The sequence below is a fragment of the Schistocerca serialis genome, chromosome 3 (assembly GCF_023864345.2).
Source record: "Schistocerca serialis cubense isolate TAMUIC-IGC-003099 chromosome 3, iqSchSeri2.2, whole genome shotgun sequence".
NCBI classification, from domain to species: domain Eukaryota; kingdom Metazoa; phylum Arthropoda; class Insecta; order Orthoptera; family Acrididae; genus Schistocerca; species Schistocerca serialis.
In genome coordinates, this window is record NC_064640.1 from 964,240,720 (window position 1) to 964,529,077 (window position 288,358).

The 288,358-nt window shown below is 42.2% G+C and overlaps 1 non-coding gene across 1 annotated transcript; it reads left to right on the top strand.

Moving 5' to 3' along the window:
* The first annotated feature begins 67,000 nt into the window (after window positions 1-67,000).
* Window positions 67,001-67,075, top strand: Trnat-ugu (transfer RNA threonine (anticodon UGU)). The gene has a single exon. It is a non-coding gene; the product is annotated as a tRNA-Thr (tRNA).
* The last annotated feature ends 221,283 nt before the right edge of the window (window positions 67,076-288,358 follow it).

Sequence of the window (288,358 nt, forward strand, 5' to 3'; positions counted from 1 at the left end):
ACTTACATATATCCATCCACAGAAATCACCTTATCTGCAATTTGCTTATTTACTTAATTTTGCAAGGTTTACTTTGGTGGTGGCACTTAGAACTGTAGAGTACTTTGTTTTTGTTACAATTGCATTTGTTTGTTGTACAGTTTTTCATGTACCTGCATTTCACGAAGCCTTGCCCTGTTGCCCTGATCCAACAGAATGTTTTGTGGCTGCAGTCCTTAAACAGATTTCAATATCCAGGTTAATATCTTCCACATCTAAAAACTTCTGAATGCAAACGTCGAAACCAGTTCTCGGAAAAAAATTAAAACAAATATTTTTTAAATATTTATTACAAAAAATTATGGACAATTTTAATAACATTATACATACAATAATGTTTTTGAAATACGCCATGTTTGGTGCCAACTTTGTAGATGCCCTCATCAGTCTTTTGGAGTATTACTCCAATTATGTTTCAAGGTCACCTCTGCCTTTATCTACATCTGGAATAGTTATGGTTACGGTGTCTACAATGTCAGCTGGTGGATGGGATTTGTAAGAGGAAGCTTTCATTCTTTACCTTGTTTTTTTAAATTTTCTGTCGCAATTTTTCTAGCATTTTGAACGTCGTTTGCGTCGATTTTCACAATGTTATCATCATCACTGTCTTCGTACTGTTCAGTATTGCTGTTATCTTCAATTGCCTTCTCTAGATCATCTTCATCCTGAATATCATTTATGATTTCTTGAGGCAACCAAGAAGTGGGAAGTCCTACTCTAGGTTCGATTCCGAATGATACTTTGTAAGGTGGTAAGCTCGATTTTTCGTGAATTGGACATACCTTAATCCTTCCGACCACCTCGTCGAATTGTTGTCCTTTAACCAAGAAATTATCATACGAGGGCCGTTCAGAAAGTAACCTTCGGTTGATTTTAAAAAATACACCAAGTTAAATAAAAATATTTTAATATATACATCTTTGCACTATTTTTCTACATAGTCTCCATAGCGATTGAGGCACTTATCGTATCTCTTCACAAGCTTCGAAATTCCTTCTGCATAAAAATCACCCGCTTGTGCCTGGAGCCAGCCTGTGACCGCATCTTTGAGCTCTTCGTCGTCATCAAACCGCTGTGACCCGAGCCATTTCTTCAAATGCATGAAGAGGTGATAATCACTTGGCGTCAGGTCTGGGCTGTAAGGTGGATGGTTGATAACGTCCCACTTGAAGGACTCAAGAAGGGCCGTGGTTCTGCGAGCAGAGTGAGGACGGGCGTTATCGTGCAAAAAAACGATACCGAAAGTCAGCATACCACGGCGTTTGTTCTGTATAGCCCGTCGTAACTTTTTTATTGTTTCACACTACACGTCTTGATTAATGGTCGTACCACGTTCCATGAATTCAACCAACAACACCCCTTTGGCATCCCAAAACACCGTTGCCATCAGTTTTCTGGCAGAAAAATCTTGCGAGGCTTTTCTTGGTTTGGTAGGCGAATTTGAATGTGCCCACATCTTTGATTGTTCTTTTGTCTCAGGGTTCACGTACTTAATCCAGGTTTCGTCACCGGTCACGATTCTGTTTAACAATGGTTCTCCTTCGTCCTCATAACGTGACAGAAAGTCTAATGCAGAGGCCATTCTTTGAGTTTTGTGGTGGTCGGTAAGAATTTTGGGCACCCATCGTGCACAGAACTTGCGGTAACCCAATCTTGCTGTCACTATCTCGTACAAGAGAGTCTTAGAAATCTGTGGAAAACCAGTAGACAACTCCGACATTGAGAAACGTCGATTTTCACGAATTTTTGCATCAACTGTCTGAACGAGTTCGTCAGTCACCAATGATGGTCTACCACTCCTCTCTTCATCATGAACGTTTTCTCGTCCACTTTTAAATAAACGTACCCATTCACGGACAACTCCTTCACTCATAACTCTTGGTCCGTACAAGGCACAAAGCTCACGATGAATAGCTGCTGCAGAATATCCTTTGGCTGTAAAAAACCTTATGACAGCACGCACTTCACATTTGGCGGGGTTTTCTATTGCAGCACACATTTCAAACTGCCACAAAAACTAAACTAGCGCAGGTACGACGTTCACTCGACCACGGATTGATGCCGACTGACCTGTTGAGTGCGTGAACGCACAGATGGCGTCGCTACTCCCCCCACAACCCGCACTGTGACCAATCGGAGGTTACTTTCTGAACCGCCCTCGTATTTTCAATGTCTTGGTTGGCACGTTCAACAGAACCCTGACTTTGACTGTGCCTTGGTTTCCCATCCACACAATTTTCAGTTCTGACCAAAGCTTTGTGAGCTCACTTATAACATTATTGACAAATTCTCTGCCATTATCAGACTGAAGAATGTACGGCGCCCTTATAGTTAGGAATATGTCATTCAAATGACAAGCCACTTCTTCAGCCCTTTTTGATGTTAATGCACGAAGGGGAACAAATTTTGTGAGATGGTCTTGGTAAACTAGAATGAAGTTTAAATTCCCGTCTGGTTGTGTTTGGAACTCAATCAATTCGACTTGGCATCTGCTTTTCATTTCCGAATGGAGAATTGGCTTTGAAACTAGCCGTCTTTTCTTTTTGTCTTCTTTTGTTGACAAACATCACACATTGATAAATAATGGCGTGTCATTTCCTTTGTGATATTGGCATTTTTTTTGATGCCTCAGCTGACGTGAGCTGCGTCAATCACATCATAAAGTTCATCAGCTGGAACAAAGTATTTTCTATTCCCCTCATACCGTGCAATGAGTTTTTTCACATCACCAATTTTGAAAACAGCAAATCGTTTGAGTCTTCTTTTTTGTAATGATCTTCTTTCTTCTAACTTTTCCGAGTCTTCTACTTTTTTAACCAAATCCGCGTATTCGTCTACTGATAACACATTATAATGAGAAGACTTCTTGTTTTCTCTCTGCAAAATTTCCTCCAGAAACTTTTCTTTCCACAGCTTTTGATTGGTTTGTCTACTACACGAGGGGTCATCAATGACAAAACGCCTCACAATAATTATACTAGGATTATAATAAAATCTTTTAAACGCAACCAGCAACTTAACACGTGCACACGTCGATGCAAAATACCGTATAAAACAAAGAACAATGCTAGCGAAGAGCGGTTCAGAGGCGCGAGGGGCGAGCTATAGATGATTCATGGATTCCCCGTTCGTACAGGCAGCGACAGGCTTTCCGACTAGGCAAAATTAGTTCAGACTAGGACGTACCAGCTTATCCTAAAGCATGCAAATTCTAACTGGGATAAACCGATTCGACCTAGGCTAAACTGTTTTATCCTATCGGTAACAGTATGAACGAGATTGAGCTAGGCGAAATTAGTTCAACCTAAAATCGGGTTTGGCTGGTAACATATACATACATACATACATACTTTCCCCGCCGTAGCCTTCAGTGGTACACAACCCCACAACAGAGTACAGCAGTCCACTCACCCCACCCCGCCCCACACCCAACCCAGGGTTATTGTGCTGTTCGGCCCCCAGTGGACACCCATGGGAACGTCTCATTCCAGACGAGTGTAACCCCATTGTTTGCGTGGTAGGGTAATAATGGTGAACGCGTACGTGGAGAGAGTGTTTGCGCAGCAATTGTTGACATAGTCTAACTGAGGCGCAATAAGGGGAACCGTCCCGCATTCGCCGACGCAAATGGAAAACCTCCTTAAAAACCATCCACAGGCTGGCCGGCACACCGGACCTGGACACTAATCGTGCCGCTCCGCCTTCCCGCTCAGGAAGCAGTGCGTTAGACCGCACGGCTAGCCGGGCGGGCTAGGCTACGGTGGGTAGTTGAACTGCTTTGTCAACGAGTAACTCACAACAGTTCTACAGTGCTAGTGGTATTGATACAAAGCAGAGCGATAGTAACGATGAACAAAGCAGACATTGCACTATATCTACAACAACAGTTGCCGAAGTTGACATTTCGTCAGAAAGGAATCAAAGGGATGTCGCAGAGTGAGACAGAAGTGGCAGATGAAACATTAGCGTTTCTGCAAGATGAGTCAGTGGAACGTGTGGTGTCGTACACGCTCGATTGTGCAGACAATGTCCACGAGAAGAACAATGATGGCGATACGCCCTTAAAAGAGAAAGTTGCACAGAAACATGTGTCGAGCAATGTCGTTCATCATCCTTGTCGGACAGGGAGCCACAAACCCCTTCTTAAATGAAACGTAGTAAAGGACAATCGTTGTCCAAGGGAAAGGTACTAAACAAAATTACGTACATGGAAGATCATCCGCAGCATAGTCAAAAAACAATTATGAACAGATTTCGAATGAATCCGCAGTGATATGACCGTGTAGCACATAACAAAAACAACGGATATTCAAAGGAGGACAAGGCGCACTTGTTACAGAAACTGGTGTTTGCGCGTTTCAAGGATGCTCGATACAGTTCACAGGATGTGCACGATAGTGACCTACTAAGTCATGCACACAAAAACAGTGCTACAGAAATGTGAGACGTAAGATTACGGAATTTCAAACAAAGCGTCAACTTGACGATGCACAGCAAACTGCGAAATCGGACCCAAAACTTTGTAGATGAGATAAACGAACTTGTCCCGTCGTTCAGTAAGGAATTTGTTTTTAACTTCGACCAATCGGGATTTGGGGACGAAATACATAAGAAAGAAACCCTGGAAATTAGAGGTACTAAGAGAATTGCATCAAGATCAGCGAACGTCAATGCCTTAACGCATTCGTATACAGTTATGCCTTTTGTTAATCTTGATGGTAAATTGGCTGGAAAGTTATTTATTGTGCTGCGAGAAGTTGGTGGTGCTCTGCCCCTTCCGATTCTTTCTCATGTGCGTGATCTTGCAGGGGCAGTAGGGAATATTTACGTCACACAAAGTAAGAGTGAGAGAATGGACGTAAGAGAACTACAACTATGATATGAGCACTGCTTTTGAGCAATAGCTGGTCAAAATAACTTGCTTTTGAAATTTCCTGGTAGATTAAAACCATTTGCCAAACCGAGACTCAAGCTCGGGACCTTTGCCTCTCACGTGCACTCTGCTTGCAGAGTGAAAATTTCATTCTGGAAACATCCCCCAGGCTGTGACTAAGTCATCTCTCCGCAAAATCCTTTCTTTCAGAAGCGCTAGTCTAGCAAGTTTCGCAGAGGAGAGCTCCTGTGAAGTTTGGAAAGTAGGAGACGATGTACTGGTAGCATTACAGCTACAGTTTTAATCTCCTAGGAAGCTTAATATCAGCGCACACTCCGCAGCCGGCCGTGTTGGCCGAGCGGTTCTAGGCGCTTCAGTCCGGAACCGCGCTGTTGCTACGGTCGCAGGTTCGAATACTGCCTCGGGCATGGATGTGTGTGATGTCCTTAGGTTAGTTAGATTTAAGTAGTTCTAAGTTCTAGGGGACTGGTGACCTCAGATGTTAAGTCCCATAGTGCTCAGAGCCATTTGAACCATTTGAACCACACTCCGCAGCTGAGCGACTTGCGCCAAAGGGTGGTTGGGTTTCGGGTTCCGCTGGATAGGTCAGGTGTCCACTACACTCAGGAGACGGCTACACGGTAGCAAGGGCTGTGTAACGTGGACTGGGCAGTTTTTTGGGTCAGAGGGTCTCGGGAAAACACAAGAAGGGCTTCAGTCACGAAGGGTGCAAGCTGAACACAGGAAGAACGTAGACACAGGAACCATTAGTATAACAGTTGTAAATTGTCGTAGCTGTATTGGGAAAGTACAAGAGCTCCAAGCGCTAATAGAATGACTGATACTCAAATCGTTATAGGCACTGAAAGCTCGCTAAAGCCGGATATAAGCTCAGCTGAAATTTTTGCGAAGAACCTAACGGTGTTCCGAAAGGATTAGCTGAACGCGGTTGGAAGTGGCGTGTTTGTTGGTGTTAGAAGTAGGTTAACTTGTCGCGAAATTGAAGTAGAAACTTCCTGTGAGTTAGTATGGGCAGAAGTCATTGTTGCCAACCGGAATAAAATAATAATTGGATGCTTCTACCGACCTCCCAATTCTGATGATACAGTTGCTGAAAAGTTCAAAGAAAACTTGAGTTTGATTTCAAACACCTACCCGACTCATACAATAATAGTTGGTGGTGACTTTAATTTACCATCGATATGTTGGCGAAAATACATGTTCAGTTCCGGAGGTACGCATAAAATATCATCCGAAATTGTGCTAAACGCATTCTCTGAAAATTATTTCGAGCATTTACTTCATGAGTCCACGCAAATAGTAAACTGTTGCGATAACACACTTGACCACTTAGCAACAAATAGTCCTGAGTTAATAACGAGCATTAAAACGAATACAGGGATTAGTGAACACAGGGTTGTCGTAGCGAGACTGAATATTGTAACCCCCAAATCCTCCAAAAATAAACGAAAAATATACCTATTCAAAAAAAGCAGGTAAATATTCACTTGATGCCTTCCTGAGAGAAAATCTCCACTCCTTCCAAATAAATGATATAGGTGTAGACCAGATGTAGCTTCAATTCAAAGAAATAGTATCGGCAGCAGTTGAGAGATTTATACCAAATAAATTAACAAACGACGGAGCTGATCCTCCTTGGTTCACAAAACGGGTCAGAACACTGTTGCAGAAACAACGAAACAAACATGCCAAATTTAAATAGACGCAAAATCCCGAAGATTGACGATCTTTTACAGAAGCTCGAAATTTAGCGCGGACTTTAATGCGAGATGCTTGTAACAGTTTCCACAACGAATCTATATCTCGAAACCTGGCAGAAAATCCAAAGAGATTCTGGTCGTATGTGAAGTATGTTAGCGGCAAGAAACAATCAATGCCTTCTCTGCGCGATAGCAATGGAGATACTATCGAAGACAGTGCTGCCAAAGCAGAGTTACTAAACACAGCCTTCCGAAATGCCTTCACAAAAGAAGACGAAGTAAATATTCCAGAATTCGAATGGAGAACAACAGCCAACATGAGTAACGTAGAAATAAATATCCTCGGGCCGCAACGGTCGCAGGTTCGATTCCTACCTCGGGCATGGATGTGTGTGATTTTCTTAGGATAGTTAGGTTTAAGTAGTTCTAAGTTCTAGGGGACTGGTGACCTCAGATGCTAAGTCCCATAGTGCTCAGAGCCATTTGAACAATTTTTAAATATCCTCGGAGTAGTGAAACAACTTAAATCACTTATTAAGAGCAAGTCTTCTGGTCCAGAATGTATACCAATTAGGTTCCTTTCGGAGTATGCTGATGCATTAGCTCCATACTTAACAATCATATACAACCGCTCGCTCGACGAAAGATCCGTACCCAAAGACTGGAAAGTAGCACAGGTCACACCAATATTCAAGGAAAGTAGTAGGAGTAATCCACTAAATTACAGGTCCATATCGTTAACGTTGATATGCAGCAGGATTTTGGAACATACATTGTGTTCGAACATTATGAATTACCTCGAAGAAAACGGCCTATTGACACACAGTCAACAGGGTTTAGAAAACGTCATCCTGTGAAACACAATTAGCTCTTTATTCACATGAAGTGTTGAGTGCTATTGACAAGGGATTTCAGATCGTACTTCTGGATTTCCGGAAGGGTTTTGACACTGTACCACACAAGCGACTGGTAGTGAAATTGCGTGCTTGCGGAATATCGTCTCAGTTATGTGACTGGATTTGTGATTTCCTGTCAGAGACGTCACAGTTCGTAGTAACTGACGGAAAGTCATCGACTAAAACAGAAGTGATTTCTGGCGTTCCCCAAAGTAGTGTTATAGGTAGGCTCTTTGCTGTTCCTTATCTATATAAACTATTTGGGAGACAATCTGAGCAGCCGTCTTCGGTTGTTTCCAGATGACGCTGTCGTTTATCAACTAATAAAGTCATCAGAAGATCAAAACAAACTGCAAAACGATTTAGAAAAAATGTCTGAATGGTGCGAAAAGTGGCAGTTGACCCTAAATAACGAAAAGTGTGAGGTCATGTACATGAGTGATGAAAGGCACTCGTTAAACTTCGGTTACACGATAAATCAGTCCAATCTAAAAGCCGTAAATTCAACTAAATACCTAGAAATTACAATTACGAACAACTTAAATTGGAAGGAACACACAGAAAATGTTGTGGGGAAGGCTAACCAAAGACTGCGTTTTATTGGCAGGACACTTAGAAAATGTAACAGACCTACTAAGGAGACTGCCTACCCTACGCTTGTCCGTCCTCTTTTAAAAAACTGCTGCGCGGTGTGGGATCCTTACCAGGTAGGACTGACGGAGTACATCGAAAAAGTTCAAAGAAAGGCAGCAGGTTTTGTATTATCGCGAAATATGGGAGAGAGTGTCACAGAAATGATACAGGATTTGGCCTGGACATCATTGAAAGAAAGGCCTTTTTCGTTGCGACGGAATCTTCACACGAAATTTCAGTCACCAACTTCCTCCTCCGAATGCGAAAATATTTTTCTGACATCGACCTACATAGGGAGGAACGATAAGGGAAATCAGAGCTCGTACGGAAAGATATAGGTGTTCATTCTTTCCGCGCCCTATACAAAATTGGAATAATAGAGAATTGTGAAGGTGGTCCGATGACCCTACGGCAGGCACTTAAATGTGATTTGCAGAGTATCCATGTAGATGTAGATGTACATGAAAATTTCACTCTAACTTGCTTTTGCTTGATTCCTGGATAAAAGTCATACTTTTTTAGAGCAAATTACCTCCCCCCCCCCCACCCGTGAACGTGTGTGACATTGCAATTGTTACCCCTTTGAACCTCTGGACAAATTCAGCCTCCGTATGTTTGTTTTTTCTGTGCCTATAAAACATATTACCGCACTTTAAAGGATAGCCAGTTTCATGTTAAGCTCCACTACAGACCGTAACGCTTTCGGTTGCATGCCATCACATTCCATCAGTTCTCGTCACCCCTTTACACCATTATGATCCTATAGGCAGTCCTTAAGATTGGATACCTAGCTGAACGCCCTGCACGGCTTGTAACTCCCATGGAGTCCGCCTTCGATCTTGATGGTGCGAACGTTTGTGGTTACTGGGGTGCACCATTTTTCATTCGGTGTTTATAGTGCAAGTTAATGATTTGTTTTGAGCATTTTTTGAACGTCGACGATGTCCATTTTGAGAAGTGTGATATATACATCCAATAGAAGGCTGATCTCTGCATTTCCCGGACACTCATTTTCTGTCGCCCTCGTTATGCACATGGTGAGTCATTACCAGCTAATATTTTTCCGGTCACAATTGTTAACACAACGCCCTGAGGAAGGCGTCTTGCAATAGTCGAAAAGGCTCGGAATTTTATAGTTGACAATCCGATCCCAAAACCAGAAGAATTTTATTGACTGTTAACACGATACTTTCAAATGATCCTTACTGAAAACAGAACTTGCTACCTCGGATTCAGGGGGTTCCTTGTGAGATTTATTTTAGATAAACTCTTCATTGCGTGGTACTATACTACGGTTGAATACAGTCTTGATAGCAGCTTTTTACTGATTTAGTTTTTTTAGCTTGACGAAACAGAACGATTAAATTTCCTTGTTTATTCGTAGTGAATACTCTTCCCCATAAATACCGTAACTTAGCCTAAATAATAATCAAATTTGTGATCCAAGTACGTAAAAATCATAATAATGCAATCATGTACAAAAGAAATAAAATGAAAAAAATTCATAAGCATATGGATGGATTTCTCCGTAAATAATATTAATACACACCTAATAAACTTAAGAAAAACAGTAATTTGAGCCATTCTCTTCACGTGGTAGTTCTTCAATTTAGGAGAATATATGCGGGGCACTCCAATGGAAACGAGGTAGATGGAAAAATGTAAGTAAACTGTTTATTATTGCAAAAGTAGTCGCCATTACTGTTAATGCATTTATCCAATCGTGAAACAAGACGGTCAGTGCCTTCATGGAGAAATGACTGCGGATGCCTGTGGAACCATGATTGTACCCAGGCGTGGACATCTTCGTCCGAAGGAAATTGACGGCCACGAATATGTTTCTTCAGCTTCCCAAAAATATGGAAATCGCACGGGGAGGGATCGGGACTGTATGGAGACTGTGTATGGGCTTCCCAGCGAAATTTCTGTAGCGTAGTTGAAACAACAGGGACGCCAGCTCCGGGAAAGCGATGATGACCTTTTTCTTTGACCGAAAGAGCCCGCTGCTCGTTGACTTTCTGGCACACCGCGCACAATTAACTCCCAGCGGTACGTGGACATTGTCTAAAAACTGAAGCTCGCCGTGAAGTTAAAACGCCCAGAAATGTTGAGGGACCACATAGTTCTGATGCAGGATAATGCTCGTCGACATGCTGCCAAGGTTGTTTCGACTATGGTGCAGAAGCTTCGCTGGGAAGACCTTACACATCTTCCACACAGTTCCCATCTCTCTCCGTGGGATTTCCACATTTTAGGAGCCCTGAAGAAAGACATTCATGGCCGTCGATTTGCTTCCGACGAAGAGGTGCACGCATGGGTACAGCGATTCGCAGATCAGCAGCGAAATCAAAGTTCCAGAGACCAGAGGTATGTGGCAAGATTTATTAGACAGATGGCTCTGAGCACTATGGGACTTAACTTCTGAGGTCATCAGTCCCCTAGAGCTTAGAACTACTTAAACCTAACTAACCTAAGGACATCACACAGATCCATGCCCGAAGCAGGATTCGAATCTGCGACCGTAACGATCGCGCGGTTCCAGACTGAAGCGCCTAGAACTGCTCGGCCACTCCGGCCAGCCTTTATTAGATAGAAGAAGAACCCGAATATTACGTTTTTTAAAACTTCTTGGAAATCTGTGGAGTACCATATCTAAGACGTGTCATCAGAAGCGCTAAAAGTATAAGTGTTTCTACGGTACCATCAGAAAAGCAGTACGTTAGTAAGATGGCCAAAGCTGTAAGATTACTGTTTTCCAAGGAACATGTTGGTAAAATTAAGGCTTTCTGGGACAAGACTATTCGCAGGCGAGGAAACATTAATATGTCCCATGTGACTGGTAAAATTATACTACCTGAGGAAGCGCCGCACAACTGGCAAGGAGTAGAGAAACAATGTCATTTTCAAGAGCGGAGGAGGAGGAATATTGGTTCGGATGTACAGAAAAAATGTTGTGCATTCGACGTCACAAAAGTTAAAAGAAAATGTGCTTCGAAGAACCCTAAACACATCGTATTGATTCCTGTGTTTGTGCATTATATGTATGTTTACAAATATTTTGAACTAATTTATTTAGGTTTTTCTTTATTTTGGAACACATTTCTTGCATGCATCAGAATTATATATTTAAAATACAATTTGCATTAAGCTGCTGAATATTATGAAACGGAGACATTCAAAATTATTATCATGGTGAGAACACTTCCACTCAGTTATGTAGGTGTTATTGAAACAATATGACTGTTAATACGATTTCTGACTGTAGCCTATATCTTATTTTAATGACTTGGCAATACATGTCTGAAGCTGTTATATCGGTTTCGGTTTGATTTGAAGTTTGTTTCCGCCACCGAGATAGATTACACCGAGAAAGGCTATGAGTTGAAAGGTAGACCAGGAGAGGAGCAGTCGTCTTAAGACATTTGCCAGAGTGGGATTCGAATCGATGCTCGGTTACTCAGATGCTGTTTTCCCCTAGTTTCCCTAAATCATCTAATTCTAAGGTGAATGCTGAGATGGCTCCTTCTAAAAATGGACATGGCTGATTTCCTTCTCTATCTTTGCCTAATATGAATGAAAAGAAAGGAAGATTATGATTTAGCGCCCGTCGAGGAGGCGGGAATTTGAGAGGGAGCAAAAGCTCGCATTGGAATAGGATGTGGATGGAAATCGGTCATCTCCCTTTCGAACAGTGACAGCCTTCACCTTGAACGATTTAGAGAAACCACGGAAAACCTAAATCTACATACATACTCCACTAGCCAACATACGATGCTTGGCCGGGATACCTTGTGCTACTCGCAAATGGAACGAGTGAGAAGCGTTTATCTATATGCTTCCCGTACGAGCCCTGATTTACTTTGTCCTCGTGATGAACTCCGCTCATCCTGAATGTGAAATCACAGCGTTATCACTCCGCTACCTTGTTCGGTTTGTCAGTCGCAGCTTGTGCGCCGTCAGCTATGACCTCAAAGATGACCGGACGTAAAACTGTAATCGAAACTTTTTCTGTTCGAAAGTGTGGTATCCCTGCTTGCTGGCGATGATGGCTTGGCCCTTGGCGGTGCTGCTGCCTAGCGGCGCTTTCTTGCGCTGCCTTATGTTGAGAGGGCGAGCATCGCCCGTATTACACGTCGTCCGGTGTTGCGCTGGGCGCGTCCGTAACAATGGAATGAACAATGGGGTTGACTGGGAAGGTGAAAGGTAGCAAAGTTAATGAACATTCTTCCGGTATCGCACTATCCTTAACTTATTTGTCAAATTAATTTCCGATAGTCAGCAGTGGTAGCATTTTTCGAGCAAACAGCAGTAGACCATAGGCCTACTTTTAGATTTCATTAAAAATTACACTCTCTAACTCCAGTGCAGGCACTACAGGCTCCTTTCCATGTAGTATCATCCACCCCAACCTCCCTCACATTCTCCTTTTTTCACGAAGTCCGATACTGGAACATTTTACCTTCCTCCATAATCGCTGTGGTATTCACTGTCATTTCAGCCTACTGTGTTTTTTCGTGTTCAGATGTCAATAACGTTCCAAAAGCACTTGACTTATTAATTTCAACCTAATTCTGAACGTTTGCTTCTACTACATATTATTATTACTAGTGTCATACTATTAATGTCATATTATTACTGTGTAACTGTTGTCATAATTAGTTTACACAGTTGAATCACAATAATAAACATTAAACGAAAAGGTTGAAAAACTATATTTTTGTCAACGTTTGATATATGTGGTTCCTGGTCCAGTTTGACAGACTATCTGAAGGACATAATCTGGCCGTGTTACAGAAACCAGTAAATAAAAAAAAAAGAAAAATTAAAAGAAACTGGTTCTGTCTCAACCATTCTAAGCCGATTTCATTTGTAGAAGATTATGTAACACCTAGTTTGACTTCTTGGTAACAATATGCAAAAGTATCGTTGTCATCCAATTATTACTAGAGGAGAAATAAAAGTTTTCCTGAACAGTAGTTCTGCGTACTCTTACTCCATAAGCGTACAGGGGGCCAGGGCTACAGTACGCATTTTGTACTTTTACTCCCAACTTAAGAAAACAAAAAGGATTACAAATAAATACAAGGAATAACAGATTAGGGACTATTTATTTATTTGTATTTTCTGCTACCAATCACTTTTATTTGTTTTATGTTTAATTTGACACAAGATTGGCAGAAAATCCTCGAAACGCGTTGCATTGTGTTAAATGATACATAAAACAAATGAAAGTGGCTAGTAGCAGAAAATACAAATAAATAATTATTCGATACACTCACGGTTCCCAAAAACAGCCAGTATGGCCACGTTGTTGAAAAGGGGGAAGGGATATTACCAAAAATTACGAAAAGTTCTGGAGCGATTTAATTCAGATTTTTACACGGTACTCAATTTAATCGTCAGGCAGACATGGGCTACAATTTTTTAAACATATATACCCACATACACTCATTCACACACACACACACACACACACACACACACACATCCTGTGCAAACCTCTTCATCCCCGAGCGATTACTGCAAACTGCATCGTTCTGAATCTGCTTACTGTATTCAACTCTTGGTCTCCCTCTACGATTTTTACCCGCCACACTTCCCTCCATTACTAAATTGGTGATCCCTTGATGTCTCAGAATGTGTCCTATCAACCGATCCTTTCTTTTAGTCGGGTTGTAACACAAATTTCTCTTCTCCCCAATTCTGTTCAGTACCGTCCTCACTAGTTACGTGATCTACCCATCTAATCTTCAGCATTCTTCTGTAGCACTACATTTCAAAAGCTTCTATTCTCTTCTTGTCTAAGCTGTTTATCATCCACGTTTCACTTCCATACATGGCTACACTCCATACAAATACTTTCAGAAAGGACTCCCTGACACTAAATCTATACTCGGTGCTAACAAATTTCTCTTCTTCAGAATCGCTTTTCTTGCCATTGCCAGACTACATTTTATGTCCTCTCTACTTCGACCATCATCAGTTATTTCGCTTCCCAAATAGCAAAACTCCTTTACTGCTTTAAGTATCTCATTTCCTAAACTAATTCCCTCAACATCACCTGATTTAATTCGACTACATTCCATTATCCTCGTTTTACTTTTGTTGATGTTTATCTTACATCCTCTTTTCAAGACGCTGTCCATTCCATTCAACTGCTCTTCCAAGTCCTTTGCTGTCTCTGACGGAATTACAATGTCAGCGGCAAACCTCAATGTTTTTATTTCTTCTACCTGGACTTTAATTCCTACTCCAAATTTTTCTTTTGTTTCTATACTGCTTGCTCGATATACATATTGAATAACGTTGGGCATAGGCTAAAATTCTGTCTTACTCACTTTTCAACTACTGCTTCCCTTTCGTGGCACTCGGGTCTTATAACTGTCATCTGGTTTCTGTTCAAATTGTAAATAGCCTTTCTCCCTCTGTATTTTACCCCTGCCACCCTTAAAATTTGAAAGAAAGTATTCCAATCAACATTTTCAAAAGCTTTCTCTAAATCCACAAACGCTATAGATAGAGGTCTGCGCGGATAAGAAAAGTTCAGTCCGCACCGCATCCGCAAGGTCCTAATCCGCAACCGCATCCGCATCTGCAGCAATTAATCCACATCCGCAAGTTGCTTATCCACATCCGCATATATTTAAGTTTTGAATGAGTAATTAATAGTAACAGACAGTAGTACTTATTATGGTATGTAATGACATTGTTAGGGTGCCATTTCTGCGACAACTTAACTACTTTTCACTTCTTAAATCACAGGAAATGTTATATAGCTACTCTAAAGCAGATCATTCCAAACAGGAAAGCATTGGCGCTCCGGAGCACACACAGTAGCGGTTCGGATCTCGTGAGATTGGAAACGCTATTTAAAAAAAATAAAATTCGATGTAATAGCATTAAATGATGAAAATACGTGTATAGAAACAATTATATTTCGCTGCTCTTGTGCCAAGGCTGCTGCAAATGACGATGGTTTTAAACTGTTACTAGCACATTGCATCACTTACCGACAGTTTTTTTGTACTCACTGTTTGGATGTGTCAAATTTTGAAGCCATTCATGTCAGCTGATGATTATATTATAGCTTACGCGTTCAGTCCTCGTCATTTCCAGGTGAAAATATTTACAGTATTAGGCCTACACTGCAAAACGCTGGCGCACCTGTGAAAAAGTTAAACTGCCAGCAATAATTAACGTTGTCTGGAAGAAATAACTTGTCTTCCGAAGAGCGACGACAAAATCAGTGGTTATAGAAATTAGGAGTCCATTTAGCTTCAGCTAAAAATACGATTGAAATCTCGAACCTCACCCTTTGGCTAATTTATCGAATTAAGACCTAGTGATACATGAAATGTCTGTTTCATTCTCAACTAAACAAAGTTTTTCACACTTTAAAACATCCTCAACATTGGTCTAAATTACTAAGACAAAATTTGCAGTAGACTTCGCAGTTAATACTTTCAATGTTAAAAAGTAATTTTTTTTCAGAGTTTAATGGAACTGCAAACGATTTCAAGATGTCTATGTAAAAACCACTGTCCCATAACTTCAAATGTTAGGCACTGTTCCCTGTTAAGCAATAACCGAGTTACAGTTAAAATGTTCAATTTTGTTACGAATTTCAGCCCTTATCTTTACTAATTGGCTGGTAAATTAAAAGACACATTATTATTTTGGATGATTTGAATATTTTGTAAGTTTTCAATGTGATCAGAGTAATCTTTCACGGGCTATCGCAGTCGCAGCTTGTTGGTGGTCGTGAGCCGTAGTTTGAAGTAATTAATTACAAGGCCCGCCGTGCCAACGCTCCGACCGGGCTGTTTCACTGTTCACAAAGAGCGACAATGCTCGGCGGCTGCAAGTGTTACTGCAGTGCACGCTAAAATTTATGTAGGCACTTATGAGATCATCATGTAATATCGACGTGTTAGCTGTTGAATGTTCATGTTGCGAAGAGTAAAAACTTAAAACTGAGCTCTTTAATATGAAAATTACAACAACAAAAATTGCTTGTTAATTATTTCCTTCTTTTACCTAATGCTAATTAAATGTTCTTGTTGGGAATAGTAAAAATACTAACAACATGTCGAGGAAATTCTTTACTATAAATATTACAATAAAAACACACAGACTTCAGATTAAATATTTTCATCTTCTGCTTGCTTCTGATTCAAATTCCGTAAAAGAAAGACTCAGATGAAAAAAAGTTGTAACTAATTCAGATAAGCCCAAAAAATACAGTGAAGTAAGAGAAGCTGTACAAGTACCTTTTCACTTTGGAAGATTACTATGCAGGAACATGATGTCATCAATCGTCTGTGGCTTCAAAGACGTGCGTCGGTCTTGCATTATTTTTCCCGCAGTAGAGAAGCTTCTCTCAGATGGCGCGCTGGACGGTGGAATGCACGAAGTATGCGAGTTTGGAAAGACGCGGATAGACGTTTTCACGTGCATGCCACCAAGCTACCAGGTCGATGCCTTCCGAAAATTGGACTTTATCATTCGTATATCTGAGAATTTCATCTGACGCAATGTCAAGATCTTTCGTCGATTCATCTTCTGAGGAATCTTCAAATTCATTAAAAAGTACGTCAGACCTCTGTTTTTTTTTTTTTTTTGCCGGAATTCCAGATGTTGTTTCCTCCTTATCTTTTAACTGTGGACAATTTCTCGCAACATAATTTTTCACTTCCTTTACAACTTCATCTTTCTCGGCACTGCTAAGAAATTTTAGGTTTTTATATTTTGGATTAAAAAACGTTGCAAGTTTATGGGTTACTGTTACGTCCCATTTGCTGATTAAAATATATTTGGCTGTACTCCTCAAATCTATCAGAAATGGGCTGTCGCCATCATTTTTTTCAAGGAAGGAGAGAAGTTTTAACTTTCACAACACACATAAAGTGTAGGGGTTTTGGAGGCTTCGAGATCACAAGAAGCTATTTTAAATGGTGTCAGAAAGGTTATTATATCTTCCAACATCATCTTGTCTATAGAATCAATCAAATTATCTTGATTTTTCTCTGTCAAAATTGACAGAACTTCAAACCATTGTGAATTAATAGACTCAAACATATCCAATCGCCTTCAGAAGTCATTGGAAGAAGATATAGACACACGATGGAACAGTAATGTTCCATCGTGTGTCTATATCTTCTTCCAATGACTTCTGTAGGTGATTCTGAAGACCAGATCTTTTAAAGAAAGTTGTGATAGCCCGATAGGAATTTAATAGTCGCTGTACGTCACTCTTCTCATCATTCGCGTCTCCTCGAGTCGTGTGCTCTAGCACAGTATTAAGAATATGTGCTGAGCACGAGAGCCTCTTGTATTGGCAAGTGCTGCCACAATATTTGGACCTCTATTCGTAACGAACACGATGTTATTCACAGCACTGAATAAATCGAACGACCGTAGTATCTTAATTAATTCAAGATTAATGTTTTCTCCTGTTTTTTTAATCTAACTCTCAAAATTTCTGGTGCACAACACTCAATCCTCAAGTTTCACTTCTTCATAATTAATATAATGTGCAGTCACTCCCATATAGTTTATTTTCCGGTTCGAATCAATCCATAAATCGACAGTTAGTGCTCCACCTATATCTCTGAATATATTCTTCACTTCTGCGGAGACAGTTTCACGCAGACGATCGGCCGTTTCCTTCAAATTTAGTTTCACGCAGACGATCGGCCGTTTCCTTCAAATTTCTGGATATGGTGGATGGATGAGGTAGCAGTTCCTTAGCACTCACTGCACGGTACTTGGCCCCCAAATCAATAAGAAACTGTGCTGTCTCGAGAAACCCTGATCCACACGCAACTTTGAATGTGTTTACTGACAAGATTGATAAGCTTTTCTGTCGCGGCTGTCTTCAAATTTGGCGGAACTCTTGGTATTTAAGTAATTATGCTACTTTTTCCAGCCTCACACGAATGTTTTAGTAAATTTGAAGTTCCACTTTTGTGTCCAGTGTAGGAATATACTATTTTAAATGCAAAACAAGCCACTATATCTTTTATCTTTTCGTTGCCATCAAATACGTATGCGAATTTTTTCCAAATTGGCGATTTCAATTTGTTTTCCTTCACCAATGTAAAATCATCTTTTTTCACCTTACACGAAATTGTATCCATCGATATGGTGTTCATTTGAAGAAAGAACTCTCACTGATATTTGCTACGATGCACGTTGTCACTCGGTCACTGCAAAGCGCTAACTGAAAGCAGCGGAAAACTGCAACGGGCACCTGTCCGGTTGACAGTGGGCGGGTTTGCCGCCCAGAGAGCACTTCACAGGCCACACAAAAGACACGGTCGCGGAAACGGATTAGGCGCTGGCCTCTTGCGTACTTCGGTTGTAGCCACAGAGCATAGAATCTATGCTCTATGCAGGGGCTGAGGACAACAGACATCCTCTCTACCCGGGCCCTGCAAGATTCCAAGAATGTCAACAGGCTTGAAGTTTTCAACCAACATTGCAACATACGTACTGGGCAGATGCCTTGCTCATTATCCGCAGATGACCCGCGGGTATCCGCGCCGGTCGCCATTTTATCCGCCAAGTAACAAATACCGCGGATAACCGCGGATATATCCGCGGATATCCGCATCCGCGCAGACCTCTAGCTATAGACGTAGGTTTGTCTTGTCTTAACCTATCTTCTATGAGAAGTCGCAGGGTCAGTATTGCCTCGCGTATTCCTACATATCTCCGGAATCCAAACTGATCTTCCCCAAGATTGGTTGCTACCAGTTTTTCCATTCTTCTGGAAAGGATTCGTGTTAGTATTTTGCAGCCGTGACTTATTCAACAGATAGTTCGGTAATTTTCACACCTGTCATTACCTGCTTTCTTTGGGATTGGAATTATTAGATTCTTCTTGAAGTCTAAGGGTATTTCGCCTCTCATACATCTTGCTCACCAGATGGAAGAGTTTTGTCATGGCTGGTTCTCCCAAGTCTATCAGTAGATCTAAGGGAACGTTGTCTACTCCCGCAGCCTTGTTTCGACTTAAGCCTGTCAGTGCTTTGTCAAATTCTTCACGCAGTATCATATCTCCCTTCTCATCTTCATCTACATCGTCTTCCATTTGCATAATATTGCCCTCAAGTACACCTCCCTTGTATCAACCCTCTATATACTCCTACCACCTTTCTGCTTTTCCCTTATTTGCTTAGGACTGGTTTTCCATCTGAGCTCTTGATATTCATACAGGCGGTTCTCTTTTCTCCAAAGGTCTCTTTAATTTTCCTGTAGCAGCATCTGTCTTACCCCCTAGTGATATATGCCTCTACATCCTTACATTTGTCCTGTAGCCATCCCTGTTTACCCATTTTGCACTTCCTGTCGATATCATTTTTGAGACGTTTGCATTCCTTTTTGTCTGCTTCATTTACTGAATTTTAATATATTCTCCTTTCATCAATTAAATTCAATATCTCTTGTGTTACCCAAAGATTTCTACAAGCCCTCATCTTTTTACCCTCTTGATCCTCTGTTGCCTTCACTATATCATCTCTCAAAGCTACCCATTCTTCTTCTACTGCATTCCGTTCACCTGTTCTTGTCAGTCGTTCCCGGAGGCTCCCTATCAAACTCTCTAGAATCTCTGGATCTTTCAGTTTTTCCGGATCTCATCTCCTTAAATTCCTACCTTTTTGCAGTTTCTTCAGTTTTCATCTGGAATTCATAACCAATAAATTGTTATCAGAGTCCACATCTACCCCTGGAAATGAATTACAATTTAAAACCTGGTTCCGAAATCTCTGTCTTACCATTATATAATCAATCTGAAACCTTCCAGTGTCTCCAGGTCTCCTCCACGTATACACCCTTCTCTCATGATTCTTAAACCAAGTGATTGTGATGATCAAATTATGCTCTATGCAAAATTCTACAAGGTGGCTTCCTCTTTCATTCCTTTCCCCCAGTCCATATTTAACTACTACCTTTCCTTCTCTTACTTTTCCTACAGTTGAATTCCAGTACCCCATGACTATTAAATTTTCGTCTCCCTTCTGTGAGAGTAATTTCTTATATCTCATCATACATTTTCTCAATCTCCTCCTCATATGCGCTGCTAAGTCGGATATAAACTTGTACTACTGTGGTGGTTGTGTGGTGCGTGTCTATCGTGGCTACAATAATGCGTTTACAATGCTTCTCATAGTCGTTTATCCACGTTCCTGTTTTTTATTCACTATTAAACCTACTCCTGCATTACCCCTATTTGATTTTGTATTTATAACGCTGTATTCACCTGCCCAGAAGTCCTGTTCCTCTTGCCACCGAACTTCACTAATTCCCACTATATCTAACTTTAACCTATCCATTCCCTTTTTAAATTTTGTAACCTACCTGCCCGATTAAGGGATCTGACATTCCACGCTTCGATCTGCAGAACACCTGTTTTGTTTCTTCTGATAACGACGTCTACCTGAGTAGCCACGCCTGGAGATCTGAATGGGGGACTATTTTACCTCTGCAATATTTTACCCGAAACGATGCCATCATCACTTAACCATACAGTAGAGTTGCATGTCCTCGGGAAAAATTACGGCTGTAGTTTCCTCTTGTTTTCAACTGTTCGTAGTACCAGCACAACAAGGCAGCTTTGGTTGATGTTACAAGGTCAGGTTAGTCGATCAGTCAGACTGTTGCCCCTGCAACTACTGAAAAGGCTGCTGTCGCTCTTCAGGAACCACACGTTTGTCTGGCCTGTCAACACATACCCGTCTGTTGTGGTTGCACCTACGGTATGTCTGTCTGTATCACTAAAGCACGCAAGCCGCGTCACCAATGGCAATGACCATGGTTCACGGCGGGGGATATACAGACTCTAGGGATTGATCGATGAGAGGATATGGAACAAAAAAGGTCTTCTGTCTGGAAATGCATGGTTTCTATACTAGAGGCCTTTTATTCAGTCTTACAGAGACTGCAGTCTAATACGCACTGTACCATGCAGCCATAAAATGGCTCTGAGCACTATGGGACTTAACATCTGTGGTCATCAGTCCCCTAGAACTTAGAACTACTTAAACCTAACTAACCTAAGGACATCACACACATCCATGCCCGAGGCAGGATTCGAACCTGCGACCGTAGCGGTCACGCGATTCCGGACTGAGCGTCTAGAACCGCGAGACCACCGCGGCCGGCCATGCAGCCATAGTTACAGTATTTGTTGAAAATGGTTTCTATGTGCCTCAACACATGCGTGTACGCGTCATAGCATGTTCTGTCTCACACGTTCACATCAGCCAGGCTGCATCCGAACAGTCTCAAAGGCAGCATGAATACACTGCTCTAGTGTCTTCACATGTGGCATGGGCCCTGCATACAAAATACTTTTGAGATGGCCCCGTAACCAGAAGCAGCACTGGTTGAGATCCGGTGAACAAGCAGGCCATGCAACTGGACGCCCTCGTCCAATCCATCAACGAAAGAAGACACGACTGAGATGCATCTGGACGTTAACGGCGAAGTGGGCTGGAGCACCATCATGTAGCAGCCACATAACCCTTCGAATCGTCAATGGTACTACTTCCAGCAGGGGAGAAAAAGTCTCTCGTAAGAAACGCAAATAGTTCCGGCCTGTCAGGCGACGTGGTAGGAAGACTGGTCCCAAAATACATCTACATCCATACTCCGCAAGCCACCTGACGGTGTGTGGCGGAGGGTACCTTGAGTACCTCTATCGATTCTACCTTCTATTCCAGTCTCGTATTGTTCGTGGAAAGAAGGATTGTCGGTATGCTTCTGTGTGGGCTCTAATCTCTCTGATTTTATCCTCATGGTCACTTCGCGAGATATACGTAGGAGGGAGCAATATACTGCTTGACTCTTCGGTGATGGTATGTTCTCGAAACTTCAACAAAAGCCCGTACTGAGTGTTTCTCCTGCAGAGTCTTCCACTGGAGTTTATCTATCATCTCTGTAACGCTTTGGCGATTACTAAATGATCCTGTAACGAAGCGCGCTGCTCTCCGTTGGATCTTCTCTATCTCTTCTATCAACCCTATCTGGGACGGATCCCACACTGCTGAGCAGTATTCAAGCAGTGGGCGAACAAGCGTACTGTAACCTACATCCTTTGTTTTCGGATTGCGATTCCTTAGGATTCTTCCAATGAATCTCAGTCTGGCGTCTGCTTTACCAACGATCAACTTTATAGGATCATTCCATTTTAAATCACTCCTAATGCATACTCCCAGATAATTTATGGATTTAACTGCTTCCAGTTGCTGACCAGCTATTTTGTATCTAAATGATAAGGGATCTATCTTTCTATGTATTCGCAGCACATTACACTTGTCTACATTGAGATTCAATTGCCATTCCCTGCACCATGCGTCAATTCGCTGCAGATACGGTCGCCAATTATCGCGGCCCACACATTCCGGCTGCACCGATGCTGATGATTCGCTGTCACCGTACCCTGGGGGTTCTGCAGTTGACTGTTATTTAAGTTGAAGCTACCACTCCACATAAAGGTGGCCTCATCTGTGAATAGGATGGATGACACAAATCCCGGAGTCGCGGTTGCCTGGTGATGTAACCTGTGACAAAACTACTCCCGATATGGAAAGTCTGTTGCTAGTAAGCATTGCACACTGTAAGTGATAAGGGTAGCAGAAACTGTCATGGAGAATGTTCCACATGGTCGTCTGGTTTACCATGGTACTGACACGGCGGTCGCGTTCCAGTGTTAACTACATTTTCCTCCAAGTCTGGTGTCGTAACATTTCGGGTAGGTCCTTCATGGTTTTGTGTTTCATGAAACGACTCTGTCTCAGACAAATAGCGGAACACTGTTGGAAATTTGTGGTGGTAAGTTCTGATGGGACCAAGCTACTGAGGTCATCGGTCCCTAAGTTTACACACACTACTTAATCTAACTTAAACTAACTGACGCTAAGGACAACACGCACACCCATGCCCGAGGGAGGACTCGAACCTCCGACGCGGGGAGCCGCGCGGACCGTGACAAGGCGCCTTAGACAGCACGGCTATCCCGCGCGGCCACTGTTTCAGGCATTGAATGTTGTGGTTGTCGGCGGGGATAAGTCTCCTGATTCAACATTGCTGCCTGCCGCCCATTGCCATTTGCCTTTCTATAAGTAAACACCATGTCGGCAAGCTCTCGACTCGAATACGGAACCATTGCGTACAACGCTGTATCACATCCGCTACAAGGTGAGTCAGCAAGAGAAGTGAATCGGACACAACTTTACCAATGACTATGGCAGGCGATGACACTAGGACAGGACGTATGAGGAACAGTACCACTCTCTAGGAGGATACTATGCATACTGTAACTGTGGCTGCAGTGTACACTGCCTATTAGACTGCAGTCTCTGTAACAAACGATCATTGAGTAAATGGTCTCCAGAACGGAAACCATGCATTTAGGGACATGAGTTCATTAGGTCTTTTTTGTTCCGTATCCTCACATTGATCAGTCCCTAGGTTTTACACACGGTGGAAAAAATCACCCTGTATATAGGGTGTTAAAAAAAAGTGTCGAATATTTTGAGAAGTGGTAGAACTCATAGAAACAAGAAAAATAAGTCCAATAACCATGGACCAGAAATGCATACTTTCTGTGTTAAACACGTGTTTGTAGGAGATGTTCAATGTGGTGTCTATTCATGACACTGCACCCTCCGGCATAAGGAATAACTCACCCTTTGAAGCATACCCAGTTGTTGTACCTGCTGGTAAACATCATAGACGCGGCCCTGCAGTGTTTGCATTGTTGTTGATTGGCGTGGCGTAGACCAATTCCTTCAAGCGTCCCCAAAACCAAAAGCAAAATTCTAGGGGATTGAGTTCAAGGTGTGCCCCCCAGCCCCCTTCGACCAATACAGCGATCTTGAAATGTCTGCATCACATGTTCACACACATTGTGATGAAAGTTCGTTGGTCCACCTTTACGCATGAACCACATTTGTATTCGTTGCTGCAACGGCACAGCCTCCAGCAAGGTAGAAAATTCATTAATCAGAAAGTCCAGATAATGCGCCCCAGTTGACCTTAGTGGTAACACATGGCACTGTTAATCTATCGCCAAGTACCCCTGCTCATACGTTGATTGAGAATCAGTGTTGATTCCATTTCTCCTGAACTGGTCGAGGATTTACATCTGCCCATACATTCTGGTTACGGAAATTTACAACACCATCTCTTGTGAACCCTGTCTCATCAATAAATAAAATCTTGGATGTGAACAGTGGCTCTGTGGCACACTTCTACAACAGCCATTGACAGAACTGCCGTCTGCCATGATGATCCTGTGGCTTTAGGGACTGAAAATGCTGTAGGTGACATGGGTACAGCAGTTGTTCATGAAGTAACCCACAGATAAAAGAGTGAGACATCCTTTCTGCGAATTATCACTTACTGGGCCCAGGGGTTTCTTCCACTGAACAGAGCACATGCTCCTCTATGTCAGGCATACGTACTGTATGTCAGTCTTCCAAGGTGCAAGGGTACCTGTATCCCCTGACGCTGGAAAAGTCTGTCGAGTAGTTTATCAGAGCGCACTCTGAGCTGCAGATATTTTTCAGCATACAGGGCACGGGCTCTCAGACTACGTCCATCTGCTAAACCGTAGCAGAATATCATACCGACCATTTCAGCTGTCGAGTAGTAGGCTTCCATCGCTAACAAGTGGTTGAAGAGAGAAAATGTAAATGTATTACACCATTTGCACGTACAAACAGCGCAGTAATAAGGAATATATAAGTGAATCCGCATTTTGAAGAAGGTAAAACACCATGATACATACCCAGGGTCGACAGTACTGTAGAATAAGGCACACAAACACGACGAAAACTTACGTAGCCTACGAAACGAACTGAACCACACAACTCACTGCAGACCACCTGCTGGCAGGTAGAGTACTGAGAGGCTGACATACCCTGCCGACACATTATACGGAGCATCAATACAACGACGGCGCTAATATTGGCAACCAAGCGTCACACAACTCTTCCTATAAACAGGTGTTTATCTCAAAATGCATACGTTCCCGGACCCATGTTTATTGGACTTATTTTTCTTGCTTCATTGAGGACTACCACCTCTCAAAGTAGTCGACACTTTTTTGAACACCCTATATATATATATATATGTGGTGTCATCGCCAGACACCACACTTGCTAGGTGGTAGCTTAAATCGGCCGCGGTCCATTTAGTACATGTCAGACCCACGTGTCGCCACTGTGTGATTGCAGACCGAGCGCCACCACAAGGCAGGTCTCGAGATACGGTATAGCACTCGCCCCAGTTGTACGACGACTTTGCTAGCGACTACACTGACGAAGCATTTCTCTCATTTGCCGAGAGACAGTTAGAATAGCCTTCAGCTAAGTCAATGGCTACGACCTAGCAAGGCGCCATTAGCCTTACATAGTTTGATAGTTATCGTATGAAATGTCTCATCAAGAACGTTGTAAACAAATGAAGGATTAAAAGTTAAGTATAATAGCAGCTACGTACTTTTCTTGCTACCATTCATTACGTATCCTGTTTCAGACCTCTATCTAGCCTAAGTGAGATTACGCGTGCCTTTCGGCTACTTCAGAGTGGCGTAGCTGTCTTGTTACGCCACAACAATATATATATATATATATATCGGTGAAGCGCTTTTCGAAATTTTTCCTAACCAAATTTTGCGAAAAATTTGTTAGCAAAAATTTCTAAATGTGCTTCACCGATTTACTTCAGATTTTTGTGCGATGCACTAATGTACATTCAGACGGACGTGTGATATATATTTTTAAATATATATGGTATATACATATATACATAAAATATAAAAGAGGAATGTTGTTGGCAGAAATCTCGAGATTTTCTTGATCGATTTATTTCAAATTTTTACACAGTGCTCTAACAAACATTTAGAAACACATAGGCTATATTTTTTCTATATATATATATATATATATATATATATATATATATATATATATATACACTCCTGGAAATTGAAATAAGAACACCGTGAATTCATTGTCCCAGGAAGGGGAAACTTTATTGACACATTCCTGGGGTCAGATACATCACATGATCACACTGGCAGAACCACAGGCACATAGACACAGGCAACAGAGCATGCACAATGTCGGCACTAGTACAGTGTATATCCACCTTTCGCAGCAATGCAGGCTGCTATTCTCCCATGGAGACGATCGTAGAGGTGCTGGATGTAGTCCTGTGGAACGGCTTGCCATGCCATTTCCACCTGGCGCCTCAGTTGGACCAGCATTCGTGCTGGACGTGCAGACCACGTGAGACGACGCTTCATCCAGTCCCAAACATGCTCAATGGGGGACAGATCCAGAGATCTTGTTGGCCAAGGTAGTTGACTTACACCTTCTAGAGCACGTTGGGTGGCACGGGATACATGCGGACGTGCATTGTCCTGTTGGAACAGCAAGTTCCCTTGCCGGTCTAGGAATGGTAGAACGATGGGTTCGATGACGGTTTGGATGTACTGTGCAGTATTCAGTGTCCCCTCGACGATCACCAGTGGTGTACGGCCAGTGTAGGAGATCGCTCCCCACACCATGATGCCGGGTGTTGGCCCTGTGTGCCTCGGTCGTATGCAGTCCTGATTGTGGCGCTCACCTGCACGGCGCCAAACACGCATACGACCATCATTGGCACCAAGGCAGAAGCGACTCTCATCGCTGAAGACGACACGTCTCCATTCGTCCCTCCATTCACGCCTGTCGCGACACCACTGGAGGCGGGCTGCACGACGTTGGGGCGTGAGCGGAAGACGGCCTAACGGTGTGCGGGACCATAGCCCAGCTTCATGGAGACGGTTGCGAATGGTCCTCGCCGATACCCCAGGAGCCACAGTGTCCCTAATTTGCTGGGAAGTGGCGGTGCGTTCCCCTATGGCACTGCGTAGGATCCTACGGTCTTGGCGTGCATCCGTGTGTCGCTGCGGTCCGGTCCCAGGTCGACGGGCACGTGCACCTTCCGCCGACCACTGGCGACAACATCGATGTACTGTGGAGACCTCACGCCCCACATGTTGAGCAATTCGGCGGTACGTCCACCCGGCCTCCCGCATGCCCACTATACGCCCTCGCTCAAAGTCCGTCAACTGCACATACGGTTCACGTCCACGCTGTCGCGGCATGCTACCAGTGTTAAAGACTGCGATGGAGCTCCGTATGCCACGGCAAACTGGCTGACACTGACGGCGGCGGTGCACAAATGCTGCGCAGCTAGCGCCATTCGACGGCCAACACCGCGGTTCCTGGTGTGTCCGCTGTGCCGTGCGTGTGATCATTGCTTGTACAGCCCTCTCGCAGTGTCCGGAGCAAGTATGGTGGGTCTGACACACCGGTGTCAATGTGGTCTTTTTTCCATTTCCAGGAGTGTATATATATATATATATACAGGGTGAGTCACTAACTATTATCACCAAGAATAACTCCGAAGGTATAGTAGGAGCTGAAAAGTTTGTGGGGCAAAAGTTGCATGGGTTTACGGGAACCATAATATGACATTGGTTTATTGTTGCTAGGTGGGGTCGCTTCAGAGATATGAAGGTCAACTTTTTTTTTTAATGGGATGCTATAGTTTGGTACTTATTTTCTGATAGCGGCTATCGAGACGAATCCAATGATGTGTAACAGTAAGGTCTTTGAAGTTAAACGAAGGTCACAAAGATGGCCGGCCGAAGTGGCCGTGCGGTTAAAGGCGATGCAGTCTGGAACCGCAAGACCGCTACAGTCGCCGGTTCGAATCCTGCCTCGGGCATGAATGTTTGTGATGTCCTTAGGTTAGTTAGGTTTAACTAGTTCTAAGTTCTAGGGGACTAATGACCTCAGCAGTTGAGTCCCATAGTGCTCAGCGCCATTTGAAGGTCACAAAGGTGGCACGAACGTCCATTTACAGAAGGTATTCAAAGTGATGACCATTGGTATCAATGCAGTGCTGCAACCTTCTTATCATGGGTTGAGTGATATTCCTTATCACATCGGCACTTATCGAAGCACATGCTTTGACAATTCTCTCTCGCATATCTTCAGGCATAGTTGGTATGTCTTTGCAAACAATGTCTTTTACGAATCCCCAGAAGAAAAAAGTCCAGAGACGTCAAGTCTGGCGATCGAGCCGATTGTCTCTGCAACTCATTTCTAGCCATCAGCGAAAAATGTGCTGGACATCATCGTGTTGATACCACATTCTGTTCCTTGTTCCTAAAGGTACTTCTTCTAATAACAGACCTAATGTTTCTAGCAGGAAATATTTCCTTCGATGATATATCCTATAATTCTGTCCTCCAGAATCCTACATCATACATTCACCGACCATAGTTTTTGCTGTGCTACTTGCCGCAGCCAACATGGATTTTCAGTGGCCCAAAAATGCATGTTATGCAAATTAACATTTCCGTGGTTTGTGAATATATAAAATCAAATTAATAAATGTGTCATTCCTCTGAATCTGAAGTTGAACCCGTCGGCAGAATTCAATACGACGCATACAATCTGTACCAGTTAATTCTTGGTGGAGACTGACATGGGTTGGGGTTCTTTGGGGAAGGAGACCAGACATTGAGGTCATCGGTCTCATCGGATTAGGAAAGGACGGGGAAGGAAGTCGGCCGTGCCCTTTCAAAGGAACCATCCCGGCATTTGCCTGGAGCGATTTAGGGAAATCACGGAAAACCCAAGTCATGATGGCCGGACGCGGGATTGAACCGTCGTCCTCCCGAATGCGAGTCCAGTGTCTAACCACTGCGCCACCACGCTCGGTAGACTGACATGGTAAGGATGATATTTATGACGATGCAGAACACGAACAACACTACTCTGGCTCATTCTAGATTCCCTTGCGATTTGACGTGAACTAACACAAGGATCTTGAACCACTGTGGCAAGAGTACCAATTTCCGTTTCCTTGTTAGTAACTTTCCTTTGCTGGATATGTTTCCGATGCATGAAAGGTTGAGTTGTTCTCAATTTATCAAACACATATTTGAATGTACGACGTGTAGTGTGAGTACGTCGAGGACATATTTCAGGGTATAAGTCTTTAGCTCTCACTGAATTTCGTTGGCAGTCTCCGAAATGAGGAGTATATCGACTTGTTCTTCGAAGGAATACATCATTTACGTTCTCTTGATTCGACGATACTAGTCTTACCACTCCTATTAGTGTTGTATTGCGAAACCGTCGAATGATGTTTACATGTCAATGCTTCAAATGGCTTTTAGCACTATGTGACTTAACTTCTGAGGTCATCAGTCCCCTAGAACTTAGAACTACTTAGACCTAACTAACCTAAGGACATCATACACACCCACGCCCGAGGCGGGATTCGAACCTGCGACCGTAGCGGTCGCGTGGTTCCAGACTGTATCGCCTAGAACCGCTCGGCCACTCCGGCAGGCTACATGTCAATGGCACGTTATATGGATACGCCGTAGTCGGCGAATATTTACTATTTGCGCGATACAGAGAGAGAATTGTCAGAGCATGTGCTTCGATAAGTGCCGAAGTGATAAGGAATACCACTCAATCCATGATAAGAAAACTGCAGCACTGTATTGATACCAATGCTGCTGTAAATGGACGTTCATGCCACCTTTGTGACCTTCGTTGACCTTCAAAGATCTTACTGTTACACATCATTGGATTCGTCTCGATAGCCGCTATCAGAAAATAAGTACCAAACTATAGCATCCCATTTTTAAAAAGAAAGTTAAGCTTCATCCCACCTAGCAACAAAAAACCAACGTCGTATTATGGCCCCAGTTTTCCCATGCATCATAAATAATAATAACTCCCTGTGGTTCAGTGGCCTGGTGCAAGCCTGTCTATTGGGCGGCACTTCGGCGACTTGCATGCCCATAACCTACCCTAGTTATCCAACTGGGAAAAAGAGACCTACAATTTAACAGGGAATCTGAACCATGTGTTGCTTCTGGCAGCTTCTCACATCGTTGAGAGGTAAAGGTTAGGTTAAAACGATGACTGAAAAATCTGTGGTCCTGCCGAGATTCGAGATCGCGGCCTCACGGTTTCCATGCGTGTGCCTTACCTCTCACCCATCAGGCCCGACATGTCTATAGACAGTTTATATATACGTTTTGAAGAGTGAGTTTGTGAGAACTGAAACATGCGACGTATATGGTCGAATCTTTTGATAGCATTGACTCAGAAGCTTATAATATTTACTCTGCCAAAGGACTATGGACCTTAGTATTTGACATAAATTTCAACTTGATACCTCTAGCCCATTGTGTTTCAACTAGTGGTCCGCAAGAACTAAAATGTCGTCCGCAAAAGACAGATAATTTCAAGCTTTTATTCGTTTTAAACTTTTAATCCGCTGTTACCTGGGCATGGCAGCACTGTGAGCCCGGTGAGTAGTGATGATGATGATGTCTGGTTTGTGGGGCGCTCTACTGCGCGATCATCAGCGCCCGTACAAAGTCCCAGTTTTTACACAGTCCATTTTCGTTTCACAATCCAATCTAGTTACTCTCACAAATGAAGATGATGAAGATAATGAAATGATGAGGACAGCACACAAAGCTGGTCCCCGGGCAGAGAAAATCTCCAATCCGGCCGGGAATCAAACCCGGAATCCCGTGATCCAGAGTCACCAACGTTAGCCCCTAGAGCACGAAATGCGGACGAGTAGCGCTGAGCGCGAATGGCCGAACGGAGGGCAAGTGACTGACGTCACGAACCGGTCAGCCAATCGTACGCTTTCTTTTGTCTTGCTCAGTGGTGTCAGTATTTATTTATTTATTTAATTGTATGGTGATTTTATGCAATATACAGTTGATATAATGCAAATGATTTTATACAACATACATATGATATTAGACAAGTTTAAACCTTAAAGTCCGTGTTTTTCAACCAGTTAATTAAGCTGGGTGTGAGAGTGAACAAGTCATCGGGAATTCTAGGGTATGAATGAAGTGGACAGCGTTGGACTAAATGTTCAATTGTCTGCTCTTCTTGATTACATTCAGACATTGGTGAACTGATCCAGCCCCATTTATACCTGAAGTACCTTTAACAACCATGTCCAGTCCTTAACCTGTTGAGGCGGCACCAAAGGTTCCTCGGTAAGTCAAAACCTTTTGGCTTCTTTGTGGGATCAAGGTGATGGGCTCTTGTTCCCAATGTTTTTGTTGACCATTTATGCTTCCAGCTTTCATTTAGATCAAAACCATACAATATGCCCAGTGGTGTCAGTGATTCTGTCTGGCTGTTTATTGGTTCGATTGCATCAGTATTTTAACTGGTCGTTAGTTCTCAACATTATTATCAATTTATGACTAATGTGAACGAGGTAAGTACAAATTTCCTCCATGTTAAACTCTTTTAATCTAAACTAGGTATTACGAAAGGTAATATATGTGAGTGTATGTATGTGTATAGTACAAAAAGCTCACAACAGTTAGGTACTTTTCGTTAACTACCTGATTAGAATATGACATTACACAGTGATGTGCAATTAAAAATAAAGATAGTGAGATATGTATGTTTACTATTATAATATTTATTTATTTTAGTATGAAGAATACATCATTTTTGCGCTTTTGCTTATAATGTTTATATTCGATTGCATTTCTTTTTTGTTTTCATAAAATGGTGCCTAAGAGAAAACACGATAGTAGCTACATAAAATTCGAATATACTTCGATAGAAAGTAATGCAGAAATGAAACCATAGTATGTTATATTCGCAACCTTTCACACGAACGATGTTTTGAATCCGTTGAAATTAAGATGCCACTCAGAAACAGTCCATCGTAATTTCTCTGTCCAACCACCAGAATTCATTGGAGAAAAATTAGGGAACCCTCCCCCCCCCCCCCCCCAAAAAAATGAAATTGGAGCCTGGTGGTACTAGATTTGCGTCATCGGAAAAACGTTAGTAGCGTTGTTCGAGATATCTAAATTCATAGCACAATCAAGAAAGCTTCACACAATAGGAGAACTACTCATGAAACTTTGTCTGATCAAAGACGTCAAAGAAGTTTTAGTGTTAGAAGAAAAAGAAATCTTGTACTGAAAAACACAATAAACGCTGAAGAGTTAAAAAATTGCCATGCTTCGTTTTGAAGTCTAATGAATCGACTGACATTTCTAATTGTTGTCATTTAATCATGTTTGTCCACATTTTAGTCATCAAGTACACTTACTGATATCACGGGAACTGGAAACGACATCAAAAGGTATGGACGCCCTGAAAATAATAACAGATTATTTTCGTAAACGTAGCATTATGTGGGAAAATTCGTCCGTTTCTGCATGGATGGTGTTTCAGCTATGTTAGGATCACATTTCAGTGTAGCGACATTAACAAAACGGAAGAATCCTTCGGCATTAACAACATATTGTATCGTACGTCTACAGGCGTTAGCTTCTAAGACGCTTCGTGAATGCGTTAGTAGTACAATGCAATTGGCCGCAAATGTGTTAAATATGATCAAAAGCAGGGCCTTATATAAATACTTTTTTTAAAAGCTGTACACTGAAATAGAATCCGACCTTGAGACCTTTTAATGGCACACAGATGTTCGTTGGCTGTCGAAATGTGACATTCAGTGAAGATTATTACGAACTCAGAGGAGAGGTTGAGTTGTTGCTTTGAAGATAAGCTTCTTTCCTTTATTTGCAAACTTCGGTTATAAATAGCTACAGTTGGTGAAAACAATTATTTTGCGTTGGGAACTTTGGCAGCACTTGCTGATGATAAAAAGTATGACACGGCTAGGGATAACATACAAGAAAATATCAAGAGTTATGTGCAAATGTTGGCTGATGTCTTCAATCATTAGTTCCCGGAAAATAACAAAACTTAAGCTGAAGTTGATCGAAAACAGATTCGAAACTATTTTGACACTAATGCTGGAGAAACTGCAGAACTAATCCAGGAAGATGTCATTTAGTTCCAGAATGATAGAAGCTGTAAGGATTCATTTGAGTCTGATTCTCTTGATCAACTTTGGTGTAAAGAAGCAATTTTATACACTAAAATTCGAGAAATCGCTTGTGATGTCTTACACTTTTCTCCACAACTTATTTATGTAAATAAGGGTTTTCTGCTTTGTTAGTAACTAAAAACATGTCAAGGAATTGATTGAAAATAAGTGATGATATATGTGTAGCTTTGTGTAATAATGTTAGCCCCATGATTACCGAACTTGTACAAAATATGTAAGCTCAAAAATCACATTGATGCAAACCGAATTTAATTTTGTTCTAAATTGTGGTGTTTTCTATTACAATAGTTACTTTTGATTTCAACGAATATGCTAAAAGTTTTGATTAAAGTTTATTTTTAGATTGACACAGTTTAATTTTCTTGAGCTTTGTCCTCCCTACTAACAACAAGGAACTCAAAGTCACCCCCTGTTAAAAAGAGAGAGAGAGAGAGAGAGAGAGAGAGAGAGAGAGAGAGGTTGGGAACCAAGTCGTTCCTGAGAAAAACGAGTCTTTACAGATAGCTGTATCCTTTGACTGAACTGACATAGAAGCTTAGAAGCAGACTTGAACTCTGGGGGTCATTGTGAAATAGTATACATGTGGTGCAATACTTACACATTTATACAATACATTGTTCGGTTCCTGTGAGAGGTGACTAATTTAGGAGACAATCATGTAGAAATTATGCATATGAGTGGTGCCTGAGGGAAGTTCTATGATGATTTAAATTCAGTACATACGTGTAAAGTTCCAGTTTTCACTGTCTCATTTTGCTTTGAATAGTCTATCACCACTAAGAGCATTAATTCTTTAAATGTCTATGGACTGAGCATACATCCTCATAGTAACAAGAGCGAAACCTCGCATACATATCATGCAATAGACTGACATTGTCATTTCTTCAGTCAAGCTGTAATTTATTGTATGGGAACAACTCAGAACACTCCAACACTGGTTACTTTACAGTTGTCAAATACGCTCGAATCCTGTTTCAGATTCCTGTTCCTGTCGGTTTGCAGCGCCAGAGTAGTAAATGGACGCGTTTTCAGTTGAAATGATGTCTTAATTGTCCATTATTGTTTGGATGTCTCTGGGAGGGTTGGATATTCGTAAAGTTCCCATCAATGGAAAAATATCAGATGCTCTCCATCTCAGTATTTTCCACACAAGTTTATCCAATACAATTTTATTTTCGTTTTCCTACACACCTTCAATTATTATTACTGAGTTATTATCTGTAGCACTGTGAACCAGAAACAGTTCCTCTTTAGCATTCATATAATGCACAAAGAACCCCATTAACATTTTGAGTGAGATACACACATTAAAGTGGTCAATTATCGCTCTGTCTATGAACCTTCTTGCGTTTTGTAGAGCATTCAGAACCAAATTTGATGTGGAGAGTCGATGTGATTCCAACATTTCTTGTGTGGTCGGCCTCGATACAGTTAATTTCATTTTTTATTTCTTGAAACAGGAAGGCGAATGCATTAAGTGTAAGTTGCCATGTCATTGCTGGAGAGCTTCTTTCCTTCTTCTCCACAAAAAATGGTTCAAATGGCTCTGAGCACTATGGGACTTAACATCTGTGGTCATCAGTCCCCTAGAAATTAGAACTACTTAAACCTAACTAACCTAAGGACGTCACACACATCCATGCCCGAGGCACGATTCGAACCTGCGACCCTAGCAGTCTCGCGGTTCCGGAGTGAAGTGCCTAGAACCGCTCGGCCACCACGGCCGGCCTTCTTCACACATATTCCTTACAAATAGAGGAAACACTTGCTTGGAAGTGTTAAATGAACTTGATGTTGAATGAGAATTGTTATCTCATTGTTATTATTATACTTTATAGCCATGCTGCTTCAGGTGAAAATGTCCTATGATCTCCTCATCACGAAAATCGACGACATCACCATTCTGGCCTATGATATTCAACTAGGGACTATCTAAAGTCTGAACAGTCACTGGGAGTTATATGGGATTGCTAGGCACCTCAACAGTTTTGTAAGCTGTGCCCACTGTAGGAAAGAACCTGTAAATTGTACGAATTAACTGTCATTAAGGTACAAATTCATTGCAATATTACATTCCAGATGTATCATGCTAACAGGAAGAATACCCACTAATTGATTTGACTTGTAAATTTTATCAGTATTATTCTCCAACATTTGCTCATTGAAAAAGCTGGTAGTAATCCTATTGAACCTTCATGGCTAAAATAAACTCTCTTCCATTGTTTTTATACATTAACGTTTGTATGTAACTCTAAGCATTGTACAAATAGTTTTATTTACGCATTCAAATCATAAATATCGTATTAGCCAGGGGGTATTTCCATACGTTTGCCACTTTCTAGATGCAGTTTATTGGTTACCTCGATGACATTACATATCCTGTTGTATCCTTCCAGATCGATCAGTGCAATACTTCTCTGCCCCCTTGCTTAGATCTATTGGGGGAAAGTCGTTCACACTAAATACTTTTATTTTAAAGTAAGAATGTATGGCAGTATATCTAAACCTCAACTGATGCAGTTTTGTGCATGCTGCCTGTTTTTATGCAACTGCCAGGAGAAAAATTTGGCAGAAATGTCCATCGAGATATTAATCGAAGTCTTGATAGCGTCAAAAATTCTATAAAACCTGGTTCTTGATGGTAAAGCAACAGTGCAATTCTTCCGGTTGTCTTAAATTGCTGTACGAGTCGAAGTAGTAGATGTGTTTTTTTTTGTTGACATACACAACTCAGTGAGTCTCATCTCCTCCTTCTACAAGTAAATTGACAATCCCACATTCTCTGAATTTCCACATCGTCTTTAGCAATGTATTCTGCATAAACACTCCATTAAATCTTGGGATATTGAGTTTTCTGATGGATTTAAGCAGATCTGTAAATAGCCTGCCCAGTTGTACCGCTATGAACTTTTTTTTTATGAACAACCCACGCCCTTTCCCCTGCGATTTTAAATAGGCTATAATCCTTTAGCAATAGCTATGGCCTCCACTATGCTTTTACGACTTTCAGCCTCCTGTTGCATTTCCTCTGCGTTTCGTACATTTTTTACTGCTCAGGCTATGGCAGCTACCCCTCCTGCTAATGATCCTATTGTGGATAGGACAGCAATAGCAGTAACTAGAAACGGAATGATTCCACCAAATGGATTAAGTATTTTAACATGTCTTCTAATTCCTTTCTGCTTCAAGGCACTTTTAGCCACTTCCATCGCTGACTGGATACAATTTTTTAAACATCCTAAAGGTATTTTCTTCTACTTATTTAGCGTACAACAAGCTGCATTCACAGTTTGCTGGAAATTTGTCCCAGCAGCCAGTTTAAGCTTGGTACACATTGCTTTATAAACTGTGGATGCTGCAATACGTTTCCCTATGCTTATGTCCTTCCTTCAAGGTATTTACGTGGCTTTATCGGCTAAAATTCGATCACGAATGTGACAGTCTTTATTTACAGTGTGCGGGATATCATTTCCAGGCGTCATCTAGTATATTAATTCCCTTATCAACATGAACCAGACGCTTTTTCAGATTCGTTTTAGGATCAAAGTAGTTTTACCCAGGAATATGCAGTTCAACTGGTATATTATTGAAAATAACACCACCACCTTATCTGATGCAGTTTCTAGCATTCACTGTTTGAGGCTTTCTTGTCTTGTTATATGCCAAATCGTCAACGTTTACCCAACTGTTGAACTTTGATGAGATGCCGAGCCATTTAAATAACGCCTTGTTCCCTTAACGTCGTATGAAGCATTCTATGAGAAACACATCCAGTTCAGAGCTTTTCTGTAATCCCTCTGTGTAAAAACACCATGAAATTTCCTCACTTTCAATGTCTTCTAAGATGTAAATCATAGGGTTTATATATTGCACTTTGGAAACTGTAAATGTCTTCACTGACCAATTCGGCAGGTAAGGCCTCTCAAACACAGTTTTGTATTTCGAAATCTGCACCAAATCACCTACATTGAATTTCTTCTTGTACATATCCACCCTCTTAATTAGATTGTATACTGTATTCAGAAGATCATTATCAAAAATGTCAATTTGTCTCCTTTTAGTGTGCTGTGTACAGTTTGTTTATACTGCTCAGTAATTTGTAGGAAAAGGTCTAGCCATTTGTATGAACCTCAAAGATTAAATCTCATGCACATGGGAATGTTTGGTGTGCAGGTTCGTGGAACTCATGAGCAACTGTGTCCATAATTACTTAATCATGTGTCTTTTTCGAAGGTCTTAAATAACTGATATGATTTTGCTTGTGTATGCTTGAGTTTCTGCGTCAGCTGGTGCTGTGAGTAGTTTAGTGATTCTACGATTTCGTTTTGACCATCGTAGTATATGTACACCAGAGCTAGAGTGGTCAGTCTTTTATGCTGAACGTCAGTTCCCTGTGCTATTTTCACTGGATAAAGCAGGCCGAATAATATTCTTGTAATTTTTTTTTACTTTCTGGGCATTTTGTTTGTCTATTTGGAGTGTTGTTTTGGCTTTGTATATTAGTCATATTTAGTACTTCAGCCTATATTTGTATCTCTTTTGGTGAATAGTTGACTGGTTCTAAGTTTAAGAATATTAGATTAAATAATTCGAATGTTTAATCAAATTCTTTATTCCCCACCTTAACTGCATGCTTGGGTAAACGTATAGGGTGGTTACCTAAGGTATATGGTTTACCTCTGCTGATCCCATAAGTTCCGTCTACCTCACTTTCACTGTTATGGCTAATGAAATCGATAGTAGCATTCGTTCTTCTCCTCCTTCTTCTTCTTCTTCACCTCTTGTGTTTCTATCCATGGTGTGCCAGAGCTTTTTCAGACTTTCAGTTACTAGTTTAAACATTTCACAGAGAGAATAATCTCGTAGCAGCTGTCCTAATTCGACCAGTCATAATTTCTACCAAATATTCTTATGTGCCTCGATAGCTTTACATTTTGTTGACATGCTGTCGTCTACTGAACCAGTTTTGAGATAGCATACATCTTATATATGCTCTGAGACTACTGGTGGTGATGGGGTGCAACATCCTTGGCAAAGCTGAACACATCTGCTAGCCCTGAAACTGATTTCTTCAGTTTCCCCATTGACATTTAGTTCATGTTGCTGGACTCTGCCATTCAACAACTCGCCTTTTATAGATACTGCATTGATAAGGATTTCCAGTTCCGTTAAGTTTGTATTGATTGCCTCTATTTTATTGTCAGCATATGGACTTACGTTTGGCCTGTGCTTTGCACCCTTGGAATGAGTACATGACATACATTTGAACTGGTACGCTACCTTTTAAAAAGAAACTCTTAAAAATCTTGTCTGTATCGATCGTCATTCAGTTTCCTCGTTTTATTTATAACTAGAAAGCCATACTACATGTGATTCCAGCAATCCCCTCAAATGTTAAAAAAATTCATTGAAAGTCATATTACCTCCTACATGGTCTTGGTAAACACGTTTTAAATCCATATTGTCCTGTATGAAAGTTATGATGAGGTTTACATTTTCCCTTACCAACTGCTTTAGAATCATAGAATACGTCTGGCTCAAATAAAAGACATCGGTTTTCAGAGGATGAGAAAAAAAAATTCCCACTATAACGTTGCCGAATACGAATACCCTGTTTAGGTTTACTTTTTCAGGTGGTGGAATATGTGACTGCTTTCACTGTATGTTTGGTAGGTTACCTTATTGACACTGTACAAAATATCTTGCAATAGCTGGCATCTCGGCTGAAATAGAATTTTTGAAATTATATATACACTATATGATGAAAAGTATCTAGACAACCCCAGAAACATACGTTTTTCATATTAAGTGCATTGTGCTGCCACCTACTACTAGGTACTCCATATCAGCGACCTCAGTAGTCATTAAACATCGTGAGATAGCAGAATAGGGAACTCTGCAGAACTCACGGACTTCGAATGTGATAATGAAGTGCAAACTGAAGGGACACGTACAGCACAAAGGCACATACAGCCCGACCTTGTTTGTTGACTGACAGAGACTGCCGACAGTTGGAGAGGGTCGTAATGTGTGATAGGCAGACATCCATCCAGACCATCACACAGGAGTTCCAAACTGCATCAGGATCCACCACAATTAATATGAAAGTTAGGTGGGAGGTAAGAAAACTTGAATTTCATGGTCGAGCAGCTGCTCATAAGACACATGGTGGTAAATAACAAACGACACCTCGCATGGTGTAAGGAGCCCAAACATTGGACGATTGATCAGTGGGAGTTGTATGGAGTGGCAAATCAGAGTAAACAATGTGGTAATCCGATGGCAGGGTATGGTTATGGCAAATGCCCAGTGAACGTGTCTGTACATCAGTGTACTGCACTATTTCGGTAATTTACGAGTTCCTTACGTGTCTGTACATCAGTGTACTGCATTGTTTCGATAATTTACGAGTAGTTTGCAGGTCTGTAGGCTGTATATTGTGACCCCAAGTACGTCAGGGCGAGTGTTTTGTATCACTGTAATAAATAAACTACGTGAAATCCATCCCTAAGTAAATTATTCCAAAATAAATAAAGTACACTCCTTCCTCTCTCCAGCAGCCCAGCCATTTCCCCCAGACCACCATGGGATGAGAGTGCCATCTGGTGACAGTACTGTGTACCAGGTCAGTTGGACTCCAGACCTCATGGTGAACCCACTGGATCGAGCTACTGCCTATGAAAACTCAAATTGTTTGAAGAAGCACTGAAAATAAATAAAGTACACTCCTTCCTCTCCCCAGCAACTCGACACAGGCTGAGTCCTTTTACCACCAATTCCAAGGAAGAGGTGGCGATCGGATGATTTAGGTTAGTGGAGATTGTGGTGTCACTGCCAGACACCACACTTGCTAGGTGGTAGCTTAAATCGGCCGCGGTCCATTTAGTACATGTCGGACCCGCGTGTCGCCACTGTGTAATCGCAGACCTAGCGCCACCACCAAGGCAGGTCTCGTGATACGAGAGAGCTCTCGCCCCAGTTGTACGAGAACCTAGCTACCGACCAGATGTACGAAGCCTTTCTCTCTCATTAGCCGAGAGACAGAATAGCCATCAGCTACGTTAATGGCTACGAACTAGCAAGGCGCCATTAGCCATACAGTGATTGTACTTAAAGTCTCCTGTGTATCGTCAAGATCGATGTACCACAATGATTGAGTAAAGTTAAGTATTAAACCTGCTCCGTACTTTTCTTCCTAACATTAATTACGTATCCTGTTCCAGTACTTCACGCCCGTCTGCGTTAGTCTAGCTTGCCTTTTCAGCCATCTCAACTTCACGGTGTCGGCCCAGATACCGACACAACATTGGCGACGAGGGAAAAGAGTTCTTTCTGATTGCTTACATTTAATTGTGTCATGGCTTCGCCACATTCTCCAGATGTACTGTCCGAATTTTATCGCTTGCAGAATCAGCAGACGCAGGCGTTATTGGATGCCCTTGGACAGCTCGTCCAGGGTCAATGTGCGCTGCACACCGATGCGGCCGCCGCCGCTTCACCGCTACCGCAGCCACAACCTGCCGTTGCACCGCCTTTTAGGCACTACGACCCGAACCAAGAAACCTGGCACGAGTGGTCCCGCCAGTTTGCGTTCCACATCGCTGCCTACAGAATTCAAGGTAATGAGCGGCAGCCGTTTTTGCTTTCGTGTGTCGGTGTGTCCACATACCGTGTGATAGTGAAATTGTTTCCCCGACGCGACGTAGCAACTCTGTCCTACGAGGAAGTTTTGTCTGCATTAGATGCCTATTTCAAAGAAACAGTTAATGTGGTTGCAAAATGGTATACGTTCTTTCGTACAAAACGTACGGCCGGTCAAACTAATAGGGAGTGGGTAGCAACATTGCAAGGACTTACTAGGGACTGTGCCTTTGAATGTGACTGTGGTCTTTCTTATTCAGATACAATGGTGCGTGATGCAATTGCACAGAACGTTTCTGACGTTCGCATACGGGAGCAAATTTTGAAACTAGTTAATCCCTCCCTTCAACAAGTGATAGACATATTGGATAGACAGGACACACTTGACTGTGCTCAGGAATCTTTTGAAACTTCGCCAGCCGGGTGTAACATTAACCGGCCCGCTGGACGCGCTGCGCGGCCCGGTAACCGGGCCTCGCGCACGTCGACACAGCTGCCGCCGCGCGCTAAGCCACGTGTGCCGCGCCAGCCCACAAATGTAGTGAAATCATGCCCGCGGTGTGCTACTAGACATTCGCGTGAACATTGCCCGTCACGCCAAGCTATTTGCTTTTTCTGCAATAAGAAAGGACATGTTCAAAGTGTTTGCCAGAAAAAGCTCAGATCAGACAATCACAATCATTCCAGGCCCTTTGCTTCGCGCCGGAATCGAACCAAGGACACTCAGGCTCGTGGACCTTCGCCTATGGACATTCATGTCGTTAATTCCACTTCGTCCAGTGACACTTTCTCTAACAGTAACTGTGTTCGTCCCACAAAAACTGTGCGTCGACGTCGCCGGAAATCACGTCAATTAGCAAGTGATTCTGTACCAGTGTCTGTTCCAATTGCACAAAACAGTCGCTCTTGTCGTCAGCAGAACAATAAACTTTTTGTGGACTTAGACTTTGAAGGCAAAGTGATACCATTCCAGCTCGATACCGGAGCTGCAGTTTCATTGCTCAATCATGACACGTACAAACAACTGGGCAAACCTCCGTTGCGTTCCGCAAATGTTAAGCTAACTACATATTCGGACAGAAAATTCCTGTGTTAGGACAGTGCAGCCTTCTTGCAACATACAAGGGACAAACAAAACTTGTGTCATTTTACGTTCTTCGTTCTTCTTCTGCAGTGAACTTGTTTGGTCTAGATTTATTTCAGTTGTTTAACATGTCTATTGTAAATCAGGTGCTATCAGTGAATCAAACTGTGCCTTCAGACAGTGTTTCTAGTGTATGTGAAGAATTTGCAGACATTTTTGCACCGGGCTTAGGTTGCGCTAAAAACTATGAAGCACATTTGGAACTGGAAGGAAACGCGCAACCGAAATTTTTCAGAGCGCGCAATGTTCCCCACGCATTGCGTCAGGAGGTCGCAAGAACATTGAACAATGTAGAATCACAAGGTGTGAGTGAATGTGCGCAATGCCTCTTTCATTTCAGCTCCGCTTCATCGCTTACGCCGTACAGGTGTTCCGTTTCTCTGGACGACGGAATGCGAACGCGCCTTTCGCCAGTTGAAATCGGCGTTGCTTTCTAATACTTGCCTTACGCCATTCGATCCCCAGAAACCCCTTTTGTTGATGGTAGATGCATCGGATTTTGGGATCGGTGCTGTGCTTGCGCACAAAGTTGGCTCCCATGATCGCCCTATTGCCTTTGCGTCCAAATTGCTCTCGTCTGCGCAAAGAAATTATTCACAGATAGAGAAAGCAGTTTTGGCTCTCGTGTTTGGTGTTACTAAGTTCCATGATTTCTTGTATGGTCGTCACTTTACCATCATCACAGACCACAAACCTTTGACATCGCTTTTTCATCCGACCAAGCCTGTACCTCCACGTACAGCGTAGAAATTCATTCGCTGGTCTATTTTCCTCTCGCAGTACCGCTACGATATCTTGTATCGGTCCACTGCTAAGCACGGAAACGCCGATGCGTTGTCCCGTTTGCCTGTTGCTGAGGATAAAGCATTCGATTCTTCCGAACTTGCTTGCATGTTCATTGATTCGGAAACCGATGAAGTGGTCGAATCGTTTCCGATTGATTTTCGTCGTGTCGCTACAGCCACAGCTGCTGACCCTGTCCTTGCTACTGTTTTACGTTTTGTTGCTACGCAATGGCCTTTGTCTAAGTCTCGGATCGAGGATCCGTTGGTTCGCCGATTTTTTGCTCACAAGGAGAGACTTTTTGTTCGACGTGGTGTTTTGTTGTTGCGTTCTGATAATGATCAGTCCAGAGTCGTGGTCCCACGTTCGTTACAGTCCTCTGTTTTACGGCTTCTTCACCAAGGACATTGGGGTATAGTGCGAACGAAACAACTTGCTCGTCAGCACTGTACTTGGTTCGGAATCGATGCTGCGATTACGAATATGTGTTCTTTGTGCCCGGCGTGTGCCGAACAACAGTCCGCACTGCCGCGGAAAGTCTTTGCGTGGCCAAAAGCCACTTCCCCTTGGCATCGCTTGCACATTGATTTTGCTGGTCCATTCTGGAATGCTCGATGGTTGGTTCTGGTCGACGCCTTCAGTAATTTTCCTTTTGTTGTCCAGATGTCTTCCACGACGTCCTCCGCCACCATCCAAGCGTTGTCTGCTATCTTTTGCATTGAAGGTCTTCCGCAGACTATTGTTTCCGACAATGGCCCACAATTCATGTCCGCAGAATTTCAGTCATTCTGCCAGGCCAATGGTATTCAACATCTGACATCCGCGCCGTTTTCGCCTCAGTCCAACGGTGCCGCTGAACGATTGGTCCGGACTCTCAAGTCACAGATGTTGAAATTGAAAGAGTCGCATTCTCGGGAGGACGCATTGTTGCTCTTTTTGTCTTCGTATCGCTCTCAGCCCCGAGATGGTCGCTCGCCGGCTGAGTTGCTCCACGGTCGTCCTCATCGCACCTTGATGTCTTTGCTGCATCCGCCGCATCAGGTTCCTGTGCAGCGGCAGACTCCTGCTTTTGCTCCAGGCGACGTTGTATTTTATCGCAACTATCGAGGTTCACGGCGTTGGCTCGCAGGGCGCATTCTTCGCTGCCTCGGCCGCGCGATGTATTTGGTTTTGGGGGCCTCTGGTGAGGTGCGTCGGCATCTCAATTAGCTGCGCCTCTGTCGTCGCTCGGGTTCTGCCGCTCCCCGTCTGCTTTCAGCGACGGTGCCGTCCGGTCAGCGCCCTGGGGACCCATCTACTGGCTCGCCTCATCCCCAGGTGTTACCGACGATGCCTTCCATTTTGCCCCATGGCGACGCGCCGCCGCCGCCGCAGCAGCAGCAGCCGCCGCCGCCGCCGCTTGTTCTCCCGCCGGCGCCGCCCGCATTCGACGCTTCGTTGCAGCCGCCAAGCGCCTCCCAGGGTCACGCGCCGCCGATCGCTTCCCGTGACCAGCTGTCCTCCACCATGGAACTCCCGCCCGCTCCGGACCACATGACGTCGGCTACCCCGACGCAATGGAGGTTGATCCTTCGGTCCCTCCTGTCTCTTTACGGGCGCATACACCGCATGTTGACGTGCACCCTGGACTAGTTTTTCAGGCGTTCCCTAGCTCCCCTCGGACTGAATGGCCGGGTGCGGGTGGCACAGCCTCGCCTGTTGTTAGGCTCCCCACCTCATCGCATACGTCAACATGTGGTCCTCCCCACGGCGGGCGGAAGCCTTATCACACGACCGTTCGCCGATTTGCGGGGGAGGAATGTGGTGTCACCGCCAGACACCACACTTGCTAGGTGGTAGCTTAAATCGGCCGCGGTCCATTTAGTACATGTCGGACCCGCGTGTCGCCACTGTGTAATCGCAGACCTAGCGCCACCACCAAGGCAGGTCTCGTGATACGAGAGAGCTCTCGCCCCAGTTGTACGAGAACCTAGCTACCGACCAGATGTACGAAGCCTTTCTCTCTCATTAGCCGAGAGACAGAATAGCCATCAGCTACGTTAATGGCTACGAACTAGCAAGGCGCCGTTAGCCATACAGTGATTGTACTTAAAGTCTCCTGTGTATCGTCAAGATCGATGTACCACAATGATTGAGTAAAGTTAAGTATTAAACCTGCTCCGTACTTTTCTTCCTAACATTAATTACGTATCCTGTTCCAGTACTTCACGCCCGTCTGCGTTAGTCTAGCTTGCCTTTTCAGCCATCTCAACTTCACGGTGTCGGCCCAGATACCGACACAACAGAGATAACACAAGTGATCCATTTTCCATCATTTTCTTATGTTAGTAGAGGTAGTCCAAGTGACTCTTTTTCCAGCAAAATTTGAACTTCCCACCATTTTCTGGGAAAGAGGAGGGGTGAGGGGAGGAGGTTAGATTAGCAGAGGTAGCCCATTTGCCTTATTTTCCCACCAAAATTTGAACTTTCTGCCGTATCTATTATCGCCACGCCATCTTGGATCCGCCATATTGAATGAATTTGGCAACAATGGAGAGTGGGGCAATACGAAGGTTGTCCTACTACTCTAATGATTGTGCTGAAGGCTCAATATTACAGTCAGTTACCTTTAATGCACGATGTATACGTGTGTAATGTCATTGTTCTTGAAAGAAAAACTTTATAAAAATGCACAATTATACTCAGTTTGATGACGGGACGACGTGTTAATAAGTGTCAAAGAATAGTACATTAAATTTCGGGCATGCAGCTGCGCAAGTTGAATTTCCCCCACTGATATTTCGGCCACGTATCGTCCGGCCATCTTGAGAGTGAGTCACAAGACTAACGACTTTAACGACCTTAACGGCCTTATATGCTCCACTGCGGCAGTACTGCGCATGCGGGTCACAGATGCTAGTCGGCGGCAAAGATATACACTTATACATGCGCCGCCTGTGGCGAAGATGTACAGACATTCGAGTCGCTTATCGATGTATGTTCGTCGGCGATCATACCACGACGATTTCTTTGCAGTTTAATTACACGAAGAGCCGGATTCCATGCTTTGCCCAAATTAAAACCATTATCTCCTAATCTAATTTCTATAGTTTCCTTGAAGACAGATTCCCAAAAGGAAGAGGTGGATGTTAAAATCTTCACATCACTGTAATTCATGGAATGCCGTGTATCACTACAATGTTCGGCCACAGCTGACTTGCCTGGCTGTGATAAGCGTGTGTATCTTCGATGCTCCACACATCTCTCATGAATGGTGCACGTTGTTTGACCTGTGTATGACTTCTCACAATTTCCGCAAGGAATCCGATACACACCCGCTTTATGAAGCAGCAAATCGTCCTTTACAGAGCAGAGTAAAGCTGCAATCTTCGTGGGGGGCCGGAAGATCAACTTAACACAGTGTTTCTCAAGAATACGGCCTATCTTCAAGGAAAGAACACCCACACAGGGCGAAAAAGATCTTGATCTGAAAGAATTGCTATCTTCTTCCACATCGCATACCTGCATTCTAGGTTTTGCATTGAATGCTCTACGAATTTGTTGCGGAGAAAATCCATTCACTTTAAAAATGCTCTAGAGGTATGTGAGCTCTTCTTGCAAATGCAGGTTATCGAAATAAATGATTTACTAGCGATCTTGGCTTTTTGAAGATTTTCTTCTGAGTCTATTGTAGAACAGAAAGGAGGAAGTTTAGTTCATCTTCAAAATCGCAAGTCATGTTGTCCGCACAGCCGCCTTTAATTATCATTGGCTGAGTTAGCACTCGCCCCAAAGACCTTCGTTAAGACGAACCAGTGCAGCAGAAAAACGAGTGACTACAGGACAATCGACTAGTGGGCACAGATATCAAAGCAAAGATTGCTAATGAGAAACAGATGTGTAAACATGATGCTCGGAATCTGGCACTTATAAGAGATAACTTTTAACCTGCTGTGACTGAAGGAGACCAGAAGGACTATGGAGAACATAAAAGATAATTGGGCAGTAAGGTATTATACACTACTGGAAATGGAAAAAAGAACACATTGACACCGGTGTGTCAGACCCACCATACTTGCTCCGGACACTGCGAGAGGGCTGTACAAGCAATGATCACACGCACGGCACAGCGGACACACCAGGAACCACGGTGTTGGCCGTCGAATGGCGCTAGCTGCGCAGCATTTGTGCACTGCCGCCGTCAGTGTCAGCCAGTTTGCCGTGGCATACGGAGCTCCATCGCAGTCTTTAACACTGGTAGCATGCCGCGACAGTGTGGACGTGAACCGTATGTGCAATTGACGGACTTTGAGCGAGGGCGTATAGTGGGCATACGGGAGGCCGGGTGGACGTACCGCCGAATTGCTCAACACGTGGGGCGTGAGGTCTCCACAGTACATCGATGTTGTCGCCAGTGGTCGGCGGAAGGTGCACGAGCCCGTTGACCTGGGACCGGACCGCAGTGACGCACGGATGCACGCCAAGACCGTAGGATCCTACGCAGTGCCGTAGGGGACCGCACCGCCACTTCCCAGCAAATTAGGGACACTGTTGCTCCTGGGGTATCGGCGAGGACCATTCGCAACCGTCTCCATGAAGCTGGGCTACGGTCCCGCACACCGTTAGGCCGTCTTCCGCTCACGCCCCAACATCGTGCAGCCCGCCTCCAGTGGTGTCGCGACAGACGTGAATGGAGGGACGAATGGAGATGTGTCGTCTTCAGCGATAAGAGTCGCTTCTGCCTTGGTGCCAATGATGGTCGTATGCGTGTTTGGCGCCGTGCAGGTGAGCACCACAATCAGGACTGCATACGACCGAGGCACACAGGGCCAACACCCGGCATCATGGTGTGGGGAGCGATCTCCTACACTGGCCGTACACCACTGGTGATCGTCGAGGGGACACTGAATAGTGCACGGTACATCCAAACCGTCATCGAACCCATCGTTCTACCATTCCTAGACCGGCAAGGGAACTTGCTGTTCCAACAGGACAATGCACGTCCGCATGTATCCCGTGCCACCCAACGTGCTCTAGAAGGTGTAAGTCAACTACCCTGGCCAGCAAGATCTCCGGATCTGTCCCCCATTGAGCATGTTTGGGACTGGATGAAGCGTCGTCTCACGCGGTCTGCACGTGCAGCACGAACGCTGGTCCAACTGAGGCGCCAGATGGAAATGGCATGGCAAGCCGTTCCGCAGGACTACATCCAGCATCTCTACGATCGTCTCCATGGGAGAATAGCAGCCTGCATTGCTGCGAAAGGTGGATATACACTGTACTAGTGCCGACATTGTGCATGCTCTGTTGCCTGTGTCTATGTGCCTGTGGTTCTGTCAGTGTGATCATGTGATGTATCTGACGCCAGGAATGTGTCAATAAAGTTTCTCCTTCCTGGGACAATGAATTCATGGTGTTCTTATTTCAATTTCCAGGAGTGTATTAAGGCGAGATCTAACGAGTTCTGCTCGTGCTGATGGAGAGCATACACCTGTTTGGCTAACGTCAAATCATGCTAAGAACATTTGTCTCAGTAACTTGTTATTTGAGGGAAACCAGTCGCTACGCACCTCTGATGACCAATGCCGGAATACCGAAATGTCCCAGATTGTACAGTGGAGGAGGCAGCTCTGCAGTCTCACCATATGCAAGTACCTGGAGATATACTGGACTCCATCAGTTGTCACAGTCGTCTTTGTGGATAGCAGTATATGAATAATTAATGCATCCCATCTACGCAAAACCTGTGCAGAAACTGCATCCATATCTTTATTTTCATCTCTGTAGAACATTCTGAAGTTTTCTTCTTAACCAACACGGCACAGACTGGTAACGGAGACGAAGCAATATTAACCAGAAATAGCGTTTTCAACTGCCACAATGGGCTGACATAGATGCACATGCCATACCGGAGGCCCGTTTTCAGTATCAGCTTTCCATCAAACGTTGGGAGTGAAACTGATAATGAATTACTTGAGCCATTGGAAATATTTCGGCGCAGTTTCTTAAGTCCGTTCTACCTGAAGGACTGGGGGATATTCTGCTGGCAACGCGATGAAACATATGTCTGCTTCATGGTGGAGCCCCAGCATATTGTGTGTATGCTGTGGTTCGCTGTATGAATAAACAGTATCCCTGGAGGAGAATTCACTACTTATTCCAAGTGTGCATGTGTGCAATGTAACATAGGCTGTTTGGAAATACGATTTGGAGTATGCCACAGATTTTTCAAAGTTTATTACTGTCATACTATCGAGGGATTTAGCTGTGTTCGATTGCAATGGTGGATACATCTTCTGTAAACGTTAATTGTTTCTTTAATAACGCAAATAAAATTTTTTACCCACTACATGATGTGTCTCCTCCTGATTTCAGAAAAGATGATGGCCCACGGAAAGCTATGGTGAGAGTTTTAGCTTCTTTTTCAGAGTATATTTCATTGCAGTCATTTGTAGTCAACGATTACGTATCATAGTAGTCAACGATTACATATTAGACTTTATAGTGTTGTCCACACACCACTTTCACTTTCGTTTTATGCAGCCCATAATTTTCGGCACAGCTTAAGAGCATCGATCGCCCGTCCTGGATGGATGCAGCACGCAGTAAACATCGGTTCCTCTTCCTTCACACACGAATGAGATAAGAGAGTTTAGGCAATTTAAAAAAGCTAGAGCCTTTGGTGCCACTGTTCTGTTTATACTGGAAACTGAATAAATTCATTAATTTAAAATTAAGGGACAACATTCATAACTTATAAGTTACTGCATTGTCATATTTTGATTTTTTCTCGTTTCTGATACCGAAGGAATGCAAATTTTAAACTCACGGAAGGGACTCCTCGAACATTACTGGCGGTTCTGCAGAAGACACTGAACTCCTTCCTGCTTCGTTGAATGAACGTAATGTTCGTTTCGTCCATCCGACTTCGCTGGATTCTCAGGGATGTAATTTACCTTAATTATTATAGTAAGAAGTGGCTCTGTTTCTTAAAGAACTAATGCTTTCTTCTGTATGGCCCTTTTCATTTTATTTTTAAGCAGCACGCAGTAAACATCGGTTCCTCTTCCTTCACACACGAATGAGATAAGAGAGTTTAGGCAATTTAAAAAAGCCAGCGCCTTTGGTTTATACTGGAATCTGAATGAATTCATTAATTTAAAATTAAGGGACAACATTCATAACTTATAAGTTACTGCATTGTCATATTTTGATTTTTTCTCGTTTCTGATACCGAAGGAATGCAAAATTTAAACTCACGGAAGGGACTCCTCGAACATTACTGGCGGTTCTGCAGAAGACACTGAACTCCTTCCTGCTTCGTTGAATGATCGTAATGTTCGTTTCGTCCACCCGACTTCACTGGATTCTCAGGGATGTAATTTACCTTAATTATTATAGTAAGAAGTGGCTCTGTTTCTTAAAGAACTAATGCTTTCTTCTGTATGGGGCGTAAGTTTATGATCCGAGTGAGAAAACTACGCCGTTTGCCTTCCCGTCCACCGCACATATTTACATATGGTAATAAAGTTAGTATTGGAAGAGCAAGCGTTATTTCGCTGATTAGTTAGTGAAAGTCACAGTTCTGAAATAACTTACTTTCTACTTAAAGTCTAGTCTGCAAACGTTCCTACATTTCACACTATATAACTTGAATGGGCACGTTTAGTAATTATTTAGAATGTTACGTCAGCAATCAGAAATATTATTCATTTGCAGTCGCTGCGAGTCAATTCTCAAGAACGCTTGATATGTCTCTGACGTTTTCTTGCGAATGATTACTCAGAAAAAATTTCTGGTTTGAAACTGTCTTTATCGTTTGCATTAGTTGTTTTAGCTTGCAATTTTATTGAATTAACTCTTTTTTGTAATTAAGCACTTGCTTTGGCAAAAACGCTGTCTTCAAAGATTAAGTTTTCCAGTTATTCAGAACATGAAATATTGTTCTGCAATATATTTTCACACAGTTCACTTCAGAAGACACACATGGCTCACACGAGTATGTAGGGGAAGGTGGGGGAATTACACGCATGTGGGTAATCCCACGCAGGCTGATTTATGCAGTTTGAATATCACAAGCTGTTCCCAGTTGGTGCTACACCCTGCCGGCAGGAGTAACAACTACTATGCAGCTTACGCCAGCCATTTTCCAGTGCCATTGTTGGAGCAGTGAAGTATTGTTTATTTTCGGCGTGTCTGATGTAATTTTGGTCAGCTGTATTTTGCAAGGTAAGTGCTACTATAAGTTGCTTTAATGTAATTCTTGCGTATCAACTACTAACCCTACATGAAACCTTTAATTTTATCTTAGATTTGTCCCGCTATTTGAATTAGGTGCCGTGTTATGCTTAGGTTAGTCATCGAACTGACGGCGGGGTAATGCCACGCAGCTGTTGAAGTGCGTGGTATTCCCCCTTCCAGGTTATATTTTCAATACTAACGAGTTTTTTTTTTAATTTCAGATGGGTAGATATTATAAAAGAAAAACCCAGAAAGCAAAATGGACGCAAGAGGAACTTTGTAAGGCTCTTGACGCCATCAAATCTGGAAGAAAAATAAGAGAAGTATCAAGAGCTTTCGGGATTCATGAAGCTACACTGCGAACGAGAATGAAGGTTAAAAATACCGAGGGTCCAAAACTTGGAAGAAACCCAACGTTTTCGACAGAACAGGAAATTGAGATTAGGGATCATATTATTACAATGGCCAAGCTGTTCTATGGCATTACATGCATCCAGCTGAGAAAGATTGCATTTGAGTATGCAGAGGCTAAAAACATTGCAAACATTTTTGATAAATCATCTAGGTTAGCTGGAAAGGATTGGCTAGCTCTATTTTTAAAAAGAAACCCAAGTATTACCATGAGAAAACCTGAAGCAACTAGCATTAACAGAATACAGGCATTTAATGAAGAAGAGGTTAATGCATATTTTAAAAATTTAGAACGTGTCTTTGAAAAATGTAAATTTAAAGAGGGGCGAGTGTTCAACGTCGATGAAACGGGCATAAATACTGTACAAAAGCCTGACAGAATTTTGGCTCCTAAAGGTGTTAAACAAATAGGTGGGGCCACGTCTTGGGAAAGGGGGAAAAACGTGACTGTGATATGTTGTTTCAGTGCTGCTGGTACCTACATCCCCCTATGTTTATCTTCCCCAGGAAGAGAATGTCAAATCTCCTAAGTAAAGGTGGACCAGTTTGAGCAATATATGGTTGTTCCGTCAATGGTTGGTCCAATGAGTCATTATTTTTCGAATGGATCCAACATTTTCAGAACAATGTAAAATCAATTATTGATGACCCTATGCTGCTGATTTTAGATAATCACAGCAGCCACATTTCACTTGATATTTTTGAATTTTGTAAAAAACATTCTATTGTCATGGTAACCATACCTCCACACACTTCTCACAAGCTTCAACCACTAGATGTAACATTCTTTTCCTCTTTGAAATCAGCCTTCAATCGTGAATGTGACATGTATATGAAGTCACAGGTGTATCAAAAAATTCCACCATATGAGTTAGCAGAACTTTTTAATAAGGCATATATTAAGGTCGCTACCATGGACAAAGGGCAGTCAGGGTTTAAGGCATGTGGGATTTGCCCTTTCAATCCAAACAAATTTCAGCATGACGACTTACAACAATGTGAGATCTTCAGAGATGTTGTCCTTGAAGATGAAGATGTTCCGAATGCAACAAATGGAAATGAAGTGATTGCATCTACAAACGAGCCGCATATCCCCAAAAGGAGTCAAGAACAGATTCCTGGATCTTCAGCAGAAGATGTTCCACTTCTAGTAGGGCTAGAAGAGGTCACAACAACATCAACCAAAAGTGCATGTGTCAAGCACGTTAGTGTATTTGACATATCTCCTGTTCTTCCTAAGACGAAACAAGCTAAGGGAAAGCCGAAGGGAAAGTCAGTTATCCTTACAGCAACTCCAGAGAAGAATAAACTGCTAACGGAGTTATCAATAAAGAAACGAAAAGAAGCCATGAAAAAGAAAGCTGAAGGAAACAAAAAAAGAAATCTTAAGGATAAAGCAGATAAGTGCAGAAATCTGCAACTTAAAAAAGTCTCAAAGAAGAAACAGACATTTTATAAGAAGAAACACCACCAAGAAAGTGAAAGTAGCAGCGAGGATGACCTAGATCTGGACTTGCAGAACATTTGTGATGACGATGAAATGGATGATATTGATCCATTGGCGGTTTCAGAAGATGTCTGTTTAGTTTGTGGAGAGTTTGGGAAAGATGGAGAACTATGGTACCGATGTATTTATTGTAGCCGATGGAGTCATGAAGAATGTAGTGGCTGGAACACTCCAAAAGGTTACAAGTGCGATCTTTGCTGTATGAGAAAATGAACTCTTTTCACATCAATAAAAATGTAAAAGACGAAAATTATAAGAGATGTTTGTAGAATTAATTTATTTCGTTCTTAAATATACTGTTTACTATTTGTAGTAAATAAAAATAGCAATTATTGTACATTTTTATGGTCTGTTTGTTTTACGTGTTATTACCAGTACTTTGCGTGTCATTACCCTCAGGTGTGGGGAATACCACGCATTTGCACTTTTTTAATTTTAATGTTCAAAATTAAGGTACTGTATATAACAATTTACAGGCGATTGGAATATGTGGAGAAATGTCCAGTGTATGGTATGTACTTATTTTCGTAGGTTTTAATGACGTAACGAATGGTTCACATCGATTTTTCCTTAGGTGCGTGTATTTCCCCCACTCTCCCCTACATTTAACAAGGTGCAGTACTCGTAATAATAGCAGTAGTCGAAACAGTACCGGTAATAACGGTAGTAACTTAAAAATATGCTAACATAGCTTATATAGTTCTCCAAAGGGTCTTATATTCAATATTCTGTTGCTTCGTTTTTGGTAATTGTTTATTCTTATTGCTAAAATATTATTAAAGCCGTTAAAAAAATTGCAAAGAAACTATTCGTAAAAACTACACAGTAACCTCAGATCATATGAAGAGTCGTTACAATGACCTTCCAGACTGTGATTAGTGTGAGCAGACACCTATCACACTAATAACTCAAGTAACTCAAGGATCTCATTATTACTATTTAAATATTTCCACACCAAACATGATCATAATACCTGTAGAGCGAACGTAAGTATTTCAACACTTTAAGTCTACATAAATCAACAAACAATATATAGCTTAAGTTTTCCGACAATCAAATTTAAAAAAATCTTAAATACGTTCACCTTAAGTATTTCACAACTTATCCGCTAACGGACCTAATATTGTGCCTATACTTAAATAATTTCAAGATTTAAATTAAAAGGAGCCTGACAGGTTACTCTATTTAAATAAGCTTAACAAGGCTGTTCAACTTATGTAAGTCCATCACATATACAGAAGCGCCAAAGAAACCGGTATAGGCATGCGTATTCAAATACAGATATGTAAACAGGCAGAAGACGGCGCTGCGGTCGGCAATGTCCATATAAGACAAGTGTCTGGCGCAGTTGTCAGATCGTTTACTGCTGCTACAGTGGCAGGTTATCAAGATTGACGTGAGTCTGAACGTGGTGTTACAGTCGGTGCACGAGCGATGGGACACAGCATCTCCGAAGCACCGATGAAATGAGGATTTTCCCTTACGACTATTTCACGAGTGTACCGTGAATATCAGGAATCCGGTAAAATATCAAATCTCCAACATCGTTGCGGCCGGAAAAAAATCCTGCAAGAACGGGACCAACGACGACTGAAGAGAATCGTTCAACGTGACAGCAATGCAAAACTTCCGTAAAATTGCTGCAGATTTCAGTGCTGGGCCATCAACAAGTGTCAATGTGCGAAACATTCAACGAAACATCATTGATATGGGCTTTCGGAGCCACAGGCCCACTTGTGTACCCCTGCTGACTGCACAACACAAAGCAATACACCTCGCCTGGACCCGTCAACACTGACATTGGACTGTTGAAGACTGAAACATGTTGCCTGGTCGGACAAGTCTCGTTTCAAATTGTATCGAGCGGATGGACGTGTACAGGTATGGAGACAACCTCACGAATCCATGGACCCTGCATGTGAGTAAGGGACTGTTCAAGCTGGTGGAGGCTCTGCAATGGTGTGGGGCGTGTGCAGTTGGAGTGATATGGGACCCTTGATACGTCTAGATACGACTGTGACAGGTGTCACGTACGTAAGCATCCTGTCTGTTGTGGGTTGGCAGGAGAGCCAACACCGTTTATTAGAGGAAGCCGAAAGGCACGCGTTTTAGCTCACGCAGGCTGGCGTGAGGTCTGGAACAGGACAAGGAAGTTAGACTTTAGAAAAACGGACGTAGCTGGTGGAATACTTAACTTTAATCCATTAATGATGAGCGTCGCTCTTGACTGTACATAATTACAGTATCAATAGTAACTGTTACTGGCGCCTTGCTAGGTCATAGCAAATGACGTAGCTGAAGGCTATGCTAACTATCAAAATGGTTCAAATGGCTCTGAGCACTATGGGACTTAACATCTGTGGTCATCAGTCCCCTAGAACTTAGAACTACTTAAACCTAACTAACCTAAGGACATCACACACAACCATGCCCGAGGCAGGATTCGAACCTGCGACCGTAGCAGTCGCGCGGTTCCGGACTGCGCGCCTAGAACCGCTAGACCACCGCGGCCGGCTGCTAACTATCGTCTCGGCAAATGAGAGCGTATTTTGTCAGTGAACCATCGCTAGCAAAGTCGGTTGTACAACTGGGGCGAGTGCTAGGAAGTCTCTCTAGACCTGCCGTATGGCGGCGCTCGGTCTGCAATCACTGATAGTGGCGACACGCGGGTCCGACGTATACTAACGGACCGCGGCCGATTTAAAGGCTACCACCTAGCAAGTGTGGTGTCTGGCGGTGACACCACACTGTCTCATCACCTGCATCCATTCATGTCCATTGTGCATTCCGTCGGACTTGGGCAACTACAGCAGGACAATGCGACACTCCACACGTCTATAATGTCTACAGAGTGGCTCCAGGAACACTCTTCTTTGTTTAATCCCTTCCGCTGGCCACCAAACTCCCCAGACATGAACGTTATTGAGCGTATCTGGGATACCTTGCAACTTGCTGTTCAGAAGAGATCTTCACCCCTCTCACTTTTACGGATTTATGGCCAGCCCTGCAGGATTCATGGTGTCAGTTCTCTCCAGCACTACTTCAGACATTAGTTGAGTCAATGCCACATCGTGTTGCGGCACTTCTGCGTGCTCGCGGGAGCCCTACACTATATTAGGTAGGTGTAACAGTTTCTTTGGCTGTTCATTGTATATTTCAATACATTTTACATGGATCAGTTTCGAATTGAACGTTTACAATTAGTAGTGACGTATGCTTCGGATTCTGCTCGTCGTGATCTGTGGTGTCACTGGAGACGTGATGGCCCACTACACCTGTGATTGACAGCCGACGTTGTGGTCTAATGGGACCGTTTCTCGTAGACAGGAGATCACAGATGTGATGACTCGCTAAAATTGTGCTTGACAGCCGAAGCTGAGGAAACGGAACCGTTTCTCGTAGACGTGCAACCTCGAACTCATGTCCCCCACCGCCCTCCCCCCCCCCCCCCCCCAGACCACCGGCTGCTTGCTGGTAGGCTGCAGTCAGGCGCGTATGAACCTGTTGCAGTGAATATGAAACAGCTTGCATCATTACATATGAGTTATTAGACTGTGTCTCGTGCTCTGAAAAGTGATAATTATACTATTAATCTGCATCCTGCGTTCTGAAAAGTCACATGCAAGAAATGTTTACTAGTTCTGTAGTCATGTGCACTTCATAATATGCGGTTGTGAAAGCCTAACATCTTTTCTGAACACACAGCTAACTGAATTGAAAGTCCGTCTGTTCGCATCTTTCTGACCAACACAGGAGAAGTACGTTAAAAATTTTGTCAATAACTTTGAATTGTTGTGCATCTTCCTAGCACCGACTGTGTCATCGCATTACTGAGCGCACAGTTCCCGTAAAATAAAGTTTCCACTTGACCCGTCATTGAATAATCACGAAAGCATTGATGTGATCGTTGCTAAGGTAGTTCACTTCACTCAAATGCTCACAATGATACAACACTTCTCATTTACATTACAACGTTCGCTGCTTTTTCAGTCCTTATTTCATCTATAATGTTGAGATCGTTATATAAATAGTCTGTCACAACTAGAAAGCATAAGATACGCTTGACAGTATGTTAACAGTACACGTTATCCATCTCTCTTCCGCCCATCAGTGATCGCTGGTATAGCAGTCTTCATTTACACTTAATGTTAGAAAGATTTATGGTATATTTATTATTTACTCTATGATTCTGAAAACAGTTAGTAGCATACCAAATTTACGGATCATAATATTCAAAGGTTGTTTTCTGCCTTTCTTATAGACTGCACTACACAGGTCCTTTTAGTAATTGCTCACAAATTGATTCACATACCTGAGTTCTAAAGAACAGAATGACATTAGTTGAGAGCTACCTGACACTGGAATTTGCGTTCGCCTTTTATGGTTATGATAAGCTCTCAAATCACTTTTTGTAGTTATTGACAAGCGTCGCTAACCAATTTGGCACTAGAAAATAGGCAATAAGGAAGCTTTTCTGCGTATCGTCTTCTCCGTACAGATTCACTGCGTTGCAAGGATTGGACAAAAAGTTTTGTCACTTCCATGTAAACTATCCAGTCCCCATTTATCTCATGAATTTATAATGAAACTGTCCACCCCTGGTAGTTCAGTGATCAGCGTGACGGAATGTCATACCTAACGGGCCCAGGTTCGATTCCCGGTTGGGTCGGAGATTTCCTCCGCTCAGGGACTGGGTGTTGTGTAGTCCTTATCATCATCATTTCATCCGCAGCGACACACAAGTCGCCGAAGTGGCGTCAACTCAAAAGACTTGCACCAGGCGACCGGTCTACCCGACGGGAGGCCCTAGCCACACGGCATTTTCATTTCCATAACGAAACTAATCCCTAAATTTTCTACGAAATAGACTCCCTGCACTAAGCTTAGCAACCAATTTCCTAGCTAAGTAGCTACCTCTTAGCGAAACAACCACAAAAAACTTACCTTACTAGAAGAACACCTTTTACACAACAATTAACAAAAAAGGTCAGATAACTTATTCAACAACTCAACACTAATAAAATGATTTAAAACTCTATGTTACTAGACTATTTCCTATTCGATCTTAAAAACTGTGAATGCAGGAAACTAGCTACAGTATACATATTACTCAAAGAACTTCTTGAGATCTTTGTAGTGCTTAAGCCTTTTATTCGTCTTGTCTCTGGACAAACTACCAGATAACAGCCCTCATGGCGTATACTGATAATTGTGTATGGACCCGAGTACATCGGTTGCCACTTTTTACTTTTCTTCTTCAACACTGAGGAATTAGAGTGAACTGGGAGTAACACATTTTTTTCCTTTGGTTCACGTCAATGGTTAAAAATTTTTTTGTAATCAGACCACCGTTACAGTGGAGGAGATTACTGTTTAACGTCCCGTCGACAACGAGGTCATTAGAGACGGAGCACAAGCTCGGATTACGGAAGGATGGGGAAGGAAATCGGCCGTGCCCTTTCTAAGGAACCATCCCGGCATTTGCCTGAAGCGATTTAGGGAAATCACGGAAAACCTAAATTAGGATGGCCGGACGCGGGATTGAACCGTCGTCCTCCCGAATACGAGTCCAGTGTGCTAACCACTGCGCCACCTCGCTCGGTTCCGTTACAGTGGGTTCAGTACATTAGGACATGGTTTTATAAAACAGATCTGAAGATGGTCATTACAGACCGAAACCGGTAGTGTGATGACAAAAAACTTGTGCCCATTGGCGTGAGGTAAAGGATTTTTATTCTTTATTCGGGTCTCTGTTCAATTCGCGGCCATGTCGCAGCTCGTGAATCGAAGCAATACCTTTCACCTACATGGTATCTAGTGACTGTACCTAAGTTACAGTCATATTTTATTTTACACTGTTGCTCGCTCTGTTTTAGCTTTACTAATGCTTATTTTAGTTTTTCTTCTTGATTAATGCTCTGATCAATAATCGTCGGAAGAGAGTCTATCCATTTAATCGACTCTTTCTCTTGTAGCAGCACCTCTGCCTCGGTCGAAGAATGGAGCAAGTGATAAAAAATATTCTCGAAAATTGCCAAATACTATATCCATTTAGTGTGCTGTTTTAAGGCGTATGACCTCATGAACCGATTTAGTTCACGAAATATCCTTTCTATGGGACTTGCTTCTGGGTGGAAGCTGGCTATTAAAATTTGTTTAATTCCTTGCATTCTCACAAATTATTTCCGCTTCTGTCCAGTATAGTATGAAGCATTATCCGAAAGAATCGTATTTGGTTTTCCTTACTTTGGAATATAGGCCTGCTCGAATTTCCGAATAAGAGTCACTGCTCTTATAGATCGTGTAGGATATAATTTAAGATATTTACTGCACAAATCATATACAGCAAATATGTATTTAATTCCACCTCTGGCAGTAGGGAGGGGTCGAATACCATTACAAGAGACTAACTGGAGTGGTTTTGTTGGTAACATCGGATGTAAGTCAGTTTTACTGCACCTGTTAATCGATCTAACCTTATGTCATGATATACAGGTTTTCAATGATTTTTGTACTGTTATGTTCATATTAGCGAAGTAACAACGCTGCTATATCTTTTTCGTGCATTTGTCAATGCAGAAATGGCCTCGGATGTAATAGGTAAACCATATAAAGTTCGTGACACATTGAGAGGGGATACAAATCCTCCACTTCTTATTTGACCTATCATTACTGTAACAAAGCATGTCATCATATAATCGATACTTTGCCAACTCTCTTCCCTCATTACCTTGCCTTTATCATTACTTTATATGATGCCATTGCGAATCATCATCCTGCAGTTTGGCCATATTGTGACACATATGTGTGTCATTCTGCTTGAATGGTGTCTCATTTATTAAAAATACTTTAAATTGTGAATTTTCCGCATTCGTTTACTGAAAATCTGAAAGCTCTTGAGGAAGCCTAGACAAAGCATCTGCAATGATGATGTCGTAACCTTTGACATGGATAAGCTCAATGTCATAAGACTACAATGTCAAAGCCCACTTGGCTAACCTAGCATGCAACAGCGTACATGATAAAATAAAACTCATTGATTGACTATCACAATAAACTTTAATGTGTTTACCATGCATAAAATAGTTAACTTTTTGTAACGCCCTAACAGTTAATACTTCCAACTCAATCGTGTAAGACCGTTCACATCCTGACAAAATCCTACTGGCGAACCCAACGATTTTATCTCTTGTTCGTTACATGTTTGTTAGATTTGGAAGAGACAAGCATCTAGCCCTCTTGAGAAAGCATCAGTGGCAATGCAAAAATCCTCATTCATATTCGGATGATGCAGTATCTCAGCATTAACTAATGTGGACTTAATAGCTTCTAAATTTTGCGTGCAGTCATCTGTCCAGTGCCAGGGATGGTTCTTTCTGAGTAATCTTAACACATGATCATTATTTGGTAACTGATTTGGTACGAATTTATGAAAAAATGATGCAAGTTTCACAGAAGATTTCAGTTGCGTTTTCGATGTGGGATGAGGAAAATTTCTGATAGCATCTAATTTATTTAGACCTAGTCAATTTCCTATGGGAGGTATAATGTGTCTTAATAATTTAATCCGACTATTTCCAGATTTGACTTTGTTAAGTTTGCAGTAACACCATAATCCATAAATTCCTGAATAACTTTTTCCATTTGCTCGAGGTGTTTCTCTCAAGTCTCGGTGGCTACTAACAGATCATCAACGTATAAAGTGACTCTGTTTAGCATCTTTGGTCATAAGACAATGTCCAGAGCCACTGACATTTAATCCAAATGATATCACTTTAAACTGATAACTTCGACCAACAAAAATAAAGCACATGTATTTTCTCGATTCCTCTGCTGAGGGGACCTACCAATATTACTATTCCAAATCTATGGAAATCAGGAATTTGATACACCGTAACTTTTGTAATAACACTTCTGTGTTCTCAGACGGAGTACGCACTGGGACAATAATTTTATTTATGTCATGTGCTTCCAAAACCAACATGATACACCTACGTTGTTTGGTCATGGCTAACAGAGGGCTATTAAAAGGTGAAATGGATGGTTCGATTATTTTCCACTCAAGCATCTTGTCAGTTTCTTTGGCTACTGCTTCCTTTTTGTCCAGGGGATTGAGTAGGAGGCACGACAGAATGTTTCGGAGGGATATGCATCCATTTTATGCAAGTTCCCTTTGATAATTCTGGGTTTGTGTTCCTGAGCTGATTTATTTTACAATCCTGATATCTTCTGCTGAATGGTGTCAAATATATTCGGCATTGTCTGTCCTAAGGCTTGTAATGGGCGTTTTTCTGAATTAATGTTCAGTCTGGCTGCACGGTCTTTGCAACAACGTGATGACAGTATTTTCCAAGTAACTGAGAGGCCTGTAATAGGTTCAGCGTTACAGATCTCCCAGAATCCTGTAGGAGGAAACATCCCGCCGAAAAGTCTGTCACCGCTTTCCTCTCGCGAAATAAAATCCCAGTCCCATATGCATGGTACAGCTAATCAAGGTACGCACAGAAAGCGGCATTTTAATCTTTGCCCCTGTACATCCACAAGTAATTGTACCTGTCATTCTATAGTCTGAGATTGAGCCCCCAATACTCCAGTCACCCTACCATTCTGAACAGGTAAGACCGGTATTTTATTATTACTGTGTGTTATTTGCCTATAAAAGCCATGGCTAACCTTTCCAACGTCCTCCGACCAGTCTTAGAAAGCTGAGATTAATCGGCTTTAGTTTGTCGAAGTGGACTGTCCACTTCGAGATACATCAGTTCAAATGGTTCAAATGGCTCTGAGCACTATGGGACTTAACATCTGAGGTCATCAGTCCCCTAGAACTTAGAACTACTTAAACCTAACGAACCTATGGACATCACACACGTCCATGCCCGAGGCAGGATTCAAACCTGCGACCGTAGCGGTCGAGCGGTTCCGGAGATACATCAGTTATGTCAATTAGTTTTATACTACGGTGAAATGATGGCCATGAATTATTTGGGTTTTGTGGTTGTTGTGATATATTGTGACTGCTGCTCCTAGGATCGGATGTATATGAAACTGCTATTGGTATGGGTGGCTGCATGCATGATTGAACCGGAGATTGTGACCAGTTAGGGTCCATCCATGGAGATCCTACAGGCCGGGCATTATGTGATTGGTTAGTATCATTATTAAAATTACTATTATACTTCCTTTTTATATTACACTGATTTGAATTTCTATCATTATTATGCCCTGTACCGTTGTTACAAGGATAACACGATCTTCCTTGCGCCTGTGAGCCGGGAGGAATCCCCAGTTTTCTTGCGCGTAATGGTAGTTAAATGATTAGGGTTTGTTCCCCAGTTGCCATTATTCGGTTGATAATGCGTTCCATTACTCTGTCCTTCCCAATTACCATTTCTTTTATTGTAGTTCGGAGGCCTACTGTTTCCGTTTTGTCCAATGCCATTCGCACTAATCTGATTTAGGTCAACAGCGTTCCCGTTTAAGTGCTTTAGTTCTTCTTGGATCGCCGGCCGAAGTGGCCGTGCGGTTAAAGGCGCTGCAGTCTGGAACCGCAAGACCGCTACGGTCGCAAGTTCGAATCCTGCCTCGGGCATGGATGTTTGTGATGTCCTTAGGTTAGTTAGGTTTAACTAGTTCTAAGTTCTAGGGGACTAATGACCTCAGCAGTTGAGTCCCATAGTGCTCCGAGCCATTTGAACCATCTTCTTGGATCAAATCAATAGAGTCTGTCATAGACAGGAAGTATTCTAGATTAGTATCGGAAGTTTCTCTCGAATGGGTATTGGCAGTTTGGCTCTTAGAATACGCAATACATCTCGGTGTGAGATCCTTTCATTACATTATCGTGCTTTATTAATGTGCCGTTCGAAATATTTTCCCGATCTTTTCTTAGGACTGTAATATTCTGGGTTGTAAACCTGCTTGCACAAACACTCTTGTTTGTTCGGAGACCAATACTTCACGATGAATTTTTCCTCAAATTCTTCGCAAGTATTACAAGATTCTGCTGCTTCGTTAGCCGACAACGCAGCATCATCTCTGACTATGCGCGACACAATAAACTGCATTTTGTGTCTGTCCACAATTGTGGAAATATGTTCCGGAAGCTTTTAATAAAGACAATCGGATGTGGACAGTCTTTCTCTGTTGAGTATGAGTGAAATGTCCTATTCTTTATAATACTCTGCTCAATTTTAATCGTTGAAAGAGATGTCAATAGATGTGTCTTCCTATAGCACCGTAAGGGCGAGTGTCAAAATAAGTATCCTCGTTTCCGTTATTGGGAGCATTCACAGGCGAATAGTTAGACGGAATTTCTAAGCCTGCCGTTCGAGCAGAACCACTTGCTTTTAATTTGTATTAATTCGGTACATCGTTTTCTACCGTTCTTAACCGATTACTAATTTCTTTTTGCCACTTGTTGTTTCGCAGATCACTTTATCTTTAATTTGCTGGAATTCTTCCTTGAATCTTTCCGTATCCTTACTAGTCAATCAACCGGAATCTTTGCTAACGCGTTGTATCGCTGTGTTAATTTCTGATTCCACTCGCGTTGTTAATGCCAGCGGATTATACTTCTATCCACTCTGACATTTTCTTCCCAATTAGTAGCCTTCTTTCGTAAATATTCTTCGATATGTTTCAAGATCTTCTACTGTTTTTTGTTAAATCCTCTATCGCTTTTTCTACCTGGGACTCAACACCCATACCGTCTCTGGACATTAACTAAACATTGCCTGATTTGATTAAGGTCTTCAAAAATTTTCTCTTTCAACCAGTCTAGCACTTAACTCTTCTAGGAGTTGTTTATTACTTTTCTCTTGTCTCCTATCGCGCTCTGCTAGCTCTTTATCGAAATAAATATAGCGTTCGGTTTGTTTTTTTAGCCAACTCAGCATCGCATTTGTCATGTTGTTAGTCAAATCAGCATCGCGTTCAGCTTGTTTCTTTTCGAAGCTTGATCAAAATCCAAAATGGGTGAGTGGCCAAGCACGTATTTGGTGCATTTTCAACCGTTCCTGGTGTCTCATCGACCTGGTCAGTCTGTTTCACTACTTTGGACTTCATCTCGACCAAACTAGAGGCCACCTGAACACTACTTTTATCAGCGTCAGTTAACTGAGAATTTAGAATACTACGACAAATCATCGCCTGATCGTTTCCTAATTCGACGTCTTCTCCATCGTGCAAATTCTCCCTTGATACGAACTACCAATTGTTCCGTTTCTAACCTTCCGCGCCTAGTGCGTTCAGCCATTTTAAATTTACTAAAGTTTTAACAGTCCTATTTCAATTTTAAAAAGAAAAAATCCAACTTTAAAGTTCATTTGCTTCGTTCGTATCACTTCCACAGCACTATTACCAAAAACAATGGAATGTGTCCTCCAAAAGACGAAAGAAAATTTTATAAAATCTGAAATTATTGAGATCTTACCTTGAATGATTAAACACAAAGCAATATAGCTCTACTAGAGCGCAATGTATCGAGATAGAGAAAGAAAATTAGTAAAACAGGGCACGATCTCGCAAATTCCAGTGTCTTATCTTAAAGTCGATACTGACGAATCTGCGTTGTCCAACTATCTTTATCCCATATTCATCCTTTTTTAGTAATGATTTTAAATTCGAGGTTTGTGGTTTCAATCGTTAAATGTACACAGAACATGAAAAAGACTAACAAATGAATTAGTTCCAGTTAAGTAGACCATATGTAAGCGTTCCTACAAGTCCCAAAGTTCTAAATAATATCACGAGATGTCGAACTATTTCGAGATATCGATATATTTCGAGGTATCGAAATACTTCGACATATCGATATATTTCGAGTCGTCGATTTATTTCGTGATATATATTTATTTTGAGATTTCTATTTGTCAGTATATCGATATTTTTCGATATGCCGATATATTTCCAGATATCGATATATTTCGAAATATCGACGTAACTTGAGACATCGTTACGTTTCGAAGTATCGATAATACTTCTAAATATCGGAACCTTTCGACATACGATTTATTTCGATACATCGATCGATTCCGATATATAAATCCATTTTTATACATCGATTTATTTCAAGATAACGATTTATATCGAGACGTCGATTTAGTCGAGAGCTGATTTATTTCGAGATATCGATTTATTCTGTGTTACCGACTTATTTCGATATGCCGATTTATTAGGGATATGGATTTATTTCGCCACATCAATATAATTCGAGATGTCCATGTGTATCGAGATATCGACATATTTCGATACATCTTCATACTCTGAGGTATCGATATATTACGGTATATCGATTTATTTCGACACATCGATTTATTTCGAGACTTCAGTTAAATTCGAGACGTCGATTTAATTCGCGACATAGATTTATTTCACGGCATCTATTCACACCGCGACATCGATTAATCTAGATATATCGAAATATGTTGAGATATCGACATATTTCGTGATATCGATATAATATGGTAAATAGATATATTTCGAGATATCGCTGTATTTCGAGATATCGATATACTACGAGACATGATTTATTTAGACAAATGTCGATATGTCGATACTTTTCCATATGTCTATATATTAAGAGATATCGATATATTTCGAGACATCGAATGTTTCGAGATTCTATGTACGTCGAGATGCCGATATTATTTCGAGATATCGGCATATTACTAGATATTGATAAATACCGCGATGTTGGTATTATTTCGAGATGTTGATATCATTTCAAGATGTTGATATTTCGAGATATCGATATTATGTCCCGATGTCGAATATTTCGTTATATCTATTTACCTCGCGACACCAATTTACTTAGAGATATCGATACGTTTCGTGTATCGATATACTTCTAGATATGTATACATTAAGAGACATCGAGTTGATATATGTCGAGATATCGAAAGTTTCGTAATATCCATATATTTCGAGGCATCGATGTATTTCGAGACAACGATATATTTCGAAATGTCGGTGTATTCCGTGGTATCGATATATTTCGAGATTTCGAGTTCATTTCGAGACGCCGACATATTTTGTAATATCGATATATTTCGACATATCGATGCAATTTCGGGGTATCGAAATTATTTCGGAGTATCGATATTATTTCAAGATGTCGGTTCTTTTCGCTATATCGAACTACTTCGAGATAATGATATATTTTGGGATACCGATAAATTTCAAGATTACGATAATTTTCGTGATATCGATTTATTTAGATCTATCGATTTATTTCGCGATATCGATTAATTTCGATATTTCATTTTGTTTGCAAATATCGGCATATTTTTACATATCGATACATTTTGAGACATCGATTTATGTCGAGACATCGACTTATTTCGAGATATCGATATATTTCGGATTATCTGCGCATTTCTCGATAGCGACATGTTTCGCGATATCGACATATTTCGAGGTATTGATATATTTCGAGATTTCGGATAATTTCGAGATATCGGTTTATTTCCATATATCGAATTGATATCCTCAGCTGCCGACTGTTGTTGTTGATATACCTCGTGGCACACATTTTCAGCTGTCCCCATCGAGGTATATCAACAACACCTGTCGGCAGCCGAGGGTTTCAATTAATTAATCATTTATTGGTTCAAATGGCTCTATGCACTATGGGACGTAACATCTGAGGTCATCAGTCCCCTAGAACTTAAAACGACTTAAACCTAACTAACCTAAGGACATCATACACATCCATGCCCGAGATAGGGTTTGAACCTGAGACCGTACCGGTCCCGCGGTTCCCGACTGAAGCGCCTAGAACCGCTCGGCCACATCGGCCGGTCTATCATGTATTCTAGAGAAGCTGCTCGGTCATGAGTGGCGCCTGTTCTTTCGAGAACAGTTACTATCTTCATATATATGGTTAAACGCTACCCAGCCATTGACCTTCGTCTGTTCGAATGCGCACAGGTTTCCCATATTCTTACAGGAATCGTCACCTTAGTGTGCGCCAGTAATGTCACCTTAGTGTGCGCCAGTAATGAGTGGATGGGCAAATACCTATTACGTACATTACGTACGTGGATTGTGGACAGTTGGGAATGTGAGTCTCACGGAAAGCGTGCAAGGGATAAATCCCTGCAGTCGTGCTATCTATTCATTTGTGCCCTCGATGGCTCAGATGGATTGAGTGTCTGCCATGTAAGCAGGAGATCCCGGGTTCGAGTCCCGGTCGGGGCACACATTTTCAGCTGTCCCCATCGAAGTGTATCAACAACACCTGTCGACAGCTGAGGGTTTCAATTAATTTTCAATTGTGAAGTTAATTCGATGATCCCTTTGCCAGGCAATTAAATGTGATTTGCAGGGTATCCATATACACTCCTGGAAATGGAAAAAAGAACACATTGACACCGGTGTGTCAGACCCACCATACTTGCTCCGGACACTGCGAGAGGGCTGTACAAGCAATGATCACACGCACGGCACAGCGGACACACCAGGAACCGCGGTGTTGGCCGTCGAATGGCGCTAGCTGCGCAGCATTTGTGCACCGCCGCCGTCAGTGTCAGCCAGTTTGCCGTGGCATACGGAACTCCATCGCAGTCTTTAACACTGGTAGCATGCCGCGACAGCGTGGACGTGAACCGTATGTGCAGTTAACGGACTTTGAGCGAGGGCGTATAGTGAGCATGCGGGAGGCCGGGTGGACGTACCGCCGAATTGCTCAACACGTGGGGCGTGAGGTCTCCACAGTACATCGATGTTGTCTCCAGTGGTCGGCGGAAGGTGCACGTGCCCGTCGACCTGGGACCGGACCGCAGCGACGCAAGGATGCACGCCAAGACCGTAGGATCCTACGCAGTGCCGTAGGGGATCGCACCGCCACTTCCCAGCAAATTAGGGACACTGTTGCTCCTGGGGTATCGGCGAGGACCATTCGCAACCGTCTCCATGAAGCTGGGCTACGGTCCCGCACACCGTTAGGCCGTCTTCCGCTCACGCCCCAACATCGTGCAGCCCGCCTCCAGTGGTGTCGCGACAGGCGTGAATGGAGGGACGAATGGAGACGTGTCGTCTTCAGCGATGAGAGTCGCTTCTGCCTTGGTGCTAATGAAGGTCGTATGCGTGTTTGGCGCCGTGCAGGTGAGCGCCACAATCAGGACTGCATACGACCGAGGCACACAGGGCCAACACCTGGCATCATGGTGTGGGGAGCGATCTCCTACACTGGCCGTACACCACTGGTGATCGTCGAGGGGACACTGAATACTGCACGGTACATCCAAACCGTCATCGAACCCATCGTTCTACCATTCCTAGACCGGCAAGGGAAATTGCTGTTCCAACAGGACAATGCACGTCCGCATGTATCCCGTGCCACCCAACGTGCTCTAGAAGGTGTAAGTCAACTACCCTGGCCCGCAAAATCTCCGGATCTGTCCCCCATTGAGCATATTTGGGACTGGATGAAGCGTCGTCTCACGCGGTCTGCACGTGCAGCACGAACGCTGGTCCAACTGAGGCGCCAGGTGGAAATGGCATGGCAAGCCGTTCCACAGGACTACATCCAGCATCTCTACGATCGTCTCCATGGGAGAATAGCAGCCTGCATTGCTGCGAAAGGTGGATATACACTGTACTAGTGCCGACATTGTGCATGCTCTGTTGCCTGTGTCTATGTGCCTGTGGTTCTGTCAGTGTGATCATGTGATGTATCTGACCACAGGGTTCTTTTTTTTTACTGAAAATCTAAAATAAAGCTCATAGTATGATCACTCGTAATTCCCAAACAGATCCTTCGAATGTATTTTCACTGTCTCAAAAAAAAATTCCTAATGTACCATTTTTTGCTCAATTGAATGAGAACCTGGCCGTAACGCCGGAATATAGTCACGAGATTTTTTTCGGAGACGCTGTACGTTCGCGAGAAGAATTGCCCTGTAGCGTAGCCTAGTGTTTCCGTCCGCGCCATATTTAACACACTTTCTCTAGCTGTGTACAAAAGTTGCACAACAGCCACGAAAACTACGTTTCTGGTGGAGGAGGGGGGGGGGGGGGGGGGAGAGTCCGCTGTGTAACTTTCACTACAAATTTTAGTACCGCCGAAACTAGCCGAAATAGAAGCGTAATTTTAACTATATTTCCGTTTGTGGAAAAATAATGGTTCTCCTCTTTCGGCAGAAACTGTAATATGAAGGCGACTTCTTAGTTGTTTTTTTTTTAACTCTGAATCATGATCGCAATAGACGCAGTGCTTTTTTTTACGTTACTTGATTCGTTGTCTATAGTAAACAATGCAAAGAATTTGTAAATTCTTTGAAGTGTGACGTGTGTTACATAGACGGCGTCTGCAATGTTCGTAAGGCCCAGTTTGTAATATTCGGTGTCTGTTTTTTTGGGCGTATACTGTATAATTAAGGCGAGGGTGATAATGTACAAGGAGCACTACATTCGCGGTCTGTGGAGGAATTGGGAATTTGGTTCTTCGGACGGCATGCTTGGGCATTTCGTGCAATTATGTTGACCACTGCGTAATTCGGACACAGTGATCATTGCCTCTCCCTAGTAACCAGGGGACTCGGGCGCTAATCCTGGTCTGGCACAAATTTTCAACAGTGCCCATTGACTAAAGTCAGTGTCCATTGTCAGCTAATGTAATTGTTTCGGAGTCAAATTGTATTTTGTTAACGATACGCCGTTTCGCTTTTTCATGGATAACAGTTTTGGAAAGCGTACAGGCTGTACAGGTTATTTTGATATTTGCTCGTCGTTAGTCCAAGGCAACTATAGCGATTTTCAAACACAGTTGTAGTGCGTATTAAGGCTACATACGTATTTGTGCCCTGTGTTTCTTTACCAAAAACTTATTCGTAGGTAATTTCCCTTTAGTGATTTTTTGTTTATTTATAGACTGCAGGCTTCGATGAAATATGAAACACATATCCGAAGTTTCTTCTGATGCTGCAGATAGCTCTACTGTTTTATCCGTACTAGGGGCACAAACTCATTTAATACTGAAGGACACAATTTGTCTCCACATTTAGCAATTTTTCATAATATAGCTTCGATATATTTTTCTGTAATTCTCGTTTATATATAATCTTAAAACACAACAACTCTTCCAGCAATTAATCGATTTGTGGTTTCATCCCTTTCGTAGCCTAGACTTCGTAAACGGTCGATAATATTAATAATTCCCTTTCTCACTTTTCATTTCTGTAGAATCTACTGTTTATGGTTTTTGCTAACCTGTTTCACGTTCTCAATATTATTATTTTTATTTTTCTAGTTTTGTGATCGGTAGCCAAATTTTCTTTGAATTTGGTTTTTAATTCTGAAATGGTAACAGTTAAAAGGTCAAGTTAATATTGCGATCTATTTGAGGAGAATAGTTCGGAGATTTTTTGTATTACACGTAGACAGGTCATGGAGATCCTTATCCACATAAAATTACTTCGTTCGAGTGTGATGTAACGCATTGTCTCGGTTAGGTTGGAGATTTTGGTTGAGAGTCGCCGAACTCAACGAAAGTGATTACGAGGTAAAGACTGTGCTAACAGAACGATTTGTAGCGTAGTCCAAAACGTTCTTTGGGTCCTTTTAAAATCTCTTTTAATTAAAAAAAGTTAAAGCTGCAAGATACAATCACAAAACTATTACGTAATAGAGAAATACCAGACTTGTGGTGTATGTTGTGTACGTATACTAATTTATTGTCAGTGAATATATATTTTTTACTCATTTGCCGGATTTCAGTTTTCCGCGTTTGCGGCGAAAAACCTCTTCCTGTGAAGGGCCCATCAGCTTGTCGGATGTATTCGTGACTTTCTCGACGGTCAGTAATTTCATGTTAGTCTGCCCACCGGCGTCATTGTTGACATCGAATATAGTTTTAAGTATTAGGAAGGCTAATATTAAGGTAATTCACGAGTAGATCTAATGATGAATAAAAAAATAGGGATGCGGGTAAGCTACTACAAACAGCATAGTAAACGCATTATTGCGGCCAAGAAAGACACGAAGCCCAAGCCTACCACAGTAGTGCAAGTTTATATGCCAACTAGCTCCGCAGAAGACAAAGATATTGATGAAATGTGTGATGAGATAAAAGAAATTATTCAGATAGTGAAGGGCGACAATTTAATAGTCATGGATGACTGGAATTCGATAGTAGGAAAAGGAAGAGAAGGAAATGTAGTAGGTGAATATGGAATGGGGTTAAGAAATGAAAGAGGAAGCCGCCTGGTAGAATTTTGTACAGAGCATAAATTCATCATAGCTAACACTTGGTTCAAGAGTCATGAAAGAATGTTGTATACGTGGAAGAGACCTGGAGATACTGCAATATTTAAGATAGATTATATAATGGTAGGACAGACATTTAGGAACCAGGTTTTAAATTTTAAGACATTTCCAGGGGCAGATGTGGACTCCGAGCACAACCTATAGGTTATGAACTGTAGATTAAAACTGAAGAAATGCAGAAAGGTGGGAATTTAAGGAGATGGGACATGGATAAACTGACAGAACTAGAGGTTTTAGAGAGTTTCAGGGAGAGCATTAGGAAACGATTGACAGGAATGGGGGAAAGAAATACAGTGGTAGAAGAATGGGTAGCTTTGAAGGAAAAATAGTGAAGGCAGCAGAGCATCAAGTAGGTAAAAAGACGTGGGCTAGTAGAAATCCTTGGGTAACAGAAGAGATACTGAATTTAATTGATGAAAGGAGAAAATATAAAAATGCATTAAATGAAGCAAGCAAAAAGAAATACAAACGTCTCAAAAATGAGATCGACAGGAAGTGCAAAATGGCTAAGCAGAGATGGCTAAGAGGACAAATGTAAGGATGTAGAGGCGCATATCACTAGGGGTAAGAGAGATACTGCCCACAGGAAAATTAAAGAGACCTTTGGAGAAATGAGATCCACTTGTATGCATATCAAGAGCTCAGATGGAAAGCCAGTTCTAAGGAAAGAAGGGAAAGCAGAAAGGTGGAAGGAGTGTATAGGGGGTCTATACAAGGGCGATGTAATTGAGGACAATATTATGGAAATGGAAGAGAATGTAGATGAAGATGAAATGGGAGATATGATACTGCGTGAAGAGTTTGACAGAGCACTGAAAGACTTGAGTCGAAACAAGGCCCTGGGAGTAGACAACATTCCCTTAGAACTACTGACGGCCTTGGGAGAGCTGGTCCTGACAAAACTCTACCATCTGGTGGTGAGCAAGATGTATGAGACAGGTGAAATACCCTCAGACTTCAAGAAGAATATAATAATTCCAATCCCAAAGAAAGCAGGTGTTGACAGATGTTAAAATTACCAGTTTAATAAGCTATGGCTGCAGAATACTAACACGAATTTTGTACAGACGAATGGAAAGACTGGTAGAAGCCGACTTCGGGGAAGACCAGTTTGGATTCCATAGAACTACTGGAATGCGTGAGGCAATGCTGACCCTACGACTTATCTTAGAAGATAGATTAGGGAAGTTCAAACCTACATTTCTAGCATTTGTAAACTTAGAGAAAGCTTTTGACAATGTTGAGTGGAATACTCTTTCAAATCCTGAAGGTGGCAGGGATAAAATACAGGGAGCGAAAGGCTATTTACAATTTGTACAGAAACCAGATGGCAGTTATAAGAGTCGAGGGACATGAAAGGGAAGCAGTGGTTGGGAAGGGAGTGAGACAGGGTTGTAGTCTATCCTTGTTGTTATTCAATCTGTTTTTGAGCAAGCAGTAAAGGAAACAAATGAAAAATTCGGAGTAGGAATTAAAATCCATGGAGAAGAAATTAAAACCTCGAGGTTCAGTGATGACGTAATTCTGTCAGAGACAACGAAGGACCTGGAAGAGCAGCTGAACGGAATGAAGTGTCCTGAAAGGATGATATAAGATGAGCATCAATAAAAGCAAAACGAATATAATGGAATGTAGTCGAATTAAGTTCGGTGATGCTGAGGGAATTAGATTAGAAAATGAGACACTTAAAGTAGTAAAGGAGTTCTGCCATTTGGATAGCAAAGCAACTGATGAAGGTCGAAGTAGAGAGGATATAAAATGTAGACTGGCAATGGCAAGGAAAGTGTTTCTGAACAAGAAAAATTTGTTAACATCGAGTATAGCTTTAGGTATCAGGAAGTCTTTTCTCAGAGTATTTGTATGGAGTGTAGCCGTGTATGGAAGTGAATCAAGGACGATAGAGAGTTTGTACAAGAAGGGAATAGAAGCTTTAGAAATGTGGTGCTACAGAAGAATGCTGAAGATCTGATGGGTAGATCACATAACTAATGACGAGGTATTGAATAGAACCCCCCCCATGAACCATGGACCTTGCCGTTGGTGGGGAGGCTTGCGTGCCTCAGCGATACAGATAGCCGTACCGTAGGTGCAACCACAACGGAGGGGTATCTGTTGAGAGGCCAGACAAACGTGTGGTTCCTGAAGAGGGGCAGCAGCCTTTTCAGTAGTTGCAAGGGCAACAGTCTGGATGATTGACTGATCTGGCCTTGTAACAATAACCAAAACGGCCTTGCTGTGCTGGTACTGCGAACGGCTGAAAGCAAGGGGAAACTACAGCCGTAATTTTTCCCGAGGGCATGCAGCTTTACTGTATGGTTAAATGATGATGGCGTCCTCTTGGGTAAAATATTCCGGAGGTAAAATAGTCCCCCATTCGGATCTCCGGGCGGGGACTACTCAAGAGGATGTCGTTATCAGGAGAAAGAAAACTGGTGTTCTACGGATCGGAGCGTGGAATGTCAGATCCCTTAATCGGGCAGGTAGGTTAGAAAATTTAAAAAGGGAAATGGATAGGTTGAAGTTAGATATAGTGGGAATTAGTGAAGTTCGGTGGCAGGAGGAACAAGACTTCTGGTCAGGTGACTACAGGGTTATAAACACAAAATCAAATAGGGGAAATGCAGGAGTAGGTTTAATAATGAATAGGAAAATAGGAATGCGGGTAAGCTACTACAAACAGCATAGTGAACGCATTATTGTGGCCAAGATAGATACGAAGCCCACACCTACTACAGTAGTACAAGTTTATATGCCAACTAGCTCTGCAGATGACGAAGAAATTGAAGAAATGTATGATGAAATAAAAGAAATTATTCAGATTGTGAAGGGAGACGAAAATTTAATAGTCATGGGTGACTGGAATTCGAGTGTAGGAAAAGGGAGAGAAGGAAACATAGTAGGTGAATATGGATTGGGGGACAGAAATGAAAGAGGAAGCCGCCTGGTAGAATTTTGCACAGAGCACAACATAATCATAACTAACACTTGGTTTAAGAATCATGAAAGAAGGTTGTATACATGGAAGAACCCTGGAGATACTAAAAGGTATCAGATAGATTATATAATGGTAAGACAGAGATTTAGGAACCAGGTTTTAAACTGTAAGACATTTCCAGGGGCAGATGTGGACTCTGACCACAATCTATTGGTTATGACCTGTAGATTAAAACTGAAGAAACTGCAAAAAGCTGGGAATTTAAGGAGATGGGACCTGGATAAACTAAAAGAACCAGAGGTTGTACAGAGATTAAGGGAGAGCATAAGGGAGCAATTGACAGGAATGGGGGAAATAAATACAGTAGAAGAAGAATGGGTAGCTTTGAGGGATGAAGTAGTGAAGGCAGCAGAGGATCAAGTAGGTAAAAAGACGAGGGCTAGTAGAAATCCTTGGGTAACAGAAGAAATATTGAATTTAATTGATGAAAGGAGAAAATATAAAAATGCAGTAAGTGAAACAGGCAAAAAGGAATACAAACGTCTCAAAAATGAGATCGACAGGAAGTGCAAAATGGCTAAGCAGGGATGGCTAGAGGACAAATGTAAGGATGTAGAGGCCTATCTCACTAGGGGTAAGATAGATACCGCCTACAGGAAAATTAAAGAGACCTTTGGAGATAAGAGAACGACTTGTATGAATATCAAGAGCTCAGATGGAAACCCAGTGCTAAGCAAAGAAGGGAAAGCAGAAAGGTGGAAGGAGTATATAGAGGGTCTATACAAGGGCGATGTACTTGAGGACAATATTATGGAAATGGAAGAGGATGTAGATGAAGATGAAATGGGAGATACGATACTGCGTGAAGAGTTTGACAGAGCACTGAAAGACCTGAGTCGAAACAAGGCCCCCGGAGTAGACAATATTCCATTGGAACTACTGACGGCCGTGGGAGAGCCAGTCCTGACAAAACTCTACCATCTGGTGAGCAAGATGTATGAAACAGGCGAAATACCCTCAGACTTCAAGAAGAATATAATAATTCCAATCCCAAAGAAAGCAGGTGTTGACAGATGTGAAAATTACCGAACTATCAGCTTAATAAGTCACAGCTGCAAAATACTAACACGAATTCTTTACAGACGAATGGAAAAACTAGTAGAAGCCAACCTCGGGGAAGATCAGTTTGGATTCCGTAGAAACACTGGAACACGTGAGGCAATACTGACCTTACGACTTATCTTAGAAGAAAGATTAAGGAAAGGCAAACCTACGTTTCTAGCATTTGTAGACTTAGAGAAAGCTTTTGACAATGTTGACTGGAATACTCTCTTTCAAATTCTAAAGGTGGCAGGGGTAAAATACAGGGAGCGAACGGCTATTTACAATTTGTACAGAAACCAGATGGCAGTTATAAGAGTCGAGGGACATGAAAGGGAAGCAGTGGTTGGGAAGGGAGTAAGACAGGGTTGTAGCCTCTCCCCGATGTTGTTCAATCTGTATATTGAGCAAGCAGTAAAGGAAACAAAAGAAAAATTCGGAGTAGGTATTAAAGTCCATGGAGAAGAAATAAAAACTTTGAGGTTCGCCGATGACATTGTAATTCTGTCAGAGACAGCAAAGGACTTGGAAGAGCAGTTGAATGGAATGGACAGTGTCTTGAAAGGAGGATATAAGATGAACATCAACAAAAGCAAAACAAGGATAATGGAATGTAGTCTAATTAAGTCGGGTGATGCTGAGGGAATTAGATTAGGAAATGAGGCACTTAAAGTAGTAAAGGAGTTTTGCTATTTGGGGAGCAAAATAACTGATGATGGTCGAAGTAGAGAGGATATAAAATGTAGACTGGCAATGGCAAGGAAAGCGTTTCTGAAGAAGAGAAATTTGTTAACATCCAGTATTGATTTAAGTGTCAGGAAGTCATTTCTGAAAGTATTCGTATGGAGTGTAGCCATGTATGGAAGTGAAACATGGACGATAAACAGTTTAGACAAGAAGAGAATAGAAGCTTTCGAAATGTGGTGCTACAGAAGGATGCTGAAGATTAGATGGGTAGATCATGTAACTAATGAGGAAGTATTGAATAGGATTGGGGAGAAGAGAAGTTTGTGGCACAACTTGACCAGAAGAAGGGATCGGTTGGTAGGGCATGTTCTGAGGCATCAAGGGATCACCAATTTAGTATTGGAGGGCAGCGTGGAGGGTAAAAATCGTAGATGGAGACCACGAGATGAATACACTAAGCAGATTCAGAAGGATGTAGGTTGCAGTAGGTACTGGGAGATGAAAAAGCTTGCACAGGATAGAGTAGCATGGAGAGCTGCATCAAACCAGTCTCAGGACTGAAGACCACAACAACAACAACAACATTGAATAGAATTGGGGAGAAGAGAAATTTGTGGCACAACTTGACTAGAAGAAGGGATCGGTTGGTAGGACATATTCTGAGGCATCAAGGGATGACCAATGTAGTATTTGAGGGCAACATGTAGGTTAAAAATCGAAGAGGGAGACCAAGAGATGAATACGGTAAGTAGATTCAGAAGGATGTACGTTGCAGTGGGTATTGGGAGATGCACATGATTTAGTAGCATGGAGAGCTGCATCAAATCAGTCTCTATACTGAAGACCACAAAAACAACAATATGAAGGTATTTGTCTGATATATAACCTTCAACAGAAGTGGGACAGACAAGAGGGTTAGGTTGGATTATATGTACTTTCTGATATAATTGATCCATAATGAGGAGATACTCAATGGGAAACTAATATGCTAATTTATCTTCCACTGATTGCAAGTGGAGTGATCATGGACATGGCATGTGGAATGAAAATTTAGACGAATTTTTGATTGTACTTGCATTATTTGACCCCCCCTCTCACTCTCCCTCTCTCTCAATCGCGCGCACACTACTTCTTCTAAAAAATTCACTTCATTAATGGGGTCGGAGGAGATGGTTAGCAATAAATCCTTTAGGCTCCTCATAAACTGAAATTTATCAGTAGTAAAGCTTTTTATGGCTGCTGGCAAGTTATTGAAAAATTCGTTTTCCTGAATGATGGAGACTTTCTTGCACCAAAGTAATTAACTTCCAAAGTTTTGTGGAGATTATTCACGTTTCTAGTAATGACTTCATGAAATGAGCTGTTGATTTGAAAATATTCATTTGTTTTTAAAGACAAATTTCGCGGGGAGTACGTATCTACTATCTTCACCATGTTAAATTGATCTATTTCCATGTCCCTTATCTCAAGCTGTGTTATATTAACGGTAAAACACAGAACATTTCTTATATGCATCTCCACTATTTTCCAACAAGCTGACTATATTAATAGTGTAATTTTGGAAAAATTTAGAAAGACACGTTTTGAGGGAAAATTTCAAAAATAAAAAGCCCACAGTGTTCTTTATAATACAGCTATGAATCATTAAAAAATATTACTTCATGCCCTCGAGTTAGACAACTGACCGCTAGAATTCCATGGTTCTGGGATAAATGGTTTGAGAGGAAAGGTACATTTAGTTAGAAAAGTTACAGAAAATTTAAAGTTGTATTGCACTTAACGACATACATGCACCCATTTAAATTCATAGTTTCTTTCACTGCATGTGTAATAGATTTCTCTGCCGTTTATTTGCAAGCAGTGCACAGTAGAGTTTTTTTTTTAATGTTTTAGATGGCTCGTAAAGCTTTTCGTTCCTTTCCAATAGTACGCATGCTGTACTAAAACATAACATTTGTTTCATGATATTTACTATTTTATTTCTTGCAAGTCTTCTACAACTTCTCTCGAAAACTTTGTGGGTAGATCTTGGCATTTGTTTTGTTCAGAACTGAAAAACACCCCTGACACGTTATTACTGTAGCAAACAACTGACTACGAGACAAGAAAAAATGTATTCAATAGGTGAAAGCTCAAAGCAACGGGCAAAAATGTCCCTAGGCTTATCATCTCAAAGAAGAGCTGTCACAGAGAAACAAGTGGGCATGCCTTACATAGCAAGCTACCATTTAAACTGACATTTAGGACCTTCAAATAAGGATTTGAACAAAAATGCTTTTATATTCGCACTAAGTGTAAATCAAACTGGTATAATCACCAATAAAAATTATTTTCATTGTTTTTGAGGTACCTTCTGCCCTTCGGAATATATATATTGCTAATCAGTAGTTAATATGCCCGGTTCCCCAAACAGGAGACGACTAGAAACTATCGAAATGTGGTGGTGTAGAAGAATGCGAAAAAAGTTTAGATCGAATAGCTGATGGGGAGATACGAAATCAGATTAGGGAGCAGAGAAATTAATGGCACAACTTGACAGAAAGAAGCGACCGTGGGCAAAGGGCGTATTTCGATTCCACCCGTCCGCTTTGACCCATGACGTTCAGCATGACGGTCATTAGTTTGCGTTTAGAAGGATATCAGTGGCCTTATTAAATGTCACCTGCGATTGACTTCGTTTCTAGAGCAATTTATAATGTTCGTTAACTATGATTTTTTCGGAATATATCGTGATGAACGATGGGAGGAACCCGAGAGCACAGCTTAAATTGTTGTTAAAGAAACGAGTAGCGATTGTATTTTTGTCTTTCTTATCCGACACATTGGGGAACCCAGGGTAGAATGGGGTACAAAGTTGAAATCTTTGAGTACATGTACAAAATTGATAAATAAGAGAATTACCAATTCTTATATGAACACATTATGATGTATTAATCACAAAAATACAAGAACATTGCCATAAAATAAAACAACAATATTTTTCACTCAGAAACAGAAATGTATGTCATTTGCCCCATTCTGCCCTGTGCACGCGGCAGAATGGGGTGGTAAGTACAAGTGATTACAAAACCGTATAAAATTATCAGAAATGCAGAAAATATTGGGTTACTCGGTCTTTATTTAGTTTAAAGTGAATATTAATGTCAAACTACAGTTTTCATGTATTGCCTCCTTTTCTTAAGGCTGTTTACAAAATTCACACACGAGGAGAGACTCATCATCGTCGCTATCTATTCCTGCACAAGAATCGTGTGTCCATTTTTTGCACGTGGAACATGCGACCCAACCTTCAACTGATTTTGAATATAACCCACCACAATATAAACATTCGCAGTCAGAACTTTCCTCATAATCACTCTCGTTAGTATTGTATTCTCTCTCCTGTTTTCCATTTGTCTTCAGGCCCTTTCTTTCTTTTTTGAATTCTTAATTTTATTCTCTTTCGGAAATAGTTTTTTCTTTGCTCTTTCTTCTTTAGCAAAGTTCTTTTTCTATTTTTCCTAATAACGGCTTTTAACTCTTTTTGTACGGCGAATCAATTAAAACAACGGTCTTCCCCATCTTCAGTTTCGCTCTTTTCTTGCTTTCGTTAACTTTTCACAAGGCCATCAGAATTTCAGGTGAAATATGAAATGAGGAGGTCGTGTTGTCAGTTGTCATCCAAGAGCACCCAAGATTAGAACAATTAGCCCCAATAACTTTGTCATTCTTAGGCGGCAGTTCATTGTTACAATTCGCTGAAACATCGCCCGCTTGATTATCGAGCCCGTTGCCGTCGTCTTTTTTAGCTGGTGTGCTAGGTGGAGGCAATTACGATTGTTCAGATATAATAACCTCTTTATCTGACGGCCTATCACGTCCGATGTCAGTTGTGTCTGCCGGGAGGAAATCTGGATCGGTGAATATGGATGGGTCCGTGGGCCATATTCTAGTAGCTTCGAAACCTTTAATAGCGGTTTTCATTGTTGCACTTTAGACGAAAGCTGAACCAAAAAGCGTTGAAATTTGAAAGATAGTTACGAATTTCCCTGCGTGGCTTCGTAGCCATTTTCGAAGCTGATCACTATAAAGGCTTTATAAAACAGACATCAAGCGGCTGAAGTCTGCGAGAGCAATGTGGTGGTAAAGATAGCAAAGAAACGCCACTCTCCCTCGCGTAGTCCTTAACGTCAATGTTCGTGGTGTGTGCTGAATGGCCATCTGATATAAGGAGAACTGGGAAGTGCTTTGATGCCTTAGAAAATTCGACAAATTTTCGAAACCATACAAGAATTACTCTGGCCATCCATGTGGTCCTGTGGACCTCAGCGCAACCTCCTGCTGCCAGTCCTAACTCAAATTATTTCTGCTTCTTCTTTCGTGGAAAAATAAGCGTAGGAGGCATGTAAGCTCCGCTTGCTGACGTACTAATGAGGCAGGTTGCAGTTTCGCCCCTTTCTGCAGATGTTAACGTTCCTATTTGACGTTTTTTTTAGGATTAACCGAAACGCCTGTTTCATCACAATTAGATATTTGAGAAGTCATTACTTTGTGTTTGTCAGTTACATTTGTTAGCAACGAAATAAACCTATCGACAGCGTGTGGGGCGGTGGTTAGAAAAAATGAATCGTTTAACTGTTGCAGTACAAATGTTTGAATGTTGAATCAGTTTCTGGCTTATAGAATGTTGTTAATGCTGTCTTTCGCCGTTCTCAACACTGGCTCTCTAATTACTTTTAGCACCCAGAAAGTGGGGCGGCGAATAAGTTGTAAAAATAAATTGCTGTATAAATGCTTGCATGTTGAATCAGTTTCAGGCTTTTAGAATGTTGTTAATGCAGTCTTTCGCCGTTCTCAACACTGGCTCTCTATTTACTTTTTAGCACCCAGAAAGTGATTTAACAAAACGTGAAGCCTGTAATTAGAGTTCCTAGTGCCCACTTCATCTGAGAATACAATTATAGCTGCAGCTTATAGCTCTGAGGAATTAGGAGATTGTCCAGGATTTATAATCAAAAACGATATTTCAAAACAGTTGAGTATATTCTGAAGTTCACTGATAAAAAACACAAGTATCCATACAACCTAATTAACAGAGCAGTTCAGAGTCTAATGCGCTGATGCAACTATAAATGTCCGAATTAAATGTTGAAATGAATGCTCGCCATAATTTGATGAGAGTATTTCATCAAACGCCACGCTAAGTAATTGGTAGAATGTCTGTCCCGCGACGGCACGTGAAAATACGACAATACGCGAACTGAAGCTAGATAATGAAAATCATCCCAGAATTAACCCTTCACTTGAAATGATTTCATGGTTCCGCGTATCTCTAGTAACTTAATACGGCACCCGAGGCTGTTTGTAGCAGTGATACCGATGCGATGCGACTCCTGACACAGATGGCGTGTCATTCAGCGTCTGGAGAGAACTGGGGCCTTGCTTCCTCGCGCAGCGTTCTTATATATAAAGCTGCGGTGCGGACGGCTGAGGGAACGCCTGATCAAATCGGCTCTCCCGACTAGCCGCTGCGCTAGTAACGCACCACTTCAAGTTACATAATAATTTATAGCTTCTTTTGCTGATGGCCGATGAAGCTCTTAATTTAAACGTGCATTCAGCACGCAGGTAAGTATTGATAATAAAATTTTGACGTGGCTAAGTTAAATATTTTGGGCGAGAGAATTAATTAAATTACACTGCAGGCAGTAGATGAGCTCTGAACTGGCCCTTTTGAGATCCGCTATCGCTATAATTTTATAGGTATTCAAAATAAACTTTTCACATCTTCATAGTCATAGCGGACCTCCAACCTATTTAAATCTAAACTTCCTAGCCTTATTTATTAGCCTACTTAATCTATCTTGCTTCCTTCAGTTTTGAGATGAAAACCAGAAAATCATGAATTTCCACTAAAATCTTAATTTGTGAAATCCAACGTACTGTTTTTATTAAATCATTATGAAAGATGAATCTAAATATAAATTTTGAAGTCTCTAGCTCTTTTCTGTTGCGCCAATGATTTTTTCAGAAAAACGTCCAAATTTCGAAAATGGCTGAAGTTATCGAACTGATATTTAACACACATTAATTTAGTATTATTCCTGACACGCTAGAAACATTTTTGGTTATTTATTTGATTTTTAAAGTATTGCGCAACATTTATGGCGTCAGAGCTAGTTACAGCGGACTGGCTGGCACAGAATGGAAAGACTGATGTGAATTTACTATGGCGTGAGTAGGCTGCTTCCCTACATCACCCTCTACTTAAATTTTTTGTTTTTGAATGTTAATGAATGCTAAAAAAATTTAATTAGAAAAAGGGAAGCAAGAACACAGCTTAACTTCCTATGAAAAATTAAAATTGAAATGTAAACGTATAGAAACATTAAAAGGAAACTGATGACCTACTTCAACTGTTTAAAATGTTGGCATGTTCACTGCCTCTTTAGCAGCATTATCCCTCAAAATTTAAGCAAAATCAATGAAACACTTTGGCATACATATTGCCTTAGACAAACAAACACATAAAATTATGTAAAATTATGAAAATCTTAAATCCATTAAATACATTTTTACATACACAAATTAAAAGAAAATAAGTTATTCATGCTACGTAAACAGATGATTATATCTTAGCAGTCTTTTCTAAACCTGAAAGAGAATTTTACAAATCATTTTTGTATTTCACACGTGGTTGTAGCCGCTTTGGCTGGCGTCCTACACTTCCATTCACAAGGGTAGAGGAGGGGAAGTTGCTATGGTGTGCGTCCTTCACGTTCACTCTAAATTACATGGGGAAAGGGGAGGGGTCACTATGAGCTGTGTCCTAGTCACTCCACGCTTTCACGCAGCTACCAGGCTGCCATTATCTGGTTTGTCCTGTAGAACAAACAAAAAGAGTGCCTCAGACTCTGTTCACTTAATATCTAGTGGTGGGTCACAATGAAATGGGGATATATACATTTTGTCCTTCAATATGTTGCTGGAAGAAAGTTAACAGAACTTTTCCAATTTTACTCTCACGGTTACTTAACTGCCATAAAATCGGTAAACAAATGGCTCAAAACGCCGTTAGTGGCGTACTAGAGAAAATTTATGCTCAAGGCATACATTCATGAATCCTATGTAATTTCAATATATTATTGCTGGGCCGGAACACTGAACCAATGCTCGGTACATTCCTGATACATTTGTATTTTATTTATTTAGCTAACTCATCTTCGATTACCTTATTCTTAGAGATAGTATGAGTATATTTGATTAGTAGTTTTCTCAGCTTCTTTGTACATGTGAGTAACTTTTGGTAATAGTACTGTTCTGAGTGTTCAAAATACACTACGTTTAGTTGACTACAAAATCCACTTATTGGTCCTCTGCTGTTGTGTCAGTTCCACATCTGCAATTATGTATTTACATCGAAGTGTATTTATACTGAGCTATAAATAATGTTTCACGTCTGCCATTATGTATTCAAGTATGTTTTTAGTGTATGTACTTATTTAATACTCACTCCATTAAAATTTAAAGCACAGGATAGCACATTTATTTCATATCTCTAGTGTATTGCAGCTGATCAGTTTGCTCACGTGGCAATCCATTTCCACTTGATCGGACGCTGAAACCACAGGTAGTCTCTCTCGACCTACCACTAAAATGCATTAAGTAATTATGGCCGAGCGTAATGCTAAATTCCTTAAACCTATAGGACACCATGAGCTGCTCTGTCTCATCTAACATAAGGGTACCTATGGTCGCATTCACGCCTCCAACTCATAACCTCAATACGTGTAGGTGTGTCCTGTCACACACTACACCAAATAACGGGCAGCTCCAACCTTATAAATACTTCAGGGACGTGTCCTTCACGTCTCAACTACAAACACTGTTCAATTCTATTACACTGGCATTCCTTGCTACACAAGGTGAGTTTATTCTTACAAGTTATCTGCGTATTTTTTCATAACACTAAGCAATCTCTTTTACTATTAATTAGTTAGCTCTGCAGCATACAACAGGTTTCATTATCACTTCAGATCCTGCTTGTACACGAATTAGTATATCTCTTTAAAATATTATTGTGGGACCATTTCCAATAAAACAACAACTTTGTACTTACTATATTACCAGGGTACTATACATAATTGTTACTCGAATACATTTTATCTTAATTACATCATACTTCTCTGTTGTTTACGTCACTGTTAGGTTTGTCACACTCGGTATTTTTCTTCACTACTCGGTGGATAGAAGGGTTACAGAATTCATGGCTTGATAGCCATGACGGAAAATTTTCATATTGGAAAGAAGGGGTCAAAATTTTGGTGGATAGGAAAGATCAAGAGTGAGTGAGATCTGAAATGGGAAAGAAGATCTCACACAGCTGGGACTGCACAGCTGCCACACTGTGTAGAGGTTACAGAACAACCTCCTCCCTACAGCATTCATTGGTTTAATGCTGTATTGATAACCATACCGGAAAATTTAATGTGTGAAAGAAGAGGTCGAAATTTTTGAGGACAGGAAAGAGGAAGAATGAGTGAGACCTGAAAGGGAAAGAAGATCTCACACAGCTGGGACTGCACAGCTGCCACACTGTGTAGAGATTACAGAACAACCTCCTCCCTACAGAATTCATTCACTACCTATGAATTTCTTTAGGTCGATCACGTTCCTGAGACCTAATAGCTTCTTACTTTTAGGGTACTCTAGCCCATATGCATTGGCATGTGGTTTTCCTATGATCCTGAAAGGTCCTTGGTATACGAACATGAATTTCTTTGTTTCTGCATTTACTTTCTTTGATTTTTCTTTGGTTTTGACAAGGACTAATTGACCTATTTCAAAACTAGTAGGTACAGCTTTTGCGTCATGACGCTTCTTCCTTTCCAACGCTCTTTTTCTCATATTTGCCCTAGCCTTTAGTTTCTTCTCGTCTGTGGATATTCTACCATATCTGCAATCACATTGTGCGGTTCTTGGCCAAACATCAATTCGCAAGGTGCAAAACCAGTTGCATCATGTCTTAAGTTGTTAATTACATTCTCAAAATACTTAATGTGCTCTGCCCAATTTCAGTGTTTCCGAGCACAATAAGTTCTGCAAAGCCTAGTCAATTCCCTCATAATACGTTCACTCATATTTCCCTGGGGGAAATACGCAGATATTTTCAGATGTTTCACGCCGGCCTTATCTAGACATTCCTTAAATCTATCAGAAGTAAATTGAGGCCCATTGTCTGACAGCAAATTCTTCGGAACGCCAACGTTCACGAAGAAATCTTTTTCCAACTTTTCAACCAATGTTTTTGCATTTGCTCTTTTAATTGGGTATAGCTTAACATATTTACTGAATCCATCCACAACAACAAAAACATGGGTACAACCACCTCTCGAAACAGGAAGAGGGCCAAACAAATCACAAGCCAGTAATTCTAGGGTTTCAGTTGGCTCTACTGAATGCATATCCCCTTGTATTCTGGTGTTGGCAGCACGGACTTTCTGGCACACTACACACGATGCTAGACGCTTGGCCACACGGCGGTACATGTTGTCAAACACAACCTTCTCTTGTAATTTTGCAATGCACTTCTTTGCACCGTAGTGCCCCTACCTCAGGTGTACATAGTCGATTAGTAAGTCTACATGTTGTGAGGGAAAGCACAGCTTCCACTCAGAAACACCTACCTTTTTCCTCCTAAACAGAATACCTTTATGCAAACAATAGTATTGCGAAACCTTAGGATAGTTTGCGTTTCCTAAATAGCTCTTCACTAATTTCAGTTGGTCATCTGCATTCTGTTCACGTCTCAAGTTCTTAATCACTCTCTTTAATGCACTTTCTTCCTTTACTTCGGGCAATGCAAACATTCGAACTTCATTTAGGTCTGTTGCTGTAATTCCCGCGTCATTACAGAGCTCTGCACTTCTAGATAACCCATCAGCTACCAGATTGTCTTTCCCTTGAATATATTTAACCTCAAGGTCAAACTGCTGGAGATACAATGACCAAACGAGCATTCCTCAATTTACAGGTCTTTAAAAAGGTCAATGCCTTATGGTCACTGTAAACTATTATCTTGTGACCTAATAGATACTGCTCAAACTTCTGTACCCCAAATACAATGGCCAAGCTTCTAGTTCTGAGATGCCATAATTTCTCTCTGCTGCCTGTAAAGATCGACTTGCGAAAGCTATAGTCTTGTGCACTTCTTGTTCGTTCTCTATTTCTACTTGGAATATCTTCACAGCTATGCCATAGCCACTAGCATCAACAGACATACAGAATGGTTTTTCAAAGTCAGGATGATGCAAAATTGGACTATTAATTAAAGATTGTTTAAGCACCTCAAACGCCTGTTGACATTCTGCTGTCCAAACCCAAGGGGTATTCTTTTTCAGCAGGAGGTGAAGACAGGAAGCATTAAAAGCCTGATCACTAACAAAACGCCTATAGAAGCCAAACAGACCGAACATCGATCTCAACTGCTTCTTGTTTCTGGGAGCCTCAAATTTTTCAATGACTGCTAGCTTCCCTGGGTCAGGCAGAATACCTTTTCCACTTATCCTATATCCCAAGAAACCTATTTCCTCTTTAACGCACTCTGTCTTTTCTATCTTTAGTTTCATGCCACCTCTCTCAATAGCCTCTAACACTTCCTCTAATAAAGCTATGTGTACTTCCCAGGTAGGAGTTGCTATTAACAGATCATCTACGTAGATTGTTATTTTATTACTTAAAGCTGGTCCTAAAACATGGCACATCACACGTACGAAGGCACAAACAGAGATATTAAGACCGAAAGGTACCACACGGTATTGGTAACAAACTCCTTCGTACAAGAAAGCTGTGTACTTCCTTGAACTTTCCGCCAGTGGCAAATTCCAATATCCACACGTGATGTCCATAGAAGTTAAGAATTTTACTCCCCGGAATTTTTGCAATAACTCGTCCATATTCTGCGGTCTGTCACTTTCCCTAACCACTATTTGATTCAACCAACGAGCGTCCAAGACCAATCTGACACTCCCGTCTCTTTTTGGTACAACTACAAGAGGATTATTGTACTCACTGACCGCTTTTTCAATCACACCCCACTCTAGCATTCTCTGTATTTCCTTTCTAACTGCCTCCTTCCTAGCTACATGTATTTGGTATGGCTTCCTGAAAAACACTTGGCCGGGTTTCACCTTTAATTGACATTCATAACCTTTGACTATGCCAGGTCGATCTGAAAATACCTTATGATGCCTTTTTAGAACCTGTCTCAGTTCTTCCTTCTGATTGCCGGAAATTTTATCGATTTCCTGCAATTTAGCTTCTATTTTGTCTAAAATAATTGCTTCTTCTTCTTCTGTGTTCAGCTTATTTTTACTAAGATTAACACCTTCGTCCCAATACCTCCTATTTTTCAGAACTCGTATAGGCAGTTCCCAAGTTTCATGATCAGTTACTACATGTTTATCACTAAAAGGTACTATAATTACTCCGGTTATTGGCAAGACCATTTTTAACTGGCTTCTTTCAAAGTCAACAACAGTCTGATATTTTGACAAGAAATCTATGCCAATTAAAACCTCAATACTGAGATTGTTTACAATTAAACATGGATGATCAATTAAATTACCATTAATGTTAAAGGGTAGTAAAGCTTCTTGCTTTATCGTTTTTGACACCTTGCCAGTAGCACCAATTATTCTTAGTCCTGATACCCTCATTACTGTAAGCTTGTCTTTACCAGTAATGCATCAAAGAAGGACTGAGATATTGCACTCACCTCACTTCCACTGTCTAAGAGACAACGTACATTGATACTCAACATATTCACTATTATTATAGGGTGGCTTATTCTAGGTTGTACAGGTGGTTCCTCAAATTCATCTAATAGTTCCTTTTGGATTTGTCTCCAACTAAAGGGATCAACATCTGTCTTCATTACATTTAGGTCACAGTGTGTAGGGGTTTCCTGAATTACATTTTCAGCTGCCTTTTCCAGTCGGTCTATTAATTTTAAATCGAAACACCGCACGACTTCATTACATTTAGTTTGCTGAACATGACCCAAATTACTGTAGTCTGGGCGATTCTGCGCCTCCAGACCGGGCATAACATTAGTTACAGCTAAACCACTTTCACCATTATCGTCGGTTTCCTTCTCAAGTGACAACTGGTCACAGCTACTGGGTTCATCGACCCCCAACAGCCTACCCTCTACATTCTCACTTATCTCCTGTCCTAAATCTATTAGTACATTATCAAAATCCTGCACAGGCACTTTAGATAAGAGCACATCATCCTCATCGTAAATATAAGCATGAATTTCTTCTGCTTCTTCACCTGACAATTCAATATTTTGTAGCTCTTCCCTATCATTACACTGCTGCGCTTTCTCATTCTCTTCCCACTTAGAAAGCGTCTCTAACACGGTATCTATCAAATACTGTGAGTGATCTAATATTTCTGTTGTATCCTTAGATGCTACCGACTCTTCATCCACATGTTCAGTTTGAGTATTCTGATCTGTCTCACCAATTCCCGTAACTACTGGCTTAGGAAAAGTAACCGCCTGGTGAGCGCCAGTGTCCTCATAGACGGGAACTAGTTTTCCTGCCTCGGCCTACTACTGTTTCCTTTATTTTCATTATAGTTAACTGGCATAACATTGCTTTCCGTACTGTTGTTTACATGCATATTTCTGTTTGGAACAAAATTATTATCCCTTGGACGCCATTGTTGGTTCTGATAATTATTTCCCCAATTCCTACCTCTCTTAGGATGGCGAACACCTACTGTTCTGATGTTTACATTGCCATTTTGCTCGTTCCTAAAATTACTACTATTATTATTAGAATTTCTGTTATTACGTGATTGCTCCTCATTGGCCGCAACACGTTCTACACGTTCCAGATACTCAATGAAACGATCCAGATTGTCTCTAGGGGCAGATATAATTCTAGTTTGCCAGTACCATGGCAGTTTGGCTTCAAGACCCAGTATTATCATTTCAGGTTTTAGCTTTTCGTCCAAATGTGATAAACGTGAAATCCATGACCTAGCAAACTCTTTAATAGATTCCTTGCCTGCATTGAAGCGTTTTCCACTCCAAAATTCTCTCAACACTTCATTTTGCTTATTACTAGACCAATACTCATTAATGAAAGCTGTTTTAAACTCCGCTAATGTTTTACACTTCAACATAACATCAGCTGACCATCGCATGGCGTCACCTGCTAAATGGCTTCTAATAAATGAGATTTTCTCTCGTTCAGACCAAGTTGGTGGAATCACATCTTCAAAATCGTTCCAGAAATCTAGCAGGTGGATATTTTTATCTGGATCGAACCGCAAGAACTGCCGACACCCGATAAAAGCGGCGTTTGCAGCTACAACTTGTTGTATATTACCATTACCAGAAGTTACTGAAGCTACTTTACTCCCCGATAAAAGCGGCGTTTGCAGCTACAACTTGTTGTATATTACCATTACCAGAAGTTACTGAAGCTACTTTACTCTCAATGTTAGCAATGTTAGTACTGATATTTTCTACTCTCAATTCAACATTATCTACTCTTTGTACAATATGAGTAGTATCAGTTTTGATTGCATCTACGTCTGTTTGACATATGTTTACTTTAATATTAACATCTTTAAATCTATCTGAGCACAGTTCAGATTTCGCCTCGATCTTTTCTGTTAACTTGTGCTCCAGCTTCGCATCTTCCATTTGGAAGTCTTTGCGAACCTCAGCAACTTCGGATTTAACTGTTTTATACATTTCAGAAAACTGTTGAGCAACCTTTTTCTTAATATCCTCATGATTGTAATCAATTTTACAATTCAAACTGTCTAGATCCACTTTCAACTTATTGCAACCACCCTTGAAGGTATTGTCCATTGCCTCAAACCGTTTATTAAAATTTGTTTGACTGGCAGCTATTGCTTGTAATATAACATTTAAATCAACAGCCCCAGCATCTTTGGGTTGCTCACTAGCTGGCTTTTTATCACACTCAGGTGACGAAAAACTAGCTCCAATACCAGAATCATCAAAACTAAATGAAACTTCAGATTGATCAGTTATATCTAACTTCTCCTTCTTAAACTCTACCACCTCCGTTGACTGATTCGTTTTTAACTCATCAGATGAACTGTCATCCAATAAATTAACAATTTCTGCTTTCTGCTTAACTACAGGTGTCTCTGTTATTGAATCATTGCCCCTTTTTAAACTACTGTCAGGAGACAATATTTCATATTTCACCTTAACATTACTACTTTCATGCATATTTACTCTTGAACCGTTGTCTGGATTTACAGTTCCCTCAACAGACATAGGTTCTGATTTAAGTTTAACTTCAGTTACTTTTGGCGGTTCCATCGCCGACAGTCTTTTAGTGCAGGTTAGTAAAATTTTTAACAGCTTTTCACTCAACTTAGTTCCTTCTGCACGCCGTATGGCGTTGCCGGCGCGGCGTACCAGGATTACTGATGCGACGTGGCACGTAGAACTGCAGACGGCACTCCGACGGCTGTTGTGTGTTTGCGTGGCCCGCAATTGCAGGCGCGGTTCCGGCTGCTCCAGCACGCGACTGCGGTGAGGTGAAACTGGCTTCTCGCGATGCCGGCAGCGCCGCTAGACTCAGTGCCAGCTCCGTCAATCCAGAGGCGTTGTTAATCCAATTGCGTCGTCCACATACACACGTAACACATTCACTGTTCTATTCTCAGTTGCGTGTCGCATTTCACTTGCGAATCCGGATAGTTAAAAATCACTTTCACTTAGTTGATTTCCCGGCCGATGCACCATATTTGGGGCGGCGGTTAGAAAAAAAGGAATCGTTTAACTGTTGCAGTACAAATGTTTGAATGTTGAATCAGTTTCTGGCTTTTAGAATGTTGTTAATGCTGTCTTTCGCCGTTCTCAACACTGGCTCTCTAATTACTTTTAGCACCCAGAAAGTGGGGCGGCGAATAAGTTGTAAAAATAAATTGCTGTATAAATGCTTGCATGTTGAATCAGTTTCAGGCTTTTAGAATGTTGTTAATGCAGTCTTTCGCCGTTCTCAACACTGGCTCTCTATTTAATTTTTAGCACCCAGAAAGTGATTTAACAAAACGTGAAGCCTGTAATTAGAGTTCCTAGTGCCCACTTCATCTGAGAATACAATTATAGCTGCAGCTTATAGCTCTGAGGAATTAGGAGATTGTCCAGGATTTATAATCAAAAACGATATTTCAAAACAGTTGAGTATATTCTGAAGTTCACTGATAAAAAACACAAGTATCCATACAACCTAATTAACAGAGCAGTTCAGAGTCTAATGCGCTGATGCAACTATAAATGTCCGAATTAAATGTTGAAATGAATGCTCGCCATAATTTGATGAGAGTATTTCATCAAACGCCACGCTAAATAATTGGTAGAATGTCTGTCCCGCGACGGCACGTGAAAATACGACAATACGCAAACTGAAGCTAGATAATGAAAATCATCCCAGAATTAACCCTTCACTTGAAATGATTTCATGGTTCCGCGTATCTCTAGTAACTTAATACGGCACCCGAGGCTGTTTGTAGCAGTGATACCGATGCGACGCGACTCCCGACACAGATGGCGTGTCAATCAGCGTCTGGAGAGAACTGGGGCCTTGCTTCCTCGCGCAGCGTTCTTATACACTCCTGGAAATGGAAAAAAGAACACATTGACACCGGTGTGTCAGACCCACCATACTTGCTCCGGACACTGCGAGAGGGCTGTACAAGCAATGATCACACGCACGGCACAGCGGACACACCAGGAACCGCGGTGTTGGCCGTCGAAGGGCGCTAGCTGCGCAGCATTTGTGCACCGCCGCCTTCAGTGTAAGCCAGTTTGCCGTGGCATACGGAGCTCCATCGCAGTCTTTAACACTGGTAGCATGCCGCGACAGCGTGGACGTGAACCGTATGTGCAGTTGACGGACTTTGAGCGAGGGCGTATAGTGGGCATGTGGGAGGCCGGGTGGACGTACCGCCGAATTGCTCAACACGTGGGGCGTGAGGTCTCCACAGTACATCGATGTTGTCTCCAGTGGTCGGCGGAAGGTGCACGTGCCCGTCGACCTGGGACCGGACCGCAGCGACGCACGGATGCACGCCAAGACCGTAGGATCCTACGCAGTACTGTAGGGGACTGCACCGCCACTTCCCAGCAAATTAGGGACACTGTTGCTCCTGGGGTATCGGCGAGGACCATTCGCAACCGTCTCCATGAAGCTGGGCTACGGTCCCGCACACCGTTAGGTCGTCTTCCGCTCACGCCCCAACATCGTGCAGCCCGCCTCCAGTGGTGTCGCGACAGGCGTGAATGGAGGGACGAATGGAGACGTGTCGTCTTCAGCGATGAGAGTCGCTTCTGCCTTGGTGCCAATGATGGTCGTATGCGTGTTTGGCGCCGTGCAGGTGAGCGCCACAATCAGGACTGCATACGACCGAGGCACACAGGGCCAACACCCGGCATCATGGTGTGGGGAGCGATCTCCTACACTGGCCGTACACCACTGGTGATCGTCGAGGGGACACTGAATAGTGCATGGTACATCCAAACCGTCATCGAACCCATCGTTCTACCATTCCTAGACCGGCAAGGGAACTTGCTGTTCCAACAGGACAATGCACGTCCGCATGTATCCCGTGCCACCCAACGTGCTCTAGAAGGTGTAAGTCAGCTACCCTGGCCAGCAAGATCTCCGGATCTGTCCCCCATTGAGCATGTTTGGGACTGGATGAAGCGTCGTCTCACGCAGTCTGCACGACCAGCACGAACGCTGGTCCAACTGAGGCTCCATGTGGAAATGGCATGGCAAGCCGTTCCACAGGACTACATCCAGCATCTCTACGATCGTCTCCATGGGAGAATAGCAGCCTGCATTGCTGCGAAAGGCGGATATACACTGTACTAGTGCCGACATTGTGCATGCTCTGTTGCCTGTGTCTATGTGCCTGTGGTTCTGTCAGTGTGATCATGTGATGTATCTGACCCCAGGAATGTGTCAATAAAGTTTCCCCTTCCTGGGCCAATGAATTCACGGTGTTCTTATTTCAATTTCCAGGAGCGTATATAAAGCTGCGGTGCGGACGGCTGAGGGAACGCCTGATCAAATCGGCTCTCCCGACTAGCCGCTGCGCTAGTAACGCACCACTTCAAGTTACATAATAATTTATAGCTTCTTTTGCTGATGGCCGATGAAGCTCTTAATTTAAACGTGCATTCAGCACGCAGGTAAGTATTGACAATAAAATTTTGACGTGGCTAAGTTAAATATTTTGGGCGAGAGAATTAATTAAATTACACTGCACGCAGTAGATGAGCTCTGAACTGGCCCTTTTGAGATCCGCTATCGCTATAATTTTATAGGTATTCAAAATAAACTTTTCACATCTTCATAGTCATAGTGGACCTCCAACCTATTTAAATCTAAACATCCTAGCCTTATTTATTAGCCTACTTAATCAATCTTGCTTCCTTCAGTTTTGAGATGAAAACCAGAAAATCATGAATTTCCACTAAAATCTTAATTTGTGAAATCCAACGTACTGTTTTTATTAAATCATTATGAAAGATGAATCTAAATATAAATTTTGAAGTCTCTAGCTCTTTTCTGTTGCGCCAATGATTTTTTCAGAGAAACGTCCAAATTTCGAAAATAGCTGAAGTTATCGAACTGATATTTAACACACATTAATTTAGTATTATTCCTGACATGCTAGAAACATTTTTGGTTATTTATTTGATTTTTAAAGTATTGCGCAACATTTATGGCGTCAGAGCTAGTTACAGTGGACTGGCTGGCACACAATGGAAAGACATGTGAATTTACTATGGCGTGAGTAGGCTGCTTCCCTACAAGCAACTTTATTAAAACCCATGACTCTTGCACCAGATGTTGCTTCGGGTTTGTGAACAAACCCGCATTTGCTTTTTCATTGTTTCTTGATGTAATAAACATTTCGACTTGTTTTGCTCGATATTTTCGAAAAAGTATCTGGGAAACGTGCAAAAATTGAAAGGCAAAACTGTGCACCTGCTGAAATATGAGTGCGTATACTCATTTGAAACAATTTTCTAAACCGCTTCCGATACGCTAGAGGTTACCGCACAGTTAACAGCAATTGTTGTTGACCTTTTGCCTGTATCGTATAAAGTACAACACAGTAAAATATTTTTGTAGGGAGGACACAGCATCTCATCTTGAATAGAGAGTTTATCTATACGTGTAAAAGTAACCTCTTGGGCCACAGGGAAGTGTGTTGGGAGTCTTACTGTTCATGTTGTATATTAACATTACAGATAATATAAGTAAGCTCACATATTTCAAAAATAGTGCAGATATCGACATTGAGGTAACAAAGTTCGTGGGAAGCGATATGCACATACAGGGGATAGGAAAAATAATGTGAACACCTATACTTACATCTGCATGGATACTCTGCAAATCACATTTAAGTGCCTGGCAGATGGTTATGGAAACCACCTTCACAAGTCTCTATTGTTCCAATCTCGTATATCACCCGCAAAGAATGATCACTTGTATCTTTCCGTACGAGCTCTGACTTCCCTTATTTTATCTTGGTGATCGTTCCTCCCAACGGAGGTCGGTGTCAACCAAATATTTTCGCATTCGGAGGAAAAAGTTGGTGATTGGAATTTCGTGAGAAGATTCCGTCGCAACGAAAAACTCTTTTCTTTTAATGACGTCCAGCCCAAATCCTGTATCATTTCTGTGACACTCTCTCCCATATTTCGCGATAGTAGAAAACGTGTTGCCTTTCTTTGAACTTTTTCGATGTACTCCATCAGTCCTATCTGGTAAGGATCCCACATCTCTCAGCAGTACTCTAAAAGAGGACGGACAAGCGTAGTGTAGACAGTCTCCTTTGTAGGTCTGTTACGTTTTCTAAGTGTCCTGTCAATAAAACGCAGTCTTTGGTTAGCCTTCCCCACAACATTTTCAATGTGTTCCTTCCAATTTAAGTTGTTCGTTATTGTAATACCTAGTTATTTAGTTGAATTTACGTCCTTTAGATTAGACTGCAACTTCTCTGATACTGATTCGTTTATTTTGCTTCACCAGGGATCTTGCGGTGTCAGTAACGACCCGATTTGAGGTCGTACCTTAACTGGCTTCTGTCTTCACTGATTAGCGGCTACCTTTGAAACGGTTGTACCACTCCTTTAGCCGTGTAGTACCCATTACTTCGTCCACAAACACACGATGGTTTCAACTTGAGAATCGCCAAGCTTGAACCCTAATGTGATGCAACGACGTCATTTTGCTCACATTACTAAATCCAACGTGTACCACTTACAAGTGTTCCGAAGTAGTGAAGAAAATCAGGTATGTGTGCTATGTATGCCTGAAAACATGAGCACACGCACGCCCTGATACCATTGTTGATTTCAACAATTAAAAAATTCGGATCGTTTTTGAACAGCTCTCGTATATAGGCCGTCGGCAGTGATGTCGAAAGAGCAAGATACCCATAGCTACTTCAGTTGTATAGGTAGTTCGAATGGAGCGGTCTATTGTCCGACGAATCTCCATAACAGCTCCGAAACGAATACCCCAAAGTTCGTTCTTCACGTTAGGAATCAAGCTGAGCTCACGAGGGCATAAGTCCGGGGAGTATGGTGAGTGGTGCGGCGCTTTCCAGCCCCACACGTCGAACAAATCAGTCACGACTTGAACCAAGCCTGCCCGAACATTGTCCTGCAAAATGATGGGCGCGTCCTGCAGAAAGTGACGCCGCTTCTTTCTCTCAGTTGTTTTTCTTCTTTGTAACACAGTCTGTTTCGTTTTCGAGACTAAACCGCTTAACAGATACTGTTCAAATTTGGCATGGAGACAGTTTGAACCATGAGAAAGAACATAGCCCACTTGAGAAAGCGAGAAACGTCTTTTTTTTTTTTACATTAGTGAACGTAAACTACATTAAAATTTACTTATTTTGGTGTATAACTTAAGAATTGTATAAGTACTTCAGTAGTCGCCGCGCGGGATAGTCTCTCAAACGAAATTACTCCCACGTCCGAGGCCTTTCAATATCACGTCTCCCATTCCGCTTGTAGTTCAGAATATTTTGGGGAAGTCTGGGACTTTGCATTCTCACCAGTCTTCACGATATTTTTGAATTTTTTAGTTTCTGTTAAAAATACTTAATTTTTCTCTAGTATCTTCATTCCTAATCATTTCTTGTTCTGCAGCCCTTCGAATTTCTTAGGATCCTCATCTCTGCCGTCTGAATTTTTGTTTTGTTTCAACCATGTTTTCGCTTTCATAGCATAACACAGGAACTGCGACCACTTTACGGAATTTCGGGAAAATCTCTTTTTGTACTTTATTGCCCAATCTTCGGATAATGGTGCCACAGACAGCTTAGAATTTGTGTAATTTATTTTCAGTATCAGAGTAAAAATCAGATGTTACAGCGTACCCTAAATGAAGGTTTAAGAGACCTGTTCTAAAGCAGGATTATCCAAAACTAGTTTTACTCTGACTGAATATTTTCCTCGAAGTGCACTTATTTACGTTTTATTACTAGAAGTTTTAAAGTTGTATTCGTTGCATATTTCGTTCAGGTGGTATATAGATCTTTGGAGGTCATTTCATTTACTTGAATCATGTCATCTACAAACAGAAGCACAATCAGGTATTTCTCATTCGTTATCCCAATTCCTTTGTCTGCTCGTAGTTCATGCTTTCATTTATGAAGAATGAAGTCAATGTAAATACTAAAAATGCTGACATAATCTACCCATTTAAATGTATACCGAGCGAGCTGGCGCAGTGGTTAGTACATGGTACGATGATGATGATGATGATGTTTGGTTTGTGGAGCGCTCAACTGCACGGTTATCAGCGCCTGTACAAAGCCGCAACCTTTCACAGTCCAGTTTCGCCACCTTCACGAATGATGATGAAATGATAAGGACAACACAGACACCTAGTTCCCGGGCGGAGAACGCAACCCAGCCGTGAATCGAACCCGGAATCCCATGATCCAGAGCAGCAACGCTAGCTTCTAGACGACGAGCTGTCAACTAGTACACTAGACTCGCATTCGGGAGGACGACGGTTTAAATCCGCGTCCGGCCATCCTGATATGTTTTCCGTATTTTTCCTAAATCACTCCAAGTAAGTGCCGGGATGGTTCCTTTGAAAGGGCACGGCTGACTTCCTCTACCCTTCCTTGACGCAATGCCAGCTCCTGCTCCGTCTCTAATGACCTCGACATCGATGGCACATTAAATACAATCCTCCTTCCGTCCTTCATTTAAAGACATAGGTTTAACGCAATAAGTCGGGCGTTAAAAGTTAAAAACCGCGTACTCGTCTAAGGCAGCATAATTTCATGGCGCGAAAATTATCCAGATTATATTCACCGTGCATTTGTGAATGGCAGCACTTGGCGACTTCCAACAAACTTCACACATAATGTCGAAACTTTCCGAAACATTTTTTTCCGCTGACATCCCTGACAGAATGATGAAATGAAAAAGACTTTTATCGCTACTATATTTTAGCTGTTCATGCAGTAAGGCGTCAGCATCAGGCATGAATTTTGAATTTATTACTTCTTTACTACTCACTGTATTCGCAACACATTTGTCTGACAGTATCCACACATATCGCTGAATGTACCTGAAAAATTATAGCATTGTACAACACCTAGTTCATTACATAAACATTGAGATGTTTTCGAAAAACTAGCTTCTCTTAAAACAGAGCCCCTTCAACTGCAAAGGGCTATGCTTCTTCAGGTCAAGTATTCAACGCGTTAACTGATACGGAATGTAAACGAACTTCTGAAGGTGGTTTACATATGGGACTTCCAGTCTTCAGATAGCAGTTTGGAGGGGAGAAGGGATGGTGGTTACGCGGTCTATTTGAAACTTAACACTTTCCGCAAATGATGCAGTTGTCTGTAATGAAGTACTGTCTGAAAGAAGCCACGCTCTGATAAGATTCCAGTGTAGTGCAAAGACTGGCAACTTGGTTTAAATGTTCCCGAAATGTAAAATTGTTCGGTTCACAAAAAGAAATAACCTTATCCTACGACTATAATATCAGCGAGTCAAATTCGCAATCGCTCAACCCACATGAATACCTGGGTGTAAAAATTACTGGAGATTTGAAATGGAACCGTCACATAGACGCAGTCTTAGGGAAAGACGGTGGCAGGCTGCCATTCGTTGGTAGAATTCTAGGAAAATACAATCTGTGTACAAAAGAAATTGCTTAGAAATCACTCGTGCGACGCATCCCCCAATACTGCTCGAGGTTCTTGGATCCTAATCAGATACGACTGCCAGGCGATACTGAATGTATACAGAGAAGGGCAGCACGAATGGTCACAGGTTTGCTCGGGAGAGTGTCACAGAGTTTCTGATGAAATTGAACTGGCAGGCGCTTGGAAACAAACGTAAAATATCCAGAGAAATTCTACTTGGGATATTTCCGGAGGAATCCTTAAATGTTTAATATAGGCGAATGGTGGTCAATAGAGGGAATGACTGCGAATACACGTTCGATCTGCGTTCGCTTCCCTTAGCTGCGGTTCAAACTGAGCCTAATAATATGCGAGATGTAGTTGGCAGCTCTGTAAATGCTGACCGGTGAGTCGCTTAAAGCCCAGGCAAAATTAATCACGGCGGGACACATCACGCTCTCAACAATTCAAATAGTATCACAACCGATTAAGCATATCCACTGAGGATCTAGAGCCGGTGACTAGTGTATTGAATATAAATACGGAAAACTGCAACAACTCACTCTTTGAAATATTTTTAATTCCATTAACTAGTTTTGTAGCATTTACAGACTCACCTTCAAATGCGGCACACAGAAATTGCGTCTTTATTTCGTTAGAGTGATGCCGGGTACTGGCTCTCTGACAGGGAGACAGAGAACTCTTTAATGTATCGCCATGAGCGACAGTTACATGGCGACATGTGTCGGAAAACCAATTCTTCCACTTACCGTGGCAATGTGGGTGGTATTGCAGTTAATATCCACCTGGCAACTGCCGTTGTCATTGTGTATTGGCCACAGATTAATCGCCTTTCAATGTAAATATAAATACGAAATTTCATCATCACCATAAGGTTTAGTACTGATGTACGTTATAAAGATGTTCAATCAAAAGGATAGCATACTTTGCTCGGAAACAGTTTCTTGGTTTTGTGCATATAACACAAGGGCGTGCTGAGAAGTAATTACTTGAAATGTTTTTTTTTAAAACTCTTGAGCTTTCCGGTTAAACAACGTTAGTAACATTCTACATCTTTATTATACATATCTGCAGCCCTCTGCTGCTAGAGGGATCCGATTTGTACCGTGTAACATAACGGTGTGTGATGTAACTGTGTCCGTGCGTGAGAAACAGCTCAGAAAACTGAAAGCACGAATGGGAAGAGTTGGTCCGCACGTGGAACACCCTCCTCTTCAGCATTACAACGCCAAACTACAGCCGAGCGCTGCGACGTCTGCAGCACTCCGATGCCGTTCGTTCACTGCCATCGATTGACCTCCACACAGCCCCGACTTGGCCCCATCCGATTTTCATCTGTCTCCAAAACTTACGGAACACATTCGAGGACGTTTATAGTTCGAAGCCGTGCAAGCAGAGGTGAGGTTGAGGCTCTGTTAGCATAGTCAAATATTCTACTTTGACGGTATCAACAAAATCAACATTTCACAAAGTGAGACTACGTAGTCCGATGACTACAGCTTCAGTGCGCTGCAGCTGGAATTTGTTAACTCATGTAAATACTTGAGTGTATAAATTTGTAGGGGTATGAAATGGAACGATCACATAAGCACATTTGTAGGTAAAGCGCGTGCGGTTCATTGGTACAATACTGGGGAATTGCAATCAGTACCAGATAGGACGAACAGGGCATATTGAACTTAAACAGAAAAGGGCAGTAAAGAATGCTCACAGGTTTGTTTGACACATAGGAGAATGTCACGAAGGTGTTCAAACAACTGAAGTAACGGACAGTTGATGATAGACACAGACTATCCCGTGGAAGAGCAAAGTATCGCGAGGAGACCTACTTAGAAAGTTTCTAGAACCGACGTTACATGATGAATGTAGGAATATACTGAAACCGCCTACGTATCGTAAGTGTAGGAAGCGTGAAGACCAGATTAGACTAAGCACAGCACGCACAAAGGCTTTTCAGCAGTCACATTTCGCACGCTCCATAAGTGTCAGTGGAGTGGGAATAAGTCCTGAAAACTGGTATAATGGCAAATTCCATCTGCCATGCACTTTACGGTCGTTTGTAGGGTACAGATTATAAGCTGCCCATTTTTTGCTTTAAATCTGGATTACAAGAAAATTGGCGTCTTGCAAAATTTCCTAAATAAGTCTCCTTTTCGTCGTCGTAGTCGTCGTCGTCATCGCCACCACCACCACCACCACCATCATCATCATCATCATCATCATCATCATCATCATAATGAGTGTTATGCCCTAGGGCAGGTCTTCACATGTACCTCTCCATGTAGTCCCACAATTTGTTACCCTCTTGTTTTCTCACAACTATTACACTGTCCACCACCTAGTATGTTCTGCGTCTTCTTCTTTTCTTCTTCTTCTTCTTCTTCTTCTTCCTCTTCCATTCACTATTTCCTCCATACCATCAATAAACAATTTCTTCTCATTCAGTGTCCATGCCAATTGTGTTTCCTCATCCTGCTACCTTTAAAATTTCTCTCTGTTCTCCGACTCAACACCACCTAATTTCTCACTGTGCCTGCCTATTTTATCCTCTATCAACGCACCCACATAAAAGTCTCCTGTTATGAAACGTCTCGTTGGCAATTGCTATACGTGTTTTCACCTCCTTATTACTTCCAATATCGTCCATAATAGCGCGTCGCAGTTATCTAAAAACACTAAATTGTTCTGAATCTTCCTTCCTAACATTATAGTTGTTCTTACTTTTCTTGCACTTAACACCGGACATTTTGCCTTTTTCTTATTATTTCTCATTCCAATTTACTCACGTCTCTTGTTTAATTCTTTTAACATTTCAGTCATACTTTTCTCGCTCTCTGCCAATAACACCATATGATCCGCGAGTCTAATACATTCTGTTCTCCTAACAACAACCAGCTCCCCTCTATTTCGTTTCAAACGTTTTTGAATGACCTGCTCCAAATATATTTACACACTAAGGAAAATAAACGTATCCCGGAGGAATTACCCCAGTGCGATGGAAATCGATACACGTCATGTACGTGTAGGGGCAAATGAATGATTACAGTTGCAGAATAACTGGATGATTAATTCAAGAGAAAGAGCTTCACAAATTGATAAATCGATAACGTGTTGGTCCAACTCTGGCCTTTACGCTGGCAGTTATTCGGCTTGACATTGATAAAGTTAGTGGATGACCTCCTGACGGATATCGTACCAAATTCAGTTCAGTTGGTTCGTTACATCATCAAAATCGCGACCTGCTTTAAAGAACCTCCCCATAGTGTTCCAAACGTTCAAAATTGGTGAGAGACAAGGCAATCTTGCTGAGCAATGTATTGTCTGGCATGTTCAAAAACAAAGACGTAGAAACTATCTCCGTGTGTGGTGCGTAAATTGTCGGCAGGCAACTCACTTAGTGTCCCGCGCAAAGTTCAAGCCGCCATAGAGACAAAGGGTGGACACACTGCATATTAATGTCCACTAATCGGTGTCTGTACACTTACTGATAGGATAGTGTATTTCGAAATGTTAGCAGAGGCCAGAAGTTGTAGCATTTGGCTTTCCGCTTAAAGCTTACGTGGGGCGAGTCGTATTATCTCTAAAAAGAGACACCTCTAGCAACATTAGTTGAAAGTGGCCTTCAAACTAACCGTGCTGCGCTCTCTATCTCCGGTTATTCTCGTGGCCGTCAGAGCTGCCGTAGCCAAGACGACCCTGGGTAAACGCTGCGGACGTCTGCAGTCGCGCCTGACGATCTGTCACGAATCATGAAATGTATTCGCAGATATCAGATATAATACGACAACGGCCACACAATTTACTGGAAACGTACAGGATGTTCCGTAATTCCCATCACTAACTGCTAGAACTTGTAGAGGGGATGAGTACATAATACTCGTATTTTAAATTGTAACCCGTCTCCGGAAACGTACCGTGTGCTACAACCATTTGAAAACATGTTGGTAACGCTGTCACTTTGACAAGTAATTTGTTACACTGAAGAGCCAAAGAAAAACCATGTAGGCCCCCCGCGAGCACGCAGAAGTGCCTCAACACGCCGTGGCATGATATCGACTAATGGCTGAAGTCGCGCAGGAGGTAACTGACACGATGAATCCTGCAGAGCTGCCCAAAAATCCGTAAGAGTACGAGGGAGTAGAGATCTCCTCTGATCAACACGTTGTAAGGCATCCCAGATATGCTCGATAATGCTATACAATTTACTGAAAACGTACAGGATGTTTGGGGAGTTTGGTGGCCAGCGGAAGTGTTTAACCTCGGAAGAGTGTTCCTGCAGCCGCTCTGTAGCAAATGTGGTTGTCTGGGGTGTCACATTGTCCTGCTGGAATTACCCACATCCGTCGGAATGCACAATGGACATGAATGGATGCAGGTGATCAGACAGGATGCTTACGCACGTGTCACCAGCCAGAGTTGTATCTAGACGTATTAGGGGTCCCACATCACTCCAAATGCACACGCCACACAACGTCACAGACCCTCCACCAGCTTCAACAGTCCCCAGCTGACATGCGGGGTCTATGGAGTCATGATGTTGTCTTCATAGCCGTACACGTCCATACTCTATATACATTTTGAAATGAGACTCGTCCAACCAGGCAATATGTTTCCAGTCATCAACAGTCGAATGTTCGTACCGATGGGCCCAAATGAGGCGTAAAGCTTTGTGCTGTGCAGTCAGCAAGGGTACACGAGTGGGCCTTCGGCTCTCAAAGCCCATATAGATGATGTTTCGTTGAATGATTCGCATGCTGACACTTACTGATGGTCAAGCATTGAAATTTTCTGTAATTTGCGGAAGGGTTGCACTTTCGCCACGCTCAACGATTCTCTTCAGTTTCCATTCTTGCAGGATCTTTTCCGGTCGCAGCGATGTCGGAGATTTGTTGTTTTACTGGATTGCTGATATTCACGGTGCCCTCGTGAAATGGTCGTACAGGAAAATCCCCACTTCATCGCTACCTCGGAGATGCTGTGTCCTATCGCTCTTGCGCCGAGTATAATACTGTGGTGTCACCGCCAGACACCACACTTGCTAGGTGGTAGCTTAAATCGGCCGCGGTCCATGTAGTACATGTCGGACCCGCGTGTCGCCACTGTGATCGCAGACCTAGCGCCACCACCAAGGCAGGTCTCGTGATACGAGAGAGCACTCGCCCCAGTTGTACGAGAACCTAGCTACCGCCCAGTTGTACGAGAACCTAGCTACCGCCCAGTTGTACGAGAACCTAGCTACCGACCAGATGTACGAAGCCTTTCGCTCTCATTAGCCGAGAGACAGAATAGCCATCAGCTAAGTTAATGGCTACTAACTAGCAAGGCGCCATTTGTATCAGTGCCTATAGCTTACGAGTATTCAAGAGAGATGTATTCCAAGGACTAAATAAAAGATAAGTAATAAGCATCTACATACTTTTCTTCTTATTCATTTATAAGTTCTCATGTTCCAGACTTCACGCCCGTCTGCTTAGCCGTGCGTGCCCTATCGGCTACCGCGTTAGTGTAGCTTGCATTTTCCACCATCTAAACTTCACGGGGTCGGCCCAGCTACCGACACAACATTTATTGGCGACGAGCAAAAGAGTTTGTATTAATTCGTTTGCAACATTGGCGACGATTTAAAGTGTTCTGATTGCTTACATTTAATTGTGTCATGGCTTCGCCACATTCTCCAGATGTACTGTCCGAATTTTATCGCTTGCAGAATCAGCAGACGCAGGCGTTACTGGATGCCCTTGGACAGCTCGTCCGGGGTCAACGTACCATTCAAACCGATGCGGCCGCCGCCGCTTCTTCGCTACCGCTGCCACTAAACGCTGTTGCACCTCCCTTTCGACCATATGTGGCAGCCGATGAGACCTGGCACGAGTGGTCGCGCCAGTTCAACTTTCACCTCGCTGCCTACAGAATTCAAGGTAATGAGCGGCGGCCGTTTTTGCTTTCTTGTGTCGGTGTGTCCACATACCGTGTGATAGTGAAATTGTTTCCCCGACGAGACGTAGCAACTCTGTCCTACGAGGAACTTTTGTCTGCATTAGATGCCTATTTCAAAGAAACAGTTAATGTGGTTGCAAAACGGTATACGTTCTTTCGTACAAAACGTACGGCCGGTCAAACTAATAGGGAGTGGGTAGCAACATTGCAAGGACTTACTAGGGACTGTGCCTTTGAATGTGACTGTGGTCTTTCTTATTCAGATACAATGGTGCGTGATGCAATTGCACAGAACGTTTCTGATGTTCGCATACGGGAGCAAATTTTGAAACTAGTTAATCCCTCCCTTCAACAAGTGATAGACATATTGGATAGACAGGACACACTTGACTGTGCTCAGGAATCTTTTGAAACTTCGCCAGCCGTGTGTAACATTAACCGGCCCGCTGGACGCGCTGCGCGGCCCGGTAACCGGGCCATGCGCACGTCGACACAGCGACCGCCGCGTGCTAAGCCAGGTGTGCCGCGCCAGCCCACGAATGTAGTGAAATCGTGCCCGCGGTGTGCTACTAGACATTCGCGTGAACATTGCCCGTCACGCCAAGCTATTTGCTTTTTCTGCAATAAGAAAGGACATGTTCAAAGTGTTTGCCAGAAAAAGCTCAGATCAGACAATCACAATCATTCCAGGCCCTTTGCTTCGCGCCGGAATCGAACCAAGGACACTCAGGCTCGTGGACCTTCGCCTATGGACATTCATGTCGTTAATTCCGCTTCGTCCAGTGACACTTTCTCTAACAGTGACTGTGTTCGTCCCACAAAAACTGTGCGTCGACGTCGCCGGAAATCACGTCAATTAGCAAGTGATTCTGTACCAGTGTCTGTTCCAATTGCACAAAACAGTCGCTCTTGTCGTCAGCAGAACAATAAACTTTTTGTGGACTTAGACTTTGAAGGCAAAGTGATACCATTCCAGCTCGATACCGGAGCTGCAGTTTCATTGCTCAATCACGACACGTACAAACAACTGGGCAAACCTCCGTTGCGTTCCGCAAATGTTCAGCTAACTACATATTCCGGACAGACAATTCCTGTGTTAGGACAGTGCAGCCTTCTTGCAACATACAAGGGACAAACAAAACTTGTGTCATTTTACGTTCTTCGTTCTTCTTCTGCAGTGAACTTGTTTGGGCTAGACTTGTTTCAGTTGTTTAACATGTCTATTGTAAATCAGGTCCTATCGGTGAATCAGACTGTGCCTACAGACAGTGTTTCTCGGCTGTGTGACGAATTTGCAGACATTTTTGCACCGGGCTTAGGTTGCGCTAAAAACTATGAAGCACATTTAGAACTGACGGTAAACGCGCAACCGAAATTTTTCAGGGCGCGCAATGTTCCCCACGCATTGCGTGATGAGGTCGCAAGAACGTTACACGATCTCGAATCACAGGGTGTAATTGAACGTGTGCAAGCTTCTCTCTGGGCCTCACCCTTAGTACTTTTGCCAAAACCTTCCGGAAAATTGAGACTTTGCGTGGACTTCAAGGCCACAGTGAATCCACAGCTAGTGACTGCTACTTTTCCTTTGCCCCGCCCGGAAGATCTTTTTGCTAAACTGTGCCCGGGAAAATATTTTTCAAAGTTGGACCTAGCCGATGCGTACTTGCAAATACCGGTGGACGACGAATCCCAGCGCGTATTGGTGGTTAACACGCATCTTGGATTGTACCGCTTCAAAAGACTGCCTTTCGGGTGTGCATCCGCCCCGGCCTTGTTTCAGCAATATTTACAAACTATTTGTGCGTCGGTCCCTACTGCAGCAAACTATCTGGACGATATAGTGATCTCCGGACAGACAGAAGAAGATCATCTTGCGAACTTACGAACATTATTTCAGGTCTTGCGGCAAAATGGTCTTCGCTTGAGGAAGGACAAATGTGTGTTTTTTGCTCGTGACTTACCATACCTGGGACATGTCATTAATGCCCAAGGCATACATCCGAGTCCAGAGCACCTCCGTGCCATACAAGAATTTCCTTCCCCTCAAAATGTGAAACAGCTACAGAGTGTGTTGGGTAAAATTAATTATTATCATCGCTTTCTGCGCAATGCCTCTTCTATATTAGCTCCGCTTCATCGCTTACGCCGTAAAGGTGTTCCGTTCGTCTGGACGACGGACTGTGAACGCGCCTTACGCCAGTTGAAATCGGCGTTGCTTTCTAATACTTGCCTTACGCCATTCGATCCCCAGAAACCCCTTTTGTTGATGGTAGATGCATCGGATTTCGGGATCGGTGCTGTGCTTGCGCACAAAGTTGGCTCGCATGATCGCCCTATTGCCTTTGCGTCCAAATTGCTCTCGTCGGCGCAAAGAAATTATTCACAGATAGAGAAAGAAGCTTTGGCTCTCGTGTTTGGTGTTACTAAGTTCCATGATTTCTTGTATGGTCGTCACTTTACCATCATCACAGACCACAAACCTTTGACATCGCTTTTTCATCCGACCAAGCCTGTACCTCCACGTACAGCGCAGAAATTCATTCGCTGGTCTATTTTCCTCTCGCAGTACCGCTACGATATCTTGTATCGGTCCACTGCTAAGCACGGAAACGCCGATGCGTTGTCCCGTTTGCCTGTTGCTGAGGATAAAGCATTCGATTCTTCCGAACTTGCTTGCATGTTCATTGATTCGGAAACCGATGAAGTGGTCGAATCGTTTCCGATTGATTTTCGTCGTGTCGCTACAGCCACAGCTGCTGACCCTGTCCTTGCTACTGTTTTTCGTTTTGTTGCTACGCAATGGCCTTTGTCAAAGTCTAGGATCGAGGATCCGTTGGTTCGCCGATTTTTTGCTCACAAGGAGAGACTTTTTGTTCGACGTGGTGTTTTGTTGTTGCGTACTGATAATGATCAGTCCAGAGTCGTGGTCCCACGTTCGTTACAGTCCTCTGTTTTACGGCTTCTTCACCAAGGACATTGGGGTATAGTGCGAACGAAACAACTTGCTCGTCAGCACTGTACTTGGTTCGGAATCGATGCTGCGATTACGAATATGTGTTCTTCGTGCCCGGCGTGTGCCGAACAACAGTCCGCACCGCCGCGGAAAGTCTTTGCGTGGCCAAAAGCCACTTCCCCTTGGCAACGCTTGCACATTGATTTTGCTGGTCCATTCTGGAATGCTCGATGGTTGGTTCTGGTCGATGCCTTCAGTAATTTTCCTTTTGTTGTCCGGATGTCTTCCACGACGTCCTCTGCCACCATCCAAGCGTTGTCTGCTATCTTTTGCATTGAAGGTCTTCCGCAGACTATTGTTTCCGACAATGGCCCACAATTCATGTCCGCAGAATTTCAGTCATTCTGCCAGGCCAATGGTATTCAACATCTGACATCCGCGCCGTTTTCGCCTCAGTCCAACGGTGCCGCTGAACGATTGGTCCGGACTTTCAAGTCACAGATGTTGAAATTGAAAGAGTCGCATTATCGGGAGGACGCATTGTTGCTCTTTTTGTCTTCGTATCGCTCTCAGCCCCGAGATGGTCGCTCGCCGGCTGAGTTGCTCCACGGTCGTCCTCATCGCACCTTGATGTCTTTGCTGCATCCGCCGCATCAGGTTCCTGTGCAGCGGCAGACTCCTGCTTTTGCTCCAGGCGACGTTGTATTTTATCGCAACTATCGAGGTTCACGGCGTTGGCTCGCAGGGCGCATTCTTCGCTGCCTCGGCCGCGCGATGTATTTGGTTTTGGGGGCCTCTGGTGAGGTGCGTCGGCATCTCAATCAGCTGCGCCTCTATCGTCGCTCGGGTTCTGCCGCTCCCCGTCTGCTTTCAGCGACGGTGCCGTCCGGTCAGCGCCCTGGGGACCCATCTACTGGCTCGCCTCATCCCCAGGTGTTACCGACGATGCCTTCCATTTTGCCCCATGGCGACGCGCCGCCGCCACCGCAGCAGCAGCAGCCGCCGCCGCCGCCGCTTGTTCTCCCGCCGGCGCCGCCCGCATTAGACGCTTCGCTGCAGCCGCCAAGCGCCTCCCAGGGTCACGCGCCGCCGATCGCTTCCCGTGACCAGCTGTCCTCCGCCATGGTACTCCCGCCCGCTCCGGACCACATGACGTCATCGCGCGTCGGCTACCCCGACGCAATGGAAATCGATCCTTCGGTCCCTCCTGTCTCTTTACGGGCGCATACACCGCATGTTGACGTGCACCCTGGACTAGTTTTTCAGGCGTTTCCTAGCTCCCCTCGGACCGCATGGCCGGGTGCGGGTGGCACAGCCTCGCCTGTTGTTAGGCTCCCCACCTCATCGCATACGTCAACATGTGGTCCTCCCCACGGCGGGCGGAAGCCTTATCTCACGACCGTTCGCCGATTTGCGGGGGAGGAATGTGGTGTCACCGCCAGACACCACACTTGCTAGGTGGTAGCTTAAATCGGCCGCGGTCCATGTAGTACATGTCGGACCCGCGTGTCGCCACTGTGATCGCAGACCTAGCGCCACCACCAAGGCAGGTCTCGTGATACGAGAGAGCACTCGCCCCAGTTGTACGAGAACCTAGCTACCGCCCAGTTGTACGAGAACCTAGCTACCGCCCAGTTGTACGAGAACCTAGCTACCGACCAGATGTACGAAGCCTTTCGCTCTCATTAGCCGAGAGACAGAATAGCCATCAGCTAAGTTAATGGCTACTAACTAGCAAGGCGCCATTTGTATCAGTGCCTATAGCTTACGAGTATTCAAGAGAGATGTATTCCAAGGACTAAATAAAAGATAAGTAATAAGCATCTACATACTTTTCTTCTTATTCATTTATAAGTTCTCATGTTCCAGACTTCACGCCCGTCTGCTTAGCCGTGCGTGCCCTATCGGCTACCGCGTTAGTGTAGCTTGCATTTTCCACCATCTAAACTTCACGGGGTCGGCCCAGCTACCGACACAACAAATACCACGTTCAAAGTCATTTAAATCGTGATAACCTGCCATTGTAGCAGCAGTAACCGGTCTAACAACTACGCCAGACACATGTCTTACACAGGCGTTGCCGGCGGCAGAACCATATTTTGCCTGTTTACATATCTCTGTGTTTCAATACGCATTATTATACCAGTTTCTCTGGCATTTCAGTGTAGATGTGACCCAGTACATCTATTGTTCTACAGTTTCACTCGTTAATAACCAAAGAAACAAAAAAATCGATTTTCAGAGACACTGTTTTTACAGGAGGGCCTTTTCCAGAGCGAAATTAATACCTTCAGCTGCTGATGGGCGTTGATATATATCAACGAAGACGGGTGAAAATGCGTGCCCCGACCGGAACTTGAACCAGGGACCTCCTGCTTACATGGCAGTCGCTCTATCCATCTGAGCCACCGAGGGCACAGAGAGGATTGTGAGACTACAGGTACTATCTCGCGCACGCCTCCCGCGAGACCCACATTCTCACCTTGTATGTCCACACACTACATTCGTAGCGTCCTTTCGGACATGTCCGAAAGAACAGACACCATATCCATATAAATATATTTTCCAATTCGCGCGCGCTGCGTCTCCATGACCTGCTGACGGCGAAGGCAACCTTTCTCGAAGACGTTGCGCAATGGTAACGAAAAGCGTGTGGGGAGGAGTCAGACGTTGGGGACAACGATCTTCATAAAAGCGACCAGCAGCTCTTCCAACACTGTGAGCTTGGCCACAGACAATACTCGTGTCGGTGTATTCGGCAAAAGTGTACTCAGCAATGTTGCTCTAACACTCACAGACACATGAACGAGACTCGAACCAGTTCAGAGAGGTAGGACAGCCGTCAAATGACATCATACGATCCGACGTAAGTAACCCCCCTCCAGTGATGATTACCCTGTTGCATACCACATTAGCGAAGATGTATTTATACGGCTGTAGAAAGGATAATCGTTTCCATACATGGGTTCCAGTTCAAAATATCGTCACTCAGTTCCCTAGAAGTTTTTAACGGGAATTTTGGAACATCTTGTATCTCTCTAGTAACTATACAGCTCTTTCCAGAATTAGTTCACTCTGCAGCGGAGTGTGCGCCGATATCAAACTTCCTGGCAGATTAAAACTGTGTGCGGCACCGAGACTCGTACTCGGGATCTTTGCCTTTCATGGGCAAGTGCTCTACCATTTGAGCTACCCAAACACGACTCACGCCCCGTCCACACAGCTTTACTTCTGCAGTACCTCGCCTCCTACCTACAGCTATTGTACCACATTCGAAATATACGGATGTATTTCAGGATTTCGACGTTATGCAACTTCGCAGAAACATGGCTGAATTTTCCTGTATATTGTTATCATCAAAACCAAGCACCGTTTCTGTCTCCATGTAAAAAAGTATTTCGTACTATTTTCATCATTTCAAGCACTATTAAAGTTGCTAGGTGTAGGAAAAAATATTAGTATCATACTGAAAATATCGGAGAGAAGCGATAGAATTCCAACAAACAACTTGAAGAAAATCGTTTTGGGTACTAGGCGATATCATTATAAAACAGCGAAACAACTAAAATAACGACATTTCGACCACCGTTTGAACGATCCTCTTCAGCGCTAATAAATGCCACATAATTTCAGATCAGTAGCAGCAAAATGAAAGTTCGATTTGGAAATAACTTCTGTTTCTTCTTTCTTATCTTCGATTAATTTCCCGAATTTCTCGGGCGTTTCGTATGTTGCTTTCTTTATACAAGGTGTTTCACATTTCTAGAGCTTGCAATTTTACATAGTAACTCATGCCTGCAAACGTCATCTAACGAGGCTAAGGAGCATCAAAATACAGGCGCCAGCTCCGGCAAATGTAAATAGTGTGTGATGCCTTGTTTATGTATCAATTTGAGGTAATGGCCTCAGTAACGGAAACGAATGAGTCGAAAGTTACAAGGGAAAATCGTTATCATAAACCTGACTGTGGAATACAACTACTGGTACTGTTGTTGCTAACTTTCAAAGGTGGTAGTATGGATCAAAGTAAGAAAAAATGTCCGGTAGACATGGGCTACAAAATGCGTACCTGAGGAGCTATGAGCACTTATTCAATAGTGGAGATATGTTATATGCTAGGGAAGACGAACAAGTCCTCAAAGCTCTTAAGGTATGCATTTTACAGCCCATGTGCACTGGACATTGTTTTCTTCTTTCGGTCCATACTACCACCTCTGAAAGTTTCCTGTCCTACATCTCAGCTACAACACTACCGGTACATACTGTCACACGTAACAGGAATGTCTTCTCTTCTAATTTTCCGTTATAGGGACATAACCTCAAATTGGTACATTTATCCATCGCCATCATCATAGAAAATTGGTAACGTCTTCATTGGATCTCCTTGTATACACATATTTTACAGACTGCAGCGCCTGCTACTTTTATACTCTGTAGCGTCGCTGGATGACGTTTCCAGACATCGATTCCTATGTAAAACTTCATCAGCTAGGTCCCCTCTACAGACTCGATAAATGTGTAGCATGACGTGTGAAACATTCTGTATGCAAAGTGAATAACATGGAAGAAGGGGCTAGACCCCCCCCCCCCCTCTCTCTCTCTCTCTCTCTCTCTCTCTCTCTCTCTCTCTCACTCGCACTCTCACTCACTCTCACTTCTCAGATATCAACTACCAGCTTCCTTTTAAGTCTTACAACTGCTGTCTGATTTCTGGCCGAGTTCTAGATAACATGCCGCTCACTGTATTTTATCCCTGGTTGCATCTTAAATTCAGACTGCATATTCTGGTCAAAACTGTCAAAAGTTATTTTCTACATCTATAGATGTTATAAATACGGGTTGAATTTCTTCAACCGATCTCTAGCGGCTAATGTGTTCTCTCAAAATCGATTTTCCTCTAGCTCGTCTTCTCTAGTGTGTTCCATTCCTCTGTAAATATTATGGATCAGGATTTTCAGCCAGGACGTATGAAAGTGATGGTTCAGTAGTATTCGCACTTATCACTATTTGCCTTATTTGGTATTGGTGTTATTTTTTTCGTTTAGTCTGAAGATATAGCAGTCACGTCAGCTGGCATAGATGTTGAGGAGTGAAGCAGCAAACGCCGACAGAGTAAGTCCTGGCTGATGCTGATAGAGCCCTCTGGTAGCGAAGCCTGAACTGTAGACAACTGAGTGTATGAGGGACTAGTAGCGACACTTAGCAGCGAAGTGATAACTGAGTGTGTGAGGGACTAGTAGTGACACCTAGCAGTGAAGTGATAACTGAGTGTGTGAGTGACTAGTAGTGACACCTAGCAGCGAAGTGATAACTGAGTGTGTGAGGGACTAGTAGTGACACCTAGCAGTGAAGTGATAACTGAGTGTGTGACTAGTAGTGACACCTAGCAGCGAGGTGATAACTGAGTGTGTGAGTGACTAGTAGTGACACCTAGCAGCGAAGTGATAACTGAGTGTGTGAGGGACTAGTAGTGACACCTAGCAGTGAAGTGATAACTGAGTGTGTGAGTGACTAGTAATGACACCTAGCAGCGAAGTGATAACTGAGTGTGTGAGGGGCTAGTAGTGACACCTAGCAGCGAAGTGATTACTGAGTGTGTGAGGGACTAGTAGTGACACCTAGCAGTGAAGTGATAACTGAGTGTGTGAGGGACTAGTAGCGATACCTAGCAGCAAAGTAATGAACCGCAAAATGGCCGCGAAAATTGAGTGACTGAAATGTCTAGTTGCTGTTTATTTCTTCCTTTACACTATTATTACAAAACAGACTATGGCATCATTGCTCGGTTTCTCTGTTACCGTATCACTGTGTATATCACGCGTTACAAAATAATTCTGTTCTCTTAACATATAATGCAAACTACATCTCCAGTAACATTAATGTACGCAGCATGTTACATTCTTCATTCCCTCTTTGTAATTTAGTATTACTAAAAGTTTTGTCCACACTTTTAAGCAATAAAAAATGGATACGTGGCTCGGAATTTAATAGCAAAAGAAACAGCCATACTAGCAGACCGTCTCTCTCTCATTAACAAAAATACGAAATGTAGGCTCAATTTCCTCTGTGCAGTGAGGTGTCGGGGCTACTGTTACATTAAATGGTACCAAAATAATTGCACGGTATTGTGGGTTAAAGAATTTTGAACAGCAAGGGAAACTGTAAGTAAGTTTCTTGCAATGCAACGTTAGTGATATAATAGTACAGCAATAATAGACGTTTGTCATCCGTTTTTCTTATTTTACAGTTTCACTCATTACTGATGGCAAACGCCTTGCAGAGAAGGTAACATTCTGCATGTTTGGCTACGGCCTTTACAATCTCTTTCATTCAACTAGACTTAACCTGTAGAGGTAGTAATATAATTTCTTTCCTGATCCACAAGATATTTTTACAAAAAGTAGAGGCAGAGAGGTTGTCATATAACTATTAATCGAAATATTATATGAAATATATGGACGTGTTAGTAAAATCGCCAAGAAATTCCTCTTATTAATGTTAAGTGTTATCTGTTTGATTCAGCATTCACCTCTAATTAAACCACGAGAAATATCGTTTTTCATGCAAAAAAATTGAGTTTATCTCATTAGTGACCTGTGTCATATCAAACATCTCATTTTGACACTAGAATAATTTGACAAAAAAAGGCCTGTGTTCGTTATTGAAAATGCAATTAGTGAAAACAATGTATATTTAAAAGGTATTGTCAGCTGTTACGAAACGATTTCTTATACAGAATTTATTTATCGCATAGTCAATCATGATACTAAAAAGAACACATTGTTGGCTTGTGATTTGCTATTGATATAATATTTTGCATTTTCTTATGACTTTGAAATACTTACTGCTTTTTCAGCACTGAGAATGTGTGAAATACAGTATGTAATATATGAATCAGCGTGATAACTTTTTTTTCGAATATTGACTGTTAACTACAAGAAAATGGCAGATGTTTGGGTATTTACCTTAGCAGTATTCAGCATACGAAGGAAAGCAAAATCTTTTATTTATTTTTTTTGCAAGGTTTTTATTTCATAGTTGTAATCCTACAAATATTAATGATACCATGCAGTTTCTTTTGATAGTGAGATATATTAAGTACCTTAAAATACATGTAGATGAAGTCTGGTGAAGAAAGTGTGTGAATTAAAATGTTTGCAGCAGCATAATCAGATTTAGTTTGTAGTGTGGGAGTGAGCTCCACGTGGGACCCGAAGCACGGACCCCACGGGGGTACCCGGCATGCGCCACATGCCAGGGCAGAGGTGGAGGCTAGTGTTCGGAAATCTGAAAATTTCAGCGCCGGCCGGGGATAGAACCCCGTCCCGGCTGGGGCGAATAGCCCCAGCCGAGGCGCTGGAACGTTCCAGACCCCTTACCACTAGACCACCGAGGACCCCTGCTGTTTCCTCCTCTGGAGTCCAGCTAGTGGACGTAGAGCCCTTCCTGCTGTCCTCTGTGTTTACACCGAGGCAGCAGTAGCATGGTATAACAGGAAGTGTTTACCTGCGTCCGCTGGATGTCCACTTAGTGTACAACTTATTTACGCGGCTGACGTTCGTGTCGCTATAATGTCCTTAGTTGCGTTACAATTATTTGCAGGGACCGAAAATCTGCCTATGCAGTTACATGCAGTCGAGTCTCACTATTTGAACCTCTGTAATTCGATCGTGTTTTCAAGACCCATGTAAGAACTTCTATTTATCGAAGAAACCTCCTGTGTTCGGTACATTCCATAAACGGAAGCGACTGTCATAACAGACAACCCCGTAAACGTATTGTTATGAAGTGTCAGCCGGTACGTAATACTCGATACCTGGAATTGTTTTATAGGTTATTAAGATGATCGTTTCACCCCTATACACTTCGAAAAATTCCCGTGTTTTCTCAATGAAGCATAAGCACGGTACATAAATCCGTCGCGAAAATGACATCGAAGAAGTACAAGTGTTCGAGTATCACAGAAAAGTAGTGGGTCCTTGAAGGTGTGGAACAGAGAGCAGAACAAAAATAAGATGTAACGTTTCGGGATTCCCTCATACTCGAAGTAGACACTCCAGAAGCAGGAAGATCAGTTTGATGACGTCTCATGAGGAGCGAGGAATAAATTCACTCTCAAATAACTGCTGTACGAGATGCCTCGCCGCCTCTTGAAGCGTGCCATGGGCTTCTGCGGCCGTGGACTTGGCGACCCGTGTTTCTAACCACATACATTGTAGCTGCGGGTTCTCCGGCCTGCAAAGGAATCCGCGACCATGGGGAGGCTCTACCTGTCGTTTTGTAATAAGAACGCCCCTCCACATTTTATCTAGGCATAAGACTGTCCATGCACATAGTGCATAGCCGTGTTTTAAAAAAATATTTATTTTTTTTTACCTGTACCATTCTACAACATTACTTCCTGTCTTATTTTACGAATTTTTCGTAGGAATGTTGTAAATTTTAAACGTCTTAAATCCACCGAGTCATTATGTATTCTTGAAAGATCTTTTAACTCTTTCTCAAGACATATGTATCTTTTACCTCTGTCATTGCAGAGGCTGGCGAACGGATTATTATTATTATTTTTTTTGAATTTCAAGTTTTGATTTTACTGCATCCTCCTTTAGCTTATTGATCAGAAATTGTAGGTTCAGATACTTTTGCCTTATTGAAGAGTAAGGTTTGGTATGCCAAACTTCGGCAGCATTCGTGGTCCTGTGCATCGAATTGATGACGGTATATAGCCGACCGAAATCACTTCGACATAAATTCCCGACACACAGATAACTAAGCTACTGCAGTGTTAGGTATCGATGTATTACCTAACACTGCCGAAGGCAAGTTATTTGAGAGTGAATTTGTTTCGAAATAATGTCGGTCGACTGTCTGTTTTCACCAATTCTGCATTTCAGTTGGTGCACTAGGATTTTTCATCTATTGACTGACCATATAGTCTACGAATTTCATGATCTTTCCTCCACTGGGTATTTCCTATGCTATTACCATCCATGATTCATGAAGTCCGGTGGAAGATGGTCTCTGCAGCATACATATCGACATATCTCGAGATATCGATATATTTCGTTACACAGCTATTTCTCGAGATATCGGTACGTTTCGAGATACCGACATATTTCGGGATATCTGCATATTTCGAGGTTTCGATTTGCTTGGTGATATCGATAAATACTGATACACCGATATTCTCCGAGATATCGACATGTTCGAGATACCGAAATGTTCAGGATATCGACATACAATGAGATGTCGATATTTCGTTACATAGGTTTATTTCGCGATATCTATTTACATCGAGACATCTATTTATTTCGAGATATATAATACCTGGCGATATCGATTTATTTCGAGATATCGATTTAAATCGAGTTATTGATCTATAAATACACTAATATCTCGAAATATATCTATATCTCGAAATACATCGTAAACAGGAAAAATATCGAAACATCTAAATATATCGACATATCGAAATAAGTGAATATATCGAAATAAATAGATATCTCTAAACAAATAGATATCTCTAAACAAATAGATATCTCTAAATTAAATGACAAATCGAAATATGTCGATATATGAATAGCTCGAAATATGTCGATATCTCGAAATATGCGGATATCTCGAAATATGTCGATATCTCGAAATATATCTACATATCGAAACAAACCAATACCTCGAAACAATTCGATATCTCGAAATAAACCGAAATCTAAAAATAAACCGATATCTCGAACTAAATCGAAATCGAAATAACTCGACATGCCGAAGTATATCGATATCCTGTAGTATAAGGATATCCCGAAGTGTAACGATATCACGAAGTATATCGATGTCCCGAAGTATATCGATATCTGAAAGTATGTCGATATCCCGAAGAATGTCGATATCTCGAAGCATGTAGATAACTGAAGTAAGTCGTTATCCCGAAGTATATCGATACACTGAAGCGTATTGATAATAGAAGTAAATCGATATCTCGAAATAAATCGATGTTGTTGTTGATGTGGTCTTCAGTCCTGAGACTGGTTTGATGCAGCTCTCCATGCTACTCTATCCTGTGCAAGCTTCTTCATCTCCCAGTACCTACTGCAACCTACATCCTTCTGAATCTGCTTAGTGTATTCATCTCTTGGTCTCCCCCTACGATTTTTATCCTCCACGCTGCCCTCCAATACTACACTGGTGGTCCCTTGATGCCTCAGAACAAGTCCTACCAACCGATCCCTTCTTCTAGTCAAGTTGTGCCACAAACTCCTCTTCTCCCCAATCCTATTCAGTACCTCCTCATTAGTTTATTTGATCTACCCACCTTATCTTCAGCATTCTTCTGTAGCACCACATTTCAAAAGCTTCTATTCTCTTCTTGTCCAAACTATTTACCGTCCATGTTTCACTTCCATACAAATACTTTCAGAAATGACTTCCTGACACTTAAATCTATACTCGATGTTAACAAATTTCTCTTCTTCAGAAACGCTTTCCTTGCCATTGCCAGTCTACATTTTATATCCTCTCTACTTCGCCCATCATCAGTTATTTTGCTCCCCAAATAGCAAAACTCCTTTACTACTATAAGTGTCTCATTTCCTAATCTAATACCCTCAACATCAACCGACTTAATTCGACTACATTCCATTATCCTTGTTTTGCTTTTGCTGATGTTCATCTTATATCCTCCCTTTAAGACACCATCCATTCCGTTCAACTGCTCTTCCAAGTCCTTTGCTGTCTCTGACAGAATTACAATGTCATCGGCGAACCTCAAAGTTTTTATTTCTTCTCCATGGATTTTAATACCTACTCCTAATTTTTCTTTTGTTTCCTTTACTGCTTGCTCAATATACAGAATGAATAACATCGGGGAGAGGCTACAACCCTTCTCACTCCTTTCCGAACCACTGCTTCCCTTTCATGCCCCTCGACTCTTATAACTGCCATCTGGTTTCTGCACAAATTGTAAATAGCCTTTCGCTCCCTGTATTTTACCCCTGCCACCTTTAGAATTTGAAACAGAGTATTCCAGTCAACATTGTAAAAAGCTTTCTCTAAGTCTACAAATGCTAGAAACGTAGGTTTGCCTTTTCTTAATCTTTCATCTAAGATAAGTCGTAAGGTCAGTATTGCCTCACGTGTTCCAGTATTTCTACGGTATCTAATCTGATCTTTCCTGAGGTCGGCTTCTACCAGTTTTTCCATTCGTCTGTAAAGAATTCGTATTAGTATTTTGCAGCTGTGACTTATTAAACTGATTGTTCGGTAATTCTCACATCTGTCAACACCTACTTTCTTTGGGATTGGAATTATTATATTCTTCTTGAAGTCTGAGGGTATTTCGACTGTTTCATACATCTTGCTCACCAGATGGTAGAGTTTTGTCAGGACTGGCTCTCCCAAGGCCGTCAGTAGTTCCGATGGAATGTTGTCTACTCCGGGGGCCTTGTTTCGACTCAGGTCTTTCAGTGCTCTGTCAAACTCTTCGCGCAGTATCTTATCTCCCATTTCATCTTCATCTACATCCTGTTCCATTTCCATAATATTGTCCTCAAGTACATCGCCCTTGTATAGACCCTCAATATACTACTTCAACCTTTCTGCTTTCCCTTCTTTGCTTAGAACTTGGTTTCCATCTGAGCTCTTGATATTCATACAAGTGGTTCTCTTTAATTTTCCTGTAGGCAGTATCTATCTTACCCCTAGTGAGATAAGCCTCTACATCCTTACATTTGTCCTCTAGCCATCCCTGCTTACCCATTTTGCACTTCGTGTCGATCTCATTTTTGAGACGTGTGTATTCCTTTTTGCATGCTTCATTTACTGCATTTTTATATTTTCTCCATTCATCAATTAAATGCAATATTTCTTCTGTTACCGAAGGATTTCTACTAGCCCTCATCGTTTTACCTACTTGATCCTCTGCTGCCTTCACTACTTCATCCCTCAAAGCTACCCATTCTTCTTCTACTGTTTTTCTTTCCCCCATTCCTGTCACTTGGTCCCTTATGCTCTTCCTGAAACTCCCTACAACCTCTGGTTCTTTCAGTTTATCCAGGTTCCATCTCCTTAAATTCCCACCTTTTTGCAGTTTCTTCAGTTTTAATCTACAGGTCATAACCAATAGATTGTGGTCAGAGTCCACATCTGCCCCTGGAAATGTCTTACAATTTAAAACCTGGTTCCTAGATCTCTGTCTTACCATTATATAATCTATCTGATACCTTTTAGTATCTCCAGGGTTCTTCTGTGTATAAAATCTTCTTTGACGATTCTTGAATCAAGTGTTAGCTATGATTAAGTTGTGCTCTGTGCAAAATTCTACCAGGCGGCTTCCTCTTTCGTTTCTTAGCCCCAATCCATCTTCACCTACTACGTTTCCTTCTCTCCCTTTTCCTACATTCGAATTCGAGTCACCCATGATATCTCGAAGTATATCGATATCATGAAATAAATCGATATCTCGATATATATCGACCTCTCTATGTATATTGGCATACCTATATGTATCGACACCTCTATATATATATATATATCGACATCTCGATATATTTGGCCTCTCGATATATATCGACATCTCCATATTTATCGAGATCTCGTTATATATCGACATCATGATATATATCGACATCTCGATATATATTGACTATTCGACTTATATTGTCGTTGTGATACATATATCCACATATCGATATATATCGACGTCTCGATATATATCGACTTCACGAAATATTTCGACATCTTGGAATATACCGATATCTCGAAATATACCGACATCACGATGTTAATCGATATCTGGAAGTACATTGATATCTCGGAGTATATCGATACCGCGAAGTGTATCGATATCTCGAAATAAATAGATGTCCCGCAGTAAATCGATAACCCGAAAAATATCGGTACCCCTAAATACGACTATATCTCGAAAAATATCGATTACTCGAAATACTTTGATATCTCGAAGTATGGCCTTGTCTCGAAATATGTCGATGACTCGATATAAATAGACATCCCGAAATAAATCGATATCTCGAGACATATATATATTTCGAAATAAATCGATATATAGAAATAAATCTATATCTCGAATAAAATCTATATCTCGAAATAAATCTATATCTCGAGATAAATCTATATCTTGAGATAAATCTATATCTCGATATAAATCGATATTTCGAAATAAATCGATATCTCGAAAAGCTCTAGGTTGGAGGACATAGATAGAGAAAGGAGAAGTGCTAAAACTCAGATCGAATGATAAAACCCACCCTTACAGATGAAACTTAAAACCAAATCAGTCGATGAGGCGTTGTCTGCTAAAATCAATGATTACGAGTCCGGCAACCGAAGATGAAGTCGCAGGGCAACCAAAGAAGGACATAGCAGAAGAATATGGTCCACTGTCAACCGGACGCTGTAGTGACAATGAGGTGGGTCTTCACAGCGCAGGAGGTAGTTGTGGGTCGCCCATGCACGGCCAATGCAGAGCCTGCTGAGAACGACAGAGTCCTTGCCAGATGCCTTCATCGAGGACTTTCACAGATTCGTAGTCCCATTAATGGCTCGCAGTTTGTTGTGAATACTGAGATTTTGGCATTACGTCTCCCAAAGCTAAAAACCTTGCGGCATAATAACAAACATAGGTCAGTTACGTGGATGCCAATCTCCAGAAATGGTTTCCATGTAGCCTGTTGGCCAGCCTGTCAGTAAGTTCATTTCCTGGGATTCCAATGTGACCTTTGGTCCAGACGAACACCAGTGAATGACTGGACCATTCCAGGGCATAGATGGACTCCTGAATGGACGCCAACAAAGAATGACGAGGGTTGCACTGGTTGATAGTTTTCAAGCTGCTCAAGGTGTCTGTACATAAAAGAAAAGACTCCCCAGGACATGAACGGAGATACCGAAGTGCATGAGAAATGGCCATCAGCTCTGCAGCAAATACACTGCACCCATCGGGTAAGGAATGCTGTTTGATATGGCTGCCGTGCACATAGGCAAAGCCAATGCGACCATCAGCCATTGAGATGTCAGTGTAAACCACGTCAGAGCCCCAGAACACGTCAAGAATCGAGAGGAAGTTACAGTGGAGAGCCGCAGGGTGAATGGAGTCCTTAGGGCCACGTGAAAGGTCTAGACGAAGCTGCGGCCAAGGTGTACACTATGGAGGCATATGTGAACAGACCACAAGTAGAGGTGGTAAAGGGAAGGACTCCAGTTCGGAGAGAAGGGACCGCACACGAACCGCGATCGTTAGCCTGGACCTGGGCCGCTGATGCGGGAGATGGACTGCTGCAGGCGGGAAAAGGAGATGATAATTAGGATGCTAAGGGGATCTATGAATGTGTGCTGCATAACTGGCAATGGCAGGACACCAGCCTCCATCAGTACGCTGGTCACCAGACTCATCCTAAAAGCTCCTGCCGCTAGTCGAACCACACAGTGGTGCACAGGGTCGAGTAAATGCAACCCTGAAGGCAATGCCACACCATAAACCACACTCCCATAGTCAATTCGCGATTGGACAATGACTCTGTAGAGCTGCAGCAGCGTAGAGCGTTCTGCATCCCAATTGGTGTTGGTCAGGCAATAGAGGACATTGAGGTGCTGCCAGCACTTCTGCTTAAGCTGACGAATATGGGGGAGCCAAGTCAATAAAGCGTCAAAAATCAGTCCTAGGAATCGATATGTCTCCATTACAGTGAGTGGATCGTCATTAAGGTAAAGTGCTGGTTCCGGATGAACAGTACAACACTGACAGAAGTGTATGACACATGACTTTGCGGTTGAAAATTAGAAGCCGTGGGCTAGAGCCCATGACTCCGCCTAGTGGATGGCTCCCCGTAGGCACCGCTCAGCAACACCAGTACTGGAGCAGCAGTACAAAATGCAGAAGTCGTCTGCATACAGAGAAGATGGGACGGAGGGCCCGACAGCTGCTGCTAGACCATTAATGGCCACTAAAAATAGAGAGACACTTAATACAGAGCCCTGAGGGACTCCATTCTCCTGGATATGGATGGAACTATGGGAGGCACCAACTTGGACACAGAAAGTGCGGAGTGACATGAAGTTCTGAAACAACTGTTGTAGTTACCTGTTCAACAATCACTTTGATGTTACCGTGTGGGGGACATTCAACGGTGACAGCACAGGTGAAAGCTTCCCAGTCTGCCCTGTTTAAAGCCCATCTGGGCATGTGTCCGTGGGCATGATGGGGCAGTGACAGGAAGATAGGGAAGTGGTCACTACCATACAGGTTGTCATGAGCTTTCCAGTGGATAGATGGGAGATGTCCTGGGCTGCAAATTGATAAATCAAAGGCCGAGTAACTACCATGAGCCACACTGAAATGTGCGGTGGCTTGTAACCTCCCCACAAAAAATGAAAAATATTATTCAAATGTAAATGCACATAGTGCTAAGTGTAACCTCCCTGTAATTATTTTTAAACGAAAAGAATAGAATAAGAATTGCAAATAGTGCCAAACGTTAGCTTCCCACAGTAATAAAACTCATTGATAATAACAATGTGCAAAAATATTAAGTCTCCACAAAATTAACGTTAAGATCAATCTGATAAATTGATTCTGGGAGGAAAAGCAAAGGAAATAATGTTTCAATTGCAATGATTATTTTCTTAAAAGATTGCTTTCAGAACAAAAATTATTATTGGGGCAATTCTTGAACAAATTAATTACAGTTCATATACATTACATTATCAGATGTGCGCAATGCTGCTTCATTACCTTATTTAAAAAATATACCTCGTCCTGAATCTTGACCAGAGGCCCATGCCGACGCCCGCCGACTCCACACACACAACTCCGACTGTCTCTCGCGCGCTACTAGCACAGACGAACTACATGCTCTCGCGACTCGCTACGTACAACAACTTTCTCGCAACCGCCTCGCAACTGCAAATGAACTCTCGCGCGGTCAAGCGCAGACTAGCAACGATAAATAACTCTCTGGTCAGAGATTCTGTCATGCCTCGCCATCGCTGTACTGAATACATACGCGTTTCATATCCCTCCACTGGGGGGGCAGCGATGGTGAGTCATTTGGACTTGCCATGAGCAACAATTTTTTTTTTGACTAATTAACTTTACAACCACAGAATATACAGATGTAGAACATGAAGTAAATGCGGTGCACATGCACCGAGTACAAAACATATTAGGCAATAACAAAATGTATATACAATGAGTACAAAACACATTAACACATGACATAAGTGCACATGCGCTGAAAAATTCTTCAACGTTTTCACAACAAATAAATGTAATGGCAAAAAATCATCAGATCACAAAATGTATATACAATATAAATGACAAGAGTGCACATATACTGTACTTCAGAATATATCAACAAATCAAAAAAAGATGTACATAGAATGGGTAGAAATCATGTTACAAAAACGACAAAAATGCACACGCACTGAAAAACTCTTTAGCATTTTCATAACAAATAAACGGAATGGTAAAAAATCATGTTGACAAGTGACATAAGTGCACATGCAATGCAGTTGAGAATATATCAGCAAATCACAAAATGTATATAAATAGAAATCATGTTAGCAAAAGAAATGATTTTCACTATGTTACAAGAATTAGGATAGGAAAGGGAATGATTGCATCATGGTTGTAGCACTTTAGTTTGCACGCAGCTGCTCTGAAAGTCCATATCTTTCCACAGAAGTACAACACCAAGTGAGACAATCGGAAGTTCTTTTCCCAGAAGTATTTATCAGCGTAGCCAAGACACTGAAATGTCGTAGTAATATTCCCTGTTATCATTTTGGCAGTACATCAGGTACACCAAACAGTGGGACCATAATAACGTCTCCATCGCTCACGGTGGTGGACAGCATGTCGTGTCACCACCACGCTCTTACAAGGCACACCAACGTAGAATTAGTGCAAAAACCAAATATAGTGCTCCATGATCATGAGGATGGACAGGACAAATGGATATTGCAGTAATTCAGGGTAGTGAGGTCAGAAGGTGAAACATTAAGTCACATACTAGTCTTCATTGAGAATTACATTAGTCTAACAGCTGATTTAAGTAATTGGTGGCACTCATCGCCCAGTTACTGAACATTTCTGTACCATGTATGAAGTATTACAGAATAATGTTCATAAATCATCTGATTATAGTGAACATTGACACTTATTGGCCAGTTATAAACCATCAGAAGTCATCATTGAAAATGAGAGTCAATTATTGGCATAGCATTAACATAATTCATTTAGTTATACTAGTTATTGGCACTCATTGGCCAGCAAGTATTGAATCAGTCATTGGCCAGTTACAAAACATCAGAAGTCATCATTGAAAACAGGAGCTAATGAATGGCATAGTATTAACATAATTCATTTAGTTATACTAATTATTGGGACTCATTGGCTAGTTACAAAACATCAAAAGTCATCATTGAAAACAGGAGCTAATGAATGGCATAGTACTAACATAATGCATTTAGTTATACTAATTATTGGCACTCATTCACCAGTTACAAAACATCAAAAGTCATCATTGAAAACAGGATCTAATGAATGGCATAGTACTGACATAATTCATTTAGTTATACTAATTATTGGCACTCATTGGCCAGTTACAAAACATCAAAAGTCATCATTGAAAACAGGAGCTAATGAATGGCATAGTATTAACATAATTCATTTAGTTATACTAATTATTGGCACTCATTGGCCAGCAAGTATTGAATAGTACAAAACATTGTTCATCATTCAGTATTATTCAGAACTCTCTTAAATGGGTAGCATTATTTGGAACTGGTGATACATTTTTTTTGTGAGCAATGCATTGCTTTGGGTAATTATAAGGGAAAGCAAGAAGAGAAAAAGAAAAAATTTGCTTCTGAGTTGTTCCTGTAAATGAAAATGTGTAACGTCATTCGTCATGAGTCAGCGGTAACAAGGTTATGAAACAAGTAGAGTATATGTAATGACATAGACTTAATGAACAACTGCTTATAGCACATTAATTTCATAAATAATGTCTCCTGCAAAAATATATAAAAAATGGATTATTAAGCTGAAAGAAGAAATGCATTTTGTGCTGAAAAGTAGTGAACTTCGAATTAACAGGTAGTGAAATGTGTATAAAAAATGTGTTCCATAGCTGTCCTTTCCAAAACCTTCAGTCATTATACTATGCAATATAACACCTGCTGTCAAAGCGAACTGCAATAAATACTTAAATAACTACATAGTATAATTACATAACTTCAATATTATCCTCATCTGCAAAGAAAACTTCATTATCCATATCATCATAACTCCATTATCATCATCACCTGTAAAGAAAAACTTCATTATCCATAGTAGCATATTCTTCATCATTATTCATCAGCATTCATTATCATCTGCAAAAAATCACTTCATTACTCATTATACAACTATTCCTTATCTCTAGCATATTCCATCACTAAAACTAAGATGTGTAGTTCTGTCTGACAGCCTGCATCAATCACCTTGTATTCTGAAAGAAAAAAATAGTTAAGACTGCTATTCTACGATGTGTATAGTATATTCTTGTTAATGCTTGTTAATCCTGATCCATTTACTCTTCGTCACTAGGTTTGCATCTTCTTTCGATCATTCCGAAGGTGAAATTCCCATTTCTGTTTAATTTATTTCTTTCACGCATCATTTCTTTCTGAAATTGATGAACAGAGATTAATGTCTTGCATTTAAATCACATACTCATTAAATAATGACTGGTTTATGGTAACATAATTAAGTATACACCATAACATGACAGAAAACGTAATATGTGAAAAAACTTAGATAGTGTTCAGAGGCAAAAAATGTATTCAGTGTATCACAATGTAACAGTAAAGTAGTCACGATGTTGAGAAATCATAATGCAAAAATGTCAAAGTCAACTGGTGTTTGCTGTGTCTTAACCATTTCATAGTGCATACAAACAAAACATGAAACAATCGTATATACATAAGAAAGACAAAAAATGTGACGTTCGTTGTGTTCAGCTTGTATGTAGTGTAGTTAATAGAGGCGAGAATTAAAGACTTTAATGGAGAGAAAATGTAACAAAATTGACATGTCACTAGATAACATTGCATAATTATTCAAAAGATACGTAAGTGTCTCTCGAAAAACAAATGTGCAAAGTCTGATATGTAACGACAAGAAGAGCGACCTGCTAGCCTTACCTTGCCGGGCACTTGCCAAGAAAAGATACGATTATCATCAATAATTAGTCACATAATTATAATTGCATAAGTGGTCATATAATGTGTAAATTCATCTGGAAAATATGCTCGGTCTGATGTGTAACGACAAGAAGAGCGACCTGCTAACCTTACCTTGCCGGGCACTTGCCAAGAAAAAATACGATAATCATCAATAATTAGTCACATAATTATAATTGCATAAGTGGTCCTAAAAATTAGTAAATGGCATCATAGCATGTTACATCATAAAGTGACTGCAAACGATGATCAAGCGGAAAGATAATGTTGCTGATAAGCATCAAAAGGCGGGAGCAAGCAGACCGGGCGAGGCGAGTCCCCGCCTCTTTCTGAAAGCTTATGGAATTGGTTTACCCAATGCAGGGTACAAAAGGTATTTGTCGGAGGTTATAGCTTAACGGAACGCTAAATCATTAACGGTTAGTCTGAGAACCGAAGTCTCAGACACGCCAACTCCAAAGACATAAGTTTGTTTATAAGAAATTTAGTTCACAAAATGCATCCATTCGTGACAGTTTGTTCACCATTGAAAAATGAATGAAGCTGAATTATTGTATTTTCGAACATTTGTGTGTGCCTTCCGTCTCAGATACTAAAGCATATAACATGTCAGAAAACTGGGAAAAGAATAGTAAAAAAAAAAAAGAATCAAAATTTTATTTCGATTTTTCCTGATTTCATTTAGAATAAAGTCGAGTTAAATAGAATTAACTATACGAACTTTTTGTCTTAATTATTCGAACTTTTTCTTAGATCCTTTGACCTTCGAATTGTGCAGACTCGATTGTAACGGTCCCTTGAGCTTCGAATTTTCTAGAGTTTGCATTAATGTCTAAAAACTAAAAACAAATCTTCTCGTGCTACTATCCACGTTGCAGTGGATGCTGATTTGGTTGTCCTTTTTAGTATATCAGCATGATTATAGAGTCCTAATCAACGTACGCAACGCTGTTACGGTATAAATGTACCTTTATTTTCACCAAAGTTGCGTAAGAATCCGCTTCTGTCATGCATCCCCACTCCCTAAACCCGCCATCGGGCAAAAGAAAGTGAATATTCTTTCCTTTGTTTTTCACCCCTCAAATGGCTCTGAGCACTATGGGACTTAATTTCTGAGGTCATCAGTCCCCTAGAACTTAGAACTACTTAAACCTAAATAACCTAAGGACATCACACACATCCATACCCGAGGCAGGATTTGAACCTGCGACCGTAGCGGTCGCGCGGTTCCAGACTGTAGCGCCTAGAACCGCTCGGCCACCGCGACCGATAATGACTTTGCAGCAGAGACCCGTTGAGTGAGCGCTTAAACGAAAGTCATGGACGAATAAAAATACAAAACAGATATATACGTAACGTCACGTAACCATGAAGAAAACCAGACTTCGTTTATTTTACCATATCAGTACGCATTTCGATTAATTCTTTTAACAAACCGTCACTGGTATTCATAATTTTGGTCGCTGTCTACATCTAGGAACATTCTTTGCAATAGATGAGTTTCTGATATTTACTCACAGCATTCTTGTGTCTTTTCCCCTTGCATTTGGAATTCTCTTCTCTGACTGCAGATTTTTGAGCAGCACTGATGTCATTAGCCTAAATTTATGTTGATCTGCAGCGCTGAGGTTGATACCTCACCTGTGGTCGAGCGAGAGATGACTCCAAAGTCTGGCAGGCAGCGAAAGACTTTGCGACGGGCCGATTGTAGGGCCTCCAGAGGAAGCTTCATGGAACGCTAATTCTGGGCGTTCACAGAAGGTGAGTTTGCTGGTAGTTAGCATCAATAGGCGCGTAACAGGGGCCCCTTAGTAACATGGCTGCCAAGGAGGGGAAGTACGGCAGTGTGCACTCCGTGTGCATAAGGTGGGGGAGTTATTCCTGATTTGTAAAGAGTACGGGGTGCAGCCAACTGCAGGTGGTGGCCCAAGTCGGTGCCAGTGACGTGTGTCGCTTTGGATTGGAGGAGATTCTCTCTGGTTTTGGTTAGCGGATGTGGTAAAGACTGCCAGTCTTGCTTGCGAGATTAAGGCGGAGCTCACCATCTGCACCATCATCGACAGAACCGACTGTGGTCCTTCGGTGCAGAGCCGAGTGGAAGGTATGAATCATAGGCTCAGGCGGTTATGTGACCGTGTAGGCCTCAGACTCCTTGACTTGAGCCATAGGGTGCTGGGTTTCTGGATTCCGCTTAATAGGTCAGGAGTCCACTACACACAGGAAGCGGCTACATGGGTAGTGGGGGCGGAGTTGTTCTCAGGAAACCATAGAAATAGCGTCCGTCTAAAAGGGGGCAGGTAACACACAGTAAGGTGGTTGTAGAAAGGATCGGTGTTGTAAATTGTCTTAGCTGTGTTGGGAAAGAACCAGAGCTCCAGGCCCTAATAGAAAGGACTGAAGCTCAAACAGTTATAGGTACGGAAAGCTGGTTAAAGCCGGAAATAAGTTAAGCCGAAATTTTTTCAAACGACCTAACTACGTTCAGAAGGGATAGATTAAGTACAGTTGGTGCTGGAGTATTTATTGCTGTCAGAAGTAGTTTACCTTGTAGTGAAACTGAAGTAGATAGTTCCTGCGAAATAGTATGGGTAGAGGCTATGCTTTTCAATCGGACTAAACTATTAATTGGATAGTTTTACGACCCCCGACTGAGAGGATATAGTTGCTGAACAGTTGAAAGAAAACGTGAGTGTCATTTCAAATAGGTACCCCACTCACACTATTATAGTTGGCGGTGATTTCAATCTACCGTCGATATGCTGGAAAATTTATACGTTTAAAGCCGGCGGCAGGCTTAAAACGTCATCCTAAATTGTACTGAATGCTTTCTCAAAAAATTATTTTGAACAATTAGTTCGCGGGCCCACTCGAAGCATAAATGGTTGCGAAAGCGTACTTGACCTCTTAGCAGCAAATATTCCTGGATGAATAGGTAGTATCATGACGAATACAGGGATTAGCGACCACAAGGCAGTTGCTGCTAGACTGAATACTGTAACACCTACAACCATCAAAAAGAAACTCAAAGTACATCTATTTTTAAAAAGCTGACAATGCCATGCGGCTTTTCCCGGATGATGCTGTAGTGTACAGAGAAGTTGCAGCATTAGAAAATTGTAGCGAAATGCAGGAAGATCTGCAGCTGATAGGCATTTGGTGCAGTGAGTGGCAACTGATCCTTAACATAGACAAATGTAACGTATTGCGAATTCATAGAAGAAGCATCCTTAATCTTATGATTATATGATAGCGGAACAAACACTGGTAGCAGTTACTTCTGTAAAATATCTGGGAGTATGCGTGCGGAACGATTTGAAGTGGAATGATCATATAAAATTAATTGTTGGTAAGGCGGGTACCAGGTTGAGATTCATTGGGAGAGTCCTTAGAAAATGTAGTCCATCAACAAAGGAGGTGGCTTACAAAACACTAGTTCGACCCATACTTGAGTATTGCTCATCAGTGTGGGATCCGTACCAGATCGGGTTGACGGAGGAGATAGAGAAGATCCAAAGAAGAGCGACGCGTTTCGTCACAGGGTTATTTAGTAACCGTGATAGCGTTACGGAGATGTTTAGCAAACTCAAGTGGCAGACTTTTCAAGAGCGGCGCTCTGCATCGCGGTGTAGCTTGCTCGCCAGGTTTCAAGAGGGTGCGTTTCTGGATGAGCTATCGAATATATTGCTTCCCCCTACTTATACCTCCCGAGGAGATCACGAATGTAAAATTAGAGAGATTCGAGGGCGCACGGAGGCTTTCACACAGTCGTTCTTCCCGCGAACCATACGCGATTGGAACAGAAGAGAGAGGTAATGACAGTGGCACGTAAAGTGCCCTCCGCCACACACCATTGGGTGACTTGCGGAGTATAAATGTAGATGTAGAACGCTTTTTAAAGAGACAGCCTCCACTCCTTCCTATCTGATCATGTAAGCGTAGAAGACATGTGGAACGATTTCAAAGAGATAGTATCGATTGCAATTGAGAGATATATATACACCACATAAATTAATAAGTGATGGTACTGATCCCCCATGGACAAAACGGGTGAAATCGCTGTTGCAGAAGCAACGAAAAAGCGTGCCAAATCTGAAAGACTCCAGGATCCCCAAGACTGGTGAACTTTTGCAGAAGGTCTAAATATAGCGGCTACTTCAGTGCGAGATGCTCTTAATAATTTCCGCAACAATTCTCTGTTTCGAAATCTGGCGAAAAACCCAAAGAGATTCTGGCACACCAGTGTCAAGACGCAATCAGTACCTTCATCGCGAAAATAACGGTGAAGTCACTGATGACAGTGCCACTAAAGTAGAGTTATTAAACATGGTTTTCCGAAACTCCTTCAGCAAAGAATACGAAGTAAGTATTCCCGAAGTCCAGTCAACAGAAAGTGCCAAGATGAGAAGCGTAGAAGTAAATATCCTCGGTGTAGGTTGGTTCTGAGCACTATGCGACTTAACGTCTGAGGTCATCAGTTGCCTAGAACTTATAACTAATTAAACCTAACTAACCTAAGGACATCACACACATCCATGCCCGAGGCAGGATTCGAACCTGCGACCGTAGCGGTTACTCGGTTCCAGGCTGTAGCGCCTAGAACCGCACGGCCACTCCGGCCGGCTCCTCGGTGTAGCAAAGCAGCTTAAATCACTTAATAAAGGCAAGGCTTCCGGTCCAGATTGTATACCAGTAAGGTGATACAATAGCTCCATATTTAGCAATTATATACAACCGCTCACAGAAAGATCCGTACCTAAAGACTGGAAAATTGCTCACGTCACACCAATACCCAAGAAGGTAAGTAGGACTAATCCGCTGAATTACAGGCCCATATCACTAAGGTCGATTTGCGGTAGCGTTTTGGAACATATACTGTATTCGAACATTACGAATTACCTCGAAGAAAACGATTTATTGGCACACAGTCAGCACGGATTCAGAAAACATTGTTCTTGCGAAACACTTGTTATGCTCAAGAAGTAATGAGTTTTATCGGCAGGGGATGTCAAATTGATTCTTTATTTTCAAATTTCCAGAAGGCTTTCAGCAGCGTTCCTCACAAGCGTCTTGTAACCAAACTGCATGCCCATGGAATATCGCCTCAGTTGTGCGACAGGATTCGTGATTTCCTGTCAGAGAGGTCACAATTCGACGGAAAGTCATCGAGTGAAACAGAAGTAATATCCGGCGTTCCCCAAGGAAGCGTTATAGGCCCTCTATAGTTCCTGATCTATATTAACGACATAGGAGATAATCTGAGTTGCCGTCTTAGATTGTTTGCAGATGATGCTGTCATTTACCGTCTAGTAAAGTCATCAGACGATCAAAACGACTTGCAAAATGATTTAGATAAGGTATCTGTATTGTGTGAAAAGTAGCAATTGTCCCTTAATAAAGAAAAGTGTGAAGTTATTCACATGAGTACTGAAAGAAATCCGCCAAATTTCTTTTACGCCGTATGTCACACAAATCTTAAGGCTGTAAATTCAACTAAATACTTAGAGATCACAATTACAAATAACCTAAATTGGAACGATCACAAAGCTTGTGTTCTGGTAGTGGAAACCAAAGACTTGCGATTCATTGGCAGAACACTTAGAAGATGCAACAGATCTACTAGAGAGACTGCTTCACAATGCTTGTCCGCCCTATTCTGGAGCATTGCTGTGCGTTGTGTGATCCGTGTCAGATGCGACTCACGGCTCGTTTTGTATTATCGCGAAAGAGGGGCTGGAGCACCACAGACATGATACGTGAATTGGAGTGGCAATCGTTAAAACAAAGTCGTTTTTCCTTGCGACGGGATCTGCTCATGTAATTTCAATCACCAGTTTTCTCCTCCGATTGCGAAACCATTCTGCTGGCATCGACGTACATAGGAGAAATGATCATCACGTTAAAATAAGAGAAATCAGGGCTCGCACAGAAAAATTTAAGTGCTCGTTTTTCCCGCGCGCCGTTCGAGATTGAAACGATAGAGAGACAGCTCGAAGGTAGTTCATTGAACCCTCTGCCAGGCACTTTATTGTGAACAGCGGAGTAATCACGTGGATGTAGATGTTGTATGCGTGTACGAATCTAAACTGAATTGTATGCTGATTCTCTCAGGGCGTGTAACATAGTCATTTGAAAGTGTATCTTCGTGATATACATTGGTTGCACTGGTGACAGTATACAATGAAAATGGAAGCTACCAGGTGGATATAAATTGTACGACACAACAGGAGTAAGAAAAGGAATTCCTTTTCCGACAGAGCCTGCAGTATAATTGCCACTCATTGCGATACATTAACGTTACTTTATCTATCTTCTCGTCGCAGAGGCAGTATCTCTCATCACACTACGGAGATAAAGATGTAGCTTCTCTGCGCCCCCCTTCTGAAGAAGAGCCTTGAAAGTCTCGAAAGCTAGTTTACAGGAATAAAAAAAATTCGAAATACGCTATCGGCAAACAATCGCAGCAACAGAAAATAATGAACGTAGTGCGATGAAATTTTGAGAATACGATGCTCTGCGGCATATATGTAAGTGATGAACATTGCCAGACCACAGGTTAATGTAAGCGCGGGATAAGCCATGGCAAATGCGAAATGCTGTGAAACCGCCAGAATGTTGAATGCAAGCATGCAAACGTGCATGCGTTGTTTGTGAGTTACTGGATGTCAGTTTGTGGTACTTGCTGCAGTTGGTTGGTCAATACAGTGACGGTTAAAGCTGGAGTTGTCGTCCTATGACGTCCCATATGGGCTCGGTTGGAGACAGATCTGGTGATCGAGCAGGCCAGTGCAATATGTCGACACACTGTAGAATGTGTTGGTTTACAGCACCAGTCTGTGAGCGAGAGTTATCTTGTTGGGAAACACCCTCTGGAATGCTATACATGAATGGGAGCACAACAGGTCAAATCATCAGATTGACATAGAAATTTAGAGTCAGGGTGCGTGGGATAACTAAGCAAGAGCTTAAATTGCACTCGAGTCATTAACTCACGGTGTAGGTCCAGTGTATCTAGCACACAGACTGGATGGTTGGTTGGTTGGTTGCTGGCACTCAAGTGGTCTCCTCCTAACCAACACATGGTCATCAATGGCACCGGGGCAGAACCACATTTGATCAGAAAAAAACCACCCTGCCCTCTAGTGAGCTCTCATTCGACATCACTGCAGCCGGCCGCTGTGGTCCAGCGGTTCTAGGTGCTTCAGTCGGGAACCACGCGCTTGCTACGTTCGCAGGTTCGAATCCTGCCTCAGGCATGGATGTGTGTGGTGTTCTTAGGTTAGTTAGGTTTAAGTAATTTTAAGACTATGGGACTGATGACCCATAGTGCTTAGAGCCATTTGAACCATTTTGACATCACTTAAGTCGCAAGGTGTAGTGTTGACAGATTGCCAACACTACGCACATTATTTAAGGGAGGCGGCCATTAAGCAAGCAGGCGGACTTGATGGTCTGAAACAGGATACTTCATAAATGCTATAAAGAAAAGTACGTAGCTATGGGAATACTTAACTTTAATCCACCATTTGTATACAGCGTTCTTGATGAGACATTTCATACGATAACTATCAAACTATCAATTGCTATGGCGCCTTGCTAGGTCGTAGACTTTGACTTAGCTGAAGGCTATTCTAACTATCTGCTCGGCTAATGAGCGATGCTTCGTCCGTGTAGTCGCTAGCAAAGTCGTCCGAACAACTGGGGCGAGTGCTAATCCGTATCTCGAGACCTGCCTTGTGGTGGCGCTCGGTCTGCGATCACACAGTGGCGACACGCGGGTCCGACATGTACTAGTGGACCGCGGCCGATTTAAAGCTACCACCTAGCAAGTGTGGTGTCTGGCGGTGACACCACACAAGGATCAGTGGAATGCACGCTACAGGTTGTCTGGCCCGGGTCATACCTTGAAGTAATCCATTTTTAACAGTTAGTTCTGTCACTGTTGTACAAACTGCTGCAGTATGATGTGACAGAGCCTTACAGTGAACACGATGATCTTCCCTTTCAGTAGTGCCACGTGACTTTACGGAGCCCGGTCTTCTTGCAACTGTACATTCTCCTGAACAACGCTGTCAGCAATCATTTACAGTGACAACATTCCTGTCAGGTCTTTCTGCAGTATCGCAGAAGGAACATCCGGCCTCTCGTAGCCCTGTTAGAAGACCTCGTTCAAACTCAGGCGTTGTTGATGACCTCATTGTCGCTTTAAGGCATTCTTTACTAACATCAACTCACCACATCCACCTCCAAAGTTGGTAACGCTCGCAACCTTTGCAGCGTGTATTTAAGGCAAACCTGATATTTATGCTCATAGCGGCACTTCTAGTGCCATTCTTACGCGGCTGGCGCGAAATCTGAACAGACGTGATCTTTCAGTGTACCAACTTTGATTTATGTCGCCTAACTCCTTCCTGGTGTCGCCATATTTTTTCCGCCAGTGTATCACCGTTGCAGTCTTTCATATAATTTGTGCTAAAGTCAAGAGCCCTAGGACATCAGAGTGGCTAACCTTAATCGGTTGAGAGATAGTTCGAACGTGAACTGTAGCGAATTGTTGCGGCAGATGATTAGCATAGCGAGCTGTCGCCTGGAAATGAGTTTGATCATTTGAGGGGGAAGCAGCTTGTGGTGGGGGCAGGGGTTAATGATAGCTCCCGCTGAGATTAATTTTGTCCTGGCTGTAAGCGACGCAGAGCTCAGCACTTAATAGTGTTTCCACCTCGACCTCGCTCCGGGAATATTATTTGATATCCACAAGGTGTAACCATTTAACGTCGCTGAATCACCAGTCAGTACAGTTTCCAAGTAACGCCATTATTTAATAAACTGCTCCAGCAAAAGTTTAACGCCTACTTTACATCAGAGGAGTAAACTTACACAGTAGAGTGACAGCAATTGAGGCGTCGATGTCATATTGTAACAGGGTGACCGGAGCAGGTGACGTGGACGAGGTTGTAGGGCATGGCTGGGTAGGAGGAAGTGGCTGTTTTTGGCAATCTCCCTCTTGATTGTTCGTTCTCATAAGACATTTTCCCGTAGCTCAGCCCCACCGCTCGTGTCGTGGTGGAGACGTGCTGATGCACGCAGTCCAGGGAACGTGACGATGGCCTCGGTCAGCGGCTGCACAGGCAGTAGCAGGACAGCGGCACGAGGCCGGGCCAGCCCAGCCCGCCTCCTGCAGACGCTGCGGCTCGTGTCGACGCCGGGAGTCGCCGGTGCAGCAGTGGGCAACGCCCCCCACCGGCCGGTCCTCGGGGACAGCGTCACAGGTCACGACGACGTGACAGCGACCTAACGCCCAATCGGTCGAACCGAATGCCGACGCCCACCTCTGATGCCCTTAAATAGTGCAGGCCACTGCTGAATCCGCCAGTTACGCGGCGACGTGTTTATTAGAAGGTTCTCGATGAGTTGGCTAATGCAACCGCGCCACAAGTGGCCCGCGCCTTCTTAATTCTGCTAATACTGTGTTCTGATGGCTGCTGCGCACGTACACACATATCGACGCTCGTTGCAAAACTGTCACCTGCATAATGCGCTGGCCGGCCTTCGTCCGCCATGAGGCTGGCGCATCGCGCAATGAAACACACTAAATCACAATTTCGCATCGTATTTCCTAAAAATAACCCCTTGTCCTCTACAATTCCTCCCTCCTACGAAAAGAATTCGTCTCCGAATTCAACCAAAAAGTCAAAACAACTGAAGTTCACTTCACAAACAACACAAAATGCGTTTGATTCACTATTTACACTGTGTTCATTCAGTTCTATCTTCACTCTAATCTTTGTTTCTGAACATTACTCAGTGGCTGGCCGAAGTGGCCGTGCAGTTAAAGGCGCTGCAGTCTGGAACCGCAAGACCGCTACGGTCGCAGGTTCGAATCCTGCCTCGGGCATGGATGTTTGTGATGTCCTTAGGTTAGTTAGGTTTAACTAGTTCTAAGTTCTAGGGGACTAATGACCTCAGCAGTTGAGTCCCATAGTACTCAGACCCATTTTTGAACATTACTCAGTGTTCTGCTGCAGTGCCCACAACTGTCCAGTGATATTGTCTGGACCCTTAGGTTAAAGGTTGGAAGGGGGCGGGATTTGGGCTACCTTCCTCTTGAGCTGATAGTACACTAATCCTATGACAAAGATAAAAATACAGGTGGCAGTGGTTGATGATCCAATACCTAGTAAGCGTTGCTTATGCTCATTATACTACTCGTGCACTCGTTGAAAAAGATGTTCCATAGTTATACATCCAATTTGAGCTGCTAGCATCTGGTCCAAAGAGGCGAGCAAAGTCGGGTCTGATATGCTATTCAGAATAGTGATATTTTTTTTCGTGACGAATTGCACCAGTTGGTCAGGTACATAGATCAATGTGCGTGTTATGTTCGTGATTGTAGCTCCAGTAATCACGGCTGGTAAATGGAAAGTTGGCCCTGAAATGTCACACTGTGTGCCGTTAATTAACAGTCCCTGCCCCTGCAATTCTATTCTTTGCGTACTGCCTTGCTTACCCTGCTCGTAACAAACGCAAATAAAGACAGTGTTTCCCATGACTGAAAATACCCAATGTGGTCCCACTTGCGGAAAGAACTGCACCGTGCCTGCTATAATTTGCTTAGGGCACTCCGTGAGTGGTTTTTGAGAGCGGAATAGAGAATACTCGCATTATTTGGGAACAGTGTGTAACAATTTTGTGGGGAGATGGTAACTGGACCTGTTTGGCAACACAGGAAGTCTTGTGCAGTGAGGAACGCATGAGCTTGTCTGTTACGTGCCACTAACAGTATTTCCCACACGGTTAATTGTACGAATTTCTGCAAAATTTCCCACTTCACTGGATACATATGCAAGGCGTAACATTCAAATTTATAATCCTTACATGTCAATGGTATTATGATATGAATTCTCAGCAGGGTACCCGTCCATGTACTGGTAACAATGGCCATTTTGTAGTACAGAGATAAGTGTTCGTCTGTTAATGTCAGTAGTAGCTCCAGGGATGCGGGCAGTTCAGATTGAAACTTCCTGGCAGATTAAAACTGTGTGCCGGGCCAAGACTCGAACTCGGTACCTTTTCCTCTCACGGGCAAGTGCTCTACCAACTGAGCTACCCAAGCGCGACTCACGTCCCGTCCTCACAGCTTTACTTCTGCCAGTATCTCGTCTCCTACTTTCCAAACTTTACAGAAGCTCTCCTGCGAACCTTGAAGAACTAGCACTCCTGAAAGAAAGGATATTGCGGAGACATGGCTTAGCCACAGACTGGGCAATGTTCCCAGAATAAGATTTTCACTCTGCAGCGGAGTGTGCGCTGATATGAAACTTCCTGGCAGATTTAATCTGCCAGGAAGTTTCATATCAGCGCACACTCCGCTGCAGAGTAAAAATCTCATTCTGGAAGGTGAGGCAGAATTTTTTTGAATGAAGTAATTCCACTTTAGTATGTCAAACCATTACTTATTGTGACTGCAGTCTTGACAATTGGTCACTTTTAAGCACCCTGAAAGCCGTCAGTCACCAAATGAAATAGACGTAATCACAAAACAGACAAACTTTGGAAAATGAAAATTTCAAGGCTACTTACGTGGGACGTTGTATCCCACTTAATAAAATAAAGCTACGACATGCTGGAACATAGTTGTCACCAGTGTAAAAGCAAACTAACACATGTTCCATTCACCGTGCAAGCCTACGTTAGAACGCTGGGGAAATAATACCTGATATGATAAAGACTTAAGTCAAATATCTCGTGTAGCAGGCATGGTAGACGTCTGACAATATCAGCAAAGATGCAAACATACAAAGCTCATTAGCCATACAGCGCAAAGACGCTAGGGTCTAATATACAGAGCCGATACGTTTGTAAAACGTGTGCGCAGAAATGAAGGAAGTGACAGAAATATGTGCCAAATGATACCGAGTGTGTAAATTAAAAGTAGCTAAAAATATGAAGTGGCTATCAGGTCAAAGCAATACCCATCAAATAAAAGTATAGAATAGGGTGTAAAATATCAAGTATAGATGAAAGCAGCGGATCACACACGCAAAACAGACGCAAGCAGTCAGAGTGTGATGAAATGCAAGTAACACACAATTGTAGGAAAAAAAGGATGTTAAGTAGTAATAAGCGTAGCATGGTCAAGAGTATTTGGCAGAATTAACACGCTTAAAGCCAGTCATAGGAAAAAAAAAACCGCTATATTGTAGAATGTTCTTGAAGCAGTCTAGTGACCTCCTACTTTTAAGATAGGTTTCATTCTAAATGTGTTCTGGTTGGTCTATAAAAGCCGTATAAATTTCAGTCTCTTCTAAATAATCAAGCTGTCTTACTTTTCCAATTTTGTGAAGAATTTCTAAAGAGCTTTCCATGTTATCTAACCGTAAAAGTGCCTCCCGGATGACAGGGTTCCGTACACACGCACCGTTACCACACTACATGGTTGAGTTAGCCGACACGGCTGATTCCCGCGCCATCCTGCAGATAAAGAGCTTTCTGCGGATGGACGTACGTGTAGACCTTTACGAACCACCCAACGTCCCCGAACAATGTAACAACTGCTAGCGGTTCGGCCACTCGGCCCTCCGCTGGCGGCCTGACAACTCGCTGCCGCGGATGCGCTGGCAATCACAGATCCAACACTTGCACACAAACACAACCAAACCAGCGACGCTGTGCCAACTGCGGTGGGCCCCATGCGGCAAACTTCAGACAGTGCAACTCATACAAACAGGCGCTGAAGCGAAAACAAGACAAAAGCAGGGTACTATACGACATACCACGCCCAAGGCCAGCGCCGAACCCAGTAAGGAACGGCGTAAGTTTGCCACGGTTGCACGCCCTGGCGGAACGGCACAGCGCCCTACACACACACACGTGAAACAACCGCTGCAACAGCCACAGGCAACACCTGAAACCCAACAAGCATCGGTACCAAAACCTATACCCCCAAACAACACGACCCCACTCCCGGAAATCACGTGCTGCGAAGAAACGCACTATTTACAGGAAAACACATCCACACAAGAACCCCCCGAACCCCAAGCCCAGAGGAGGAATAGACGTACACGCAAACACAGGGTGGGGAACACGAAATCACCACAACAGGCCACGCAGCAACAACAGAACAGCAACACACAGGAAAACAGTCAACAAGACACCGGGACTGTAACTCACACTACCATCCCCCTCACCACAGAAGTAACACAGGCGCCACAACCTCTGTCACAAAGCACAAATACCGCTCCTAACAACACGCCAATACCCGCACAAGCGGCCGCTAACTCCACAACAGCACCTCGGGCTGCCACACCCAATACCAACACACCACCTGGGGGAATACTGGAAACACTATTCCCCCGACACACGACCGTTCAAATCCTTACCAAGGAGCTGACGGCCGTCACTACACTCATCACCCAGCTCATGAGCGCCGAACCCGGGCAATACTGGGCTGTCATACACACTGCCATCACAACACTCTTTCACACTCTTACATGAATAATATGCCACACCCGGCCCATAACGCAGACCCGCACACACTATCACAGATCCTGTTCTGGAATGCAGACTCGATCCACAACAAAAGGTCAGAATTTGCTGCGTTCATGGAGCGCAAGGGAATCCTTGTCGCGCTACTGAGCGAGACTAAAGTTAAACCGCACAAACAAACTTTCCTGGCTAATGTGTCTATCATACCGACCGACCGGGCGACGCAGTGGCAGGTGGAACTCTAATCGTCATACACAAAGACATTGAGCACACAAACATAGAGCTCCCTGAACTGGAAAAAATCGAGGCTACGATCGTCAGAGTCAAGTTCAACGGAGCCTACACCACACTGATATCGGTATACAACAGCCCTGTAGGCATCTCAACACGCGATATCAGCACATTACTCAACATTTCACCGCGAGTAATAGTCGCTGGAGATCTGAACGCAAAACACCCAGAATGGAATTCACGCATACGAAATCCCAACGACAAAAAACTGTACGAACATTCACTAGGCAGAAACTACATTATACTAGCGCCGACTGAACCGACGCACATTCCCTATCAGAGGGGACACAGGCCAGACGTGATAGACATGGCCCTCATCAAGGGCATTACAGCGACACTCAACGTCGCCGTTGAAAACGATCTGCCCTCAAACCACCAACCTGTAATACTATACATTGAGGAAACACTGCAGCACAAGGAACAACGCAAGATGTTGGACTACGGGCGTGCGAATTGGACATTGTTCAAGCAAACGCTTGATAGCCACATCCCACCTATACACGAAATTAACGAAACAGCACAAATTGACGAGGCAGTAGAAACCCTCACCAACGCCGTCCAGGACGCAATGGCAGGCACCATACCTGATCGCACCTCACAACAACGCAGTGCGGCCCTGCCCCAGGAAATCCTGGGCCTAATCTCAATGAGGAATCGCCTCAGGAGACAATGGCAGCACACCAGGCGCCCGTACTTCAAACGGCACATTAACAGACTACAGGGCATCATACACCATAAAATACAAACACACAGAACACAACAGTGGAACCAAAAACTCGAAGGGCTGGACACCACACGACCTGGCGTGTGGCAACTAACCCGACACTTCACCAGGGAGAAAATATACACCCCAACGCTTCAAGGGCCTGACGGACTGCATACTCAGCGGAAGGGAAAGCAGAACTAATGGCCCGAACACTCGCAGCATCATTCACACCGAACCTGGTACCATCAGATCCAGCGTCCACACTTGCTACTGACCAAGAGGTTACACGCATTCTAGCCCAACCATCGAGCGACGACATTCGACATGCTAGCACAGCCGAAGTCTCCTGGGCTATAATGCATTCCGCTGCTAGGAAAGCCCCTGGTCATGATGGCATTCAAAACCGTGTCCTCCAGGAGTTCACGGATAAAGCAACTGAGTACCTAACACACATAACGAATGCCATACTAAAACACCAACACTTCCCCGCCTTTTGGAAGACGGCCAAGGTCCTGATGTTCAGGAAGCCAGGGAAGGACCACAGCCTCCCACAAAATTACCGACCCATCAGCCTTCTGAGCTCGCTCAGTAAGGTTGTTGAGAAGGTGATTCTCAAACGCATCACTAGGCACTGCATAACAAATGACATCCTGAGACCGGAGCAATTCGGCTTCAGGAATCACCACTCCACTACACAACAACTCCTACGGGTTGTTGAACATATAACACATGGCTTCAATATAAACAAAGCTACAGGGGCAGTGTTCCTGGACATCGAAAAGGCTTTCGACCGTCTATGGCACAACGGCCTCATCCGCAAACTCAGCGACGCGGGATTCCCCGACGGGCTGCTGCGTCTAATACACTCATACCTCACAGACAGGAGTTTCAACACTGACGTGCAGGGCAAACAATCAACACGACACGGTATACACGCGGGAGTACCCCAGGGAAGCATCCTAGGGCCCTTACTGTTTAACCTCTACATAAACGATCTCCCAACCACACACAACACAATGATGGCAATCTACGCGGATGACACAGCCATCCTTGCGCAAGATTGGAAACCATCAAACATTACGTCACGCTTACAGACTGCACTCAGAGTGGCCGAGCCTTGGTTGGAGAAATGGCGTGTTAGAGTAAACGTCGACAAGTGCGAAGCCGTTCTGTTCACTAAAAGACCGAAGCAACTGCGCAAACACCGCTACTGCAGACCAATAACTCTACATGCACGTCCAATACGTTTTCGCGAGAAAGTCAAATACCTCGGTGTCTGGCTGGACCGGAAATTACTCTGGGGGGACCACATACAACACATGACCAACCGAGCTAGCGCGAGGCTCAAACAGCTCTATCCTATGCTCAACAGGCGTAGCACACTGAACAGAAGGGTGTCGAGGTCCATGTACATGACATCCGACCCCTGATGACGTACGCAGCTCCCGTCTGGGGATACGCTGCGCCTACACGCCTGCGCCGTCTGCAGCTCATACAAAACAAAGTACTTAAAATCATAAGCAATGCTCCACGATACACACGCATCGCAGACCTTCACCGGGAATACCGACTTGAGACTCTCACGGAGGTAATCCACAAACTCACCACAAGACTATACAGAAACTCCAGACATTCGCAGAACCCGTTTATTCTGAATCTGGGGAACTACGACCACAACCATAGATGGAAACATAAAAGACCAAAAGACATACTTGCAAGGACATAACATCTATGGCCAAGCATACGCAAACATAACGGCAAAGGCGAGCCCCTGTTAATCAGACGCATTTACTGGATATCCAGCTGAAATACACTGCCGAATAACTGGCACCACACAGGGAAGCCGTACAGTACACTGCATGCAAACAAGCTCCACACATCCCCCACAAAGTGGGATGATCTATGGCCGATCTCCCACTACTGTATAACGATCTTGATTGTTCCAGGAATGTAGCAGCTGCAGCAACTGGGACACATCGCCATCGCTTGTCACGGTAATGATGCATGATACCTATACTAACAAATCCAACCTTGCATGAGCTATCGCAGCTAGTAAGCCACTACTGCTTTTACTACCCATCCCACTGTCGCAGAGGTTTTTTTCCCACGGCACGAGCCATGGCACTTCTTTCTCTCTGCTCTTCAAATCGCTACCCTCACTCGCGTTTCGTCCACTATCTATCACCTGATGGACCGTGTTAATGCGTAGTCTTACCCAGAAGCACGGATAACATCACAGCCCAGCATCCCGTGATCCACTTACTAGATAACTAACATGTTTACGGAGGTGACAGTAGAACTTTTGGTTTGGTCACCACGTTGGTGCGGGCGTGGAGGGGCCTCATCTCTATTAGTCGTCCGAATATGGTTCGCAGACAGCGATCTAAAACTGTCACTGGTGTACTGTTCTCTAGAACGAATGTTCTGTCCTGTATTAAACTTAGTTCATTCCTACAGTTAATTTTATAAAGCCGAGACTATGATTTTATTAGGAACGTCCAGACTCGCTGCTTTATGACATTAATTTTTATTTCTTTCTCTTTCACTACAGATCTGTTTCGGCTAAATCGTCATTATTAAATAACGTATGTACTGTCTAGATAAACTGACGTACATTGTTGATTTAAAATAGTAATTAATTTGTTACGACATTAACAGCTTTGGAGCCACAATCTCATACGTTTACCTCGTAGCTCCAAAACTGTGAAATTACTGTCATAACTTTTTAATTACTGCCTTAATTCAACAAATAGAGAACGACAGTCAAAATACTGTTACCAAAGATGTTATTTGTATGTTAGTCCATCTAGACTTTACATAATCGATAATGGCAGTTTAGCCGAAATAAATCTATAATGAAAGTGAAAGAAATGAAAATTAATATCACATAGCTGTAAATGTGCGCACTCCTTATAAATACACTCCTGGAAATGGAAAAAAGAACACATCGACACCGGTGTGTCAGACCCACCATACTTGCTCCGGACACTGCGAGAGGGCTGTACAAGCAATGATCACACGCACGGCACAGCGGACACACCAGGAACCGCGGTGTTGGCCGTCGAATGGCGCTAGCTGCGCAGCATTTGTGCACCGCCGCCGTCAGTGTCAGCCAGTTTGCCGTGGCATACAGAGCTCCATCGCAGTCTTTAACACTGGTAGCATGCCGCGACAGCGTGGACGTGAACCGTATGTGCAGTTGACGGACTTTGAGCGAAGGCGTATAGTGGGCATACGGGAGGCCGGGTGGACGTACCGCCGAATTGCTCAACACATGGGGCGTGAGGTCTCCACAGTACATCGATGTTGTCGCCAGTGGTCGGCGGAAGGTGCACGTGCCCGTCGACCTGGGACCGGACCGCAGCGACGCACGGATGCACGCCAAGACCGTAGGATCCTACGCAGTGCCGTAGGGGACCGCACCGCCACTTCCCTGCAAATTAGGGGTATCGGCGAGGGTATCGGCGAGGACCATTCGCAACCGTCTCCAGGAAGCTGGGCTACGGTCCCGCACACCGTTAGGCCGTCTTCCGCTCACGCCCCAACATCGTGCAGCCCGCCTCCAGTGGTGTCGCGACAGGCGTGAATGGAGGGACGAATGGAGACGTGTCGTCTTCAGCGATGAGAGTCGCTTCTGCCTTGGTGCCAATGATGGTCGTATGCGTGTTTGGCGCCGTGCAGGTGAGCGCCACAATCAGGACTGCATACGACCGAGGCACACAGGACCAACACCCGGCATCATGGTGTGGGGAGCGATCTCCTACACTGGCCGTACACCACTGGTGATCGTCGAGGGGACACTGAATACTGCACGGTACATCCAAACCGTCATCGAACCCATCGTTCTACCATTCCTAGACCGGCAAGGGAACTTGCTGTTCCAACAGGACAATGCACGTCCGCATGTATCCCGTGCCACCCAACGTGCTCTAGAAGGTGTAAGTCAGCTACCCTGGCCAGCAAGATCTCCGGATCTGTCCCCCATTGAGCATGTTTGGGACTGGATGAAGCGTCGTCTCACGCAGTCTGCACGACCAGCACGAACGCTGGTCCAACTGAGGCGCCAGGTGGAAATGGCATGGCAAGCCATTCCACAGGACTACATCCAGCATCTCTACGATCGTCTCCATGGGAGAATAGCAGCCTGCATTGCTGCGAAAGGCGGATATACACTGTACTAGTGCCGACATTGTGCATGCTCTGTTGCCTGTGTCTATGTGCCTGTGGTTCTGTCAGTGTGATCATGTGATGTATCTGACCCCAGGAATGTGTCAATAAAGTTTCCCCTTCCTGGGACAATGAATTCACGGTGTTCTTATTTCAATTTCCAGGAGTGTATGTAACATGCTGACTTTACTACGCTACAGGCCCTATGGAACCCAGAGTGTGTGGAAGGTTTATTGTGATGTAGGCTGTGACGTACGGTCAGGTCTAACGTGTCGTCGGTATGGAAGCCTGTTCTTACTTCGCTGTTACGAAACTGTTCAGCTATTCAGCCAGAAACAGGTCCACGTTATGGTAGGGACAAATAGTTTTAGCTTCTTCCTCTTTCTGCAGTGTAATCTCACCAGTAGTATTGCGGCTGAGTAATTTTGCAGCGAACGTTTTACCAGTTATTTGTGCAATGAAAACGTCGTTCAGTGCTACATGTCTAAGGATTCCTAGTTCATTGCAATTTCGTTGTGCTCTAGGGGAAGGCTGACTAATGTGTGAATCATAGAAAGGAAAAATGCGTTCTCTGGGTTCGTGGGAGGCCGAAATTATTGTAGATATCATTATCTGTGCAATAGTGAAAATTAATGCTAGTGTATATACTATTCAGTTATGTTATTGTAGTGACAGTGTCACTGAGTGATCTTCTAAATGACACAAAGATTTCGTCCATGTACATACTATAATATTAAATTTTATTAGCTCTGACGGGGAATTTCTTAAAGTACTGCCTTTTGTCATGTTTAACAAAACTGTTAGCAAGCGTACTTGCTATACAAATGCGCGTGGCAAAGGCTTCCGGTGGTAAAAAAAATTTCAGCGTTAAACTTGAAATAGTTATAGGAGAGTATCAGAAGTAATAACCTAATGACATCTTTAATTTCTTGTACATTAGGTTTTTGTGTTGGAGAAGCTTTTCTTCAGTAATTTTAATAGTCTCATAAATGTGAATGTTAGTAAGTCAATTAACTACGTTAAAGGATACGAAATCACCATCATCAGGAATGGAAATTTTTTTAATTTTATCTGTTAGTTAAAGGGAATTTTTGACAGTGTAGTTTTCTTCAAATACGTAATATTATTTTGCCGATTTCATAGAAGCGCCAACTGTATAGTTAACACTGTCCACTGGAAGCGAAGGCGGCATGCAGTCGGGGGCGATGCTAGGTTCGTAGCGGTGGGCACCAGTTGTTGGCTACGACGGAACTGCCCGGGAGGCACATTTACATTCGAGTGGCCGCACGTGTCACGGTGGATGCAGCAGAAGGTCCGTAGCAGGAGTGACCCCCGGGGTTGTGTGCACCACCTGTTCTAGTGTCCGGTGTACACGAAGGACCTCTGCGGACGAGCTGGAAATTTCTCACCTCGCTGGACTGTGCACAGGGGCTGTGCTTGATGCAACCTGCAGCGTGGCGTCAGCGCCTGACGGCTTCCGCGACTGGACAAATGAACTGGCGGTTGTTGTTGTTGTTGTTGTTGTTATCGTCGTCTTCAGTCCTGAGACTGGTTTGATGCAGCTCTCCATGCTACTCTATCCTGTGCAAGCTTCTTCATCTCCCAGTACCTACTGCAACCTACAGCCTTCTGAATCTGCTTAGTGTATTCATCTCTTGGTCTCCCTCTACGATTTTTACCCTCCACGCTGACCTCCAATGCTAAATTTGTGATCCCTTGATGCCTCAAAACATGTCCTACCAACCGATCCCTTCTTCTAGTCAAGTTGTGCCACAAACTTCTCTTCTCCCCAATCCTATTCAATACCTCCTCATTAGTTACGTGTTCTACCCACCTTATCTTCAGCATTCTTCTGTAGCACCACATTTCGAAAGCTTCTATTCTCTTCTTTTCCAAACTAGTTATCGTCCATGTTTCACTTCCATACATGGCTACACTCCATACAAATACTTTCAGAAATGACTTCCTGACACTTAAATCTATACTCGATGTTAACAAATTTCTCTTCTTCAGAAACGATTTCCTTGCCATTGCCAGTCTACATTTTATATCCTCTCTACTTCGACCATCATCAGTTATTTTACTCCCTAAATAGCAAAACTCCTTTACTACTTTAAGTGTCTCATTTCCTAATCTAATTCCCTCAGCATCACCCGATTTAATTTGACTACATTCCATTATCGTTTTGCTTTTGTTGATGTTCATCTTATATCCTCCTTTCAAGACACTGTCCATTCCTTTCAACTGCTCTTCCAAGTCCTTTGCTGTCTCTGACAGAATTACAATATCATCGGCAAACCTCAAAGTTTTTACTTCTTCTCCATGAATTTTAATACCTACTCCAAATATTTTTTTGTTTCCTTTACTGCTTGCTCAATATACAGATTGAATAACATCGGGGAGAGGCTACAACCCTGTCTCACTCCTTTCCCAACCACTGCTTCCCTTTCATGCCCCTCGACTCTTATAACTGCCATCTGGTTTCTGTACAAATTGTAAATAGCCTTTCGCTCCCTGTATTTTACCCCTGCCACCTTTAGAATATGAAACAGAGTATTCCAGTCAACATTGTAAAAAGCTTTCTCTAAGTCTACAAATGTTAGAAATGTAGATTTGCCTTTTCTTAATCTTTCTTCTAGGATAAGTCGTAAGGTTAGTATTGCCTTACGTGTTCCAACATTTCTACGGAATCCAAACTGATCTTCCCTGAGGTCCGCTTCTACCAGTTTTTCCATTCGTCTGTAAAGAATTCGCGTTAGTATTTTGCAGCTGTGACTTATTAAACTGATAGTTCAGTAATTTTCACATCTGTCAACACCTGCTTTCTTTGGGATTGGAATTATTATACTCTTCTTGAAGTCTGAGGGTATTTCGCCTGTCTCATACATCTTGCTCACCAGATGGTAGAGTTTTGTAATGACTGGTTCTCCCAAGGCCATCAGTAGTTCTAATGGAATGTTGTCTACTCCCGGGGCCTTGTTTCGACTCAGGTCTTTCAGTGATCTGTCAAACTCTTCACGCAGTATCTTACCTCCCATTTCGTCTTCATCTACATCCTCTTCCATTTCCATAATATTGTCCTCAAGTACATCGCCCTTGTATAAACCCTCTAAATACTCCTTCCACCTTTCTGCCTTCCCTTCTTTGCTTATAACTGGGTTGCCATCTGAGCTCTTGATATTCATACTGAAAGGGTACAGTACCGCCCGACATTGAAAATAGGTACCACATACTTCATTATTTTTGTCAGAAGAACACATTTTTTTTGTAAAATAACTCAATTTCAATTAATACAGCGAAGCCGGATACCAGTGTGGGAAAGAATGACAATTTATTTATTTTATAGATCACATGTGCACTCCCACAAAGTAAATCCCTACATCCAGTTTGTTGAGATCTGTGAAATGAATGAATGTATGGTCGTCTGCTAACCGCAGATAGTGAATGTGAATATATGATCATCTTTGAGTCGATCCTTTGGCCACCTTTGGTGGGACCAAAGAGATGAAATTCACCAGAGCTTTGAGCGCCTGAAATGTGGCTGACCAATACGATAGCAAGGTGCTTCCCCCACCTCGACAGAGATGGGAGAGGACCTTGAGAACGGCCATGTTTCAGCACTCTGCCGCTGGACCCTGTGCTGTTAAGACCTGTTTTAGTTGTGCTCCGTAATGACGAAAGAGTGGAGACATGGTATGCATGTGGAATATTTGAGAGTAGTTTGAAATATTAATTTCTCTATTTCAGGAACTTTTGTGGGGAGAATTAAATGTCAGGCAGGTAATATTAAAGGGATTGTAGTAATCTTCGGAAGTGACCAACGGTCACAATGAAACCACGTGTAGCAATAAGTTGAAATACTTCCGTGTGCTTAAGTTAAGCTGAATTACTAGCGTGTGTACAATAAGTTGAAATATTTAAGAAATAGCGTGTGTAACATAAGTTGAAATATTTAAGAAATGGCGTGTGCAGGACTTGAAATTAGAGACGAGTACTTCCACGTGGTGAGTACTGTGTGAGTCTCAATCTGTGTATGAGACAAAGGATAAAGAGAAGTACTCGTCCATGGTATCAGTTGAGGACTCGCGTGTGTGATGTTCTTAATGTTAAATTGTGTGATATGATTCCGTGTGACGCTAGATTTAAACTCTGAGAGAGAATCAAGGTGAGTCGGCCGTCTATCCAGCAACGCCACTTGGCTTGCATTGCACAGGAAGACGTGCATATATCTCCAGAGTTCATAGTAGGAAAGTAGAATTACAAAGTGGGGCAGTGTCGTGTGAAACTGGGATAAATATTAATTGAAGTGGGAAAGCTGAAAGTGAAAATGTTGTAACCATTCTTTGTGTAGTATTTCATATTGTAGTGTGGCGTATGTCATGTCATTTGGGTATGTGTGGTTTGCATGGGAGAGTAGCGAGGTAGTTTCAAAAGATTAGTGGGTTATGCTTGTTCCTTCGGTACCGCTCGGTCTGGAGGAAAGTTTCGTGATGATGATTGTGAGAGTCGAAGTGTGAGGTATAATAAAAGATCCACTATCCTATCCAGAAAGTGCACTGTAGCGTTAAAAGTAATTATGAGACCATAATATAGAGATTCACCATTGTAAAGCCATGCCCACTGGGCGGAATTTCTTATGTGTCATTGTTGTAGGTTGTAGAATTTGTGTGTTTAGGTTAGAGAATTTATCGGAATAAATAAGATAGTGAAAAGAAAAAGATTGGTGGACTTTTACTTCGAATTGAATGTTGTCATAATGTCCCGAATTTCTAATGTGAGCGGTGGCCACGTGTTGACAAAAGCCGTTAAATAAAAGACAAAAAGAAAATGTGGTATTGCCAGTGCGTAGTGTACAGTCAGAGTTCTGTAAATTATTGATAGTCAGATGCGTGTTTCCGTTGCGTATTAATCATATAGGAGGATAACTTGTAACTTAGATTGTGAGTACGAGAGTTCATGTTACTCGATAAATTAAGAATGAATCCACTCGCTTGGCAGACCACTCATCTTGCAGGCCTGACTGCTTGATGCCACAGTATGAGCAAGGCATGTGGGTGCCTCTCAATATAAGTGGTTCTCTTCTCTACAAAGGTCTCTTTAATTTTCCTGTAGGCAGTATCTATCTTACCCCTAGTGAGACAAGCCTCTAGACCCTTAAATTTGTCCTCTAGCCAACCCTGCTTAGCCATTTTGCACTTCCTGTCGATCTCATTTTTGAGACGTTTGTATTCCTTTTTGCCTGCTTCATTTACTGTATTTTTATATTTTCTCCTTTCATCAATTAAATTCAATATTTCTTCTGTTACCCAAGGATTTCTATTAACCCTCGTCTTTTTACCTACTTGATCGTCTGCTGCCTCCACTACTTCATTCCTCAGAGCTACCCATTCTTCTTCTACTGTATTTCTTTCCCCCTTTCCTGTCAATTGTTCCCTTATGCTCTCCCTGAAACTCTGTACAACCTCTGGTTCTTTCAGTTTATCCAGGTCCCATCTCCTTAAATTCCCACCTTTTTGCAGTTTCTTCAGTTTCAATCTTCAGTTCATAACCAATAGATTGTGGTCAGAATCCACATCTGCCCCTGGAAATGTCTTACAATTTAAAACCTGGTTCCTAAATGTCTGTCTTACCATTAGTCTATCTGATACCTTTTAGTATCTCCAGGATTCTTCCAGGTATACAACTTTCTTTTATGATTCTTGAACCAAGTGTTAGCAATGATTAAGTTATGCTCTGTGCAAAATTCTACAAGGCGGCTTCCTCTTTCATTTCTTCCCCCCAATCCATATTCACCTACTATGTTTCCTTCTCTCCCTTTTCCTACTGACGAATTCCAGTCACCCATGACTATTAAATTTTCGTCTCCATTCACTACCTGAGTAATTTCTTTTATCTCGTCTTACATTTCATCTATTTCTTCATCATCTGCAGAGCTAGTTGGCATATAAACTTGTACTACTGTAGTAGGCATGGGCTTTGTGTCTATCTTGGCCACAATAATGCGTTCACTATGCTGTTTGTAGTAGCTAACCCGCACTCCTATTTTTTTTATTCATTATTAAACCTACTCCTGCATTACCCCTATTTGATTTTGTATTTATAACCCTGTAATCACCTGACCAAAAGTCTTGTTCCTCCTGCCACCGAACTTCACTAATTCCCACTATATCTAACTTTAACCTATCCAGTTCCCTTTTTAAATTTTCTAACCTACCTGCCCGATTAAGGGATCTGACATTCCACGCTCCGATCCGTAGAACGCCAGTTTTCTTTCTCCAGAACTGGCGATAAAAAAAAAAATCACAGCAACAAAAAAAGAAAAAATCATGTACAGTAATGAAATTTCGGGAATACGTCTGTCTATATAGCATATTTAAGTGATTAACTTTGCAGCATCACAGGCAATGGAAGCGCGAAATAAGCCGTTGCAAAAGTGACATGCTGGTAAATTAATAACAGATGTAACGATCAGCATGTTGAATGCAAGCATTGAAACGGGCACGCATTGTGTTGTAAAGGTGTGCGATATCAGTTTGTGTCGCAAATGGCGGTGTTTTGGGGGTCAGTGAAATGCATGCTACTGGGCTCCTGGCTCGGGGCTGTCCTTAAGTAATCGATTTTTTACATTTCGTTATATCGCCAACTGCTGTTCAAGTTGCTGCTGCAGAAGAAATGTGATGCGCCAGAGCCATACGCCAGACACGACTGCCTTCCCTCTCGGTAGCGCCACGTGACCGGTCGGAGCCCGGGCTTTTTGCAACCGTACATTCTCGCGGTCACCGCTGCCAGTAATCGTGTACAGGAATACATTTCTGCCGAGTCTTCCTGCGATATCGCTGGAGGAATATCCACCTTCCCGTGGCCCTATTACACGACCTCGTTCAAACTCAGTAAGATGATCATAATGGCGTCTCTGTCTCCTCAAAGGCATTCTTGACTAAGATCAAATCACCACCTCCAACCTAGAAGCTAACTAACGCTCACAACCGTCACGCCGTGTATCTACAGCAAACCTGATTTGCGGCCTCAAGTGCCGCTACTAACACCACTCTTATGCGCCAGGAGCGAAATTTAAATAGACATTATTTTTCAAATGTAAAAACACGCCTACCAACTTTCGTTTATCTCGCACAACTGCTTGTAGTGTTGCGATTTTCTCCGTCGGTGTATGTTCAAGAATTCTGCAGTAAACGGATGTTAACGATATTGGTCTGTAATTTTGCAGGTCCGTCCTATTACTGTTCTTATACACTACTGGCCATTAAAATTGCTACACCAAGAAGAAATGCAGATGATAAATGGGTATTCATTAGAGAAATATGTTATACTAGAACTGACATGTGATTACATTTTCACGCAATTTGGGTGCATAGATCCAGAGAAATCAGTACCCAGAACAACCACCTCTGGCCGTAATAACGGCCTTGATACTCCTGGGCATTGAGTCAAAAAGAGCTCGGATGGCGTGTACAGGTGCAACTGCCCATGCAGCTTCAACACGATACCACAGTTCATCAAGAGTAGTGACTGACGTATTGTGACGAGCCAGTTGCTCGGCCACCATTGACCAGGCCTTTTCAGTTGGTGAGAGATCTGGAGAATGTGCTGGCCAGGGCAGCCGTCGAAAATTTTCTGTATCCAGAAAGGCCCGTACAGGACCTGCAACATGCGGTCTTGCCTTATCCTGCTGAAATGTAGGATAGAGCCACGGGTCGTAACACATCTGAAATGTAACGTCCACTGTTCAAAGTGCCGTCAGTGCGAACAAGAGGTGACCGAGACGTGTAACCAATGGCACCCCATACCATCACGCCGGGTGATACGCCAGTATGGCGATGACGAATACACGCTTTCAGTGTGCATTCACCGCGATGTCGCCAAACACGGATGCGACCATCATGATGCTGTAAACAGAACCTGCATTCATCCGAAAAAATGACGTTTTCCCATTCGTGCACCCAGGTTCGTCGTCGAGTACACCATAGCACGCGCTCTTGACTGTGATGCAGCGTCAAGGGTAACCGAGCTGATAGTCCATGCTGCTGCAAACGTCGTCGAACTGTTCGTGCAGATTGTTGTTGTCTTGCAAACGTCCCCACCTGTTGACTCAGTGATCGAGACGTGGCTGCACGATCTGTTTCAGCCATGCGGATAAGATGCCTGTCATCTAGACTGCTAGTGATACGAGGTCGTTGGGATCCAGCACGGCGTACCGTATTACCCTCCTGAACCCACCGATTCCATATTCTGCTGACAGTCATTGGATCTCGACCAATGCGAGCAGCAATGTCGCGATACGATAAACCGCAATCGCGATAGGCTACAATCCGACCTTTATCAAAGTCGGAAACGTGATGGTACGCATTTCTCCTCCTTACACGAGGCATCACAACAACGTTTCACCAGGCAACGCCGCTCAACTAGTGTTTGTGTATGAGAAATCGGTTTGGAAACTTCCCTCATGTCAGTACGTTGTAGGTGTCGCCACCGGCGCCAACCTTTGAAAAGCTAATCATTTGCATATCACAGCATCTTCTTCCTGTCGGTTAAATTTCGCGTTTGTAGCACGTCATCTTCGTAGTGTAGCAATCTTAATAGCCAATAGTGTAGTGTATATAGGAGTCACGTGGGACTTTGCGTTAGGCGAGAGATTCACGATAAATGAAATCTAAGTAAGGGGCCAATGTCGTAGAGTACTGTTTGTGAAACCGAATCGGTATTCCGTCAGGACCTGGCGACTTATTTGTTACCAAATCTCCCAGCTGCTTCTCTAGGCCAGGGATGTCTATTACCATGGTGTCGACATGAGAGTTGAACGACTGTATGTTTCTACGATCCTCCTGCGTGAAATATTTCTTAAACATGAAATTTAAAACTTCAGCATTCCTTTTGTTATTTTCTACTAGCACACCAGGCTGGTCAACGACTGGGCAGAAGCTTCGCCCTACTTAGCGGTTTTACGTAGGACCAGAATAGTCTCGCGATCTCTTCAAGATAATTTGTTAAGGTATGACGGTGACAGCTTTATGCTCGAGCATCGATCTTTCCACAGACGCACGAATCTCTACTAACCTTTACTTGTCGTTAGCCCGCTCTCTGTTGAACTGAGAGTGCAACGGTCTTTGCTTCCTCATCATTTTTCGCAATGGATCTTTTCCATCCTTCATTCACTTACTAGTCACATACTTTTCCACAGTACGATTTACAATCTGTTCAAACTTCCCCTATAATTACTCTACATCCATCATACTGGAACTAAATAATGTCCATTCACTGTCTAAGATTCTAATAACCGCTTTTCTGCTCTTTCTAGCAAAACTAATCTCCTAGCTTTCTTGATTGATTTAATAACTTAAGTAACCATCGTCGCTACGATGACGTCATTATCACTAACGCCTGTTTCTGTAGTGTCACCGTCGGTGAGTCCTGGCATCTTTGTAGCTACATGCTCTAAAATACTCACATCAAAAAAAGTTTTGCATCATCTCGGTTCCTAGAGTTCCGGAACCTGCACAGAAAATTGGAATGTAGATCAACATAAACATCGTTTCCACCCTTTTTATTGCTCATAAAAACCACACAGTGCTTGTTGTATCACCATACAGCGAGACCTTCAGAGGTGGTTGCCCAGATTGGTGTACACACATGAACCTCTAATACCCACTACCACGTCCTCTTGAATTAATACACGCCTGTATTCGTCGTGGAATACTATCCACAAGTTCATCAAGGTAGATCGCCCCACTCCTAACGGCGATTCAGCGTAGATCACTCAGTGTGGTTGGAGGGTCACGTCGACCATGAACAGCCTTCTTCAGTCTATCCCAGGTATGTTCGATAGGGTACATGTCTGGAGAAAAATGGTTCAAATGGCTCTGAGCACAATGCGACTTGACTTCTGAGGTTGTGAGTCGCCTAGAACTTAGAACTAATTAAACCTTACTAACCTAAGGACATCACACACATCCATGCCCGAGGCAGGATTCGAACCTGCGACCGTAGCGGTTGCCCGATCCAGACTGTAGCGCCTAGAACCGCACGGCCACTCCGGCCGGCACATGTCTGGAGAACATTCTGGCCACACTAGTCGAGCGATGTCGTTATCCTGAAGGAAGTCAGCCACAAGACGATAGGGCCGCGAATTGTCGTCCATGAAGACGAATGCGTCGCTAGTAATTAAAATAATTGGTCGGAGGATGGCATTCACGTCTCGTACAGCCGCTACGGCGCCTTCCATGACCATCAGAGAATACATTGGCCCCACATAATGCCACCCCAAAACAGCAGGGAACCTCCATCTTGCTGCACTCGCTGGACAGTGTGTTTAAAGGGTTGAGCTTGACCGGGTTGCCTCCAAGCACGTCTCCGACGATTGTGTGGTTGAAGGTATATATGAGACTCATCGGTGAAGAGAACGTGATGCCAATGCTGAGAGGTCCATCCGGCATGTTGTTGGGCCCATCTGTACCGCGCTGCACGGTGTCGTGGTTGCGAAGATGGACCTCGCCACGGACGTCGGGAGTGAAGACGTGCATCGTGCAGCCTATTGCGCAGAGTTTGAGTCGTAACACGACGTCCTGTGGCTGCACGAAAAGCATTATTCAACATGTTGGCGTTGCTGTCGGGGTTCCTCCGAGCCATAATCCGTAGGCAGCGGTCATCCATTGTCGTAGCAGCCCCCGGGCAGCTTGAGCGAGACATGTCATCGACAGTTCCCGTGTTTCTATGTCTACTCTATGTCCGAACAACATCGCTTTCGTTTACTCCGAGTCGCCTCGACACTTCCCTTGTTGAGAGCCCTTCCTGGCACAAACTAACAATGCGGACCGCTGTATTGACGGTCTAGGCACCGTTTAACTGCAGACAACACGAGCCGTGTACCTCCTTCGTGGTGGAATGACTGGAACGGATCGGCTGTCGGACCCCGTCTGTGTAATAGGCGCTGCTCATACACGGTTGCTCACATCTTTGGTTGGGTTTAGTGACATCTTTAAACAGTCAAAGGGACTGTGTGTGTGATACGATATCCACAGTCAACGTTTATCTTCACGAGTTCTGGGAACCGGGGTCATGCAGATTTTTTTTTTTTTCTTATGTGTGTATTTGCATTGTATGTGCGCTCTCGAACTAGCTGCTCAAGACAGTTTTCGAAAAAACGTGTTCAACGGTACTTCGCAAGGCTACTTCTGTGGAAACCTTGTAACGAATCCATAGGTGTCCTAGTCTACGCTCGGAACTAATACTGCACGATTTGGGTGCTTCCGCACTACTGAGCGTAGACTTTCTTTGAATAACTCTGTCTCGACGGAATCGGGAGGCCGGTAATAACATCCAACATTACCTTCTTTTCACCTAGACCTGTCATACATTACCAGATAACTTCACAGCCACACTCAAATCCGACTGGAGTAGAAACAACGTTTTTGTCGCAATCGGTAAACGCTTCCCCCACAGTGGCGTTGAATATGTCTTTTCGATACACGTTTCACGAATCGGTAAACATTTCAGAGCTTTATACTTGGAGTCTCAGACAGCTCTCGGTCCCGAGAATAATTTGAGTGTGACTAATTTCCGAGAGGGTAGTAAAGGCGAAATATTAGGGATACGCGATGTCTGTTCTTTCTGACATGTTTGAATAAACAGACAACACGCTTTCATATAGCTGATTCGCCTCTACGAGCAATGAATCTACCACACTGAGTGCGGACGCACAGTTGCGTTCGATCTGCCGCAGGAATCTCAGAGTAGGGGGAGTGGAGGGCACAGCCGGGGACTGCTGGTAGGGGATGTGGGCGGGCTCGGGGGGTGCCGAGGCAGCACTCGGCGCCGCGTCCGACTGCCACAGTGGTTCACGCGACGGCTAGTGAGCAGGAAACCCCGGGTTCGAGCCCCAGTGTGGCATACATTTTCCCGCATCGCCGCTGATTCCGCGTAAGGTCCCAGGGCAGCTTACCTTAATAGTTCCTTCCGTTACCTTTCTCCTCACTTCACCTTCAGTCTACATAAAAAGGCGAAATAGCGTGCGGTGGTTTGGCGTAGCGAAGATGAGCCGCAAGACACAGACGACCTCCTTATACAGGTTGCACGAGAAATATTAGGCACTGACATAGGTAAGGTAGACATTGGTAGGAGTTATTGGATGGTGCGTAGATTATAAGGTGCTTCGAAATCTCTTCTAATAATTGTCAAGTTTGTCTCACACCGAAAAAGGACGCAGATCTTCAGCCACAAGAAAAAAAAAATTAGCAAGGACAGGGCTTGCAATAAGACAAGATCTTACAAAGTACCGTCTAAGGATTTAAAACAGCGCCACACCCCATTTCGGCCTTCAGAATGTACGGACTCTGGACGGCAGCGTAATTAAGACAGCCCCTGAAAAGAATGCATTTACAAACGTGTCAGGACTGAACAGCATTAAGAGAAACTACACGAGCCAAAGCGAAAACTTAACACCTCTCACCTTAATTTAATACTAATCTTTTGCAACATCTCTCCTTCTCTGAATACTCTCTTGAAATTGTATCAACTCTGCAACTATCTCTGTTTCTGTGCCTTTACCTATTGTTCTTGTAACTGTAACTCCGCAATTGTCTTCCTACTAGTGTCTTCGACTGTTACCATCAACTGTAGTATTACTTAATCTGACACTATCTGCCTGAAATTCTTTACATTGTATGATATGGCACAACTGCAGTTATTATTTTCCTGGTTACCTTACTCGCTCACCTACTCGGTTTAAACTGCCGACAGAAATATCGCAATCACTATTATTGTAGTAATTTCCAACTTGTTAACATTCTTCGTTAATTTTATAGCGAACTGCTTTTCATCCCCTGTCACAGAGGACACGTCGTATCTATAGTCGTCGTTATTCTCAACGGTACCCCTTCACGACGAATACTCTCTGCTCCCCGCTACTCCGTATTGTAACTAGGTTTTCTCTGTTGCTGCTGGTCAACTGTCAGGATGAGAATTACTGCAAAGGGCATTTGATTCTAAAGCATTATGTCAGGGTGAAAAACACTAAATAAATTACTTTTCCTCTCTTAACATTTGTGCAGGGTGGGTTCTTCCTTGGCTCAGGTATGAGGTAGAATCAAAAGGCATTTTTACATAAGATAACTTTTATCGAAAGTTTTGTACAATGGTTTCCTTACTGGATTGTTTTGGCTGTGAGAGCGGCAGCTGTGTCGTTTGAAAAGCCTTCTGCTTGCGTGAGCGGCGGAGTCTGATTACGCACGGTGGTGTGTATCTCGTGTCGCCGTTTCGCCCAATTGACTGGAGACGCGCATCGCAAGGTGACCCGTTTAATTATTGAGGACGAAGTTGTGAATCGGACGGTGATACCTCGGATGTGGCGTCCCAGTGTTTCTCTTCTCTAAGCGGCCGCGTGTGTCGTGTGTCGGCCAGCGGAGCGGCGCGGCGGGAGAAGGCCAGTGTCCCGGACTCGAACAACGAACTCCCGCTTGCCAGTCTTCGGCTGTCAGAACTTCGTCCCAGGTCACACGTGACTGCTGATGTGAGGCCGTCTCCTTCCCGTCCTAACGAGTCACTCGGGTACATAAAAATCAGGCCTGAAATACCTTCTAACTTCTGTCTTCTGGCGCCGAGGCTGCTGCTCGCTATTCCATTACATCGGCGGACTCGGTGCTTCTGTGTACGATGTAGTCTCTTCCTGCATGACGGTCTTCAGCACCGACTGTACTGGAACTGAACTGAAAGCTACTACTGTCGGGCCCGCTGCGTCTCGCGTATTCATTCACTTCAGTTCACTGGAGGTGAACGACTTCACGGTCATTGCCTCTTCTGTCACGTCGAAAAGCTTCGCGAAGAATCTTCTTAACGTCGGTCATTGGCTCTCGGAATGTAGGCGAGGGCCTTTGATCACATGTGACAACTGAGAAACATGTGAGCCGGACGGGCGATGCCCTGACGGCTGAATTGACAGCTTCTGCTTATGTGGGGAGGGCGATGGCTTCTCCTGAAGGTGCTGACTTCACGGTCATTGCCTCTGCTGCTCTGCCCGCTGTTTGCCAGTGTGTAACTCTTCTAAGCTAAACTAAGTTTTTCATTTTTTTTCTAATTTCTACTTCACATTGATTTCACTAATTTATTTACCTATCAGAAGTACCACTCAACAGTATTTTCGCTGATCTCCGCGCACTGTTCTAGGGAAGCATAATGCCGTCACTACACGGACGGTGTTGTGAACGCCAGTGTTGAGCGTGCCAAGTTCAAAGTGGTGCTGAACGCCCTGAAACGATGTGACTCGTGCATACAGCACGTGCGTCTCAATGTGGTACATGCGATCGCAGCGCTCGCCAGCGGCAGCCGTCGGTGGGTCACACATCACCCGGTTGTCCGCCCCCGGTAGCTGAGTGGTCAGCGTGACAGACTGTCAATCCGAAAGGCCCGGGTTCGATTCCCGGCTGGGTCGGAGATTTTCTCCGCTCAGGGACTGGGTGTCGTGTTGTCCTAATCGTCATCATTTCGTCCCCATCGATGCGCAAGTCGCCGAAGTGGCGTCAAATCGAAAGACTTGCACCAGGCGAGCGGTCGAGAGGCCCTCGTCACACGTTTCTCTCTATCACCCACTTTACAAAATGGATGGGTGTAAAATTCTTAAGCTAGCGCTATTAAAACGCGCCTTTGCTCTCTTGTCCATGTGAGAGTCACGTTGTTCTGCTTGTAGTATCCGTGGACATGTTACAAGGCAGAAAGAGAAGTGTCAAGTCCAGTCAGAAAGGACATCAGCTTCTAAAAGTTCCGTAACAAAAAGGGCGATTCAAAGTCTTACTTTATAACTGTTCCTATTCAGCAGCAGAATCTTCACAACATGTGAAATAAGAAAACTTATAACAAGAAAGTGTGAAATATCTTACTGCAAGTAGTGCAATCTGTCTTGTAGATTAAACCATTCGAACAAACTCCTTCCTCAGATGGAACGTACTTATACTTACATAACATCGAATATTAGAGAATATACTTTTATTGCACTGAAAAGAAAGTATCAGATCCTAACAGAAAAAGCGAAGACTAGTAATAAAAATATTTGGATCTGCTGGGGCGCAAACAAGAATCACATTACCATCTACCTCGGCGCGCGCTTTAAATCAGTGGCGACCCCGTGTTAGACAAATGTTTTAATACTGTAAAGAATACAAAAGACGATAGCTTCTTCAGAAACACAACGCTATAGAGTAAATAATATTAACATATGAACGTAAGTCAGGATTCTTCTACGAACATGGGAACCGAATGCCTGTTCATGTGAATGTATGTTCCTCTACTGCTACCCCATAAAGCGCAATGAATCTGTAGAATTTAAGAATTATTCTCACTTCGTGTTTCTACTAAAGGATAGAAGTTTTCTTTAAGGACTGCGTTGAAACTTAACGAGTCTTGCAACACGATGAATGTTTAAAAAGTAACAAGAAATTTACAATTTCGTGTGTCGTACTAGTCCGATTAGCACTACATTTTTTGTCACAGCCTTCGTAAACGTGTCTGAAAAGTATGTGTACAATGTTATACACATTGGCTATTTGCTCTATTGTCAGCTGTCAAAAAGGATACATGTGTTTTGGTAGCATCAAAGATTATTTGTTTTGTGTAAAAACAGATTAGAAAATCTTTAATAAAGTTTGTTTTAAGAATAAAGTGTATGGAATTTTAAAAAATGGTTCAAATGGTTCTGAGCCCTATGGGACTCAACTGCTGTGGTCATAAGTCCCCTAGAACGTAGAACTACTTAAACCTAACTAACCTAAGGACATCACACACATCCATGCCCGAGGTAGGATTCGAACCTGCGATCGTAGCGGTCGTGCGGTTCCAGACTGTAGCGCCTTTAACCGCTCGGCCACTCCGGCCGGCGGAATTTTAGAAAAGTTAAATACTCCTTTTGGTGAATCTGTTATGAGTAAAACTGGTATAAACATGGAAAAGGGATTTTTTGTTTCACGGCAATAAGTAGTTTCCGTAATGTCGGCACTATTTTTTGGTTTATGTAAAAGTCCTCCATCGTTTGTGGAAGGATCGATTTTATGAAATTGTCTACGACGACGGGTTTCCTCCCAAAATTACTAGTTTTCCTTCGTGGCGATCCCTGTAAACCACGCGGTTTATTTCCGCGTTCCGTCCTTAAGCGTCCTATTGTGGCGAGGCTGACGTTTCCATAAATTGGAGCCCTTTGCTTGGAACGGTTAACAGTAGCCAACAGTTCTTTTCGTGTCACCTCCTTAATACACGCTGTAACATAACATTACAGACGATCGAACGCTCGTTACATCTACATCCATACTCCGCAAGTCACCTGACGATGTGTGGCGGAGGGTACCTTGAGTACCTCTACCAGTTCTCCCTTCTATTCCAGTCTCGTATTGTTCGTGGAAAGAAGGATTGTCGGTATGCCTCTGCGTGGGCTATAATCTCTCTGATTTTATCCTCACGGTCTCTTCGCGAGATATACGTGGGAGGGAGCAATATACTGCTTGACTCGTCGGTGAATGTATGTTCTCAAAACCTCAACAAAAGCCCGTACCGAGCTACTGAGCGTCTCTCCTGCAGAGTCTTCCACTGGAGTTTATGTATCATCTCCGTAACGCTTTCGCGCTTACTAAACCATCCTGTAACGAAGCGCGCTGCTCTCCGTTGGATCTTCTCTCTCTCTCTCTCTCTCTCCCTCTCTCTCTCTCTCTCTCTCTCTCTCTTCTACCAACCCTATCTGGTACGGATCCCACACTGCTGAGCAGTATTCAAGCAGTGGGCGAACAAGCGTTCTGTAACCTACTTCCTTTGTTTTCGGATTGCATTTCCTTAGGATTCTTCCAATGAATCTCAGTCTAGCATCTGCTTTACCGACGATTAACTTTATATGATCATTCCATTTTAAATCACTCCTAATGCGTACTCCCAGATAATTTGTGGAATTAACTGCTTCCAGTTGCTGACCTCCTATTTTGTAGCTAAATGATAAGGGATCCATCTTTCTATGCAGCACATTACACTTGTCTACATTGAGATTCAATTGCCATTCCCTGCACAATGCTTCAATTCGCTGCAGATCCTCCTGCATTTCAGTACAATTTTCCATTGTTACAACCTCTCGATATACCACAGCATCATCCGCAAAAAGCCTCAGTGAACTTCCGATGTCATCCACAAGATCTTTTATGTATATTGTGAATAGCAACGGTTCTACGACACTCCCCTGCGGCACAACTGAAATCACTCTTACTTCTGAAGACTTCTCTCCATTGAGAATGACATGCTGCGTTATGTTATCTAGGAACTCTTCAATCCAATCACACAATTGGTCTGATAGTCCATATGCTCTTACTTTGTTCATTAAACGACTGTGGGGAACTGTATCGAACGCCTTGCCGAAGTCAAGAAACACGGCATCTACCTGGGATCCCGTGTCTATGGCCCTCTAAGTGTCGTGGACGAATAGCGCGAGCTGGGTTTCACACGATCGTCTTTTTCGAAACCCACGCTAATTCCTACAGAGTAGATTTCTAGTCTCCAGAAAAGTCATTATACTGGAACTTAATACGTGTTCCAAAATTCTACAACTGATCGACGTTAAAGATATAGGTCTATAGTTCTGCACATCTGTTCGACGTCCCTTCTTGAAAACGTGGATGACCTGTGCCCTTTCCCAATCGTTTGGAACCCTACGCTCTTCTAGAGACCTACGGTACACCGCTGCAAGAAGGGGGGCAAGTTCCTTCGCGTACTCTGTGTAAAATCGAACTGGTATCCCACCAGGTCCAGCGACCTTTCCTCTTTTGAGCGATATTAATTGTTTCTCTATCCCTCTGCCGTCTATTTCGATATTTAACATTTTGTCATCTGTGCGACAGTCTAGAGAAGGAACTACAATGCAGTCTTCCTCTGTGAAACAGCTCTGGAAAAAGACATTTAGTATTTCGGCCTTTAGTCTGTCATCCTCTGTTTCAGTACCGTTTTGGTCACAGAGTGTCTGGACATTTTGTTTTGATCCACCTACCGCTTTGATATAAGACCAAAATTAGGATTTTCTGCCAAGTCAGTACATAGAACTTTAGTTTCGAATTCATTGAACACCTCTTGCATAGCCCTCCCTTGTCACACTACATTTCGCTTCGCGTAATTTTTGTTTGTCTGCAAGGCTTTGGCTATGTTTATGTTTGCTTCCGCAGCAGTTGTGGTACCACGGTGGCTCTTTTCCATCTCTTACGATCTTGCTTGGCACATACTCATCTAACGCATATTGTATGATGGTTTTGAACTTTTTCCACTGATCGTCAACACTATCTGTACTTGAGACAAAACTTTTGTGTTGAGCTGTCAGATACTCTGAAATCTGCTTTTTGTCACTTTTGCTAAACAGAAAAATCTTCCTACCTTTTTTAATATTTCTATTTACGGCAGAAATCATCGCTTTATGAACGCTGATTCCCTATTCTGCGTTAACTGTTTCAAATAGTTCGGGTCTGTTTGTCACCAGAAGGTCTAATATGTTATCGCCACGAGTCGGTTCTCTGTTTAACTGCTCAAGGTAGTTTTCAGATAAAGCACTTACAAAAAATTTCACTGGATTCTTTGACCCTGCCACCCGTTATGAATGTTTCAGTCTACCGGGTGATAAAAAAGTCAGTATAAATTTGAAAACGTAATAAACCACGGAATAATGTAGATAGAGAGGTAAAAATTGACACACATGCTTGGAATGACATGGTGTTTCATTAGAACAAAAAAAAAAAAAAAACGAAGCTCACAAAATGTCCGACAGATCTCTTGCGCGCGTCGTTTGGTGATGATCGTGTGCTCAGCCGCCACTTTCGTCATGCTTGGCCTCCCAGGTCCCCAGATCTCAGTCCGTGCAACTATTGGCTTTGGGGTTACCCGAAGTCGCGAGTGTATCGTGATCGGCCGACATCTCTAGGGATGCTGAAAGACAACATCCGACGCCAGTGCCTCACCATAAACTCCGGACATGATTTACAGTGCTGTCCACAACATTATTCCTCGATTACAGCTATTGTTGAGTAATGATGGTGGACATATTGAGCATTTCCTGTAAAGAACATCATCTTTGCTTTGTCTTACTTTGTTATGCTAATTATTGCTATTCTGATCAGATGAAGCGCCATCTGTCGGACATGTTTTGAACTTTGATTTTTTTTCTTTTTTTTGTTTTTCTAATGAAATCCCATGTCATTCCAAGCATGTGTGTCAATTTGTGCCTCCCTATCTACATTATTCCGTGATTTATTCAGTTTTCAAATTTATACTGACTTCTTGATCAAATGGTTCAAATGTCTCTGAGCACTATGGGACTTAACAGCTGAGGTCATCAGTCCCCTAGAACTTAGAACTACTTAAACCTAACTAACCTAAGGACACCACACACATCCATGCCCAAGGCAGGATTCGAGCCTGTGACCGTAGCGGTCGCGCGATTCCAGACTGTAGCGCCTAGAACCGCTCGGCCACCTCGGCCGGCTGACTTCTTGATCACCCGGTATATCTGGCAAATTAAAATCTCCACCCAGAACTATAACATGGTGGGGAAATGTACTCCGCAAATAGCTCCTCTTCGTTTTCTGCAATTTTCTTGCAATGCAAGGCGGTTATCCAGCACTTCCGGATACCGAAGTATATCAGTGAGTAGGGCCTACACAAAGTTAACTGACTGACACTGGCAACTAAGACCTCACGAACAGAAACGACGCATTGCACATCACTGCACGCCGATCTACGCCGCTAGACAGGTAACGGGCAACTGATTTTGGGTGCCCCTGTAGGCCAGTGGCAGGGTTCTTCCGGAAAAGACCACTAGCCCCACGAAAAGCGCTGTTCCCTCTTGAGTTTACAGACAGACTATACCTTGAAACTAACATCAACTGAAAGCCAGTATGGCGTATGGCGAGTCTGTACTGAAGAAAGATGGCGTGCATGTGACGTACGCGGCGTTCTTCCATCTCGTTGGTCTACATTCAAACACACTTTCAGAATATCTGTCTTGCTAGATATTGCTCCGCACGTTTGCAAAGACTCCCCAGCGTGCGTTTTCCATGCTATGACGGTAGAAACTCGGCATTCTGAATGCTCTACGTTCGAATGAACAGTCCGTGTGCCGACGGCGTAACCGACACGTGCCCTTAGCGCCAGGATTTCACCCGGATTAAGTGTGGCCCAAAGGACCTCCCCTAAACAGCCGCCAGTTCTGCAAACTGAAAGCTGTATCAAAGTTGTTACCATATCGTCACAGTCCAACACATGTTAGACTGTGTTGAAATTGGTTCAAATGTTTCAAATGGCTGTGAGCACTATGGGACTCAACTGCTGTGGTCATAAGTCCCCTAGAACTTAGAACTACTTACACCTAACTAACCTAAGGACATCACACACATCCATGCCCGAGGCAGGATTCGAACCTGCGACCGTAGCGGTCGTGCGGTTCCAGACTGTAGCGCCTTTAACCGGTCGGCCACTCCGGCCGGCTTGTGTTGAAATTCAGTAATGATAAGAAATTCAAGTTTTTCTGGATATTAATATAATATGAATGTGCCTGAAGGTCTCTCGGGCATGCAGATATGATTAAGTTATGCTCTGTGCAAAATTCTACCAGGCGGCTTCCTCTTTCATTTCTTAACCCCAATCCATATTCACCTACTACGTTTCCTTCTCTTCCTTTTCCTACTATCGTGTTCCAGTCACGGCGAAGCATGCCATTATCATCAGGTTACTCCTGTTGACTGACGTCCTAGGCCAGCGGGTGGTGTGGTATATATACCAGTCGCCTCTCCCCTCCACTGACTCCGTGTATGGACCGAGGGATGTGCAGGCCGCGGTGGTCTTTCAAATTTCAAAGGTTTTTGGTTCAGCTTTCATCAAAAGTGCAACAATGAAAACCGCTTCAAAGGTTTCGAAGCTACTGGAGTATGGCCCACGGACCTGTCCGTATTCACCGATGCAGACTTCCTCCCGGCAGACAAGACTGACATCGGACATGATAGGCCGTCAGATAAGGAGGTTTATTATATCTGGAGCTGAACGATTGGAATTGCCTTCACCTAGCGCACCGGCTAAAAAAGACGACGCCAACAGGTTGGATGATCAAGCTGGCAGGTTTCAGCAAATTGTAACAATGAACTGCCGCCTAAGAATGACCAAGTTATTGAGGCTAATTTTTCTAGTCCTGCAACCGCTAGATCGTACATTTATGGGTGCACTTAAGACTCACTACAGCGAGAATATTTGGCAGTGGATGCTCCATGAAAGCAAACCTGTTGGATCCTATGATATAGTGTGTCTCTTTGGCAAGGGAAGGAAATACAGTAGAAGAAGAATGGGTAGCTTTGACGGATGAAGTAGTGAAGGCAGCAGAGGATCAAACAGGTAAAAAGACTAGGGCTATTAGAAATCCTTGGGTAACAGAAGAGATATTGAATTTAATTGATGAAAGGAGAAAATATAAAAATGCAGTAAATGAAGCAGGCAACAAGGAACACAGACGTCTCAAACATGAGATCGACATGAAGTGCAAAATGGCTAAGCAGGCATGGCTAGAGGACAAATGTAAGGATGTAGAGGCTTATCTCACTGGGGGGTCTTTGGCAAAGTTCTTTTCCTCTTTTTTCTTAATAATGGCTTCTAACTCTTTTTTGTACAGCAAATCAGTTGAAACAATGGTCTCCCCCCTCTTCCATTCTCGGGAATATGAACATCAGGGCAACATACGGACCAAGGACCTCCTGCACTCAGCAAACAGATGACCATTACTAGAGACCCACACTCTGCAGCAGTCAGAGAACAAATTTGGCGTTTACCTCTGCTTGCAATTACTTGTGGTATCTTAGTCTGAACTACACTAAGGCCTGTTTTATCAACATTCCATACACGATCTTCTGGATATTTATGTTTCCAGTATTCAGCTTATAGCAAGTCGTAGAGTGAGTTAACTCTCTCATGGGAAAAGCCTTTTGCTCGAGCACATGATGTTCCAGTTGGCTTTCTAATTGAAAGCTTATCTTGATGACGTCGAAGAAAATGCTCAAGACAAGCCCTTCCAGCAATTTCATTTCTGAAGTTTGTTGCAATTCCATTCCTAACTGCAAGTTGGTAGGCCATTTTTCTAACATCCATACTAGTAAAAGCATAGAATTTTCGCCTCCATATACTGTAAGTAAGCCACTAGTTCACTTTCTAGGGCTGCTGGTAGAGCTGGTTTTCTTCCAAGCTTTTAAGTTTCAACATCTGCCATCTGTGAGGTATTTGCCTCATACACATACTGGCGCAGAGTTGTTTTTGGGACAGCAAAATGTTTTGATGTTTGCTTTTTTAGCTCCCATCGTTTTTCCTACAACAGCAGACACTGCCTCTCGCATTTTGTTTTCATCCCACACCTGCCTTTTGGGAGTTCATTTAGGTGCCAGATTAGTCCTAGGCATCTGAAAACAGATACAAAAATATTTTACGGTCTGCTTATAATATGGACCCTGGGGTCCACATTAGAAGCACCAATGGGGGCCATATTACAGTCACTTACACCTTGTAAACCAGTGTAAACAGCTTAAAAATGCAATAATACCACACCTTTTATTCTATTTGAAACTGATGCCAATACTTACTAGGTTGTATGCATGGTGCTTGCATCTAAGTATTAACCAATAATGGTACATTAATAAAGTGAAATTCACATACCGCTCAAAATTTTGAACAGGAGCTTGAAAAATATAACCTCACAGTCACTCAACCACTGTACTGACCTGCTTCCAGTGCTCCTACAGGCCAGTGAGCATACTAGTACACTAGTTCCAGCTATCACCACTAGAGTTCAGCTAAATTTTATTAAGATATTAAGGGGGGGGGGGCATATTTGTTGCAGGGGCCATTTTACCACCACTTCCTCTACATGGTAATGCAAAGCTGGTGAAACATTTGGCTAAAGGTATATTTGCATTCACCTTGCTTGTAACAGCAAATCTGTTTGACAGGCTCATTGTCATTGTGAAGGAAAAACTAACACGTAAAATGAAAAACATTCACCATAAGCACAAATTCAGTATTTTGATGAATAAGGACTCAACTAGAAAGGTAGGCAGAGGTTGGGAAGTACCAGCCACAAAATCACTTGAAGTTTGCCTTTTGGATGAAAATATTATCCACTGTAATCCAAATTAGTGTGCACTGACTGTGAAGTAAGCATTCATAGCTATCACTCTGGATGTATTGATTATAGCATTAAGTTAGATATGTCCAAGCATATACATAATGTTTGCCAAGTAGAGAGTACAGAAGAAAATCCGTTTGAAATTTCTGAATTACCAGATGTACTAGTTACAAATGTTGGAGGCATTTCTTTCATTAATGAGAGAGAAGAAAATTCTGAAGCCAGTCAGTTCCTGTGACACAGAGGTACTGGCAGAAATTGTTTCTGGTATGTCAGTTACTCAAGTTCAGCTGGCCAACAAAATGGTAACTTCATTGAAGGCTAGTGTAGGTGCTGTTCATGCCAGTAGTAGTATCTCTTTCATTAGCCCACAAAGGAGTCACAAGAGAAAACTTGCACCACAGAGGAGACTGTTTTCAGCAAAGAAAACAAATTCCTCAAGCTGCCTACCCATGGCAGTTCCTGATACAGAAGAAACAAAGTTACTGAGAACACTTCTGGATGAAGGTTTACACCACATTAGATAGTGTGTTGATCTCATATTCAGGAACATGATGGCTTTATTCCATGTCCTGCCATGCAGTTTTAGGTTTTCCATTATTTCCCTAAATCAATCAAGGCAAATGCTGGGATGGTTCCTTTGAAAGGCCAAGGCCGATTTTCTTTCCCATCCTTGAAACCATCAGAGCTTATGCTCTGTCTCTGACGACCTCACTGTTGACAGAATTTCAAATGTCGATATTCCTTCCTTCTCCACCAGCCTCTGGTGCGGCAGTTCTGCTGACACGTGGGACCACCAGAAACTGATGCGGCTTGTGCCACCAGCCTAGAATGCTAACATCGCTGAGTCAATCCCCTCCCAAGCCATGATGACTGTGATTGAGGCTCAGTGCACTGCTGGTGATGGCCGCACATTTGACAACCATCCCAAAATTACAACAGAGTGAGTTGCAATCATCAACTTGTTATATGTATTTATTTTTGATCTAGTAACACTAGTACAACTGTTAAACAGATTAAATATTTTCATATTCTAGCAAGGAATATACTAACACCCGATTGTTCACAATCAATTTTCCTGATAATGTAACTCATTTACCAAAAACTAAATTTTGCGAATAAATAATAATTTCAGTATCAGTATAAACACATGCAGTTGGAATTGGGAATGAGTAATTCTGAATGTAGCAATATAACTCAACTGAAAGCCTATTTGGTTCCAATTTGCAGCATAATTTTACTTTTTTTTTTAAATCCCACTATTTCAAAAGTTATCTGTAACCAAATAACTCATATTCCAGAATGTTCTGTTTTTAACTGGTCATTATTTCCTAAATTTAGGCATATAGTTTTGTAGTTCTAATTTATCAGGGAACAAAACTGCCTATTTGTATTTGGAAACAAGTAATAATTTCAAACTTGTCATTAATGCTAGTAACACCCTGACACAGACGCTAACAGATCAGATACCTAGTCTGCTTGCCTGTCGGCTGCAGATGCTGATTGATTGTCTGATTGAGGAGAGGGACCAAACAGTGACATCATTAGTCTCAAGATCCAAAGTGGCAGAAACTGTGGGAGCAGCAAACCAACAGCACAATCTAGTCGATGGCAAAGCAAAACAGGCAAATGAAGATGCAGACGGAACACTTAGGTGGCAGGAAGAGTAAAGAACTGGAGGGCGGAAGGGGAAGATCATAAGACACCCCAATGGCGCTATGTGTGACATGGTGCTGGAATCGCTGCTAACCCACCCCAGTTCCCACTTCATACCATGACTGCAACACAATGGGGACAACACCAGGGGCAGATGACACAAGAAGAGTGGGTAGGGATGAAACAACACAAAATACAAAACAAAATGGAGAGGAAAACCTGACCGGCATGAAAGCAGTGATGATGGCCTTCCAAACTGAGGACCTCCAATTGTGGAAGAGAATTCAGGTACTTAAATCTAGGGGACAAACCACTTTTATGATGAAAACCAAAGACAGGTGTAAGTATGTAAGGTTGTCTGCTACCATCTGTGACAATGGAGAATGGAAGAGCGTATTTAGTGCAAAAGGCGAAATGATAGTGGAGTCTTGTAAAATATGGTTGACAGTGAGGGGTGGGGGAACAGATCATTATGGAGTAAGAGGCTATGATTGAACCTTGTATGACCAATACGAAGATTGCAGAGGATGGTAGATCCCCAGTGGGCCGTGCGGCAAGAGTCCCCTTATCGCAATAAGTTTATTGGGCAGGGGGTTGGCCTCCAAGAGTCAGCTCAAGGCTGAGCAAAAAGGAATCTGACACAAAGCTGCAAACCCAGCACCAGAGAGTTCACAGAAAAGGGCTACACCCCCAAGCCACAGGATCAGCAGCTCATTACCTGGGATACCCACATGAGTGGGAACCCAAAGAAAGTCAATTGAACAACCAGCATGGTCAAGATGTCATAGACCAAGAAGAAGGAGGGAAAACCACTGTCTGATAGCCTCAAGGGTACTTGTCGAGTCTGCACATAACGTGGGTGAGAGAGGACTGTTTAACATACTGAAGAGTCTGGTAAATGGTCATTAACTATGCAGTACACATGCAACATGTGGCAGGTAAGAGATGGTGTTACTTGCCAGCAGAAGGCATGAAGGCACATCCCTTGCGATTAGCAGATTTAGAGCCTAGAGCCATTACATTAAAACACAACAGCAGCCTCAAACTCCCATAAAAGCTGGCAGAACAACAATGAAACAAAGACCCCCAGGAGAGATCCCTCTGAATCTGGGATCAAGGAACTAACCAAGGGGAAGGAGGTGTTTGGAGAGAATGGGGAACAGGACAAAGAGGGAAGATAAAAATCATGGCAAAGAGCAGCAAGGTGGAGCCCAATTGCTGAACTCACATGAAGGGTGGGCAATGTCCTGGAGTTGCTAAAATATAAAATAGAAGGGGTGTGAGGGGAAAGAGAAGATGGTGATGGCATAGGAAACAAGAAGCTTCGACTGTTGAACAAAAAGGGCAGCGAGTGGGGGACAACCCCAGCTTCAACCAGGAAACAACAGGAAACAATAGGGCTAGTGCAAAAGGTACTGATGATCAGACAGATACCACAATGGTGGACCTGATCCAAGAGGATCAGTATGGAGTATGGAAGGAGCAACTGAGCCATAAATTTGGCAACCATGGACCAGAAGGGACAGAAACAAAGATAGTGAGGAGTCAAACAATCTGCACCCCCCCCCCCCCCAGAGGTGTGGGAAAGGAAGTGGAGGACATTGAGTTTATGGAGACAGCCAATCTCCGGAAGGCGGATATGGGGTGACCAAGTAAATTTCTTGTCAAAAAGAAGACCCAAGAAATGGAACTGGGGGATCACAATCAGAAATTGGGTCTCGAGATAGAGCTCCAGAAGGTATCGAACACAATATGGTGACACAAATGCACCACCCACAATTTAAGAGGAGAAAACTGAAAACTGTGTGAGAAGGTACATGCAGAAGCATACCACATGGCACCCTGGAACTGTCACTTCAAAAAGGCCACCAAGTGTTAAATAACTCAGACACATAAGTCATCCACATGCAGAGCAGGGGTGACCAACAGTTTGACGGAGGTCACAAGTCCTTTAATAGTGATGAGGAAAAGGATATTTAACACTGAATGCTGTGGAATGCCATCCTCCTGGGCAATGAGAGTTTCCTCATCCCAGGACTTATGTTCCTTCTTCTCTTTCATAAGTAGAGGAGGACAGAAGCCAGAGGCCAGAGAGGCAAGGGGATGGGGAGAGAGAGAAAAAGAGAGAGAGGCTTCTGCTAGTTCTATAAAGAGAGACCAGGCAACCTTGGAGATGCTAGAGCTGACGGCTCCACGGCCGATGTGTACCAGCAGACACCAGAGAAGAGGCACTTCTCTGCTGGATGAAAGGAGCAAAGGGAGTTGTGTTCAGGGGAAAGGGAGAGAAGAGTGAGGCATCACTGGGGTAAGGAGGAGGAGGGGGAAAGGATGTAACAGATTCAATGGTAGATGTCGTAGACACAAGGCAAAGCTGATCATATTTCTGAAGCGCACATGGCATAGGGGCTGTTGCTGGGAGTTCCAATGCTCCAGAATGACAAGCCACTACTCCTAGGCATACACAGGGAGGTAGCAGCTCGTGTATCAGAACTGTCATCCCTGTGTTTTCAGAGGACTCCATCAAAAGAGTACATAACACCCCAAGCACACGAAATGGCTACTGTGCAAGCTGTATAGCACAAAAAGGACAATGGCTTCAGGTAAAAAATGGAAGAGGTGGTAAGGCCACATGCGAAAGACTTCATGTATGGTGTTGTTCCCCAGCTGGCTCACACCATGGAGACAAAATTTAGAGGAGTTGAATCCCCAAAGAGGGACCAAAAACTCCAAAAAGGAAAGTGTAAAGCAAGAAGAATAATACTGTAAGGGACAGAAAAAAAATATAGCCAGGCCAATGTAAGCAAGGAAACAGAGATGTAAAGAAGGGGAAGAGGGGAAGGTTTGAGGACAGGGATGGACGAGCACGGGAAAGTTAATGCAGATAGGATCCAATTACAAGAAGCCTCATGTGCTCCATGCACAAACTCACAAAATAATTGTGACCCCCTTCCACTGGGGAGTGGGGAGGGGGTATGGAGGGATGGAGCAGATATAGAAACATGATTCTGTGATGTCAAAGATAAACAAATCTTCATATCTGAGTATTAATGGATTTGCTCCAAATACCCACTGGGCAACATGCAAACCTGCGGTACTGAGGTCAGACTGGCCATCGTGACAACTCTATTTCTCATGCACCACCATCCAGTGAAGTAGACAACACTACCCAGTGCTGTTGACACCGTTACAGTCGCATGCTGTATTGCCATGCTAGGGGTCACGACAATGGACCATAGTGCACACAACTACACACTGCTTATTCTAGAGCCCTGCAAATTAATATTAAATTGACTGAGCATATACTAATTCAGAGATGACTCACAATGCATTTCAATAATGTGCATAACAGAGAATCAGTTTCATACCTAGCGTGAAATGAAATGACAGTATGGCATTTCTGGCCATGAGATCGTATGCAGGAGCAATCGGCCGCCTACTGCAAGTCTACATCAGTTGATACTGTTTTTTTTTTGCATCTAAACAAAAGGTAAAATGGTGATAAGTGCAACACAACACCCAACCTCTGAGAGGATAAATTCTCCAAATCCGCCAGGAATTGCACAAAGAACTTATTTGAGAGGAAATAGTGTCAAATTTAAATTTCCTTTGTTTCGTATATTTCCTGTAGTGTCCATTCTTGTCACACAACTGAATATTTGCGTCCCCATAGAGCTTATTCTTGGGGGGGGGGGGGGGGGGGGGGGGGGAACTTAGTGCAATCTGAAGTCCCGATAATTGCAACATAATGTGAAATTTTGCATGCCAGAACACAAAAAATTCTATTCAAGTTTTCTTGATAGTGCAAAATTCGTTTAAGAAAGGCAGCTACTAGTTTCATCAGTGTCTATTGTCACAATAAAAGAATAATTAAAAGTTTTTAAATTGTATTTAACTAACACATTTCATATTGTTAACTAGTTAGAGGTGATCAAGGCATACATTTTTGGAGTAATAAACATTTAAAGCCTGACCAAACATTAAAGTAAATTCTCTAACAGCAATGTAATTACTAATACATTCTTCTGTCATTGTATCTCTAAATCAGTACAAAAACAACAACAATGGCACGTAAGACCTTCGTGTTGTTTTTGTTTACATACAGCCAATCTCGTGTCTTTGACAAATTTAAAACTTTATTATTCTTTCGAAACTGATCATGAGTGAGAAATGTCGAAGCTGTTATAGCGTTGTGAGTAGAGGGATTTGTTGCTAATCTTGTAGGAAATATTTTCACTGGGGGAGGGAGAGGTGGGGGGAGATGTAGTGGGGAGAATGTTGGGAAAACAGAAGAGGCTCTCTCCTGGAACTGCAGAGTATGCAAGGAACATTTTGATTGGGGTACAGGAAAGGAAAATCTGTGCCCTTGAGGCACAGTTGAAAGAAGGAACTGATAAGGATCAAGAGAGATAGGGAGGAGGAGGGTGGTTGTGAACTGGCAGCTTGTAGGAGGATAGGAAGAAAGAGAACATGATCTGATAGTTTTATCATCAACTCCAAAAACATGTGTCTACCACTGCCAGAGCGTCTGGTAGAAAGAGGAGCAAGAAATGTGCAGCACACTTCAACTGAGGCCAAGAAGCTTAGAAATATACAAAATGTTAGGAAGAAGAAAGTGCTGCTGCTAGGTAGTAGCCATGGGTGAGTTGTAGGCCCCGAGTTACAGGAAAGTTTAGGGGCAGCATACCAGGCCACCAGTATCTTCCAGCCAAATGCAGGGCTAAGTTATGTGATAGAGGACTTAGGGTCTTTACGTAAGGACTTTACAAAAGAAGACCATGTAGTGATAGCGGGTGGGGCGGGGAACAGTTTGGACAGGGATGGGGCATATGACATAGGTGGTGACCTGGGCAAGATAGCTTCCCTGACTCGTGGCACCAACGTACACTTTGTTGAGCTGTTCCAGTGTCACGATTGGCCACACCTTGATGGAGATGTGAGGCAAATCAATGTGGGGTTAGGGATTGCTCTGAGGGTAGTCAACTTTGCTCACGTTTCTCTGGTGCCCGTCGGGACTATCGACAGACGGGGTTTCACTAGGCCTGGCCTATACCTAAACAGAACTGGCAAGAGAAGATTGGTACAGCTGATTTGTGAAAGTATAGGGGGTGGATCTCGGGCCACACATGGTCAAATACCTGTTGTCATCAGTATGAGAAGTAGGTCTTTTTAGGATAAACCTAGACAACAGGTTCCCCTGCCTAAAGAGTATCTCCAGCATTTTGAATTAACAGGGCTTGATATCACCAAGATATTAATAATTTTGTGTGTGTATAGATCTCCCAGTGATAGTGTGGACACTGTTTTTCAATAAATTAAAAGACTTTCTAAATAAAGTCTCAAGTACAAAGCTCAGCACAATACTGTGTGGGGACATTAAAATCAACACGAACATCATAAATGAATCCAGCAGCACCCTCATAAATATACTTCAAAGTTTTGGCCTGTCCCTATTGGTCAATAGTGCAACAAGGGTTACTACAATGACTTCATCGGTAATTGACCATGTGGCCACAAATATGGACAGGGAAAAATGTGATGTAGCTGTAAAAGATCTCGGATTATCAGACCATCTCTGTCAAATAACAACAGTAAAATGAGACATCAAATCATTCCCTAAACTACAAGCCTACAAACGACATCCATCAGAAATGAAAATAAAAGATTTTTCAAAGGAACTAGCAAAACAATGCTGGGATGAAGTGTATAAGGAAACCAATGTGAATAAGAATCCACATTATTTAAATTGAACTTTGAAAAGGCATTTCCAAAAGTATGCATGTCTGTATCAATGTCACACAAAAGTAGATGGATAATAGCAGGTACTAAGAAGTCCTCCCAAACACTTAAATACCTTACTTCCATGAAAAAGAGTCACAATGATCCAGAATTCTTAAATTTCTGTCATAGATACAAAAAGATCTATAGGAAGGTGCGGATAGCTGCAAAAAAGTCGTTTAATGACACAGTAATATATAACGCAGGGAATAAAAGCAAGGCAGTCTGGGATGTTATAAAAATGGGAATGGGGAGAGGCAAAGAAACAAAGAATAACATACTGCTAAGGGAGGGGTATAAGGTAATAAATAAGCCACAACACTTATCAAACTATGTAAATGAGCATTTTTCAAGTATGGCAGGGAAGTTACAACAAAAATTCCCCAAAACAAATATAGCCCCTGTAAATAATGTTGCACTAAATACAATGATGTTACTTCAGATCAGAAATAATGAAGCCAGTAAAACTGTTCAAAAATTAAAAAATAAAAAGTCAGTAGGCTTAGATGAAGTACCAATGTGTGTACTAAAACAATGCATAGAAGTTATACAAGGTCCCTTAACACACATAATAAATGAATCCTTTACATCAGGGACATTTCCAGAGCAGTTAAAATAGGCAAGAGTTGTGCCTTTGGTTAAGAAAAGTAATTCAGAAAATTACCAGCCGGTTTTCCTGCTGTCACCATTCTCAAAAATAATAGAAGCAATTATGAAAAATAGATTAATGAATTACCTGAATAAATACAACCTTTTAAGTGAATCAAAGTTTCGTTTCTAATGTGGCAAACATATGGAGTCTGCTGTGGTAGAATGCACAAAAGTTGTACTTGATGCTCTTGATAAAGAAGAGTCTGTCAGAAGGTTCCTTCACGATCTTTCTAAGTCCTTTGATACAGTTGACCACAAGATTCCATTAAATAAATTAGAAGCATTAGGAATAAGAGTGGTAGCTAAGGACTGGTTTTGATCATACCTAGCAGATAGGGTACAAAGAACAGTGATAACACATACTTCAAATAGATCTAAACATTTAGTAAAACACTTATCAGAACAAGCCTAAGGACATCACACACATCCATGCCCAAGGCAGGATTCGAACCTGCGACCGTAGCAGTCGTGTGGTTCCGGACTGAAGTACCTAGAACTGCTCGGCCACCACAGCTGGCCAAAAATACTTTAATATGTGACTTCCGCAAGGTATCAAATTATGACCAATACTATTCCTGATATACATCAATGACTTTCCCAGTAGTGTTTCTCATGGCGAAAAACTTCTCTTCACTGATGACAGCAATATTATAGTCACTGAGAAAACAAGAGAACTACTCTCAGAAAAAGCAAATGAAACTCTCACGGAAGTTTACAATCGACTGATTTTTATTGTCATAGAGACCTCAAAGGGCATTACAAAAGTCAATATTACATAGTATAAATGTTACACAAATAATTACAAAAACCAGAAAATATTACACAAATAATTATGGTACCTTCACACAAAAACAAAACAGAGAAACTTCCTGTACAAATTGATATTGCATAGTAAATTTAGCCAATTACAGACTTACTCATATATAGAAGCATATAAAAACTGATCACTAAGTGTAGTCATACCATATTCTTTGCCTCCCTTAAAAATTCATCAGTTTCATAAATGCTGAGCTCAAGGAGAAATTCTTTTTTTTGGTTGACACAAAGGGAATTAGCTTTACACCAATTTTCAACTTTGACAGTGCTCTGGTCTGCTTCATATTTCACCTTCTGTGCTGTTTCTGCAGTTATACAGACTGCAAGATCATCTGCAAATAAGTACGTCCTAGTTGACGGCCCAACTATGTTACATGCTAAGTCATTTATATAAATAATAAATAGAATTGGGCCAAGTACAGAACATACCCACAGGTAAGTAATCTGATTCTGCACCATTAAAAACCACCTTCTGCACTCTATTACTTAGATAAGATTTTATCAATTCCAGAGCACTTCCTGTAAAGCCATAGAATTGCAGTATGTTCAATAAGATTTCGTGAGACACAGTGTCGAAAGCTTTTGATAAATCAAAGAGTTTATTCTGAACCACTAGCTTGCTTTCTAGTTGCTTCACACACTGTGTTAAAAGTGATAAGGCAGATTTAACAGTTCCTAACCCTGATCTGAAGCCAAATTGACTGTCAGTGAAGATTTTGTTTTCTTCAAAGTATTTTACTATTTGATTATTTAATATATCTTCTATCACTTTAGACAAGATTGGCACAATTGAAACAGGCCTAAAATTATCACAACTTGAGAGGCTGCCTTTTTTGTGTATTGGAGTGACTTTAACACACTTTAGTGCCTTTGAGAACTGAGCCTCCAAAATACATGTATTTACTACATGTGTTATCAATTCTGGCAGTTGAACTGAATCACACTTTAACATGGCTGAACTTAAACCATAAACGTCATTACTAAAACTGTTCCTCATTTTCCTCAGTATATTAGTAACATCCTGTACCTTTACCAGTTTAAAGCTAAATATACTTTCAGGCTTTGTGGTGTTTCTCAGGTAGTATTTATGGGCAGTGGCTATATTGGAAGTGCCAATCACCTTTATTATTTCCTGCACCTTCTCAGTGAAGAATGTATTTAACTGTGCAACATTCAGATTACTGCCTTCAGCCTCTGAAGTCATTCTCCTGTTGCACTGACTGTTAATGATATTCCTCATTCCACATTGCACATGTCTTATTTTCAGATGTTAGTATTATATCTTCATTTTTTTTTTTTTTTTACACCTAGCTTCGCTTAAAGCCTGTCTTAATCTTTTCTTTTTCACTGTGAGCATGTCTTTAAATACTTGAGAACCTATACTTCTATACCAGTCATAATATTCATCACACTCCCTCTTGATCTTCAACACCTTTTTATTCTTGACCTTATTTACTCTTAGTGCCTTTTTATTATTTAGTAACTTAATGGGAAAGGACATCTTAGCATATACAGAAAGAATAGATATGAGTTCTTCCACCTTTCTATCTATTGCATGTTCTCAATAAACCTGCAACCAATTACTTTTATCAGTTTGAGACTTAAACATATTTAGATTATCATAATGGACCACACATACTTTCTTTCCTGCCATGTGCACTGAGTCAGTGTTACAATTTCTTGTTATATCTGTTCTAAGAAGTAGTGGCCAGTGGTCAGATACTCAGGTCTTAATTATCCCTGACTCGAGATGTATTAACTCATTTGAGACAAATATATTGTCAATACAGGTACTAGTACCTTTATAATGTGGCCTTGTTATTTCAGTGGTTGGAATATAAAGACCAAAAGAATTTAATAAATTATTTACATATGAGTTATAGATAGTGGACAACTGAAAATTCAAATTGAAATCTCCACAGACTACTTTCCTACACTTATACTTACAGACTGTCTCACATAAAGACACTAACTTGTTAACAAAATCATCTGTTGAATTGCCTCCAGTCTTAGTTGAGTACAAAACTACAACTATTAAATTTAAATCTGTTAACCTAACAGCTGCAATTTCACATAACATTTCTAGAGATAATGCTTTAACTTTTGCTGTTGGTTCATATTTAATCCCTTTTTTAGAAATATAACACACCCACCATGATTTTTATTAGTTCTACAATATTTGTCAGCTAGGGTGTAGCCCTCAGGCCAGTATAGATCTAGTTCATCAAGCTTTAACCAGTGTTCTACGAGACAGACTACATCTAAGTGATAAGTCTCTATGACATCTTCCACTACTTCCAACTTATTAGATAAATACTGTACTTTCCAGTGAAGGACGTTAAAATTGTCTAATCTGTGCCTTGGTCAATAAGTGTCAAAGATACATTTAACATAACGAAAATTAATGCCATGAATTTCAGTTTGAAGAGGGAAAATGACAATGTTAAATTAAATGTAGATTTCACCTATATAGACTGTCTAACAAATGCAAAATTTCTAGGAATGAGTATCGATTCTCAGTTGAAGTGATGAGAACACATAAAGATACTTACAAACAAAATGTCATCAGCATGTTGTGCCCTTAGAATCCCATCATCAGTGTATAACATGCCAAGTCTTCTAGTTACATTCTATTCATAAGTACAGTCAGTTATTAGCTATGGCATTCTGTTTTGAGGAAAAAATGCACAAAATATGAACACAAGTTTTGAACTTCAGAAAAGAGCCATAAGAATGATAACCAAAAATAGTAGTTGAGCTCATTGCAAAGATCTGTTCTAAACACTGTGGATTCTAACTGCACCATGTGAACACCTTTACCAGTCAGTTGTACATATAAAAAATAACATTGGTAATTACTGCACAAACCTTCCTGTCCATGATGATGGAACAAGAGCAAGACTCAAGTTGCATTTACCAAGAAAATATAAACATGAAACAAAAAATAGCATTCAATTAAACTTAAATCAAAATGCAGTCATTGTGAATTGGAACAGAAAAGTGACACTGAGGATATTTGAATTCGTAGACGTATCACAAGGCATTTCAGTTTTGTGCATAACACAGAATTAATCTCATACCTAGTGGGCTCTGTGGAAGCTCTTGCTGTCATGGTATGCCAAAAGCTTCCCCCCACACTCGGTACTGTTGGACATGAATGAATATAGGGATAACTCACGAGGCATTTCAGTAATTTGTGTAACTCAGCATAAACCATGTAGCTGGTGTGCTGTGAGAAAACATTACCTGCTATGGAATACCAAAAGATTTCACCTTACACTCAGTCACCGGCATTGTAAGTAAACAATTAATCATTAAAGCAGAATGCAGGCATTGTGCATTGGAACAGAAAAGTAATATTGAGCATATTTGAATTTATAGAGGTCTCACAAGGGATTTCAGTATTGTGCATAACACAAAATTAGTGACATACCTGGTCTGCTGAGTGGAAGCTCTTGCTGCCATGATATGTCAAAAGCTTGCCCCTCTTAGTCAGTGACAGTCACTGTGAGTAAGAAATTAAACATTAAATCAAAATACAGGCATTGGGCATTGGCACAGAAAAGTAACATTGAGTGTATTTAAATTCATTGATGTCTCACAAGGAATTTCACTACTGTGCATAAGGCAGAAATAATCGCATACCTGGTGTGCTGTGTGGAAGCTGTTGCTGCCATTGATTTGAGTTGTTTTGCAACACCTAAAATATCTACTTTTATGTCACTCATACTAACAGCTGCTCTGTTTTCAAATTCTGGAATATTTACTTTGTCTTCGTTCGTGGAGGAATGACAGAAAACTGTATTTAGTAACTCCGCTTTAGTGGTACCATCATTGGTAACATTTCCATCCCTATCAAGCAGTGACGGTATTGTCTGTTTTTTGCCACTGGTGTAAATTACATATGACCAGAATCTCTTTGGGTTTGCTACCATATTTTGAGACAATGTTTCATTGTGGAAACTATCAAAAGCATCTCACAATGACGTCCACACTGAAATTCGAGCTTCTGTGAAACTTAGCCAGTCTTGGGGATTTTGCATTCTTCTGAATTTGGCATGATTTATTCACTGCTTCTGTAACAGTGTTCTGACATGTTTTGTCTACCACAGTGGATCAGTCCCGTCTCTTATTAACTTATGTGGTATGAATCTATCTATTGCTGTAGATACTGTATCTTTGAATTTGAGCCATATCTGGTCTATCCTTACATAATTAGCTTGGAAGGAATGGGTAGCCTTTCTTAGGAAGGCATCAAGTAATTTTATTAAATCAGAATGTGACCATTGTCCATATGAACACAAAAGTAACAATGAGTATATTTGGATTTATAGATGTCTCACAAGGTATTACACAATTCTGCATATCACAGAATTAATCTCATTCCTGGTGTGGAGTGTGGATGCTCTTACTGGCATTGTATGCCAAAAGCTTGCCCCCTTACACTCAGTGACAGGCCCTTTAAGTAAACAATTAAACATTAAATCAGAATGCAGGCATTGTGCATTCAATCAGAAAAGTAACGTTGAGCATATTTCAATTTATAGAGATCTCACAAGACATTTCAGTATTGTGTGTAACACAGAATTAATCTCATACCTGGTCTACTGCTATGGTAAGTCACAAACTCTTTCTTCAGATTCACTGACAGATGCTGTAAGTAAAGATTAAAACAGCATGCAGGCATACTGCATCAGAACAGAAAAGTAACTTTGAGCATATGTGAATTTAGGGATGGCTCGCAAGACATTTTAGTGTTGTACCTAAGACAGATTTAATCTCATACCTGGTGTGATGTGTTGGAGCTGTTGCTGCCTTGGTTGACTCAAAGTTTGTTGCACACATGTACTGACACTTATAGGCTTTTAAATCATGTTCCATACATAGAACAGAAACATGGCACTGAGTATGTGTGAAATAAAAGATAAATTACATGCAGTGTGGACCACTTCACAGAATTGCATTCACGTAAACGTTAAATATCTCACTGCCATGTATGCCACTGAGTTTTCACCCAGTAATTCTATCAGTTCTGCTGGAACCTGCAAATACTTAATCTGCCATACTTAGAAAGCACTGGATTCTCCAAGCATTCAATCAATATGCTGAGTTGTGATAGGTACAACAAAAAGGATTCACACAATTATAGCTTTCGGCCAATGAGGCCTTTGTCAGCAGTGGATACACATACATACGCACACACACTCATGCAAATGCAACTTGCACACACGCCTGCAGTCTCAGAAAACTGAAACCACACTGCGAGCAGCAGCACCAGTGGCAACTGGGTGGTGGTAAGGAGGAGGCTGGGGCGGGGAGGTGGAGGGATATTATGGTGGGAGTGGCAGACAGTAAAGTGTTGCAGTTTAGACAGAGGACAGGAGAGAAGGTGAAGAGGGGGCAGCGGGTAAGTACCGGAAAGGAGAGGAATTAAAAGAGACTGTCAAAGAGCTGTGCTGTTACAAGCAACATGTATGCAGGTATACCTTTATCCAAATGTTTTACCTGCTTTGCATTACCATGTATGTATTTCAGTGTCTTATGCATACTAACCAGGTGCATGTCTGTGTTGAGCCGGTTCGCATCCTATGACAATATGCCCAACACTTCACATCTTTTTCGTAATACATCTGGAAATAGTGACCATATTGTGATGTCTCTGAATCGCTGTTGAGCTTCTGAAGTGCTTTTATCAACGATTCCTGAAACACGGCAATGTCTCTTACCTGCATTAACGTCTTAAGGAGTTTGTACACCTCATTTCTCTTGTCAAAATTTTGAATTTTGCTCTTAATATTGGTTCTCCAAGCTCTGTCGACATGCCAGGTACAGAAAAGTCTCATTTCAGGAGGTCCCACTGATTTGTTCCAAGCAATACTATACGATTCTGCCAGAACTGTCATGAATACTTTTGGGGAAATATGTTCAACCTGAAACTTGACACAATTGAAAAATATACTCAAAACATCAGAGTCATTCCTGTTAGATATGGGAGGAAAGCACACAGAAATCCTTGCCTCATATCACCCAGTACAAGTAATGTTGTAACTTCAAAATCGTAGCCATTTAGGTTATGAGTTCCATCAACACAAATACAATCACTTCCATATTTTGCTTATATGTCATTCATTATAATTAACACAAAGTCTTCACTTCTCAGTGCAGGGTGTAGATCATTAATTGTTTCCTGAGGCTTATAGAACAATACACATGGATTATCACTTTGCTGCACTTCTTGCACCCAAGCTTCAACGCTGATCACATCATTTGTGTGTCTGACTGACTTTGAAGACAGTTTATATGCAGCTGCAAATTATGCAAATCCTGCATCATTGTAAGATGCACTTTCTCCAAATTTGAATTGTGCACTATTTCTTCAATTGTTTGGAGGATAGTAGGAAATGAGATTCATGCAGTAATATCTTCAGCTATCTTCATCCATTCTTTTTCTGTCAGATTCAGATGACCTAGGTCCAGATCGTGACCAACATGAGTTGACACAAAAGTAACATGGCATTTTCTTTCCTTGTATTAGATTTTAATGTGTGCAGGGCACTTTTCACTGATTTTGTTGCTCCCTGTCAATTTTAGATGTCTGCTCCCATCACCTTTGGAGATAATGACCTAAGCGATGGCAAACATGACAACATTTGGTGCCATCATTGTAAAATTTAGTGCCACAGCTTTTAATGAATTTGGAATGTGCTACACATTCCATTTCTTATTTCCATTTTAAAAATTCTTCTTCACTGGAGAATTCTATGGCTTCTGGTTTCACATATAAGGCATGTGCAACCTAGAAATGATCCATCCAGTACTTTTTAGAATTGGTTTCATAATGTACACATCATGCTGTACAGTGGTTCCACTCATATCTTACATGCCATCAGTAATGTGTAATGATTGAAACAGAGAAGTCACAGAGAAAGAGCTTAGTGTCAAGGGACCCACAAGGATCTGTATTGAGCCCATTACTTCCCTTGTTATATATTGATGATGTGTCGAGTATTGTCTCCCACTGTGAATATGATTTATATGCTGATGACCTGCAGTTATACGTAAGTGCAAGCCGAACAAATCTTCACTCAGCCATCCAGAAAGTAAATTCTGACCTACTTGCCTTATCACAATGGATGCAGAACACTTCATTCACTACAGAAATATAAAAAGATATTTCCTCTGGAACTTAAAAAGAAACTTGTAGAATCACTAATACTCCCCTCGTTGTTTACGGTGATCCTATTCTCTGAGGATTTTCGTGTGAGAGCTCATGTCACTTGGAACTGACGAAAAATGCTTCTGTGATACATTTGTGACTTACACTATTTCTACCATATCACTCCTATGAACAATTGCCATGCCTATGTGCTGATAGATATACACTGTGTTTGCTGCATCGTTCAGATGTTCAAATGTGTGGGAATTTCTAAGGGACCAAACCTGTGAGTCATCAGTCTTTAGACTTACACACTACTTAAACTAACAATACACACACCCATGCCCAAGGGAGGACTCGAACCTCCGGTGGGAGGGGCCGTGCAAACCGTGCCATGGCGCCTCAAACTGTGTGGCCACTCCTAGCGGTTCGCTGCATCATCTTCTCAATCATTGCACTCCTGCCTATTTATCTTCAAGTCTTACACTGCTGTCTGAATAGCACAGCAGATATACTCATTCTCAATAAAGTAAACTCCTCTCTGCGTCACAACACAGCACTGCCATTTTCTGTAAATCATTTTCTGTATGAGGATCCTGACTTTGGAACAATCTTTCTCAAAAGATTAGAGAAATAAAATCATTTCAAACTTCAGAAGAGAGCTAATGACTCACTTTCTATCACAACAGTGAAGTATCTCTTCTTGCAACTCACTGTCGTCAACCCTCCCTCCCCCTCTACTTTTCCCTCCTCTTGTTTACAGAGTTCTCTTTTGTGTAACAACTAAAACAGCTTATGAAACTAAATGTAACAATTGTGTTACTAAATGTGACACTTCTGTCACTCAATGTAACTGTGTTTTCTCTTTTGATGCTGTCAATTGTCAGGATGAGCATTCTAAAGCATTCCGTCAGGGTGAAAATATCAAATAAATTAACTTTTCTCTCTTAACAACATGTGGGCAGGGTGGGTTCTTCCTTGGCTCGGGTATGAGGTCGAATGAAACATCATTTTTACATAAGATAACTTTTATTGAAGATTTGTACAACTGTATCTTACGGGATGTTCTGGTTCGGAGAGCGGCAGCTGTGTCGTTTGTGAAGTCTTCTGCTGCGGCAGCGGCAGTGGCGGCGGCGTCTGATTACGTGTAGTGGTGTGTATCTCATGTCGCCGTCTCGCCCAGCTGACCGGAGACGCGCAGCGCGAGGTGGCCGGTTTAACTATTGCGAGCAAAGTCGTGCATCGGATGATACCTTGGGTGTGGCGTCCCAGTGTTTCTCTTCTCTAAGCGGCCGCGTGTGTTGTGCGTCAACCAGTGGAGCGGCCCGGCGGGGCAAGGCCAGTGTCCCAAACTCGAACCATGGACTCCCGCTTGCCAGTCTTCGGCTGTCAGTTCTTCATCCCAGCTCACAGGTGACTGCTGAGGTGAGGCCGTCTCCTTCCCGTCCTCACGAGTCACCCGGGTACGTAAAAATCAGACTTCCAATACCTTTTAACTTCTGTCTTCTGACGCCGCGGCTGCTGCTTGCTATTCCATTAGAGCGGCGGACTTGATGCGACTGTGCATGATGTAGTCTCTTCTTGCATGACGTCTTCAGCACCGAAACTGACTGAAAACTACTGCTACTCTTCTTTTCTTCCTTCGTCTCTCGTCTTCGTCTCCGTCCCCGTCTCCGTCTTCGTCTTTGTCCCCGTCTTCATCTGTCTTCCTCTGTCTTCATCTGTCGGGCCCACCGCGTCTCGCGTATTTATTCACTTCAGTTCACTGGAGGTGAACGACTTCACGGCCATTGCCTCTTCTGTCACGTTGAAAAGCTTCTCGAAGAATCTTCTTGACCTCGGTCATTGGCTCTTGGAATGTAGGCGGGGGCCTCTGATCGCATGTGACGACTGAGAAACACGTGAGCCGGTCATTGCCTCTTCCGTCACATTGAAAAGCTTCTCGAAGAATCTTCTTAACGTCGGTCATTGGCTCTTGGAATGTAGGCGAGGGCCTTTGCTCACATGCGACAACTGAGAAACATGTGAGCCGGTCGGGCGATGCCCTGACGGCTGAATCGACAGCGCCCGCTTATGTGGAACTGCTGACTTCACGGTCATTGTCTCTTCTGTTCTGCTGTTCTGCACGCTGAATGCCAGTATGTAACTCTCTAAACTAAACCAAGTTTTCCATTTATATTCTAATTTCTAGTTCACTTTGATTTCACTAATTTATTTACTTAAGTAACACTCAACATTCCTCCACCCTTCGGAGAAATTCGCCCTCGAATTTACCACTCAACATTCCTCCACTCTTCACACGGCAAAAGCACAAATACTGAAAACTCTCGACTTAGAAGATTACACACGCTTCACATTAAGTATGTGGAAAATACTTTATCACTTTACAAAAGCACTGTACGGTCATGAATCACATAGTTCTTACATAAATGTTTGTAATAAGTGTAACAAATCTTGATGACAATGAATAAACAAAAAATAGATTTTGCACTTAGAAAATTACATAACAACAGCTGTTTAATCTACGCTATACTAATGCAAGAATATCTATTCTACAGTATTGTTTATGTTAACAAGAGGCTGTTTAATAAAGAATGAAGTACAATAAACAAAATTAATACACTAATGCTCAAAAGTAACTGCTGAAGTACACCAGTTAAGAGTGTGGTATCCAGTTAACAGGGATTTGATGAAGTGGTATATTATTATTTGGCTTATTTTTTCGTCTTAAATAAAAGAAAACTGTACAAAGCAGAAACACCAACACAAAGGTTGCAGATATACCCGTTTCTAGCATTATAATTTTAGTTTTGTTCACCTTTTAATTGTAAGACATGTTGCATCATAACATTGGCATCAATTTTGCCTTGCTGCGAGTTTATGAACATATCTAATGACTTCAGAAGGGAACTGTCAAGGGAGTCATTGAGGTAGGATAGGTTTTATGTAGGAAATGCTTGCATGGCGTTTTCTGAAAAAGCAAACAACATGGTTATGAACCTACAAACCTAGTAAAAACAAAAATAAAGAAAAGAGGAAATACATTGTTAACTACAAGATCTACATGTTTCTACGTTCAACTTTTTTTTTTCTTAAAAAATAAACCATTATCATTTATTAATTATTTACATTTGTATACTACAGTCTACTAAGATTCAACTAGGACATTCGCACTCTTGGTCGAAGATTGTATGGTGCCGTGTCAGTATGTTGTGCTGGCGTGGCCACTCTTTTTCCTTTTCGGGAACTTCCTCCACCCTTCGGAAAAGCAGACACTATTGTTGAAGGAATTACATCTGGAGCGCCCTTAAAAGGTTTTAAACGACTTGCATGGACAATGGTAGTTCGGGTGGGCAGTTGCAATTTAACTTTGACTGGTGACGTGATCTCAATAATTTGATAAGGACCTCTGTAGTTTGTTACAAATTTCTTCGTTTTCCCGTTCGCTATGTAAGGAGTTGAGAGCATAACCCACTGACCGATTTTGTAATTTGGATATTTAGCTTGGGTATTACCGAATCTTTCCTGTCGTTCCAAAGCCTTTGTATTAGATTTTTGAACCTTTTTCCGTACATCCTTCATCATTCGACTGAAATCTCTTACTGTTTCTCCGACTTTCCCGTTTTTCTGCCTGATTACATCAAAAGGGGACGGCATTTTTTTCCCATAGACCACTTCATAAGGTGACATGCCAGTTGCTTCATGCGTTTTGGCGTTGTATACCGACACGATTATTGGTAAATACGTATCCCAATTAGAATGTTGTTCGTTAATATAATAACTAAGCATCTTGCCAATTGTCCGATGAACTCTTTCTGTGCGCCCGTTGCACTGAGGGTGTAACGGAGTTGTGCGTAATTTGCGTGTTTTTAATAAGTGGCATAGCTGTTTCATTAATTCAGACATAAAATTAGATCCCTGATCTGTGATAATAGCTTCAGGTACTCCAAATTTAAGTATCCAGTTGTTAACTAAAGCTTGGGCAACTGTATTTGCTTGCTGATCTGGGAGACTCACCATAGCTAGATAGTGTGAAAAGTGATCTATAATTGTAAGAACATACTTATTACCAGCAGGTGTTTTATGAAATGGCCCGTAGAGATCCAGTCCACAGATCTGAAATGGACATGAAGCCTCGGGGAGCCTCTGTAAGGGTATTTTTGAACGAGAAAGTTCAGCTTGTTGTGCGCACGCAATGCAATTACGAACGTACTGCGCAACATCCTGCTTTCTGGTTTGCCACCAAAATCGCTCTGCTACTCGTCTTTCGGTTGTCCGCTGTCCACCGTGTCCTGCAAGGATATGGTCGTGGGCCTCTGCCATTATTTCTTGTCTAAGGTGTTGGGGAACAACAACTCGCGGTCCAAGTTTTGTTTTACGGCATAATACACCATCTTCAAAGCAAAATTGTTTTTGAGTTGCGTATTTTTTACATTCTGTATCCTCATCTTGTGCCTTTCTCCAGTCCTCAGTATCTCGGCCTGTTGCTTCCAAATGTGCTATTTTCCGACTTAGGCACTCTGCATTCGTGTGTTTTTTGCCTGGTTTATGGATAACTTCGAAATCCATTTCAGAAAGACATAGGGCCCAATGGGTAAGACGACTAGATGGATCCTTTAATCCAAGCAACCATTTTAAAGCTGCATGGTCTGTAATGACCTTGAATTTCCTACCATACAAGTAGCATTTAAAGTATTTGATACCATAAATAACACTTAACAATTCTTTCTCCATTGTGGAATAATTTCTTTCTGCCGTTGTTAGTTGTCTCGAAGCGTAGGCTATAGGGTGTTCCGCGCCATTAATATTCTGACTCAAAACAACTCCTACTGAATGACCACTTGCGTCACAGGATAAAATAAATTCTTTGTTATAATCTGGGTAGGCTAATACTGGACTGTGTGTTAACTTATCTTTAAGGGTTTGAAATGCTGATTCACAATCTTCAGACCAATGAAATTTTGCACCCTTTTTCAATAATTGGGTTAAGGGTCGGGCAATTTCAGCAAAATTTTGAACATATTTTCGGTAATACGATGCGATACCAATGAAACTTTGTACCTCCTTAACGCGTTGTGGTGTTGGGAAGTCCTTAACTGCCGAAATTAATCGAGGATCTGTTTTAATTCCTTTTTCACTAATGACATGCCCTAGGTATGTAACCTCTGTCAATGCAAAACTACATTTTTCCATATTTAATGTTAATTTAGCTTTTCTAAGTCTCTGAAAAACATTACGCAGACGCACAGCATGTTCATTAATGTCTCTGGAGAATACAATAATATCGTCTAGATATACACAACATTGCTGAGTTTTGAGTCCTCGCAATACTCCATTGAGTAGTCTTTGAAAAGTTGCTGGTGCATTTTTCAAACCCAAAGGCATTCTTTTAAATTGCCAGTGGCCTCCAGGGGTAGAAAATGCTGTTTTATGCCTATCTTCAGGAGCAACTTCCAATTGATGATATCCGCTACGTAAATCGATTGTTGAAAAGTATTTACTGTTACCTAAACTGTCAATGATATCTGTAATGTTGGGAAGAGGATAAACATCTGAGATAGTTTGTTTGTTAAGGTGTCTGTAGTCACAACAAAATCTATATCGTTTCATACCGTCGGGAGACTTCTTTGGAATAATTACAATATTTGAATTATAAGGCGAATCAGAATATTCTATAATTCCATCTTTTAGATGCTGTTCTATGAACTCATCCAGTACTGGCTGTAAGTGATGCGCAACCCTATAAGGCTTCCTATAAACTGGGGGGCTATTTCCTGTTGGGATCCTATGCTGTGTGATGTCTGTTGCTGGCAATGGACCTTCTGCATTAAATAAATCTTGGAACTCAACTAAAACTGCTTCTATCGTGTCTCTATCCTTTCCTTTCAAATGCTCAATCTTCTGGCGCAATGCGGTTTTATAAGCGTCTGGTTTCTGACCATCATTAATATCTGACCAAATGAAATCTTCCTCTTCAAAAGTACTGACTGTAGCTACTAATATTCCCTTGTGCAACTCTTTGTCCTCCACTCCGAAATTGTCAATATGTAACGGTACTTTTCTTTCTCCCTCAACGTCTTGAACCCGTACAACACTTCAACGTACAAAACAATGTGATACATCTAATTCCTCATTTTCCTCTAAAGGCTCTATTAGACACACTGTATCTTTAGGTACTTCGTGGTCAACGGTCATCCAGAGAAGTTTTCCTGAGCCAGATGGTATCTGATCCCGCGAATCAACCTTCAAGGACGTTGCACGCAGTATAGTTGATTTCGCCTTCCAGTTAGGGAAATCTTGCGGCAGAGGGCCCTTTGCAGCGGTGTCACCTAGCCGAAATACTATTCCGCTAAGTTCTACAGTTTGCTGTCTGAGGTCGATTTTAGCGTGATGTTTATTCAGGAAATCCAATCCTAGGATCGCGTCGTACCCGTCAGTTACCTTTGTTAACACTTCTACATCTTCTTGAAATTGTACACCGTGAATATAGAAAATCAATGATGTACATCCTAATGACTTAACTGTACCTCCTCCTACTCCATTCAATCTATACCTTGGAGGGTCATATTTCTTTTCTCCAATACATTCATTACTTACTATTGATACGTTTGCGCCTGTATCCACCAGTATCCTTGCCTCTTTATCCTGTATGGTAGCAGATAACCAGCATTCCGCCTTCACATTCGCCTTAATGGCATGAAATTTTATTGGGAATGCCTGGCGGCGGCTCCGACATTCCCGTTTGAGTTTAACTGATTTCTATTTCCAAAAACTTTCTTAGACCTGCATTCCTTGAATGTGTGACCTATTCTTTGACAATTAGTGCATTGAGGTTGTCTGCAGTTTTTTGCTATATGTCCGTGTCAATCGCACCTAAAACATCGTACTCCCGCTGAAAATATATTTCGCTTCTCCTTGTATCTAGTGGCAATGTCAATTTTTTCAAAAGCTGTCGCCACAGATACAGCTTCTGCTAAATTTTTAGGAAACTCTGCCCTGACACGACGGGACGTTTCAGGAGGTAACCCACGTAAAAATGTATCCAGAGCTGTATCTTCTGCCTCTTGTAAAATAACCTTATTTGCTTCATCACTACTTGTCAACTGATAGGTGTTAATATTAACTTTTCTAATCCTATCTACAAAGCTTTCTAATGACTCGTTTTGCCTCTGAGTGATAGCGTTTAACTGTTCCCTATAAAATCTACAGCTGTTCTGTTTTTTAAAACGTTTAAGCAATCCTTTCTTCAATTCCTCAAATGTTGGAGCATTCCGTAATTCTTCATGGTATAAGACGTGTGCTTTAGCCTCTCCTGTCAATCTTAACTTTGTCATTTGTAAGAGCTGTTCATCTGACCATGATCCTAACTTTGCAGCTGCTACTAAATCATCAAAAAAGGCTGTTATGTCCTCGCCAGGTTTACCTGAAAAAGGAGTTACTAAGGCTGCTGCTGAGGAATCTAGGGTGGGAGGGATTGAACTGGTTTGCCTAACCTCACACAACTGCTTAAATAATGCATTATTATCACTTTTAAGCTGTTCTATCTGATTAACTAAGATCTGAATAGCTTCATCAGTAGAAACCGCTTGTGGTGCTGACTCTGACTTTGTACGATTTCGTGTCATCATTTTACAAACTGTTAGTTGTACAATCTTCCTATACTGAATTTAAAAGATGTTTAAATATTTTCGACAAACTCTTAAAATCATGAGAGAAAATACACTTCTAAATAAAGAAAATATTACGACTGCTATGCAAACCTCTATCCCTTCACACATTAAAAAATACTAACTGTGGACCTTTAGTGACTGTCATTCACACCTCATATTCAGCCAAGGGTTTTTTCTCTGACACAAAATGTAACAACTAAAACGGCTTATGACACTAAATGTAACAATTGTGTTACTAAATGTGACACTTCTGTCACTCAATGTAACTGTGTTTTCTCTTTTGATGCTGTCAATTGTCAGGATGAGCATTCTAAAGCATTCTGTCAGGGTGAAAATATTAAATAAATTAACTTTTCTCTCTTAACAACATGTGGGCAGGGTGGGTTCTTCCTTGGCTCGGGTATGAGGTCGAATGAAACATCATTTTTACATAAGATAACTTTTATTGAAGATTTGTACAACTGTATCTTACGGGATGTTCTGGTTTGGAGAGCTGCAGCTGTGTCGTTTGTGAAGTCTTCTGCTGCGGCAGCGGCAGTGGCGGCGGCGGCGGCGGCGGCGGCGTCTGATTACGCGTAGCGGTGTGTATCTCGTGTCGCCGTCTCGCCCAGCTGACCGGAGACGCGCAGCGCGAGGTGGCCGGTTTAACTATTGCGAGCAAAGTCGTGTATCGGATGATACCTTCGGTGTGGCGTCCCAGTGTTTCTCTTCTCTAAGCGGCCGCGTGTGTTGTTCGTCGACCAGCGGAGCGGCGCGGCGGGGCAAGGCCAGTGTCCCAAACTCGAACCATGGACTCCCGCTTGCCAGTCTTCGGCTGTCAGTTCTTCATCCCAGCTCACAGGTGACTGCTGAGGTGAGGCCGTCTCCTTCCCGTCCTCACGAGTCACCCGGGTACGTAAAAATCAGACTTCCAAAACCTTTTAACTTCTGTCTTCTGGCGCCGCGGCTGCTGCTTGCTATTCCATTAGAGCGGCGGACTTGATGCGACTGTGCATGATGTAGTCTCTTCTTGCATGACGTCTTCAGCACCGAAACTGACTGAAAACTACTGCTACTCTTCTTTTCTTCCTTCGTCTCTCGTCTTCGTCTCCGTCCCCGTCTCCGTCTTCGTCTTTGTCCCCGTCTTCATCTGTCTTCCTCTGTCTTCATCTGTCGGGCCCACCGCGACTCTCGTATTTATTCACTTCAGTTCACTGGAGGTGAACGACTTCACGGCCATTGCCTCTTCTGTCACGTTGAAAAGCTTCTCGAAGAATCTTCTTGACCTCGGTCATTGGCTCTTGGAATGTAGGCGGGGGCCTCTGATCGCATGTGACGACTGAGAAACACGTGAGCCGGTCATTGCCTCTTCCGTCACGTTGAAAAGCTTCTCGAAGAATCTTCTTAACGTCGGTCATTGGCTCTTGGAATGTAGGCGAGGGCCTTTGCTCACATGCGACAACTGAGAAACATGTGAGCCGGTCAGGCGATGCCCTGACGGCTGAATCGACAGCGCCCGCTTATGTGGAACTGCTGACTTCACGGTCATTGTCTCTTCTGTTCTGCTGTTCTGCACGCTGAATGCCAGTATGTAACTCTCTAAACTAAACCAAGTTTTCCATTTGTATTCTAATTTCTAGTTCACTTTGATTTCACTAATTTATTTACTTAAGTAACACTCAACAGTTGATATTACCTTCTTTCCTACAAGCCATTGTCACTTTAATTTAAACCCTTTCCTCCTCCATTATTTCTTCCACTTCTTCTAATACCAAGGAAGGCTTCAAACTAATCACTATCATTCATAATGCCTCTGTTATTTTATTGTTCTTATTACTATAACTTTATTATTACTTTTTTCCTTTCTCAGATGTTACGTCTGGTTAAAAATGGAAAGTGACACAGACTTTGATCAACTGTGACTTCCTTTTAACTGTACGGTATATGTTACATTGCATTTAGGAACTTTTGGGTAATTGAACATGTATCAGTAATTACAGATTTCTGTAGTTGTATATACAGGGTGTTACAAAAAGGTACGGCCAAACTTTCAGGAAACATTCCTCACACACAAAGAAGGAAAATATGTTATGTGGACATGTGTCCGGATATGCTTACTTTCGATGTTAGAGCTCATTTTATTATTTCTCTTCAAATCACATTAATCATGGAATGGAATCACACAGCAACAGAACGTACCAGTGTGACTTCAAACAGTTTGTTACAGGAAATGTTCAAAATGTCCTCCGTTAGCGAGGATACACGCATCCACCCTCCGTCGCATGGAATCCCTGATGCGCTGATGCAGCCCTGGAGAATGGCGTATTGTATCACAGCCGTCCACAATACGAGCACGAAGAGCCTCTACATTTGGTACCGGGGTTGCGTAGACAAGAGCTTTCAAATGCCCCAATAAATGAAAGTCAAGAGGGTTGAGGTCAGGAGAGCGTGGAGGCCATGGAATTGGTCCGCCTCTACCAATCCATCGGTCACCGAATCTGTTGTCGAGAAGCGTACGAACACTTCGACTGAAATGTGCAGGAGCTCCATCGTGCATGAACCACATGTTGTGTCGTACTTGTAAAGGCACATGTTCTAGCAGCACAGGTAGAGTATCCCGTATGAAATCATGATAACTTGCTCCATTGAGCGTAGGTGTAAGAACAAATTAAAATGAGCTCTAACATGGAAATTAAGCATTTCCGGACACATGTCCACATAACATCTTTTCTTTATTTGTGTGTGAGGAATGTTTCCTGAAAGTTTGGCCGTACCTTTTTGTAACACCCTGTATACGTTTGGATGTAGCTGTATTGGGTTGATGTACTGGTGGATATTGTGTGGTATGACTCCTGCAGTTGACAGTATAATGTCAACTTTATCCTGATGCCACATGTCCTTGACTTCCTCAGCCAGTTGGATGTATTTTTCAATTTTTTTTCCTGTTATCTTCTGTGTATTTGTTGTATTGGGTATGGATATTTCGATTAGTTGTGTTAATTTCTTCTTTTTATTGGTGAGTATGATGTCAGGTTTATTATGTGGTGTTGTTTTATCTTTTATAATGGTTCTGTTCCAGTAAAGTGTATGTTGTATGGCAAGTTGTTGATGTATTATTTTTGCTACATTGTCATGTCTTCTGCTGTATTCTGTATTTGCTAGTACTGTACATCTGCTTGTGATGTGATCTACTGTTTCTATTTGTTGTTTACAAAGTCTGCATTTATCTGTTGTGGTATTGGGATCTTTAATAAAATGCTTGCTGTAATATATGGTGTTTATTGTTTGATACTGTATTGCAATCATGAATCCTTCCATCTCACTATATATATTGCCTATTCTTAGCCATGTGTTGGATGAATCTTGATCGATGTGTGGCTGTGTCAGATGATACGGGTGCTTGCCATGTAGTGTTTCCAATTTACTTTCCTTGTATCTGTTGATGTTACGTGATCTAAAGGGTTGTAGAAGTGGTTATGAAACTGCAATGGTGTAGCCGATGTATATATATGAGTGATTGCTTTGTGTATTTTGCTAGTTTCTGCTTGTTCTATAAAGAATTTCCTTAAATTGTCTACCTGTCCATAATGTAGGTTCTTTTATGTCAATAAATCCCCTTCCTCCTTCCTTTCTGCTTAATGTGAATCTTTCTGTTGCTGAATGTATGTGATATATTCTATATTTGTGGTGTTGTGATTGTGTAAGTGTATTGAGTGCTTCTAAGTCTGTGTTACTCCATTTCACTACTCCAAATGAGTAGGTCAATATTGGTATAGCATAAGTATTTATAGCTTTTGTCTTGTTTCTTGCTGTCAAATTTTTTTCAGTATTTTTGTTAGTCTTTGTCTATAATTTTCTTTGAGTTCTTCTTTAATATTTGTATTATCGATTCCTATTTTTTGTCTGTATCCTAGATATTTATTGGCATTTGTTTTTTCCATCGCTTCTATGCAGTCGCTGTGGTTATCCAACACGTAATCTTCTTGTTTAGTGTGTTTTCCCTTGACTATGCTATTTTTCTTACATTTGTCTGTTCCAAAAGCCATATTTATATCATTGCTGAACACTTCTGTTATCTTTAGTAATTGCTTGAGTTGATGATTTGTTGCTGCGAGTAGTTTTACATCATCCATGTATAGCAAATGTGTTATTTTGTGTGGGTATGTTCCAGTAATATTATATCCATAATTTGTATTATTTAGCATGTTGGATAGTGGGTTCAGAGCAAGGCAGAATGAGAAAGGGCTTAATGAGTCTCCTTGGTATACTCCACGCTTAATCTGTATTGGTTGTGATGTGATATTATTTGAATTAGTTTGGATATTAAGTGTGGTTTTCCAGTTTTTCATTACTATGTTTAGGAACTGTATCAATTTAGGATCTACTTTGTATATTTCCAATACTTGTAGTAACCATGTGTGGGGTACACTATCAAAAGCTTTTTGGTAATCAATGCATGTGTAGTGTAGCGACCTTTGTTTAGTTTTAGCTTGATATGTCACCTCTGCATCTATTATCAGTTGCTCTTTACAACCTCGTGCTCCTTTGCAGCAGCCTTTTTGTTCTTCATTTATAATTTTGTTCTGTGTTGTATGTGTGATCAATTTCTGTGTAATGACTGAAGTTAATATTTTGCATATTGGTAGGCATGTTATGGGGCAATAATTCGCTGGGTTTGTTTGATCTTTAGGTTTTAGATAAGTTATTCCTTGTGTAAGTGTATCAGGGACAGTGTATGGGTCTGCAATGTAATTGTTAAATAACTTAGTTAGATGTGAATGTGTCGAGGTGTACTTCTTCAGCCAGAAATCTGCTATTTTATCTTTTCCAAGGGCTTTCCAGTTGTGCATAGAATTAATTGCTCGGGTGACTTCATGTTGCAAAATTATCACTTCAGGCATCACCTTGTATGTGTCTGTTTCTGCTTGTATCCACCGTGCATGTGTGTTATGTTGTAGCGGGTTTGACCATATTTTGCTCCAGAAGTGTTCCGTGTCTGTTATGTTTGGTGGATTGTCTATTTTAATTTGTGTGTTATCTATTGTCTGGTAAAATTTTTTTTGGTTTGTGTTGAATGTTTGGTTTTGTTTCATTCTATTTTCACTCTTTTTGTATCTTCTAAGTCCTCTGACCAATGCTTGTAATTTCTGCTTCCTTTGATCTAATTGCTCTATCGCTTCTTGTTGTGAGATTCTACCTAAACTTTTTCGTTTTTTGTCTGATATTTTATTTCTTATAAATTGTGTTAGCTGTCCGATGTCTTTCCTCAGTTTTTCTATTCTGATCTGTAGTCTGTGTTGCCATGCTGCTTTTGTGGGTTTCTTGGTTCTGATGTCTGCCAAGTGTGTATATTTAGTGTAGTGAGTGCTCCTATATAAACCAGTAGTTGTAACTCTTCTGTAGTTGTATTTTCATCTATTTTGTTGTGTATGATTGTGTTGATAGTGGTTATTGTTGGTTTGACTTTTGGGTTATTTGGTGGTCTATGCAAGAATGGTCTAATGTCTGTATTTGTATTCTATATATGTCAGCTGAAATTTTTCTTCTGTCTAACATGTGTGTTACTTTGTGTTCTATTTGTGCTTGTTCTGGTGGCTGTCTTAAGGTTATGTTTCCCTCTGATTGTTTAATTGATGCATGTTGTTCTTTGTTTGTTTGCTCTGGGATGTTTGAGTCCATTTCTGTATTTTCTTCTTCTTCTGATTGAGCATTATTTTTTCCAATATCTGTTGCACTTGTTGTTTGGTGTTTTCTAATTCTGACTGGGGTAGCCTCGTATTTTTGATTATTACAAGGATCTGATCAGCTAGTCATTGTTATGTTAACAATTTTAATTCTGGGTATCTGGTAATAAATGTTGTGTATACTTGTGATCTGTATCCAGTTGTGTTGGTTCCTAGGTTTGTTGCTTGGTAATAACAGAACATGAGGTGTCGATTAACTTCATCTGACCATCTCATCCTCTGTCTTTGTTTTCCTTCTAGGGTGGTTGCAGGAAGCATATCCAGCAAAACACCTCTATTTGGATTTAAATCATTTTCCAGTTGGCTAGCAGTGTCGTTACCATTGTGGGCGGGCATAGGGTTCAAGCGTCGTCCCCGACCATGACGGCGCTTGTCCGAGGCTTCATTAGTTCTGTCCTGAACCAACTAATCACACTAAAAGGGGGGTTAGCCCTATTAGTGGTTTGTTCTTTTCGTCGCCTTTTATGACTGGCAGAACATACCGGAGGCCTATTCTTTTCCCGGGCCTCCACGGGATTATTATTATTATTATTATTATTATTATTACTTTTTATTGTTGTTGTTGTTGTGGTCTTCAGTCCTGAGACTGGTTTGATGCAGCTCTCCATGCTACTCTATCCTGTGCAAGCTTCTTCATCTCCCAGTACCTACTGCAACTTACATCCTTCTGAATCTGCTTAGTGTATTCATCTCTTGGTCTCCCTCTACGATTTTTACCCTCCACAGTGCCCTCCAATACTAAATTGGTCATCCCTCGATGTCTCAGAACATGTCCTACCAACCGATCCCTTCTTCTAGTCAAGTTGTGCCACAAACTTCTCTTCTCCCCAATCCTATTCAATACCTCCTCATTATTTATGTGATCTACCCATCTAATCTTCAGCATTCTTCTGTAGCACCACATTTCGAAAGCTTCTATTCTCTTCTTGTCCAAACTAGTTATCATCCATGTTTCACTTCCCTACATGGCTACACTCCATACAAATACTTTCAGAAACGACTTCCTGACACTTAAATCTATACTCGATGTTAACAAATTTCTCTTCTATAGAAACGCTTTCCTTCCCATTGCCAGTCTACATTTTATTTCCTCTCTACTTCGACCATCATCAGTTATTTTGCTCCCCAAATAGCAAAACTCCTTTACTGCTTTGAGTGGCTCATTTCCTAATCTAATTCACTCAGCATCACCCGACTTAATTCAACTACATTCCATTAACCTCATTTTGCTTTTGTTGATGTTCATCTTATATCCTCTCTTCAAGACACTATCCATTCCATTCAACTGCTCTTCCAAGTTCTTTGCTGTCTCTGACAGAATTAAAATGTCATCGGTGAACCTCAAAGTTTTTATTTCTTCTCCATGGATTTTAATTCCTACTCCGAACTTTTCTTTTGTTTCCTTTACTGCTTGCTCAATATACAGACTGAATAACATCGAAGAGAGGCTACAACCCTGTCTCACTCCTTTCCCAACCACTGCTTCCCTTTCATGTCCCTCAACTCTTATAACTGCCATTTGGTTTCTGTACAAATTGTAAATAGCCTTTCGCTCCCTGTATTTTACCCCTGCCACCTTCAGAATTTGAAACAGAGTATTCCAGTTAACATTGTCAAAAGCTTTCTCTAAGTCTACAAATGCTAGAAATGTAGATTTGCCATTTCTTAATCTTTCTTCTAAGATAAGTCGTAAGGTTAGTATTGCCTCACGTGTTCCAACATTTCTACGGAATCCAAACTGATCTTCCCCGAGGTCCGCTTCTACCAGTTTTTCCATTCGTCTGTAAAGAATTTGCGTTAGTATTTTGCAGCTGTGACTTATTAAACTGATAGTTCGGTAATTTTCACATCTGTCAACACCTGCTTTCTTTGGGATTGGAATTATTATATTCTTCTTGAAGTCTGAGGGTATTTTGCCTGTCTCGTACATCTTGCTCACCAGATGGTAGAGTTTTGTCAGGACTGGCTCTCCCAAGGCTGTCAGTAGTTCTAATGGAATGTTGTCTACTCCGGGGGCCTCGTTTCGACTCAGGTCTTTCACTGCTCTGTCAAACTCTTCACGCAGTTTCATATCTCCAATTTCATCTTCATCTACATCCTCTTCCATTTCTATAATATTGTCCTCAAGTAGACCCTCCATATACTCCTTCTACCTTTCTGCTTTCCCTTCTTTGCTTAGAACTGGGTTTCCATCTGAGCTCTTGATATTCATACAAGTGGTTCTCTTTTCTCCAAAGGTCTCTTTAATTTTCCTGTAGGCAGTATCTATCTTACCCATGGTGATATGCGCCTCTACATCCTTACATTTGTCCTCTAGCCATCCCTGCTTAGCCATTTTGCACTTCCTGTCGATCTCATTTTTGAGACGTTTGTATTCCTGTTTACCTGCTTCATTTACTGCATTTTTGTATTTTCTCATTTCATCAATTAAGTTAAATATTTCTTCTGTTACCCAAGGAGTTCTAGCAGCCCTCGTCTTTTTACCTACTTGATCTTGTGCTGCCTTCACTACTTCATCCCTCAAAGCTACCCATTCTTCTTCTACTGTATTTCTTTTCCCCCGTTTGTGACAATTGTTCCCTTATGCTCTCCCAAAACTCTAAACCAGAGGTTGTACAATCAGTTTATCCAGGTCCCATCTCCTTAAATTCCCAACTTTTTTCAGTTTCTTCAGTTTTAATCTACAGTTCATAACTAATACATTGTGGTCAAAGTCCACATCTGCCCCTGGAAATGTCTTACAATTTAAAACCTGGTTCCTATATCTCTGTCTTACCATTATATAATCTATCTAAAACCTATCAGTATTTCCAGGCTTCTTCCATGTATACAACCTTCTTTTATGATTCTTGAACCAAGTGTTAGCTCCAATTAAGTTGCACTCGGTGCAAAATTCTACCAGGTGGCTCCCTCTTTCATTCCTTAACCCCCATCCATTGTCACCTACTACGTTTCCTTCTCTCCCTTTTCCTACTACCGAATTTCAGTCACCCATGACTATTACATTTTCGTCTCCCTTCACTACCTGAATAATTTCTTTTACTTCATTATACATTTCTTCAATTTCTTCATCATCGGCAGAGCTAGTTGGCATATAAACTTGTACTACTGTAGTAGGTGTGGGCTTCGTGTCTATCTTGGCCACAATAATGTGATCACTATGCTGTTTGTAGTAGCTTACCCGCACTCCTATTTTTTATTCATTACTAAACCTACTCCTGCATTACCCCTGTTTGATTTTGTATTTATAAGCCTGTATTCACCTGACCGAAAGTCTTGTTCCTCTTGCCACTGAACTTCACTAATTCTCACTGTATCTAACTTTAACCTATCCATTTCTCTTTTTAAATTTTCTAACATACCTGCCCAGTTAAGGCATCTGACATTCCACACTCCGATCCGTAGAATGCCAGTTTTCTTTCTCCTTATAACAATGTCCTCTTGAGTAGTCCCCACCCGGAGATCCGAATGGGGGATGCTGTAGCCACCATTACTTCCAGGTAAAAAACGAGGCTTTGGCCATTGTCTATGCTGTTACCAAGTTTCACCCTTTCTTGTGTGGCACGAAGTTTCAGTTAATCACTGACCATAAGCCGTTAATCTCGTTGTTTGGCCCTGCCTCTCAGATTCCGGATAGGGCGGCCCACAGACTACAGCGCTGGGCCTTGTTCCTCTCTAAGTACCATTATGACATTCATTTTCGCCCTACAGGACAGCATGCCAATGCCGATGCTCTTTCCCGTCTTCCGGTGGGCCCGGATCCTACGTTCGATCGAGAGGAGATTATGTGTTGTCATTTGGATGTGGCGTTCCGCCAAGTGGTTGATGGCTTCCTGATCACTAGTTCTCAAGGGAAATGGCAGCTGACCCGGTTCTCCGGCAAGTAGTTCGCCTCATTCAGAAGGCGTGGTCTTCCCGCCCTCCGGGCTGGGCCTCGGACCCTCTTCGTTATTATTTTCTTCTACGCGACTGCCTCTCGGTCTTGGAAGGAGTTCTCCTTCTGGCTACCAATGATACAGCTCCTCGCGTGGTTGTTCCTGCAGGTTTACGAAGGGAGGTCCTCACGTTATTACATGCGGGGCACTGGAGTGTTTCCCGTACTAAAACCTTGGCTGGCAGACATGTGTACTGGCCCGGTATTGACAGAGAAATTGAGCACTTGGTGGCTGCCTGTTCCCAGTGTGCGATCCAACAAGCATCTCCCAGTGCAGTGTTCTCTTCATGGCCGCCGGCAACCCAAGCATGGGAACGTGTTCACATCGATTTTGCGTGCCCGTTTCTCAATGGCTTTTGGCTCATTGTCATTGATGCTTATTCCCAGTTCCCATATGTGGTTCGCTGCTCCTCAACCACTTCAGAAGTTGCAATCCAGGCACTAGCAAAAATCTTTTCTGTGAAAGGTCTGCCAATCACCCTGGTCTCGGACAGTGGACCGCAGTTTATTTTGCAGATCTTCCATGATTTTTGTAGGCGCTTCGGTATTTGGCATGTTTGCTCTCCTCCCTTCCATCCACAATCGAATGGGGAAGCCGAGCGCATGGTGCACACATTTAAGACGCAGATGAAAAAGTATGTGCACGAATTTCCTGTGGAGGAAGCATTGACGTTTTTCTTAACGGCATACCGGACCACACCAATGGGAGAACGCAGCCCCACAGAGCTCCTCCATGGGCGTCAACCTAGGACTCTGCTGCACCTCCTCCGGCCTGGTCCTCGCCAGTCTTCACAAAACGGAGTTCCTGGCTTTCCACTGGGTATGTCAGTCTGGGCCGTGGGTTTGGTCGCAATCCACATTGGATACCGGCGGTGGTCCTGCGCCGACATGGCTGCCGGCGCTATACCTTGCAGGCAGGGGACCGGGTGGTGCGTCGTCATCAAAATCAGCTACGTCCACGTTCGGGCACCCACCCTCCGAACTCTCGGACCCCGGCTTCCCCATTGCCGGCACCTGTGTTGGTTTCCCAGGGGACGTTACCTCCTCTCCCCACTGTGACTCTGCCGCACTGCGATGGTTCTCAGCCTTGGCAGCCTCCAGTAGCTCCAGCACTGGCATCACCATCGTTCGGCTAGTCTAACGCGCTCCCCCTGTGGGTCTGGGGTAAGAATAGGCCCAAGGTATTCCTGCCTGTCGTAAGAGGCAACTAAAAGGAGTCCCTCCCCCTCAATGGGGTAGTTTGCATCTGCGTCCAGAGGTGGACGGTTCAACGACTTACATTTGTGGTTATTTGCTTATTCTGGTTTCTTCCTTCCTTTGTTTGTTTCCTTTCTTTGTTCTCCCTGTCTCACTGTCTTCCTTACTTTTTACCTTGCCTTCTTCTCCTTGCCTTCTTGTCCACCCTATGGTCTCCGCCTCAGTGTTTGAGACAGTCTGTCCTTTATCTCCCTCTCTCCCCCTTTTTTTCCTATTCTTCTTTCCTCCCCGTGTGTGCCTAGAGGCCAACCCACACGTTCACACGCATAGCCAATGATGGGGTAATGCATAATTCCCCGCCCTGGGTAGACAAATAAGGCACGCGCGTACCCCCTGATAAAGGCCAGGCCCAGGGAGAGGCGATTGCCTGAGCTGACACCTTCCGACCATGCCGATTGGTCCCTCTGTCCATTACTCAGGAGGTGTGACCTGAGGTGTAAACATTCACCTAAGGTGGGAGCGCCCTCTGAGAGGGTCCCCACAAGGAAGGAGCCCGCCATCTGAGACTCTGGCAATCATGGGGGATTCATCCATCCGCAATGGATTTCTCTTCTTCTTCTCTCGCGACTTCTGCCCAAAAGCGGAAACTTGTCCAGCCCCAGTGACAAAAATGCTACTGCCTGCCCGAAAGTTCCTCGTAGTTTCTAGATCTGAGGACTGAAAAGATTTTTCATTTGTCAACCCTTTCATTGTTCAGAAGGGCATAGATGTCATAGCTGGACCTGTCAAGTCTTGTACAGTTAGAAACTGAGAGCGCCTTTCAGGTATAAAAACTCCTTCGGGCCACACTCCCTGTCCAGATGGTGACTCACCACACTTTGAATTCTTTGCGTGGTGTGGTATATACTAGATCACTCGATGGATTGACTGATGAGGAGATTCAGTATTTCCTTGCTGAGCAGGGCGTGACGGCTGTCCATAGGGTCATGAAAAGGGTCGACAATGACTTGTACTGGCCCGGACCCTTTTCTTGATCTTTGATAGTGTTCAGCTGCCGTCGCGCATCAAAGCGGGCTATGAGGTTATTTCTGTTTGCCCCTATGTCCCGACACCTACGCGCTGCTACCAGTGTCAGCATTTTAATCACACCCGCCAGTCGTGTTCTGATGCAGCTAAATGCGTCACTTGTGGCAGGGACACCCATGTCCACCTCCATCTCCTCATTGTGTGAACTGTCAGGGTGACCATGCAGCATCCTCCTGCGACTGTCCCATCTACAAGGATGAACGCTGTATACAGGAAATTCGGGTCAAAGAGAAAGTGTCCACCTCAGCTGCTTACAAGCTATTTGCTAGTAGGAAGCCATTGCTGCTGCCAGTGGGGAAATACAGTACTGTCCTCACGTCTCCTCAACCTTCCAGGGAGTTGTCGACACAGACATGCGATCTGACCTTTAGTGCTATGGTCGTTCGTTCGGCCAGTGCTAAGATCACCCTGTCAACATCTCCTCTTCCTCCTGTCACCCCTAAGACACAAGCACCTTCATCAGCTTCTGCCAAAACTAAGACTTAGAAGTCAGGTGCACGGGCCTTCAAGAAGGAACTGTGCCGTGAGGACTTCCTACGTACCCCAAACTCCCAGCCATCGACCAGTACTTCAACTAAACAACCTTCCAAGAAGGCTCATAGGAAGCAAAGTTCTCCTTCTCCACCACGGCGCGTTTCTTCTCCTGCACCACCAGTGGTTGCTGCCCCAGGCCGTCATCCGTTTCGCCTGGCCGCACCACTGGTAGCCGAACATCTGGCTGTTCACTGGCGGAGGAAGCTCCCCCTCCTGGCCATCTTAACACGGTGGCCAACGAACCTATTGAAGAAATGGAGGATGACTCTCCACCTATTGATGGCGGCAGCAGTGCTCGCTCGAAGCCAGGCCATCAGTGGCCTTCGAGGTGACCCCTTCTTGCTTCTCCTTTTTCTTTTTCTTCTCATGATGGGACTTTTTCATTGGAATATTCACAGCATTCACTCCAACCGCAACGACTTAAAGTTGCTGCTATGCTTGCACTGTCTACTCGTAGTAGCTCTCCAGGAAGCAAAGCTACGCCCATGTGATTGAATTGACTTGGCACACTATGCCTCTGTGCATTTTAAGCTACCCCCTGTGGCAGGTATTACAGCTTTCGCAACCAACGGCCGCCCCGGGGAGAGGGAAGGAGAGGGAAAGACGAAAGGATGTGGGCCCTAAGGGAGAGGGCATGGAGTCACTCCAACTTCAATCCCGGGAGCGGAAAGCGCGCGGGCGCAAATTGAAATTAGAAATTAGCAGAGATTGAGGCCTGGCGGATAACGAGAAGAGAGGATATGCTGAAGGGCAAGTTCCCATCTCTGGAGTTCTGACAGGTTGGTGTTGGTGGGAAGTAACCAGATAACCCAGATGGTGTAACACTGTGCCAAGATGTGCTGGCCGTGCACCAAGGCATGTTTAGCCACAGGGTGATCCTCATTACCAACAAACACTGTCTGCCTGTGTCCATTCATGCGAATGGACAGTTTGTTGCTGGTCATTCCCACATAGAAAGCTTCACAGTGTAGGCAGGTCAGTTGGTAAATCACGTGGGTGCTTTCACACGTGGCTCTGCCTTGGATCGTGTACACCTTCTGGGTTACAGGACTGGAGTAGGTGGTGGTGGTGGGAGGGTGCATGGGACAGGTTTTACACCGGGGGCGGTTACAAGGGTAGGAGCTAGAGGGTAGGGAAGGTGGTTTGGGGATTTCATAGGGATGAACTAAGAGGTTAGGAAGGTTAGGTGGATGGCGGAAAGACACTCTTGGTGGAGTGGGGAGGATTTCATGAAGGATGGATCTCATTTCAGGGCAGGATTTGAGGAAGTCATATCCCTGTTGGAGACCCACATTCAGAGTCTGATCCTGTCACAAGTGGGGCACTTTTGGGGTTCTTCTGTGGGAGGTTCTGGGTTTGAGGAGATGAGGAAGTGGCTCTGGTTATTTGCTTCTGTACCAGGTCGGGAGGGTAGTTGCGTGATGCGAAAGCTGTTTTCAGGTTGTTGGAGTAATGGTTCAGGGATTCCGGACTGGAGCAGATTCATTTGCCACGAAGACCCAGGCTGTAGGGAAGGGACCGTTTGATGTGGAATGGGTGGCAGCTGTCATAATGGAGGTACTGTTGCTTGTTGGTGGGTTTGATGTGGACAGATGTGTGAAGCTGGCCATTGGACAGGTGGAGGTCAATGTCAAGGAAAGTGGCATGGGATTTGGAGTAGGACCAGGTGAATCTGATGGAACCAAAGGAGTTGAGGTTGAAGAGGAAATTCTGGAGTTCTTCTTCACTGCGAGTCCAGATCATGAAAATATCATCAATAAGTCTGTACCAAACTTTGGGTTGGCAGGCCTGGGTAACCAAGAAGGCTTCCTCTATGCGACCCATGAATAAGTTGGCATACGAGGGGGCCATCCTGGTACCCATGGGTGTTCCCTTTAATTGTTGGTATGTCTGGCCTTCGAAAGTGAAGAAAGGAAAGAGGTTTTAGGTAGGATGGCAGGCGATCGGCGTGAAAGGAAGTGCTCCATCGCAGCGAGGCCCTCGATGTGCGGAATATTTGTGTATAAGGAAGTGGCATCAATGTTTACAAAGATTGTTTCCGGGGGAAACAGATTGGGTAAGGATTCCAGGCATTCGAGAAAGTGGTTGGTGTCTTTGATGAAGGATGGGAGACTGCATGTAATGGATTGAAGGTGTTGATCTACATAGGCAGAGATACGTTCAGTGGGGGCTTGGTAACCAGCTACAATGGGATGGCCGGGATGATTGGGTTTGTGAATTTTAGGAAGAAGTTAGAAGGTAGGGGTGCGGGGTGTTGGTGGGGTCAGGAGGTTGATGGAGTCAGGTGAAAGGTTTTGTATGGGGCCACAAGTTCTGAGGATTCCTTGAAGCTCCGCCTGGACATCAGGAATGGGATTACCTTGGCAAACTTTGTAAGTAGTATTGTCTGAAAGCTGACGCAGTCCCTCAGCCACATACTCCCGACGATCAAGTACCACGGTCGTGGAACCCTTGTCTGCCGGAAGAATGACGATGGATCAGTCAGTCTTCAGATCACGGATAGCCTGGGCTTCAGCAGTGGTGATGTTGGGAGTAGGATTAAGGTTTCTTAAGAGGGATTGAGAGGCAAGGCTGGAATTCAGAAATTCCTGGAGAGTTTGGAGAGGGTGATTTTGAGGAAGAGGAGGTGGGTCCCGCTGTGACGGAGGACGAAACTGTTCCAGGCAGGGTTCAATTTGGATAGTGTCTTGGGGAGTTGGATCATAAGGAGTAGGATTAGGATCATTTTTCTTCGTGGCAAAGTGATATTTCCAGCAGAGAGTACAGGTGTAGGACAGTAAATCTTTGACAAGGGCTGTTTGGTTGAATCTGGGAGTGGGGCTAAAGGTGAGGCCTTTGGATAGGACAGAGATTTCGGATTGGGAGAGAGGTTAACTACTGAATTAGGGTGTTGTGGTTCCAGATTGTGTTGATTGGAATTTTGAGGTTTTGGGGGGAGTGGAGCAGGAAGTGTGAGATTGAGTAGATGGGAGAGACTGGGTCTGTGTGCAATGAGAGGAGGTTGAGGCTTGCTGGAAAGGTTGTGAAGTGTGAGAGAGTTGCCTTTCCGGAGGTGGGAAACCAGGAGATTGGATAGTTTTTTGAGGTGGAGGGTGGCATGCTGTTCTAATTTGCAGTTGACCTGTAGGAGGATGCTCTGAACAGCCGGTGTGGATGTGGGAGAGGAAAGACTGAGGACTTTTATTAAGGACAGGAGTTGATGGGTGTGTTCATTGGCTCAGTTGATGTGTAGGTGAAGGATTAGGTGGGTAAGGGCAATGGATTGTTCAGTTTGGAACTAGTATAGGGCCTGATGGAAAGAAGGGTTACAGCCAGAGATGGGAACTTTAAGTGTGAGGCCTTTGGGGGTAATGCCAAATGTCAGACAAGCTTGAGAAAATAAAATATGGGAGTGTAATCTGGCTAGGGCAAAGGCATGTTTGCGGAGGGAATGTAAATAAAACTTAATGGGGTCGTTGTGGGGATGGTGTGAGGGTGACATGGTATTAGAAGGTGGAAAGTGTAACATGAGGTTGAACTGAAAATAAAAATATAAATATATGGGGAGAGATAAAGGTGAACTGGAAAGCAACTGGAGATCTGGTGTGAAAAAAGGCGAAAAAGTGTTGGTTATAGCTGGGCTTGTTGATCCTGTAGTGAACAGGGGGAGGGATGGGGGTATGTGGGTTTTTTGGGAGAGAGGGTGGGGGAGTCGTTCCAGTTCCGGGAGTGGGGGGACTTGCCTTGGGGGGAGGGAGGGGCGGGTGTGTGCTCGCACACACACCCGTGTCCGGCCGCACGTGCACAAACACAAGCAGACGTTGCCATGGATGCACAAGAAGCAACTATTATGAGCTTATTACAGTATAGTAATGCCTTTGACACTGTCAGCTTTGACATTTTACTTGCCAGACTTAGCATTCTCAATTTCTCGGCAAGTGCAGTGCAAAGGTTTCACTGATATCTGACATCCCACCAGCAATACATCATGCCACAATGGAGGCAGGTAGTATTAGGCAACCCCCAGGGTTTGTGTCTGTGTATGTGCAGTTGGATATGGGTGTGTGTGCAAGTGTATACCTGTCCTTTTTTCCGCCTAAGGTAAGTCTTTCCGCTCCCGGGATTGGAATGACTCCTTACCCTCTCCCTTAAAACCCACATCCTTTCGTCTTTCCCTCTCCTTCCCTCTTTCCTGATGAAGCAACCGTTGGTTGCGAAAGCTTGAATTTTGTGTGTATGTTTGTGTGTCTATCGACCTGCCAGCACTTTCGTTTGGTAAGTCACATCATCTTTGTTTTTAGATATATTTTTCCCACGTGGAATGTTCACTGATGTTGCAGTTTTCTATAACAAAGTAGCAGTGCCATAAGACAGTAATGATTTGCAGAATGAGCTTCAGAGAATTGATGAATAGTTGGCAGTTGACCCAGAATGTAAATAAATGTAACATATTGTTCTTATATAGAAAAAGAAATCCACTATTCTGTAGCCACCCTATTGATGAAAAACCACTGGAAATTGTATCTGCCACAAAATATCTAGGAGTAACTATTCAGAGCAATCTTAAGGGGAATGACCACATAAAACAAGTAGTTGGAAAAGCAGAAGCCAAACTTAGATTCATATGAATAATCTTAAGGAAATGTAACTCATGCATGAAGGAAGTGGCTTACAAGGTGCTTGTTTGACTGATTGATGAGTATAGTTTATCTGTCTGGGATCTGTACCAGATAGGACTGATAGCATAGATAGAGAAGATCCAATGAAGAGTGGCATGTTTCATTACATCATCACCTAGTTGCATGAGAGTGTTATGGAGATGCTCAACAAACTCCATTGGCAGATGTTATGAGAGACAGTAGTGTGAAGGGTTCTTAGATCTGGGGGAAGGCTTGTTCAGGTTTGAGAGGGGGATGTTGAGATGTGACGCCATTGAGTTAGTAGACTGTTCTGTCTGGCACCAGTGGCTCAAGAACTGTATCGACTATCACTCTTGAGGCCCCATTGCCAATATCTGTGAGGAAGAGTGGATATCTGTGGTTTGTGTCCTTAGAAGGTCCTTGAGAGGGGTCTGCTGGCCTGAGAAGGGAGGCACAAAGTTTGCCGATTGCAGTAGCATCACAACAAGAGGTGGCTACAAGGTCCGAGTGACCGAAACCACAAGCTGCGCAAGGAGGGCCTCTGCAGAGTTACGATACCAGAGTACTTCACTGGGGTCAGCATTGACTACAAGCAGCAGGCTGACATCCCGTCAGTTGGTTGGCAACATTTGTGTTGGACGACTGCTCGTGGCCTGGCTGCCCTCTTCTACCTGGCTTTCATTGGCACCACTCAGTAACCACTGTAACGCACCATGGACCCATGGAACTGCTTGCTGATGAAGCAAAGTAACATTCTGTAATCCTCGTGTTGATTTTTGTCATTGCCTACCTGCCCTGCTTATGATTTTCCAGTTTGTACCCGACCCTCAGAGTTTTACTCAGTCAGCTCTTTGGTCATTAATAGAGGCCATAATATTGTACTGAGACACTAGTTGTCATTTGAAAATTTGTCCCACTATTATATTTCCTTTCCTTTCTGGTTTGTACCCAGTCATTAATGTTCTAATGACCAGCTCCTGGCCATAAATACAGCCAGAACAATTATACTAAGGCACATGTTGCCATTAAACAAAAGAGGGACCTTCTACTTAGATTTAGGTGTTAACCAGTTCAGTTCTTTGATTGCATTTACATTTTTAAGTCTTTAGTTATAATCTGAACAACCTGTTGTACTAAGGTGTGTTTGAAAGACTGGATCATTATTGGTGTATTTTAGCTGGATCTTGTGGTTCTGGCAAGTGAGTTCTCTTGTACTAAGTATTCACAAGTGATGTTTTAAGACATTCCTTCGGAATGGTCTTAATAACTGAAATCAGTTTAACTTTGAAAATATTAACAGCCAACTGTCACCAGGGCATTAGTCAAAATAAGATTGTCAAAAGGGACAGGTTGGGATCCAATCGCACCTTGGCTGTTGATTGAAATTAAAAAGTTGGTTGCTTTTAAGTAAGCTTTATCATTGTCATATTGTTTCCTAATCTGTTTAATCTTTAAGCACATATTAACCCAGAACCTTTAGACATACAGCCTTCTAATTAAAAATTATGTCATCTGTTTTGAGTAACTTAAACACTCTTGTCATCAATGGTGCTTATATAATTTTCATATGTTGCAGAAAGGCATGTAATAGCAGAGGCTTTGTCCAGTGCAATAGTAAACACTGCCATTTGACCCAATAACATGTAGGCTGCAGGTATGGTTGTATATTGTTAAATATACAGGTTGCGTGAAAAGTAAGTTACATGTTTGGGTCCTTCCTTCCACATTTTCTTTCATTCTGGTAGGTACCATGTTTCATCCAGTATGATGGATGTAGAGGAAGTATAGAAAATTTTAAATGGACTGTATATCATGCTCTGGAGAAGTATGTACTGATTAAGTGGATGAAGGACAGAAAATATCCTTTGTGGTTTACCACTGAAATTTGGAACATACTGAGAAAGTAAAGGCTGTTGTACTCTCAGTTCAAAAGAGAATGAACAAATGATTATGGGAAAAGTTAGTAGAGATTGAAGCATCTGTAAAAAGATAAATGTGCAATCCATACAACTGTCATACCTAAGCAAAAGATATTGTTGAGAACACAAGAAAATTCTGGTCATCAATAAGACTACTAATCAAGTCGTAGGCTTTTATCCAGTCAGTCATTGACCAACCTGCATGCAGGTAGAAGACAGCAAAAAGAAAGCTGAAGTTTTAAATTTTGTGTTTAAGAAATCATCCACACAGGACAATCATACAAACATTGATCTGTTGCAAAGACTTCCATATGGTGGACACAGTAATGGTCACTCCTGGCATAACAAAGTAACTGAAATAGTTAGAAACAAATAAGTCACAGGTCCAGATGGAACCCTAATTAGCTTTTACAAAGAAAAGTTTATGGCATTGCGCTTTTACTTAGCTTGAATTAATGAATCTCTCATCCACTGAAAAGTTCCAGGTGCCTGGAAAAAGGCACAGTTGACTCTTGTGTATAAGAAGGAAAAATGAAGGATCCAAAAAATTACAGACCAGTATCATTAACATTCGGTTTCCTGCAAAATTGTAGAACACAATCTGAATTCGAATGCAATAAATTTCCTAGATACTGTGAAACTTATGTCCACAAATCAGCATGGTTTTAGCAAGTATTACTCATGTGAAGCTCAGTTTGCCTTTTTCTCACATGATATACTGCAAACTATGGAAAAAGGGCAACAGGGTGACTTCATATTCTCAGATTTCCAAAAAGCATTGGATATCATGCCCCACTGCAGACTGTTACTGAAGGCATGAGCATAAAGGTTAGGTCTCCAGAAATGAAAGTGGCTCAAAGACTTCTCACGTAGCAGGACCCTGTGTGCTGTCCTTGAGGGCTGGTGTCAGTCAGTGACAACGATATTGTAAGGAGTGCCCCAGGGAGATGTGAAACGACTGCTATTTCTTTCTGTATGCTCGAATGATGTGGCAGACAGGGTGAGCAGCAATCTGCAGCCGTTTGTCGATGATGCTGTCACGCACAGGGAGCTGTCATCATTGACTGACTCTAGGAGAATACAAGATATCTTAGACAAAAATTTCTATTTGGTGTGATAAATCTCAGCTAGCTCTAAATGTCTAAAAATGTAAATTAATTTGGATGAGTAGGAAAAACAAACCAGAAATGCTTGAATAAGTGTTACTAGTGTAATGCTCGAAACATTCGTGTTGATTAAATGTCTAGGCATAATGGTACAAAGTGATGTGAAATGAAACAAGCATGTGAGGACTGTAGTAGGGAAGGTGAATGATTGACTTTCAGTAATGTATCGTTCAGATGACATACTAGTGAAAGCCATGGTACTATTTGAGTTTTTGGGTCAGATTAAAGGAAGACATAAAACAACTCAGAGGTGGGCCATTATATTTGTTACTGGTAGGTTCAGTCAACATGCAAGTATTGTGGAGATGCTTAGGGAACTCAAATGGGAAACCCTGGAGGTAAGGAAACATTCTTCTCTAGGAACACTATTGAGAAAATTTAGAGAACTAGCATCTGAGGCTTATTGCAGTACAATTCTACTGTCACCAACTTACATTTCATGCAAGGATAATGAAGATTAGACATGATAAATAAGGATTCTCATGGAAGAATGTAGACAGTCATTTTTCCCTCGTTCTGTTTGCAAATGGAACAGGAAAGGAAATAAGAAGTAATTGTCCAGGGCATCCTACACCATGCACCATACAGTAGCTTGTGTAGTATTGATGTAGATGTATTATATTTAAAAGATTTTATGAGTTTAATATGTCAGTGAGCTTCAAATTTACTACATTCTTTGGATTTGCATCTATATTAAAATCACCAAATATTTCAACACTGCAAAATCCAGGATGACATGTAACAGTACTATGAAAAGGGAAGTTGCTACTAACCATATAGCAGAGATGCTGAGTCGCAGATGGCCACAACAAAGAGACTCACAAAAGACCTCTGTCAAAAATAGATGACTGACACATATGTGGGGGGGGGAGAGAGAGAGAGAGAGAGAGAGAGAGAGAGAGAGAGAGAGAGAGAGAGAGAGAGAGAGAGAGAGACTATTGTCTAGAACTCTCTTACTTTTGTATTTTGTAAACTGTTTGGTAGCCTGTTGTGTAATAAACACCCAGCTTTAGCAGGACCTTTATCAGCCAGTTGTAGTCAAGTACCATTGATGTGATAACAGACTATGTGGTAACAAACTTTAACTTTTGTGCTACAAATGTGTACTTCTCTGTTTAGCATTAGTGCTCAGTTTGCTTTGACATACATGATGGTTTCACATACATACATAGATGGAACTGTCAAAATTGTAAATTGTCTGAATTTGATTTTACAAGGTTCTCTTGGTGATAGCCTTATATACCAGGTACAGGGATTTCTTCTCATTTCATTCACATATGGAGTGCAGGAAGAACGATTGTTTGGATACCTTCATGTGTGCTGTAATTATTATTAAGAGCCTGCCACTTCCATTTCTTCAGCATCTCTGTGGCACTCTCCCTTGGATTAATGGATTATACAAACCTGTGACCATTTGTGCTGCCCTTGCCTGTATATGTTCAATATCCCCTGTTAGTCCTATCTGGTACGGTTCCTACACATTTGAGCAGTATTCTAGGATGGGTCACACAAGTGATTTGTAAGCAATCTCCTTTGTAGAGTGAGGGCATTTCCGCAGCATTCTCCAATAAATCTAAGTATGGCACCTGCTCTACCCATGACTCAGCGCACGTTATCATCCCCCTTTAATATCCTCACAAAGTGTAACACCCTGGTATTTCTATAAGTTTGCTGATTCCAACAGTGACTCATTGATATTATAGTTACAGGTTATTATGCTTTTTTCATTTTGTGAAATGCACAATTTTACACTAGTGAACATTTACATCAAGTTGAAGAACACCACTTTCAAATCTTATCAAGATCTAACTGAAAATTTATGAAGATTCATTCAGGCAGTACTTCATTATACACTCCTGGAAATTGAAATAAGAACACCGTGAATTCATTGTCCCAGGAAGGGGAAACTTTATTGACACATTCCTGGGGTCAGATACATCACATGATCACACTGACAGAACCACAGGCACATAGACACAGGCAACAGAGCATGCACAATGTCGGCACTAGTACAGTGTATATCCACCTTTCGCAGCAATGCAGGCTGCTATTCTCCCATGGAGACGATCGTAGAGATGCTGGATGTAGTCCTGTGGAACGGCTTGCCATGCCATTTCCACCTGGCGCCTCAGTTGGACCAGCATTCGTGCTGGACGTGCAGACCGTGTGAGACGACGCTTCATCCAGTCCCAAACATGCTCAATGGGGGACAGATCCGAAGATCTTGCTGGCCAGGGTAGTTGACTTACACCTTCTAGAGCACGTTGGGTGACACGGGATACATGCGGACGTGCATTGTCCTGTTGGAACAGCAAGTTCCCTTGCCGGTCTAGGAATGGTAGAACGATGGGTTCGATGACGGTTTGGATGTACCGTGCACTATTCAGTGTCCCCTCGACGATCACCAGTGGTGTACGGCCAGTGCAGGAGATCGCTCCCCACACCATGGTGCCGGGTGTTGGCCCTGTGTGCCTCGGTCGTATGCAGTCCTGATTGTGGCGCTCACCTGCATGGCGCCAAACACGCATACGACCATCATTGGCACCAAGGCAGAAGCGTCTCTCATCGCTGAAGACGACACGTCTCCATTCGCCCCTCCATTCACGCCTGTCGCGAGACCACTGGAGGCGGGCTGCACGATGTTGGGGCGTGAGCGGAAGATGGCCTAACGGTGTGCGGGACCGTAGCCCAGCTTCATGGAGACGGTTGCGAATGGTCTTCGCCGATACCCCAGGAGCAACAGTGTCCCTAATTTGCTGGGAAGTGGCGGTGCGGTCCCCTACGGCACTGCGTAGGATCCTACGGTCTTGGCGTGCATCCGTGCGTCGCTGCGGTCCGGTCCCAGGTCGACGGGCACGTGCACCTTCCGCCGACCACTGGCGACAACATCGATGTACTGTGGAGACTTCACGCCCCACGTGTTGAGCAATTCGACGGTACGTCCACCCGGCGTCCCACATGCCCACTATACGCCCTCGCTCAAAGTCCGTCAACTGCACATACGGTTCACGTCCACGCTGTCGCGGCATGCTACCGGTGTTAAAGACTGCGATGGAGCTCCGTATGCCATGGCAAACTGGCTGACACTGACGGCGGCGGTGCACAAATGCTGCGCAGCTAGCGCCATTCGACGGCCAACACCGCGGTTCCTGGTGTGTCCGCTGTGCCGTGCGTGTGATCATTGCTTGTACAGCCCTCTCGCAGTCTCCGGAGCAAGTATGGTGGGTCTGACACACCGGTGTCAATGTGTTCTTTTTTCCATTTCCAGGAGTGTAGATAACTGCATCAACTGGAAAAAGCCTGAGTTTACTTTTAATATTGTCCGCAAGGTCATTAATACACATAATTTACTTGTGCATACACTGATCAGCCAGAACAGCACGATCACCTACCTTATCACCGGTATGGCCACCTCCGACAGGGATGACAGTGGCAATGCATTGTGGTATGGAAGCAATGAGGTCTTGGTAGGTAGCTGGCACCACATAAGTTACCTAATTCCCATAAATTCCAGGGAGGGATGCTGATCTCTGACGCCACATTCAGTCACATCGTGACCAATTTCAGATATGGTGAGTTGGGGGACCAGAGCATCAACTGGACTTGCCACTGTGTTCCTCGAACCACTCCGTCACTCTCTCTTTGCCTTGTGACACGGTGCATTATCTTGCTGAAAAATACCACTGCCTTTGGAAAACATAATTGTTAAGAAGGGGTGTACAATACTCCTTGCACGAGCTCCACCGGACCTATGGATGCCCACTTGAATGTCCTAAGAGCATAATAGAGCCACCGCCATCTGTTCCTTTGGAAGACAGAGGCATTGCGCCCTCCCATCAGCGTGATTAAAAAAGTAACACAATTCACCAGACCGAGCAATGCTCTGTCACTGTACTAATTTCTAGTGCCAATGGTCACATGCCCATTTCAGTTGTAGTTGCCGATGTTGTGGTTTAACAGTGGCATGTGCACGGGTCATTGACTGCAGAGGCCCATCTTTAGAAGGGTTTGGTGCACTGTGTATTCAGACATACTTGGATGATTGCTCCATGTCTGGTATCTATATGTATTATGCTATCTGTCTGATACACATATAAGGTGTTCTGCATATTACTTTTGTCACAATGTCTGCTCAAATCAGCAAACTGCTCAGCTATAAATTTCAGGTGACGTAGGATGTTTGAACGGAAAATTTGTAATGATGAAGAAAGTAGGTTAGGTGCTGTTCAATGTTGCAGCAAGTCAATGCTTTTCACTAATGTGTACTTCATGAAAACCAGTCCAATATTATGTTATTGTATTATTTGTATTCTGACAGTCATAAACAATTGGAATGTAATGTGTAGCACAAGGCAAATCTATGATAAAATAATGTTTCAAAGATTAGGTATTTGTCTGCAGCCCATGAGGATTTGTATTCATGGTATAGCTATTGTTTCTTCAGACATCTACTTTCAACTGAAGTCTTGTTAGTTAATTATTTTATGACTGATGAGAAAATATATCAAACCTTTAGGATGGCCGAATTATCCATTTTGTTCCAATTTTTTTTTTTTTTTTTATTCTCATTCATATGTAACTAGTGGTACTTCACCCTTTAAATTAATCTATGTCGGAATTTACCTTTATCTGTGCCCAGTTTTATTTACTGTCTGATGTGATGTTGCTACATCATGTCTAGTGTGGTGATGATCAATGAGACGACCGTCAACTGGTTATTGAGCAGTATACATTCTCGAAGTACCCTGTGGTTACTTAACTTACCAGTATAAACCTGATTCTACAGTGGCATCTGGCCATGGTGGCTCTCAGCCTCTACAAAGTAAAGAAATAAATAATTGGGATGATGACTTTCTAGCTACGAGAACAAGGTGCCTTTGACAATTATTGCGGGCAAATTCCTCTGTCCATCCTTGTGGTTTCCTGACCTTAAATGTGAACTGCTTTCTTGTGGTGTACAGCATACCCCAGCAGTTATTAACAACAATATCTTGACTTAATTAATTCCATCACTCTGCTAACAACTGTTTATTTATACGTACTGGAGCTTGAAAAAATATACATCTTTTACCTTTGCCTTATATGTAATTTTGTAACATTATAAACACATGAAATATGTCCTTGAACTTGAAATAGCACTTCATACATGTTTTGTCTATTGGAAGGAGAACATGACACTCAGCCAAGATTTTAGGAACCTAAAATTTTGTATCTCAGATTTGCCTTCTGTTTAATTTTGAAAATGTGACATACTTTTTTTTTTATACTTGACTTTATGGTGTTTAGCAAACATATTGATGCATGACAAAGTACTTCTTATAATATGAACATTTTACATTTGTATGATCTGCCCAACGAGGCAGTTAGTTGACTTTGTTTATTAATTGATATGGGATATGTTGTAATTTGATGCATTTGGCTACCTTATTTCTATATTTTCATGTTTATGTACTAATTTATGTTTGAGCGGCAACAGATATCAGGGGAACAGAGTAATTCTGTACCTCTCTTTATTATTTTCATGTTTATGTCTCAGATATGTCAGAGGTTCCAATATTTCATGTTTATGTAAGATCAAACCCAGATATTAGAGGGGCTGCTTGTAAGTCAGTTGGTAGTATCTAGCACTTGTTACTTGAATTAACCAATACGGCGTTATATATGTAATTTACTCTGTCCTGCAGAATGCAAATTGTTCACCCTTTGTTGATTAGTCAGTAGGGAGTGTTGGGGTTAATATTCGAGGACTGGGGAGGCGAAGCAGTGTCAAGTCCATTCTGCAGGGAATGCTGAACACTCTTCTCTCTCCAGTGCCACAGTGAAGTTCTGGAACAGTGGGGGTCCTGGGTAGGGGGGTGTCTTGTCTTTGGGGTCTGTCATCTTTTCTTCTTCAACTCCAACACTCTGAATCTTCTATTTAATTTCTTACTTTTCATCAGAGTACCAAGCTCTCCTTCCCTCTGTCCACATGCATATGCCTCTATTGCTGAGATCCTTGTAGCTTACCATGTCAACACTTGCCTTTGTTGACAAAAGCCTGTTTCACAGTAGGACCTGGGAAACAAGCTAGTATTTCTGCACTCTTGAAGATACATGGTCAGGCATGTCATCTTATAAAGCAGTCTGTGCACTGCACACTTCAAGATTCTCTACGAAGCAGTCTGCATACTGCAAATATCAAGACTATTTACATTTATGTAAAGTACAGACATTACTGCATTTACGCTTTGGAATTTTTACTAGCTTTGAAACTCTAAGTTACATATTAGCTCATATAGTTAAGAAAGAACTTGTTCTTTCCTTCTGCTATTGAGTAATAATTTTGTATTATGCTTCATATTAATTTACATACTTAATCAAATAGTGGATTTATTTCATACCATAAGTAAAATTCTTGTCCCTCCATGTGTCAGAAAAGGTTTTGTTCAACTTTCAGTTTCACAAATCCTTTTGGGTGTGTTGAAACATAACAGAGCCACTTAAAACATGCATTCTCCAGATGAATTCAGAATTACACATGCATACAAAAAAATATGTAACTCATCTAGAAAAAATTACAGCTGCAAAAATAACTGCTTGATTTCATTTACTTCAAAGTGTAGAAGCTCTATACATGAAGGGAGACTCAAGTACTTAATGAGATATGTAAATGCATTCTTGCAATTATGTATTGGAGAAATTATACTCAAATAGTATCACAAATATGACCCAACATAGAATTGTACTTGCCGTTCTGGAGTAAACATACGTTTATATATGTATTTTCAGTTTTTATATGTTAATTTTAATTGTTAGTTAATCAAAAAATGATCCTAAACAATGCCGCAGATTGTTCGGAATTTATACATAGGGGTAGACATATTGGCATAGGGGGGTCAGTACTTTGTGTGTATTTGGACAGAAAGTATGTTGCTTGTTGAGGATGTTTCATTTCATTATTGTAAGTATGTTACAACTTATTTTAGATTTGTCAAGATGGTTTTATTTACTTTGAGATGATGATAAATATTCAGCTGAAATATTATATTAGATTAAAAATTCATTTAACTTGATGGTTAAATCCTACAGTCGCTGTTTTCTGCTGCGACAGATGACCAGCAATGGTGAGTACTTTAACTTAAATCAAAATTAATTCATAGTAATGTTTTAGAGATGTGATAGGAATGGAACGTGTGTCAGTGAAGAATGTGCAGGACAATTGTCTGACTCTTACCACTTCCTCTTGCGATTCTGTAGGAACTAATGTGCAGATCAACTGCAAACAGTAGCAAGAATATTAATTGCCCCATCTTCTGTCCTAATTTGTTTATTTCCATTACAATGTTTAGGTGTTATGCTACCACTTTTAGTAACTCATTGAAGATTATAAATAATTGCCAAGATGGTCAATATCTATTGGGATATCTTGCCTCGTACACTGTACAAGAATTAACTACAGTCTTATGAAACTCTTTGTACATCATGAGTGTGTCTGCTTTTTAGGCATTAGTAAATCCCGTAAACCACTCATGACCTACTGCTTGGACTGTCACATATTAACTGATTAGCAAGTCTTTATGCACTCAAGAAACATACAAGCACATTGTAAGCAAACATAAGAACATTGTACGTAGCAACTATGCAGGTTCAGTGGCACAGATAAGTGTCAGTGTGGAAACTGTGTACAATATTATAATGCATAAATGACTCGTACTAGATTCCTGCAACAAACGCCACTGACATTCTGAGGTATATCACTTTTAGTTTCTTAATGTCAATAGGCATTGTTCCATTTAAAAAATTGTATGTTTGCACAAACAATACACTTTCTAAGTATTATTTATGATCTGTTTCTTGGTTAACAATATGAGCTCCTGACTACCAATTCATTTTGTGAAAACCACACCTGTTCCCATTTCCACAAGATTTGCCGTGAGCGTTTTAGATGATTCACCCTGCTTTTACTTGCAGAATCTCTTCTACTTCTTTACAGTAATTTCGTTTTTATATCCAGTTTAGCATCCTGATATTAGGCTCATTATTTCCACCTATATCCATTCTGCAGCATGGGAAGTGCAGCTGGCACATCATCAGGTTCCAACTTGTGTTTCAGAGGAAGATTCAATAGTTTGCTTGTCAAATGCTATTCATAAACCATGCAAAAGCATTAGCAAGTTAAAGTGAATCATTATGTTTATAAGCTTTTTAATAATTTTTGTTTGGGGTAATTGTTCTTAGGATATATAAGATACTTAACTCCTAATATTTATGATGTCTGCAGTGGTTAGTACAAATTGTGATCAGACCATTGTTTTTCACGGAAAACATTTAAAACCACACTCTCAGAATCTCTCAAAATACTGCTAATTGTAGCATGACTCTGCACTAAAATATCATTTGCCAGTAAGCACTCAAACTCGTGTAAAGAATCTTCGAGGTACCCAAAAACCCAACATCAACACAGTGGGTTATGGCTGTGGAATTCAGTGGAATGCTCAGCTGCTACATCAGCATTGCATCTTGCCGTCATCGAGGTGCTGTAATAGGTGTTGCTAGTTCATCTTACTATTCATGCATGCTACCCATTTTTATTATTGATGCTGCTTGTCTTCCATTTATTACAGTCTGAGTATTTGCTTCATGCAGATACCAGTACTCTTTTAACCCTCCATTGCTTGTATGGGTGACACTTGTCCCACATGATTTTCCCATCTACGTTTTGTCTCAGGTGGATGGAGTTCATGCCATTAACACACTATCTGTAAGCTTCAGCCATCATTGGCTTTCAGTTACATTGGGTTGAACTGTTTGTGAAACATTATTATAGATTGGAGGACACTTGTCATCTGCACAAGTACAAGTGCTACAATCTGAAACAAAGTGTACATTACTTCACTGGTTTCCTACATTCGCTTGAACTTTTATGTACATTACTTTAGGTATATCAAAACTAATTACAGTTAATTTGCTTTTTACATAGAATACTTACCTATGAGAAATAATGCTCTCTGCACCTCTAGTTTGTGGAATAAACATCTTAGATAAAAGAAAACTAGGACAGAGTTTAGCAGCAATCTTAATGTCTGACTGGAATAGTTCCATGAGCTGAGTGATGAAGTTCCTGACAATGAAGAGAACGAGAATTTTATACATTAAATCATTAATATCACAGGCAAAAGTAAATCAAGAGGGCATATTTCTTTTACGAAAAATTGGAATGGCTAACTGGAAGAAAACTAAATATTCTACAAATATTATAAAAAGATCTTAGAATTATATTACACATTTATCAGGATCCAGAAATGAAGCCCATATACGAGGGTGGTCCCATAAGTACCTGGACTGACTGAGAGATGGCAGTTGTTGTTGAAAAATACCTCTGAATTAGAAAGTATATGATCTATGAAGCATATGTTTCAAGTCTGAAGACGCCACATTGTTTAGTATTTGTTTGGCAGCCACCAGTAGTGAATGTTGTGTGAACTTGTTAAAATGGAGAAAATTGGTCATTGTTACCTGATGCAATATATTATTTGAAATGCTTCAGTGCAACCAATATTAAAGCTTCTACTTTGAGAGAGTCTGCTCCTTTGTTGACAACAGTAAAATATTGGGTGCCTGAGTTTAAGCAAGGCCGTATGAGCTGCCAAGATGAGCATCACAGTGGTTGACCAAATGAGGTAATGACTCCAGAAATGGTGAAATAAATCCACAAAGCCGTACTGGATGATCATCTACTGTAAGTGCATTTCAGAATGTGTGGTACATCACATATTGTCTGAAAACTTGGACATGAGAAAACTGTGTGCAAGGTTTATGCTGCATTTGCCCACACTCAAGGAGAAACAATGTCATAAAGATGTTTCAGTTGAGTGTTTAGAGAAGTTTCAGAATAAAAACCTGATTTTTTGCACCTTTTCATAACCATGGATGAAATATGGGTCCACCACTTCACTCCTGAGACAAAAAAGAATCAAAGCAATGGTCACAAATTGGAGAACAGACTCCAAAGAAGGCCAAGACTGTTTCATCTGCAGGCAAGGTCATGGCGTCAGTTTTTTTGGGATGCACTTGGGATAGTTTTCATTGACTACATTGAAAAAGGAGAAACTATCAGTGGCGAGTATTATGCAAACTTACTGCAACATTTGGGCAAAGACGGCCACATCTGGCCAAGAAGAAAGTGTTGTTTATTCAGAATAATGCACCGACTCACAAGTCCCTCATTGCAATGGCCAAAATTAATGAATTAAAGTTTCACTTGCTACCTCATGCACTCTATTCACTGCTGCCTTGGATTATTTTCTGTTCTCAAACTTTAAGAAAAAAGACTTGGTGGTCAAAAATTTTCTACAAATGAAGACATGATGTTGGCAGTTAATGGCTAGTTTGAGGAGTTAGGCAGTTCTCATTATAAAAAGGGTATCGAACATCTTTTAAAGAGATGCCTACAAGATGGGCAACTACAAACCCCACACATTGTTCTAACCACTTTCTTTTGAGCAATGAATACTTTTTGTCTAAATGTTGAGTTACCCCAAAATATTATGCTGCGTGACATTAGAGAGTGAATTTATGCAAAGTATGTTAACTTACTAACTTCTATATCCTCAAAATTGGCAATTATTCTGAGTGCAAAAGTTGCTGAATCTAGTCACTTTAGAAGATCCAAAATACGAATTTTCCAATTAAGATTCTCATCTATATGTACACTCAATCTTAGTGCGCTCTACCCTGTCTACTGACTTCTGTTGATGTGTTATATTTATTGAAAGAACTGTACTTTTTGCAGCAGAAAATTGGATGTACTGTGTTTCTTCAAAGTTTAGAGCAAGCCCATTTGCAGAAAACCAATTAATGACTTTTCCAAAGACCTTATTTGTATCATTTTCAATTGGACTTTCTTCTACTGGATTAATAATGATGCTTGTATCATCAGCAAACAGTGTCAGTTCAGCTTCCTGTTTCAGATAGGAAGGGAGGTTGTTCACATATATCAAGAACAGAAGGGGACCGATGATTGAATCCTGTTGAACACCTAATGTAATTTAACACTAGTTAGATGAAGTGGTAAACTTATTTCAATCACTTGACCCATATAAGGAAACTTTTTGGTTCCTGTTCTGTAGGTGACTTAAACCACTCATATGCTATTCCATTTATACCATAGAATTGTAATTCCTATAACATAATGCTTTGGACAAGTCACAGAAAATTCCTATTGGTGACGTTTCACTATTTAAAGACTCTATAATGTGGACAGTGAAATTGTATATTGCTGTCTCAGTGGAACAGCGTTTTTGAAATCCGAGCTGTGATTTACTAAGTATCCCATTACTGTTGAGATGGCTAACCATTATTGAGTACCTTATTTTCTCAAGGATTTTTGAAAATGCTGTAAGCAAGGATACTGGCCAATGATTATTGACATTTGAGGTGTCCCCCTTTTTGTAGAGAGGCCTGACAATGGCATATTTTAACCTGTCTGTGTTGCATACGCATGTGTGATTTCTTTTATTTTTTGGAGAAGGCTTTGACCAAAAGCTCAGTGTTAAACAATCTATTTCATGTGCCTGTCTGCAACTCTTTACAGTGAGTAGCAATCTACCCTTTTCATAACTGTTAATAAATGAAAGTTGTTAATACCCATTTCTGTCTTCTAGAGGATAGAAACTTTCATTTCTGCTAAAACTTCCTGTTTAGCACAAGCTTTTGCATACGCAGTACATAATACAGGTGCTTAATTTTTTCTTTTTTCCAGCTATGATGTATGTAAATTGGCTGTCAAAGTTGATTAGTAGATTTTTAAAACCAATCACTCTTGTACAAGGTATGAAACAATGCTAATTCTAGTTGTTCCATGCAATTATATTCATAACGCTGACTGCATCACAGCATTTAATTGTACTAATGAATGCCTGGTTACATTAAATGCTTTTACATGCATGGTCATTCTTACAGCTGTTGTATTGCTTTATGTGCAATACTTCTTGTTTTAACTCTTCAAATAGTTCAGCACTGTTCGTGGAACAGATATGCACTCTGTCAGCATCAGCCATCGTCAACAGCTGCAGTAGGTCTGATTCACAATTGTTGTTAATCGGCATTTTCAGTACAGTAATAATTTTGTCAATATATTAATGCAACAGAGGAATGGTGAATTTTCTTTAGTCATTAAACAACCTACTCACCAATGTTATAAACTGAAATGAGTGGCTGTAGTTTAATACCAAATGTATTTCCTTTTTCTCTTGTTTTTTCTTAATTACATTACCTTATTTCATTCTTTCCTGAATGATAAAGAACTCTTGACATTGACTGTCAGTTCGTTTTTCTTCTGGTGGACCAATACATCTTTCAAGTATCAAATGGTATATTCAAATGACTAGGCAACTTGATTCTAAAGTAGCATAACAATTTGATGTAGGTGGTAGGAATTTTATTATTTATGCATTTACTTTCATATGATGTAATGATATGAGAAGCTGTGATGGACAGGTTCACTTACAGCCTTATGTTTGTTGTAATGTTACACAAGTTTTGTCATTTTATTCGATTGGTGCTACCGGGGGATGAAACTTAAGTAGGGACTTTGGGTAACATCACCTTGGTTTGCTGCCAAACCATGTGAAGCACACATCATTTTCTCGTTAAGTAATTTAAAGTATTCAATATTGTTTTTGTTTCATAGTAAACAGAAGCTGGTTTCATTCCATTGCGTTCCTGGTTATTACTTCTTGTTTGTATTGCACTCTTTGAATCTGTGGTGTCGGTAGGTCATATTGACCATAGATAACAGTAATCTTTGGAACTCAGGTCACTCATTTGAGCCACCATGTTAATCCAGTCTGTTCTTATATCTTGTACTGTGTGCATGTGTATGATAGTTATCGAAATATATATATGTGCAGATATCAGTGGGAACAGTTTATTCTGTATACTGCAATTCGTAGTGTCATGTACAATTACCCCATGCCTAAGATAAATGTATGTTACTGGTCAGTGGGGCCTGCACGGCAGCAGCAGAAGGCAGGTGACGACGGCAGTAACTTATTGTGCCCAGGAAACATCGGAGTTCTTTGTAAGTAGTCGGGGGCGGCAGTGAAGTGACAGCTTGCACACAAGATTTGTGAGGCTGTATTATGTCAGTGGAGATGGTGTGACCCAAGAAAGTGATGGAAGGCTGACACAACTGTAATTTGCCTTTGTTGACCTCAATGCCGTTGGATAAATGATTTTCATGTTCCTCAGCTGACTTGCTGGTTACTGGTAGCTACAATCTTCAGTGTTATCGACTGTAAACATGCCTACCATCAGATTCCCATAGCATCCGATGACATTCCTAAAACAGCTATTATCATGCCACTTGGTTTGTTCTAATACAACTTCAAGCCATTTGGCCTAAGAAATGCAGTGGCGTTTCATTGACTCCATCCTATGACAGTTCGAGTTTTGCTCCACATACCTGGACGATATACTACTTTCCAGCAAGTCAGCTGAGGAACATGAAAATCATTTATCCAACGGCATTGAGGTCAACAAAGGCAAATTACAGTTGTGTCAGCCTTCCATCACTTTCTTGGGTCACACCATCTCCACTGACATAATACAGCCTCACAAATCTTGTGTGCAAGCTGTCACTTCACTGCCGCCCCCGGCTACTTACAAAGAACTCTGATGTTTCCTGGGCACAATAAGTTACTGCCGTCGTCACCTGCCTTCTGCTGCTGCCGTGCAGGCCCCACTGACAGACTCGCTGTTGGGTAAACAGACTTCAGGACTCAAACCCGTTCACTGGACTGCACCTACGCTGGAGGCTTTCAATGCATTAAAGACTTCTTTAGCTCATGCCGTGACACTCGCCCACCCTGACCTCTTGGCTGAGCTGTTCATCACTATGGACGCCAGTGACATTGGAGTGGGAGTGGTACTACAGCAACGCAAGATAGACATGGTTTCCCCTCTTCATTTCTTCTGTAAACAGCTCAGAAGAAATTCTCCACTTTCGATAGAGAACTCCTTGTGGTCTACAAGGCTGTCAAACACTTCCGCCCCGATGTGGAGGGTCACTCGTTCTTCATCCTCACAGATCACAAACCACAAACCACTCACAGATGCTTTCTGCAACCCCCCCCCCCCCCCCCCTCCACCCCATCCTGCATTTCTGTCACTTTAATCTAGTCTCCCAATTCATAACCAATGTTCGCTATATCAAATATCACCGCAGATCAATACTATTTCACGCATCATTGACTTATCCAACCTGGCCACTCTACAAGGCTGTGACGAGGGATCTCAAGATCTGCTCATGGAGCCTTAAACATCCCTTGTGTTTACTAAAGCTAAATTCCCCAGCATTGTGGACAAAGTGTGGTGCGACTCTTCTACCAGTACCTTACGCCCATTACTCAACCCCCCCCCCCCTCCCTCCCTCTGCGCTGGCAGGCCTTCGAACTCTACATAACCTTACTCACCATGGTGTCTGCTCCAGTCCACGGCTCATCTCTGAGCGTTTCATTTGGAAAAATATAAAATGGGACTGTCAGACCTGGGCACACAGCTGCATCCCCTGCCAATGCAACAAATCGATCCTCTTCCACCGTCGCGGAGGGACACAGATACATTCTATCCACAATTGACCATGCATCCCGCTGAGTAGAGGCAGTCCCCTTACGTAACATCAGTGCCGAGACTGTGGCCGAGGGTTTTATCTCCTCACGGATTGCTAGGTTCGGTCATCCAACCACCATCACCACTCATCGAGGTCGGCAGTTTGAGACTTCCCTGTTCACCATTTTATGTAACATCTGTGGCATAAAGAAAATTCACACCACAGCCTACCACTCACAAAGCAACGGGCTAGTGGAATGGTGGCACCGCACTCTAAAAGCAGAACTCAGGTGCCACAACTGCCTCTTGTCTGAAGCACTTCCTTGAGTACTGCACAGCGTCCGTTCAACTTTCAAGCCTGACCTACACGGAACTATCTCAGAATTCGTTTTTTGTGGAGAACCCCATCCTACCAGGGGAATTTATTCAGCCTCAAGTACCTAAAGACTTCTCCCCCCCAATGTCATAAGTTGCATGCAGAATCACTTCAAACATGCACGTCTGCACCCACCTATCAGCCACTCCCGCCAGACACTTACTTGCCAACCACTCTCAACACTTGCTCCCATGTAATGCTGAGAGACAATTCGGTCTGACAACCTCTGCAACCACCTTATCTAGGCCCCTTTAAAGTCCTCCAGCAGGGCGATACAACTTTCGACATCAACGTCAAAGACAGTCCTCAAACTGTTTTGTTACACCAACTCGAACCAGCATTCGTGGAACACGATGTCCCTCTGCTGGCTCAGTCTGATCCTCCTAATGACTCTCCTGCCAGTGTCCCTCCCACTGTGGATTCCGACAATGAATCTCCTTGGGCCACCACACTGTTTTATTCACCTGACACCTCCCTGTCACCTTTTTTGGGTTTCTCACACACGTCACCCGCCACCTCGTGTGCAGGTTTTGCTGCTACCTCATCGACTATGGAGACACCATCTCCCATAGTCACCCTGATCTGCAATGTACCCCCACACCGCGTGGACGACATTTCAGTCAGCACTCTCGATGTTTGAGTTCTCATTCTACTCACAGACACCACAGCCCCACCACCCAATGACTAGTTAAACATCAGTGTTGCGCATAGCTTCACCCTCCCTTGTGAGTGTGACCTGATGACAATTTGCGCCTTCATCTCACCGGACAGCGCGATCAGCATCCGGGCTCGCCACACACACACCCACATCCACACCTCACCATCCGCTGTTCAACCCACCTGCTTTCAGGCTGGCCGCCGCATCATCCACCCTCACTGGCTCAACGACTTCAAGGTGGACCTGCCTCCTGTTGCTTTGCCTCTGAATTCTGCCCCGGTAGGGGTGGTGGTCCTCGTTGTGCCGCTCCCAGCTCGTACGAATACCAGCAACATCAATGCCCACACGGTCTTCCCTCAAGACCCATATGCAGTACTCCTTACTGCCAGGGAACGGGGACGATAGACAACATTAATCTTTGGGACTCAGGTCACTCATCTGAGCCGCCATTTTAATTCAGTCCATTCTTATACCTTGTGCTGTGTGCATGTGTATGATAATTGTTGAAATATATGTATGTGCAAAAATTACTGCGGGAAGTTTATTCCATACACCGCTACTCATAACCTGTTCCCATAAATCGTATTTTAAATATGTTACTCCTATTCTGTCTGATTTTTGCTAATACCAATAATATTGCAGGGGATAAATGATTCCACATTAGGTGGCAGTGGCCATGAGTGTCTGAATATATAAGTGCTTTCTATCTCTGAACATGGTCTTTCAGCCAAAAGCTTAAATGTTTAGTACTGTTTTCATTATACCTGTCTGCAGCTCACTGATTGCTCCATGTGGTGAATAGCAGTCCATCTTTTTCATAATACTGTTCATATTGTGTTTTTGTTTCATATAAAATAGAAGCTACTTTAATCACATGATTTTGTGCAGGCTCATATATATTTGTTTCTGCTTACAAAGCCATGTATGAACTGCTAAATTGTAAGTATATTGCTCATATTCTACCTTTTTTTTTTTGAGCTCTTTTCCATACTTTCTTGCATTTAATGGAGAACTCGTTGGACTGGGAGAATGATTCTAGTGCATGAATTTTTGCTAAAATGTGTTGTTTTTAGTGCTTGTGAATAATGTGTGAAAAAATATTTGAAGCTGCTGTTGAATTTTTTAGTATTTTCAAGGAAGAGTTCTGTAGTCACTGAGATTACAAAACATAGTCTGTGGCAAAAAGCAATAGTATTCAAAGCAGAATTGCATAGTCATTCAATGACAAGATGTAAAAAAGTTAAATACCAATTTTGTCAAAAGCTTGCTAGCATGAAGTTCTCCATTAAATGTGAGAAAGTCCAGATGAATGGTGTGAACATAAAGTAGAAAATGTGCAACATATCAAAATGCATTAACATCAAGTAGTTCACATGCAGATTTGTACGCAGGAACAAACATAAGTGAGCCCACAGAAAAGCATGCAGTGAAACCAGCTTCTATTTTATATGAAACAAAAAGAAATATGGAATCATTTACCCCACAAAATGTTATGGAACAGTGCAGTACATACAAAATGTTGTAATCAGGAACACAATGTGATGAAACCATCTCTCTTTGACATGTGCTAATGTGCAGTTATTCCCACATGATCAAAATTGCAATATTGGGATTAATAAATCAACACTTTTACAGTCAAAAGATGAACATATTGTCATTTACAAACTCTTTCATGACTGTAGAACTCGAAGATTCACTTCTCATAATTGTTTTTTGATTGAGATTTCATGAATATATTACCTTGTACAGTCACCAAAAGATTTCCATGCATGCACTTAATCACTCAACTACAAAGCCCTCCAATAAAGTATAAATGAAAAATGTTATCATCTAATACTCATATTCTGTTTGCTGAATGACTCAGTTTGTGCTCTTCTACAACACATTCCTCATTTATAATGTGACACTCTGGTCACATCCAATGACAAGGCCATTTCCCTTATTTATAGTGTTTCTGTTAACTTCGTCGGTAGAAACCTGCAAACAGCCTGTTGTAAAATTGAAATTGTGTGGTTTCAATAAAGAATAGAAACATAAAACTGTGTTTTATCATGATTTTTAAAGAATTACTTACAAATCATCACATCATTAAAATACTGTAGTTAAGTACTGTATTATTATTCTTTACTATGCATTATGACTTATTTATTATTGTAGTTGGGGATGTCTGATTCTGAACTCGAGTAAAATGCTGAGTGGTTACAACTGAAGTGCGGCTGCTCAGGGAGATCCAGTGTGGGCTGTAATTACCATATGGTGGTGAAACTTGGTAGATACACTAATGGGATAATGCAGAATCAATTTACATTGGGAAAAAATTAATTTCAATTTTTGCCACCAGGTGCAAATCTAATGCCATACAGCATTTTGTAGACATCTCTGGTGCTCATATTGAACAAATTTTGTAAGAAGTGCTTAGTAATAAACTGACAATTATTCCCTTCTGTCTTGTTCGAACTTTTCTACTCGTGTCCTGTTCCTAATCCACTTCATGTGCAAACATGTCTATACATCTTTCTTGCATTCACAGTGCCAGATTTGCACTCGATAGCCAAAACTGGAAGTTGTACTGTGGAAAAAAAAAAAAAAAATCACTTCTGTATTTACGCATTATAATATCTACCAAGTTTTGCTACCACATGATAAGTACAGCACACACTGGACCCCTGTGAGCAGCTGCATTTTAAATATATTCACCCAGTACTAGGGTGTTAAATTGTTCTTTAAAATCATTTATTTGCAACATACTACACATGAATCTGTTGGATTGGGCCTAATTCCTAGTATGTCTCAACCTTACACTAACCAAATCATCATGAGACAACATGCATTGTAATCGGCTTGTGTTAGCTGCAAATTGCATATAATATTTTGATGTGTGGATTTATGACATGTTGTTAAACATATAGACTGTTAATATGCTTTCTTGGGTATTAAAAGTTGTATGATACACTGTTACATGAAGCAATGAGTATGGATAATAATATGCTTCACATGCAGACTGTTGTATTACTACAAAGTGTTGACGAAGAACAATGAAGCAGTTGTAAGTAATGCCAGTGTGAATGTTTACCACAGTATTGGAGATCTGCATGTTTATGATGAAATTAAACGGAAAAGAGGCCAAGATAAGGAGATTCATTTAACTCTTAATGCTACAGCAGTTAGTTGGAATTGCAGATTGGAGGGCTTTGGGGGAAAGGAGGATCATAGCAAGGAATATGAAAGTAAAGTATAATTAGCAGAACTTTAAAAATCATTTTGTTACATGTGCATTACAAAATGTGAAGGTTGACTCAAAAGAAATAAAATTTTAGATAGTAGAAAGTTTGCATACTTGCTTACTTAGAGCAAATCACTTCTTTATAATTTCCAGTTGTCGTGGTTTATTGAAGAATTTCTTTGCTCAATCTCCCACATGTAATTAGGCCACACACATTCTCATATTAATGTGCCAAATCAGCATGTTTGTAGCAGAAATGTGAATCAGGAGGTATTTGACATAACTCGTCAAGTTGCAAGAATGTCTTATTTTTTTAGTCAAGTACTGTTCCTGTCAGGACACAAGTGGAAAAGTTCTCAATGTTCTTTCTGTCACATATATTAGGCATGGAATTACTGAAAAAAAGAAAAGTTTAAGATTATGTAGATTCATAAGGGTTGTACACTCAATGAAAATTACGCAGTCTTCAAAATTAATGGTCATATGAAGAACCTAAGCTTTTGACACTGATGACAAGAACCCAGATTTAAAACTCTGAAGTTATGGGGATAATATACAGGGAGCAAAAGACAGTGTACAGGTTGTGCACAAAGGACATTGCCATTACAAGAGTCAAAGGACATGAAAGAGAAGTGGTAACTGAGAAGGAGGAGAGACAGGGCTGCAGCCTATCCCAAATGTTATTATGTTATTCAGTCTCTACACTGAGCAGGCAGTAAAGGAAACCAAAGACAAATTTGGAGTGGGACTTACAGGTCAGGAAAGAAGAAATAAAAGAAATGTATTATGACAGTGAAGACTAAGGATGAAGGGCAGCTGAATGGGATTAGTAATACCTTGGAAAGTGTTTATAAGAAAAGCATCAATTAATGTTGTTCTAAAATGTAGTAGGTTAGGAAATGAGACACAAAAAGTAGTGAATGAGCAGTAAAGTAGCTGACAATGGCTGAAGTAGAGAGTATATAAGGGGTGTCCCATAAGGAATGCAGTTTTTCAATTGAGCACCTTTTTCAGTTTGTTAGGTTGCCAGATATGAAATTTAAGCTACTGCTATCTGACTATATTGCGATTACTGACTGTCATTGTCAACTGGCATTTGTGTGTATTGTTATCAGCTAAAATAGAGTGATACATGATGAATGAACAATCCATATTTTGAAAGGGCATTTCAAGTACATTGAATGCCATGCAGAGACCATTTGAAGACGTGTAATTTTTGTATCCAAAATGTGCCTAATGTGTCAACAGTGCAGAGACTGGTAAGGAAATTTTAAGATACAGGATTTACAGGAAACATAAAATCACATGGATGTCCTCATTCTTGTCAACTGGTAGGGAATGTCTCGGTCATTAGTGTCCCACTGCTACAAATGCAGTGAAGTGAATTCACTGCCATTCTCAATGGTGAGCCCTTCTGAGAAGGAATTTGCATTGAATTTTAACAAAAGATCTGCATTTGCATTTTTTTATGATACAAACAACACATGAGCTGAGGTCAAGGGACAAGTGTTTGCTGATTGGGTTTTCATAAAAAAAATAATTTTCTGTGACAAGGCACCTTTCTGGCTTAAAGGTTATGTGAATAAACATAATTGCCAGGTTTGGGGCACAGAGAATCCTTACAAAGTCAGTGAGAAGTGTCTTTACCCAGAACAAGTCACTGTTTTGTGCAGGTTGTGGGCTGGCTGACTAAATGGGCCATACTTTCTTGAAGGCAAGACTAGAAATGCAGTGACAGTGACTGGTGATTGTTATTGCCAGATGATGACACAGTTTTTATGAGTGCAATTGCAAGGGCAAGAATTGAATGTGAATGTGAAAGACAGCCAACAGGATGAGGGCAACCTACCACAATGCTTGTTGTAACAATGAGGGTGCTAACAGAAAGATTTCCTGCTTGTCTCATCTTTGCAATGACGATCTGAAATGGCCACTGGTGTCATATGATATGACACCATATGACTGTTTTGTGGAGGCATGTCAGATCTTGCATTTAGTTGAACCATACCACACCTCAAGGTGTGGTAACAAATCCAGCAGCACACCTCTGACTTGCTTTGATGTTTCACTTTTAACTGACCTGGTGATGATCCCAAGTAGTTGATCAGTACTTGAGAAAGTGTGCAGTTGTGTCCTATATAGATGAAGCACACTTTTTCAAAAATCTGCCAATAAACCAGAGCAGACTGTTTGTCTTCCCTACCACAGTCCTCAGATGCTCGTTCCTTTTCATATTGCCGTCTAACGTTCCATCCCGGTATTTAAATGATGTGATTGTGTGAGATAGAAGATGTCTACATCTGTGTGTTCTGTATTTGAACATTACAGGTTTTGTTTTTCCAGCTCATCTGCATTAACTTACATGTTTCTACATTAGAGCTAGCAGCCATTCATGACACTAGCTAAATGTTGTCTGTAACCTTGTATCCTTCTACATTCACTCTTCCTTCCCATACACCGCAGCATCCAGCTGCAGATTGCTTCCCTCCATATCATTTATGTATACAGAAAATAATATTGGCCCTATCACACTTCCATGGGGCACTCATGATGATACCCTTGTCTCTGATGAACACTTGTTATCATCTGGCCAGATTACCACTGATGCACAGTGATGCGGGTGTCATGAAGGGGTCAAATGGAATATGAAGAGGTGCTCTGTTGTCATTGCTGAGAGTAGGTTCTGTCTGTCTGTCTGGGAACATACTTTTTCTCCAGAGCTTGCAAGGACCATTGCCAAGTTGCAACAAACAGCCCAAGATGCTTTGGGGCAATGTATCACAGGATGCCATTTGGCACATTTATGATCATCTATGTGTGTGACAATATACACCTGCATTGTAGTGATGTGACAGGACACCCTTCACTGTGACACGCGTTTCATTTGTCCTGAATTACAATGATGTCACATCATGTGACAAAAAATTACCATTTCTTTGAGGGTGTTGTAGTTTCCTTTTTCAGCAGAGTACATGGTAAGCATTTCATTGTAACCTGTCTAGTTTAGTAAATAAATCACCTTCCTTGACAAGGATCTCAATATTTGCTTATTTTCTGTTTATTGTTGTTACTAAGTATATACTATAGGTCAAAAGTATTCGATCACATATGAAAAAAGCTGTACTCTTTATTTTAATTGACAACCACACTCTTCAAACTAAATAGGCTAACAAGACAAATATTTTCTCTCCCTGTCATTAAGTACCCTTCGTGCTAAGAACAGCTGCACAGACTGTTGGCATTACGGAGATAATATTTTTGCAGAGATTACAGTCCAATACATCCGTAATCCATAGATTTTCAACATTAGATGACCTCTGATCTCTCTGCCGCGTTCATTCCAGTGCTTGAGGTGGTGCAGTGGTTAGCACACTGGACTCGCATTCAGGAGGATAACGGTTCAAACCCGTGTCCAGCCATCTTGATTTAGATTTTCTGTGATTTCCCTAAATCGCTTCAGGCAAATGCTGTGATGGTTCCTGTGAAAGGGCACAGTTGACTTCCCTCCCCATCCTTCCCTAATCTGAGCTTGTGCTCCGTCTCTAATAACGTCATTGTCAATGGGACATTAAACACTAATCTCCTTCCTTCCTCCCTCAAGTTCATCCCGTAAGTATTTGATGGGATTTAAGTGAGGTGGCCGACTTCACCAGACCGTATTCTTCAGTTTCCTGAATTTCTCTCCTCTATTGACTTACTGTCGGCACAATTTAGAAGTCTGTCTGGGAGCATTGTCTTGCTGCAGAAAAACCCACAACTAATATGTCTCTTGGCAGACTGAACTGAATTGTTGATCAGTATATTGTCATATCCTTCCTTCTTTAATGTTCCATTAATTCTCACTACAAAACTGATTCTATCACCCACAAAACATCCCCACACAGTGACCAAACCTCCACCACTCTTTGTCATTGGCATTACATACTGACTTCATATGTTCTCCATGAAGTCAATGTGTAAACATTCAGTGAAGGCTTCAAAATTTAAAACTTGATTCATCCACGAACACCACCTTGGACCATTGCTGCACTCTCCAGGTTTTACGTTGCTGTGCCCATTGCAATCAGTTCAACTTCTTTCTCTCCATCCATTTAAGTCATGGTCACATAAATGGCATTGTTCTGCTGAGACAAAGGTTGGAGCTTCTCACATATTGTTTACTTTGTTGTTAATTTCAGGTGCAGGAAGAGTCCTCACATTTACTCTGTACACATATGAACTAATCTTTGCTTTACAATGTTACTCAGGGTCTTCCAGATTGTCAAACACTTGTGCTGGCACCAGTCTGCTTGAACTGGAGCAATGTATACACCACTGTAGGCTTGGTTAAGTCAAATTTTGTTACTATTGCCTTGCTAGAATAGCCTTTGTGATGCAGAGCTACAATTACAGCACTTTTTTCAATTCTGACCTCCTCCATCCATATTATTAGGAGGTAATACGGCATGAACTTGATCAAGTATACAAACTCACTACTAGATGCACCCAGTGTACAAAGGCAGCAGGAGAAATGAGAGACCTATTTAAATGGAATCCTCTTAGGTAAATGCCATCAGTGTTGTGGATACTCACCAGCACCTCTCTGGGTGAACAATGATTTGGATACATAGCAGATGAGCTTATTTTTAGCATGTTTCTACTTGTTTTACTATCAGAACAGGTTTATGATGGAATACTCAAAATTAAATCCCTGTTTTTAACACAAATCAATAGCTGTGACTGAAAATACGTGTCCTACCAACCGGTCCCTTCTTCTTGTCAAGTTGTGCCACAAATTTCTCTTCTCCCCAATCCTATTCAATACATCCTCACTAGTTATGTGATCTACCCATCAAATCTTCAGCATTCTTCTGTAGCACCACATTTCAAAAGCTTCTATTCTCTTCTTGTCCAAACTATTTATCATCCATGTTTCACTTCCACACAAGGCTACACTCCATAAAAATACTTTCAGAGACGACTTCCTGACGCTTAAATCTATACTCGATGTTAACAAATTTCTCTACTTCAGAAATGCTTTCCTTGCCATTGCCAGTCTACGTTTTATATCCTCTCTACTTTGACCTTCATCAGTTATTCTGCTCCCCAAATAGTGTCTCATTTCCTAATCTAATTCCCTCAGCATCACCCGACTTAATTCAACTACATTCCATTATCCTCATTTTGCTTTTGTTGATGTTCATCTTATATCCTCCTTTCAAGACACTATCTATTCCGTTCAACTGCTCTTCCAGGTCCTTTGCTGTCTCTGAAAGAATTACAATGTCATCGGCGAACCTCAAATGTTTTATTTTTTCTCCATGGATTTTAACACCTACTCTGAACTTTTCTTTTGTCTCCTTTACTGCTTGCTCAATATACAGATTGAATAACATCAAAGAGAGGCTACAACCCTGTCTAGCTCCCTTCCCAACCACTGCTTCCCTTTCATGTCCCTCGACTCTTATAACTGCCATCTGGTTTCTGTACAAATTGTAAATAGCCTTTCGCTCTCTGTATTTTACCCCTGCCACCTTCAGAATTTGAAAGAGAGTATTCCAGTCAACATTGTCAAAAGCTTCCTCTAAGTCTACAAATGCTAGAAACGTAGGTTTACCTTTCCTTAATCTTTCTTCTAAGATGAGTTGTAGGGTCAGTATTGCCTCACATGTTCCAATATTTCTACAGAATCCAAACTGATCTTCCCCATGGTCAGCTTCTACTAGTTTTTCCATTTGTCTGTAAAGAATTCGCGTTAGTATTTTGCAGCTGTGGATTATTAAACTGATAGTTTGGTAATTTTCACATCTGTCAAAAACTGCTTTCTTTGGGATTGGAATTATTATATTCCTCTTGAAGTCTGAGGGAATTTCGTCTGTCTCATATATCTGGCTCACCAGATGGTAGAGTTTTGTCAGGACTGGCTCTCCCAAGGCCATCAGTAGTTCTAATATAATGTTGTCTACTTCTGGGACCTTGTTTCGATTCAGGTCTTTCAGTGCTCTGTCAAACTCTTCACGCAGAATCATATCTCCCATTTCATCTTCATCTACATCCTCTTCCATTTCCGTTATATTGTCCTCAAGTACATCACCCTCTATATACTCCTTCCACCTTTCTGCTTTCCCTTCTTTGCTTAGAACTGGGTTTCCATCTGAGCTCTTGATATTCATACAAGTGGTTCTCTTTTCTCCAAAGGTCTCTTTAATTTTCCTGTAGGCAGTATCTATCTTACCCCTAGTGATATGCGCCTCTACATCCTTACATTTGTCCTCAAGCTATCGCTGCTTAGCCATCTTGCACTTCCTGTCAATCACATTTTTGAGACGTTTGTATTCCTTTTTGCGTGCTTCATTTACTGCATTTTTATATTTTCTCCTTTCATCAATTAAATTCAGTATTTCTTCTGTTACCCAAGGATTTCTAGCAGCCCTCGTCTTTTTACCTACTTGATCCTCTGCTGCCTTCACTACTTCATCCCTCAAAGCTATCCATTCTTCTTCTACTGTATTTCTTTCACCCATTTGTGACAGTTGTTCCATTATGCTCTCCCTGAAACTCTGTACAACCTCTGGTTTAATCAGTTTATCCAGGTCCCATCATCTTAAATTCCCACCTTTTTGCGGGTTCTGCAGTTTGTAATGAACAGATTGTGGTCAGAGTCCACATCTGCCCCTGGAAATGTCTTACAATTTAAAACCTGGTTCCTAAATATCTGTCTTACCATTATATAATCTATCTGATACCTTCTAGTATCTCCAGGCTTCTTCCATGTATACAACCTTCTTTTATGATTCTTGAACCAAGTGTTAGCTATGATTAAGTTGTGCTCTGTGCAAAATTCTACCAGACGTCTTCCTCTTTCATTCCTTACCCCCAATCCATTGTCACCTACTACATTTCCTTCTCTCCCTTTTCCTACTACCGAATTCCAGTCACCCATGACTATTAAATTTTTGTCTCCTTCACTACCTGAATAATTTCTTTTATCTCATCATACATTTCATCATCTGCAGAGCTAGTTGGCATATAAACTTGTACTACTGTAGTAGGTGTGGGCTTTGTGTCTATCTTGGCCACAATAATGCATTCACTATGCTGTTTGTAGTAGCTCACCCGCACTCCTATTTTTTTATTCATTATTAAACCTACTCCTGCATTACCCCTATTTGATTTTGTATTTATAACCCTGTATTCACCTCACCAAAAGTCTTGTTCCTCCTGCCACCGAACTTCACTAATTCCCACTATATCTCACTTTAACCTATCCATTTCTCTTTTTAAATTTTCTAACCTACCTGCCCGATTAAGGGATCTGACATTCCACGCTCCGATCCGTAGAATGCCAGTTTTCTTTCTCCTGATAACAACGTCCTCTTGAGTAGTCCCCGCCCGGAGATCCACATGTGGGACTATTTTACCACCAGGAATATTTTAACCTAGAGGACGCCATCATCATTTAACCATGCAGTAAAGCTGCATGCTCTCGGGAAAAATTACAGCTGTAGTTTCCCCTCGCTTTCAGCCATTCGCAGTACCAGCACAGCAGGGCCGTTTTGGTTAGTGTTACAAGGCCAGATCAGTCAATCATACAGACTGTTGCCCCTGCAACTACTGAAAAGGCTACTGCCCTCTTCAGGAACCACAAGTTTGTCTGGCCTCTCAACAGATACCGCTCCGTTGTGGTTGCACCTACTGTACGGCCATCTGTATCGCTGAGGCACGCAAGCCTCCCCACTAACGGGAAGGTCCATGGTTCTTGGTTCATGGGGGGGGGGGGGAGGTGGAACCATATAGTTTCATTTAATTAAAGCAGCTATACCTGGGATTCAGGTAGGATCTCCTGTTTCATTTGATTCTGAGGTACTATTCCAATACTGTTGGACATGTTCCACACCCAGGAGGATCAATTCAGCGTAAATTTCACGTGAGAGCTGACCCCTCCTCTTGTGGCAGTTTATTGGAGCAACAAGTCATTCCATGTGACTGCAAAGGGCACACCATTCCCATTTTCTGGAATGGTTGCAAGGCAGATGCACGTAATTGCAGGCCTACATTACGGATAACAATCTGTTGAAGCATTAAAGAACACAGTTAACATTTGTGACACTCTTTGTATACCAGATTTGTCTTATCTAGGTCTCAACAAGAATTTGATGAAGGGTAATTGTCTGAAACTTTGCCGATAAAGGATTGGAGCAATAAATAAAATACTCGAAAGTGTCATTCATTGGTTCTCAGTAAATGGTCTAGCACTTCATTTACAAAGAAAAGGCATCTTATTTGGTTTTGTACAAGGAGAGACAAATCATCACTAATAATGAAGCATGATGGAAAAGAAACATGTGAAAACTGATTGTTAAAAATACCTGGGGGTACATAGTGATGAGAACCTGAATTATAAATCACATATTAAGGAACTTTTCAAACAACTGAGTGGTGTAGGTGTCGTGGCCCCAGACTGAATCAGCCCAGCAGGTTAACAATGAGGGTCGGTGTGCCGGCAAGTCTGGATGTGGTTTTTAGGCAATTTTCCACATCCCACAAGGTAAATACTGGGCTGGTCCCCATGTACCACCTCAGTTACACAACTTGCAGACATTTGAAAAACATTTGCACTAGTTCATGGCTTACACTAGACGCAGATAGCTAGGGTACATTACTTCTGTCCTGGGGGGTACGTGATGGTGACAGGAAGGGCATCCGGCAACCCTCTGACACCAACATTGCCAGCTCCATAGTATCAGGGTCGACCCCATGTTGAAGTGGAACAAAGGCCGAAGCAAATTTTGAGAAGGCGACATACAAAAATGAACATATCTACTAATGCCATTTTTCACAGTCAACATGAAACTTATTTTGGGCATACATAAGAATGAAAATAGCATATTGCAGTGTGAATGCCTTTTACTTTTAGGCCAAAAGGCAGTTCATATCTGTAAATCAAATCTACAATAAAAATATTCCTTTAAAAAGCACATTTAAATATGGACATTTTCTCATTACATGAACCATGAGTGATTTTCAAAAGCAAAAATCTTCTGTTTTCTTTCAAAATAACTTACCTCTTACTGGATAATGCTTGTTATACCATATCATTTCACATATTTTTATAGTGTAGTATGTGATATCATAGAACAAAATTGTAAATTGGCCACTGTAGCACTAATATTAGTTTTCACTCTTTTATTCAAATTTCAGGTTTTATTGTTACTTCACAATTATTTTAAATGTTTCAGATCACCATACCAGAATAAAATGATGTAACTGTGGCATTAACCATCTTTAGAAATATTCTTTGACATAAGTGTTACATTGAAACATGGAAACCAGAATAATTTTCTTAACAATCACAAGCAACATGGAAATATCATCAGTGATGGTTGTGTTCCAACTTAACTCCTAGTGATTTCTCCAGTCTTCTTAAAAAATAGTTTACTGTAAACCATCAACATCTTTTTTCTTGTTATCTTAAACTGGATGGCTGAAACGTACTTTGGCTTTTGTCCAAGGAAAGGGTTTTGTAATGGTTCATCTGCTCTATTACATCTAGCTGGGACTTCTAGAACACAGTTGCCTTAACATCAGTACGAGTGTTTCCCATAGCTTTGTACTTGTGTACGGAAATACATTTTATTTCACATATGTAATGTAGATCTTGAAGGCCCTTAGATAGGGATTTCATATCAGTCAGCAAGGTTTCTTAGCTCAGTCACTGATTGTAGATCTCGTTGTATTCCTCTTTTGTTACAATTGTTGGCCTTTTTCTGAGAAGTTTTCCTATTCTATCAAAAATGCAGTCAGTGGATAAGTAACTGTGTCCTTGTAATAATAATTATTAGTACTATGCAACATATTATGAAGGAGCACAGAAGCACAAACTGTTGCTCTGCATGAGAACAACAGTGTGACTGGAATGGAAATCACTCGACTGGATCTAATGGATTAGTTATCCTTCACACAAAATGTGTATGTGGACACACATGTATTTTCATAGGCTTGTATCTTGGCAAATGTTTGATTTCACTTACATTGTATGATTATTTAGGTTCTGCTTATCCTGTGTCTCATTTATTTTAAATTCCAGACCTGTTTGCCTTTGCATATAAGCTCCTCATATGTGGCTGGGTCACACATATAAAATTTTGTTGAAGATTGATACTGAAACAAAAAGCAACAAAGTTCAGTAAATAGTCAGCATGAACTAATGTTGTGCAGTGAGAACCCCAGAAAAACAGATGATAATAGCTCTCAGGTTACAATTGTCTTCCTCAACTTCCAGAAAACACTTGGTTGGGGGGCAGGGTGCATGTTAAATGCGTGCTACACCATCATTATTCTTTATGCCACTTTTGAGTTTTGGGTCATGACAAATGCTGAACATCTTGATGAGATCAGTCTCATTGACTGGGTGCACATTTGTCAAATATGGATTTCATGAGCTGGGGAACAGTCCATTGCTACTCGAAGCTCTGGACGTGCTTTTGCCTACCATACACTGACACAGTAATGGAACATTGTACGTCATAGCGGATGGGATTTTGAATTTATTGGCTGAACTGTGAAAATTGTAGGAGAAAAATAATTTTGAAGATGCACCATTTGTCAATAAGGGTTGAGGGGATTGGTTATTCAAGTGAAACAATCATTACTGAGTAACTGCTATGGAATATGCTGTACTGAGGCAAGCAGGGTTCTGTTTGGGTGGGCCCCAATCTCCCTACCTGGGACCAAATAGGCTTGTGATTATCTCACTGTATAAATTTCCAAAGGGATATTGGTTGACCTACCACCCCATCACCAAGTGAGATCAGCAAACATCGTTTATCAGTAAAAATGTGATAGTAACACAGTATCAGGAGAATTATTAAAGAATGTTGCACTACTCACAGAACAAAATGCAGGTTAGCATTGCTTAATTCCAGAGAATTTTCTGTTGCAGAGGGAAGGCATAATTTCTTTAACTTGAGCAAAGGTTGGACACAGATTTGAACTGTTGCCTCCTGACTCGCATTCATGTGTGTATCTTCTTCTGCTTCTACACAATGAGCACTGATCCAAAAGAATTGCTGGAGACATGGTCTTGGATAGTTATTGAATCATTCAAGAGACATACTTGAGGTATAGGGACTTCTGAAATTAAGTTACACATCATCTCATGCTAAGACCATTACGCAACAGGCACGGCACACTGTTGGAAGAGTGTGCATGTTCCCGATTTCCTGCAGAGACAATTCTGCTGCAGTATAGACAACAGGTTCATCACATTGTGGGAGTGAAATGGCACTCCAAAGTTGAAGTACAAGGAACAGTATGGCTCTTGTTGGCAAAACATCTAAATTGCACACAAATTCGCCATGAAATTCTGGCAGTGTATGGCCCAAATGAGGTGCAATGCAATGTAGCATCCAGTCGTAGTGAAACAATGCCAACAATTTGATGAAGACCATTCAGTCTTTCCAGCAAGCTGGTTGGATATCTGGCAGGAAAGAGATTTTCCATCACAGAGGAAATTCACACAGCAGTCCTCAAATTGTTCCATGACTGAGGGGCAGATTTATATTGTCAAGAAACTGAACAGTTGGTGGGATGTTACAATTGTTGTTTACAGATCTTGGTGACTGTAGTGAAAAGAAATATCTGCATCACTTTGAATTGTATTGCAGCATACAGTAAAAGTTACTCGGTGTGTCACAGTAATGGGTAACTTTCTTTTTGAAGTCTCATAGTTTCCTGCTGCTTCCACACCTTTCTTTGACAATCATCAGATGTCAGGTTACTCCTGGATGCATCGGTTAATGGAATCCTACCCCACTGATTGAGCACCCATTCTGTGTTTTCCAGTACCCATCTCCACAGACCAGTGCTTTGGGGGAGGGATGTTAGCGTCATATGTAATGGAGGCCACATTGATAATGTGGAGTCTTGGATTCTGTCTTGACCATAGTTGCCTGATATCCCAGTTTAAGTGGGATCATCCCAAATATCTGGTTGTAAACCCAACTCCCAACTGTACTTTGTTGGGATAGATAACAATCCTGGTTACATAAAAATGGACAACATTTTGTATGATGTTGTGGTCTTCATATCAATTTGTTCATTACTGACTTCAATGAGGGGCAGTCTTGTAAGAGTTACTGACTTTAAACTTCTGCTTTTATTAAGAGCGCTAAGTTGCCATACTTGACTCAATAGCCATTGTTTTCGAGTAGTGCATCAGAGGTCAATCGTGACAGTGCTTTGTAATTCTCTGGTGGAAAAATTGAATAGGGTTGTGCAGTTTCCTTCCCCTGTGGCAGCCTTAGTCGTCTTGATGCCAATAAATGATGATCGTATCAAAAGAGAAGTTGTGACTAAGGAAGCTGGGATAATTTTTACTTCCCCCTTGTTTTGCCATATGCCTCCTCAAAATTCATTTTTTCACTTTCAACTAATTATTATTAACATATGTGAATATAATCTGTATTTTCATAAAAGAGAAAGGTTGGCCCTTAGTTTTAAAGAATTTAACAGCAGGTCGAATTTTGTGTATGTAATTGATATTCTAATTTATATTGAGTATTCCTAGTTAGTACCTTTTATTATAGGGCAAAATCAGTCATTTTTATGTAACTTGAATTCCATAATTCTATTGTTGATTTATAAACAAATGTAAATCTTGTAATAATTGCAAACATTTGGAATATGAAATGCTAGTATTCGTATAGTATCTATTTGGCTCTAGTTGGAAACATGTTAGCAAAGCCAGCCCTTAATTAATTCTAAGGTAATTAACAGATATGACAAAAGTATTGCTTGCTAAACTATATATGTGCATTTCATGATTAAAAGAAATAATTCGGCATAACTCTTGTAGTAGAAGAAACTGTTAAAAAGACGGAATTTTTAAATGCATTCAGTTAACCGAGTAAATTAAATTTTTATCGCAATTTCTGTAAATTTAACTTTGCTCATTGTGTAGTTTCAGTACCTAATATCGTGGTGATATATAAGGGTCGTGAGACAGTCAATCCATGGCCAAGTTTTAGACGAGGAAGCTGTGTTGGTTAGAACAACCACGATGCATCACCTTAACAGTGATGTAAGTGGTACATGAACAGGCCATGTGTTAAAGCAATGACAGTGTCTGTTCCATACGTACCCGATTATTCCGAAAGAAATGTGAATTATTTGGTTATGTTTTTATTGCTTGTAGATGTTCAACAGTATACTATTGTAGCAGCATGTGGATGTTTGCCTGGAAACTAGTAATGAGGCTTATGGGAAGTTCTGCACTGGCCATATATAACCGTGTATTATTGTGAGGCTGTGAAAACTGAAAGTAAAAGACTGCGAAATGCAACTGTGCATCTGTCAGCTCCATCAATTACAGTAGACAGTACTGCACGTCCACCCCCTATGTTTTCAGGACGTATGTCGACACTGAGGACAACAAAGAAACAAAGTAGGCAAACCACAACAAAATGGCAGTTTACTTGCAGCACAGTATAAAATATGTCGAAAAATGAATTGACTTTGGAGAATGTGTCTATAGGACTTTCAAACCATTTTCCCTGGCAGTGAAACAGAGCTCATTTTCAGAATTTGTAGAAGTGATTTCTTGATATGAATTTCTTGTAGATGGGGATTTGATGATTGAAGAATGTGTGCAGTTAAAGAACTTTCTCAAGGAAGAAGAGAAGAACTTTTTAAGCTGAAATGTGATTAGTGGAAGAATTTTTTTCATTGTTATGAAAACTGTCAACTTCTTCAAACTTTTCCATTTTGCTTCAGATGAGTTTTCAGCCTGATGATGAACACTTGGTGAGCTGAGAGGAACCTTTTCCCAGCAACAACATTAGAGGCTGGAATAATAATGAAGATGGTTTAGTGATTTAAATGTCTCCAGTTTTGTTGCTTTCTTGATGAGGAAGAAGAGAAGATTCTATGAAGGAGATTGAAAAGTGAGCAAAAATCTCAATAAGGTAAAAAACAGTGGTTTGTAACCTGTGTGTGGTTAGTCTTGGTTTTTAAAAAATATCCCGATTTAGTTCAGAAAAAGCTTGGTGACTGGTCTGTACTAATACTGCTGCCTTCTATATGGGCAGTGAACAGCTCTTTTGCATTTTCTTGTGGGTGCCTATGAGCCAAAACTCTTATGCTGTAATCAGGTTGTTGACTCCAGGCTACCACTGGAAGATGGTTTGTCTCACAGTAGTGGTTCTCTGTTTGAATGATGTCACTGTGGTGTATGACAAATTGACAGGCAACTTACCATGCTGCCAACCTTCCTGCCATATACTGATAATGTGGATAAGCCTCAAATGATCCTACAGAGCATGTTTACAGGCAACGCACTGCACACAGTTGAAGATTTTAATGAATCTGTCTCACAGAGTTCAATAGAAGATTATGATAAATATTCTGGTTCACAAAGTATCTGATTCCATTCATTTTTCAGCTATGTTTTTCCAATAATTGCAAATCTGCTGTTCAAAAATGGAAGCCTTTAGGATTGATATTTTGTTTGTGATTTCTTTCTTTTTCTTTGATGTTTTGAGAATATTAATTATATAATAAATTTCATTTTTTTCAACTGTAAAATGGCATGTGTTTGACATTTTGGAATTATTTGGTTACGAAAATGCCTCATAGCACTTCTCTATCAAATAGAAACTGTTATAATTTTTCATAAACACCAGAACAGTTCCTGAAGTTAATATTGTAAAAATGTGCCTTTGATGCTTTGCACCAGTGAGTTGAGTTGTGCTATCTTTGTTAACTTTCTCAATAGTTTTAGTGAGGTTACTGAATGAGAATAGTTGTGTTGGACCTGATGTCACATGGAACCAAGTGCAGTTTTATCTGTTGGACTGAGTAATGTGAACTCAGTGTATATTACGAACTGTAATTTGTTTTTATAATTGTGCAACTCTGAAATCAGTGTCCATTTAAAAGTGACTCTTTTTAGCCAGTTTCCAAAGCTTTAAAAATGTGGTGTTAATTGTTGATTACATTTGGAGAATTGGGCTTGGCAAAAACAACAATGTTCTTTCATCTGCCAGTCAAGATATTAACTGAAACTATTCGACCTATAGCCCACAATGAATTGTACTGCTAAATATATTTGGATGGTGAGCTGAGCCACAAAATACTTCAAATCATGTCAATGATTGTTGATACTGTTTTCTAGGTTATGCAACAAATGGCATTGGAACTCTATCCTGCCGTGTCATATCCCAACGTTAAAGTTCTGACAAAGAAATGTTACAGCTTTAATTACATAATTTCAATAATTTCTTGTTGTTAGGAGTGAGTAACAGGGCTCTTAGAAGACACAGGAAATAATGCTTAGAGAGAAAAAATAAAGCTCTTGATATTAGCTGATGATATCAGAGGCAGGAAAGGACTTGGAAGGGATAAAAATCATACACTGTAGAAATTCCTACCTGGAATTTCCGTTGGTTGTTTTAAAAATGGTAAAATTCCACCAACCAACATGTTGCCCCCTGCCAGTGGTGTAATGTGATGTAGCATGGAGGGGCAGCTGGTGAGCACACCTCTCTCCTGGGATTTTTTGACTGTGGAACCACTACTAATCGGTCAAGCAGCTCCTCACAAGACTGAGTGCATTCTGTACCAGTCACCCCCCACCAAGGAAAAAATCATTGGCAGTACCAGCAACGGAACCCACGTCCGCCAAATGGCAGTTAGTTGAGGGGTACAGCTAAGGAGGCAGACAATGGAATAGATAGTGTGTTAAAGAGCAGTTCTAAGATGCACATAAGGCAAGGATAATGGAATGTAGTCAAGTTGAATCAGGAGATGCAGAGGGAATTACAAGGGATGATCAAAAGGTTTCCATTTGAAAGCTGTACAAGCAGGGGTCGAAAAGCTTTTACCCTAACAAATAAAGAATGGCATTATGAAATTTCTATCAATGCTCTTCTATCAATTCATTTGTCTATATAATACCTGTGTACACTAATACACTTGAAGGCATGCTCAGATAACTTCTGCAAACCATTCAAATAAAAGGTCTTTGATTTCAAGTCCAATAAAGCATCAGTCACTGCATTATCATCCTTTACAGTATTTTTTTTAGGTGTGGGAAAAGGAAAAAGTCTGACACAGTCAGATCTGGAGAATATGGCAGGTGATCTAAGAATTCGAACCCACAGTCGTGCAGAGTTTCCAATGTTGCGAGGTCTTTGTGCACCGTTGCATTGTCCTGATGCTAAAGAGTTCAGTGAGCCAATTTTCCACACCTCGTTTTCCTTATCTCTTCTCTCAAATGGCACAGGAAGATGCAACAGTATAAAGCATTGATAGTTGCAACCTTTAGCAAGTAATCCACCATAATTACCCCTTTTGCACCACAGGAGACCAATGCCGTCACCGTACCAGCTAATTTTTGCAAGTGGATTGTTTTTATTTTTTGTGTATGTGTAGGATGTTTTCATTGCTGTGACTCTTCTTCTGTCTCAGGATCAAAGTGGTGAACCCACATTTTGTCCATTGTGACATACCTTGCCAGAAAGCCATCTTCATTCACTTCAAATCGGCGGATCATTTCTTCACAACACTGCACGTGTTCCTGTATCTGATTTGCACTCGAGTCTTTGTGGACCCACCGAGATGAAACTTTCAGCATTCCCAAAATATCCACAACAGTGTCATGAGCACACCCGTGGGAGATTCTAAATGTGGTTCAATGATCCTGCAAAACTGTATCGTGAATTGTAGTCACTGTTTCATCAGTGGCAGGCTTTCCATTCCTTGGTGCTTCTCTCGCACTCATTCTTCTGTGTTTGAAGTCAGACGCCCAGTTCTTCACTGTTGCACAAGACGGAACATTTGGACATCATTCCCTTCAAATGAAGGTATTCAACCACTACACAGTCCTTGATTCTACCAATATTCACCACTTTGGTTACACCACAGTATACAATGCATCTTAGTGGCTACACTAATGAAGCTGGAGCTGCGACATTTGACTTGCATACCCATAAAAGTAGGTGGTTGTATTTGTGTGAGACATTACAGTAACTATCTGGGGCTAGAAACTGTTGAGCCACCCCTCATATGCCAATTGGGCAAAATTATGAAGAGAACTGAGGCAATCATCCTACCAGTGCACTAGGTTGAAGATGCCCATTTGGTAGAACACTGTGTCCTGCTTTGTCAAGAAGTCCGTCACTGCTTGCTGCACACCCTCTTGCAACAGGAGTCATTGATCCTTCAAGACCTTTCTAAGGGACCAAAGGCATGATAACCACACAGGTAGAGAGATCAGGACTCTAGGGTGGCTACTCGAGTGTCTCCCACTTTAGCTGGTGTCTGCAATATGGGGATGTGTATTATCCAACTTAATGCACCATTGCACAGTGGTGTTTTTCAACAGATGTGCTGCTTCATACACATTGTTCAATCTATGATGGATGCCTACCAGTGTTTGGCCTCCAGCAGCTGAGAAAAGAACAACAGTATGTGATCCTGTTTGGACGTATTTGGTAATAATGCTGCCGTAGCTCAAATTTTTTTTTTTTTTTTTTTTTTTTTTGTTTGTGGTTTTAGGGCGCAAAACTTCTATGGTCATTAGCGCCCAGCCCGTGACGTAGAAAACAGGAAAAAAACGAAATTTAAAATCAGCAGCAATGGAAACAAAGTCAGAAAATTTGAGAAACTAAAGGCAGAAGGAATGCTTAAAAGTCCACAATAGAAAGGGGTTGGTTGTCCCCAAAAAAAAACTTCAAATGACTGACGTCATTTCACTGTCACTAATAAACTGTAGAACGCGGTCAGCTGAGCGCGTGTCATCTGCTAAAATCGACGATAGATCAGGCGATAGCTGTAGACGGGAGCGTAACGGATTAAAATAGGGGCATTCAATTAAAAGGTGTCTGACCGTCCACAGCTGAGAGCAGTGGGGACAGAGTGGGGGAGGATCACCGCTTAAAAGATGTCGATGACTAAAAAGACAGTGCCCTATCTGGAGTCGAGCTAAAATTACCTCCTCCCGACGACGCGTTCGGGAGGAAGAGGTCCAAGCGCAAGGAACGGCTTTCACTTCCCGCAATTTATTGTGGGGAAGTGTTGACCAATGCGCATGCCATAAATGAGTAACTTGGCGACATAAACCGCTCCGTAGATCGGTAACCGGAAGAGACTGAAGAGCTGGCCGAGGAAGAGAGACTGCAGCCTTGGCCGCTATATCGGCCGCCTCATTTCCACAGATACCAGCGTGTCCCGGGAGCCAGAGGAACGCCACTGAGACGCCCCCCAGGTGGAGCAAGCGCAGACAGTCCTGAATCCGGTGGACCAGAGGGTGCACAGGGTAAAGAGCTTCGAGACTTAGGAGAGAGCTGAGAGAATCTGAGCAGATTACGTACTGTATCTGCTGATGGCGGCGGATGTAGTGGACAGCCTGGAGAACAGCGTAAAGCTCCGCAGTATAAACCGAACACTGGTCGGGAAGCCGAAAGTGATTTGGGGTGTCGCCAACAATATAGGCACTCCCTACACCTAACGATGTTTTCGAGCCATCGGTGTAAATAAATGTGGCTTCCGTCATTTGTGCACATAGAGCAGCAAATGCCCGACGGAAAACAAGTGTAGGGGTACCATCCTTGGGAAATTGACATAGGTCTCTGAGCAAGTCGATCCGGGGACGGAGCCAAGGCGGTGCTGTACCCCAAGTTGTCAAGAAGGTTTTAGGGAAGCGGAAGGAAAGAGAATGGAGCAGTTGACGGAAGCGGACTCCCGGGGGTAGTAGGGAGGAGGAGCGGCCTGCATACCCGACATCAAAGGAGGCGTCGAAAAAAAGGTTATGGGCTGGATTAGCAGGCATGGAAGACAGATGGCTAGCATAACGACTCAGAAGGACTGCCCGCCGATTGGACAGCGGAGGCTCAGCAGTCTCAGCATAAAGGCTTTCCACAGGGCTGGTGTAAAAAGCTCCAGACACTAAACGTAATCCACGGTGGTGGATAGAGTCGAGACGCCGAAGAATAGACGGCCGAGCAGAGGAGTAGACTATGCTTCCATAATCCAATTTCGAGCGCACTAAGGCGCGATAGAGGCGGAGAAGGACCACTCGGTCCGCTCCCCAAGAGGTACCATTCAGGACACGGAGGGTGTTAAGGGAACGCAGACAGCGAGCCGAAAGATAGGAAACGTGGGAGGACCAGCACAGTTTTCTGTCAAACATAAGACCCAAGAATTTAGCGACGTCGGAAAACGGAAGGTTGACAGGACCTAGATGTAAGGAGGGCGGAAGAAACTCCTTACGTCGCCAAAAATTAACACAAACGGTTTTACTGGGTGAGAAACGGAAGCCGGTTTCAATGCTCCACGAGTGGAGGCGATCGAGACATCCTTGAAGACGTCTTTCAAGAAGGCTGGTCCGTTGAGAGCTGTAGTAGATCGCAAAATCGTCCACAAAGAGGGAGCCCGAGACATCAGGAAGGAGACAATCCATAATTGGATTAATGGCGATGGCAAACAGTACAACACTCAGCACGGAGCCCTGGGGTACCCCGTTTTCTTGGGAGAAAGTACGGGAGAGAGTAGTGTTCACCCGCACCCTAAATGTGCGCTCTGCCATAAATTCGCGAAGAAAAAGGGGCAGCCGGCCTCTAAAGCCCCAAGAGAACAGTGTGCGGAGGATGCCTGTCCTCCAACAGGTATCGTACGCTCTCTCCAGATCAAAAAATATTGCTACCGTTTGGCGTTTCCGGAGAAAATTGTTCATGATATAAGTGGAGAGAGCAACAAGATGGTCAACAGCAGAACGATGCTTTCGGAATCCGCATTGGGCTGGTGTTAAAAGACTGCGGGACTCCAGCCACCAAGCTAAACGGTAATTCACCATACGCTCCAAAACCTTACAGACACTACTCGTGAGAGAAATGGGGCGATAGCTAGAGGGGAGATGTTTGTCCTTTCCAGGTTTCGGAACGGGAACGACAATAGCTTCCCGCCAACGCCTGGGAAAGGTACTGTCGGTCCAAATTCGATTATAAAGGCGAAGGAGGTAACGCAGGCTATGGGTTGATAAATGCAGCAACATTTGGACATGGATACCATCCGGTCCTGGGGCGGAGGAGCGAGAAGAAGAGAGTGCATGATGGAGTTCGCGCATGGAGAAAACAGTATTGTAGCTTTCGCGATTTTGAGAGGAGAAAGCAAGATGTCGCACTTCCGCTGCACGTTTCTTCGGGAGAAACGCTGGCGGGTAATTTGAAGAGCTCGAAATCTCAGCAAAGTGCTGACCCAATGAGTTAGAAATTGCGACGGGGTCCACTAAGGTATCATGCGCGACAGTGAGCCCAGAGACCGGGGAGAAACTAGGCGCGCCTGAGAACCGTCGAAGCTGACTCCAAACTTCCGAGGAGGGAGTGAAGTTGTTAAATGAGCTAGTAAAGAATTTCCAGCTTGCCTTCTTGCTATCGCGGATGACGCGACGGCATCGCGCACGGAGCTGCTTATACCGGATACAGTTGGACAAAGTTGGATGGTGACGGAAAATGCGAAGAGCACGTCGCCGCTCACGTATTGCGTCACGGCATGCCTCGTTCCACCAAGGAACTGTAGGGCGCCTAGGCAATTCGGAGGTGCGTGGTATTGAACGTTCCGCAGCTGTGAGAATAACGTCGGTAAAATGTGTGACCTCATCGTCGACGCTGGGAAAGCGACGGTCATCGAATGTCGCTAGAAACGAAAAAAGTGTCCAATCGGCTTGGGCAAACTTCCAGCGTCACGAGCGCATATATGGCAGTTGAGGCTGCAGTCGAAGAACACATGGAAAGTGGTCACTCGAGTGTGTATCATCAATGGCGAACCATTCGAAGCGCCGAGCTAGCGGAACAGTACCAACCGCAAGGTCCAAATGGGATAAATTTGCCGTGGATGCAGATAAAAATGTGGGGACCCCAGTGTTGAGGCAGACTAGATCCGCTTGGTGGAAGACGTCTAGCAATAGTGAGCCACGTGGACAAGGATGTGGAGATCCCCAAAGCGGGTGGTGGGCATTGAAGTCCCCAACCAACAAATAGGGGGGTGGAAGCTGATCAAGAAGATGAAGGAGATCAGCTCGTGCCATTGGTGTAGACGATGGAATGTATACCGTACAAAGAGAGAACGTGTACCCAGAAAGGGAAAGACGGACGGCGACAGCTTGGAAGGAAGTGTTTAAGGGGATTGGGTGATAATGGAGAGTATCATGGAGCAGAATCATGAGTCCTCCATGGGCTGGAGTGCCTTCAACAGAGGGGAGGTCATATCGGACGGACTGAAAATGAGGGAGAACAAAGTGGTCATGGGGACGCAGCTTTGTTTCCTGAAGACAGAAGATGACCGGCGAGTAGGATCGTAAGAGGATCGACAATTCCTCCCGATTAGCGCGAATGCCGCGGATATTCCAGTGGATAATGGACATTGGGTGAACAGAAAATGGAGGAACGTGACCAAGGGTGCTGTCAACTCAACGACTGCTCAGAGCTTGCGACCGACAGCATGGAATGGCATTCAGTCGAAGGCAGAAGATCCTGATCCATAGGTTGGTCAGGAGCAGCTCCTGCCACCAGCGATCGGCCAGTTGACCGGCCACCAACAGTGCGCCTCGGCGACACAGAAGATGGCCGAGGGCGATTTCCGCCAGGTGGTGCTGTAGATGGGACACGCCTTGGCGGAGAAGGAGAGGAACTGTGTTTCTTCGTAGACTTCTTGGAGGTATGTTTAGATGAAGGAGGAACCGATGGTTGTGAATTTGTAGTACGTAAAAACTCTTCACGAGAATGCTCTTTTTTGGAAGACTTGGCGTCTGACTTTTGGGCTCGAGATTTAGCAGAACCCGACGAAGGGTGAGCCATAGAGTGGGCAGGTGAAAGAGGTGAGGTTGAACGGGCGATCTTTGCGCTGGCCGATCTGACGACCGTGGTACTAAATGTGAGGTCGCAAGTCTGCGTGGCCGCCTCCTTTGTTGGCCGAGGAGAAGCAAGGACAGTGCTGTATTTTCCTTTCTGAGGCACGGTGGGCTGTCGACTGGCGAGTAACTTTCGAGCAGCAAAGGTCGACACCTTTTCCTTCACTCTTATTTCCTGGATCAGCTTTTCGTCCTTAAAAACGGGGCAATCTCGAGAGGAAGCAGCGTGGTCACCCATACAGTTGATGCAGTGAGGGGATGGAGGTGGACAAGCACCCTCATGGGCATCCTTGCCACACGTAACACATTTGGCCGGATTGGAACAGGACTGGCTGGTGTGATTGAACCGATGACATCGATAGCAACGCATAGGGTTTGGGACATAAGGGCGAACGGAAATTATCTCATAGCCTGCTTTGATTTTTGATGGGAGTTGAACTTTGTCAAATGTCAAGAAGACAGTGCGGGTCGGAATGATGTTCGAGTCAACCCTTTTCATAACCCGATGAACAGCGGTGACGCCCTGGTCAGACAGGTAGTGCTGAATTTCTTCGTCAGACAATCCATCGAGGGAGCGTGTATAAACGACTCCACGCAAGGAATTTAAGGTACGGTGCGGTTCCACCCGGACAGGGAAGGTGTGGAGCAGAGAAGTACGCAGCAATTTTTGAGCCTGGAGGGCACTGTGTGTTTCTAACAACAGGGTACCATTCCGTAATCTGGAACAAGACTTTACAGGACCCGCAATTGCGTCGACACCTTTCTGAATAATGAAAGGGTTGACCGTGGAAAAGTCGTGACCTTCGTCAGACCGAGAAACAACAAGGAACTGTGGCAACGATGGAAGAACCGTCTGTGGCTGAGACTCAGTGAACTTACGTTTGTGAGCAGACATAGTGGAAGGTGAGGAAACCATTGCGGAAGAATCCCCCATGATTACCGGCGTCTCCGATGGCGCGCTCCTCCCTTGTGGGGGCCCTCCCTTGTGGGGGCCCTCACCGAGGGCACACCCGCCTTAGGTGATTGTTCACACCTCAGGTCACACCTCCCGACAAACGGACGGAGGGACCAATCGGCACTTTCGGAAGGTATCAGCTCGGGTAATCACCCCTCCCTGGGCCTGGCCGTTACCAGGGGGTACGTACGTGTCCTACCTGTCTACCCGGGGCGGGGAATTACGCGTTACCCCGTCACCGGCTACGCATGGAAGTGCGTGGGTCGGCCTTCAGACACGCACAGGGAGGAAAAAAGAGAAAGGGAAAGGGAAGAAGAGGGGGTCTCAAACGCCGCAGCGGAGAAAAGGGCAAGGAGAAGAGGGAAGGAAAAGAGAAGGACAGAGGAAGGACGAGGACTTGTAAGTGTAGAAAGCAAGTAAGTTGGAAAAGTTTCGAGCGTCCGTCTCCGGACGTAGGCACAAACCATACTCCCAGAGGGGGAGAAAGGGAAGGAAATAGCCAGAGGTGAGGGGGGGGGGGCGAAGATGGGGGACGGGGAGGGATGCGGAAAGGGAAGGGAAGGTATGCAGCCCGGAAAGGAAGGAGGGCCACATTAGCTCGGGGTCCCGTGCTCGCTACACACGTGTCCACAAAAGAGTTGTGGACCCCCTGGGGGGTAGCTCAAATTTGTACATGCACTTCAGAAAAGCACAAATGCCACACATTGCTTACATGTCAGTGCTGCTGTAACCACACTGGAGTCGTGCTATGTTGCTTTTACTCTGTGGCAACAACCTTGAATGGGAACTTTTTGATTGTCCATTACACGCGGTTTGTCCGGAAAATACGTATAAAAGTTGAATAATGTCTTTATGTTACAGGTTGCAGTCACCGCTGGGTGGGACTACTGCTGTAATCAATCCCATCAACGCTCAGTTTGAGTCAGAGCACTCTGCATGAAGGTGGGAGTGTGTGGCAGCTTGTTGACAGTTACCCTTTTTCACCTGCCATCGGCATGGAGCTCTCTCTGATTGAGGAATAGTGCGTCAACATCAAGTTTCTTGCAAAGGTAGGCAAGAATAGCCATGAGATTTTTGAGGGTTTGAAACAGGTTTTAACGAGACAATTTTCTGAGGAAACCAACCGTGAACAAGCGGTTAAAAAGATTCCGGGACGGCCAAGAAGAAGTGAACGATGACTCTTGCCCAGAATGCCCATCAACATCGAGTTCCGATGCAAATGTTGAACGAATTCGGGCTTGTGTTCTGAAAGACTGTAGTTTGACAGTCACAATGATTGCTGACGAGCTGTCAATCCCCAAAACAATCGTTCACGAAATCCTGATACAAAAACTTGAAATGAAGAAATTGTGTGCGAAAATCGTACCAAAGCTCTTGAAGGCAGAACAGAAAGCAAAGAGGGTTGTGAGGATTGGTTGGAAGCAGAGGAATGAGGGGACTTTCTCAACTGAGTCATCACTGGAGACGAATCCTGTTTTTACAGATTCGATGTGGAGCTCAAATCTCAAAGCAAGGAATGGAAACTAGCAGGAGAACCGAGAACAAAAAAGTCGTGAAAATCAAGGTCCGATGTGAAGACAGTGTTGATTGTTTTCTTTGATTCTAGGAGCATTGTCCCTCCCAGCCAGAGAGTGAACAGAAATTTTTACGTTGAAGCTCTGACACGTCTCAGAGCTCATGTGGCCCGGGTTCGACCGGAGTTGGCAAAAGGGGGCAGGTGGATCCTTCATCACGACAATGTGCCCCTGCTCACATGTTGCTCATTGTGCCCAAGGGTTTGGCCCAAAGCTCAATAACCGTGACAGACCACCCGCCTTTTTCACCTGATTTAGCCCCGTGTGACTTCTTCATGTTCCCGAAATGCAAAATGGTGCTTCGGGGGCGGCACTTGGGATATGTGGAAGCCATCAAGGCGGAAATGACACGGCAATTGAAGACTTTCAGCAATGTTATCAACAGTGGAAGTTGCATTGGCAGAAGTGTATAACATCTCAGGGCGAGTATTTTGAAGGAGACCATATTGTAATACCTGAATAATTGTAAAATAAATTCATTATTCAACTTTTATACATATTTTCTGCACAAACTTCGTAGATTAGGAAATGAGACACTGAAGATAATAGAAGTGTTTTGTTATTTGGCTAACAAAATTATTGATGATGGCTGACACAGAGAGGATATAAAATGCAGGCTGGACTGTCTGATGGAAGGAATATCTGAAAAAGAGGAATATGTTAAGAGAGGATGTAAATTTAAATGTTAAGGGGTCTTTTCTGGAGGTGTAGCCTTGCTCCAAAACAAGATGTGAACAACAAGCAGTTCAAGCTAGAAAAGGACAGTATCTTTTGAAATTTGTTTCTAGAAAGAAATTTTGTGTATAAAATGTAAAGGTAAACTCTGTCCATTGGTACTGGCCGACCACCGTGTCATCCTCTGCCAATGACGTCCGGCACACCACTATCCTGCCTGGTCAGTTTTCTTGACCCCAAGCCCTGCTTGCTCGAGTAGCTTCTCAGCTGGCATCACAAGGGTGAATGGACACCATTTCAATCCTCTCACCCAGGAAAAATCCCTGGCAGTACCGGGGATCTGAACCTGTGCCCTCCCCATGATAGGCAGCAGCAGTGAACACTAAGTTACAGAGGTGGTCAATAAGTGGATGGATGACTGGGACTGGTACTAGATACCCTCTGCAATGCACCTAGAGGTGGCTTATGGAATAATTATGCAATTGCAGATCAAATTACTAAGGAGATGGTACTGAATGAAATTGAGGAGAAAAGAAATTTTCAGCACGACTTGACTAAAAGAAGGAACTGGTTGATAAGACATACCCTGATGCATAAAGGAATCATCAATTTGGTATTTGGGAGGAGAAACTGTTGAGGGGGAGCAAGGGGTGATACAGTAAGCACGTTTAAATGGATGTAGGCTTGCATATGACAGACTATCATAGAGAGTTGCATCAAACCAGTCTTTGGACTCAAGACCACAACAAAAACAGTTGGCTATATGTAGGAATTTTCTGTGGTCAGGAAAGCAATGAGAAAGGATTTTCTGATAAAGAAAACTGCAAACACTATACATTAATGTGGTGTAAAATGTTTCTTGAGCTGTTTATGAAGCCAGAGAAATCCTATATTAGTTCTTTTGGCATGAAAAACCTGCAGAGGATGATTAAACTACCCCTACCTATGAGTTTTATGCAACTTGCAATGCCTACAAATGTCATGGGCTAGATTTTCATTTCTCTCACTCACTGCATGCAAATTACTAGTCCTACATAAAAAATGAACAGGATCTTAGGATCTTTTTGTGGGAAATTTAATGTAGTCTTTTTTTTCGGGGGGGAGATACATTTTTGCTAGAGGCCATAGTTTTTGAATTATTCAACAAAAAGTACAAAAATGGCATTCAAATGCATTTTTCTTGAATGACACAGAAACTGTGGTCTCCAACAAAAACTTATTCCAGTACAATATTTAATGTAGTTAATTTTCATACAAAAAGATCCTGTGCATTGTTTTTGTAGGACTAACAGTGTGCATGTAGGGAGGAGAGAAGATTAAAATCATGGGTGTGGTTCTTGAAATGTTGCAGGTTCCATAAAACTTTATGCCATGGGCAGCTGAATAGCCCTGTGTATGATCCAGAAGATTCAACAACATTCTTAACACACCTCATGGTCAAACTTGGCTGCTAATAGAAAATAGGTGGTTCATATTGGCTTTGTGTATTCCCATTATGTGACTGCAGTAAAGAAGAGGATGTGGGATGTTCTCTGTCAACTTTTATACCCACATTGGTATGCCAAAAGACATTAAAATATACAAGGCATGCCAGAAAAGTAAGTACCATTGTGGGAAAAGGACTCAAGAAAACATTTCTTCAGACCAAAATTTGCTTTTTGAAGAAATACTCTTTTTCTACATAACAGCCACCATTGTTCAGACATTTGTCATAGCGGTAAGCCAACTTTTCTATGCCCTCTTCATAGAAAGATACCACCAGTGAAGACCTCCAATACTGATCACACTTTCTTACATCATCATTGGTGTTGAAGCACCTTCATCCTGCTTGATGATGAAGTAAAAGTGGTAGTTGGAAGATGTGAGATCAGCACTGATTGGCAGGTGGTCGAACTGTTCCCAATTCAATTGTTAGTAAGGTTTTCAGTGCCACCAACAGAAATGAAACGTGATGTCATGAAGCAACATAATGATTCGATTGAGAATTTCGCACCTTTTGTTTTGAATAGTGTGATGGAGTTCTCTCGGTGTTTTGCAGTATCATACCGCTTTCATGATTTCAGTTCGGAGAAGGAACTCAACATGCAGAATGCCTTGTAGGTCCTAGAATCCATTTCACCTGATTTTTTTGCACTGACAACTTCATTCCGATTTTTTTCTTTTTTTTTGGGGGGGGGGGGGGGGGAGGAGGAGGAGGAGGAGGAGGAGGAGGAGGAGGAGGATTGTCATACTGTGAGTTCCTTCACTCCATAGATTGTTGTTTTTATTTTAGAGTGCCATGAAAAAAACCCAAGTTTCATCACCAGTCATGATACTATTTAAGAATTCATCTTCCTCATCACTGTATTCAGTGCTGAAATGTCAAGACCCTGCCAAGGCACATAATTTTGTAGGCGTTTTTGGAACACAATTCACAAAAATTTAAGTAATTTATCACTGAGTCATAAATACATTCTTATAGTGAACCATCTGTTTTCATGAATGTTCTAATTCATTTTCTCACACATACCATCAGTGACAACAGAAGGCTGTCCAATACGTGCTTCACCATGAAAGTTGAACAAACAGTCTCATCCACTTTCTCACCATAAATATCTACAAGTTGATGAATTTCAGCTGGCTTAATGTTCTGTGTGTTGAAACACAACATAACATAGCACACTTCACAGTCACTGGGCTCAGAGGTTGTCTTAAACATTTTGAATGATCACTAACAAATAGAAATACAACAAAATCCCGCTCCAGTGTTGACTGTGGAAAGACAATGAACCAGAGAAATGTGTGAACCTACAACACAAGTGCTGCAGTGGCAGTAGAATGATTTGGTACTTACTTTCAGGATGCTCCTCATACTTTGAACTTCAATGGAAGTGCCCGTCACCTGTTAATGTAAATTTTTGCTTATGATGGAAACTATGTTTAAACAGTGTGTGGATAGCAAGGGGTGTTATTTAACAGTTGAACTATCTTTGGTTTGTTTATCTCTCTCTAGTCATGACAGGTAATGTGATTCAAGGACAGAGGTACTTTCTGACTTACCTTAGTCAAGCTCCAACTCTTCTGTCCTGTACAGCTACTTGCTTTTTATCCTGAGGTTGTTACTATCTGGCCTGCTTGGGCATGAAGCTACTCCTAAAAAATTGTATACATTGTGTAAAAAAAAAAAGAAAACTACATTTACAAAGAATTTGTGGGGTCAAATGTGTGCACCATGTTCCTGATATGGATCTGTTAAAGTTTTGATGTTAGTAATGCTCAAGAGATGGTGTGATTATTGGTATACGGGCATTTCTGAAAATATCGCCTGTCTACATTATGGCACAACTGGAATATGCTTGCTCAAAACAACCAAGTGTGAATAATGGCAGTACATTCAGCTGAACTGGTAACCCATTTTTCTGCAGTGCTTCATACACCAACATTGTCTCCCCCCATAAAGAAAGAAATTTAGAGGCAGTCACATAAAAAAGCTTCTTTTTCTCTCCTAAACACTCGAAAATTGTGTGTATGTAGTTTTTTTTTTGTTTTAATACACCCTGTATATGAAAAGAGCTGTTACCATTACCTACACTGCTTAAATGGTGTTAATTTGCACACAGATTTCTGGTTGTTCTACTGGAAAGCTTACCAAGACATTTACAGTATAAAGCTGATACTCACTCGTAACTTAAAAATGTACACAGCTCAAAGGTAGTAAAACTGCAACTCTGTAGAATTACAATGTCTTTCATGCAGTACAACATTTTTAACCATGCAATCATAATATTCATGCAACTGATATTATTTAATGATGAGGCTTCTGGGATAATAAGCTATGAAGTAATTAATCCATGCTGTACAGAAAAACAAAGCAGTCTGAACAGCCTCACTGTTAATATTTCTCGTATACGGAATAGGTAATGGGAACAAAGGAACCAACAAATTTAAGAAGAACATTAGAATTTTTTTAAATTCATCTATCTTTTACAGAAAAGAACAGTAAATTTCAACCATAAATGTTTCGTAGGCACGTTACAACATTAACAAACACTGCATTATAATTTGTGGCCATACATGATATATATATTTTCACTGAAAATGTCTTTAGTAACAATGCACTACACTTGTTACAAGAAACATTGTGTCCTGTCTTATTAAGTGGTCTTTGTTTTACTTCTTTAATTATTTGGCACTTAAGTTCCATGGAACACTATTTAATGTGCAGCTATATATTTGATTATTTTTATTACTTAAAGGTTCATTTTATCATCAACTTACAGAAACAGTGATGTATGCCAATGGTCACTTGGTGGTTGTCTATTATCTACCTGCAGTCTGTCACTGCTACATAGTGTTGAAACCATAGGCTAGGTGGAAGACACACTGGACAAAAAATTGTTAGAACTACCTACCTACATACATGGGTGAAAAGCAGTTCTGCTGGTCTCAAAAAACTGTATTGTGCGCTTCTGTTCCAAATGACAACTTAAATGAAACTCCATATCTACAATAATTTCACCAGTAAGGTGGGCTACAAATAGGTTGTAATATTCTGACTTGAGTAGCTCTTCAGCAAGTAGAGCTACATGATATGTGCTACTGTTTTTATATGAACACTAACACTAGTCATGTTTACAATAGAAACAATAATTAGGTCCAATACATTTAAAATTGTATGCCTACAGCAAGCAACACTACAACCAGAATGTACTGCTTGTTGAAAATGAAAATTCATCAAAATATTTGTACACACTGAAATACCTTACATTCATTCTCTCTTGCTGCAATAATGCTAAAACTCATAGCCAAAGGCAATTTTACATTGTTGAGGGGAACTAGAATAGCTAATAAATATAACTAAATAATATCTGTATTCATTTGAGTTTGTTTCACTAAGATCCAGATTATGTTGTCACAGTGGATACAGCAACTTATGTCCCCTTGTTCTCACATTAACCAATTACAGTTTTCAATTTTGGCCAATCGATACAAGACAGATGTATAACTCCTTCATGTTCATTGTTATTGGCAATAAATTTATTAGCTCTTATCATCTTTGATGACAAAACAAAACTCGAAGGTTAAAAACTCTGTTAGTAAACAAGTCAATGCATTCTGTGCCAGCACTTAACCATTAAAACAAAACCTCTTTCAAATTTTGTTTACATTCATTGCTATTCATTTTGTTCTAAGGCTTGTGTGTAGTGCATCTGTAGGCCTTCTCAGTTTCAACATTAAAACTGTAACATTTAAGTATTCAGAGCATTTGCCTCAATTTGATCCCATAGATTGCCACTTTACTGATGTGGCATTTAATAAATTAAAAGGAGCATCTCTCTTGAAATACTTACAAACTGAATACTGTCGAACAACACATATGTACATTTCGACACCAGTTATACAACTGAAAATATTGACAGATGCTCCTAAAATTTCTTTTGCAACCTGAATACTGAAACATGTTCTAGAAACTACCTTAAAATGTTAAAATTCTACAAGAGGCTCTACAGTAGAAGACATTCTATTTCATTTTTATATTAGGGCAGAAGCAAGATAAGGTACTTTCAGGGAATGACCAAAAAATGCAAGTAATTACCAATATCTTGCAGGTTCCAGTACTGACCATGGTCTTATCATCCAGTTAGAAACACTCACAGCAGAAGCACTTCCACTACAATGGTTGTGCCAAGTATGCTCCTAAACCCTGTTGTTCTCATTTACTTTTATGTGGTTTATATTGTTCATTAATAAACAATGGCATCCTAGCAGACACTGTAGAAATAAACTTGTTTGGACCAAGTACAGTATAACAGATGTTAACTCTTTATTAGTATTTCTGTCACAACAATAGAAGGTAAGTAAGGTTGCTCCACACCAAAATTAGAAAAATGTTTACTGCCAACACCGGTTGTTCTACTCCAAAATCAAACTAAATTGTCAGGTCTTCTGTGTGGTTCCTGCCAAGCAGAGTTCATTTATGTTGGGAGCATACATTTTACTGAATTTTATGAAGCAGTGCTTAAGAGACAAGTTTTCTAGAACTTGTGATTTAGTGGAAAGCAAAGAGAAAACTATAAGTCAATGAAATGAGAAATTAGAATGTGTGAGAATCACTCCAATCAGGCCAGTGGCTATATAATGTAGGTGGTGCATGGAACTGGGTTCTCAAGGCTGAGAAGAGACAGCAAAATTAAGTGAAATGTTTATGTTCCTTTGAAAGATCTAGTGGCGCAAAGTAAGGATTATGTATGCCAATCAAGGACTATTTAAGACCATGACAGTTGGTCCTCTTGACTAGGGGCACAAGAGAACAAGCCACACACACCAGAAGAAAGGGAAAAAAATACTGTGAACTGCCATGCCAGATAGACAAATGTGTAAATTCGTTATCAGAACACGTAACAGGTATTGCTAACAGGAGTGTCTACACCCATCTCAAACCTTAGAGGAATTCTTGCCTCAGTGAGTAAAAAGTTCAAATGATTGCATTTGGAATTAATTATCTTTAAAGACATATTTTGCTCACTAACTGGGAGTTTTCGTTAGGTCAATACATGCCTAAGATGTCATTTTTCATGAGCAACACTGTGTTGATCATTAACTGCGTGAACAAAGAACAGCTCTCAAGCATACTAAACATCAATGACCCACTGCCTACTGCAATAATGAAGGTTTCTTTATGGACCACATTTTAATCACTTGGGAGAAGCAATCACTACTTTATAGTGGGCTGTAATGATTTCAAGTGTAATATCTCACTTCACCTCGTACAATTTATAACTTTGGCATTCTGCTGTTATTTGTGCATTGCTTAACAAATCAAAGAAGTAAACAACAGTTAGCCAAAATATGGGACCTGTTTTCCTTTCCGTTTTTTATAATACCTGCCACTCTGCTTGTGTCATGTTAATAGAAACTGACAATCATAGCACCCGCAATGGTTCAATTTTCACTTTCACAAAAAGAAAACCAGACTGTCTGTGGGTTCAGTGATCAGCAGGAGGCAAAACCTTGTTAGTGGTCTGGCTGCGAGACTCGAAAGCATTCTAAACCCCGTGCTTACATCACCGGGTTTTGAGAGAACTGTCGGGAGGTGGCAGTGTTCTGCTTGGCAGGTCCTGAAACACACAAAGTGTGGCAAAAATTATTATTGGGACAGTAATGCATTAAGTCACTAGAAACTGCTGTCAGGTAGAACCACTGTACTGAATGACAACCAAAAGCATTTCTATAAGTATTGCATATAAGTGCAGCTTATGGACACGAGTTCAGAATCCCTTTCTTATGTGCAGGAATTTACACTAGATTATAGCGCAACAGCTGTAGGGACCTGGATTAAGTTTGTTCATTGTGGATGTTTATTCAGTGTAAATACAGAAAATTGCAACACACTCATTTCATTCTTTTCAACAGAACAACCAAAGGAAATAGAAAATCTAGCTGAAGAAATTAATAAATTACACCACAAAATTCAATTCACTTCACTGTAGAAATGAAACACCAGATGACATTTACAAAGCCTTATATAGAAATGCTACAATTACCAGTGTTACCATACATAACCCTTCTTGCTATCCAGATCAATATAAAAAAAGCGTTCTTCAGAAGAATGTTTAATCACATGCTTAAAGACCCAATGGATACAAGTGAAAGATAATAAGAAACAAAAATTGTAAAATCAGCTGCCTCCAGTATGAATACAATCCTGCTGTAATACATAAATTAAACCAACCAATTTCTGGACAACCATCCCCAAACAGGAAGACCATTTTTGTAATAAGCTGACCTTCCTTATGGAAGATTTCATACCAAATTGCCAACCTCTTCAAGTTGTATTGTAAACGTGTTGCGCTTGGGGCACACAATACTCATTAAAGCCTGTATTATGGTAAGTTAACGGGCTTCACCTTACGAGAAAGGATATTTGTATAAATATTGACTGCGTGTACCTGAATGGAGGCAAATCAGACTTACACCCATTCTGTAATAACAATGATATGTCAAGCAAGTTCGAAATGCAACTACACGTCAGAATGGACAAAAAGCAACACAGAAGATGCTACCAATTTGTTAATAATACGGTCGCCAGCCTAATTAGGCATTAACTGAGTTTCTTTCCTGTACAAGTTGATGTACATTCATGCAAAACAACACGTAGTAACACTGCATAATATAGTGAATTTTAGAACCAGAAAAATCTATTGAACTGATAATTTCACTTTCTGTACTTATATGGATAATCCATATATACATAACACTACACTATAATGTTTACTACAAAATTTCGTACTGTCTATTGATCTGATAAAAATCGGGCATAGGTTACCCTAGAAATAGCAATTTCGAGCCACAAACAAAATGTCAATTTTAATAAAGATAAAACACTGATAAATTTTTGCTGGTCAAATCAATTTAGAACACTTCAGAATTCAAATGAATAAAAAAAAAAAGAAAAGGGGGGGGGGGGCTTGAAACTGTTATGATCACTGTATTAAAAAAAATTAATTACTGACACCATTATGCGCTCAAGATTTCCAATATATGAGTTACTACTCTTTTTATCTTATTTCCTACTCATTTAAATACCTTTAATATTGATTTAGTAATGAAGTTTAATTATTTTGAGACAGATATAAAGTTATCTTCCAACTTTGTCAGACCTTCGTTATTCATTTACTGGTTCATTAACAAAACAATTCTTTAAACACCATTCTAACATAGTTAGGTCTGCAGGTAATTATTATTAACACAAACTTTAATTTTTCATCTCGGGACACTTGGATTGCACAACATTTGGAAAGGACCCTGTCTAGGTTAGTTGTGAGGATAATTAAATGATAGGAAAGTTGTGGTAAAATTTAAGTTGTTATGGAACAAAAGTAACACTGGTCCATACCAATGCAGTACTAAAAGTTGTATCGATGCGGTGGTTGGCGGGTGGCGAGGCACAGAGCACACATACAACCACAGCTATGGCTCTTGATGTATTGGCACTTTATTTCTTCATAGCGTCACAGTACTTTTCCATTTAGTTCCTATGGAATTTTGCCATGCTGTATAGGCGTTGGAACGGCATACCCGAGGCTCAATGAAACTACGTCTTCCAGGAGAGCCTCCTCGCTCCAGTACGTGTTGCTCAGACCAATGCCAAACTCCAACTACTACTGCTGAGACCGTTATGCCATACAGTGCCCGTGCTCGCCTGCCATCCACCTTTTACCGCTCCCTTACAGACAGGGTATTCACCCGACGTTTTGCATTCTACATATCCTAATACATTGCCTACGTATGGACCAGATGCACAATTACAATTTTAACATCTTACAACAGTCTCAACATTTGTTACACTTCAATTCTATTACAATATTGCTTGAAATTTGACATATACATTAATATTCACATTGAAAATTGTTTACAGTTTTCTTAACACAATGGCATGAAACAAGAAAACAAATGAAATCAGAACATAAACTTGAGTAATTGAACGAAAAATCAGATGGAAAAAATATTATTTATATGTACAATAGTACAACGTCGTCGTTGTTGTTACAGTATGACATAAAAATAAGCTTCTTCACAACCAACAAAATACAGAATAATATCATCCACAGTACTGAAAGCACTAAGCAAGAATATCAAAAGTCAGGTATGTCCAAACTTCTTCAATTAACAAACTGGTAGAAGCACTCTGTCTTAACATCCAGAACAAATCCGACTTTGCAGAATGACTTGCAGGGCAAGAATTGTGGCAAACAGTGTAGAAAAGAACCAGGCAAGAAATTTGACTTTCTTGAAGGAACTGAAATATCTTTCAACACAGATACAGCACCAGTCTACCTACTCAATGACAAACCTTGCCATCACAATTATGAAGACTTACTATTTAAAAAAACCCTGCCCCCTCTCAATCTCTCTTTACATCTTACCTGCATTGATATCACTATAAAAAAAACCTACCAGAAAATAAATCTTGCATGATATATCTAAGCCTTCTTCTCTTGTTTTTAAAAGTAAAGTTCATGTACATATCAAGGGCTGCAAATATTGGAACTTCACTCTATTTTTGGGCATTCATCTTCAGTTTTGATTAAAGTATTCACCCACACATTACTTTTATTATATGCAAACAAACACAATAAAATTGTCTCTGAGCAAAGTATGTAAGATCTTCATAACACGCATCAGTTGTACAGTGCATGCTGGATGCTGGCTAAGTTTAGTAATCGATTGTGTGTCTGAAGTAGTGATGGAAGGAATTGACAATGTGAATGCTGCATGCAGGGCTATGTGAGGGTCTTTTCTGAGCAGCACATTGCAAATCATCCCAGATATGCTCATTGTTCAAATCTGAGGAGTTTGGTGGCCACTGGAAGTGTTTAAATTTAGAAGAGTGTTCCAGGAGCCACTTTGTAGCAATTCTGGACATGTCAAATGTATCATTATCCTGCTGGAATTGCCGAAGTCCATCGGAATCCCCGATGGACAGGATGCTTTTGTATGTGTCACCTTTCAGGGTCAAACCTAGCCATATCGCTCCAACTGCACGCCTCCTACACCATTACAGAGCCTCCACCAGCTTCAACTGTCCCCTACTGACATGCAGTGTCCATGGATTCAAGAGGATGTCTCCATGCCTGTACGTGTCCATCTGTGCGACACAGTTTGAAATGAGGCTCGTCCAACCAGGCAACATATTTCCAGTCATCAACAGTCCAATATCGGTGTTGATGGCCCCAGGTGAATCATAAAGCTTTGTGTCGCGCAGTCGTCAAGGGTACACAAGTGGACCTTCAGCTACAAAAGTTCATATCGATGATGGTTCACACTCAGACACTTGTTGATGGCCCAACATTTAAAGGTTTGCAGAAGGGTTGCACTTCTGTCACTTTGAACGATTCTCTTCAGTTGTTGATCCTGTTTTTGCAGGATCTTTTTTCGGCTGCAACAATGTCGGAGATCTGATGTTTTACCAGATTCCTGATATTCACTGTATGCTCATACGGGAAAATAACCACTTCATTGTTACCTTGGAGATGCTTTGTCCCATTGCCCGTACCCCTACTATAACACCACATTCAAATTCACGTGAATCTTGATAAGATGCCATTGTAGCAGCACTAACCAATCTAACATCTGTGCCAGACACTTGTTGTCTTATATAGGCATTGCCAACTGCAGTGCCATATTCGGTATGTTTACATATCTCTGAATTTGAATATGCATGATTGTGCCAGTTTTGTTGGCAATTCACAGTATATACATATCCTGTGAGAAGATAATGATATATTACCAACTGCCGGCACAACCAATCCACATACTGTGATGGAAGAGGTACATGATAGTGAATGTGTTGTGTTGTTGTGTGGTTGATGGTATTCTGGGACCATTTTTTCCTCAGAAAAAAAAACCGTTACTTTAATATGCTCAGGCTGTTACTGTGACTGGCTGACTCCTGAGACACAGTCTTTTTCCAGTAATATGGTGCACTGCCACATTGGGCTCAAACTGTTGCGGACCAGGTGTTACGAAGTATGCTGAATTGGCAGGGGTGGTCCTATTCCCTGGTGTTCTTCTAGGCCACCAGGCATTAGAAAGATGGGCTTGTTTCTATCAGCATATACCAAGGACAGAGTCTACCAAGCAGCTGTCAACCACATCAAAAATTTAATGAACAAAATCATTTCTGCCCTTGCCACAGGTGATGCAGACATAATGTGCTGAATGTGGATAGATCCTGATAACAGACTGGAAATGTGTGCACCAGTGGTGGTGGGCACAATGTTGAAATTGATTAACCTGCATAAAATCTTTCTGACACTATGTCACATAAGCCAAACATGGTATGAATACCTTAGGTCTAATTAGTTTGGATGCTGTAACTTTTGAGACACTCTGCCCATTGCGGGTTAAAAACCTTATTGTGCTGTCAGAGCCCTTGATATGTTCTCAGAAAGAGGCAAAACCACCACACATCTCAAGTCATCTACTGTCCAGTTTATGTGGTATTTGCTCCACTGACAACATGTACATTTTTATGCCTCAGTAGTCTTCTGCAAGGGACCCATTGCATGCAACTTGCCATCACAGTATTTGGCTGAAAACTAGTAGACATGGGTCTGCAGTGATCCCTGTTGTGTTTGAGACTGACTGTCAATGGAAACTTATAACGTTCATCTCTATGACAAACTACGAGTTAGGATCTTAATGTGGCCACTTTTATTATTATGTGGTACAACATTCCTTGTAGACAAGCTGGATAGTCTTCACTGATGCACCAACAAATTGGACAACTTAATTCGTTGGCACATCCAAAGACAATAGCTCTAATCTGTGGTTTCAATCCATTGTACTACACCGATTCCTTATAATCGACTGGCACATACACACCTCTTCAATGATGTGGCTTATGTCAGCAGTGAAGGCTCAGATAACTGGCAGGTATCAGTTCTACTCCATCTACAGCACTTCAAAGGGACCTCTGTGCTCTTTTAAGATGGTGACTAATATGTTGTCTGGTGACCTTATAAGGATGTTTACACAATTTTTAAAGTACACTCTAAGGAAAGAAGAAAGTTGCACCACACAGGAATTATCCAAAGGGTTGAAACGAGTAGATGTGATGTTCATGTGCAGAGAAACAAATGATTACAATTTCAGAACACTTGGATGAGTTATTCAACAGGAAGAGCATCACAAACTGAGGGAGTCATTAATGCATTGACAACCTGCAGCCCATACGCAGGCAGTAATTCGGTTTGATATTGGTTGATACAGTTGTTGGATGTACTCCTGGGAGATATCATGCCAAATTCTGTCTAAATTGTGGACTGGAGCACTGAAATCCCAATATGTTTGGAGGGCCCTGCCCATAGCACTCCATTCTCAATTGGGCATGGCAGGTCTCGGAAAGCATAAAGACGAGCAGTAGAAGCTCTTCTCATATGCAGGTAGGCATATCTGACTGAAATGTTATCTCAATGTCGTCTGCAATGAAGGGCAATAAAACGGGGTGTAGCACATTGTTGACATAGCACTGTGGATGAAAACTGAAGGGATCTTGCTACGAAACTAATGGCACCCCAGATGATTCCTCTTGATTATCGGGTCATCTCCAGGCACGTCTTCTGCCTGGAATCTCAATGATGGGAGTGGATTGAACTGAGACCAATGGCCAGCAAAGACATGTCTGGAGATGCTTTGGACTGCAGTGTGATACCAACCTGACTACTGCCTGATAACCAGGAGTGATTGACTGGGATTCCATTTGTATTTTGCAGAAGGACCTCTTTTTGGTTTTCATCTGTGGCTTTCTTACAGCATACAACAATGTTCTAAGTACCATTATGTTGCCTTTCATAGCAAGCCATCCTTGTGAGGAGCGGTGCCTTATATTGCCCCGGTGTATCGGGAGAGTGACTCACGCCTGTACAGTGAGAGACGGTCTCAAACAGTTCAGTCGAGTACGTAGTTCTAATTTTCACCCACCAGAGTCAGGTAGTGCACAGACTTTCAAGAAACAGGTCAAGAGAATGTTTTTGGGAATTTTTCTGTTTATTTCTTGATGGCTCTTTTGTTTGTTTATGTTTGTACTGTTTTGTATAAGCTTATAGCAATGTGAATGAGGTCTATAGTAAATATGTAGATCATTGTTCTGCTGATGTACACTGTACAGTGGGGAGTTTAGTATCATAATATGTTAAGTAAGTTTATGCTGAAAGGAAAACCAATTCGAGTGTAAATGAAAATGGTTCATACTTTGTTAATAATGTAAAGTATCACAATGTTTAATATTTATTTTGTGAAAGTCATGAAAAGCGTGGACTAATGTGGGAGAATAATGTTTTTCTATTGGCCTTAAAGAAAACTGACCAGTCAGAAAGTAACATAGTATTCTTTGTGCATCTTTTCTCTTGGATATATAGAATGCTGACAGCAGTGTAAGGATTCAGAGCCCTGCCTTTAAATGGTATGGTCACATGTAGTATGAGATGCAAAGGAAGTTACAGTTTGCCAGTTTTTAAATGTGTAGCACAACTAAAAGTGTAGGCATATATATTCTGGTGTGTTTTTTAGAAAGTTCAGTTTTCTAAGTAACTTTACATATGAGAAAACACAGTAATTCCACGTGGCAGATTGGTGAGTAAAATCATGAGTGCATTGCACATTGATAATCTTAAATGGAAATGCTTGCCATACTATTAAGAACAATCCATGCTTAGTAGCTCTTCAGGTTTCGGGAAATATGTCAACATAAACTTGCTAACATAAATGAAAGGATCTGTGCATGACAATGTTAAGATTAGCACGGGCTTGGCAGTGAACGTCTACATTATCAGTGTTCATAATTTAAAAAGTTTTTCCAGTATTTCATTCAAAATTACGATTTTTTTCCTGATGCGAGTTGCAGTACATTAGGTCTCTGCTCGGATTTCCTGCCAGCGAACTGCTGCAACCAGTTGACAGGTAGGTGCTGGTACAAAGGATCTGCGCCACCAAACTTGGCTTACATTTCAGCAATATAATGCCAGCATGTGCATTGTAAGAATTTCTAGAGCTTCTTTCATGCTTTCCAAACTCTACCTTGGGCAGCAAGGTCACTGAATTTCTTTCCAACTGAGAATGTTTGGAGCATTATGGGCTGGAGCCTCCAACTAGCTTGGGATTTTCACAATATACTACACCAACTGGACAGAATTTGCCACAATATCCCTCAGGAGAACTCTGTCAATCAATACCAAGCTGAATAATTGCTTGCATAAAAGCTGGAGGTGGAACAATGTGTTATTGACTTGCTCAATTTGTGAAGCTCTTTCTGTGGAATAAATAATCCAGTTTTTCTGATAACGTAATGATTTGTTTGTTGGTCCTTGTACATCACTCCTACTGGTTTCCACCCCATTCAGAAAATTCCTTTGTAGAGCCTCTTTTATGTATTAGAGTGTACTAAATGCATCTGAACATTTGATGAATTGTCTCGGAAAGAAACAAGAGTTATAAACAAAATGCTTTTACCGGCCTTGGGTATGCACATTGATGAGAAGATAAACTGGAAGGACCATGTGGTGAGCTTAGCACTAAAACTAAATTCAGCATGTTTTTACTTAGAATAATTGCAAGAGTTTGTAGTAATGGCTGTACCTGATTAGTATATTTTGGCTATTTTCAGTCAATTGCAGCCTATGGGACACTATCCTGGGGAAAAACAAATTGTCATCTAAATGAGATTTTCAAATTACAAAAACGTGCTATTCAGATAATGACCCAGAGCCCACATCAAACACATTGTAGGTTCCCTTTTTAAAGCATTGAAAATTTTAGAAATTCCATCATCATACATTCTGAAATGTCTGTTGGTGATCAAAAGAAATCAGGACAAAATGAAAACCAGTACCGATTACCATACACGGCAATGTACAGAGCTCCCCTTATAAGCTGTAACAAGGACCCAATGTCAGAAACATGTATGCAATCAAGGCATCAAACTTTTTTAATGCACTACCGAAACATATCAAAGAGCTGGAAAATTAGGATAAATTTAAAACTGTTATAAAGAACAACATGCTTGACAAATGTTATTACAGCATAGGTGAATAGCTCTGCGCAACTGTATAAGGATTTAATTTCATGTGACAAATGAAATTTCATCAAAGAATATGCCTGCCCAGCACATAATTCCTAGTGTTATAAGAACAGATAATTGTTGTATATTGTATTAAACATAAGATAGATTCATATTAATACCACACAAATGTGATCATTGGGATGTTGCTGTGGTCTACAGTCCTGAGACTGGTTTGATGCTACTCTATCCTGTGCAAGCTTCTTCATCTCCCAGTACCTACTGCAACCTACATCCTTATGAATCTGCTTAGTGTATTCATCTCTTGGTCTCCCTCTACGATTTTTACCCTCCATGCTGCCCTCCAATACTAAATTGGTGATCCCTTGATGCCTCAGAACATGTCCTACCAAACGATCCCTTCTTCTAGTCAAGTTGTGCCACAAATTTCTCTTCTCCCCAATCCTATTCAATACATCCTCACTAGTTATGTGATCTACCCATCAAATCTTCAGCATTCTTCTGTACTACCACATTTCAAAAGCTTCTATTCTCTTCTTATTCAAACTATTTATCGTCCATCTTTCACTTCCACACAAGGCTACACTCCATAAGAATACTTTCAGAGACGACTTCCTGACACTTAAATCTATACTCGATGTTAACAAATTTCTCTACTTCAGAAATGCTTTCCTTGCCATTGCCAGTCTACGTTTTATATCCTCTCTACTTTGACCTTCATCAGTTATTCTGCTCCCCGAATAGTGTCTCATTTCCTAATCTAATTCCCTCAGCATCACCCGACTTAATTCAACTACATTCCATTATCCTCATTTTGCTTTTGTTGATGTTCATCTTATATCCTCCTTTCAAGACACTATCTATTCCGTTCAACTGCTCTTCCAGGTCCTTTGCTGTCTCTGAAAGAATTACAATGTCATCGGCGAACCTCAAATGTTTTATTTCTTCTCCATGGATTTTATCACCTACTCTGAACTTTTCTTTTGTCTCCTTTACTGCTTGCTCAATATACAGATTGAATAACATCAAAGAGAGGCTACAACCCTGTCTAGCTCCCTTCCCAACCACTGCTTCCCTTTCATGTCCCTCGACTCTTATAACTGCCATCTGGTTTCTGTACAAATTGTAAATAGCCTTTCGCTCTCTGTATTTTACCCCTGCCACCTTCAGAATTTGAAATAGAGTATTCCAGTCAACATTGTCAAAAGCTTCCTCTAAGTCTACAAATGCTAGAAACGTAGGTTTACCTTTCCTTAATCTTTCTTCTAAGATAAGTTGTAGGGTCAGTAATGCCTCACGTGTTTCAATATTTCTACGGAATCCAAACTGATCTACCCCGAGGTCGGCTTCTACTAGTTTTTCCATTCACCTGTAAATAATTAGAGTTAGTATTTAGCAGCTGTGACTTATTAAACTTATAGTTCGGTAATTTTCACATTTGTCAACACCTGCAATCTTTGGGATTGGAATTATTATATTCTTCTTGAAGTGTGAGGGTATTTCGCCTGTCTCATACATCTTGCTCATGAGATGATAGAGTTTTGTCAGGACTGGCTCTCCCAAGGCTGTCAGTAGTTCTAATGGAATGTGGTCTACTCCGGGGGCCTTGTTTCGACGCAGGTCTTTCACTGCTCTGTCAAACTCTTGACACAGTATCATATCCCCCATTTCATTTTCATCTACATCCTCTTCCATTTCCGTAATATTGTCCTCAAGTACATCGCCCTTATATAGACCCTCTATATACTCCCTCCACCTTTCTGCTTTCCCCTCTTTGCTTAGAACTGGGTTTCCATCTGAGCTCTTGATATTCATACAAGTGGTTCTCTTTAATTTTCCTGTAGGCAGTATCTATCTTACCCCTAGTGAGATAAGCCTCTACATCCTTACATTTGTCCTCTAGCCATCCCTGCTTAGTCATTTTGCACTTCCTGTCGATCTCATTTTTGAGATATTTGTATTCCTTTTTGCCTGCTTCATTTACTGTATTTTCTCCTTTCATCAATTAGGTTCAATATTTCTTCTGTTACCCAAGGATTTCTAGCAGCCCTCATCTTTTTACCTACTTTATCCCCTGCTGCCTTCACTATTTCATCCCTCAAAGCTACCCATTCTTCTTCTACTGTATTTCCTTCCCCATTCCTGTCAATTGTTCCCTTATGCTCTCCCTGAAACCCAGTACAACCTCTGGTTTAGACAGTTTATCCAGGTCCCATCTTCTTAAATTCCCACCTTTTTGAAATTTCTTCAGTTTTAATCTACAATTCATAACCAATGGATTGTGGTCAGAGTCCACGTCTGCCCCTGGAAATGTCTTACAATTTAAAACCTTGTTCCTAAATCTCTGTCTTACCATTATATAATCTATCTGAAACCTGTCAGTACCTCCAGGCTTCTTCCATGTATACAATCTTCTTTTATGATTCTTGAACGAAGTGTTAGCTATGATGAAGTTACGCTCTGTGCAAAATTATACCAGACGGCTACTTCTTTCATTTCTTCCCCCCAATCCATATTCACCTACTACATTTCCTTGTCTCCCTTTTCCTACTACCGAATTCCAGTCACCCATGACTATTAAATTTTCGTCTCCCTTCACTATCTGAATAATTTTCTTTTATCTCATCATACATTTCTTCAATTTCTTCGTCATCTGCAGAGCTAGTTGGCATATAAACTTGTACTACTGTGGTAGACGTGGGCTTCGTGTCTATCTTTGCCACAATAATGCGTTCACTATGCTGTTTGTAGTAGCTTACCCCCACTCCTATTGTTTTATTCATTATTAAGCCTATTCCTGCGTTACCCCTATTTGATTTTGTATTTATAACCCTGTATTCGCCTGACCAGAAGTCTTGCTCCTCCTGCCGTCGAACTTCACTAATTCCCTCTATATCTAACTATAACCTATCCATTTCCCTTTTTAAAGTTTCTAACCTACCTACTCGATTAAGGGATCTGACATTCCACGCTCCAATCCGTAGAACGTCAGTTTTCTTTCTCCTGATAATGACGACCTCCTGAGTAGTCCCCACCCGGAGATCCGAATGGGGGACTATTTTACCTCCGGAATATTTTACCCAAGAGGACGCCATCATCATTTAACCATACAGTAAAGCTGCATGCCCTCGGGAAAATTACGGCCGTTGTTTCCTCTCACTTTCAGCCGTTCGCAGTACCAGCACAGCAAGGTCGTTTTGGTTAGTGTTACACGGCCAGATCAGTCAATCATCCAGAATGTTGCCCCTGCAACTACTGAAAAGGTTGCTGCCCCTCTTCAGGTACCACACGTTTGTCTGGCCTCTCAACAGATACCCCTCCGTTGTGGTTGCACCTACGGCACGAACGAAAAAATGGCTGACATCGAAATAAGTGTCCAAGGAATAGAAAAGCAACTGGAATCACTCAATAGAGGAAAGTCCACTGGACCTGACGGGATACCAATTCGATTCTACACAGAGTACGCGAAAGAACTTGCCCCCCTTCTAACAGCCGTGTACCGCAAGTCTCTAGAGGAACGGAGGGTTCCAAATGATTGGAAAAGAGCACAGATAGTCCCAGTCTTCAAGAAGGGTCGTCGAGCAGATGCGCAAAACTATAGACCTATATCTCTGACGTCGATCTGTTGTAGAATTTTAGAACATGTTTTTTGCTCGAGTATCATGTCGTTTTTGGAAACCCAGAATCTACTATGTAGGAATCAACATGGATTCCGGAAACAGCGATCGTGTGAGACCCAACTCGCTTTATTTGTTCATGAGACCCAGAAAATATTAGATACAGGCTCCCAGGTAGATGCTATTTTTCTTGACTTCCGGAAGGCGTTCGATACAGATCCGCACTGTCGCCTGATAAACAAAGTAAGAGCCTACGGAATATCAGACCAGCTGTGTGGCTGGATTGAAGAGTTTTTAGCAAACAGAACACAGCATGTTGTTATCAACGGAGAGACGTCTATAGACGTTAAAGTAACCTCTGGCGTGCCACAGGGGAGTGTTATGGGACCATTGCTTTTCACAATATATATAAATGACCTAGTAGATAGTCTCTGAAGTTCCATGCGGCTTTTCGCGGATGATGCTGTAGTATACAGAGAAGTTGCAGCATTAGAAAATTGTAGCGAAATGCAGGAAGATCTGCAGCGGATAGGCACTTGGTGCAGGGAGTGGCAACTGTCCCTTAACATAGACAAATGTAATGTATTGCGAATACATAGAAAGAAGGATCCTTTATTGTATGATTATATGATAGCGGAACAAACACTGGTAGCAGTTACTTCTGTAAAATATCTGGGAGTATGCATGCGGAACGATTTGAAGTGGAATGATCATATAAAATTAATTGTTGGTAAGGCGGGTACCAGGTTGAGATTCATTGGGAGAGTGCTTAGAAAATGTAGTCCATCAACAAAGGAGGTGGCTTACAAAACACTCGTTCGACCTATACTTGAGTATTGCTCATCAGTGTGGAATCCGTACCAGATCGGTTTGACGGAGGAGATAGAGAAGATCCAAAGAAGAGCGGCGCGTTTCGTCACAGGGTTATTTGGTAACCGTGATAGCGTTACGGAGATGTTTAATAAACTCAAGTGGCAGACTCTGCAAGAGAGGCGCTCTGCATCGCGGTGTAGCTTGCTCGCCAGGTTTCGAGAGGGTGCGTTTCTGGATGAGGTATCGAATATATTGCTTCCCCCTACTTATACCTCCCGAGGAGATCACGAATGTAAAATTAGAGAGATTAGAGCGCGCACGGAGGCTTTCAGACAGTCGTTCTTCCCGCGAACCATACGCGACTGGAACAGGAAAGGGAGGTAATGACAGTGGCACGAAAAGTGCCCTCCGCCACACACCGTTGGGTGGCTTGCGGAGTATAAATGTAGATGTAGATGTATCGCTGAGGCATGAGCCTCCCCACCGACGGCAAGGTCCATGGTTCATTGGGATGATGATAAATAAAAGTTGTAGCTGCGAGTGGATGAGTGTGTTATGCATTGCAAGGCAAAACACAGACAACTGAGCACGGTATAGCAAGAGCCAACGCTGCAGCACACTACTGGAACAGAAACCTTTCATCATTTGCCACTATGGAAGTGTTTAGCTCACGTACTCTAAAGTCCTAAACGAACATAGTGTGGACGTGTAAGCCCTCAGCCTTCGTGCACTAAATTCTTCTCGTATCAGTATCACAGCCTTCGCCATGGGCGTAATCGTGGAATGCAGTAAGGGGTTGGCTGTTCGACCACAAGAAACGGCAGCCTGCCCTGAGTTACAAGGGGGCTGCCCGCTTGCTGGCGGAAGTTCACGGCGATCATCAGCTGCACTGTTTTGCTGCTTTACCTACAACTCATCCTATTGTGGTCGTGACATTTCTTATACCTACTAAATGTTGCAACAATGTATTTGTATGATTTCAGCTGCTACACCTGCGACTCTTTGGCATCACGGTAATAGGGTACGGCATTTTTTCGCTTGTTTAAGTCCACAGTTTTATTTTTCGCTATCGATTTGTTGTAGTACCTTAGAACATATTCTGAGGTCAAACAGAATGACCTCAACGCCAGCCAGCATGTATTTCGAGAATACAGATCATGCAAAACCCAATTCACTTAATAAGCACAGTTGTGCTTGTGAGTGAAATGCGTTTCGGAAATCAGTAAACACCGTTTTCCCCCGTCTGCCTTGATCCGTGGCTTTCAGACTGTCGTTCGAGTCGGGTTGCACGTAATCGATGTTTTCGGAATCCGTGCTGCTTAGCAGGGGGGAGGTCATTCAGTCTGAGATACCTCGTTACGCCTGAGTTGAGAATTATAAATTTTCTGCTTGCACCAAGATTTCGTGCCACCGTGAAGACCAGCCTAGACTTCAGGGCGGCTCTAATGCCACTCTTGATTCCTTGTGGATGGCTTGGAAGTTAATGCTGATAATCTCTGAGAACTGTACAAAGTCGAACGTGTGCATACAAGGTGCGCTGATAAAAAGTAAAACATTTATTAACTGTCAGCTGCTACTTGGATAATCAGCACGTGGTGATTACCGACGCAAAAGGTAACACATAGTTTGACAGTAGACGTACAAAAAATATCTCGTGACCAAAGACGTAAGCGTAGCTATGGCGATTAGCGCGTTAAAAGTTTACACAAGTACAGATGGAAATTGTGCTCGAATATGTGATACAAATAAAGCAATATACTGAGTTTCTGATGCGAGTTGGGCGTTTTACTGCCCTGTAACTAGCAACACCAATTAAAATAAATCCTCCTCCCTCCCCCCCCCCCCCCATAAGCATAAAAAAGCAAATGTCGGGCTTAGTAGTCTAGCGATAATGAGCGTGCAGGAATAGTAGAAGTCGCGAGTTCGAATCTCGGTGCCTTTCTTTTCTGTATTTTTAAGAGTAGTGTGCCATGTTTTTCTCTAAATATACCACTTAATCTTTTATAACTGGAGCTACCATATGCTCTCAACCTAATAATGCTTTTTCTCTTTCTTCGATTCCGCTCCTCAATCGGAAAAAAAAACGGAACGCTTGTTTTTCGTCTGTCTGTTGCAGATCCTTTGCTTCAGGAACGGGGAGATGTATCAAGTTGAAATTTGTCACATACTGAGGTTGCGTTCCCTTGACGGTGTAAAACATACAGACCTAGAGGGCATTTTCTGTTGACCTACACTTATCATAATTGGCAAGAAGCAAGGTTTTATGGTACACGTAAAGGAAAAGTCCGAAAACTGATAATTTGTAATTATATCAAACGAAAATTGTTATCGAACATCGAACTTGAAATTTCAACATCAGTAGTTATGCGTTCATGTTGGCTGGGTCGCAATACTAAACATCAAATATTGCGCAAGGAATGGCTGTATTGCGTTTGGGAATTTAGCCGTCACCAGATATCCAGGTGCGATTACTGCATGTGCATAAGTGGTTCAAAGTTGCACGTGAAGCAGAAATACGCAGTCAGCCTCAGTTCAGAACTACTAATTACTTTAGTAATAATACTTAAATATCTTCAACATTTCGCGGCCCTGTCAACAACTGTATAAATATTAATTTTAATTATGAACAGCCTCAGTTGCACCGTTTATCTAGAATTTACCTATGTTTCAGTCGGGATAACCCATCCTTCTTCAGAATAACATTATCTACCGTTTGTCCATAGTGGGCATCGTCAAGTTAAAACTAAAAATTCATAAATTATCGTCAGATCGTAAAACTTACGGTACCTGGCACTGACTCGGCCCCACGCGATGCGGCAGCCACGAGTGCTGTACTGGAACTCCACTATGGACAAACAGTAGACACTGTTATTCTGCAGAAGGTTGGGTTATCCCGTCTGAAACCTGCGTAAAGTCTAGGTAAGCGGTGCAACTGAGGCTGTTCATTATTAAAATAAAAATAATAATACTGGTCACCTGCTTCCTGCATGACTTTGTCACATTTATACTACACTCCTGGAAATGGAAAAAAGAACACATTGACACCGGTGTGTCAGACCCACCATACTTGCCCCGGACACTGCGAGAGGGCTGTACAAGCAATGATCACACGCACGGCTCAGCGGACACACCAGGAACCGCGGTGTTGGCCGTCGAATGGCGCTAGCTGCGCAGCATTTGTGCACCGCCGCCGTCAGTGTCAGCCAGTTTGCCGTGGCATACGGAGCTCCATCGCAGTCTTTAACACTGGTAGCATGCCGCGACAGCGTGGACGTGAACCGTATGTGCAGTTGACTGACTTTGAGCGAGGGCGTTTAGTGGCCATGCGGGAGGCCGGGTGGACGTACCGCCGAATTGCTCAACACGTGGGGCGTGAGGTCTCCACAGTACATCGATGATGTCGCCAGTGGTCGGCGGAAGGTGCACGTGCCCGTCGACCTGGGACCGGACCGCAGCGACGCACGGATGCACGCCAAGACCGTAGGATCCTATGCAGTGCCGTAGGGGACCGCACCGCCACTTCCCAGCAAATTAGGGACACTGTTGCTCCTGTGGTATCGGCGAGGACCATTCGCAACCGTCTCCATGAAGCTGGGCTACGGTCCCGCACACCGTTAGGCCGTCTTCCGCTCACGCCCCAACATCGTGCAGCCCGCCTCCAGTGGTGTCGCGACAGGCGTGAATGGAGGGACGAATGGAGACGTGTCGTCTTCAGCGATGAGAGTCGCTTCTGCCTTGGTGCCAATGATGGTCGTATGTGTGTTTGGCGCCGTGCAGGTGAGCGCCACAGTCAGGACTGCATACGACCGAGGCACACAGGGCCAACACCCGGCATCATGGTGTGGGGAGCGATCTCCTACACTGGCCGTACACCACTGGTGATCGTCGAGGGGACACTGAATAGTGCACGGTACATCCAAACCGTCATCGAACCCATCGTTCTACCATTCCTAGACCGGCAAGGGAACTTGCTGTTCCAACAGGACAATGCACGTCCGCATGTATCCCGTGCCACCCAACGTGCTCTAGAAGGTGTAAGTCAACTACCCTGGCCAGCAAGATCTCCGGATCCGTACCCCATTGAGCATGTTTGGGACTGGATGAAGCGTCGTCTCACGCGGTCTGCACGTCCAGCACGAACGCTGGTCCAACTGAGGCGCCAGGTGGAAATGGCATGGCAAGCCGTTCTACAGGACTACATCCAGCATCTCTACGATCGTCTCCATGGGAGAATAGCAGCCTGCATTGCTGCGAAAGGTGGATATACACTATACTAGTGCCGACATTGTGCATGCTCTGTTGCCTGTGTCTATGTGCCTGTGGTTCTGTCAGTGTGATCATGTGATGTATCTGACCCCAGGAATGTGTCAATAAAGTTTCCCCTTCCTGGGACAATGAATTCACGGTGTTCTTATTTCAATTTCCAGGAGTGTATTAAAATGAAAACATTCTCGAAAATCTCTTAATCCCTGGGATCGGTATCTTGCCAGGACCAATGTCGATAACATGTGAAAATAATCGAGATTCTCTATTCCCGGAACGTATGAAGTGTCTACATACATAATTAAGTTTGTACAACATCCTCACTGAGCGAGTCCATTTTTTCGTTTTTTTGTGTTATGCTATGTACCTTTTTTCCCTTTCGAAAATGTGTCTGAATGGCGCGTAAGATTTTGCAGTTCATGGATGACTGACATGCAATGATTCAAACCCATTACATTCTTATACCTTATCTTAATAACAATGCTGCAATGAGACTGAAAATTGAAACTTATTACAAGGTTGCCACAACTTTCCCCCAAGTGAAATTCCCTTTTTTCCAGACAAGTTTTTGCATTTTTCCCTGACAAATTTTGAGGTATCAAGTCTCAGTGCAGACCTAAGTTGTAAAGAAAAAAAAAAAAAAAAATGTAATGACTTCTGTATTTCTGAACGTGCGAACAAAAATCTTAAGTACTAACATCAAAATGTGTAATGAACTGCTTTTAGAAGGAGAAAGGAAACCCAATGGTAGATATGTTTCATTAACATCACTGATTTTATTTTCATAAAGCGAAACACATTTGGTGACAAAAATATGCGTTTTCTTGGAGTTGCGAGACACATTCCCGAAAGCAGTGAAGGTATTTTAAATAACCTCAGAAAAAAGTAGGCCTCTTGAAAGAAATGTACAAGGTGGGGAAGAGATGTGTCAACCAACACTGTAGGTGACTGCAAATAAAATGTTGCTTCTACTATGTTCGCAATTGTCGGTTATTACCCACTGCGTTATGTCTATGTGATTTTTTCCTTTCATAGTGTACAAACTGCCAGCGATTGTCAATTTTTTTCTTATCGTCCATACTTTCAAATATATAAACTACACTACTGGCCATTAAAACTGCTACACCACGAAGATGACGTGCTATAGATGCAAAATTTAACCGACAAGAAGAAGATGCTGTGATATGCAAATGATTAGCTTTTCTAAGGTTGGCGCCGGTGGCGACACCTACAACGTGCTGACATGAGGGAAGTTTCCAACCGATTTCTCATACACAAACACCAGTTGACCGGCGTTGTCTGGTGAAGCGTTGTTGTGATGCCTCGTGTAACGAGGAGAAATGCGTACCATCACGTTTCCGACTTTGATAAAGGCCGGATTATAGCTTATAGCGATGGCGGTTGCGGTTTATAGTATCGCGACATTGCTGCTCGCGTTGGTCGAGGTCTAATGACTGTTTGCAGAATATGGAACGGTGGGTTCAGGAGGATAATACGGAACGCCGTGCTGCATCCCAACGGCCTCATATCACTAGCAGTCGAGATGACAGGGATCTTATCCGCATGGCTGTAACGGATCGTGCAGCCACGTCTCGATCAACAGATGGGGACGTTTGCAAGACAACAACCATCTTGACGAACAGTTCGACGACGTTTGCAGCAGCATACACCATCAGCTCGGAGACCATGGCTGCGGTTACCCTTGACGCTGCACCACAGGCAGTAGCGCCTGCGGTGGTGTACTCAACGACCAACCTGGGTGCACGAATAGCAAAACGTCATTTTTTTGGATGAATGCAAGTTCTGTTTACAGCATCACGAAAGCGTGTATTCGTCATCGCCATACTGGTGTATCACCCAGCGTGATGGTATGGGGTGCCATTGGTTACACGTCTCGGTCACCTCTTGTTCGTATTGACGGCACTTTGAACAGTAGACGTTACATTTCAGATATGTTACGACCCGTGCCTCTACCCTTCATTCGATCCCTGCGAACCTACATTTCAGCAGGATAATGCACGACCGCATGTTACAGGCCTTTCTGGATACAGGAAATGTTCGACTGCTGCCCTGGCTAGCACATTCTCCAGATCTCTCACCAACTGAAAACGTCTGGTCAATGGTGGCCGAGCAACTGGCTCGTCACAATACGCCAGTCACTACTCTTGATGAACTGTGGTATCGTGTTGAAGCTGCGTGGGCAGCTGTACCTGCACACGCCATCCAAGCTCTGTTTGACTCAATGCCCAGGCGTATCAAGGCCGTTATTACGGCCAGAGGTGGTTGTTCTGGGTACTGATTTCTCAAGATCTATGTAGCCAAATTGCGTGAAAATGTAATGATATGTCAGTTTTAGTATAATATAATTGTCCAATGAATAACTGTGTATCATCTGCATTTCTTCTTGGTTTAGCAATTTTAATGGCCAGTAGTGTACTTTCGAAGTGTCAAAATATACTAGAATAAATAAAATTTGTATCAAACGCCGCACTGTACAATGTACCTGCGGTGAGACAGTCACGATTCCCGAAATACATCGCCTGTGGCCGAGGAGGTGCACCACAGTCCTAGGTCCATGGTAGTACGCCACACACACACAGACCAAGTCAGAGGACAGAGCCCGCACATTAGTGGGAAACTATGGGCTTTGGATTGGCAGGCCCGATCCATTAGAGATGGCCTGCAGTTTTGGCCCGTCACGGAAGCCCATTCACGTGTCACAGACACCACGTCGATGAAATGAGACCGCGGAGATCACCCACGCATCAGATAACTTGAGCAAATACTCTGAGAGTAGTCAGCAACTCACCGTAAGGATGATCGCTCAGGCACATAGAAAAGACGATCACACTCTATAACTAAATTTTTGGCCACAGCCTTTGTCAGAAAACGAAAGTGTAGACACAACTCATGCACACACGACTGCTGTCAACAAGCTCTGAGAATCACATCCAGACAGACGACTCCTCTCATCGGCCGCTGCTGCGCTAGCAGTGACTGCAAGCTGCGGGAAGGGCAGAGGCAAGGATGCGCCGGACGTACACGGCAACGAAGCATGGCATCTCACTGAACGAACAATTTCATGCTACTCAGACAAAACGAGATTTTTTCCAGAAGTCGTGGCAACCCTGTATTACTTTCTCAATATGTTTTGCCACAAGAAATTCCTATTACTGCAATGAGCCTCATGGCACATTTAAGGGGTGCTGTACCGCCGAAAATGACATTTTTACTTTTATTTAAATTATGAAAATATTAATGCTTTATTTGGTGTTTACTCTATTCGCATATTTACTATTATAAATAAATATTTGAATATAATCACGCACTGACATTTCTGAGAATTGCTGCACAAAGTGTTCCACATCATTCCTGATTCATGGAAGGTTGTCTCATCTGAGAACACACATCTCAGAGTTTGCATTTTCTAAGCATCCATACGCAGACGATAGTCTACGACACGACGCCTGTCGCTCAGGTCCGAGTCTCACAGGATGCGGTTGCCGGTGCGAACTGACCAGTTTTCGTCCAAAGCTCTGGGCGAGTTCGTTTGTCCAGAAGAGGAGGCCGACCGCGTCCGCCGGTCTTCCATTACAGCATTGAGGCGCACGTCCTGAAATTTCTCTCAAACGATTTTACAGAAACAATTCTGTACAAAAATTTGTTCGTTTTATAGCTTTATATGTCAGCTTCACGATGACATGCCAACCATTTTATTAATGGCCAGAGTTTTTGTAATATTTGCTTGCAAGGAAGACACCACGCGAAATTCGAAAAAGCATGCAGTGAAAAATTGGGGTCGGTATGATTTTGCGTCTGGTGGATATTACACAAGATGTTACTGTTTATGAAATTTGGCTGACATATTGAATTTTTCTTTATACTTGGTTTGGGGTCTCGAGAAAATTGATCTGACGATCGCGCGCGTTTGCGATCTCACGCGAGGCGGACACAGTGAGATATACACAAGATTTCTCATATATTTTTGAGATATCGGTAAATGATAGCATGTAATGGGGAAAGTATTTTATTGTATGGTTGTTATGCAAAACTTCATTGCCAACCCTGTTATCCAACTGACTACAGACTTTTTCGATGAAATAACGTAATTTTTAAGGGTGTATCGATAACTGGTGAAAGGAAAAATGCCATGGATTTTGAAACAACGTCCCTGAAGTCACTACACATTTCTTTTTGTACCGTGGGTGTGCTTTTTCATAGGCTACTGACCATATTTTCCTGAGTTCCCCACTTAATTGTTTGACAATCCTGTCGCAACTGCCTCTACATTTAGTGAGGTGACACTGGGCAAACTCTGCCGCGTTTTGGCAAAATGAGAAGTGTGTAGGGTTTACTCGAAATTCGCCATTCACGACGCTTCACCGAAAGTTACAAATGGTTAACAAAAATTCTAACCACAGCAGAGGTGACAGACCTTTTTGAATGATCACCTCGTGAGTCGGACGTCAAGACCGTCCTGGTGCCAGTACACAGAATATCGAGTACCAACTACAATAATTGTTACCCAGCTTGCCTCAGGGGATGGTAAAACACGATGGTGACACCTTTTCTAGTGGAATCAGATCGTGCATCGAGGACAGAGGAAGGCATACTGATAAGAGAGCTCATAACGCCAAATTCTTTATAAATTTGACTCCATATTGTCACCACAGAAATACAACCACATATCCTCTCAATCCATAAGGTTTCGTATGTGTGTGTGTGACATTGTATTTGCTACTAGTGAATGAGTTTCCCAAAATTTGAAATGGTTATGTGGAAGGTGGTATTTAGCAAGTTATGCAGAGTTCTTCGTCTACATCCGAACAGTGGCGATCTCAGCGCTGTTCTTAAGTGAAACATGTCCTCAGTCCTTGCCTGTCACTTCCTGATACAGCTCTTAGCGAACTGCTGATTAACTGGTGCCGCGATTCCAAGACCAATTCCCAGAACGACGTGATCATGGCAGCAGTGTAAGTGCCTGTCGCCAAACCCAGATCCTCGTAAGGATGCCTTCTCTCCCTGCTGCGCAACGAGCCAGCCGCGGTGGCCGAGAGGTTCTAGGCGCTTCAGTCCGGAACCACGTGGCTGCTACGGTCGCAGGTTTGAATCCTGCCTCGGGTATGGATGTGTGTGATGTCCGTAGGTTAGTTAGGTTTAAGTAGTTCCAAGTTTAGGGGGACTGATAACATTTGAGCTCAAGTCCCATAGTGCTATGATCCATTTGAACCACTTTTTTTTCTGCACAACGAAATCACTATAGTATCCTCCCGTTTTCCTGTGAACGAAGAAGACCCATGATGGCTTGCTGGATAATACATTCATCTTCACATAGCGGACCTACTACTGTGCTCTGGGCGGAACACGCCCTTGCTATATTGCAGGTGTGTACATTTATGCTTAATCTTGGGGGCTAAATAGACATTTCTGCTGCAGAAGAGAGAGGGAAAATTGTGAAATCGAAAAGACGTCCTCTCCAGGGTTTGGAATCTTTTCAAACTTTATCGGACGCAATACAGAGCTGCGAGTTCTACCACCCAGTTGGTGTGATTGCACCATAATGGGACGAGGGCTGCTTTGGTTTCAGTAATAGTCGGTTCCATCAGCCAACTTGATGGAGGTTTTGAGAGATTTCTCACACTGAATGATGCCCCTGGAGTCCAATTTCCAACCAACCCGAATAACATATTTTGAAATCTATGTTTTATTCAACTGTAGTTACGTCATTCTACATAAAAAATAGAAGTAATGCAATAAATTCATTGAAGTTATCAGAGGTGAACTTTCGTAAGCGAGCAAATTGTCGTAGAAGTCATCAAAGTTGAATAAGGTTTTTTTTAAATTTATTCTCTGTTTATCCTCTTCGTGGAAGTTAAAAATAGCATTTTTTTTGTTCGTTACTAACCACAAACCAACAGGACCTTTTTCAGTCGTTCTGAATTTTTGTATTTGAGATTTTTAATTTGAATTAGCCTACCATTAAACAAGTGTAAAAAAAAAAACATTTCATAGCTTGTTGGGTACTCAGTAAGCAAACAGAGTGGACATAGGAAGAGGAGTAAAGAACAGGGACATGAGAGATGGGATGATTGAGTGGAACAAAGGGAAGAGACTAATGTCACAAGGAAGAGAGAAACAACATTTCAAAATCCGATCAAAGAAGAAGAAAAAAGCTTGTTTTTCAGCTACAGACGAGAGGGCGCTCTTGTAGAATGTTATGACGAACTCAGACTAAACACCAGCAGTCAGTGGAACCACTGATCCAATTTCCTTAACCTGAGTTCTTAAGGCAAGATAGTTTCAATGTTCGCAAATGTGGTCGAGATGTGCAAATGTATGATCGACTCAGGAACGCTCAGGACCACCCCATCTGGCCTGGCTCCCCGTTCTAGAAACATAGACCTCATGAAATTAGGTGATCACATTCAGCCACAAGATTTTCTGTACAATCCTAGACAACCCACACCTCCTTATACACCGACCTAGCATCCACAAACAAACTTCGTCACCTTTGGAAGATCGACGAAGAACTGCAATGCTTCGACTCTATGGGCTGTAAGTGGACATACGAACAAAACTTGGTAGAGGACTAAAAAAAAAATCGATGAAGTCAACCTCCTGAGGAAATTGTGGTCAACTTTGACCGTGTCACGACGTGTGCTGGTAACGTATAAGCAACTGAAAAACAAATTGGGCCTGTGCGACAGTCCTGAGTGTGAGTTTTGTGTGAAAGGTATGGCTGCGATGGTCTCCTGAAGGACATACATAGACTCCCTTGTCTCAAGAATATTTGTGATTTTGTACAGTATTATATATATAAAGAATATTGTATCCCAGTATAGATTTCACAGAATATTTTAGTTAGTACAGTGCGTCATGAATGCCTTTGTAAATGGCGAACGAATAAATAAAGATATCGGTATCAACTGCTGTGACTCACCTCACGGGTTGTCCAACAGCAACGGCTGGGGGCCACACGTGGCGTTTTGGCCCGTGCTGGACAGCCCTGAGTCGTCTCTGCCTATGGTGCTCAAGTACTCCTCGTTCTCTTCGCGAACTGCAACACAGGAGCACAAGCAAATAGCATCAGTACGCTGTATGTAGTGGACGTAAGCAAACACTGCTAGAGAGCATATTTTTACAAGGCAAAAGTGCTATTAGGCCGCCTCAAAAGACACTACCTGCTGCCTTTGCGGGTGGAACATCGAAAATGAAACACTTGTACATTCGATAAAATTTATATTTTTACATTTCAAGACGGGTACAATTATCGAACATGGTTGTAATGACGAAGGTACGAGCACAAGTACATCTATACTCAGCAAACACCCTGAGGTGCATGGCAGAAGATACGTCCCACCGTACTAGTTATTAGGGATACTTCCCACTCTATCTGCGGAAGGAGCACTTGCATAGTGACTGTTTAAATGCATCTGTGCGTGCTTTAGGTACTCTAATCTTGTCTTCACCATCTCTGTGGGAGGGGCACGCAGGCGGTCGTAATATATTCCTGGAGTCATCACTTGAAATCAGTTCTTGAAACTCTGTAAATAGGATTTCTCGGGATAATTTGATAGGTGTCACATATAATTTTGGTATCTGTATCGCAGAAGTCTGAGCTGCGGGAGGGCGCAGTGGAGCAGACAGCGTTAAGCTCTGGTAGAGACAGGCAGTCACAGTTCAGCAGTGTTTGAGTAAGGATGCAGACATTGTTGTGTTACAATGAGGAAGCAGTGGCAATAATATGTTTCAATTTGTACAATCAATACGTGAAGCAGCAAGTGTAATGGAATGTCCAAGGTAGAGATAATAATGACGTTACTTTTCCTTTTACTATAACTGCGTCATCGAACGAAGTTGGTTATTGAAATGAAAGTTGCTAGATTTGCGGGATAGGAAAGAGTATTCTTTGTATGTTAAGAAGTACATTAAATTTAAAATATGCCCTTAGCACCTTTTCACAGTATACAAAAAACAGGAGTGTGGTCATTTATGCGCATATTTCATTTTCTTACCAACCTTTGTCTTACAATTCTTTTTAATGGCTCATACAACCAGGGGTATTCGATAAACAGTTCTATCTTCAGTTAACGGAGAACTCATTGTACCTTTCTAGTGTCTCTGTGTGCTTTAGTGGCGCGCAAGACAGAGCAGTATTGCAATACGTTATCCAGATTTGCGCAGAATAGAGGTAAGGAGAAAAATTATGTTTTTTTTTATT